Genomic DNA, 241,051 nt, shown 5'->3' with positions numbered 1-241,051 from the left:
CAGTTCTCTTGTAAGAGGACTCACGAAACCATTAACATCGCGGGTCCGTTTTTGGAAACCGATGCCCGTTCGTCCTACGAGTTCAGGATAAGGGAATGTCTTGTAGAAATCGTCATTGAAAGGTACCTTTTGATTTGTTCTTTGCTGTTTGCTTCCTGAGCTAGATGAATAACTTCTATAGCCATTATTTCCTGAATTATATCCGCTATAAGAGTAGGAATCATAATTCCTTGGACTGTCCACTCTGTCATAACCTTCCTCTCTTTCTCTATTTTCTACATAGTTATAACCGCGCCTGCCATTGTTTCTATCGTTATGTCTGTGACCTTGATTTCCGTGGCCATATTCTGAGTATTGATTCCTGTGACGATTTCTACCGTATTCTTGATTGTCGTATCCGTATTCTCTATTTTGATGTCTATCTCTGTGTTCGTAGTTGTTCTGATCATTGTTATATTCTCGACGATGTGAATCCCTGTGTCTTTCTTCCCGGTTATTGTGATATTGATTGTCATAACCGTGCCTATCTCTGTTCTCTACATGTCCTCCGTAGTAGCCATCGTTATTGTTATAACCTCTCTGCGCTTTGCTCTCAACTATCAGGATAACGGAGAGTAGAGCCTGCAAAATAAGACTAATTAGTATCTACGTCAGATTAAATATCGTTTGAATTGATATGTGGCTAATTTAAGATAGAACTTTCAAGAGAAGTAAAATCTTCCATGTGTATCTTTCTAATGCTTGTGTTTTTTTTTTGCTTTAATAGGTACTATAATTAAATTATTTAAGCATTTTTACTAATTACCACAAGGCTTTATTTTTACTTATAAAAACAATAAGAGCTTTTTAAAACTTGTATTGTGTGTACTACTATTATAATACATTTTATAGTGAGAAAGGACAAAATAATATTCTCATTGTTTCTTAAAAGAGTGTTTTCCTTTACATAACTGGCCATTTCCATAACTTTAATGAAATTGTAAGCCAGTTATTTCTAGAATGTAAACGTTTACGACATGTATACATAATATAATATAATCAAATTAATTATTAACGAACTAAAAAAAAAAAAGTGTGTGCGTGTAACCTTTACGCGCGATTGAAGTAAAACTTCTTTGGCGTTGACGACATATATCACTGAAATGATTAAATATTAACTTAAATAAATAAATATTATATTATAATTTAATTATATTTATTATTCATGTGCTTTACAAAGATTATTTAAATGTTATATTAATATTATTCATTCGAAACAGGTAATTGAATGTCATAATAATTTCTTACGTACGAAATTATAGGTTTGTGGTAACTATAATGTGAAACATAAATTTTACTCTCTAAATTTGCTACTTTTCTTGAAAATACAGCATCTATCGTTGTACCGAAACGCGTTGTTGAATGAAGTCGAGAAGTATTCATAGATAAATCAAATTTTTCTTCTAAAAAATCAATTAACGGCTGAGATTCCTGAGAGCGAAAATTAACATTAAAATCTCCAGTTAGAATCATCGGTAATTCATGATAATTACTATTTAAAAGTCGAGAACCATCAATTGTGAAGTGAAGTAATTGCTGATGAATAAATTTTATGATATTTGTCAGGCTAGTATTTGTAGAAATATAAATAACAACGATAATCACAGGTTGGTCATTCGTATTAACACATCGAACCAAGACGATGTCACCAATTTGTGAAACCTCATCGGAAATTTGTGATAATATAGTTGGTGAAATATTTTGAATTGGTGTTACATTGTTCAGTGTATCTGTAGATGAATGATATACAGCTACTCCACCAGCAGTTGAGTTGGGTCGTTTGTATTGGGTAACGCAATAAAAATTTTCAATAAGAATTTGTTCGTCATTTTTCATCCAAGTTTCGGAAAATAACAGCAATGTGGACCTTTTTAATACTTTATCATTCAGATCAGAAACATGAGCACGTAAACTTTGGCAGTTGAAGGAAAATAGTGTAATGTTACTCTCATTTACAAGGTTATATAATTCTTCCTGTTGTGTTATTAGGCGAGAATTTGAAAGTCTTTCAAATTCACACTGTAAATCAACTATTCCCCCTGGACGCTTTCTTCCATGATAAAATTTGTTGTCATCGGTGTTTGAGACAATGAACAATCCATTTATATCAGTTACTCGTGATAATGCTACATATAACAGCTGCTGACTGTGACTTTTATTGTATTCATAAACGATTTGATCAAAAGTACCACCTTGAGACTTATGTATTGTAAGCGCACAAGCAGATACTAATGGAAAGTGATTTCTCTTTGCAAATATTGTCTTATTTCTATTCATTGGTACAGATGACGATCTTCGTAAAATTGGGACTGCTGTTCTACTAATGTTTAGAGTTTGAATATGATGGGCAGCTTTTTTCCTAATTTTCTCTCCTATCTTACCAGTAAACTCAAGCCATAAGCGTATGATGTTATCACTGTCATCACGTTCAATATACACTAACTTTCCAACACAACCGTTGGCTAAGCCATCAGATACATCAATATTGGTTGTAATAATGTAAAATTTGTTAAGAACTAATATGATTTCATAAGGCGATCCTCCTGTATCAATAACTGACATTTTATGAAATTGTTGGCGTACATATGCTTCTTGTTCAACTGAATGACAACCTATATACATATCTGTTGCTATGGATACTACTTTGTCTTCAACAATATCTTCTTATATATAAAAATGAATCACAAAATGTGTTGGTAAGCGCATAACTCGAGAACGGCTGAACCGATTTCGATAATTCTTTTTTTATTATATTCCTTGAAGTACGAGGATGGTTCTTTTGTAGAGAAAACGTAAATATGTACCACGGGCGAAGCCGGGGCGGACCGCTAGTTTAAAATAGATTGATTATAATCCGCAACATGTTTATTTTTATTTTTAATTTACTTATTTTAAAAGTAATAAATAAACAAGTATATTTAGAGATTTTCAAAAAATTTTGCAATTTAAAATAATGTTTTTAAAACTGTTGAATTTTTCATTCACTTTGCTATTCACAATTGATCCGTTTGAAAATTTGAAAATAAATAATCCTAATTGATTATGATATTTGCCACTAGCTGGCGTATAAGTCAAGAAGCGTGTAGTATATGACATAATATACGTACAACCAATCAGAATTATTATTTTTAAATGGCGGAAACTACGCAGACTATAGTAAGCGTTACTTCCGTCAGAAAATAAATCTGAGTTACTCCCTAGTCGCGCCTAAAGAAGTTTTACTTCAATAATTAATGTTCGTGCTCGTTATGACGTTGCTAAATAATTGATATTCAATTAAAAAATACAATGCGTAACTAACATTATAATTGTTAACAGTTAGTAACACGAAAAATAAAAACAACATTCGTTAAAATTGCTTTATTTTCAATTCCAATGTACTCATTGGTACAATATTGATGGACGTTGTCCAACTGACTTCACAGAAAGTCCGAGTCAGCGGACACGAAAATATTATTAGTGAGAGTTTTTTCGAGCAAAGTCAGTGTCAGGGTAAGGTCTTGTACTCGTCGGTATAATCCTGGTAATGTATGTAGGTCTTAAACATAGTAGTTGTTGTAATTATAACTATTATATTTTTCAGGATAATAATATTTATAACTACTTTCGGGGTATAGATTGTATCCTAAATTTTCATTTCCCAGTAAACTTAGAGTATTGTTCTGATAATACAAATCTCCTATATTTCCTGATGAACGCAATATATCTTGCGTCAGCGGTTTTATTAGGTTTTCTAATTTAATTTCGGAAGTGCCATATCCAGGATAGATTGAAGATCCATAGGCACCGTATGTATCGTAAGGACGGGAATTATATGAATTGTATCCGTATCCATTCCCATAACCATTGGAGGCATAATTCGAACCATAATTGCCTTTGTTATTGTTGCCGTTTAAATAAAATTCTTGGTATCTCCAACCTTCATTTGCTTTAGAGCCACGGTTGTTGTTGTTATTATTTTGTCCATAGTTGGAATACCCTTGTCCTCGATAACCGTTATTGTATTCATTGCCGTTATTATTATTATAACCCCTTCCGCCTTGACTATTCTGACCCTGGTTTCCTCTAACTTCATTCATACCGTTACCATTATAACCTTGACCACCTGTTTGTCCTTGACTTATATTTAATTCTTCTGAGACCCTGATACCACTGTTTTTTTGTCCCTTGCCTCCTTGACCTCGTGAGGAAAAGATATCTATTTCTTTTTCTTCTTGGAAACGAATACCCTTGTTTATACCATTACCCTGACCATTTTGACTATTTTGATTGCCACTTCCACCTTGTGGTCCTCCATATCCTTGATTGCCTCGACCCTGATTCCCTCGGCCTTGTTGGTTTTGATTACCCTGTTCCCTTCGGTTGTCATCGTTACCATAGCCTCTACCAGTATTACTTCCTTGATTACCTTGGCGCCCTAGTTCTTTGGTTATGCTAAAGTCGTCAATAATAGTTATTCCACCGATATTTTTACCTTTGCTACCTTGGTTTTTAGAACTAAAGCTATCTATTTCTTTTTCTTTCTCGAATTGTATGCCTTTGCCTTGCCCTCCCTGGTTACCTCCATACTGTTGTCCTCCATTTCTGTCGTTTTGGTAATCTCTGTATCCTTGTCCCTGATCACCTCTTCCCTGTTGACTTCTATTGTCTTGATTTCTATTGTTGTTAGAACCTCGGTTTTGACCATTACCAGACTGACCTCTCGATGAAAAGATATCAATTTCTTTATCTACTTCAAATCTAAAACCTTTCTCTTGCCCTCCCTGGTTACGTCCATTCTGTTGTCCTCCATTGTTATCGTTTTGATAATCCCTGTATCCTTGTCCCTGATTTCCTCTTCCCTGTTGTCTACCATTTTCTTGATTTCTATTGTTGTTATTACCATTATTTTGGTTATCTTTATCTTGGCCTTTTGATGAAAAGACGTCTATTTCTTTTTCTTCCTGAAATCTTATACCTTTGCCTAGACCAAGTACATCAAGTTCTTTATCTACCTCAAATCTTAAACCTTTGGCTTGCCCTCCCGTGTTACCTCCATTTTGTCGGCCGCCATTGTTATCATTTTGGTAATCTCTGTATCCTTGTCCTTGATTACTGTTGTTATTGGTACCTTGATTTTGATTATTATTATTCCGACCCCTTGATGAAAAGACGTCTATTTCTTTTTCTTCTTCAAAACGGATACCTTTCTCTTTACCGTTGATCTGGGCAAAAATGTCAATTTCTTTTTCAATTTTCAGGCCTTTTTCGTTGTTTCTTTCACCCTGTTGGCCTCGATTATCCCCATACTGTTGGCCTCCATTGTTGTCATTTTGATAATCCCTGTATCCCTGTCCTTGATTCCCTCTCCCCTGCTGTCTCTGATTGTCTTGATTTCTATTGTTGTTAGAACCTCGGTTTTGACCATTACCAGACTGACCTCTCGATGAAAATATATCAATTTCTTTATCTACTTCAAATCTAAAACCTTTCTCTTGCCCTCCCTGGTTACGTCCATTCTGTTGGCCTCCGTTGCTGTCGTTTTGGTAATCTCTGTATCCTTGTCCCTGATAACCTCTTCCCTGTTGTCTACCATTTTCTTGATTTCTATTGTTGTTATTACCATTATTTAGGTTATCTCTACCTTGGCCTTTTGATGAAAAGACGTCTATTTCTTTTTCTTCCTCAAATCTTATACCTTTGCCTAGACCACCAGAATTAGATAGTATATCAAGTTCTTTGTCTACCTCAAATCTTAAACCTTTGCCTTGCCCTCCCTGGTTACCTCCATTTTGTCGGCCGCCATTGTTATCATTTTGGTAATCTCTGTATCCTTGTCCTTGATTTCCGTTGTTATTGGTACCTTGATTTTGATTGTTATTATTCCGACCCCTTGACGAAAAGATGTCTATTTCTTTTTCTTCCTCAAATCTTATACCTTTGCCTTGCCCTCTCTGGTTACCTCCATTTTGTCGCCCGCCATAGTTATCATTTTGGTAATCTCTGTATCCTTGTCCTTGATTTCCATTGTTATTGATACCTTGATTTTGATTATTATTATTCCGTCCCCTTGATGAAATGAAATCTATTTCTTTTTCTTCCTCAAATCTTATCCCTTTGCCTAGGCCTTCGAAATTCGAGAATATATCGATTTCTTTCTCCTCCTCGAAACGGATACCTTTATTTTTACCTACTTGCCCATTTTCATCACTTTGATCTTGATAATCACGGTTCCTGCCTTGACCCCCGTAGTTGCCATTATTTCTTTGGTTATCTCTTTGCCGATTCCAATATTCTTCATTTCCATTGTTGTAATAACCTTGTCCTTGGCCTCCAGTATTATAAAATTGATCTATTTCATCTTTTTCCTGAAACCGTATACCCTTTTCTATACCAGCGATTTGTCCGAATATGTTTATGTCTTTTTCAATATTTAAACTTTTTTCCTTTCCACTGTCACCTTGTTGATAGTCATATCCTTGGTTCTGTTGATCCTGATATTCATTGTTTGAGTTACCCTGGTAATTTTTCTGCTCCTTACTTATATTTATTTGATCATCAATCTTGATTCCCGCACTTTTTTGACCATTGTTTCCTTTATTAAGTGATATGTCGATTTCTTTTTCCTCTTCTAATCTAATACCTTTCCTTTGGCCTCCATTCTCACCAACACCACTTCCTATCAGTTGACCCTTAATTTCTTGACCAATATCACTAATAAAGCTCAGGATCCCACCGCCTCCTAAAAAATTATTCTTATCTTGACCTTGATTGTATTGATTCTGTCCATCTTGTTGACCTTTTTGTTTCGATATAACTGTTTCAATTTCGATACTTTTTTCGATTTCTATCCCTTTATTTTCGTATTGTCCTCTGCGGTTATTGTTTCTATTTCTATTATTTTCTCCATTCTGATTGTTTCGATTTCGATATTGGTCACGTTCGTTGTCGCCATAATTATTATTCCTGTCATTATTATTGTTACGATTCCTATACTGGTTACGATTTCTTCCATTATTTTCATCACCGTAATTGTATCTGCGACGGTAGCCATCCTCATTATTGTTATTTTCCCTGTTCCTATCATTATTTCCTCGATTTCTTTCATACTGATATTCTCCGTTGTAATTTCCGTCTTGATTATTATTTTCATATCCTTGTTGACCATAATTGTACTCTCCGTTATCATAATTCTCCCTATCATTGTTATTCCGATAGCGATTTCGATCGTTTTCATCATTTTCATAACCATATCCTCTATTTTGATTGCGGTCCCTTCCTCTGTTGTTCCTTCTGTTTCCATAATTATTTCGATCATCATTTTGGTTTCTATATTCATAGCCGTTTCTGTCATTATTTCTGTATTGGTTTCTATTACCTCTTTGGTAATCGCGGCCATAGTCTCTATTTTGGTTTCTGTCGCGTCGGTTACCGACATCATTATTATCTTTATTGTTATCTATGATTTCTCCTTTATATAAAGACTCTTCGCTGTCTTCGATGGATCCATAGCTTTGATTACCCTCAGGGTACAAGTCCTTTTCATTGTCATTGTAGCCTTGTTGAGGCGCACAATCAACAAGAAGAATTATGGAGAAGATGGCCTGTAATATAATTATCTCGTTTGGTATCATTGCAATAAACATTTCTATTTATTTGTTTTATAAACACGATCCAGAATTTCTTAATTTAAAATCGGTCCGATTTGATTGATCGAGAAGTGATTGTTAAAAGTAATCCATCCATACACACACATGTTAGGTTACAATTTTTAACATGAAACTTTTTAATGCACTTTGTTTAATATAATTAATTAATTAATTAACTTGGTTATTTGATTATATTCTAATCCCGTTTAAATATTTATATCAGTTTTAAGGAAAATTATAATTAGTTTAGTTGAACATAATATTATTATATTTAAATTAGTATAATTGATATAGAACATGACTTAATTTTAAAGTTTAAGTAACAACATATTAGGGTTATTAAAAAAAGAATTAGTCACGGCGGAATAAATCTTAAGAAAATACTTACAAATAAAATGTCACCTTACGATGTGCTTCTATGAGCACTTAAAAATACCTAGCATTTCAATAAGAAAACCAAAGATTTATATTCGTTATTTGTTCATTTACAATTTTACTTCAGTAAATTTTTCTATTAAAACAAAACATCATCACACATAAAAAAACTACCGGTGTATTACAAAATACCGCGTAAAAACGGATGCACCGATTTTGATAAGCAGAGGAAAATAAAACTTAAAACCTATCTAATAGGGTACCGTTTTCACTACTAACTTAATTAAATTAAATAAAACAGTACTCACTATAAACACCAACTTCATCTTAACGCGCGTGAAGTTTCAGCATTTGCAAGAAAACTGTAAAATATGAACACACACGCAGAATATATAACCGTATTATAATAGCAGTTTCGTGTGAACAAAATTTTAAATTATTTAGAGGATCACGGACGATCGAATGTTGTCGATAATCTTGTTACATTAACCTGAATGGACGGTAATTATCTCTAAATTGAGACTAGATGCAAGCGATTAATATTAAACTAATTTGAATAACACTTTATCGATTTATTGTTTGGGAGCATTGCGGTATGTCGTAATCGATACTTGAGAATCGATATTTGCATATAAGGTTACATTATTAAGGCCTATACGTATTATTTGTAAAGTAGATAATTGTGTAAAATTAATTAAGTTTTTACGAATAGCAAATCAATTCAACCAAATTGAGTTATTTTTATGCCCATCATTTCAACTCTATATTTCTCGTCAGGGATTAAAGATACAATTCTCTTATTGTTGAGTACAAATTGACCAAATACCAATAGGTCCCAAAAATTATTCAATTTTATATCCTTCGCAGCATTTCCGTAAAAAAATTAACAATATGATAAACATTTATTAATTTCTTCAAAAATAATCTCCAAGACATTTGAAATTTCGAAACGTAACTAACTGGCTGTAGTATAATAAGTATAATATGATTTTTTTTATATTTACTGTCATTTTCTGCTTGGATTTCTTAGAACCAACACTCGCCATTAAATCTCTCTACAAAGGTTTATAAATAAGCCTCAAAGTTATAGAAAACAATATTGGTCATATTGCGGTTTTTATCTTAAGGATACACAATGCAGTGCCGAGTGATAAAGTTGTATATAAATAACAAATTTAAAGTAAATGCAACAGTCGCTACTTTCCTGTTAATTGGAACTCAAGGCAACTAAGTGCAAAGAGGAATAAGAAAGAGGTAATATAGTTTAATATAAGTTTTGCTTATATGAATCTCTATAAAACGATATTTAAAATGCTCGCGTTATTTTTGTTACCGTACTCTACTGAAACAACTTGAAGGATTTTCACGATTTTTTTTACCTACGTATTAGGTGGTATTAGGCGGCTCTAAAATATTATACAAATTAAGATCCTTGCATCTTATCCTATAGGCAGAAAACAGTTGAATTCAACTGGCCTGAACTAATTAGTTATTTTAGATAAGATATTAATAAGAGATGAGAATGAATTTTATTGATGTTTTTCAACATTAATTTATTGGATATTGTAGATATTTGATTGTAATTATTTTAACAGCAATGACGGACATAAAGAAGAATCTCCTGCTGTTCTTCGACAGGCCCACGGAGCCCTGCTTCATGCCGAAGAGTAATTTGGCCGTATTCCAGTTGCCTCCAGATTATTTCGTAAGTTTATCATACTTTAATAGTTTTTCTTACAAAATAGAAATCTAAAATGCTTTATAGGAACAATAAAATTATCCTAATCGAAGTTAAACTGAGTAAAAACCTACCTTTGTTTATGCATACTAAATTTTAATTAAATCTATGAATATTGAGGATTTTACAAAAATGATACATTCGAAGGGTTTTCCTATCGCATACAGACATGTTTGTGAAACAATGTTATTGACTGAGGACATGGTGATGATAATATTATTATTTCCTTGTTGTATTGTATTTATATCCCATTATTTCCGGCCAGCTTTCCTTTATTTATCATAATACTAGCTTTCCGCCCGCGGCTTCGCCAGCTTTGTCTAAAACATAATAAATTATATACTAAAACCTTCCTCTTGAATCACTCTATCTATTACAAAAAACCGCATCAAAATTCGTTGCGTAGTTTTAAAGATTTAAGCATACATAGGGACATAGGGACAGAAAAAGCGACTTTGTTTTATACTATGTAGTGATAATTAATTAATAATAACTTGAACAAAAAGAACTTCCTATTCGAAAAAATTATAACTTAATAATGTTCTAAAGATATTAATTACCCAATAATTCGCAGCTTATTTAAATAAACAACACCGCATAGGTATAGGTACCGTAAACAAATAAACAATTTTTCGAAATTATAAATAACTCCCATTTCATTTACAGCCAAAGAAATTCCAAGCTGCAAGAGAAATTTTAGCAAAACGTTTTGGAAAGGATGCGACTCGAATCATCCCAATAAAAAAGATTACCATCCCGGATCTGTCTGTGCCTCTCCAGCTTCCTTACATGGCCACCTTCTCACTGTTCATACCTTGGCATAGACAAATGGCAACTGCACTGGTCAACATTTTTATGGGTACGTTCATCTTAGAGCCAGCGCGCACGAGCAACTTTGTCTCCGCAACTATTTTGTCTCTCCCACCTATGGGCTAGTATGAAAGTGTGCGCACGTAGCGACGCAACTCCCCATACAAATTGATGGGAGAGACAAAATAGTTGCGGAGACAAAGTTGCTCGTGCGCGCTAGCGCATAATATACATATAAAACGACTGAAAGATCAGTCAACGCACAGGCCAAACTACTAGACCGGGCTGAAATTTAGAAAACTAGTAAAGGTATGAATGTTAGTACTATAAAAAAAATATTTTGACCACACCAGCGAAGCTGCAGGCAACAGCTGATTTTCTTATTATTATATTGTCTTTTAAATTCGAAAGTTTTTATTCGGGCCGAAATATTAAAATTTGTCTTTCACACATTAATTTGACCTTGAGATAGTAGATAGTTAAACCTACCAATATATAGATATATTATTTGGTCAAGAATAATTGAAGAAAACAATTGTTGCTTATTAGCTTGTTTGTTTGCGACGTTCACGTATCAATTATGAGCATTCTCGCGTATTATTACCTGTTACAAACGTGACCTAAAGAGAATCTAAATATGGTAGTAAATTAATAGGCTCTTTAATGTTCTGGCATAACATGAATAATTGAGGAAAGATGTTATATTTATTTACTGAGATAATTAGCCAACGAAAGATTGTCTTTTAGAGTACGTCTAACGGTCTAACGTATTCTAATTATATAAATTATATCGTATAATTAAGTTTATATGTATATTCATTAATCTCAAAGAAATAGAAGGAATAATCCACTTGCAGAAATATGCCCAATAAAGAAGTTTCTATTTCTTTTAACTTAAGTATTTATATGCTATATTATTTAGGTATGAAGAACTTAGAAGAGTTACAGTCTGTGGCAGCATATTGCCAGATGCGAATCAACCCTTACCTTTTCAACTACAGCCTCTCCGTTGCCTTACTAAACAGGTATAAACATTTTGTTTGGACCATCCTCTTACAATATTATTTACTAGATTTCCGCCCGCGGCTTCGCCCGCGTTTTCAAAGGAAAACCCGCATAGTTCCCGTTCCCGTGGGATTTCCGGGATAAAACCTATCCTATGTGTTAATCCAAGTTACCCTCTATATGTGTGCTAAATTTCATTGTAATCGGTTCAGTAGTTTTTACGTGAAAGAGTAACAAACATCCATACATCCATACATCCATACATCCATACATCGATACATCCATACATCCTTACAAACTTTCGCCTTTATAATAGTATTAAGATATTAAGATTTACACTTATAATATTAATCTTTAAATCTTGATTATGTTACGTATACTTACCCACTGTTTTCATAAATTCAGTTTTTTTTTATTTTTCCTGTAATAAATGCAGATTATATCGATTTAAATATTTCAAAATGCATTTCGAATGTTTTAACCTAATATAATTTGAATTATTTAATATTAATTATCATAATAAAACACAAACAGCTTTGCAATAATGAACTTCTAAGCATTTTAAAAATTCATATCTTGTTAATAAAATAATGCATAAATATTATGGTATATCACTACAACACTAATTATTATCTGAATCGCATTTATCGTCTCTACAGAGAGGACACCAAGAACCTGAACTTTCCTACCTTAGTGTCTTCATTTCCAGACAAATTCATAGACCCCAGGGTCATGAAAAAAGCCAGGGAAGTCAGCTTTATATATCCTGTAAATAAAAGGGTAGGTAACTTTCCAATTTGTGACCCATTTTATTTTTTTGTTTACTTACCATACGAAGGTATAACTAGATAGTTACTATATTGAATATTATTTCGACTTCCAATTTCAGTTTAAAAATAATAATTTTAATAAAAAATTAAACCGCCTTTAAATTCGACTACACGAGAAGCACCTTCAAATAGAAAAAACATCATTAAAATCGGTTCACTCAGTCAAAATTCAAGAGGTACAAAACAAGTGATTCAAAATTAAGAACCTCCTCCTTTTTTAAAGTCTGTTGATGACTAGAGATTGTAAATTTGTAAAATCTGTATAATTTTTGTGATCATGTTTAAACAACTGTAATCGACTCTACGAATTCTATTAATCAACTAAATCAATCCCAAAGCTGGTACTGGAGATTCCTCCAAACTACACAGCAGCAGAGTGGGACCCGGAGCAGCGCGTGGCGTACTTCCGCGAGGACATCGGCGTCAACCTGCACCACTGGCACTGGCACCTCGTGTACCCGACCGATGGCAGCCACGCCATCGTTGCCAAGGACAGGAGGGGGGAACTCTTCTACTATATGCACCAGCAAATAATCGCTAGGTGAGATATTAGACAACTAGGTATGTTGGCATCTCGTCTACCTGTTCGACTGAATCCACTTTTCTGATAATGTAGCAGTGAATAGTTCTACGACTTGCATCAAAAGCTTAATTATGTGAGATATTAGATGACTATTTTTCATTGGCACCACTGGCTATAGAATGGCACTGGCGCCACTGGCACTAGCGCATTTTTTACCAGTCACAAACAGCTGATTGGTCGGTTGTGGATAACCACTAGCACCTCGTCTAGACATACAATTCGCAAAATCGCTCTATACTGATCAAGCTGTTCTACCATGTGCATAGCCTCACTTCAGCTCAAACTTAAATAGACCTGAATAACTCTTCCATTTATTTGTATTGGCAGGTACACAATAGAACGTTTCTGCAATAAGCTAAGTGCTCCGGAGCCGCTGCACAACTTCCGTGAGCCGATCAAGGAAGGTTACTTCCCCAAAATGGACTCAACGGTTGCTAGCCGTTACTGGCCGCCAAGGTAACAACGTAATTTGTAAAACGTTATCTCCGTCAAATAAAAACAAAAAAAACGCGTCGGTCGCGTATCAAATGAAATTCCCAAGGGAAAGAGATGTTATGCTGCGATAATAAATAGCCTAAAGAGAATATGTTACCTATTCTCTAGCCTCCTATTAATCTCCAAACATAAAATTCAAATCTAAAAATCGTTCTGCTGAGACGTGAAAGACAAACTCACAAAAGGATGTACATTAGGTACACAAGCTCTTTTTTTAATTCTTCATAATATTAGTTCGTTATTATTTTGTTATAGGTTCGCTAGCTCATTTATGAGTGACTTAAATCGTACAAAAGATGGCATCATCATGGAGATCACAGAGCTGGAGTACTGGAGGGACAGGATCGTGGAAGCTATCGACTCTATGTCTATTTTGATGGTAAAATATTGGAAATTATGTGATAGTTGTGATTAAGAACTTACCAGACTTGAGATGCTGTTGATATTGTTTTATATATGTATAGAAAACAGTTTAGTTAAAATTGTAATGATAATATTGGAAAAAAGAATAGATTAAAAAAAATAATACAATATTGTAACTATCTATTTTTGTCATCACACCTTTTTATTAGTAGGTACATATTACCTTAATTAAATAGCCTTTCAAAAAGCAATCCAGACAAATTATTGTATTACATTTGAACTATTTTAGCCTGGCGGTCACAAAGAGCCGCTAGACGAAACAACAGGCATTGATATTTTGGGTAATATAGTTGAAGCGTCAATACTAAGTCCCAACCCTGGATTCTACGGCAACCTGCACAACATGGGACATAACTTCCTGTCCTTCATGCACGATCCAGATAATAAATTCAAGGTCTGTATTATACTGAACTGTTTGTTTCTTTGCTTCTTGATAGTTTGCATGTTATAATATTATGTATCATTTGTTATTGACTGTTTCCTTGGTATAGTGGATATAGAGCGTGAGCGTTAGCGGGTTCCATTCCCGGTCGACTCGGGACTTGAGACATAATATTAATTCTACATCATCCGCTATGTATATGGAAATAGGTTTTGCAGATCAAATTATTCTTATGATTTGCTCTTTGGAAATTTTATTCAGAACATAAATGTTCTCATAGTGATATCATGTATGTTAATATGGTACTTATATTATAAAATCAGGAAGAGCCAAGCATAATGGGCGACGTGGCCACCGCCATGCGAGACCCAGTGTTCTACCGGTGGCATGCGTTCATAGACGATATCTTCCAGCTCTACAAGAACAAGCTGCCGCCTTATGTTAAGGATCAGGTCAGAATTAACTTAATAAAAAACAAAACAGTCATGAATGCATAAATTACACGCCATAGCCCACAAGGGTATCAAACTTGCGTCTCACAATAATATGAAAAAAAATAATAAAAAGTAACACAATATATTTTATATTAAAATTTTCACATGCAAAGAAACACAACTTTTAGATAATGGTCATCGAATTTACCATTGGATTAATAGAAATTTTGAACAATAGACGATACATACAAACGTAAACATTTGAATTTGATTTTGAGTTCCATCAAAGTTTCTTCTAGAATATAAAGAATTGCCATTATCCACAGCTCAACTTCCACGGCATCCAAGTGAAGCAGATTTGCATCGACTGCCCCGGAGACAACACAATCAATACCCAGTGGGAGCAGAGCACGCTAGAACTGAGCCATGGGCTTGACTTCACCTATACCATACTGGAGGGCAAATTGCTTGCCCGCTTTACACATCTTACACATGATGAATTCACTTATAAGTGAGTTTCTTTAATTACACAACATCAAACTCAAACTCGAATATTTATTTATTCAATTAGACTTCTTCTAGAAGCACTTTCAAATCGTCATGCCATAGTTTTAACATTTACCATAGGTTCGTTTAAGCAATTTCTACGGAGAAGAACTGACAAGGAACTGCACTTTTAAAATCATCATCATCTGCCAAAACGCCCGCAATATCAACAAAAGACTGCAGATTTTCTTGCTTGTTCTGCTCTGTAGAAACTGCTTTACGAAACCAATAAATGGTTGACTAAAACTCGATTCGATGTCGATTCAAAGATGCTTCTAGAAGAACTCTAATTGAATAAATAATGTTTCTGGTTGAAACAAATATTTTCCTGTTAATGCATGCACAACTATATTTTATAATAGCCACTCTACTAACCAAATAGATAGACCTATGAAAAATACGACATAGAAATCCTTCTTGCATACTATGATATATTATAAAAAAGCTAGTTTAATAGAGTCATTGCTTGCATATCAATTTATTTTATAATTACGGTTTATTTTGTTTGACTAATCATTAGATTATTAAATCGTTTAACATTAATAGCTATGCCGTCACAATATGGAGCTGAATTCTATTCTTTATTAGTTCTAATAGCGATAAAATCTTTAATATTTACAGTATCGAGGTGCAAAATACAGGAAAAGACACAATCGGCACAGTGCGGTTGTTCATGGCACCAACGCAAGATGAGAACGGAACCCCGCTTGGCTTCCAAGATCAGCGACGTCTAATGATCGAATTGGACAAGTTTACACATAAGCGTATGTACTTTTTAATTTGAATTATACGTATTTCACATCGACATCCCATTGCTTTATAATATTAATTCAGTTACGGCAAAGACAGACACGTATTAGAATATTAAATTCTAAATGCATGCCTTAACCAACCACAAAAAAGCATGTGTGCCGAGCACACGCGTCAGAAGTGAAACTTCTATGGCAATATTCAAAGATACAAAAATCGTCACCTTACTCCATTACGTGACTGTATTTCCATGACGTGACCTTGAAATATTACCGTCGACGCGCCTAAAGAAGTTTCTATTAAAAAATTACATGCTCTAACCATTAACCATTGATTCAATTTCAGTGCCCGCTGGCTGCAGCAGAATCTCACGAAGCTCAGTCAAGTCATCAGTGACGATCCCCTACGAGCGCACGTTCCAGTCTCAAGCCAACCGCCCCGGCCAGCCTGATGTCTCCCAGTCTGCTGAACTGCAGTTCTGTGGCTGCGGCTGGCCTCATCACCTCCTGGTTCCAAAGGGCACAACTGAAGGCTTCCCCATGGTGATCTTCTGTATGATCTCTAATTGGGAAGATGATAAGGTAAGGAGTATAGAATAATAAGCTATTTAATGACTTCTCAAAGATACATTACATGATATTCCATTAAACTGCTGACAAAAATGATTGGTCCCTTAACATTGTAGAATTTGTAAAGCTCAGAAATTAATTTTTAATCACATTTAGGCGATCTTTCTACAATTTCCACAATACAATTTATCCATCGCCTAAAAATAGTAGTACCTATAAAAAACTCAAACATTAATTCATTTAGCTCAGCTCAAAGACGTTCAACCACTAAATTAAAACCACACACGCCTTTTACATAACCAAACATTTTAAAAATTGGCTTTAAAAGTAAAACATATATTTCTACAGGTGGAACAAGCCACAGGCACATGCAACGACGCAGCGTCGTACTGCGGCCTGCGCGACCGCAAGTACCCCGACCGGCGCGCCATGGGCTTCCCCTTCGACCGGCCCACGCCCGCCAACACGCTCTCTGACTTCCTCACACCCAACATGAACGTGTGCAAGTGTGTTATACGCTTCAAGGATGAAGTGCGCCAGAGAGAACCGAAGGAATATTATTAGGGACCGATTCAATCGTTTGCTAAAACTTATCTGACCAAATTTACACAATATCATATAAAATGTAACACTTTTTTGAAATGGTTTTATGCTTTTACGATGAATAATTTTTAATCAATTATTGAAATCTTATAATCAAGAAATTACAAGTTTTAAACCATACAGTAATTGACTAATTTTTTTTTTATTATTGGTGTATAAATTATATTGTAATGTACAAATCGATGAAAATTTTTCTTCAATGGTATTAGTGAATTTTGAAATTGTTTAGTTGTGTTTTTACTGCTTAATTTCATATCTTGGCTTTGATAATGGACTATGATTGTAATAATATTAGTTATAAATGGGTCATTAGTTATAATTTATCTGTAAGTTGTGTACATATGTAAATATTTCTTATTCATAAGATAGTATAATAAATCGTGCCTTTCTATATGTGTCTTTTATTCATCAGTTACCTTCAAACTCAAAACTCAAACTCAAACATTTTGATTAGATCCTTCCTGATTAGATCCCCTGTAATAATAGGTACCTGCCTAATTTCCAATAGAGCATATCTATGTTTGTTTCGCCATGATGCAATAAATAAAAGAGAGGATAATCGCTTCTCCTTACGCCACTCAAGCCACTTCAGGCTTAAACCACTCATCCCGGCTCCGCCTGTGTTGACCCGGGGCAAAAACAAAGTATATTATACTCCATAATTACAAATATGAAAAAAACGGTAATTGAAATGGAGATAGGAAAACAATAACTAAATCTTATATATAAAAATGAATCGCAAAATGTGTTGGTAAGCGCATAACTCGAGAACGGCTGAACCGATTTCGATAATTCTTTTTTTATTATATTCCTTGAAGTACGAGGATGGTTTTTATGTAGAGAAAACGTAAACATGTACCACGGGCGAAGCCGGGGCGGACCGCTAGTAGGAGATATTATTGGAAGCTGCAAATTATATCCTCAGAAAACCGAACCCAAGACTCCTGTAAAAAGTTTACGCAAATCAATACACAATACGCATATAATATATAAAATGTATCTACAATCCTTCCAATATGCAAATAGACGGACATCCGGAAACTGCTAACTGAAACTCAATCACCGGAGATAAATAATTAATTAAATAATTGTTCCGATATAAGTAATGGATACTTGATAATTGAGTGTGGGCGTGGGGCTGGGATAATTTGTAGTAGGTGTGTTAAATTATTTGAATATAAGATAACAACGGTAAAAAATTGCCTATTTGAGATTTTTTTCTCATATAGATATGTATTTCTTATCATCGATAAAAGTTTGTAAAGGAGGACTTTTGGAAAAATTATGTTTTGTATAGGTAAACCAGAATCTGATGGCAATTAGGGAAATCAAAATTTTGAGTGTGCAACCCTAGGGAAAATGGACTGAACCATCTTGATACTGCTTATTTTTTATTTTGTCCTCAATATCATTAGTCACATTACATAAGTGGACAATACTGTACTTAATAATGAGATGTCCACTTAATATTATGTAGGTACATACCATGGACTAATAAATATATTTATTAGTCCATGATATTACGTACATAATTGTGCTTGCGGTCAGCCGGACGGCTACCCGCAATGCGGCTACCCGCATAGTGCGTATACGCTCTAAGTAGGTACTTACCAATACAAACCGTTCAATTATTTTTGTATGATTTATAATTAATCAGTTATGTTCAAACTTGCATATTGATTTTTTATATGAATTTTGATAATGTTATAATGAATAAAAAAAACTTAATTTACATGTATCTATAAAATAGAGTTAACTGTTAAGTAAGTTATATTGAAAATAAAAATAAAACTACTCAGAAAATCCACTCGAGAAAGTTCAAATTTTATAGAAATGTTACAGCTGCTATATCAATTTCATTTTTCAGAATTAAAAAATGTAGGATATCATTGTTATTCCAAAAGAAAAGATCACAATCAATACTATAAAAATTCAATGATTGTTACTGTAGGAAAGGAAAGAAAAAAAACAATTTGGTGAAAGGCATAATTTATTCCATCTTACGAATTAGCAGTATTTACATATGTACAATATTTACAGTTAAATTACAACTAGTGACCCATTAATAACTAAATAATATTATAAATCTTTATCCATTTTCATAGCCAAGATCTAACCAGTAACAACAAAATAAAAATATTATTTCAAAATAACGACAAAATAACAAAATCTTTCATAATCCAATCTATTAGAAACCAATTTAGGTAATCTCGTTATGTCACACATTTTTTTTTTCGAAAATTAATTAAAATATATGTTGTTTATGATTACATTTAATATAATAATATGGTTTTCTAATAAGAGCATCAATATCTTCTGGTGTGTAGGTTTCTTTACATCCGCATTCTTCACTATTTGGCAATTTATCGTTATTTTGATTACAATTATTATTCGTTTGAGGAAATACGCTGGCTGCTAATACATGTGTTATATCAGTTAAACCATTTTGAGAACCAATATTCTGAAGAAAATATTCATTTTGAGAATTTTCGTTTCGAGTAAAATTACCACTTTGAGTAAAATTCTCACTTGGAGTAAAAATTTCAGCGTGAGTTATAATATTACTCTGAGTAATATTTCCACTTTGAGTAAAATTGCTGAATGGAGGAATATTGCTGGCTTGGTTATTGCTCGTTTGGTTAGCGCCGGCATTGCTGGTAACAGATCTAGAGGAAATTTGTTCCATCTATTATAGTCGTTACTGGTTTTTTTTTAGTAATCTAGGTATACTTATAATCCGTATCTTTATTCACATATTTGTCATATATCTTAGAGGTTTAATTATAGAGTTAACTCTGTTATAATTGAATGTTTATCTTTTTGAATGCTCTTGACATAGGTACTAATCGTTCGAAAATATTTTACTTAAACATTGCAAAAAAATAATACATTTTAATTTACATAAACATTAAACAAAACAATTTCCAACAACCAAAACCTATAGTAAATAAAGAACAGATTACTACCGACCTACCTACCCCTGCTGTCTCTGCCTCACAGCGTCAGTGAAGCGGATAGTACATTCCCTCACGTTCATGTTGGGTGTGAGGAAGTCAGAGAGCGTGTTGGCGGGCGTGGGCCGGTCGAAGGGGAAGCCCATGGCGCGCCGGTCGGGGTACTTGCGGTCGCGCAGGCCGCAGTACGACGCTGCGTCGTTGCATGTGCCCGCTGTGTCTTGTACCACCTGGGGGAACGTTAAAGATATGCGTTTCGTGAGCTGTACAACGTATAATAACATAAAATTGTAAAAATTTTGATTTAAATATTGTTACTTGGCTAGGCGTACAGTTCATTTGAAACAAAACATCAAGTATTCGCCGCTTCATTATAAACTGATTTTAAAATCAACGAGCATTTACATTACATTTGATGGAGCAAAAGTACGAACGCGGGTGGCATAACACAGTTTTTTATTGCAAAAGCCTCAATCAATTATTTAGCACATTTTACAACGAAAAGTTGCAAGTAAATCGGTGTGAACATTGCACTAAACAAAGCGTTGGGCATTTAAATAAACATGATAGTTTGTCATATAACTCACCCTATCCTCCGCCCAGTTGGACACCATACAGAACAGCACCATCGGGAAGCCCTCAGTAGTTCCCTTCGGTATCAGCATGTGGTGTGGCCAGCCACAGCCGCAGAAGTCGAAGTCAGCGGCTTCCACTGAACCTGGCTCGCCTGGACGAGTGGACTGGCGACGGAATGTACGCTCGTAGGGAATAGTGACTGAGGATAGGTTGGAGCTGCGACGGATCGTGCTGTTGCCAGCGGGCACTGCGAAAATTAGAAAATATTGTGTTATCCAAGAGTATACTTAATGACATGTGATCGATATACTATTAAATCATTTTATGGAATAATTTTAAAAATAACATTTTTTTGTAAAGAAAGTGAAACACTTGTTTACAATATATTTCATCGCGTTTAACAGCATTTAATACGACATTTCAATCATCTCTTACGAGAAAAACTAAACAATTTCAAATCTAACCAAGCAATTTCTTAAATATTTTCTTAAATATGAGAATAAAACAAGCCTAAACATGTGAATATATAAGTTGTGTGTCTATACTCACGCGCTTGCGTGAACTTGTCGAGCTCGATCATGAGTCGTCTCTGTTCGCTGAACGGCAGCGGGGCTCCCGTCTCATTCACAGCGGGCGCGATGAACAGACGCACTGTACCCATTGCTGCTTGACCAGAGGTGTTGTTCACATCGATGCTGGAAGAAATAAATGAAATTGTACAGTTCTGTAACATTTAAAGTAAATGTTTATAGAATGGACATGATTTTATTAACTTTTTCAGCTCATTTAATATTTAATTTACTCTTGGTTCACGTGGAAAATATTTACATTAAAAACAATAAAAGTTATGGTCGATCATAAAAAAATACTATGCCTAAGAGTCAATTTAAATGCATTTACCATTTAAATTGAGTTACTTTCATTAGAATAATTATTATTTTTTAAAGGTAAAACCATTTAGAGATCATTAAATCCAAGCAAGTAAAATTTCCACTGAGAGTAAAATTTCCACTTCGAGTAAAGTTTCCACTTGGAGTAAAATTTCCGTTTGGAGTAAATTTCCACTTGGAGTAAAAATTTCCACTAGAAAAATTCCTACTTGGAGTAAAATTTCCACTGAGAGTAAAATTTCCTTACACATAGGTGAAGTCGTCATGTGTGAGGTGAGTGAAGCGTGCGAGCACGCTGCCGCGCGGCGTGAAGTCGAGCCCGCGCCCGAGCTCCACCGTGCTCTGCTCCCACTGAGTGCTGAGCGAGTTCGCACCACCCGGGGATTCTATGCTTACGGAGGACACACGGACGCCGGGGAAGTCCAGCTGGGGACAACGGATAAAATAAAACTAAATACTGCACTAGAAAACAGGGATAAAATGGGATGTTTGGACTATATTATTGAGCTAAATACGAAGCGACATATTGATAGAAACAAAATTTCGGTCATTAAAAACAATTATGTAGAGTGTAGATACACAATAACACAGTTCTAAATAAAACTGAACTTAAATCTATTCCAAATGTAAAATTCTAGACATAATAAGTAAACATTAAAGTAAATCAATTTATATTCACAAAACATACCAAATCTATGAAGGAGACAATAAAACTGTGTCGTCGTCAAAAGATACTATTTCTCAGTGTCAACACTGATATAACGTAACATTAATATTGTAAACTAAGTTGGGACCAATATACCACCCTGTAGGACACCAAGTTCTATTGAAGTTTATTTGCTGGTATAGTTATCGATGCGAACCAGTTAATTGTATACGATTTGTCGAAAAATGTTAAAAAAAATTAAGTTGAATCTCTTCTATTCCAAAATCTCCCAATTATTTTAAAATTTCCGAATGGAAACTGTATCAAACGCTTTTGCTTAATCTAAAATTTCGAAAGTCACAAATAATTCCAAAAATTTACCTTATCAGTGGTGTAAGGTGGGAGCTTGTTCTTGTACAGCGTGAACATGTCGTCGACGTACGCGTGCCAGCGGTAGAATATAGGGTCACGCATCGCGGTGGCTGAGTCACCCATTACTCCGAATTGTTCCTACACAATATACACAGGTTAATAAAAAGGAAATAAATTGTTTATCAAATCGATATACTAAAAATAAGATGGGCAACCTCAACAGAGCATTCTCTTTTTAACCAAAAAAGATATTGGAACTAAAACCTTCATTTCTTATACATATAAACTTTTAGTATTGTTTGTAAATAATTATCTAAAACTAATTAACTTAACACAGATTCAGAATTAGCGTCTTCCCAGAACATACTAAATTTAAAGCGGTCGTTCAAAAAAAATAAAGAATGTACACATTCCTTGATAGGTTTCCACCATCAGAAGTAAAAAAATACACCATACATATAAAGTATTGTTTGGTAGCAAACTCAAAACATTATCCCGGTTCCTCTCCATAGATACTGCTTTCCGAATCGGTGGTAAATGTTAAAATATGTAATGACGATTCAAAAGTGCCTTTATAAGAAGTCTAATTGAATAAATAAATGTTTGAGTTTATCTCTCAAACACCACAATCAAATCATCATTCCATTCATATAAAAACTCACCAAGTTCCTATGGTCCGGGTCGTGCGAGTAGGATATGAACACGTGTCCCATATTGTGCAGGTCCCCATAGAAGTCGCGGTTGGGGCTGAGTATGGAGGACTCCATCATGTTGCCCAACATGTCGATACCTGTCTCCTCGTCCAGCGGCACGCGCCGACCGTTCCTCTGAATTAGGGGAAATATATTTAATACGGTAGATATTATCTCACTTATTAGTTAACCGAGCACACGTGTCAGAAGTGAAACTTCTTTGGCAAGATTCAAAGATACCGACGCGCGTCGTCGCCTTACTTAATTTATAAATGGTACATATCTATACAAATATTATAATGCTGAAGAGTTTGTTTGCTTGTTTGAACGCGCTCAGGAACTACTGGTCCGATTTGAAAAATTCTTAGTGTTAGATATCTATCGAAGAGGCTGTATTATATCATCACGCTTAGACCGACAGGAGCGGAGCCACCTGGGTGAAACCGCGGGGCGCAGCTAGTTAAATGATAAAACTATGAATTATTATTTATCATTATTTGGAATTTACCCGGGTTCATTGCATATCATATCAGTTAGCAAAAACATTAAAATCATATAAAATCGCTCCTTACGACCTGAAAGGACAAACGAACAGACTTTAGCAATATTAAACATCTTGAACAGCACTCACCATCATAACGGACATAGTGTTGATAGCATCAAGGAAGCGGTCCCGCCACGTCTCGAGCTGCGACACGTCCACGCGGATCTGGTCCACGGGACGGTCGATGTCGCGGATCGTGGAGTTCGCGAACCTACGCGTTTATTGGTATTTGTTATTGTGTAAGATGAACATTATTCTATGTTTATTTAATACAAAAAGTCAAACAAACCAATGAAAACATTGTAAAAACCTTGAACAAAGTTTAATGTAAGAATTTAAGATAAAAAAATGAATATACGTATATACCCAAATTATTATACAGTGTCGTATCATACGCAATTTATACACTAAAAATAGCATATTTTAAAACAACAACGGACGTATACATTTGCTTTCTTTTACCCTCAAGAGTAAAACACATAACTCGCTCGCCTACTCGAGTGGGGCAATTACCTGACTAACGTATTGAATAACATCTTAAGACACAAGCATTAGAATAAAAATGTAGATATGCTATAATACCTTGGTGGCCAAGCGCGACTGGCCACTTGCGAGTCCAACTTGGGGAAGTAGCCTTCTTCGATGGGTTCTCTGAAGTTGCTGAACCGTTTCGGTGCACTCAGCTTGTTGCAGTAACGCTCTGTTGTGTATCTGGGAATATAAGTCAATGTTAATTTTAAGTTTATTGCTTAGTTTATAAAGCAAATGCAGATTTGCTACTCATTATTGATGCAAAACATTTATACAAAAAATGTTTAATATCTGAACATATAAGTTTATTTATTTTTTTGCACTTTATTGCACTTAAATAAAAAAGAAATACAGACACTTAAATATAGCTTAAACTAAGTACAAATGGCGGTCTTATCGCTTTAGAGCGATTTCTTCCAGACAACCTTTGGTACAGTAGAGGAAAAAGTATAAAATAAAATAAATGGGTAGTGCAATAATAAATAATAATAGTAGGGAAAACATACACATACATATTTATATTGTTATTGATAATAAATAGTGAAAGGGGAAGAGAAATACAAAATACCATAATATGACATAATACATATTAATTAATAATTTAATAATAAGTATATAATATAAGTAAATATTATGTTTGGCTATGACTAAGGAAATGAGCTTTAACCATAGTTTTGAAACTTTTTAAGGATTGAGCATTTTTAATAGAATCTGGCAGGGAATTCCATAGTTTAGTAGCATGCACAGTGAAAGATTCATCATAAAAATGAGTGCAATGTGGAGGCATTATTATCCTCAACCTTTCAGTTGAACGAACCAGTTGTGATTTCAAAGGCAAAAAAAAAATGACAATGATGCCAGTGCGAACAGTGTCAGTGAAATGAAATGAAATGAAATGAAATGAAATGAAATGAAATGAAATGAAATGAAATGAAATGAAATGAAATGAAATGAAATGAAATGAAATGAAATAAATTTATTTGTCCATTATATGATTTACAATTAATGTACGACAGTGGGTCCCAAACTAAGTGAAATACTTGTGTCTTGGGACCCTGAGTTGCGCTTCTTGGTTATATACATATGTTATGGACAGTAGAAAGTTAACAAGTAGGTAAATAATCTAATGTAATGGAAGTTAATACAATTAATAAAAAAATAAAAGAAAAACAAAGTACATTATTTTGCGGTTTGCAGCACGCGTGTTCGTGATAGTGTGTGTGTGTACGTGTGTGTGTGTGTGTGTGTGTGTGTGTGAGTGAGTGCGTGTTTGTGTGTGTGTGTCATTGTTTGTGAGTGAAGGCATATTGTTATAGTGTGTGTCAGCTCAGTGGTCCTTTAAGTAATTGTTCGGTTTCTTCAAAAGACAGCGTATGTAACCATTTCTTTATGACCTTCTTGCATGTGTAGTTCGATAGTAGTGTTATGTTACAATGTTTGTTGACACTATTGTATATCCGAGGAAACAAAAATTTTGGACATCGTTTAGCTAAAAGGGAGGATGCACGAGGACATGGCAGTGAGAATGTACGCCTTGAGGTGAGTTTTTTAAAGTCCTTTCTTATTTTTAAGTGACAATGGAACTGCTACCAATAGTGTCAAAAATAGTGCGAGTGCCAATAATGCTTGAGGCATAAGTGCCAATGCAAATAGTGCGCACAATAGTGCCGACAATAGTACTAGTGACAAAAGTGCAAATGCCAATAGTTCCGGTGTAAGTTTTGCCAGTGCCAGTGGAGCCAGGGCCCTGCCAGCTCACCTGGCGACAATCTGCTGGTGCATATAGTAGAACAGCTCTCCCCTCCTATCCTTGGCAACGATGGCACGGTCTGCCGAGTCGAACGGGTACACGAGATGCCAGTGCCAGTGGTGCAGGTTGATGCCGATGTCCTCGCGGAAGTACGCCACGCGCTGCTCCGGGTCCCAATCTGATGCTGTGTAGTTCTGTGGGATCACTACTGGCATCTGCTGGCAACAAGGGGAATGTTAGGTAATTTTGTATTGTGGCTAGGATTGTGCCGTCCACTGGGTTGGAATTTGTTATGAATATGTTGAAAGATTGTAAAAACTAAAAACCATTGTGTTATAATCCAACTAGTGAAATTGTAATCTGTCAACAAAACGTGATCACATTTCATTTTAGAGTCACCTACAAAATCTCTTGTGCGAACAATCAAATCGAGAAAGACAAACGATCAAACAAAAAAGAGCTCTTCAATAATTGATCAGTCAGAATTAAGATGAAATCGTATTTAAAAATATGTTATACTGTATATTAACATTAATGGATCTCTGTCATCTAACTGTAAGTATAAATAAATAAAATAAATAAAAGAAACATGATACAATTAACCGAAACACGAATATTAACAATTAATCAAAGCACAACATACCCTGTTTCCAGAGGGTACGACAGTGCTGACTTCTCTGGCCTTCCTGAACACTTTGGGGTCCATGAACTTATCTGGGAACGTCTCTGCGAACGTCGGGATGTTCAGACCCTTGGTGTCATCTCTGGAGGGAAAAATAAGACGAATTTAATGTGGGTAATTTATTAGAAAAAAAAATGAAAAAATTGGTGAATATCTTCAATCCTGCTATAATCGCAGTCTTACTTATATTTTTGACATGACAGATTTTGGAAGTAAATATTTCATAGTAAAGTAAATATCAAATCTTCAGTGATTCGTATTATATTTTTGTGTTATTTTAGTTGTAGTTTTAGTTATGTGTACTTGTTTGTTAAATAAATAAAATATACCTGTGTAAGATGGCGACAGACAGACAATAGTTGAAGAGGTAGGGGTTGATACGGAGTTGGCAGTATGAGCATAGTGACTGCAAGTCTTCCACGTCACGCATACCTGTTATCATATTTTAAATGTTATCTAGACGTTATTAAATAGTTTGGTGAGTAAACGAATGTTTAGTTATTTTACTTTTATAACGGTTTACCACTTGACATAATATGAAGTAGGATAAATAAAGATAGGTTAACGAAAAAAGACAAGGAGTTTTGCGAAAACAAAATTTGAACGAATTAAATAGGATGAAATTGTATAGCATTATGACATTGATTATGACGTAAAAGTTCACACAACATAATACCCCAAAGTTTATCATGTCTCAAACAAACTGCTAAAATACAGGCAAAAGGTCCACAACCAACAATAAACATACCCATAAAGATATCAATAAGCTTAGTAGCCATGGCCCTGTGTTTGGGCACCCACAGCGAGAACTGGTTGTTGTAGGCCAGCTGCATCGGCAGCGAGAGGTTCGGCAAGGAGATGTTACGGATCGGGATGGTCTGCGTCGCGTCGTTGCCGAAGCGGTCCGCTAGCGTGTTGCTGGTCGACTTGTATTTGTCCGGCTTGAATGAAATATTATAAAGTATTACATTTAACATGTGAGAACAAATAATCAGTTTTTTTTTATTTATTCTTCACTGCACAGGCATTCGACCGCGAGGGTATTTAGATGGACAAAAAATGTGATACAGCTTATCATAAAATTGGTACGTAAGCACCAATTTTAATAACGACGCTGACAAGTTTCATCGAATACCTATGTAAAGTACTTTTTACATAACTGAGGTACAAATAAAAAATTTCGCATTTACAGTGTGAATATAGATTAGGTATTTTTAAATAAAAACCGTTTATACTGTTGCAAATGCAACAGTATAAACGGTGCAGAATCATCAGAACTTCTTAAATTTTTTATTAACTACCTACATAACATAGTATTTTTTCTATGTGGTGCTATAACGTAACAATTCAAGAAGAATGAACTTGATTGAATAAAAAAACATAGTTTAAATTATTTTAAGCGGTATACTTACATAGTAATTGTCGGGTAGTTGGAAAATAGATTTGTTTTCACCCTTCTGCATGAAGCAGGGCTCCGTGGGCCGGTCGAAAAACAGAAGTAAGTTCTTCTTAGCGTCCGACATGGTGACTAAAACATAAACAATAAAATATAACATACATGATACAGTAAGTAAGATATAATGGGTAACTATGTTGTATCTGGCATTATTTGTAAGGATTCTATTCTATTAAATTATAATAGGCAAGTCAATTTGAGACTTGAGTGGGTAGGTACACATTTTTTGGCATCAAGTACATAATTTTTCAACTGCAGTGTATTTTTAAATGTGGACTGATGATATTTTATGTAGAGGTTAAAATCATTCATCAAAAATTAATCACTACAGTCCGGTTTGAGATATAATTCAAATCGAATTAAATGTTTCAAAATCTGTAACTACAAAGATATTAATCTAAGTACATATTTTAAATTCAAATACCTAAGGTTCGTAGCTTTTACATTCTTATACTGAGCAGCGAAGTACATTAAAATATCCAATAATGGAAAACAAAAATAAAAATTCATCAATCATCACGTTTAAAATCCGTTAAATCTTTAATTTCTAAAATACTCGCATAAAATCATTAAATTAAACACAAGAAAAAATTCAATATTGATTGATTTATGAAATTTGAATATCGCATGATAACTACAAATTAAGTTATTTCTCAAGTATTGCGTGTGGTTTATTATTTAAAGAATTAATTCATTACAAGTAGGCTCAAGTTAGCCGTGGAAAGGTCAAAGCTTTTAAACAGTTATAATTTAAATAAAATGCCTAAATAAATTCGTTTTGTACAACAAGGTACTAAAACACTGTTAAAATAATGTTGCCATGCAAAACAATTTCACTTTATACACTCTAGTAGATAACACGAAATAGTTAAAAACATGAACAAAATATTTTAGGTATTATTGAGTTAAAAAAAAAACTTACCAATTTGTTCTTCCACACTAACCCCAAAACGATGGTTTTGCTGAAGGTGTAGTTGTTGCAAGTAGCCGTGAATGTCACGGCTGACTGTATCGATGAGTCGCGAGTTGTATCATTTATACAACTTTATCACACGGCACTGCTTTTCGCTTGGCGGTGTGCAACACAAGTGAGAATAAGGGCGATACACCAATAAGTATAGCTTCTAGCAAAGCTATATTGTGTAGTCAGTATTAAATAAGTAATAACAAGATATTTGTGATCATTTGTTGATTTTCTAAATACGTTGCATTTAAAAATATAGGAGCATACATCAAATTATAATGAGAATTTTGATAAAATTTAAGCCCTAATTAAAATAAAATTAGTAGGTCAATGAATTAAAGTTGCCAGACCTATTTAAATATTTAAAAAAATTGACCCTATAAAATGTGTAGATAGATGTATATTTTATAATTATTAACTAAAAAATAGCCGTGGGTTGGTGGAACACAGTCCTTACAACTAAATAATAATATAACTAGGAATGAGCATTGCGGTTGAATATCAGGAGGAAGTTCTTTACCGCAACGATAGCATGGAAACAAATATTTGTGTACTTTAAAATTTAAATCTCAAGATCTGTAACTATGAAGTTAAAGGTTAGATTTACCTACCCGCGGACAAACCCGCAGGCCAATATATGTATTTCTATACCTACATTACTCTAGTTTCATCCAAATCTGTCCTCACAAACTTGCGTATTTATAAAAATAATTGTAGAATAGAGAAAATTGTTTTGATTGTATGTCAGTTCGTCTTTTATTCGAACCGCAAGGAACTGGAACATGCTTCCTGAATCCTTGTTCCCCGGCGAAAATACCAGAAAATAACGCTTTCTTCCAAACTATTTAGCATTATGTATAAGGTTTTAGATGGATAGGTAGATTACAATTCTATGTTACTTTTATTCAATTTTTACATAAATTGAGCAAGTGAGCGATAGAAGAAAAGTGAAATGGATTGGGTTATAAGTAAAGGTAGGTATATATACTGTACGGGCTAGCCGTACATCCTGACTCAGCGCTTTACACGATCCTATTTCATTATGGTGACAAGAACATCTTGACCCAGTTGGTCTGCGCTCGCGGCTCGTGTAAAGCGCTCGGGGTGTACGCGCTATATCAATTAATCTCATTATCAATCAACTATCAAATATATCAATATCATATTATCATTAGTTTATAGCAATCAACAATAAAGTGATCGAAGGCAATAACTTGTTTTACACCATCAAACCATCAACTATCAATTTATCAGCTAAAGGAGTGTATGGGATATCATATCATATCAATCAGCAGCCCATACATCTCTCTTTTTGGTCCTTCGCAGCCTTGGACCTCGCGTGTGGACATATTGTGTGTGTGATCAGTGTTGTGTTAGTGTTCACAAGTGAGGATTAGTATCAAGCAGTGAGTCTTTAAATTTTTTATCATGTCTAACGCCGAAGATTTGCTTCAAAATCAACAACAACTATCAAATACCATCGAAAACATTTATAGTAATTTTAAAAAGGATGGTGCGGATAGGAAAACCTTCGATTATATAAAAAGAAGGTTGGATGTGCTAGATAGACACTGGCACGAATATCAAGAGAATCATAATGCTTTATGTAATATCGAGGTCATAAGATCTCATAGTTATTTTGAAAATAATGAGTTTGAGTTAGCGCAAGATAGATATAAATATATCAGGGGAGTAATTTCTAATTATAATCAAGGCAAAGAGGAAAGGCCTAAGACACCGTTATTACAACCTGCTAAACCTCTCGGTGTCCCAGGGACCTCTCAATCTCAGTCATCTTCTAAGGTACTAACTGATCAAAAAATTAGTAGCAAAACGGACGAAATGATTCGTAGACAGATAAGTTATTTTAAGGCTTTTGATCATACAATATCAAATATCATTTTGGATGATGTTAACGAAAAGTGGGAATTCGATCATTTATTAAAATCAATACAGTCGCGCTGGTCTCTAATAGACTCTCTCCATTGGGAGTTGGACAGTGAGCTTGGGGGTAGAAACTCGGAATACGAGAATACCTTTTTATCATATGAACAAAAATATAACGATATCATCAAATCGCTTAACAAAAAATTATGGTCTATATCACATAGGGAACAATCTACACCACATATAGAAATACCAGTATTTAGTGGTAATTATCATCAGTGGTGCTCTTTTAAAGATGTATTTAAAGAAACAATTCACGACAATCCATCATTATCATCGGCGCAAAAAATGCAATTCTTGAAAACAAAAGTTAGAGGAGAAGCTGAAAGGCTTATTCAGCATCTACCAATAACCTCGGATAATTATTTAATATGCTGGGATATACTTAATAATCGCTACAATAACAAATCATTAATTTTCCGTTCGCATATTGATATTTTATTGAATATACCTGTCGCTCAACAAACATCATTAAATCATATCAAACGGATACATGATACGACCATAGAAACTATCAACGCTATCAAAAACTTAGGTGTCGACGTAGGATCGTGGGATCCATTAATCGTACATTTAATCGCCCAAAAATTGGACTCCGAGACGCATAACGCATATATCAATACTTTAAAACAGCCTCGAGAATTAGCAACATTAAAAGAGTTTTTAACATTTCTGGAGAACAAATTTACATCATTAGAGTCATTAAAAAAGAAACCTGAGATCAAGAATTCATATCAACCATTTTATAAATTAAACAAAAATTTTATCAAGACATCGTTTCCCACAAGCAATAAATTTATTTCCTATTCCCATCAAAATCGCAAACAAGAAGACCCATCAGTTCCCATCAGTTCGCAGAAACATCATAAATGCGAACTTTGCAAAACCAACGAGCATTGTCTGTTTTACTGTAATAAGTTTTTGAATATGACACCGCCAACAAGACGCGGCACGGTTACAAGATTGGGTGTATGCGAAAGTTGCCTCTATTCACACAATGGTAAACCATGTTTTTCTGAAAAAAGATGTTTGAAATGCCATGGGAAGCATAATACTATCATACACGAGGCGTATGAGATTTCCATTCCTAGTTCTTCGAAAATAGCAAGCCAGGGTTATCAAAAACATGAGCCGCAACAGGTGCAGAGGAATGCTCACGTTTCGATGCAACGTGAAACACCTGAGATTCTTTTAGCGACAGCCATATTAAAAGTACAAGCAAACGACGGGTCATTTATCAAAATGCGGGCTTTAATTGATCAAGGTTCTCAAACCTCACTTATCACAGAACACGCTGCTCAAATTTTAGGACAACCTCGACAACAATGCCGTGGTGTAATATCAGGTGTCGGTATCAAGGAGAGCAATTGCAAGGGTGTCATATCAATCACATGTGCATCAATTAACAATCATTTTCAATTTGAAACGGAAGCATATATCATGAAAAACCTAGTGAATAACCTGCCTAATAGCACTTTTTCGAAGCCATTTTGGCCGTATATCAACAATATCAAATTAGCCGATCCCGACTTCAATATAAGTCGCCCGGTGGACTTGCTATTAGGGGCAGATATTTATTCATTAATTGTTATGGAAGGAATTTGTAAAGGTAATAATAATATGCCTATAGCACAAAACACACAGTTGGGTTGGATTTTGATAGGTAGCGTGAAAACTTTACAATGCAACGTCGTCATCAATAATTTGGAAGAAATTCAAAAATTTTGGGAAATCGAGGATATCATTGAGGAGTCGCAATTATCAACCGAAGATCAACAATGTATCAACTACTACAAAAATACAACAACAAGGCGGGAAGATGGCCGTTACGAGGTTCGTCTTCCAATGCATAACAGTTATTCGGAAAAATTAGGAGAGTCAAAATTCAAGGCTGTAGCGCAATTTAAATCGTTAGAAAAGAAATTTATCAAAAACAATAACATTCATACACAATATAAATTATTTATGCAAGATTATCACTCAATGGGTCATATGATACCGGCCTCTAATACGTCTAAGCCAGAGTGTTTCAATACTCATCATTGCGTGCGTACAGATAGCGACATAAATTCGAAATTTCGAGTTGTGTTCAATGCATCATGCAAAACTTCATCAGGATACAGTTTAAATGACCTTATGCAAAAAGGTCCGAATCTTCAACAAGATTTACAGTCTTTAATCATTAAATGGAGACAATATCAATTTGCTTTTACTGCGGACATAGAAAAAATGTTTCGTCAAATTTGGCTACACCCGGAAGATCAGAAATTATTAAAAATAGTATGGCGGGACTCTACTTCGGAACCTATTCGTGAATATCAACTCACGACGGTTACTTATGGTACGAAAGCAGCTCCATTCCTAGCTATGATGACCTTAAAACAGCTGGCTAGTGATGAGAGAAATAATTATTTACATAGCTCCGCAATCGAAGTCTTAGAGAACTCATTTTATATGGATGACGTCATACACGGTTGTCATTCCATAGAGGAAGCTAAGATATTACAAAACGATTTAATTAAGTTATTGCAATCAAGTGGCTTTAACTTACGTAAGTGGAAATCAAATACTACGGAATTATCACAAAATATAAAAGAATCCAATATCAATTCTAGTGATTTTAGTTTTAAACAATCAGAAACAACAAAAACGCTAGGATTAGGCTGGAATCCCGAAGAAGATATTTTTACATTTCATTCGCAACTAGAACCCTTGAAATCATCAAAAATAACAAAAAGAATGCTTTTATCAGACATATCAAAATTATTCGACCCTATCGGATGGCTATCACCGTTATCAACAAAATTAAAAATTATTTTTCAACAAGTATGGGCGGCGCATATAGGATGGGATGATCAAATACCAGAAGGAATATATAAGGAATGGATCAAAGTTAGAAACGATATTAGCGTGATCAAAGATATAAAACTACCACGCTGGATTCACACCCGTAATAACGATAGTATCGAGTTACATGGGTTCTGTGACTCGTCTATGAAAGCATATGCATGTGTTATATATTGCCGTGTAAATAAAGGTGAAGATTCACATTTAACATTATTGGTTGGAAAAACGAGACTTGTGCCCACTAGCAAGGTCGTTACATTACCTAGATTAGAATTAAGTGGAGCATTACTTTTATCAAAATTAATGAATAAGGTTAAGGAATATTTTAAGGATCATGATATCAAAATGTATGGATGGGTTGACAGTACAGTAGTTTTAGGTTGGTTAAATGGAGATGCAGCTAGTTGGAAAACGTTTGTGGCAAACAGAGTGCAGCAAATAACGAAGGTCATGCCTCCAGATTGCTGGCGGTATGTCAAATCAGAAGAAAATCCTGCTGACTGTGCAAGTCGAGGTTTATCAGCATCACAATTGAAGGATCATTCTTTGTGGTGGCAAGGCCCCAAGTGGCTATCAACATTTAGTGATCAAAATAATAAGGTCACAATATATTCAACAGATCAAGAGTTGAAAGTATCAAAACAAGTTACCGCTGCCGTAACAAATCATCATAATAATTCTATCATACTAGATATATTATCAAAACACAGCACATTCCGTAAGGCTGTGCGAATTGTTGCATGGATGTGTAGATTCACCAACAACAAAAATAAATATCAAAGTTATTTATCAGTGGAGGAATTGAAACGTGCAACATTGCTTATTATCAGAAATATTCAACAGTTATCATTTGAAAGGGAAATATCAGATTTAAGAAGTGGTAATAATATACATAGGAAAAGTAAATTGTGTGAATTAAATCCTTATATCGATCAACAACAAATCATCAGAGTAGGGGGAAGGCTGCGACATGCTTACCTTGACCCTGACATGAAAAATCCTATCATCATACCGAATAACAGTCGTCTCTCGAAATTATTAATTAATGAAGCACACCAATCTACTTATCATGGAGGTGCTAGGCTAACATCATCATATTTGAGGCAGAAATATTGGATTATGGGTGGCTATAGGGCTGTTAAAAAGATAGTACGACAATGTATCAAATGTAGGAGACATAATCCCACCAAGCATCATCAAATTATGGGAGATTTACCAGCTGCTAGAGTAAACCCATCAAGACCCTTCTACAACGTGGGAGTCGACTATACAGGTCATGTATTTATCAAATCAAACGCTGGAAGAGGTATCAAGACAACAAAAGGTTACATTGCAGTATTTACTTGTATGGCCACCAAGGCTGTACACCTGGAACTGGTATCAGATTTATCAAGTGCAAGTTTTATATCAGCCCTGCGTAGAATGTCAGCTCGCAGGGGTAAGCCTGGTCACATCTACAGTGATAACGGCACTAATTTCATAGGAGCAAATAAAATATTACAGCAAGAATACGATGAAATACTCAAAATATTTAACACACAATTTCAATCAGAGGTGGCGGATATGGGCATAACATGGCATTTTAATGCCCCATCTTGGCCTTCAGCGAGCGGTCTTAGTGAAGCAGCCGTCAAAAGTCTCAAATTTCACCTTAAGAGGGTGGTTGGCGAGCAACGATTAACATACGAAGAATATAGTACAATACTAGCTCAGCTGGAGGCTTGCTTAAATTCAAGGCCACTCTGTGCTTTAACAGAAGACTCCGAGGAGCTCGATTATTTGACACCATCACATTTTCTAGCCAGCGGTCCAGTATTATCAATATATGAAACAGAGAGAGATCTACGAACAAGATTACATTTAGCACAAAAAATATTTCAAGACATATGGAAGAGGTGGCAACATGAATATTTAACAAATTTATCAACGAGAAGCAAGTGGAGACAATCAAAAGATAATATCAAATTAAATGACATTGTAATCATTCACGACAGCAATCTTCCCGCAGGAAAATGGCCTTTAGGGCGAGTGGTGGAGTTGCATCCTGGTAGTGATGGCTACGTGCGTGTGGTCACATTAAAAACTAAAAATGGATTTATCAAAAGACCTATCATAAAGTTATCAATTTTACCCGTCAATCAAGAAGAAACAGTATCAAACAATCATACAACCACGAGAAGGAGAAATCAAAAATACAATTTTGCAACCGTCGCAACAACAATTCTTCTATTTTTTATGACATTATTTACAAACACAATCGCCTCATATAATATCACTCCGCTACAAAATAATACAAGTTTATTTTTCGACGACATTGCAAAAATGCATTTAATAACAGATGACTGGAGACTCATTGTTTACTACGACATGAACCCGTATTGGCATGGCGACATGGCGTCTCGCAAGTATTTAGAATACTTAGAAACCATCTGTGTTAAGATAAAACAACATTCACAGTGCGAAGGTATCATGTATCAATTAAATCACGAGTACTCCGAGCTACAACATTACAATAGATTGTTGCTAGATCAGCGTCTGGACGGGCACGCGCGCAGACGGCGCGGCCTTATCAACGGTGTAGGTTACGTCGCTAATCAGTTGTTTGGAATACTCGATAGTAACTTTGCCGAACAGTACGAGAAAGATATCGAATTAATTAAAGTAAATCAGCGGCACATGGCTAGTTTATGGAAAAATCAAACTTCCGTTGTAGAAGCGGAATTTAATCTTATCAAAAGAATTGAATCAGTTATGCAAAATCATCATAAAAGCGTTACCAAAAAGTTAAATGAAATCGACATTGCAATGGGCGTATTGCAGTCGGAGATGCAAAACAACACCTATATCAGTGAATTTACTATGACAGCGATAATCGTTAATAATATTTTAATTAAACTTAAAAGCATTCAAGGTTATCTATTAGAAACTATCACAGATATATTTAATGGAAAATATAACATTCACTTTTTAACCCCCAAGCAACTGCAGGAAGAGTTGAACATAATATCATCCCAATTATCAAAAGATTTATCACTACCCACTGACCCCACGAATCCATCAAGTATTTATAAATTGCTAAAGATCAAAGCTAGATTATCAAAAAAGTTTCTCATATTCGAAATATCAATACCTCTAGTCACTAGAGATACATATGATTTACTCAAGATCATTGCTATTCCAAAACAATTTGAAAAAAATATGATCAGTATAGTACCTATTAGCGAATACCTGGCGCTAAATATAAAGAAAGACTCATTCATAATGCTATCAGAGATCGAATTACATGTTTGTGAGAATCAAAACATAGAGACAATGTTGTGTCGTATTAACAAGCCTATTTATCATTTTAATAGCGAAAAAGACTTATGTGAGAAAGCAGAAAACTCCAACAGCTGTCTAACTGTTATGAATAAATGCAAGAATATTTTAGTTTCAATCAACAAACCCAATAAATACTTTTATTTTTGCTGCAACAATTGCCAGTACAAGATATTATGTGAACAAAAACTTATGGCCATCCAATTAAATAACACCGGAATCATATCAATTGATCAAAATTGTTTGATAAAATCATCAGAATTTTATATTCAAACTTATAGAAAGAAAAACAATATATTGCAAATAACACCTGATATGAACACATCATGGTTATCACCTATCAATAATTTAGTAAATTTATCATTAACGGACCTGCCAGCCGATGAGAGTACAAATAATATCACATCAAATATTATAAAGATTGAAGAGCAAATTAACAACATCAAAAAGATTGATCCAGTCATCGATGGTATATCTTATCACGATATACATCATTATGCGATGATTTATCTCGCCATGGTCACCATACTGGTGATCGGTGGCATCTTATTCTGGCGGGCAAGGCGGCAAGCACGGGGCTCACCGTCTCAACAACAGCAGCAGGGGTCTCCCGCGCGAGCTAGAGGCTCGCCACTACAGCAGTCGCCGGTGTCGTCGACGCGAGCCAGAGGCTCGCCTCTCCAGCGGCCGCTGGGGCCGGTGGCGCGAGCTAAGGGCTCGCCATTGCAGCAACAAGTGTTAGTGAAAAGTGATAGTGAAAGTGCAAAAAGCAAAAAGTGTGATCGGTCCACTTCCCCAAACAACACTCTATCAATGTTCAATGTATAATCTCCCCCTGTGTTTAGCATTTAAGATCATATATTGTAATATCATCATCATTAGATATAAGTTCTTATTGTTTATCACCTTGTTTAGTTTTAGATCATTATCATATCATCAATATCATCTTTTTGGCCTGGGAGCATGTACGGGCTAGCCGTACATCCTGACTCAGCGCTTTACACGATCCTATTTCATTATGGTGACAAGAACATCTTGACCCAGTTGGTCTGCGCTCGCGGCTCGTGTAAAGCGCTCGGGGTGTACGCGCTATATCAATTAATCTCATTATCAATCAACTATCAAATATATCAATATCATATTATCATTAGTTTATAGCAATCAACAATAAAGTGATCGAAGGCAATAACTTGTTTTACACCATCAAACCATCAACTATCAATTTATCAGCTAAAGGAGTGTATGGGATATCATATCATATCAATCAGCAGCCCATACATATACTATTATGCTTTATTTCAGCTGCTCGTTCCTGTTTTCGATTGTTTGGCGATTATTTTTTGTGTAATTAGTTAGGTAATTATTTTTTTAAATTTGTGTAATAGGCTAACCTAATTTTTCTATGTCAGAGAAGTCAGAGTGCACTGTGCATGTGAAATCAGTAAAAATATTATGTTTTGCTCAGTAAAGTTAACAGTGGAATTTATGAGGAATATTCAGTTTCGTTTAAAATAGTCACCATTGATGCAAAATGTATCTTCTTAATACGTATGTATATACATTATGTATATACGTACCTATGTATATACGTATGTAATAAGTATGTATGTGTAATAAATAGATGTAAAACAGCGTCAAGTTCTATAACATCAGATTCTCGTGTTTATCTTCATGAAAAATGTTAGTAAGTACCAACATTTTCGTTACTGCAGTGTCACTAACAAGAGATGCTCTTTATCGATTTATCAAACGTAGTGCAATGCAGTATTTTTCGCAAATAGAATAAAATCCACATGTGACAGCCCTATTTGGATCACACGACTTACCTGGATGCGTCATCCTTAGTCCTTGACCTGACCCCGTGACCTACATAGCTTGTAGAGCTTGTAGGCCTAACTCTTTTAATTACCTGCTACTTGAAGCTTTTATAACTTGATAGCTTTATTAGCTGTAAATTTTATTTTTAATTTATTATAAAAAATATCGCGTCACAGTGTAAGTATTAGTTGCAATCCTCTTCGGAAACAGCTTGACCGTTTTGTATGAAATTTTATATGTATAATTTGAAAACAGATATGAGAATTTACGTGTAGTATTGTTTTTATGTGTACCTTAATAACCTGATACCTGCAAATTAGCCGTTTAACCAAGTTAGCGGGTAGGCATACGATAGCTAGGTACTTACTCAATCATCCACCTTCCATCCGTCAGAAAATACGTGACGTCTGGCGAGTTGCGGCCATCTTGCAAACTTCTTCTATGCAAGTTGAGTAAAATTTCAAGGACTCGACGCGTTGGCAATACCGTCACGTCATGGAGTAAGGCGACGATTTTGTTATCTTTAAATCTTGCCAAAGAAGTTTCACTTCTGATACGTGTCGTCACACGCGCTCTTTTTTATTTATCTACCCACACAACTGCTTCAATAAATGAATCTGCATAATATCTAAAGAGAAAAAGTTCGACGACCTGTAATCTGCCAACCCACACTTGCTAACGTGGAGGACGATGATCGCCTTTGTCAATACATACAGTGGGAAAAAAAATGAGCCTATGATGCAGAATGTTGAAAATATAATGTGCGTGCCCATCATGTTTATAATTTTCTGGCTAAGGCTGATCTAGGGCTAAATTATGACATTCCACTTCTATGTAAAGATTGAGAATATTATTTTTCGGGTTTCGGTTTCCATTGTTTTATATATTTTGTCTATTTAAATATTTTGACTCCTCAGTGTTTGACTTGGTTTGCAAGTCGATGTTTATTTGTAGGTACTAAATAAGCTCCTAAACTACTGGACAGGATATATCCAGGATAAATGCCCAATGATGTCACTATTGTATTAAAATCTTGATGTTCATATTTAAAAAATTCAGAAGGTTCAACTACAACATCAAAGAATGTTTTTATAGCTTGCAGTACACTGCTTGAGGTACATTGGACCTTGTTTAATAAATTATGAGGTGAACCAGAAAGTATTGGTAATATTTGAGACTAGCTCTAATGGCCCAACCACAGACCCAATCACATATAAACACATTTGAAGCACTTTTAAGCCTTCATATTCGAAGTCAATTCATATTCTAGAATCTTCAATTCCAACTACTTATATATTATGTTGTAATTATTTTCTTGAAGTAATTTCACTTAGTTTTCCTGAAGCATGAGACAAAATTTGATTATTATAATTGTGGTATAACTCTAATAAATAATCTCTTCAACATACCTACAGTCTGAAATCGAATAAACACTGTTCCAAATAAAAGACAAGTTGGTTTGTAAGAAAGTTTAATTATAATAGAAGTATTGAAAATATCTCCAGTGAACGTATTAACAAAGAAAAAACAATAAATTTAGATAAGTACTAACATATGACTTCACTATGCTAGGTATAGTCTAGGAATTAACTAAAATTTAATAAATACTAGACGTGAACGTTTACACAAGTAAATTCTCACTCTGGATGCCCAGCATAAACAAACGAGTCAATCACGCAGCAGCCGTCGAGCAACATTCATCCAGTAGCCCGGTTCACACGCACGCTCTTTCGCGCGCGATTCGGCTTTCACGCGGGAAAGAGCGAGCATTTCAACGATGACAGAACGAGATTGCTCGTCCACTCCGCACACACTCCAACGCGCCACGCTTTCCTTCGTTCAATCGCGCGCGATCATCGTTTACACGCACAATCTTTCCTCTTTCCTCAAAAACGCACGAATAATCGCGCGCGAAAGAATAAGTGCATAAAAAAAACGTGACGAAACAATCCCTCGCAATTGCGCGCGCGTGCTTTCCCGCGTTCAATCCCGCGCACTCAATCACGCGGTAAAGAGTGTGCGTGTAAACCGGGCTGATCCGAGTGTGGGGCAGGGGGGGGGGCAGTTAGCCGCTCTTGAACAGCAGGATGGCAACCTGCCCCAGGTAGAAGTAGATAAAGTGGCGCGTCTCGTGCGTCACGTACGAGCCGAAGTTGCGGCCCACGATGCAGTGCCACGTCGGGTTGTACTTCTTGTCGAACTCCTTCTTGATGAACGCCGCTATGTCCTGACGACCGATAAGTAATTAGCTAAATTGTGTTATTTCAAAAATTAAATTCAACTAAAACGCAGAAAATTATATTTTTTTAAATAGTAATTAATCTAGAAGATACTTTTGATCAGGTTTAAATTTTAAATAAAGCTTCAAATTTAACGAATAACGAATTTGTTTTTTTTTTTGTAAATGTCACCAAATCAAAGAGAAACCGCTTGAAAAAAATTAAAACAATGTTATCTAAATTCACTGTGGTCTACGTTTACCGGTCTTTACATTGATAACACAAATAAATAAAAAATGTTTTTTGTTATGTGATAACATTAAGTTATTGAAATGTATTCACATAAAAATCTCAAGTTTTGACATTTGAAACAAAAAATGTTTGCTGAAACAAATTTAAGGTGTAATTAAATAATTTAAATTACTTACATGTTATGTGATAAGATTTACATTGCTAACACTATCTAATGTCCACTGTTATCAAGCAATCTGTTTAAATTTAAGTAACATAATATTCTAATGTGTTGACATAATATTTTCAGTTATCACTTATCACCTAACATTATTAATTTTCAGGTTAAAGTCTACTGCAATTAGAATATTGAATACCGACACTGCAAATTCCACATGAAAATTCATAAAGAATGAAATGATTATAAAGTCTTATTTTCACTTTCCAACTAAATTATGCACTTTTAATGTCATGTACGATTGTTTTACCTTTTCAATGTTGAACTTTTCGAGGGCCTGCGTCGCACAGTCCACAGCATCCTGCTGCATCTCCTCGCTCATGTCAGCATTCTTGATCACTGCCTTCCTGTCGCACATCTTGTCAGTTGTGTAGCTGTAAGATCAAATTTAATTTACTTAAAAATTGTTTTATAAAAAGTACAATGTATGTAGTTCAATGTTTTTAGGGCCGTACACGGACTGCTTCAAACAGTTGAGACCGACGGCTTGAAGCCGCGACCGCGTAGTGAACTATAGACATTCACTGCCATATACATGACTGCTCGAGCCGTCGCGACTGCTTCAAGCCGTCAACTGCGCGGTTTGTAGCAACAGCTCGAGCAGTCAACAACCGACCACTCAAGCAGTCCGTGTATGTTGCTCAGCCGTTAACTGCTCGAGCTGCCCATGTACAGTTGTTCTTAGATGTTACAAAAAAATTAACCCAATATTTAGCTGACAATGTGTCAATAAGTAATCCTTTCCATTTTATTCACATTAATATATTTTACATGCAGAAACATCATAATTGGATCAAAGGGTCTATGATTCACAGTTTGAGCGGAGTTACATTGAAAGCTGTCATAATGCAACATGATTTCTAATGGAATTACAGAGATGCATATGCAAGCTAGATGTCATATAGGAAACCAAACAGATTTTTATATAGTAGATATTCATCTTCTACTACTCACACAACAAAAGCTACATCATTGTGTTAGGTGTTTTATTTATTTTATCAACAATGCAAGTGAAACAAAGATTAGCAGTATTTTTTTTTTATGTAGAAAACTTAAGAATGACTATGACAAATACACTTTCATTTTTACAACCTTTCAAACTGAAGAATTTTGTACGCGTAAAGGAATTTACTGTGACAAGTACGAATTCAATTGTTATCTCTTATCAGTTTTTAAGATAAAGCAATCGAAACTGTTCATTTATATTGCAAAGGACTAAAAACATGAGATTTTGTAAACAAACAAGGTTCAATATGTGCACGTACTTAGGTTATCTAAAGGTCTATGAATTTCCTTTGATTTTCCACATGCGTACAAACCATTTATTGTTTATGTTCAATAACGGCGCTAAAAATAACTTTCAGTAAAGGTCAACCCGGGATCCTGATTGCCATTAATGTGCTCTATGTTTTAATTAAGTTATTTTACTAAATAAATACCTGGATTCTGATTTAATTTGACGCCTTTTACATATTCGCACTAACGCACTGGCGGTAAAGCCCGTCATCAATTAACAGTTAGCGCTGAACTCAAATAAGGCCGTGGAAAACCAATAAAGATAAAACATATCCGCAAAAAGGCCATTGTCATAGAAACTCCAGAATTAAATCGATAGAACTATTCTCACATACACTGAAGTAAACCTTGGAGAAATATTAATATGTTACGGCACCGCAACTTAAATTTATTTTTACTGAAAAATTGCAGAAAATACTTACAAATTATATATACACCGACCAGAACAACGGTATTAATTATAATTGAAAGACACAAAAGCAAATATACTCACTTTTACGTCGAAAAAAGAATAATTTTTCACGAAACGATTTTGATACCGGAGATTCAATGCTACTTTCTAGAGGATTCTTTCAAAGGCTTCTTTCACCGTAGATTACCTTCGTTTACGATAGGGGGCGTTCGAAATCCAAAATAATTTCGAAATACAAAAATATTATTTTTTTTTAATATAGGTTTAAAAAATGTATACACCTTTTTGAAGAATAAACCTAGTAGTGTTTTGATTACAATTTTTTTTATTTTCAGTGATAAATTATATTAATGTTGTAAGTATTATATAATATAATGCAAATAATATATGCAATAATATATGCAAATGCGTTAAATATTTAATGTGATTTTGATAAATTTCTAAATCATAATGCACTTATATCTATAACATATTGAATTATTGTTTTCAAACTTTGTTCTTGCAGCCTAAGTTGATGTTTCAGATGTTTCTTCACCGATTAATGTAGAAGGTACCAGTGCAAACTTAGCACCCCATCAATGGAATTTTGGGTCGAAAATGACCTTGATCGTTAGGTCCCCGTTAGGTCCTTTAAGGTCCCACAATTTTTTCGTTAGGTCCCCTTTAATTTTTTTTTTAATAATTTTTTAAATTTTAGGTATAAAAAAAATGCACTTTAGCACCCCATCCATAGAATTTTGGGTCAAAAATGACCTCAATCGATAGGTCTCCGTTAGGTCCTATAAGGTCCCACAATTTTTTCGTTAGGTCCCCTTTAGTTTTTTTTTAAATATTTTTTTTTTAATTTTAGGTATAAAAAAGTTACACTTTAGCACCCCATCCATAGCAAAATTGGCAAATTTTATCAAAATCGTATTCTTTACCGTTAGGTCCGTATGGGCTCATCATTGAAATTGTTGAATTATTTATTTTATTAAAATTATAAAATAATAAAAACCTGCGCATGCGCCTTAGAGCATTAAGGCATGCGCACATCATACATAAACAGCGCGAAATTTAAAATGGTATCGTTTCATTTATTAAATAAATCTATTGTTCTGAGAGTGCTTATTTATTAAAAACCTACTTTTCAACCTAGAATTAAAATAACCTGGTATTAGTGTCAATCTATGGTGTCAATATATTTTTTGTAGCGGCCACAGGGCCACACTACGGTCGAGGTATAGATTCGGAAAGAATAACATGCAACAAATCATTAATTTGATTCGGGATGACCTTCGCGTGGACACTCGAGGGGGCGGTATTCCAGTGGAACTGCAAGTGATGGCAGTTATTCGATATTGGGGCCGGCATGAGGTAGATGTGACTTGTGCTCTAGTTTTGGATATATACAATAGAAAAGCCTGTATAACGATCTATTACATTACAGATCCAAGAAGATTGTGCTGACATTCACAGAATGAGTCAACAGACACTTTCCCGTTTGTCCCGAAATGTTGCTATTGCGTTAGCTTCTAAAAGTTCGCGTTATATTAATATGCCGTCGAACTCAACCGAGGAAGCCAAAGCAATTAGGAAATTTGAGGCCATAATATGCGGGATGAAGCGTATCATTGGTGCAATAGATTGCACTCATATTAAGATACGCAAAGTGAGTGGAGAGGCTGGACAGTACTATGTTAATAGGAAGGGACATTACTCCATTAACACTCAAGTATGAACATTGTACAATAACATTTTAGTTTGATCATAGTGTATTTAAAGTAATAAATTTTCATTGTTATGTGTGCTATTATGTGTTTCTAATTTATAATAATATTGATGACAATAATTACAGGTAGTATGTGACTCTGACCTTAAAATCTGCGATATTGTGTGTCACTGGAGAGGAAGTACACATGATTCCCGCATATATAGAGAAAGCTCAATAAAGCGGAGGTTTGAGGAGAATGAATTTCATGGGAAGCTGATTGGAAATAGCGGGTATCCTTGTACTTCGCATCTTCTAACACCAATATTAAGACCAAGGACACAGGCAGAAGAAAGGTACAACCTGAGTCACATACGAACGAGGAATACTGTAGAGCGTTGCTTTGGGGTGTGGAAGCAAAGATTCCGCATACTCAACGAAACAATGCGAGGGTCTCTGCAAGTGATCAAGACCACTATTGTTGCTTGTGCAGTTTTGCACAATTTAGCAATACTCTTTAATGAGTCTATTTTAAATCAAGGTATTTGTGCAAACTAATATGTAAACAAAGTATATTTAATAATGCCAATACATAAAAAATAAGCATATTTTAATTCTTTATTTTGTATTTTTCTAGATCCTTCAGGCCTTGAAAATCAATTATTAATCGATCCAACTATCCCTGATAATATAGAAGATGAAGACGAAAATATAAACAGGGCCATTTATATTGAAACTTATTTTAATCAATAAAAACCATATTTTATTATTTTTCAAAATTTATTTTTTTTAAATATTCCTCCTCTAATGCAAGTATTTGGAGCTTCTTCTCGTGAAGCCCTCCCTCTCTTGTTCTATTCTTAATAGGTGAAGCTCCCTCTCTTGCTCTATTCTTAATAGATGCAACTCTTGTTGTTGCTTCATTAATTCCTCCCTGCTTTTTTTTGCAAGGAGGAATAATTGATGCTCGTAATTGGAATTTGATTTCCCACTGTAAAAATAACATAAACATTAAACATTATTTCACATAAATCACAGCTGAACAATAAGCACAGGAAATTTTTACGTTTTTTTTGGTTTAGCTTTGAAAATATGATGTGTAGGATTTATACGTGGCAATTCAGTGGAGAAATTTGGCAATTCAGGCTAAAAATAAAAAAATAATAATTATTTTAAAATAATATAAATTTTATTTATAATACTGATATTTTTGTATAACATAACTGATAAAAATATTATACAAATTATTATATAATATGATTACCTATGCATGTGCAGTGCTTTCATCATTTTCATTCAATTTCAATGTATCATCAGCAGACTCCTTAGTAACTTCCTATAAATATATAAAATATAATTACTCAATCTCACAATAAAAAACTATATATGCATAGCGCTATTATCCCTTAATGGATATTCCAAATTAAGGAATAATAGCAGTAGAAAATGTAAAAAATATAAACCTGTTGGCCATGTGTTGCATCGCTATCGAAAGGATTGTTATCAACCACAAACTCATTAGGAAGAGCTGCTATAAGCTCTTGATCTTCAGGCGGAGGACTTGGTGGCGGAGGTCCCCCGCCTGTCATGTTTCTTGCCGTTCTAAATTTGTGTTCCGAAGCCTTAGCTTTCTTCAAATTCCTCCACTGATTTTGTATTTGGCTTAAGTCCCTTTTATGGAGTGAAATGATATTATAACTGAAATATAAATACAATAATAATGTTATTACACTGTAACAATTTATTAAATACAAGAAACTGTTAGAATAAGTAAAACTAAAATAACCAAGACAAAACATCTTCCCATGCAAGTTTTTTTGCTGTATTTGTATTAGTCGACGTATCCTTATTCTCTAATATAATATGTGCTCGCTCGAGCACTAATTATTTTCGAAGCACTTTCTAAAGAGCAATATATATTTATTAATAAGCATTAAAACATGTAAGGAAATAAGTACATTCTATTAGATTTCTTGTGTACATTACGTACCTTATCCTCCTCACTCCAATTCGTCGAACGAGAACGTTTATTGATCATTGAACTCATTTTAAATTAAAACTGAATTTGAATTTATCAAAAATCTCAAATCTGTACAAATGTTTGAAATTTGAAAGTTATCAATATCCTGTCAGTTAAACGTCATACAAAATAAAGTCTACCATTCATATTTGTCAAAAAGTACATTTTTAGTCAAGTTTTACGTGAATAGCGGGTTTTATTTCGATAATGTTACTAGAAAAAAATACATATATTGACGTAACTTAGTTGAGAGACTGCTGAGATAGGTTTATATGTACCTAAGATTATTTTAATCATAGTTTAAGGAGTTGAGAGTTATTTAACTGAGAGGTGTTTATGCAACAGATCAGTCAATTTTTATAAGTAAGGCTGGTAATTTTTTACGACATCACATTAGAAACCTCAAAAATAGCAGTACTTCTCCACTATTTAATGGATGTTATTATACATATAAACCTTCCTCTTGAATCACTCTATCTATTAAAAGAAACTGCATCAAAATCCGTTGCGTAGTTTCAAAGATTTAAGCGTACAAAGGGACATAGGGACAGAGAAAGCGACTTTGTTTTATACTATGTATAATATAATAATGATAGTGATAGCACAGTATTACAATATTATTTCCTACAGTAAGGAAACGCCTTTGATGTCGCGCGATGCCGCCGCCAGCGTAGGTACTTACGCTGCCACACGAAAATACGCTAGGGTTGCAACAAATCTCCCCCATCAGTTCCAAGCCTTGTCGTGGCCGGGGGGGCTCAGTAGCTCGGAGTACACTGTGTACTCTGGGTGAAGCTAATTGGACGCGGAGGGGCTGAACGGCCGGTCTGTCGTCTGACGACTCGATTGGCTCGACGGCCAGGGATCCATATAGCTGGCTGGCTGGCTTGAAGGCCGGCTGGCCGGGCTGGCTGGAACCGGCTGGTCACACCGGCTGCCTCGCAGGCTGGCTGAAACCGGCTGCTCCACCGGTTGGCTGGCCGGCTGCCTTGGGCGGCGGCTGGCTGGCTTGCTGTCACCGGCTGGTTGTCCGGCTGGCTGGCTGGCTGGCTGGATGGCCGGCTAGCTAGCTAGGGTCCTCCGGGGGGCCAGGTTTGGCTCAGGTGCCGTTGCGGTACGGCGATGGATGGCGGCCAGCGGTCGCGGCCTGGCGATTTGGCTGGGAAAAAATGAGGTTGGAAGGTCGATCGGGGCTCGTTTGGGACTCGTTCCGACTGACTGGCAGGGGGCCGCGCTTTTGCGGCGGCGGATGGCGGCCAGAGGCCGCACGTGTTGTGTTGACTACCAACAAAGCAGGGGGCGGGATCCCGACACGTCACTTTGGTGACATGCGGTGACTCCTGTAGGTGGGTGTGGGGCGGCGGCTGTCCTGCGACAGCCGTCTGCCAACTCGTAATCCGGTCCGTGGGGCCGGACCGAGGGCCGCCATCTCTGGTGTGAGGTGGGGGCTGCGAGGGAAACCTCTATAAAAGTGCGCCGGAGGGTCCTTCGACGCGTGAAACACGTTTCGTAGGGCCTTTCGGCGCGCGCCCTCCGGCCGGTCGGTGCTGGGGTCGGGGGTCTGGGGAACGCCGATGATGGAACGGGGAACAATCCATCGTCGGCGAGTGGGTGGCGTGAGCTCGTGTTCCAGCTTGCGCCGCCTCGTGGTGGGTAATTCGGTGGAGGGGCCTGGAAAGAGGCAATTCGCGGAGGGCCTGGAAACGGGCAACTGCTGGGCGGGACATGCGGAAGATTGCGATAGTGTCCCCGCATCCCGTCTAAAGCAGCGCGTTGGTACACAGTGGGGTTTTAGTCGGTAGGAATCCGACATAACCCACGGCTCCTTCCCCGGGAGCCGTGGGTATCTTAGGTAAGATTTCCCCACTTTAAAAAAAAAAAAAAAAAAAAAAGGGTTGCAACAAATGGGAAATAAAACAATTGTGATTATTAATATTATGATGAAATCATTTATTCATATGTACATTCAAAATAATTGCGATTATTAAATCTGATGTAATCATTTGTTCATAAATATATAATTACAGATATTGCACTGCTAAATATTATTTACGTGGACACTTTATTTTTGGATGTTCTTAATTGTATATTATACCATTTAAGAAGTAATGCATTCGCATTGGGATGTACAATCTGATTAGAAAATAATGAGGACAACATATACATAGCTTTGATTTTAATTCAACAGATACAATTATTAATACAATCTTTCTGAAATATTGTTTCCTTCTGGGATTTCAATGTAGATTTACATCCGTAAACGGAACAGTTTTTGCGCGCCATAATAGAATATGTAAGTACCTATGTATAATAAAATTATTACACAAAAAATACGACTGCGTCGTCCTTTCGCGATAGTTAATGCAAACTCAGCGTGATTGCATTAAGCGGCCCGCGTCGCCCGACCCCCCGCCAGTTCCCCTCCGTTTCTCTGCACAAGTACATTCGTCGCCATACTGTAGGAAATATGGTGATACTGTGGTGATAGTCCGGCTAACGAAAGATAAGACTGGAAAAGGCGGCAAATTCAAAAAATCATCATATTAAGGTAACCTAATGGTAACTTAGGTTATAGTTGGAAATAAAGTTTTGATACTTTAATTTATTATTACGAGCTTTGTTTTTTTGAGAGATTAACAACCTCTACAAACTCTTCATCTATATAATATTATATATATGTAATCTGGTACAGTTATCTGATACAGATAAAAAAAGAACAGCTAGTGAAAGTAATAAAAAACATAATAAAATACAATTAAATTTTGTTTAATCAATATAATCATATTAAATCTAAAAGCCGCGTTCAGCCGCGAATAAAGAATAAGAATCACTATCATTATCTCTGACATCATTAACTCTTCCATTTCTGCAGTTATTCCATCTTGTTTTTTTTGTACTGCTCTTCAACATGAATAACATGGTTCGGTCATAGAAGAAATCTCGTTGAGATACTGATTTTGTGTCTTTAAACATTTTGAACGGACAGATCGTTCAATTTTATATTGTTGCTTTAATAGTTTATAACTGGATTACTGGTATCATCCATGCAAAATAATAATAATAATATTAAACAAATCATATAATGTGCAATGCAATCAAGATGAAAAGTATCAAAATATCAAGTCACACTGTGTGTTTTTCCTTGAAAACTACATCTCTTTCAAATTGTTTCTTTTTAAATTTATTAATCATAGTTTAAAGTTTTCGTCATGTTTTCAACTCAGTTTTCAATTATTAGAAATCACTAAAATCCTAAGCTAAAATCGCAGAAAATAAAATCACTTTGACAAGCTTTGACACATCAACAACTCAGGTTTTAATGACAGTTAACTGTTAAGTGTTGCCAAATAAATTTTCGAAATAAAAAGCCAGTCTCATCTTTCGAACCAGACGTGACTAGTATAGATTTATTTATTGATTTAATAAATGAAACGATACCAATTTAAATTTCGCGCTGTTTATGTATGATGTGCGCATGTCTTAATGCTCTAAGGCGCATGCGCAGGTTTCAATTATTTTATAACTAGTGCCCCGGCTTCGCCCGTGGTACATATTTAGTATCCTATATCCTTCTCCTGGCTCTAAACTACCTCCCTGCCAATTTTCAGCTAAATCGGTTCAGCCGTTCTTGAGTTATAAGTGGAGTAACTAACACGACTTTCTTATAAATATATAGATTTTAATAAAATAAATAATTTAACAATTTCAATGATGGACCTATACGGACCTAACGGTAAAGAATACGATTTTGATAAAATTCGCCAATTTTGATATGGATGAGGTGCTAAAGTGTAATTTTTTTATACCCAAAATAAAAAAAAAATATTTAAAAAAAAACTAAAGGGGACCTAACGAAAAAATTGTGGGACCTTATAGGACCTAACGAAGACCTATAGATTAAGGTCATTTTTGACCCAAAATTCTATGGATGGGGTGCTAAAGTGTAATTTTTTTATACCTAAAATTTAAAAAATTATTTAAAAAAAAACTAAAGGGGGCCTAACGAAAAAATTGGTGGACCTTAAAGGACCTAACGGGGACCTAACGATCAAGGTCATTTTCGACCCAAAATTCCATAGATGGGGTGCTAAGTTTGCACTGGTGTAGAAGGTGGTGGTGAAATATGGATATTAATAAAAAATTGTATGATATGTATCATATTATGTGATGATCCTTGGTTTTTGACTCAAATAAATTTTGAACTCAAACATAATTTTTTAGATATGACTTATTACTTTCTGTATAATATAAAGCTTCTTTCTATTTTAGACATAGATATAATGATAATCTGTATCTATTTTTTCGAGTACGAGTATCCGTTCAAACAACGCAGCTGCTCAAGTTCAAAAATCAAAATTGATAGCTCGCTAGCGCCACTCGCGAATCGCCATCTTGATCAAACCACAGAAACAAGACGGCGTTTAAGGACTCGTCGCGTAGAAATTGTTTAATTACTTTAATTAAAGTAAAGCTTACCTATTCCTATTTTATTATTAAGATTACATATATTTAAGTTCTCAAAATGTCAGGAGGCAGCGGCGCAAATAGAAACGAATGCAGAATATATGTGGGTAACCTACCCCCCGATATAAGGACAAAGGATATCCAAGACTTATTTTACAAATTTGGTAAAGTTACATTCGTTGATTTGAAGAACAGAAAAGGCCCACCATTCGCATTCGTTGAATTCGAAGATCCCAGGTAAGAAATATTCATTTTTCACCATTACATTCCTTTGGCGGCTTTCGGCATGTTAGTGTATTTATGTATTTAGGTTAATTATTTATGTATTAATCAGTTCTTTAAAGAAACGAATCTTCAATGGCGGCGCTTATCATTCCCTCTCGCTCACACACGGCCGTACGGTTTGCAAAAAAAAAAATGGAAAAATAAAATTACTAAAATGTATTTGATTTTCCCTATAATAATTTTTATCATAAATTTACAATGACAATTATGCATTTGCGAAAGTAAATAATGTTTTATTGGAATTTGACAAAATATGTTCTTTGGGAAAAGTTGTTCAGTTTTATGGGCATATTACAAGTATTATGGGGATTTTATTACATTCTGTATACGTAAATATGATAATTCATATAAATACACAAATACAATAACAAAAAAGTTTGCCAACAAACAATTTGAAATAATTAATAAAATAATTATCAATTTACGTTATTTTTATTTTCTTTTTTGCTGATACTACCATCTGTCAAAGTCAGCTTTGGCCGCCATTGAAGATTCGTTTCTTTATTGAACTGACTAATATAGGTATTGTCGTTAGCAGCTATTGTCGTAGATTAATGTATATATTTCACTTTCTATTGGCATAATTTCTTAGGTTTTGTGTTATTTGCGGCACTTTTTTTCATCTTACCCCTGGCGTCAAATATGTTTTTCTTCTGACGATCCGACAGCTTGCGCTACCGCCGTCGCAGACGTTATCAGACAGGCAATGGAATATTTTATTCCTTTTTCAGAAACCACTGCTTCATATAAATCCCGTCCTTGGTTTGATGCTGTTTGTAAACGCGCTGAATCCAAAAAACATCTAGCTTACTTGAACTGGGCAAATGCTCGTGCACAAAAGTCTTCTGATGTCCACGCTAAGAAGAAAGCTTTTAATAAAGCGACCAAGATGTACAAAAAAGCATTACGAGAAGCTCGCTTTAAGCGTATACGGCATATTGGGTCCAAGCTGGTCTCATATCCATCAGGCAGTAAAGCTTTCTGGACATTGGCAAAGGCCGTAGAAAACAGCTTTTGTCGAACTTCGCTACCACCTCTACTCAAACCCAACGGATCACTAGCTCACTCTGCTAAAGAGAAGGCGGATTTATTTGCCTCTCTTTTTGCAAAAAACTCTCATTTGGATGCTTCGCAACTGTCACCTCCTTCTTTGCCGCACTGTGGGTATCATATGCCCGAAATTCGCATTAAGCAAAAAGAGGTACTTAAACTTTTGCGTAATCTCGACGTAGATAAAGCTAGTGGTCCGGACGGAATTCCCGCCTTGGTACTGAGAAATTGTGCCCCAGAACTATCCCCGATACTAACTCGTCTCTATCGCCTCTCGTACTCTACTGGAGTCGTACCCGAATCTTGGAAGATCGCAAACGTCCAGCCTATTCCCAAAAAAGGTTCTCGTGCCGATCCTACTAACTACAGGCCTATCTCAATAACTTCTATTCTAGGTAAAGTTATGGAACGCCTACTAAATAAAAATCTCATGTTGTATCTTGAAGGTAACGATCTTCTAAGCGACCACCAGTATGGATTCCGTCGAAACAGATCAACCGGAGACCTCTTGGTACACATGACGCACACGATTGGGCAGGCTATTGATGGACAGGGAGAAGCACTAGCCGTCTCTTTGGACATCTCTAAAGCCTTTGATAGAGTATGGCACGAGAGCCTTTTACGTAAACTTCCATCCTTTGGAATCTGCCCGGACTTATGTACTTGGATTAGTAACTTTTTGAGGAACCGCTCTTTTCAGGTCACAGTTGAAGGATGTTCCTCTGACATCCATCTAGTCAATGCAGGTGTCCCTCAGGGGTCAGTCTTATCTGCAACTCTCTTTTTGCTCCATATTAACGACCTCTTCGGACCAGGTATTTATGGGTATGCAGATGACACTACAATTATAGATAGTTACATATCCGACTCACGACAGAATGAGGTGCAGATTCAACAACAGCGTGATGCAATGCTTGATCGTTTAAATATAGGTTTGAACAAAATATCTAATTGGGGCATCGGCAATCGTGTGGAATTTAATGCATCGAAAACGCAAACTTGTTTGTTTACAGCGAAACGAAGTCAATTAAAGTCTACACCAACATTTCACGGAGTATCTTTGGAATTATCCGACAGATTGGATCTTCTTGGTCTTACGCTCTCTCCAAATTTAAACTACAAAACTTTTATTGAATCCAAAGCAAGTGTTGCAGCAAAGAAGCTAAGTATACTTGCCAAGGTAAGGCAGTACTTTACACCGGAACAGCTTCTGAATCTCTATAAAGCACAAGTTCGGTCGTGTGTAGAGTACTGCTGTCACCTATGGGCTGGGGCTGCGAATTACCAACTGTCAGCACTTGATTCAATCGAAAAACGAGCGAAAAGGCTTATTAACAATGACGTATTGGTCAGTTCTAAATTGACCTGCCTCGAGCATCGTCGTAAGGTTGCCAGTTTGTCGGTATTTTACAGAATATTCTTTGGTGAATGTGCCGAGGAGTTACATAACTTGATACCGGCATCACCTTTTCACCATCGAACAACCAGACGCGGAGCAGATTTCCATCCTTATGTTGTAGACATCCCTAAAATTCGCACAAAGCGATTCAAGTCATCATTTCTCTTGCGAACATCTAAGGACTGGAACTCTCTACCGAATACAGTTTTTCCACCTTCTTACAATCTATCCAAATTTAAAGCAAATGTGAATAGGCACCTTCTAGGTAAACATGTTCCAACTTAGGACGCGTTGTCACTTACCATCAGGTGAAACAGCGGCCAAATGTTTACCTATTCATGAATAAAAAAAAAAAAAAAAAAAAAATTTGTAACTGTTCTAACAAGCAACGTATCTACCCTACTTATATCATAATTATTCGTCGAATTAACAATTGGAGACAAAATTAATAGGTACCTATAACCTCCATGAATAATTTTGATAACAGGAAATTTAAATTCAAGTATCAGAGTGTAATTTAAAAACAACCTTGGTTATTGTGTTTAGTGGTATATTATGGCATTTTGTGTTGAAATTCACATTTTTTCTCATTAAGTCTAAGCTGTACAATTGTAGAATTTTTTTTATATTTAAAACACTATGATATGATGAAATGAATATTTGCATTGTCTTCCTGGCCGTAATTAACAGTAATTAACCATAATCATTTCATTTAACCTGATTAAGAACAAATTGTCTTTTAATGACGCCTTATTTCAAGTCCAGGATAATTATATTTACGATTCATTCTCCCAGAATAAATTATTCTCCTATGGAAAATAAATTATTTCATCATAATATTAATTTTCCAATTTTCCTCAAATAACTTGTTGCAGTGTTACATCAAAACACAATATATTTTATGATTATGTCTATTTCTTCTGATAATAAAACCACACTTGATATGTTATCAGGCATATTTGTTCTACAATTACAGTTATTTTAAGAGATATTTCAAATGAATTGATAACATTAATGAATATATAAGAAATTCTGCATTTTCTAAATGATTTGTATGCAGTCGTGAATTATTATGTTTATTTAGAAAAGATTGTTGTCAATGGTAAATAAACCCTTGAACATAAAAACACTTGTTTGAATCTTGAGAACTATTATGCACAGTCGTTTGATTTAAAAAACCAGTCAAATACACTGTTTTAACAAATTGTTATAGCATCACACGCAGACTTACTGAAAATTAATCTATTTACTTCTAAATGATAAAGTTTGAGAAAGTATAAGAAAAACTGTTTCTTCAAATATAATGCGGGGGACAGTTGCTTAGTGATGGATATGTGTTGAATCAATGACAATCCTATTTCCCTTAGTCACGGCATTATTAGTGAATGACTGGATCAATTTTGATAATTCTTATTTATTCTGTCCATTATTGTCAGTAAAAGGATCATATAAAGAAAATCTTTATTTTTTTTCTCTAGACATAAAAAAGAAGAAAACATAACTGCTATTTAAACGTCATGCCTTTGACAATTTGCCCTAGGATAGGACAGTATCTGTTGGGCTGGCTAGTTAATAATATTTATATCGTCAACTAATTGTCCAGGCAGAGCGTATGTTGAAGTATTTTCAAAGACCTAATTTAGTTTAATCTTCAAACAGGAGAATGGGACCATAAATCAATCAATTGAACTTGAACTAATTCAAGTGGTGGTATACAACTTTTATATGCAAAGAAACAACTTAAACTTGTTATATAGATTTTTGTTTACCAATGAAACACATGTAGCTTTTTGTCCAAAAGCAAATTCAAATACAACCTTGCAATAATACAGGTTTTTTTAATGACACATGCATTATAATTTATAGTAAAGTATGTACTACATAAATTATCAGTATAAAGCGCGTCACACACGGTGAAGATACTATACTATTTTATCTTAAGATACTGTTATATTTTATATTACAGTATCTTAAGGTATCCGGTATCAGCGTTCTGACCATCATTTTTCTTTTTGTCAGTGCGTACTTAGACCCCTATAGAACCGCCATCCTGTTAGAAATAACCCGAAATTTTGTGGGTCATTTGTAACAGGATGGCGGTTCTACAGGGGTCTTAGTACGCAATGACAAAAAGAAAAATGATGGTCAGAACGCTGATACCAGATACCTTAAGATACTGTAATACTTAAGATACTGTAATATAAAATATAACAGTATCTTAAGATAAAATATTATAGTATCTTCACCGTGTGTCACGCGCTTAAGGTTTGAAAAGACAGATTTTCTGATCAGTTTCAATCGGCAGATCTGGTGCAGAATAGTTAATTTATTGAAGATGGTTCACAGCTAGTGCTAGTTCATCACTACATAATATTATAAAACAAATAATTGATAGTCTGTCTGTCCCTAAGTATGCTCAAATCTTTAAAACTATGCAACGGATTTTGCCAGGTTTTAGTATATAATTTGTTTGTTTCCTATAAAGAGGGTGAAGCCGCGCGCGGGAAGCTAGTAATAATATAAAAAGCAAGTGTATGTACTAACTATGAGCATTAGTTGTAAAGTGAGGTGTCATAATATGCAAACCTACGCACACATCTCTTGCTTGTTTTGTATGTGCAAAAACCTAGCACCTCTGAGCTGTTTCCACCAGAGCTGTGCTGAGCGAGGCGAGGTAAATGAAGCGATACTATTGGTTTTTTAAAAAGACATTTCTCCCTACACATCCTCGCACATTCTTGGTTGAAAAGCACCCTAGGTCGGTTAGTTTAATAAAATAAAATAAAAATTATTTATTTCTTTTAATCTGTCTAGCTCCGGAACCACAGACACAATAGAAAAGCTATTGTGTCTGGGACCGACCGTGACGCTTGGAGCTCAATGGGTTAAACAAGTTTTCATCTTGGGTTGGAAGTAAGTTTGTTCATGATCATTGTGGTGTGCAGAGACGCGGACGACGCGGTGCGCGCGCGGGACGGCTACGACTACGACGGGTACCGGCTGCGCGTGGAGTTCCCGCGCGGGGGCGGCGGCGGCGGGCGCGGCGGTCGCGGCGGGGGCGAGCGCTTCGGGGGCCGGCCCGCCGCGCGCGGCCCGCCGGCCCGCCGCTCCGAGTACCGCGTGCTCGTCACCGGCCTGCCGCCCTCCGGTTCATGGCAGGTTAGATACACGACACATACGTGTTACTCCTGCTTATACTTGCTACATAGTATTATTTGAATGTTCTTTTATTTGTACTTTGTTGAGAGACGCTGTAATTGCTTTGTATAAAAAAAAAATAGTTAAATTAATTTCTAAATGTATAATACTCGCGTAAAATCAAACATCAGAAAATACTAAGTGTCTTAAGTTGTGGTCCTTAAGCAACTACTTTTATTCTTCGATACAATTAATATGATACTTTGATATTATTCTATAAAAAAAATGTATGCGTGTACTAGAGTACAAACGCAAGAAGTGAAACTTCTTTATGACCTTAAAAATGTCACGAGTATGGCGTAACGCAAAAATGTCACGCGTACGGCGTAACGCAAAAATGTCACGCGTGCGGCGTAACGCAAAAATGTTACACTAAATTTTTGTCCAACCCCGATAAAGAAGTTTCACTTCAAAATCCGACTAAGGTAACAAATAACGTTAATAATGGCCTTAACCTTCAGAGATAGTTGACGTGGCGGTAATTGAATAATAGCCGTAATGATGATGATCATGCACTTTGCATTGTAGTAATTAATTAAGGATAGCAAGTCATAATCTGGATGAAATAACATTTTCTTTTGGTATTTAAACTAAACTAAATGATTAGTTAATAGTTTTACTATAAACTTAAGAGAAAATGTACTCTTAATTATGTTACTTTAACTTGACTATGCCCAAACACTTATAAAAAAAAAGACGTGTGGCACTCGAGGACTGCCGCGGTAAAGCTATTGCATGCTATGCCTTCACCTCCGTGCCCGTCGGAGTGGGGAGCGTGAGGTTTTTCGTTACGCAATTTCTGGATTCGGTCCCCGCGCTCAAGGCCCGCGATAGAAGCTATGCAATAGCTTAAAAACTATTACCATTCAACTTTTGATGCAAATATTTAATAATTTTTCATTAATTAAAAACAATATCAACATAATATTCTGAACAAAAACCAATAAACATAGTAATACTAGAATAATTTTTAGTGTGTATTAGCTATACAATATCTAACTATACTAATATTATAAAGCTGAAGAGTTTGTTTGTTTGTTTGAACGCGCTAATCTCAGGAAATACTGGTCTGTTTTTAAAAATTCTCTCGGTGTTAGATAGCCCATTTATCAAGGTAGGTTATAGGCTATATACCCTTAGACCAACAGGAGCGGAGTATAAACTATCACCCACTTTCTAAATATTATGTTATCACAAACAGAAATAACTTGCATTAAATTGACTATATTTTCCAAAATACCCAGGATCTAAAGGATCACATGCGCGAGGCGGGCGACGTGTGCTTCGCGGACACGTTCAAAGACGGCTCCGGAGTCGTGGAGTTCCTGCGGCACGAGGACATGAAGTATGCTGTCAAGAAGTTGGACGACTCTAGGTTTAGGAGTCACGAGGTTTGTTGGATTGATATTTTTGTAAAAATATAAGAGTAAGTAGTTTAAAATTAATAGTGCAGAAATTTTTGTTTACTTGAAAAAAATTTATATCAATTTCCAATTCTAAATGAAAAGTAAATAAAGTAAATGGTAAACACTAAACTCTGTATAAAAGCTGTTGGAAAATGTGTATTAATTAAAAAGTCTGAAAATAAATATGTATATGATTTTTTTTTATTAAATTGTGTTTAAATGTGTGATTTTATTATTTGCAGGGTGAAGTATCATACATTCGCGTCAAAGAAGATTATGGAAACAATGACCGTTACAGTGGAGATAGAGATAGGTAAATATTGTTGATAATATGTTTATAATTACCGTATAAATTAACATTATGAAGTTTGGCTTAAAGCTCAGCTCTAAGGTCTACTCAGTACATATGTACTTAAATTATTTAGTTCAGTTGAATTTTCTATTACTTAAATTGTCACATAACATGGCTTTACAGTTATGATCGTCTAAACAATATTGTCTTTTACTACCTCGTCGGTATATGTATAAATATCGATATCTATACGAAGATGTTGGTCCAAATACATGTCTTGTGACTTGTCAGTAAAAACTACTTTACTATAATATTTATAAATGCCTTATATACAGGGTGTCCCACTGCTGGTATACTAAGCTCAAAGGAGGTTATAGTTTTGCATACGCTGAGTACGTAAAAAATACTTATGAAATTCCAGACGCATTTTTTTTTTTCAAATAGATGAATTCTTAAAACTCTATGTGCACACCCATAACAAGCAACCCGCCCAGCTTTGCCACCAGCACGTGAGCTATCGTTTAAGATTATGTTTTCATAGTCAAAATGCTCACATTAGAGAGAGCGGTATATGCCGGCTGCGCGAAGCTAGAGAAGAAAACATGGATGTTCAGGAAAAATTTAGCAAAAATTTAGACGTAATTTTGTTATTTAAGTATTTTTAACGTGATCAGGGTATGCAAAACTACAAGTCCCTTCGCGCTTAGTATACCAATAGTGGGACACCCTGTATAGAGTATATTCATATGATGGTGGTGGGCAGGTCCCGCTCGTACTCCCCGCGGCGCGGGCGCGGCTCGCCCACGTACTCGCCCGTGCGCCGCTCCTACTCGCGCGACCGCGACCACGCCTACTGAGGTAGGTGCGTACATACATACACACACTCTATACTAGTGACTACACGCACTAGTGTGGTTACACAAACGCACTGATAGCAGGTACACACGACACGAGAGTGATTAAGGGGAGGCTCCCTAAATTTTATGTGAATTTGCATTAATATTCTGAAACAGGCACACATACAAAATGGAACTTTAGTACATCCTGTCTTGTACAAGACAGTTACGTAATTGTAATGTTTTCGCTCGATTCATTTTTTATTCAAAAATTATGCCTTTTTTAAGGATTATTACATTTTTTTAAAGATTTACTTGGACTGTATGTCTAAAATAAATGTTTACAGTAAGAAAATAGTTTACTATCGAATCCCAAGATATTTTTTCTCTAGATCAATTATTACTTTAGTTATAAACGAAATAAGAATTGAGACTTACTTTTCGAGCTCGAACGCGATCAAAGAGCGCACGCGATATTCAACTTTATTACGGCTGTGTTAGCGTCTAGTACCGTAACCGGTGTCTCAGTGCCAGAAATTATGTTAGGGAGCCTCCTCTTAACATGCACATATATATACAACGTCATACACGCACTCGTTCGACGCGTTACACACACACACATGATGCACTAAAGTAATGACACGCACATACACCACCCGCAACATACACACGCACGCTACACGAAAGTGATACTCGTATACGCTAACACACGTGAAAGTTTCCAAAATGGTTAGGTACTCGTCGGGCAAGCTCGATTCATGCCCGATTACCGACACGCACACTTATACACACAGACACACACACCCACATGTGTTACGACACATTCTTTCATTACGTGCAAACGTGAAAACCCTAAAGAGGAAAGTTATATGCAATAAATAAGCTCAAATACTGCTGAATCGAATTTATATATTATTTTACTATTAAATTATCTATTTTTTATCTCAGGTCAATCCAGGTGAAGCCAGGGCAAGCAGTTAGTTTTAACTGACACAAACTAAAATGAACAAAATCCTATAACACCATCTCTAACATACACAGTTTACAACATTCTAATTTCTACTACACTAATTGCTTTCTGTGCATTTATTAATTATTTAGTACGAAGGCTGATTTTTCAATAATAACTGATTATATTTTTATGTATTTAATTTGGAAAATAAATATGTTTAGTGTTTTTCCTATATGATAACATTGAAAAATCGGCCTTTAGATTATTAAAATTAAATCCTTATTAGACTGTTTTGAGTGTAATTAATAAAAAGTACAATATATTTTTCCTCCCATTTTTAATTAAACGCAATTTGAATGAAATTGTGTTGAAAATAGTACAATAATAGTAATTTCAATCAAGGAAAAAGTACAAGTAAGTTGTTCTAAGTTAATTGCCTGTAGATAATTCTTATCGCATTTTTGCTGCTGTACATTTATCCTTCAACATTTTACAAGCGTTTTCTACTTGATATAAAAAAAAAATATATTTTTTAAGTTTACGATAAAAAAAAAATATTTTTTCACTTCGTCTACATTTGACAATGTTTACCATGTATCTTTTAGTATACATTCTCTTCAATTAGAACTTAATATAATGTTGATGGAAAAGTGTAAAGTAGTGGGCATATAAATTTTAATATAAAATGTTTATATACAGGGTGATTTTTTCATTATCTGATTTTTATGCTTGATGTGTTCAAGTTTAATTATTTCCGAAATATCTTTGAATATCACCCTGAATATAAACATTCTGAATGTTGGTTTGCACATGCTAAAATAATAGTTATTTGTTGCAAAGTAAACTCATATCATCTCAGATTAAACCTCTTTATCATGATTCAAATGAGACTGGGATTAGTAATAATATGTCACACAACACTGCGTGTTTCAATATGGAATTGGATGTATAATAAACATATTGTGATGAAATTTTCACTTTTAACACATAACTAATAAGTCGTTTAATTAGAATATTAAACATATTCCCCGTCTCAAGTGTATCACGTATACAATATATACCGCATGAGCGTCCCGGGAGCTCTGTACTGAAGCTTGTGTTTATCGACAGCTGGCGCGGCGCGGCGGGCGAACGGCGACGACTTCTAACCGCTTTCTGTACACACCCCCTTCCCTACAACCCCCTCCCCCACCCCCAAACGCCCTGACAACATCGCACACACCCTGTATAGCGTAAAAGTATCAATGCAAACTAGGGGCCGTATGTATGGTCTCTTGTTTTTAGATAGATTACGCCGTGATTTGAACTGACTGGCAAATTCATATTATGATCGCAATAAGATGTAATGGTTATTGCAATCGTGATGTGAATTTGCCAGTCAGTTCATCGCGTAGACTGTCTGGAAATAAGAGGTTTATAATACGATCACAGAGCGGTAGTTGTATCCCGATCGGTACGCGATTAAGGTCTCTATAATATACTACGTAAGAGTCACAATCGCGTATCGGGATATACAAACAGAGGCAGCAAATACTGGCCCCAACAGAAACGTGTGCGATGACGTCACGGCGCGACCGAACTAGACGTAACGAGTGTATAAGTTGTGTATACTGTATGTCGCGCCGCCGTTGGCCGAGTTGTGCCAGCGGCGACACGATGCGGCCTGTATCTGTATAATGAGCGAGTGTTTTTTTGTTTCATCCACTGTGGATTGGGCTCGTTGGACGCTCGGCCGGAGGCGGCATGTCGGATGTCGGATGTCGGATGTCGGATGTCGGATAGGAACGATCGGATAGGACGCGCGCACTCACCGCCGCCGGACACTGTCCGATTGAGGATAATTGAGGATAATTCGTTTTAGCGCCGCGGATCACGGATCTCGGATCTCTGGTATGCATTTGAAATTATTGCAGAGTGACTTGTTGTTGAGTGCCCGCTCCGACTTTGTTTCACATTCACGTTTGACAGACGCTCCGTCGAGCTGACACATTAGTTTATTTAGGTTATGCGCTGTGTTTTAAAGGTCGAATTTGCGGTTTGCGAGCATACTGATAACTTTGATAATTGACTATAGATGAAACCGCAAATTGTTACCGTTAAAATTTAAATGCAATGAAATGGTTCTTTTGAGAGATAATATATTTTTACCTATATAAGGTTCGAGCTCCCCTCACAAGCCGGTAACGGGCCTAATTCGACCCCCGTCCCTTGCTCGAGCGCCCTGTGCCGGCTTGCGCAAACCGACTTGACATGCACAAGTATTGTGCCGAATAAGCTCGATTTTAAATTGAAATAATGAATTTTATATATTATAAATAGCATGCTTTTGTCGAGTCTAAAAGAGAAAGGAGATGTTTTATGTTTGGAGTAGGATATCGTGCAATTTTAAAAATACTATAATATGTAGTCAGATTTTTTTTCTAATTAATGTTTATCGCAAAATTATAAAAAATGGCGGACCAAGTATATAAAGAAATGTCAGCTCGAAATGGAATCCATCTCCTTTTTAAATCGTGCTTTAAAACCGTTTTGTGTGCGCCGGCTGTCAAGGCGGTCGAGCAAGTTTAGTTTAAAATGTTTTTTATAAATCAAACTGTATTATATTTGGATAATTGACGACGCGCTCGCGTTAATGTGTAATGTAATTTAGGTACTACGTCTGCATTCCAAACACTGAGTTTGATGGACTTGAATAAATAATATGGAGATATAAGTTCGTTTTATTTGATAACACCCTTGTAATGTGATAAAAAATGTAACGTTACATTTTTACATGTATGGTAAAAAAGCAAGCAATAGAACTAAGAAGAATCAGAAATAACATTGGATAAAGATGTTGGAATAAATTTGATAATTAATTCTTATGGTTTTTGTTTTCAGAAGTCAATTGTTACTTAAAATTAAAGTTTGAAAGGAATAGCGTTTAACCTATTTGATACAGCTTCAACAATACTGATTAAAATTGTAAAGAATTTTTCTAAATAAAACAACTTATTCATTAAAAACTTTATTTAATAAGTATTACCTACATAAATTAACAAGTACACCTAACAATTACTATCTATTTAATATTCATATTTTAAACCCTGAATGTATGGAGCACACGCCAAATGTTAAGTTTTCGTAAGTCACATGTCTGAAGCCTGCGTCCTCGATCATTGATTTGAAGGATTCCTGAAATAAAGACGTTAAAAACATTATTTATGTTACGACAAAATATTTAAATGTATACTGTATTGGTAATGAATCGAGTTCTAATTTCAAAAGAAATTGAAGCAGTCAAAATTATATTTTTACAAAAGGTGGTTGTATAAATACAAAGTCTAAACGTAGATTACAAGTATAACTAAAATAATATTAATAAGGAAGCATGGGGTAAGTGTAGAAGGCTGTTCTAATGCCATCACTTACACAATATTTTTATATTACATTTTTGTATCTACAATTTCAATTATTCATATTTCAGGATATATTTACATGTAAATCGGGAGTTATTTTAAATTGTAGAGCCACTAACCTGGTCAGGGAACTGTCGGATGCTTTCAACAAGGTACTGGTAGGGCTTCCACTGACCCGCTACCAGCTGGCCTAACACCGGGATTACTTGGAACGAGTATTGGTCGTACATCCTGCAAATATAATTTAAAACGCAATTAGTATGACAAATACTTTGATTTTATTGAGAACGATAACTTCACTAATATTTTTTTTTGTTTTTCGAATTGTGATAAATCTGTATAACAATAACTGATGATAAACAAACGATAACAAAAAGTCTATCTGAGATAATATCAGAATCAGAAAAGGCTGTAATAATTTTAATCATATGGTCAACGGATGATCAGGGTAAAATATAGACTACTTTTTACCCCTATGTGGTCTATATTCTGTGTAGTTTCTATACATTTTAACGTGATAACGTTTTTAAAATCGTTTTAATCGGGTGACATGTTCAGAAACTTGTGTCACACCAAAACCTCACGAGCGCGATCGCAGGTATAACGAGAGAGAGACGGACCGATCTCCCGTCTCATCTCGAGCGCTGCCACCAATAAGACGTTATCACGTAAACATCTCGATCGTAAACCTACTTTACAAACAACCAATTTTTTTTTATAATAAATATAATATATTGACCACTGCAACTGTGCGTTGTGCAGCTGACTGAACTCGAGGCACAGGAAGCGGCCGCCCGGCTGCAGCACGCGGTACGCTTCTTCTAGCACCTGCCATTAAAAAACAATGTTACTTATTTGTTTCTTTTTTCATGTATGAATGGAAGATTTGTCTTTTTTTGGGATTTGAGAATAATAAAGATTCATATAGTCAACAATAACATTATGAATACTCTTTAAATGGTAAGCTAAAAACGCAAGATGCTTTTTTCAATTATTATCAGATAACAGTATAAAAGTTCTTGTTAAATGCGAAAATGTGTCATTTACGTCGTCATAGAGCTATTTTAGATCAGATTTGGACTGGTATGGTAAGATCTATTTTGATATAAATTGTATTCAATTCTCTCCAAGCAAGCTGCAGGTATCAGTAAGTAGTGTATGTTAGTCTCTAGATACAATAAAATGTACCTTATCCACATGCGTGCAATTCCTAATACCAAACGCGATGGTGTAAGCTGTGTAGCACTCGTCAGGTATTGGCAGCTGCTCTGCGTCCGCGCACAGCCAGTCTACGGACACGAGCGGGTCGTTGGCGTAGCCCTGTCTGGGGATTACGATGTTGATTTGTTAATTTAATTCAATGTGAAGCATCTATTTGGTGTGCATTTCATCTCTGTAAAACAAAATAATTTAAATTTATAAAGAACTAGTGGTCCGCCCCGGCTTCGCTCATGGTACCTACATGTTTAAACTATCCTATCTCTCAAGTTGGATCGAACTGCACATGGTGTGCGAATTTTATTATAATCGGTTAAGTGGTTTAGGAGTCCATTGAGGACAAACATTGTGACACGAGATTTATATATACATATTAAGATAGAAAAAATTCGATCGCGAGGCGGGACTCGAACCCGCAACCTTTCGCGCCATTCCGGGGCGGATGCCTGACCAACTCAGCCACTCGTGACCCGCCAGAGCAATCGAATTTATTCTATTCTTTCAGTTTTTATGTGTCTAAGCCTGTAAGGGACATAAATTTATATTTATAAAGCATTTGAGCTCACTAATACTAAAAACGACAAAGTTTATGAGAATGGAAATAGGTGTTACAGTGATTAGAACATAAGCTACTTTTTACCACACAAGTGAAACCCCATGTTAAATTAACATTAACTGTAGTCTCCATTTATAATATGACTAGCTGTGCTCTGTGGTTTTACCCGCAGTGCTCCACTCCTGTTAGTCTTAGTGAGATGATATAATATAGCCTTTCTTGATAAATGCTCTATCTAACACCAAAAGAATTTTTCAAATCGTACCAGTAGTTCCCGAGATTAGCGCATTCAAACAAACAAACTCTTCAGCTTTATAATATTAGTATAGATAATGAAACTAAAGTTACCTCTCCGCTCTGACTTTCCCCACATCTAACATGGCCTGGTTGATATCACTAACTGTGACGCTGCTCTGCTTGTCTGCTGCATGTGGACCCAGATTCCTTAAGTAATTTATGTATCTGAATGATATGTCACCTGTAACATATAAGAAAAAATATAAGATAGAATAACTAAGAAGTAGATTTGACGAGTTTATGGTATTTTTTTAGACATGGTTTGGTCGTAGCATAGTAATCAGACAACTTGTCAATTATTATTATAATATAACAAGAAAGGTAAACTGCACTATAAATATCAAGGATCACAGATTATCCAAATTTACCCTGTAAATAAATAATCACCAAATCTTAAGTCATTTATTTTGAAGACAATTATACCTGTGCCGCCTGCCATATCAAGTAGCTTAGTTCCTGGGGTGGGTGCCAATCTCTGCATAAAGATATCTTTCCATACTCGGTGAATTCCCAGAGACATCACATCGTTCATCAGATCATACTTGTCGGCTACTGTCTCAAATACTTGGTGAACTGAAACGAAAATTATTTCTTTAGGTTATTTAAAGTATTATAAATTTGTTTTAAAATTATGTTTTTTTTTTTGCTGTAAAGATGAGGCCCTATTGCACAAATTGGTAAAAATGTACTTTAAGGGCCGTTGAGGGAGGGGGGTAAAGGGGGGGAGGAGGGGGGGAGAGGAACCCCCTCTGTGAAGGGGGAGGTGCAGAACCCCCCCCCCCCCCCCTTTTCGAGAAAAATGCAAAACAATTTTTGAGGTTATGTTACGAAATGTACCTAATAGGAAAAAGGGGGTAATGGAGAGGAGATTTGGCAGGGAGGGTTGGAAAAAGGAGGGGGGATAAGAATACAACATAAAATACAGTAATTTTTGACATTTTTTTTAATAGTTTCGGGAGAAAATGTAAACTTTTTTAAGGAGGGGGAAACGAGTGGGCTTCGCCAGAAGACTCACTTCGTCGCCCCCTCGCATTACAAAAACACTCTAGTTGTGTGACAGACAAGACCACGTGGGATCGGGGTGCTCCGATTCGGATCTGCTACTCGAAGTGACCTAACTCAACTCAAGTTGGGGTGCTCTGATTCGGATATGCTACTCAATGTAACCTAAATCGACTCAAGTTGGGGTGCTCTGATTCAGATCTGCTACTCAAAGTGACCTAATTTGACTCAAGTCAGGGTGCTCCGATTCAGATCTGCTACTCAAAGCGGGCTAACCCAATTGGTGTGCTCGATCTCAAATCGACTTTCGATTTTTTCTTTTATGGTAAAAAAATTAACTGCATGTACTCACAATATTATCGAATTCCCTGAACTAAAAAAATTCCTGATTTTACTGATAAGAGATCCCAGAGATTGTTTATTATGGTACCATTCTTGGGCTACATAAAAATGGATTTATATTTACATTGCAAATACAAATTTGAAAAAAATCGATTTTTCAGAAATCGATTTTTATATTGTGTCAGACACTGCCTTAGCTCCGGCGCTACGGGAAGTGCAGCCCTTCCGCCCTTGCGTGACAAAGCACGGTCGCCCGTACTCCGCTTCGCAGCTTCGGCTTGTTGGTCGCCTTCAGCGACCAGCCTCAGCCGCTCCGCTCCGCACGGCTCCCGAGCTTTGTCACGGCGGGCGAGGGCTGCTCTCCCTCCGCGCCTCCGGCTTTTTACATACACTCTAGGGGTAGGGCAGACAAGACCACGTGGAATTCGGGGTTGACAGCTTCGGTTCTGTGGCAAGTCTTATGATAATGCAATGCTTATTTTAGCGTAACGTTTTTTAGCTAGATTCGGACTTTCGCAGCTTAATATTGAATACATAATATTCCATCATTGAAAAAAATTACATTTTACAAGAATTGTACTTGCAAAAACGAAACGCAACAAAAAAAACAAATGTCAAGATGGTTGCTCGAAATTGTATGAAAAATTATGAAACTTTGATAATTAATTTCTAAAAAACTATAAATCTCCGCCGGTTAAGATTTTACGGGTCAGTTACTTAGGCATAGACCTTTCTCCAAAAAAATTTTGGTTGCCCAACTCGATGGCCCTTAAGGTACATTTTAGCCTTTTTGGAATAAGAACTAACCTAACACTTAGGAAATTTTAAGAATTCTGAATTAAATCTTTACTAATAGATTAAAAACTTGAATGGCTCTTAGAGAAGGCACAAATCAATACCTTTTTTTGTTTTTTCTTCCTCATCAATAGTTTCAAAACCGAAATGTGTTTGTTTTTTCTCATGTTGGTCTTCTTTTGGAGCAGTCTGAGTACAAAGCGTTTGGCTTGTACAAAAACTCCTACAAGTCGATCGTTGAATATTTCCTATTCTAACAAAAGCCCTTCTAAGAGCCATATTTGTGCAAAAATTAATTAAAATATGTTTTTCGAGGTTTTTGATTATGGTTTATAATTTAAAAAACAGCTGATACCAATTGACGTAACCCTAATGTCAAAGTCATAATATGTCAGTTATGTGTCATATTGATTATATTGTACCACAGATCTACTACGACCAAGACTACGACTGTGTATTGTACGATCTCTCATTTCCTAAATCTCTGCTTCTTGCTCATTTCAAAAACATCGCTATTATCATGCTATTATCTAACACAGGCTATTAATAATTATTGTCTATGACTTATTGTCATAGACAATAATTATTAATACAATAAAAATTCAACTTTCGTTGCATTTCGTTGCATTTGAATGATTTTTCCTTAGGATTTTTCAATGATTTTCTCATAATTGGTTTCTTGAAAAGATCTTTTTCATAAGTTTTTCATTAAGTATGTTGAATATTATGTAACTTTCTCTGACTACTATAAATAGATAAATATATTGATATGACGCCTAAGCTATATGTGACTAATACTGTTATCTGATATTATGCGATAATAACAAAATATTTTATTGATGCGGTCAATAGCTCTGGATTAATAACAATATTCGAGTCCAGTTTTTTGTATTTTTTCTTTGTGTTTATAAGGTTTATAAAAAGTAAATATTCAAAATGATCTCAGAAACAGAAGTAAGTTAGTTACTTTACAATAATATATTAATGCACCTTCACTAATTACCTAGATACCGGCAGCTTTTTGTGATTATAGAATTTCATTTTCATTATATAAGAGCCCCCGCAGACCACAGACTTTTTATCGGCCGATAGTTTAGTCGGGTTGGCCTGCTAGTACGCACACCGGTTCAACTAAACAGTTCAGTCGGTTATGAGTGCGCAAACTATCCAACAGTCTGCCGACTATTTGCTAGTTTCTAACCAACCGTTGAAAAGAGTGGTCGCACCGCACAATGAAAATTAATAAAACATTGCATAGAATTGTTATTATTGCTCTCATACACCGGAGGAGGAAAATTAAAAAGAGAGCTCGAGAGTATTGGGTGCATCCTATCTTTAGTGATAGATTATTAAATGGAAAATTTTACACTATGCATTCCAAATTACTCGATTACCCGAAAAAATTTTTCGCCTTTTATCGAATGAGCATAACTAGCTTCAACCAACTTGTCAAATACAGAGTACCTACTCTTTTAAGTCTTAAAATTCCGAAATAAGCGACTGAGAATTGAGCGACGCCATTTTACAAAACATGCGCGGCCGACCATTCGCTGTCAAAGCTCGGAGCGAACTGAACTATTGGCCTAGTCGGCCGACTAAAAAATCGTCGTGTTTGCGCGTGTGGTAGGGAGCCAATACTGATTATACAGTCGGCCGATAGTTTGCCGACAGTATAGTTTGAATTGAATCGGGAAGCCCATCAAACTTGTTTATCGGCCGATACCTAATCGTCATAGTGTGCGCATTTGCTTATATCTGCGTACTGATTAAGAGCCCGACCAAACTATCTGCCGATAAAAAGTCTGTGGTCTGCGGGGGCTCTTAGAGCCCCCGCAGACCACAGACTCGATCTAGATCGACGATATAAATCATTGTACATACACTGCCCGATGCGATGTAAATCCCAATTATAAAAAGATTCACACAGAGGTATATAAGTACTTAACTACATAGTTTTTTTTGTGATCGTAGAAAAATACAGACTTTTTAAAAGTACCTAATGACGACAGTCTGCTAACAATGAAGTTCCTTGTTATTTCATATCGTTCTTTGTCTATGTATGACTTTTGTATGTATGTCTCTATTATTTAATGTCTTTTTTCAGGTAGTAAATCGAGTGCGCAAAAAATTTACGAATGCTGTAAAAAATGGCTTAAGACTAAAACAGAAAGTGCTATCGATGCAGGAAATAGCGCATCATGTCATCAATTTCGGTCCAGCAATTTTGCTTGTTGACATAGGTTTGCTTACATGTAACGTCTGCAAAAGTCACACGCTTTCCTCTGAATTAAGGTAACATCATTTTTAGTGACTAAATACCTATAATAAATATAAATATATATAACAAAAAAAAACTACTAATTAAGCATCCTCAACGCAAATATTATGCTTAATCATAGCATAATATAACACGTTTACTTTTTTTTACCATTAAAGGTTTATTTTTCCATATCCAGAAGATATAACTATAAAGATGCTGAAATTTTAATTTTAATTTCCCTTGTACATCGTTTAAAAACCCCATATTATGTAAAAGAGCATTAATTATAACAATAAGTGGAGTCCCATGTCCCACTAGGGGAGTGGGGTAAGGGGCAGATGCATTATACATCTGTTTCACTGATCGATTTTCTTTAGGGACAAGTAGCCTTCTGATTTTCAAACAAACTTTAAAAATTTATAACAATGCATGGGTTTAAATCAAATAAAATACCATAATTTCCAGGCCACTTACTCTCGTTAGAGAGTAGTATATTCTTTGTTCCAGGCTAATGTTCGGCGGTTCGTACAGAGGGCACTACATTTGTCTGACAGGCGTGTCTGGCAACAGAGTGTTGTACCGCGACCCCGCGCGCGAGCACCCGCTCTGTAGTGTTGCCATGCATCGACTGCAAATGGCGCGGACGACGCTCACTGACTTTGATGTTATACTTGTTTATAGCAAATGAATAAATAAATTGTTTAAATAGGTGTAGTTATGTATGTGGTATTGATGAAGAATTGTAATGTAAGTTTACCGCCAACTTACTGAAGTAAGTGTAAAGGAACTTGAAATCAAAATTATGAAGTCAATAGTTCCTAAATCCTAATTTCTGAACAGTGTACATGACTTATTTTGTACTCAACAGCAGGATTTGTCGAGCTTCGGATGGTTCTGTCAGAAATACCTATTGCGTATAAAAGTTGACTGACTATCGCAATGAGACTTTGTAACGGTCAGATTTTATATTTTTGATATCGTCTAGTTGGTTATCGTTTAGTGTAGTCTTTCTATAGGATTTTTCACACCATGCAAGTAGTTAATTATTTGAAACACTGTTGAGATAATATTGCATCAATTTAATGATTCTTGCTAACATAAAAAAATAAGTAATTGTATATTTTACGGTAGGTAATACATAAAAAACCGATAAGTACCTAAACTTATCGGTTTTTTTATGTATTACCTGTTTACGTTAATATATTATTACATTCAATAAACTTATAAAAAAACTTGAACGCGTTTTCAATTGAACCATTAAATAAAATACTATTGTTTAATACAAAATGTACCATAGATATCTAAATTTGTTGGCAGGACTTTCCGTATTTATGGTAGGGGAGTCCCTGTATAGCGTTACCTTGATTTTTTCTAATTTAAATTAAATGTCATTGACCCGGGTCACAATTATTATCAAGTATCAAGTTGTTTTTACAAAAATCATAATTATATTATAATGAACCATTGCTTTGCTCTTACTGTAATCGCGATTTCTACAAGAATTTCGGATATATACTATGTATAATAATAACATAAGAACTTAATTATTAAAATAATTAAAATTATTATATACCATATTATGACTAGTTAGGTAGGTACTTATTATTAGCCATTCCTGAGATAAAATTAAACCGAATTCATTCACGTGAAATGGTCCGCTTTTAATGAATTTAAAACATTATTTCAAGCCATCTTTTCAGTATTTACGTAGGTATACAGATGTATACAGATCGCAAGGGGTTCGTTCTATCACAGTTCTAGGTACTTACTACCTACCTAATATCGGAACCATACCTAGACGTGACCTAGACATGTATTAGGCAGTGTTAAAGTAGGTATAGGGTCAACCGGGGCAAATGCAACTAAAAAATAACAAGTTTCAAGTTTGATCGGTTGCAGTTATCTCCTTTTATATTTGGTCATTTATTTGACCCATTTAGTGATTTTTGTATTTATTCAAGATTATTTTCAACCAATCAAGCAATACAGTAGTCTTATAAATAACTGGTAGTGAGAATATTTCCTAAAATTGGTAGAAAAAGTTACATTAACCCCTAGTCGGGGGTAAATGCAACTAAATGCCATAGCTCTTTTTCTATTTCATATAAAACAACGAATATAGAATATATTTATGAGATTTCATGTTATTCATAGGATTTTGAACTGGATTACCGTGTAGCAAGGACGAGTTTTCAGGAAAAATCTTATTTTTCTGATTGTGGGGCAAATGCAACTATTTGTTAGAGAATTAGTGTGGGGAATGCAAAAAACTTATTCATCGATATATTTTTATTATTCTATATATATATACAATAACGTTATCTATACAATAACGTTGCGATCGTAGATGGCGCCGCATTATTTAGAGGAAAAACTCATGTACCTACTTTGATTTACCACTTTAAATCGCAACAAAAAAAAATTACAGTGTACTACCCTACTAAGTCAATTTTAGTTTTTGGTCAGAACAAATAATATTCTTTGTGTTAAATATTGTTAAAAACGTTAACCAAACAAAATACGTTTATTAGTTAATCAACCGTTTACTAAAAATTACTTGAACAATCACAGAACTATCCTACCTATCGTTTTTAGTTACTTATATTCTTTAACCACGCTTTCTTATCTAATTTGAATTTTACTTATGAACCCGTCTCTGGGTATAATATCGAAGAAATAATCGATGGTTCTTCTTTAATTAATCATAAAGAAAGTATATTTTGACTACCAAGAAGGATACATAATAAAAATATCGACACTGTCACATCACTAGTGTTTTTAGTTTCATACAAAAATATAAGGGGCTATTGTAACTAACCTCACAGTTGCAATAACCCCACAGTGAAATTTTCATGAGGCAAATGTAACTGCATCAATTACACAAAATAGAGTCAACTAACGCACTAAAAATATGAATGAAATAAGCTTAACGGCTTGTGATAATCGTGTCCAATCAAAAACACCTGCAAAAAATCACTCCTAAACAATTTTTTTGTCTGCAAAACTCGACACCTGTTTTTACGCACACCAACTTCAAAATAGCGGTTTGACAAAATGGCCTATCAATCAAATAGTTTTCATCGTAGGGGCACCATCTATTACTTGTAAGATTTATTAGTCGTTGAGTTATTGAATCATAGGTGGCGATTTATTACAACAACTCTAATAAATTAGTTATGATAACTAGTTGCCATAGCCCCATAGTTGCATTTGCCCCGGTTGACCCTATATATTTTACCTTTTTATTATTGTATATAGGTAAGTTAACGTGACGTGAGTTAGCGTGATGATATATTATAGCCTATAATTAATAGCCTTCCTCGATAAATGGGCTGTCTAACACCGAAAATTAAATCGGACAGTAGTTAGCGCGTTCAAACAAACAAACAAACTCTTCAGCTTTATAATATTAAGTAGGTATAGATTGTTTTTAAGAAATAGAAAAAAAATATGGAAAGTACCTATCTACCTATAATACTTAATATGTAGCTTGATTTGTCTGGATCTTGTCTGGATTTATATGCAGAGAGAAAGGTGCTCTTAAACCCTTGTTCCCTCCTATACTTCTATATCAATGCCAACTATTATCAAAATCCGTTCAGTCGTTATGCCGTGAAAGAGTACCTGTCAAACATACATATACGTCCATCCTCACAAACTTTCGCACTTATAATATTGGTAAGAAGTACGTTATCCCTATATGAAATAGCTAAGCTATTTTGTAAATGATGTTAGTAGGTATACGCCGACTCAGATCACCTAAAAGTTTGATATAAAGATGTGTAGGTACTGTATATGTTTATGTAATAATTAATTGTTGCTGAAATGTAAGTAACTAGATAACTATGTACCTACATGAAAATGAAATAAATTGTTTGTTTCTTAGGTAGGTAGGTAGGTAAGTAGGTACACGATGTTTTTCTAATTGTAGGACTTTAGGTCTAAACGGAATTAGCGCCTTATTAAGTAGTACCGGCGAGGCGACTGCATTTTCTGAACAATTTATTATGAACTCTCAACTCTCAACACTAATAACTTGTAGGTACCATATTTAAAATCGTAGGTATTCAATAAAAATAAAAATCGTGATTAGTTGTGTAAATATATAGGTATTTATAAAACAGATTGCGTAGCTGTGGGTATACTCCCCACTATTCTATTCCAACGTACGAAGCCTGGGCGAAGCACTTATAGTATTTCCACTTTGTCAAATTATACTAGAGTCTAGAGTAAGATACGCGTATTTAAATTTATACTATATTTAATAAACTCCATTCATTTGTGATTATAATCATCTAATAGCTATTTGTACGCATGTAATTTACACAAGAGACGTAGTTTATGTTGGTCGTCAAATATTTTGACGACATAAATTTATATCAAGATATCTTATCTCCAGGTAAATTTAGTGTGTTGTGAGCTATTGTATTGTGAAACACGCATTTTATTGTATCAATTCGAGATATGTAAGTATTAACAATTATTCACTAATATACACAGATACTTAGTTAGGTAACTAGGTAAATAAACAATAAAAAAAACCAACGTAAGTATTGCCTATTTGATATTTAGTTTTAAAGCACTTAAATGAAATATAAATTAAATTTTTATAGAATAGAAACAATTCTTGAGACGGGATTCGAATCCGCATCTTTCGCCTTTTTATGTTGTATGCTCCTATTTTGCCTAGTTATTTAGTTTTAAATTTTAAATAAATATATATTAAATATGTGTGTATTGTTTCCGTCAACAATTTAGGAATAATAATGATAACAATGCATTGCATATGAATGAATTATGGATAATGGAATTAACATAAAGATTAAAGGTAAACAATGTTTACGTAAGAGATTTATGATTGTAGTAATATTTTTTACGAGTTAAGTATCGCAAATTCCGTAGGCTCTAGATTGAATCTAATTTCGTGTTTACTAGTATTTCTCTATTTTTCTTAGCGGACTGATCTGATGGAGATTGAAATTTTAGAGAGAACACAGTTTTGAAATAGATACCTAAACCTAGGTTGTTACCTATTTTCAAATTTACATTTCCCAAAACAAGTAAATAAGTACATCGTTAGTAACAAACCTAACCTAACTTATGTAAAGATATGGTAAAGATAGGTATTTTATAGCAAAATAAATAAATATTTATTTATTTGGAGATCTTACAGAAACAATTAAAGGCGTATACATAAAAATTAATGACATAATCAATAATAACATTAACAATTGTTTCCTCTACGTCTCACAGTGAACATAATAGAAAAAGAAAAAAAAACACAATACAATTATTATCTGTTGCAAGGTAGCCAAATATTTAAAACTAATACAGACTTCTGAAATATTAAACCGGGAGAAAAAGCATTAATTTAAGCATGTAGATACTTATTCAAAGTTAAAAGGTTTATACATATAATTGGTTTATTGAACATTTGAAACTATATCGGGAGCATGAAAACAGATCTATTTCATTTAGTTTGTCATTGTGTAAGACACACATTCTGTGAAGTGGCGCGCGTTGTCCTGCGTTGGTTCTGGTATGTTGTATGTGGAAAAGACATTTGGAACGAGTTGGTCGCGAAGGCACACGAAAGGACAAGTCGGCTAGTAAGTTCGGAGAATCAATTTCACCTACACAAATGCTTCTTAAAGTGACAGCATCAGTTACTGAACGTCTGTTGGACAAGGACATCATGTTATATTTTTCTAAGAGTTGATTGTATGAGCATCTGGGAGAGCATAAGCGATAGTTAAGTGTGCGCAGAAACTTCTTCTGTATCATTTCCAATTTATTTGTATAGCAATTATAAAATGGATTCCATATAGGAGATACATAATCGAGGTGTGATCTAACTAATGATTGGTAGAGGCAAATAAATGTATCCTTTCGTCTGAAATTCTTAGTAATTCGGGTGATGAAACCCAACATACGGTAAGCTTTATTCAATATGTAGTCAATATGTACGTCCATTGTGAGTTTAGCATCAAGGTAGACGCCTAAATCACGAATAGAAGAGTCGGTATCAAGAATGTGTTCTCCTAGTTTAAATTTTGATGGAATAATATTTATATTTTTAGTAAAACGGACATGTTTGCATTTATTGTAAGATAGGTATAGCTTGTTGTTTTTGCAGTATTCGCCTAACCTATCAAGGTCTTCTTGTATAAGACGAATGTCATTTTTATTTGAAATGGAAGAATATATTTTTAAGTCGTCGGCATATAAAAGAAATTTTGAGTGAATAAAGCAACTGGATATATCATTAATAAATATAGTGAAGAGCAAAGGGCCGAGAATAGATCCTTGAGGAATACCAGATGTTACAACTACTGGAGAAGATGTAAAACCGTTCATTACTACTACCTGGACACGATTTTGTAAATATGAAGAAAACCAACGGAAAAGATTGCCTTTTATGCCATTGTAGGACAATTTTTTTAAAAGCAACAAGTGATCCACTTTGTCAAATGCTTTTTTAAAATCAGTGTAGATGGTTTCTATTTGACACTAAAAATAGATAACTATATGCATAGTAGCAAAATATAAATAAATAGTTCTAGACAATTTAATGCTCAAGTTCTCTGAGCTGCCTTACAAACGCACTGTGATGTTGTTTTTTTTTTCCAGACGATATGCTTTTAATTATTTGTAATAATTGTAATAATATATGTGCCTATCGGTAAATTATTTACTAAAATGTTTTAGCCTGAAAATATAGCAAATAATTTCACACACACCATATTTGATTACTAGGTGAGTATTATTCATATATTTACATTTTCCCATTATAACATACCTTTTTTTAAGCCGTGGGTTATGTCCACAGAACATAATATTTAGTTACTCAGGGGAGGTTTATATTATGTCGGATTCTTACCGACTAACTGCGGTCCGTCGAGCCGCTTATAATGGGGCTGCGGGTATTGGTTGGAATTCTTCCGCGACCATTATGGAAAAATATACAACTGGAAATTTGTATCGTTTGAAATTTGAATGTTATCAAATTATTATCGTAAACAAATTATTATTATTAGCTTAACAGGTTATTGGCATTCGATCAATTACTTTTATCATATTTACATGGTGGTGAAGTAAAATTTCATTTTATAACATTGAGATAATATTACTACGTATGGAGGAGACACCACGAACAAAATCTGTGCGCCATTTTTTTGCTCTAACTAAGTTTTAAAAATTATTATCTAGTTAGGTACTTAACGATGAAAGTTATTCCTTTGCACTGTTCCGCATTATTTGTATTATTTGTGCAATATCGTAACACATACGAAGGCATGTTTGATGCGTTTCACTTTAAAACCATTAAAAAATACCGCTCAACATACGTCACATGACGTATGTTGAGTGGAACATAAGTGATGTAGGCGGTGTCGTCTCCATTATTAATATTATCTCAATGTTTTATAATAGTTATTTAGTTACGTAAATAAAATATTTGATGTAAGTTCATAATTAGGTAGGTACTAGGTAGTTACATATTTTTTTAAATGAATTGCTTTTCTCATTAAGTCATTAAAATGTAGCTTCTAAAATATTTAAAATCAATGTTGTAATAGGAATAATACCTAACTAGTTACGTATCTAAAAACATTTCACACATATGTATCAGTAATGGACTGAAGAAAATATGATAGACCGTACCTATCTATGAAATTTGGAAAATCAAACATCAACATCTTTATCTTAGAGTACCTATCGTATATTCGTATGAGATAAACATCTAGGTGCGACGTTGGATATAAGAATCGTAGGTATTCAGAATTAAGATTATCTTCTTATCATAATGCTGTCTGTTAATTTATTTGAAGAGAGAGGCTTACTTTAAATGAATGGTTTCAACCAAGGTTTCAACAGTTTTGAATGTAACCTATGTCAAAATCTGTTATCTCTGCATTATACAAATTCCATTTTATGCGTTTTATTATATTTTGTGGCTTTATAAAATAATTTTTCCTACAAACCAGTCTCAAAAATAAGTATACAGTATACACTATACAGTACTTGTGTTAAGTTCATACTTAGGAAGTATTAATTAGGTAGGGTGGTACTGTAGAGTGTAGTTTAGTGTACCTACACAAAGAATAAAGATATTGTGTCATCGGAGTGTAATTGTACCGCATAATTAAAATATTTTATGACTTTAAATACCAAACTGATATGTAATGCAAACAAACATATAATTCACTCAATAGTTATCATTTGTAACGCGGTTATAGTCACTTCACTATCTTTACTTCTATTCGGATGTGGTTATTTTGGAATCGATTTGAAATAAGCGTTCTAGGACTTAGGTACCCGGCCGTATCAATTAGTATGGAATATTAATTATGAAGTAGTTAGATAGGAAATTATTTTATAACAAAAAACTAAGCAGTCTTCAAATTGTCAGAACTGGACAAAATTTAAATGAGACCAGCGAGAGTTTGCTATAAAAAATTAAAGAATCATCAAAATCGGTTCACCCAGTTGAAAGTTACGAGGTAACTGCCCTACTATACATTATACTCTTTGGAGGTAACAAACCAAAAAAAGGAGTCAAATTGAGAACTCAACCCTTTTTGGAAGTCTATTGAAAATATTATATTACCTATGTATTTATAATGTGTTATTGTATAGGTATGTAATGATATCTAAAAGATAAACTTTAAAGCATATTATGTTTACGACGTAGGAATATATTTGACAATTTCTGAAGTAAAGAACACAAAACCATTTAAACATTTTTTATTCACAGAAGATGTCCAGCAGAACAGTTCTGAACGAGCAGTACAAGGGGTTGGTGGAGCAGCTGTCCATCCCGGCGGAGGTAGTGGAGCGCGGTGGCCGGCGATGGGCCAAGAGTGGGACAACCATGGCCATACACTGTTGTAGTCCTGAAGAGGTGATGTTCCATACAATACAAATTATATAATGGTAACAAAATTGAATTTATAGCTGCACCTAATTTGATGATATTCACTGACAGATAGTAGAGATTATAATCGCAAAACTACACAGTTAAATAAGTGTAATTTTTACCTCACTGGAACATAATTATCTAGTTAAGTTTGAATCTGACAATGAGATACAATTATTTAGCGCGTTTAATCAATCACCAAAATCATAAAGACATCTTTCATGGTCGAAGCATCTAGATACAACAACTTATCGTTTGTTATGCATAATATAAAAATTCATAAATTTATGAGATCAAGACAATTTTGGTCGTCTTATATGAATGATATAAAACTGAACATTTAAGAAAAATATTAACAATATAAACTGCAGATAGCCGAGCGCGCGCAGACTACGCACCACTACTGCGACGTGTTTACAGACGCCGTGCTGGCCCCGCTCGGTGAGCTGGCCTATGTGCGGCTCGATGCCGACACCGCTGAGAAGGTAATCGCTTTTAATTATGCCCCTTTTATGTAAATTTGAATATTTATGTACTTTTTACATTAGGCTTAAAATAATCGTAATATAAATCTTTAACAGCACGTAACTACAACTGTTTTAAAACTCGTTATATATGTATTGAGGTACAAATTGTCGGGGATTTAAAACATAAGTTTAACTTCAATAATACCTATATGATTTAAAACCAATAAATCAGATCTTATGTATGGCATTTAAGTCAGAAGTGGTATGTATGATTTCCATGGTAATCTTAAAATAAAAAAATAAATAAAATAAAATAAAAATATCTTTACTGTGTACAAAAATTAATACAATACAATTACAGTGTGGCTCTGTCTTCCTAGCTAGGAAAATCCTGTGTTAAGGAAGACAGTTCTTTCCCAGAGGAATCTAAGGCTACCAAACCAATATGGCACGATAAAAATCTCTCTACTTAATTCGTTTACTATACAGGTATTCCTGAACCGCAGCAAGCGTATCCTCCTGGTCTCCAGCGATGGCCACCTCGCGCAGTGGCGATGCGCGCCAACCTTCGAGTCGGCCAACGTGTACGTGGCGGGTTCGCCCATCGTGGACAAGAGAGGCGCCATCGTCTCTGTTGTTACCGCTAAACGGGGGAACCATTATGCGATTTCTAATGCTGAGGTGAGGATTTGGATAGTAGAAATCATTTTTATTTTCGTAGGATATATATGGTCATCTTTTTTGGGTTTTGTATGTTGATGAATGTAGGTAGGTACCTACATTACACTTATAATACAATTCTATACATATAGTTTTAGTACGTTAATTATAAGGTTAGTGTAGAATGTTATATAGAAGATCGTGTGCCCATGAGATGATAAAGCCAATTTTTGTACCTATTTAAAATGAATACCCGTATATAAAGCGAATTTCTATTGAATTCCAATAAATATTCACAACATTGCTTACTAAGTTAGTTTGTCATTTGTGTTTTTATAGGATTAATTAAATGTAATCTTAATAACAATCTACTTGAATTTAAAATGTGCATTCGCTAACATCATTATTTTCTTTTTCAGGGTGAAGGCGGCTACTTCGAAACATCCGCACCCTGGGAAATCCACGACATAGACGACGCTAAATTCGCATACGCGGACAAAAAGTTCGACACCCGCGAAGAGCTCCGCGAATACATTAGCTCCCTCCCCCCCGCGGACCTGAGCGCCCCCCCGCGGCCCCTGCTCTTGCGCGGGAAACACCCCCGCGTGGCATTGATTGCACAAAATGGCCGACAGATTGTACATATACATCTGTCTGGAGTTTTGACTAATGATATTGAATATTTGTAATTGAGACGATCAATGTTATAAGTTAAAAGGTGTAGACAGGTTAACACTCCTTGAATGGCAAGAAATATGGCTAATTACTTAATTAATCACATTTTATTTCAGTATCGAATACGAAGTTCACGATAGTTGAATCATGCCATGTCACATTGACGTCTAGATGTGCTTTTCCTCCAATAATGTGCGAGGAATGTGTTTGTAAAGAACCAATCCTATCGCTTCATTTAGTTTGAAGTTTACTATTGGTTATTTACGAACACATTCCTCACTACACAATACACATCCTCGCACTTTATTGGTAGAAAATCACCCTAATCGTGTGTAGTTAGTGTGCCAGGTGTGCCGCTTTTTAAGATCGATTGTTGTGTTGGTAACCTATCTACACTTTTTCACTTGACATCATTGAAGACGATTGTATAAAAATTACTCATGGAAATCACTACATAGTATAAAACAAAGTCGCTTTCCCTGTCCCTATGTCCCTATGTCCCTATGTCCCTTTGTACGCTTAAATCTTTGAAACTACGCAACGGATTTTGATGCGGTTTTTTTTAATAGAGAGAGTGATTCAAGAGGAAGGTTTATATGTATAATAAGATCCATTAAGTAGTAGAGAAGTACTGTTATTTTTGAGGTTTCTAATGTGATGTCGTAAAAAATTACATTTATTCCGCTTACATTGCAAACGCAGGCTGAACCCTACGAGTTTTATCAAAATAATGTACTAAGTATTATACACATTGAAAAGGTCTACAGAAAAGTCCGCGATGGTATATGTCTATCTCTTATGGATAACCCACAATAACTTTTTTTTGTCATTTACTTTTTACGACAAATAATGGCTAATTTTCGAAGCGATTTTAACCAATACAGCATTAATCCTTAACCAATTAAATACCATGGATACATTGTTCATGTAATATAGATCTATATGGCCCTTTACACCGTATGATTTAAGTGAATATTTTCGAAGATATTACAGATTTAAAAATTGCGGGACGTAGCGTTTGCGGCCGCCCGGCTATGTATTTTATACCCGTGCGATGCCGGACTCACCGGAGCGGGCCGCTATATTTTTATACCTATACAACGTTCACAATTTTTCTGTAGTGTATTTAGTATCAGCATTGCACCCGTGCGAAGCCGGGGCGGGTCGCTAGTGTAGAATATTCAGCGATTTTTTACTCATGTAGATTAGTTGTTAAGTATCCATGGAACATAAACAGAGTAATAAGTGTTTTTAATATCAATTGTATAGTATATTTTTTTAAACGGATTTGTAATTTGTATATTTGTGTTATATAACGAATAAAAATATTGCCTATAAAATTGCTTTTTTATTTTCCTTTCTTAGTTCATATTATGACTTATAATTAAAAAAGAAATGTAATTTATGTGCATCAATCTTCGGTATAGTAGGTATACAAAGTAAAGACCTATAATATACTTAATTAAAATGTCGCAGAGAAAGATAAGCTTACTGTGCATTTACATGAAACGAGCGAGTGTTCATTCTAACCCCGCTACGTCAAATTATTTTAGTGTAAAAAGGCGTAAAGCATTCTTTCGTTGTTCTTAGTGCGTTGGAAAAGATTCTATGCAATGTTCTAATACACTGAATACGAGTTTTCGTTTGCACTAAAAGATCACGAAATAATGTTCGTGCTTTAGCTCTAGCTCTATGTTCGTTGAAATGTTTTACGGAAATCAAAGTTGTCATAGACTTAAGAAAAGGATGATGATTGTAATAAAACACGCATTATCAAATAATATATTTATTGCATATAAAACATCTTTATAAATCTGTATACACAAAATATAAACGTTACAACCACTAACATTATTAATTTACCACAGCCCGAGCACTTACCAACTATAACTTACAACAAATTATATAATATTAACATTTTAATAAAAATATTGCTATATAGTTACATTCAGGCACAATTGTCGCCAAATCCCATCTTATTTACACTTATATTTCTTAATTCAAGATTGCTTATTTCTTCCCAAAACTACTAAAATTATTTCTAAGTTTATCGAATCTCGAAAATAAATTATCGACGCTTATAAACTTATAATTAATAATATTATAAACTTTAAATAAATTTGCATTGAACATTTGCAAATAAAATTTATACTTATAAATTTTTTATATTCCAACTAACGTAAGAATAAATTTAACAATCAGAGATATCAATTTGACTTAGGGCCGATTTTTCAATGCTTGGATAAAACTTATCCGTCCAGTAAAGTATTACACGATAATATTAAAATGTCACGTAAACTGCCAAATACGGGCAATTAGAATACGCTTTTAAAATGGTAGTTTTATACATTATTCGACGAATGAGTTTTATCAAAGCATTGAAAAATCGGCCCTAAGTATATTAAAATTTTTCAAGAGCAGAAATCCAAAGGCAATAGTAATTACAGATGACAGCTTGATATTGAACATCAGTGCTGATACGATTGCTATATACTTATGAGACATAACAAAACAGTTATTCAACTAAAAGTTGTTCGTATTCCGTAGCCCTTATGGTTTGTAAAAAGTGAGTCATACATCTATATAGAGTCTAACGAGCGCTCTGTGCGAGGCGGGCAGAGAGCTGAGCGGGCACGTGCCCGTGGTGTGCAGGTGACGGGATATACACGTGTAGCAGAATATGTAGCTGCAAATATTTCAATTATCAATTATCTTTATGTAGTTGGTTAATTAAATCATATAAAGGGGCAAATCAGTATAATTACTTATTCTGATACCTACCGAATATTAGATAAAATTGAAAAAATCGGTCAAGTCGTTTCAAAAGAATTTAATAATACTTATACACTTTTTACTGAGAATTTTATACAAGTGCAATATATTCACAAATACAATGGCGCTTAGGATATTGCGATTAACATCACAATCATTCTATCGCTCGCCGTAGTTAGAAAATAGTTTGGAAAATCCAAAAGTGCACGCCTCATAATTTTTTTTTAATAATTATTTATTAATTATTATTTTTGTTTATTTAATAACAATTAAACCACATCGAATCAGACCCTGAAAAATGAAAGGGTTCTATTCCTGAACATACTCAAGCGTAAGAGAAAAAAGATGTAAAATTTTCGTCGGCGCCATCTTGGATTTTAGTTTTGACCTCATATTGTTTAATAGCTACCCCAAAAACCATGAAAATGACACCCATGACGAAAAGATGTAAATTTTTTGTCGGCGCCATCTTGGATTTTAGTTTTGACCTCATATTCGTTAATAGCTACCCCAAAAACCATGAAAATGACACCCATCACGAAAAAAAGTCAAATTTTCATCAGCGCCATCTTGGATTATAGTTTTGACCTCATATTCGTTAATAGCTACCCCAAAAACCATGAAAATGACACCCATGACGAAAAGATTTCAAATTTTCGTCGGCGCCATCTTGGATTTTAGTTTTGACCTCATATTGGTTAATAGCTACCCCAAAAACCACCCACATTTGCAAATGTGTTTGCTACTTAGGAAAAGTTCAGATTTAAAGATATAAGTAGGTAATGTGACGAATTTAATTTATTTCATTCCGACTGTTTCTCGGAATAACATACATTTACTAAGAATTGCATACAATGCCGGTTTTAATATATTGCCGGTAACATAATATTATGTATGATAATAATTCTTAAAAAAGTATTTTATACATTTCTTAAAAAGCTTCGATATTGTATACAATAATACAATTCATATTCAAATTGTTGTAAAATAGTCACACTTTTTTAAGTTGGTTGAATACACTAAAATACTTATAAGGATCGTACCTACTAATAAAAGTAACAAAATGAATTTTTAAAGTTCCCAGTAATCTTCTGGAATCAATTTCAATAAAAATATAAAAATTCACTTCAAAAAAAAAAAAAAAAAAAACAGCCGAGTTTTTTTTTGTTTATTTAATAACAATTAAACCACATCGAATCAGACCCTGAAAAATGAAAGGGTTCTATTCCTGAGCATACTCAAGCGTAAGAGAAAAAAAAAGATTCGATTAGTAAAGTATTTCGGTCGCTATCGTGTTAACAAGAAAAAGGATCCGCACATACAGACACACGGACGTCCAAGACAGAACTTTTTTAAACTGTTTTTTAACTAGTTTAAATAACAAAAATGACATCAAAAATATCATGAACGTTAAAAATAGTGTTTTTTCTTAATATGTGTGTGTATGTATTATCTTACAAGTGCAATGTATGATACATAAAGACATTTTAAGTTTGAAAAATCAGATGTTTTGCGCGAAGTGACAGTAGTACCCACCTCAACGCTTCGCTTATGAGGCGTGCAATATTGAAGCTATTTAACTAAAAAAACTAGTGGTTCAGTTTCAATTCGTTTACTAATCATTATTTATAAATAATATTTTAAGTATTTGTTAAGTCTGTGCAGATGCAGTACTTTTATTTACTGATAGAAACTTTTAAAAAGAATTTAGTGTAGACTTTGACGAGAACGTTTTATTCATAACTCCCATGTAACTAATATAATGTATTATAGCTTGTGTGCAGTGGCTGTAGGGCAGAGGAGTGTTTTTATGGTATAGGATAGCAAACGGCAAGTGGATGTGTTGCTGTCCTCAAGAAAGGAAAGAGAGATATATCGGAAGGGTTCATTTGAAGCAGCCTTATCTATCTAACTGCCTATTCTAACTTCTATCTCGTGCTCTTTTTTACCCCCCCCCACTCCTCCACACCGCCCTACAGCCACTGTGCACATGCTATGGCATATATTTAGTGATGAAAATAAATAAAGCACTCACCCGGAGACGGGCAGCACGGTGGGCACCCTCCACGTGTGCAGGCACAGCGGGCACTTGTTCATGTAGCGCACTGCTCTCGAGTCACGCTGCAATTTACATTTTACTTTATAATTTGCTATCATTTTATATTCCTAAATAAAAAAATTGGTTGTTTGTATGTGTTTGTAAAGTAGGTTTACGATTGAGATGTTTACGTGATAACGTGTTATTGGTGGCAGCGCTCGAGATGAGACGGGAGATCGGTCCGTCTCTCTCTCGTTATACCTGCGATCGCGCTCGTGAGGTTTTGAACCTTGCTCGTGAACATGTCACCCGACTAAAACGATTTTAAAAACGTTATCACGTTAAAAGACGTGTGGCACTCGAGAACTGCCGCGATGAAGCTATTGCATGCTTGCCTTCAAGCCACACCTCCGCGCCCGTCCCCGTGGGGAGCGTGAGGTTTTTCGTTACGCAATTTCTGGATTCGGTCCCCGCGCTCAAGGCCCGCGATAAAAGCTATGCAATAGCTTAATAATAATATTTTCCATGTAAGTACATTAGAATAATCCCTAATGATGGGGTAAATGCAATAATATTATATTAACACATAACTAATGATTTATTTAAAAAATATGAATGCAATTATTATCAAAATCGTTTCTTTTTATGCCATACCTTCACGACACTCACAATAAAATAAAACTCTAAAGTGGTATTAACAATTTTCGGAATTACCTGACATTCGGAATTCCCCGAATGCTGCACTATTCATATTTCATAGATAAAATATGAATACGATAAATCGTATTTTTCTTAGTATTTAATTGTTTTGATTAATTAAGTTAGTTTAAAATTAAAAGCTGTGCCGCAATATGTAATACCAATATTAAATATGTACCAAATATTATCAAAATCCTTCATGTAGTTTTTGCGTAAAAAGTAACAATCATTCATTCATCTCCGTTCTTTTTGCGTTATTCGTCATTAGAATCGGTCCAGTTGTTTCATGTGTACGAGTAGTCGCGTAACAAACGATTAACGAACATACGTCCCCTAAAGTAATAAACATACACCACACGTACATTCTCATAATTTTTCGCAATTAAAAATATTAGTATGATAGGATAAATATATAATATCATAAGAATAGTATTCCCACTGAAATATACATTCTATATTTTCCACAGAGTATGCTAGTAGAATACAATATAAGTGGGATAATATACAATATACGTGGGATAATATAAAATATAAGTGGGATAATATACAATATAAGTGGGATAATATAATGACCGTGGGTGGTGGTGGTGCCGGCAAGCTGGTGGTGACAGCGGGGCTGGCGTCCAACCATCGCAATAATTGCACCAGAAACGCGCCCCACGCGGCACCACCCGACACCAGCCGACAGAACAGCGGGAACGTTAGCGAGCCACTCCTGGGGATATATTACAAACCGTTTTATTTGCCACCATTAAAATATAAATCTTAATAATCTAACACACAGAACAAAAAGTAGCAATAGTGGCAAAAAGGACAAAAAGGTCAGCAAAGCTATAAAAATATTATAATCTTTAATAAAAACTATACTTATTTATTTATTTGATTTGCCAACAGATATACATCTTATATTTATAATATACTAGCGGTCTGCCCCGGCTTCACCCGTGGTACATATTTCGCAATAAAAGGTAGCCTATGTTCTTTCTCAGGGTCTAAAGATTGTCTGTGCCAAATTTCATCAAAATCGGTCCAGTAGTTTATACGTAAAAAGTAAAAACCATACATACATACAAACCTTTCCTCTTTATAATACATATTAGTATAGATTTTGAGTATGTGACATAATTAGCATGCATAGCAAGATGTAGATCCAATTACAGGCAAATACAACATGCATTTTTGAGTTGAATCAAATTATAGCTTATTATACTTTTATTGCATTCTTATTATAATTTATTTATTTCCCTAAGGTTCACCGACGGGTATGAGTATATTAAACGTAATTAGTATAATATGCAAAACTATTAATAGTTAATACTATACACTGACCATAGGATAGTTCTGTATATTACGATATTACAATTACTACGTGACCAAGCCAACTAGACCTTTTTCAACTGTGACGTCACCCGCCCATGTCTCGGGTACAGATAGCAAAAAAAAAATATTAATAATATCACTGTTCGCTCTCCGCTATGAATAGTCTTATTTTTCCCCATTTCGAGGGCTGTCTATGAATAACAACGCAGTAAAAACTTAAACAAATAACAACAAAAAACTGAACAGTCAACAACAAGCTTTAACGATTAATAATAAAAAGTACAGAAATAACTAGCGATGCGAAACGTACGAATGCGTCGATGCTGCGAACCGTACTAAGGCGAACGCGGTACCTGAGGCGGTAAGCGGGCGGGGAGGCCGCATTCCACCCGAGCGTCTAGTTGGCTTGGTCGAATAATACGTATCTACGCACTTCTAATACGTAAACATTATATACTAAAACTGTCGCCAAGTGTGTTTACAAAATTCTAATCGAAAGAAGCAAACATTACCTATACCTAAACCGAGTAATAGAAAACAATAATTTTTACGACTTAATCCTTAACTTGTAAATAAAATCCACCTTATTCCCATGACTTAAAACAAACAAGTATAATTTTATCGCGAATTGTGTGAGTATCTATTTGACATATTTATTCTTATAGCTTCGCTCGCGTTGTCTTCAACATATTACAATAATTTATTAAATCCGAACCGATTTAGATGTTCCTTTTTTATATGAAAGCTACGTTTTCCGATTGAACAATCATTTAAATTTTAACCAGTTCTGATCAACTGAAAAACTTTAGTTTTTCGTTAAAATAAATAAATAAATATTTTGGGACAATTTTCACACACGGCACGCTCTGATTCCATACTAAGCTTTCGCTTTTAAAAATATTTATTATTCGAACACTGACCCAAACCGTCCATTGACCAGATTCCTGAGCAGCTCCCCCCAGGTATCCTCCTCGGGGGGTGGAGGGGCACTGGTGAGGGTGAGGCCCAGGACCAGCAGCTCCAGGTTTGGGGAACTGCCCCCGGTGAGGTAGCGGGCCAGTACTGCCAGCCGGGAAACGCTGGAGACCAGGTGGACTGTGGAGTATATGTGGATCGCTGCTTTGCGGAGACGGTCGGAATTGCTCTGTGGACAAAATTAAGAGAAAGACGAAAAATTATTATGGTTTGTGATTGAATAGTACTAATATGAGTATGAATTAAGAAAAATCCTTACAACAATGTCTGTATTCAATTTATAATTAGACTAAATATTGTAAAAATTTAATGTAAATTGATCTTGCCATTTAGTGATTAGTGCACAACACACGCACAAAAGAATAGATTAATTTATTACATTTGACAAAAAACAACATACAGACACATATAAATAGGTAAACAGTCAAATATAATTCATTAAAATTTGTTCAAATATATTAACTAACACACTTAATTGCACTAGATGAATATATTCCCTACCTTCCCCAACCGGCCATCCTCCAGATCCTCCCGCCACCTGTCCACCACCTTCTCCAGTTTATCCCTCAGGTACGGCAGCAGCACCAGCAGCGCCAGAGATCCCTTCTCCAGGGCGTCAGGTAGACGGGAGCCCAGGTTGAACTCCGAGCTTGGCGATATTGGGGAACGCATCAGACCATAGAATGATTCGGAAAATGATGCCGCTGAAAGTTATTGTGTGATTATAGAGTAATAATATTATATTGTATCGAAAATAATGGAATTTGTCATGATTACTTGAAATAAAAAATAAGACTTTTACAGGAGTTGGTAGTAAATTTAAATAATCTTAAAATATGTACATACTTTACGAAAATGAAAATTGAAATATTGTAGTTAGAGAGAAATAACATACAAGCTATAGTTATTAAATTCATTTAAGTATTTTGTTTGTTGCGTGATATGACAATAAGCCTTACAAATTAAAAAATATATCATGCTTTGTACACAGACACACAAGCGTAACTTTTACATTATATACACACATATTTATTATTATAATATCTCTTACCATAGTGCTTAAGGTAGTGGTACTGCAGGCAACAGTCAAATAGTAGATACAGCTCATCATACCATTTCTCGCACCAGCCACATTTGTTTGGGTACACTGATGCTACATACTGAAATATAATGTTTGTATTTTAGAATTATCTTATAAATATTATAATCATATAACATATTAATGTATTACGCACATGGTTTAAGTTTTAGAAATTATTAAAAAATTATGCTTAAGATTAACGTTAGCTTTCGTTATATATGTATGCTTTTTTAAACCAAACAATGTCAAGAGTAACTTTTTGAATGTGTAGGTACTTTGTTATTATAAACTTAAATCTGAATATTTTAACAACTCTATCAGCAATAAATGGGTATAGAATTCCTGAGTGGCAAAGTTCTAATTTTTTTCAGTTTGTCCCAACTCAACCGGAGCAAGATGCCACTTATAAATTTATCAAATACATGTGCACCAGGTTACCTCGATAAGTTTACGCAGAGCTGGCTTTACAGTAGCTCCCAATGCCTCTTGAGCTGCTACTTCAAACACCGACGGAGTCCCTTGCAGCGTTCGTGTCAAATGTGCTGCGTAAACCGCCATTTTTATAAATTACACTTTACAAAATTAAATACTCATGGCGTTAAAGAGAATTTATTCATTTTCCTTAATGTTTTGATATCACTCGTGCTGCTCTTATCAGCTGTTTTGCTTGACAATGACAATATTATTATCAACGACATTGACAACTCAAAGTGACAATGTATTTAGTGAAATTGTGACATTACGTTCCAATTTATGACTATCAAAAGACTCGATAAAAATTGAGTAAGTGTTCCGTGGAAAAAGTCTTCTTTTTATAAACAACTAGCGGTCTGCCCCGGCTTCGCCCGTGGTACCTGTTTACGTTTTCTCTACATAAGAACCATCCTCGTACTTCAAGGAATATAATAAAAAAAGAATTATCGAAATCGGTTCAGCCGTTCTCGAGTTATGCGCTTACCAACACATTTTGCGATTCATTTTTATATATAAGATTGGGAATCGTTTGACTACAATCTCACCTGCTGGTAGGCGAAGATGTTGTTGGAGCGTGCAGCGCGCCGCGCGCGTTTTTAAAGAAATTCTACGTTTGAAAATTGTACTCGTCGAGGAACACAGATTAATTAGGAAGCAAGTTCCAGACTCCAGTAATTTGCAGTTACAAAAAAATAATTTTGCCTCTTACCTTACAAATATTTTGTTAAACCACAGTGTAAAACGTAACTTGACTTTGAATATTAATTGTAGTCACATGGACCTATATAGGTATATAGAGAGCAAGTAATTGGAGTTTGGACCTCACAAAGGACCTATATATTCATAGCATCATAGTGTTTGTCAGTTGTCCCTTGGCGACAATTTTAATTATTCCTTTAAATTTTTTCTAAAAACAGTAATACAAAAAAATAAAGGTTAAATAAAACGCAATTTCTATTAAAAATACTTTATTTATATACAATTCAATACAATACAGCAAATACACGTGTACAAAAGCAATTCATAAATTAATTATTTTTAAAAAGGCAATGAAACTGAGTACCTGTGCACTTTAAAATATTTTTTCATTTTTACTAAAACTTGGCAATAACACGGTATTGGTATGTATTAGAATACATAGATAGATCTTACTAGGTTTGCATGAATTCTTTCAAATAGATAAAGACTGTTCATTTATTTTTCTGATTATAATTATTAATTACAAAAAGAAACCCACTGTAAAATATCTAGAACAAGGTAGGTACCTATCACAGCATTCAAAAGTTATCATTTTGAAAAAATGTGCTGTTTATTTTTATCTTAATTTTTTAATTCACTAATTCTCATTTGCTAATGCTAGCACAGATAGCATAAGTAGAACTTTGCACAGGTATATTTCTAGCTAAATTAATTAATAATAGCAATCCGAGCACCCTTCCAGTAATATGAACACGTCATTCAAGCACCCACTTTATTTTAAACGTATATATTTTTATCTATAGCATATTAATTGTCTGTGTGATGTGTAAAATGATATTTAAATATTTCATTACAGTTTTAAACAATGTACGATATGATATTACATAAAAATGTCAATGAGTTTGGATAAAGTAATAAAATTACATTTTTGTGCAAAGCAATGTTACAATACGTATGATTGATTTGTTATTAAAATAATTTTCCCTTACATTTGACATATTTATTAACTACAACACAACAATTAATGTCTTTTAAATAAATATTTACACTTAAATCAATCTGACTGGTCAATGTATGGCTTAATGCTTTAGGAACAAAGTTATGGGTGATTATACAAAAATGGGGTAACTTTTGAGGATATTTTGTTTACTATATTTTTTATATCAGATTGTTACAAATTAGGGTGTATATGATAGCTAATCTAGTGAATATATTGTTCCAAATCGGGCCAGCCAGTTTTTTAAGTAGATTGTGAGATATTTTAAATTTTCTGGAATTGGCCTCCAGGGGACTGACGAGGCTAACATGGTACTGATAAAAAACACAATTTTGTAATATTCTTAAAGAAATTGAATGAAAATTACTACAAATCTCTCAGTTTTAATAATGGCACATGTCTTTTAAGTATTAAAATCACTTAGTTACGTTTAAAAATGATAATTTACGTTTAAAAATGATAATTGTGATACTGGGAAAAAACAATGTCTCAAGTTTCAAAACAGCCTTCTGACATTTAACGCTACGTGAATATTCTTACTCTCTTACTTAACTTTTTCTACTTTGACTTAGTTTTACTTGATATTTCAAGTAATTCACAAACAATAGAAACAAAAAAACGGCCAAGTGCGAGTTGGAGTCCTAAAAAACCTATTTTTTATTATGTTTGTAACTTAAAATTTACACTTTTAGCAATTTTTCCTTATCTGTGTTATAAGACGTTGCTATTTACCAAGTAGAAGTAAACTATATAGCAGTTTATAGTAGACTGTATACACGGCAAGCATCCTGTGTGTTTTTTTATTCCCTTGCGAATATTGAATTTTGCGGAAATTTGCAGTATTAACGGATTGAGGTATCTTTTGATTGCGTTGCGTTATAAGTTTGATTTTTTTACAGCCCCAAGGGTTCTTAATCTTGAGTATCCAATATAAATTTCAGATTGATACCTCCACGCGTTCCAAAAAAAACGTCTTAACAGACAAACGGACAACAAAGTGAGCCTATAAGGGTTCTGTTTTTTCCTTTTGAGGTTCGGAGCCCTAAAAATCTACCAATATTTATGTTAAAAGTACTAATTATAGTAAAATTAAAAACCAAAGTCTCGAATGAAAGTCTCATCTGAGTTTTCATAAGAGCCCCTAGACATTTTTATAATGTTATTAAGTATATTAATTAACTTTTATGTTATTTTGAGGTAATTTTACTTCACAGTAATATACGTATACGTATTTATCTGATAAATATAAAAAGCTATGCCCTGAAAGCATTAAAATCATTAATTAAAATAAAATAAGATCTTTTTTAATAAAGTTTTTAGTAGTTTGTTTCAATAGCTCTTTTCTTTGCTACTCTTTCTTAAATGTTTCTTCCCTAGTCAAATTCAGGTTCTTTTAGCGTGGCGCAGGATGTTTTAAACTGAAATATAAAATAGAAATGCTTATACCAATAGCAATCAAGATAAAAGTTCTCAAAAACGACAGAATCATCAGTACTATGGGGTCGCGTCAGTCCTCTGGCACGATATCTGACAAAGGACTGATGCCAGCGGATTGATGAAAAGGGACTTAATATGAGGTTATAATCACAAATTATGTTTTTTTGCCTAATTTCTAATATCAACAAACTATATTTTTACAAATCATAGTTAACCATTTATAAATGAAAATAAAAATCGGATTAACAATAAAATAACGACTCACCATAGGACTGAAATGTTGACTGGCGCAGCAAGATTTTAGAGGACAAACACAACCCTAGCGCTGGTACAGTTATGACGGCCGTCAAAATATGCGGTGCACAAGTAACTTCATTACCAACATTAATACTTAGACAGGGATTTGACCTCGACTTGGTGATATTTAGCGAGAATTACGAATTTAAAAAACACACAACGGACTGACTAGTGAAAACGATGACAAAGTTTAATTTTATTTTTTAAATAAAATGGAAAACATTGCGTTATGAAAGTTGTAGTATATAATACTATGTACATCAAAGATTGTAGTGAATTAGTAAGTTTTCTTAAATCGATGATAATGTTTAAACGATAGTCACTTGATTGTTGGTTTTCGGAGTTGTGACATGCCAAAGTACTGACGTTTGAGGTATTAATTTATTTTTTTTATTCATTTGTATTTTAAATAAAGAAGTGAAATTGAGTGACCAAATAAAGGACGCTTCATTGTTTTAAAATAGATTGTTATTTGAATAAAATATAATAAGACTTTGTTTAAATTGGCTGATGACATCGAGTTACCCCATTTTTGTATATTCACCCTTATATAGAATAAAGAATACATACGCATTACTTATAAAATTGTACAGTACTGAAAATACGGAATCCTAGCGAAACTTAAATTTGGCCTTATGCCAGGCGGGAAAGTCGTAAAAGATTTCTTCTTTTTTAATCGGTCTACTCAAGATGTGTAAAAAAATATTTTTAAAAAATTATGTGAGTAGAATACATTTTATTGATATTTTATCAAATGTTCTATTGTATGCTGAAGGGAATAATAATTAAATTAATATACCAAACAAGTAAGTTTTGTATTTTACTATATTTTCATTGCTTGAATAATAATTTAATTTATATCACATTTGATCAGATCAAAGAGAGAAATGTCTCAAGGTCTCTTCAGTACCCAATTTGAGGTTTTAGAAAGTCATCTACATATTAATAAACCGACTTCTGAAAAATAATGAAGATTTCATAATAAGATAGACATTCTTAGTCGTTATGAAATATCAATTGCAAATGAGTAAGACTGATTTCAATATTACTGCAGAAAAATTAAGGATGATAAAAATAATGTCAATAAGAAAACATTCACTGTTAGTAGATAGAAGAAAATATATTTTATAGATGTGTTAGTGAAAACTTTTGACACTCGAAAGATTATGAAATGCAATGGCAGTGAATCTAAATAGAGGAAGCAAAAGCATAAAACTGGTCAAACATTAAAAAATATAAGGTGTATTAATATTTACTGAAATTGTTAGTGAATATACCTTGTATTGTATATTTATCTACGTCAGTTTTCCCGCGCAAAAGAACCCATAGACAATCCAGATTTTGCAAAACTTATTAAAAATACCTAGCCAACTATGGTTAATGGTAGTGTTTCTAAATGTGTAAATTTTATTATAGATCTATTGCATATTATTATTTATATTATGAGCATAATAAATACTACAACATCCATTTTATTAAAATAGATGCGAATACATTGATTTATTTCGTGATTATTATAAAAATATTACTTATATCACGTTTCACTTGTATGTACAGACCATAACATCACTGTTCTTAATTTGATTCATCACTAGTCGTAAAAAAATACAACTCGTCACTGGATTATGATTCCCGATAAAAAGAAAACATAAGGCAAAAATGTCAAAAATCTATAGTATATCTGATTAGTACTTGTATATAGTTTTTATACACGAATGAACCCCTCAACTAGAACTGAAAACAAAATTAAATAAAAAATACATTATTAGGCCAATTCCTAAATTCTTACGTCACTAGATGGCGTTGCGCCAAAAAGTGAAAATTTTATTATTTTTTTATTTCCGTACAGATGTCACTGTATGAAATGTCAAACATGTGTGATATTGATTTTTATACAAAATCTAGTCATAGTTTTATCAAGTCCTAGGTAGCCTAGAAATAGTCAAATGATATCGATTGTATCTATTCAAATGGTGTATATTGTAAGTTATCTATGACGCAGAGTTATTGTACTGCGGCCGACCCGCCAACTCTAGTAAATATCTGTCGGGATGCTCTATCCAGTCCGCTGCTGAGATCTTTACCTGGAATTCGAAAATAATAAAATAATTAATTATAAAGAAATTTTTTCCTTCCAATAAATTAATGTTAATTTGCTAGAATTTTTTTTTTGTAGATTTATATCCGTTTTTTATTTTAAAATTATTGAAAATATAATGACTACACGTGTAAAATTGTAATAATAAACTCACACTACATTTGATCACAAATACATGGCAATGAAAATAATCTCTAAAATAAATAAGCAAATTATTATTAAATTTGATCTTATTTTTCCTAAATTATATGTCATCAAACAAATGTAATATTACACCATTATCATCATTTAAATAATCAGCTACATACATTCCTCTGCCGCTCGGCCTCCTTCACCTGCCACTTCTTGATATCGAGCTGTGTCTCCCGCAGCGCCTGGTCTCCGCAGCCCCACACCTACACCACAATCATGGACTTTTATATTACATTAAAACGTTACTTTAAAATCCCACAGATTACCATAGAAATTAACAAAATAATTCATGAAAAATAGCACAACATAATATACAGGGTGAAGTTTTCAATTGGGCATGGTAAGCAAATTTTGAAAACAAATTCGATCTCGTCTACCACGCCCAGTTGAAAACCCTATATTTATTTATGAATTGTCAACAAAGGATACAGGCACAAAATAATATATTATTTTACATAGCTTATTATTAAATGGATGGTTTGCCGTACCTTCAATATTAGGAAATTCCAGCATTACAAAGTACTGTATGCACTAACCTCAATGGCCCTCAGCTGGTAGGGCACGCCCTGGAAGCGGAAGCCGTCGAAGGCGTCGTTGATGTCGAGCAGTGGAGCCCTTGGGTCGGCGCCGGCGCGCAGGCCGCGCGGGTAGCCGCGGATGTGCGTGTTCAGGTACAGCATGCGCGCGCCCACCTCCACCACGCAGAACCTGCACGTGTACGTAACGACATGTACTGTTTCGCGTGTACGTAACGACATGTACTGTTACACGTGTACGTAACGACATGTACTGTTTCGCGTGTACGTAACGACATGTACTGTTTCGCGTGTACGTAACGACATGTACTGTTACGCGTGTACGTAACGACATGTACTGTTACACGTGTACGTAACGACATGTACTGTTACGCATGCACGTAACAACATGTACTGTTACGCGTGTACGTAACAACCTGTACAGTTACGCATGCACGTAACAACATGTACTGTTATGCGTGTACATAACAACATGTACTGTTACAAGTGTAAGTAACGACATGTACTGTTATGCGTGTACGTAGCAACATGTACTGTTGCAGCGTATGTTGTATAAGATTCATTACTGTATCATGTGTGTGTGCGTGAGTGTTATACGAACTGTAGCGGCGCGCAAGCGGCAAACTCATGAGTGTGCGCGTGTTTGTACATATGTGTATGTATGTATGTATACGTGTTTGCAGCGACCGTACTGGAAGAGTTCGCAATCAATCGCAGTATTGGTAACTGTGTGTGTATATGGGTCGGGTGTGGGTGCTCACTTGGGGTAGAGCTGCAGCAGCGCGCAGTCGGCGCTGCCCCAGTACGTGTGCGTCTCGCGCCACTCCTGCGGCGACGCGACCACCACGCGCACTTCGTCGTCCCCCGCGCTCCCGCCTGACACCACCACTAGCGTCGGGCCTCTGCGGGAGTATACAATATAATATAAATTTATAAAGAATAGAAAAAAAATCGATCACGAGGCGGGACTCGAGCCCGCATCCTTTCACGCCAATTCAGGTCAAATGCTTGACCAACTCGGCCACTCGTGACCCGCCAGAGCGATCAAATTTATTCTATTCTTTCAGTTTCATGTGTCTAAGGGACACACCGCGCGCCATCTATTAATGATTAACAACCATCTCAACCAATACGAAACATTTTTCAATGAATACAATATTGCAACGATGGAACACGACTTTTTTGTTGAATTTGATATTTTTGGTTTTATGGCATTCAAATGCTTTAAAAAAAATCATATTCAGTATACTATATGTTAAGAAAATAAACATGTACAAATCAGGTATGGTGTATGTTTGTGTGTGTGTATGCAGGTACCGGTAGGCGAGCGTGTGGTGCAGGAAGCGGTTGGCGCCGAGCCCGTGCTCGCCGGACGAGTAGAGCGGCGCCCAGTGCGAGGGCAGCGCGCACACGAGCCGCGACAGCCACGCCGCGCTCGCGCTCGTGCCCGGCGGGGGGCGCAGCGGCCGTGTGTACACCTGCAAACAACACATTGATACACGTCCACCAAATAAACATCAAATTTAAAAAAAAATTACAATTTTTTACAAGATTTCACATAAATAATTTCACAAAAAAACACTGTGGTACTTTTAAACTGAATGTCTTGTAACTGCATCGAAAAATTTATTGCAAGCTAAACAAAATTGGTTTTTCAGAGAGCCACCCGACCACAATCAAAAGCAAACAAGTCGTTTTGGAAAAGAAGCATCATGATGCGCATCAATTGGTCTTTACAATTTTGAATTCATCGGTGTTGTTTATGAAAACTTAGAAAAGCAATGGTCCAAGTAACGAACCTTGCGGGACACAACACATACTAACACAAGAATAAGTATTTCCACGGACTACTTCACTTTCTGTAATCTATTCGAAACATAAAATGCTCATCTGCCAAGACAGAAAAGCACCACTAGTACTATGGCTGCGTAGCTTTCTTATCAAAAAAGTCGTGGTCAACCTTATCAAAAGCTTTACTTAAATCTCTGTCTGTCTAGGACCATTCGTAATCGGTTATAACCTCATCACTTTTTAAATTGTATCATCAATATTGGGCATTTTAGATTCTAAAACGTATTATCAAGTGGAGATGCGGCTCAAAACTAAATGGTCCTTCGAGTCGGATTCTAACTTCCATACTTGCATACCTTCATGTATCAAATCATCAAATTTAAAGAGCATTACTGATGCTTCGAGGCGGTTTCTACAACCTGCGAAGTGGTCCTTCTAGCTGGATCTTACTATAGGGCATTACTGACCCTTCGACGCGATTTCTGCAAACTGCGAAATGGTTCTTCGAGCCGGATCTTACTCTAGGGCAATAATGTTTTTTCAAGGTGATCTCTGCTAACTGCGAAGTGGTCCTTCGAGCCGGATCTTACTCTCGGGCAGTAATGTTCCTTCGAGGCGATTTCTGCAAACTTTGATGGTCCTTCGAGGCGGATCTCACCTGAGGCAGTGCAGCGGCCACCAGCCAGGCCGCGGAGGTGGGCAGCAGCGCGGCGCTGGGCCCGGCGCGCTCCAGCACGGGGGTCGCCAACTCGATGCCCGTGCCGCTCTCGCCGGGGCTCGCCTCCAGCTGCGTCTCCAGCTCGCGGTGCCGCGTGGCCAATAAGTGAACGCAGTACCTGGTACAGCAAACACATGCATAATGTAATAATATGTAGTTAAAAAAAACTAAAAAACACGCTTTTCATAGAAAACCGAACTAAAAAATAGAAAATTTTATCAAATTATTGTATTGTCATCGGTCCTCAATAAATCTACAAAGTTTGAACGAAATCTGGCCGTTTAAAGTGGGTCAAAATCGCGCCCAAAGAAGTCGGTTACAAACATACAGGTGAAGCTAATATAAAGCGTGTAAAAATTGTACGATACGAGACACATATTGTATCATGTTAAAATTGAACAATCGATACTGAAGTATTAAAAATTTAAGAGTTGGTTCGATGAACTAATTCCAGGAACTATTTTTTTTTGCAAAAATCAATTAAAAAATCATATCAGCTAATGAAATGTGTGACATGCTTAAAATAATTTTTAAGAAGCAGTAAAATAACATATCCGAAATGGAGCTCTATTACCTGTGTACAGGGAATATAAGGCGGTGACAGTGCTCCTCTAACCAGCGTACCACGAAGCCCACGCTGTGCGAGTCCTTGTTGTTAAAGCAGCCTTTGACCACTGCTGTTAATGTTTTATTTATCTGCAATAGTATAATATACATCAAAACACAAATACAATAGAGACAATAGAGACAACAATTTGAAGAAGAATATTACGCACTTTAGGTAAACCAAACTAAAATAAAGCATACCAGTAAACAAGTCTGTGGTCCTTCAGGGTAGTAGTCCATAGATAACTTATAGCTAACATATAGGAGGCTTCGCAAGTCGTCTGGCGTCACCGTAGCCTCCTCTGTGTCGGTGCAGAACATTCTAAAAATACATACAACAATAAATCCCCGGTGATGGCGAGTTCCATGATGTAAGATGACGATAGATTCCTAAACAACTGACTGAATTATAAAGGATAACATTGTTAGTACCCAAATAGAATTAACCATTTAAAAAATAAATGCAGTGGTGATATTTAAATGTGATGATGGTCTTTGAAAAATTCTGAGTATACGTAACAAGCTTAAAATGATAAATATTAAAATAAAGACAACTCGAGACACGGCCTTTCAATTTTCTTCTTTCTCAATATATAAAATTTACTAACTTTTGTCGATAAGCCAAAATAATTGGGTCCTGAAACATCTTTACCTAACATAAGTTTCGATGATGACACTATCGTCCAACATGGCGAGTATCCTCTCGCACTGCTGGCGGAACGCGGCCAGCGGGATGTGCTTGTTCTTGCACTTGCCCAGCTTGTGGATGTAGCGGTAGAACTGCCGCGCCAGCTCCGGGTACCGTGGGAACAGGTACTTCTGGAAGATTGCAGAACATTTTACGTTGGTGCTGCTCTATCTATTGCTATACTGGCCAACCACAAAATAGGTAAACAATCTATTGGAATACTTGATGCGGAAAAAATGTAGAGGTACTTATATCGCATGTTAAATAATGTACGTAAGTTTTCATTAACTATCTGATCGACTACAATAAATAAAGTTATATACTTAGTAGATATATTTTATTGATAAAAAAAATATTTTTGAGAAATAAACTGTAAAGGGTGGTGTATCGTTCCTTTTTATATTATGCGATAAAATAAATACAACTTACTGTGAATGAATTTTCTGTGACACCATTGACGCCATCTTCTTTTTGGGATCGTTGAACCAGTAACTGCAAGTAAAATTATACAAGGTTCATGAAATTGTTTGCTTTTTGAAATCAAATCAGTTTACATCAAGTTTCTAGTTTTCTCTTTCTTCATCTTAAAACACACTTCAAACTAGTTTTAAATTAGGTAGGTACAGACTTTTAATAAACACAAGTTTTCATTTTCGTTAAATAAATTTGATAAAATATATTTCATTGGTACTTATCCAAAACAATTTCTCTATCATTCATTTTACTACTGTGATAAGGTAAAGGAAATCCAAATAGCAGCCTCAAACGAATATTTTGTTTGTCAATTATTATTTATTAATGGAAATTTATTTGGCTATCGAATAGAATGTCTAGTTTAAAAGCGAGTAAAAACATTGCAATTTACGTAACAATGTAATCAGCCGATAGCAATTTGCTTGAGTCTTAATTAATAATATAAATACGACGGTAATCCTGATTGATCGAAAACGGTGTCCATGACTTTGGTAATTTGTATCACATGATCTTCTGCCGTTTTATCTATGCTTTAAATAAGGAAACAGTGCAATTTGCTACTCTTAGTCGTATGTTCGTTGGATGGATTTAAAAATATCCAAGAATATTCAATATTCAAGAAGTTAATTGATGATACGATGCATTTTTAGATAAATGTATTTAATGAATAGATTGTGTTCAAAGAGAGATTGTTTTCAAGTGCCGATTGCACTTGTTCACGTCGCTCATTTATGACAATTTTGATCCCATGTGAATCTTAACGGCCTTACTTATAAAAAGTTAAACAATGGATAAATGTCAACCATTTCCTACCATAGCTGTGTCCTGCTCTTGCTCACATGAAACGTCATTCATAAAAACAAGACAGGTTATTGCAATAACTAATCTATTGCATAGCGAATGGGTAACATTTTATAAGTAAGACCGTAAATCTTTAAAATGCATCAGAGACAATAATTTTGTATTGACATTTAACCATGCTAGTAGTTTGTTTTCCTCAAAAAAAAAACATGGTGTATTTAAATGGCAATATTTATATTCATATAAGTACTATTAGTTATATGTAGTATGTATGTAAGTTTCGTAAGTATGAAAAAACATTCAAATTGTTACAAGTTATCGGAATCAACTCCTGAGTATTTCAACGTAGATAAAGCAGGGAAAGACCCGATGTATCAAGTATAATTAATGAAAACGAAACGATACAATTAATATTTTCTCTATTTAGGGCATTTTTTATTTATGTCTTTAATAACTACATCCCAAAACCATATAAGTTTGGGTGGCATTTTTTTTTCAATTAACCGACCATACAGATTTTTAACACAAACAAATACATAGTACATAATATATTAATAATACTGAGGGTTCTAGGTTCTTAATAGATTAACTTACTCGTTATTTATTTGTATATCTGTTTATCTATTTTTTTCTAATACTCTAATCTAATTTAGATAAGGTTTAAACATAAAAAGTTGTCATTGTTCGTTATAGTTCCATTCAAATCACGAATTACATATTATTGTATACGTTTAGCCGTGAACAAGAATCAGTTGAGAGAGTATTTATCAACATTTACATACGTTTTATTAGCATTCACTCATCAATGAATCCCTTTTCCGTCACTTGACATTATACTCAATTAAAGTCGAACTAATACAACAAAATGGTCACTCAAATAAAAAAAAACCTCAACGGAATATGCTCATTCAAAAATATCCCACATAAATCATAGTCACCGTACCTTACAAGTGGGTTTAGCGGTGGCTTTCTTCCGTCGCCGTAAATTCTTTACTTGTATACCAATAATAGTGTATCTCAAGTCACTAACTATCGTGCGATCCATCGCGACACATGTTTCGCTCCACACTAAACAAATAAACAGCACAATGCTGGGATTTGTCGATAAGATATCAACTGATCGATTGTAATCATCGTGATTTTGTTCGACTCTGATTGTAAATGCACTCTAGTGCAAGAGCTGCTGAAATAAATGATAAACCATCTCGTGTCATAACATCGTTTCGTAAATTGTCGTTAATATGTTTACAGATAGCGTACAGTTTTTACCTCTATTAAAATTATAGTAATTGGATTTAGATTAGATTACGAATGAATAATTACGATTGTTAATTTAAGAAAATGTTGTACAGTCATTTGCTTTAATATAGTTAGGTAGTTACGGCAGATGAAATCAGTGTAATAAAAAAAAATTGTTTGCTCAGCATTATTCAGCACTGCTGCACTATAGTTTTTCCTGCATCTCTGTCACGCAAATTTCCTGTTTTATGGGTAAGTTTTTATTAAAATAATACGTAGTGACATATGTGACAAATTATATTATTGCTAGGTGGATGTAATCTGTAAAGTGCTTTTTGCGCCCATCATTTTCATAAAGTGTTATGGCAAATAATAGAAAAATAAATGTTCGTTGCTGTGCCATTAAAAATAATTAGCATGTGATTTCAAGAGCAGTTTCCCGATTTTTGGATATTAATAAAAATAAGTAATCAGTTCTTTCCCTCTTGCTAGACAGCAAGTTACTGCTCAAGTTACTATTTGTCTTGCAAATTATTGAACGCAAACATCGTATCATTGTATTACACGATTTTTTCCAATTAGATAGAGACCGTCATACATGTGGGTATAAATAATCCACTATGAAGTGCCGAACTATTTCCGCACATCAAAAACCCACGTGTCGTACTTCGGTATCTCTCGCGCACGTCTAGATCATGTGAATTCACTTATCAGTAACATTCCGTGCAATTAATCACCATCATTACGCGACGTGAGTGCTCTCAGTAAATTAGCCAGCGCTGTGACGTCACAACTATGGAGGCAACAGGTTAATAGGTTAATAATCTATACTTATGAAAAAACGATTTTCTGTTTGTTTATTTCAGTTACTCTTTTCGTTAATGGCTCTTAGACTATGCGATTAATTACGCACATTGTAATTAATAATTATACATATTTATCGTTGTATTTAATTGCATTTCTTTTATTTCATTATTCCCTTATTTAATATTTTTTTATAATTAACTAAAATATGCAATAGCGGCTCCAGTTTAGTGCCGTGAATTCACGTACAAAGGAGAATGACCACGGGTGGTATCGGTAAAATTTTAGTTGTGCCACGTATTCATGATATTGTTAATTCTTATTTGTATTTATAATGATCATATGTATCAATATTAAGTCTTAATTATACCGGATAAATTGAAATAATAGTAAAAGTTATTCTATTGAAACATGTATGACCACGTATGGAATCGGTAAAATAGGTACTAGTTGTGTCACGTGTTCGTGATATTGTTAATTCCTATTTGTATTTATAATGATCATATTTTTATCACTATTAAGTCGTAATGATACCGAATAAATAGTAATAAAAGTAAAAGTTTTCGTTTTGACACATACCTAAGTATATCTATCTCTCTTGCAAGCGTCCTGCGTCATATGTCATAGTTTCTATTTGAAATGAATGTTGAATGAATGTGTTCGACGTTATTTATTTTGAAATAATGTTTATTACGATTAACTTTTCACATTAGTACCTATTGTAAATTAAAATATTACCTATGTAATAAATGTAAAACTTAACGTTCATCGTTAGTTTAAACTCGATAAAGTATTTTTCTAAAGTGTTGAATAACACTATTGTTTTATTTTTATTGTCGCGAACTGCGGCTTATTTACATAAAAACTTTAATCGTTTCTAAAAGTACTAACATCAAGCTTTAAATTGAGCTGTATTTCATCTTGACACAATAAGTTTGATTGCGATACCAAGTGCCATAGTAACTTGGGCAATCTCCTTTACACGACATAAGTTGTGTCTTACACATTAGCGTTTACCATAGCCCATAGGCGACCCACCTTTGTTAACTATGATATTAGTATTTTCTAGTGTTTTATTTTACGCGGATGGATTATGGTCACGTGGTCATGTGCTCACGCTCGCTGCAAAGTGTGCGAAAGGTCGAGATCTAATATATATTATAAAGGCGAAAGTTTGTAAGGATGTATGGATGTATGGATGTTTGTTACTCTTTCACGTAAAAACTACTGAACCGATTACAATGAAATTTAGCACACATATAGAGGGTAACTTGGATTAACACATAGGATAGTTTTTATCCCGGAAATCCCACGGGAACGGGAACTATGCGGGTTTTCCTTTGCAAACGCGGGCGAAGCCGCGGGCGGAAATCTAGTAATATTATAATGTTTGAATCGCGTTTAAAATCCGTTAAAATCTTTAATTTCTAAACTATGATATTACAAAAGTAACTTGATGAGTACACAATGTTTTCTTTTAACAATTATATTAACTACAACAATATGTCTATCTATAGTCTATACTAATATTATAAAGCTGGAGAGTTTGTTTGTTTGAACACGATAATCTCAGGAACTACTGGTCCGATTTGAAAAATTCTTTTGGTGTTAGATTGCTCATTTATCGAGGAAGGCTTATAGATCTTAGTGTAATGATATATATATCATAACGCTAAGACTAACAGGAGTGGAGCCACACGGGTGAAGCGCAGCTAGTATAATTATTATGATAGTATTATCTGTTTGTTACTTAGAAATATACAAATATCATTGAAATACCGTGTCATATTGCAGGGTAATCATATAAACTGTAAAGTAACTGAGATAAGATATACAGAATACTAAGAATAATCTAAAGTATCATCCCAAGTCAAATAGACAGTAGACTAGTTACAATTTTGCAGGTTTTTATTTACAAATATAATTTTTACATTTGAATGGTTATTGATGTCTTTTGTGTCCAATATCTAATACCTAATACTAGCTGACCCAACAGATTGACCTGTCTTGGACAAAGTGTCAAACCTGTGAAGTTTATATGGCCGTCATGTTTTTTGCATTTTCTTAACTTTTTGGTGCAAGTTTCTTAAGGTTTTCTTTCATAAGATCCTTTTCCTGACAGTTACAAATACATCAAAATAAGAATTATCGAAATAGGTCCAGCCATTCACACATGATGCCGTGACAAAGGGAATTATGGATTCATTTTTATATTTAGAGATATATAAATTCAATTAACCTCTCAACCACCGAGCGGCCAGATCCGACCGCGACACTATAGATTTTCTATTGTGTCTGTGATTCCGGGGCCTGATGGATTAATGCAACTATGCAAGAATGAACCTTTTTCTGATAGGTATTAAGTAAAACTATGAATCAATAATTTGTTGTTTATTGATAATAAGATAGGACAATAGATAAATGAATAAATTCAGAGAAAGAAAGATATCTTTGTAGCATAGATTTTGTTGAGTAATCAGTTTTATTTTTCATTTCTGTAAAAGTTCATTGTTGTTAAAATTTATTAATAACAATGACATAACCTTTTTACATGTTTAAAGATATTGAGGATGTTGTAAAAGTATTCTTGGTATTTTATGATTTATCATCACATAGTGCAATAAAAAATAAAGTTAAAAAGTTATTAATAGAAACTTGTCATTTGTGTATCTTTGTTTTTTTAATATTTGCAATAAATTTTATTGTTACAATATTGCACCTTGCACAGTTATGATTCAAGGATAATAATTCATTTAATTGTTTTGGCAACTCGGCTTTGTTTTTACCTTTCCTTCCCTGTTTGCCAGCTTTTAACCTTGTAGAAAGATCCTTCTAGTAGAAACTATTCTTTCTTTACTTTAAGTGGAAAAACAATTCATTTCAAGTAACAATATAATTATACAGTTCACTTGTAAATTACGAAAATTATCAAATATTTGTGAAGTTGCGAATTGACGTCATTGTTTGTTGTGAGTAGTTCTTATCAATGCTACAACGAAAATTCACAATCTCGAAGGACGATATAGATCGCGACTAAATAGAAATAGAATTTTCCTCAATCATTCAAGATTATTCTAAGACCTGTCTACTGAATTAGTAACGTAAATGTTCGTAGAAACGTTTATATTGTATGTAATGTTATGCTAATCAAATCATAACCTTACCTTGCCGAGTTTTTCTACAGGGACGAGTGACAAAGGTTGGCTTTCCGCTTTTTCTTGCTGACCTTGCAGCTCCCCGCTGGACCCAGACCTCGTCCCACGAGTGGAACCCCGTGGGGTGCTGGTCCCACTTCCACTACCATCTGTAGCACTCTTTTCATGACTACTATGATTACCCATCACTTAAACACTACAATATCATTGGTAAACGCTTTAACACTGAGTTCACTTTTCTTGGATTTTTTTTCACGATGGCTTGACAATAAGCCCGTCAATAAGCACTCACAGACAAGATAAATTCAAGTGATTTGTTTGAGAATAAAATATTGTCGAGACGAAACAAACAAATTCTTCGTGAATCATATGATGTGTCAGCTGTCAACTGTCATTTGAAACTGACGTATACATTTAAATTTAGTAACAGTTTTCTATTATTTACTCTATTATTTTCTAAATAATTTGACTTTCAACTACCGAACGTTCGTCCAATATTTTATGCAATATCAAATCCTTAGATCAAATCAATATTAACTTATTTAAATACTTTCATTTTGTTTTTATGTCCCGAGAATATTTCAGATCACAATCGATCGATTGTCTTTTCTATAATTTTTTTAATTTCGTGAAAAGTAATCGCGTGCGTGCTTGCGCTTTCTTTTTTAATCGATATAGCCAGGATATAGCTATGTGGTACTTTAAACTGCTATTAAATTTTTAATAAAAAAAATAAAGGATTTTTTTTCAAGGTCTGATATTTTATCGTCGGTAAACAAAAATTAGTTAGCATTAGAACCTTAATTTTTTATATTTTCAGCTAAGCTACTTTTTTCATAAAATATATCATACGGCTTCGCCCGCGTATAATAGTATTTCATTTTCTATTACAATAAGGTGTAGGTTCATGAATAAGAAAAAAAAACATGTTTCAATTATTAAATTATTTTTATGGGCATAATTTAACATTTATTTATAACAATAAATTATCACAGAGTAAAGATATACGGAATAAAAATTACAATTTTTATCATATTAAATTGAGCTATTATTACTACGTATAGAGAAGACAGAGAACAAAACCTGTGCTGCAAACGCGGCGGCGCTGGTCGGCTAGTGAGTCATAGATTAAGCGACGTCATCGACTCACCGCTATAGAGGCCTATTACATAACAATTAAAAACAATCAATGTAACAAAAAAATATATAGTATATAATTAATCTTATAAAGAAATTATTAATAAACTTATCATTTAAACCAATCAATGTAACAAAAAAAATTGATACGTAGGTAATTGATTTGCTTATAAAGGTTAAATCATGAAAGATGTCATGATTTAACCTTTATAAGCTATTGCATAACTTCTATCGCGGGCCTTGAGCGCGGGGACCGAATCCAGAAATTTAGTAACGAAAACTAAATTTCTGGATTCGAACACTCCGACAGGCCCGGAGTTGTGGCTTGAAGGCATAGTATGCAATAGCTTTACCGCAGCAGTCCCCGAGTGCCAAACTTTTTTTTTTATTTTTTTAAATAATATCCACACTTCCACAGTACATTCTTTTCTTAATGTGTAAAATAATTATTTTCCACTGTAAAAATTTACTTCATCTAATATTATTATCTAAACATCTTTCATACCCAATGCCATTTCTTAAATTTTTAGTCTATGAAAAATGACGCAAAATGGCGACCGCCAAAAATTTTCCTCGAACCAAGTTTTAAAAATGATTATTTAGTTAATTACCGATGTAAAGTTATTTCTTTGCACTTTGCCGAATTACTTGAATTATTAGTGCAATATCGTAACACACTCGAGGGCATTATTTGATGAGTTTCATGGTTTTTTGCTTTAAAACAAACAAGACATGAACGCGACCATCGCGCTAAAGCGACTGAGTGCAGTGTGGCCGGTTGACCTCTGTTGAGCGGAACATAAGTGATGTAGGCGGTGTCTTCTCCATACGTAGTAATAGTATCTCAATGTCATAATATTATGGCTTCAGGGATTCCTGTCTTTATTATTGAATCGCTAGAAGATCTAAATACAAATTACAAAGTTATGAATTGCAAATAATTGTCGATTAATACAAAATTTATATGATTGTCTCTCTGGAAATAAATAGAACCATATTCGTAATTTTAAAACAGTTGACAATAATATCAGGCAAGTTCTATTTTAGAAAAAAAATGAAAACCCTGAATAGATAATAAATCAAGCTAAATGATTCTATTTTTAAATCTATGATAATAATACATATAATCTGTGCATATATAATATACCAGTCGCAGGATTTTTTTCGTAATAAAAATCGAAATAAAAGTGCAACTAGTGAATTGTGTGTTTCTTTGAAAAATCTTAACTATAAAATGCAGTTGCGTCAAGAGGTAACAACTAACAATACAAAGTTTATTTGATAATTATACCTACTGAAATGAAAAGTCTATGCTTGATTTTTTATTTTCCATTATCCAGTTGCCATCACTTTTTATTTTCAAAAAATTATTATGTTTGCATTATTTAATTGAAATGCAGTTCCATTCTTACGTAAGTAACGTTCTAATCTAATATACCCTTTAACTATAAATACCTACTTACATTATACCGTACAATATGTACACTAGATTTCACATTAACTTAGTCCTTATCCAGGCGCGGTCTCAGCCTGAAATTTGGGGGGGGGGGGGGGTCACGCGGCTGGAAAGGTATGAAAATCGTACTCGCCAAATATCGTATTCAATAGAAGTGAGAAGCAAAAACTTGAGAAAATTTATATAGGTACAATTTTTTTACTTATTTTTAAATTTTACAAAGAAAAACCGGCCAAGTGCGAGTCGGAAGCCGTTAGCTGCAAATTTTCGGAAATTTCGACATTTGCAAGGAATTAAAAACAGGTTTAAACGGAACTTTAGATGTGCGAGTGACTCCGATTCGCACTTATCCAGTTTTTTTTTTATATATTGTACAATATAATATTTTTTTCTATTTTATCGAGTACGATTTTGGGGGGAGGGGGGGTTTCTTGTCCCCCGTGACCACCCCCCTGGGACCGCGCCTGTCCTTATCCACGTATATATAATACTATAGTACTGAGTACTTAAAGTTAAAGTAAACTAAGTATTAAACTCCTAGAACAGCTTGTAGGAATTTCTGCAGCGGCACTTCGACCAAGAGATGTATCGGGAACGACACGGTGTACGTCGCGAACATTGTCACGTACCAATGACCCGCCTGAAACAAATACGTGAGTTAAACATTATAATTACCTACGTAAAGCTAATTTTGCTTAATACCTACATACAAATTAAATATAGTGTGCTGTGTGCAGTGTGACATGAGTGGACCCATCTTGTAAAACGTAAAAAGATTCGTACTTAATCTCTTTAATTTTTCTTAGGATCGAATAATTATTGAAAAATAGATTGATAAAAACTTAGAAATCAATTTATAAAAGGCATTTATCGATAATATATTGTAATCAATAATAATCATCGAAATAATCTTTCATATTGGAAAATATGCTTTAACGAATTTATCAATAGATGGCGCTGTTTGTGAGTTAGGCACAATATTATGAAATCGAAAGTAATATCTGCTATAGTCCTTTCCACCTAAGATGATTTCTGTGACACATCGATTTTTGACACGTGTAGAGATGTCTTTACTGAAATCATATCAATTGTTTCCGATAATCGATAATATTTTATATGGAAATGAAATCGATTTGAATAAAGTACCAAAATTAGTTTTTTCGGCATTTCGCCAACAATTAACTAAGGAAACTTAGCAAACAACAGCAACAAAAAGTCAACAATAACAATTAGTAACAATAACAGAATACCACGTAAAGTATCAATATAAAAATACAACTTGTATACAAGGCTCGCACTCGTACTGTGACGATTTACTCGATTGACAAACGATCACAAGATGGGCGCCGATTATATATTTTCCAACTCTATGATTTTTCAACGATCCATTTCATTTCATGTACACGAATTGCGTATTTTGTGTTATTTTATTTTATTTTTCATTATATTAAACTAAACAATACTGTTTTGTATTTATAAGCTTAAGATATTTCATTTTTATATTTTTGGTAATAATGCCGCCTTAAAATAAAAATATTATGCACTAAAATTATTTTGGCGTTTTAAACATAAAATACGTAATTCGGAACACGATGAAGTGTCACAGGAATCATCCTAGGTGAAAAGGACTATAATTATCATTAATTAAATAACATGGTCAATACTACGTTTTTGTTAGATAGATGTTGTGTGGATTTAAATTCCTCGCTAGCTTTAATTTCAATACTCACAACGTCAAAGAAGGATATCCTGCTCAAATTGCTCTGGATAGCAATCTGAAACAGGTTGAAGGACCAGTGCGTCATCAGAACTGACAGCGACATGCGGCCCAGGATCTGCCAACCGCCCCACGAAAGGAAGCGCCACCAGAAATCTGGATATAGTTTAAAATTGTTTAAATAGGTTATTAGCGGTCCGGGAATAGCCCTTTAATTCAGTTGTTTCTATTTCGCTCACCATAGTACCAATACCGTTACTCATCTTTACCACTACTGCTCTAAAATTCATGTCATCTCTCTATGTGTCTCATCTCACCGCACCGCACACGTGCCGCTGGCGACCCTACGCTACAGTGTCCGCGTCAAAATATACGAAAAAATGTGTCAATTGGCTATCGCTAGACACTAGTGGCTGTGGTCCATCACCATGGTCCGTTTGCACCGACTCTTGTGCTGTTTTAGAAGATCGGTTGTTATGTTCGTAACAGGAACCTACTTACACCTTGCGTATAATATCATTGAGTAGCGCAACACTTACTATCAATCCGATAGAACATGCCCAGCAGCATGGTGCACATGACCGCCCCGAACACGGGCCGGTCGAGCGCCGCATACAGCGCCGTGACGAAGCGCGGCCGGTCGCCCTGCAGGAAGTACCCCGAAAGGATCCACGCTAACATGCACGGGGTGGTGAACCGGTATACTATGCGGAACCACTGCAATAGAGATATCATTGACGAAAGACTTTAAAGTGGTTCTTGAATTGAATGAGATGAGATGTAGAAGATTTAGTGGTTGTAACTTGTAAGGTAAAGGCTGTAGTTGCAAGGGATAAAGATTATTACGGGTTTACTTTAGTACTATCTAATAAACGTATATAATAGCAGTTTTAAAATTCAGACTATTCAATAATAGTCAAATAAAAGTAAACTGATAATTCATCAATAATTTCGTTCAATCATTTACTTATTTTTAAGAAAACAATGGTCATAACCACAAACACTAGACTCTTTTATTTTTGATTGCACTGTGTTTGAACTCTTTTTTATATTGTAGTATTCTACTTACAAAAATTGCCACTTTATCAGACACATCATCTTCATTTGCTCCTACATTCCTAATAATATACGACTTTCCCCTAATCTTTCCTCACCTTATACTCGGAAACTTTGACGTCATCAGCCTTGAGGTGGTAGTACAGGAAGCCGAGAAAGACACCCAGCAGGGAGCAGGGCAGGCTGCCCCACGGCGCCGCGTACAGCCATTTGAATGAACGCTCACCCTCGTAGAGGTTTCGGAGCAATCTAAAAATTAAATATAGGGATTGAAGTTGGCAGTGAATTTTTTTTATAAGACCTTCATTATTATACCTACTTACAAAATAGATTATGATGTGCAAAGATTCACTTCGATATTAAGTTTTTATAGCATTCAAATGCTTTATGAATAAGTATAATATTTTATAAAGAATAGGAAAAATTCGATCACGAGGCGGGATTCGATAAAAAAATCCCTTGCTTCGATATATTTTAAAAGCAAGAGTTCGCAACGGATATTTGCTACACTACAAGTAACACAATCTACATCGAATCTTAGGACATCTTTAACAACAACAATTTTTGCTACTAATTGAAGAACACATTATTATAACTAAACAAGAAACTTACTCAGGATAAGTAACAAAGACGATAGCCTTCAAATCAAAGTAATACGAGGCAATGAAGTTGGCCACAACCGCGGTGATCACCAGGCCACCCAGTATCTTCACAGCGGTCTTCTTCCACCGCACTACCAGCATGGTGATGATCACCGCCAGCACGTACAGCTGCATGTCTACTGCTAAGAACCTGGATAATTGATCATCCTGGTTATCATCTATGAAAAGTCGGTACCGATGGTTAATATTTTTCATATAATACTAGCGGTCTGCCTCGGGTTCACACGTGCAAAAGATGGGATAAGAGTGTTTCTAAGATAGACGTGTATTGTAGAAACTCATTAATAGTTTGAAAATTATGTAATCCCTGTTTATACAAAACCATGACTTTTATAAAGTCATGGTTTTGTATAAATCGGGTTATTATTACATAATAATAAATGTGTCATTAATTTAGAAAAAAAATAAAACAAATAAAATTATTTTGGGCAGAAGGCTTATAAGATTAGTTTATTTAAATTTTTAACACGAATGGTTCCAGCAATTCTTGGAAGTTTTATTAAATAACCTTGCAAAATTATGCGAACTTGAGGTTTTTATTTTACCCTTGACTTTCATATTATATTCAAATTTGGTAGTAAATAAATAAAGTCTAATTTGGTATCTTAAATTAATGCGAACTTTAATTACTGTGTTTTTATTTTACCATAAATTAAAATTTTGTTGCCATACTTCAGTAAGTCATAAAACTGTTTTAGGTAAAATCAAAATTTCCTTGTACTTAGTGTGTATCTCATCAGAATTTGATTTATTTTTACTGAAAAGGACACATACAAACTTTCTATGAAGGAACTTAACATCGCGTAATTAGGTATAAAAAAAGTGTATAGAGGTAAATAGGAAAAATATTTTGTAAGCTTTTTCGTCTGAACTTGCGAAAAAATTGCGACGTAAAATACTATAATATGCACACAGTATGTACTTTAACATACATCTAAAAAAACAATACGTTTTATTTTCAACGGTGCAATGCTTGCAATTCCACTCCTTAGCTTATCAAGGTCGTATTATGGTTAAGAGTTTTATTTTATTTTTATAAGTCAAAAGTTAACTTAAAAATAAAACAAAAAATAGTTGTTTCGATTGGAACACATTACACAGGTGCGTAAAATATACATCAGGATATATCCGTTGAACGCAAATTATTATGTATTTATTTTTATTTGCTTAAATATCAGATCGCATATTATGATTACTCAAAACTTTAATAAATAAGCATAAAATCGTTACATTTTTGGCTGCCAAAAGGTTTTTCGAGTGGGTAGGCAGATATACATACATGATAGGTAGGTACATCTAACAATTTATAAGACTACTCAGTATCGTAGATATTTCAAAAGATAGATTAATAGATACTAAATAATCAGTGTAAATCTAAGTCCAGATGTCCAATTACCTAAATAATATCAATTCTAGGTGTAATTGTAAAATCATAAAAAATAGAAACGTGAAATCTAGCAGTACTTAGAAATTTTACCACAACCTTAAAGTTCGCTTGGCTATTGCTTTTCAATATCTTTTTTATAAAAACTAAAACAATAATAGTAAGGTTGTTTACCAAGTTTGCAACAAGCAGTTTGTGTCTGGCTTGTAGAAGTTGTTAATGTACAGCGCCTGCGCCCACCACTTCTCCCGGCAGCTCTGGCACTGCTTCTCCATGATGGGCCTCCACAGCGCACCGTCGGACACGAAGCGGTTCCAGGTGGCCGTGAAGCCCACCATGAACAGGGATATCGGGGTTATCCTGCAATTTGGAAGATTAACTTAATGACAAATAAATGTTAATTTTATTTAAATGTTAATATGTAATTTGGAAGTCAAAACATATTTCGTGCAAAAACGGCTGGATATTTTGTGATTAACTCCAAAATATACTTATGCTTTTTGTGAAAACAAATTTGAAAGAAAATAGAGAGAACATGAATTCATGATTTTTGTACACGCCACATTTTCCTATAGCTCTACATTTCGTAGACTACTGCGTACCATAATTGTTAAACGATGTTTTATTGTTTCTTACCTGGCCAATCTATGTAGAATAATGCCAAAGAAGACTCTAAATCCGAACTTCTTCTCCGGATTACTTTCCACATGCAGCAAGAAGTTGTACGTGAAGAGGAAGCAGGACAGGATGATGAAGGTCTGCACGATCACTGAGCCGTTGTGCAGGATCGCCGCTAGGGGATGCTGGCGGTTCTGTGGAATACATAGTCTATGGTCATTAACAGAAAAAGACATTTTAGATACTATGTCACTTTTTGGGAACTTCGGTTATATAATTAATCAAGTAAAAGAAGTATCGTAAGCTGCTGTTGTATTTCAAGATGGACTTAAAATATATTATAGCAAAGACGATATTATAGCGATCTTGCTGTAAAAAGCATTCTTGCATAGAACATAATATTATCACTTTCAATATTTATTTATAGGTACAACTCATCCTAAAGATTCAGAATATTATTTAGATACGTTATTTCATAGCTAATTTATTACTATGATTTCCGACAAAAATTATTAATTTCTATTTATTTATTTATTCTATGTTTCAATACTTACAATTTCCAAGAAAAGTGGGTTGTAGAGATACGCAGAATGATATATGATGACCGAGTGAGCCATCATCACCAACATTAGGAATATGGCTCTGAAAACAACATTTTCAGATATAATGTATCCTATCGCATAAATATTAATAAAATCATTTCATCAAATCATGCGAAAATTAAATCTAACACAAAAAATCCTTAAACAAAAGAATCTTCCGTCCTTTCCGCCTTTTCATAAATACTGTTTTGGGATGTTTTACAAATCGAATATAAACAAAACAATCTGCCCACGCGGATTTTAATCATTTTGTTCTATTATTATATTAGTGTTGTAATCTAACTTTTCTTTATAAGTACATATACATAATATACATTTAAATATGTATTACTATATATACATACTTGGCGCCGTGGATTGGGTTGAGGCGAGACATATTGGTGTCATCATTCTCAAATGTTTTGGCCAGTCGTTTGAAGTTGGCCCGAAGCGACCAAGCCACCAGTAAACGATTTGCTGAAAGAAAGGGTTTGGAATAGAATGCGTCCAATGTCACATAAATAACTAGTAACATGTTTTTAAGTCTTTCAAACTCTTAGTGACATATCACACTAGCGGATTGCGAGCGGTTTCAAAGCGGAGCGGGTGCGCAACGAATACGTTGCGGTTGCGCAGCGAATTCGTTGCGGACGCGTGGCAGATGCGCAACGTTTACGTCGCAGTCATGTACACTCATTAACAAAATGGAATCCGTGCTGGTTGTTACTTATAACTTGTGATAGTATAATAATTATGAGATCATTATTTTTTACGAGTTTCATAACATGTTAATGTTTAGGGTATTGTTTTATCTATTAAATCTTGGTCGAAATGCAATCAGATAACTTAATTGCTCATTAAGAAAGTTCATTAGTGAAATAAATGTTAAAGCTCCTTAACTAAAACAGGGCTATCTTATTATTAGATAAATAGCAGTGAATAGAAAATTTTATCAAGCAACCAGCAACTCACTATCACTTTGCTCATAATTAGGTTCACAAAATCTCTTTATAACATACGTTGCTATGGGAGAGATTATACTGGTCAGTCGTTACATACTTTTGGAATGTATGGTACATTCTAAAAGTCCTAGTAATTCAATTTTATAGCACCTTTTTTTAACAACTCCAGTTGTTATTACATCTTTAGTTAACTGTTAAGTAAGTGCATTTCCACAGTACGGTTAAAAAATTGAGTGCTACAGAAACGATGGAAATATTGAATGGAAGTTAGGCAAGGCGGAAGGGCTGGCTTTTGTGCGAGAGTATACAAAATGACGCGTCCGCAACGAATTCGCTGCGCAACCGCGGCGTGTTCGTTGCGCGCCCGCAACGTATTCGTTGCGCACCCGCTCCGCTTTGAAACCGCTCGCAATCCGCTAGTGTGATATGGCACTTCTATAATGTGATCATTTTTGCACAACAATTATTACGATCATTTTCAATTAAACTTATTGAAAACAATAAAAACTTTGATTTGTCAATCAATATACTTTATTGTGAACAATAATGAAAATAAAGTGTAATCGACGAGATATTTCTTTTTAATCCAAATACTTTTATGGTAAGGTCAAATCATGTATTAGGATCGTTTCTCAAGATTTATGCAAATATAAACGAACTAGCTTTCCGCCTGCGGCTTCGCCCGCGTTTTCAAAAAAAACCCGCATAGTTCCCGTTCCCGTGGGATTTCCGGGATAAAACCTAGCCTATGTCACTCAGAAATGATGTAGCTTTCCAACAGTGAAAGAATTTTTCAAATCTACCAAGTAGTTTCGGAGCCTATTCAATTCATACAAACAAACAAACAAACAAAAAATCAAACCTTTCCTCTTTATAATATTTGTATAGATGACTTGTGAAAATAGAGCGACCATAATTTTTCAAAATATAAAATTTGAAATAAATCCTAAAAAATATGTATAGGCATGGAAATTACAAATGATTTGAATGTTATAAATTATTATGTTCGAATATTAAAAAAGTATAAACTTTTCAATTCATGAACGAGAAAAAGTACCTACCTACTTTGTTTACTCTAAAAAGCTCTCAAAAATGTTTAAATTCTAGCAAATACTGAACCTACCTATTAAAGTTATATAGACCTTTATATTGAAAGTGACACGCTTTTTAATATTTCCGCCGTTAAAAATATAAGTCAGTCAAGTAAAAATTGCACTGAACAACCAGTTTCTGACCTAAACCTTGCTGTTCACACAATGCCTGGGATTTCCGCTGACATTCTGTTTATCCGTTGTTATAATTAATACTTTGTATTGTAATTTCTTTGTGGATTATTTTTTTATGACGTGATTTGCTCTTCTCTTTAAAAACGGATATCCGAAATGGTGGTAAATATTAAATTATATGTATTCAAATGCACTACTGAATGAAGTCTCATTAAATGAGTTTGAGTTTGTACTTTGAAGTAAAGTGTTATAACTAGATGCTCGCTGAGAGTCCCACATGCCCCGTCACGCAGGAAAACTGCAGAGGGGATTGCGTAATTTATGCATTTCTCAACGTTAAAAAAAAGATACAGTATTAGGTCATAGGTGTGGCTCTAAACATCGCCACAATAAATAATATCTATATACATAGTTGCAAATGGACATATTTTCTTATGCAATAAATTACATTATAAATTACGAATGTTTGTAAAAGATTAGCATAATATCCTAAAGCGCTACAATCAAATACAGGTAGCAACTTTATACATCTATTATTTTGATCTTGTCGCAATGTTCTTTTTCCTATCATATACCATATACTTACGTACGAAAATATGTAATTATAATAAAAACAAATCGCGGAATCAATTAAGTGTTACATTTAATAATGCGAATTGATGATTATTGAACTGGTTATTTAATTACTAAACAGATTAAATCGGAAAATTATTTATAATCATATACTTAGAACTACCTACTGCTTATGAAGATTTTTCTCGGTAAATCTTTGTTTTTACTGAACCAGGTTAAGAATCGTGGGGTCATATTTTATTGATTCACAGTGATTTGTATTCAATTGATTTCTAGTTTTACTTACTTACTTGTTTATAATTGTTATGTTGTTCTAAGGATTTCTTCATTTTGAATAAGTGTAGGTTACCTATAATATCTATTGTGTTTTGAACCAGTTTTTCTATAAAAAATATAAATTGAGACACAAATTGAAACATCCTCATACTATATAGGATTATTTACGATGCTTTTCTGTCACCAATTTATGAGTTATAATAATTTATTTAAAATGAATCAGCTACCTTGACTTTGCCACCAATTTCCGAGTTAAAAATATATACTTATTTATTCATATCATATTTTAAAATTTAATTATAAATGATTAATAGATTTTGATTAAAATATTATGTAAATGGTGACTAATAAAATGTTCATCCATACTAATATTATAAATGCGAAAGTAAATCTGTCTGTCTGTCTGTTACCCAATCACGCCTAAACTACTGAACTAATTTTCATGAAATTTGGTATGGAGATATTTTGATACCCGAGAAAGGACATAGGCTACTTTTTATCCCGGGAAAATGACGCAATCCCGGAAATCCCACGGGAACAGGAACTACGCCGGTTTTTCTTTGAAAACGCGGGCGAAGCCGCGGGCGGAAAGCTAGTAATTCATAAAATCCGACATAACTGGATTCTACCAAATAATTCGATTTTCCGTGTTTTATTAATCTTAATATATATAAATCTCGTGTCACAATGTTTGTCCTCAATGGACTCCTAAACCACTTAACCGATTATAATAAAATTCGCACACCATGTGCAGTTCGATCCAACTTGAGAGATAGGATAGTTTAAAACATGTAGGTACCACGGGCGAAGCCGGGGCGGACCACTAGTTGTGTATAAAACATAATCATAACTTAATCTATAGAATTTTAATGTGTTATATTAAACTGATATACCTATAATAATGTTTATGGATGGTGGTTTAACCCTCAGTGGATGGTATAGTATTTAGTGTACTTTAACGATACAAAATAAAAGGAATTATTATTTTATTGGAATCTACGTCTTCAGCCACTATCTAATTTATCTATATCCTAAAACTCTACCTAAATAAACATGTTTGCACACTAATCAACACATACAATAATAATTATACTTACGCTTATTACTCTGATCTCTAAACACATCATACAACGTCCCAACCACGTTGCCCAGCAAGATGACCACGCACACAGCTAGGAAGCCGAAGTCCACTCCATCTATCGGCACCAGGGGTGGCGTGTCTCTCGTCTTGCAGTACTCGAACTTGACCAGCTTGGAGTTCAGGCCGTACTTCGCGCTCGTGAGGTTGCGCACGCAGCGCTCGAAGCGCTGGGTCGGGGCAAGCTGCTCCTCGATGTGGGGGCACGTGGACGAGAGGCAGATGCCCCGATGCATGAGCGTGTGGTTGAAGCGGTGGACTTGGCTGGAGTACGCCTGGAGAAGGGGATTCATGAGAAATTAGGAGTCTGGGGTCCATATTTTGTGTCATATTTTTTTTACTAATCACGTGATCTTCGTTTAAGTTTGTAAATCAGTAACAGTTACTGTTTGCAATACGTAAAATATTAAAAAAATGGAATAATGCCTTTTTTATTGTTGACTAATAATTAGTAGAAGAAAACGTGTTAACGAACATGTAAAATCTATAAAAGCATTTCATGACTTTAGTATTAACGCTTGTTTTTATTATTATTAGGTATCACAATGTGAATTGATTAATCATATTACGCATATAATTACCAAACACTTTAAATAATGAACCATTATTAAGAAAATTCTGGTGAACCCATATGACGCTCAAACGATTTCCTCAATGTTTATTTCCTTATGATTTCCAAACGTGTTATAATGTTAGTTAGTTGTTAATGCTTTATTTCGTCAAATTAAACAATCCGGACTTGAGTGTTAACGTTTTTGATTTATGTTACATGTAGAGGCCATTCACCCGCCAGTTGCGATGCCGATAAACTTTGGGGTAAGGGAACTTTGGAACATAATTAAATTAACATAAGCAGTTTCTAACCTAATCTTTTAATTTTATCAATCAATTTTGACAAATACAATATTGCCTGATATATTATCCGATTAAAATTCTCAGATGTATAATATATAAAGCTTACAACTGCAACGATGTACCAATAAAAAATAGACGACTCGGTATGCAAGTAATATCTTGGAAAATAACTAAATGTTTATAAATATACCAATGTTTCTTAAAATAGACCTAAAAATAGAAGACAACCTGCTCCTACAAGAGACATTTTGAGGCTATGTGAAATATTTGCACTATATTGCGCCATACATAAAATAACACAACTAGTATTGGTCCAAAAGGACATGATTGGGTATTTTCCGATGATCAGTAACTCTCCATAGGTATAAGTTTTCCATTAACTTTTATATAAATAACATGATAAATTAATGTGGTTCATGGTGAATAAATAATGAATACCTTATAATATATGTATAGCTTTGGCGGCGATTTAAACAATAAAGTAGGTATAGTAACTCCAAAACCTTATATTCTTACGCGAGTATGGGCATGGAAATTTAATAGCGAGTTCCTAATATAATCTTTCTATTTGTAATTGTGCCAAATCTTCAATACAACAGATTTGGATAAACACTGTCCGCTCGCTCTCTACTTTTTTCAACCAGAATTAAAAGTTTACAACAGTTTTTTTAGCTCTAAGTAATCGACATAGAGCGATCGCTTTAACAATTTATTAAAAACAAAATTAATATTTGCAGGTTATATATTATTATCTTTATTAAATTTAATCTATGCTACGTTTTTTGATAAACATTAAAACATTCAATGATGAATACTACTTCATCTATTATACTTAATCTGTGTGTAATAGGTATTTAATTTTATAAAAAGGGCGAAGTAAGGAGTGTTTATAATAAATTATGAGTTTTTAATGGTTTTAAACTTTTGTTGAATAACTTTAAATCCGGGTGTAATATTTAACGTTTTTGTCGTTAACGGGCGTGGTTAAGTTTTGAAGTCGAAGATAATTATCTGTTAAATATTTATACAAATGTATAATACCGTATGTTTATTTTTTATTTGTAACTCATTAAAATTTAGGAATTTTATATCATTTTATTTATGTTTAAGTAATGGGGGTTTATTTTTTATATATTTTTAAATACATATATTGCTCGAGTCAATTAAATTGCTGTTAGTGTTATATAAAAGCTTATAGTAAAATAATTATAATTTAAACAACTAGGGGGATTAGGAAACAATCTTACAATATTACATTTGTTTCGGTACATTTTCTAACAAATCACTTGATCAACATATTTTAGCCGACTACTTCACACCGGGTTTTTATCGGAAAGCCTATATTAAAATTTAAATTAATTTCAAAATACAAAAGACCTCGAACGGCGACCGCGATGAAGGCTTTTTCTCAAATGTAGAGCTTTATTGCCGAATTATCTGCGTCCAAGTGAAGGTTCAACTGTCTAGTTTGGGCATCAAATAGTGTTTAGCAATATACTGGGTTTGGACTGACCTTCTCTTGTTTAGTTTAATGCCATTAATCATGATGCTATAATAGGGGAAATTATTGCAATATGTTTTCGAGATTTTAGCACTTACGTGTTGATTAGTTCATAAAACATTTAGATTTAGCACATATTTATAGCAGACATAAGCATATATAATAATATAATATATTTACTAATTATTGTTTTTTGTAACATAATAAAATAAAAAATGACCCCTTTGACTTTGATAAGATATTCGATAAAGTTATGACTTAAAAAGGGTTAATAAAGTGAGAGTTTTTTACGTTACGTTATTATTTTGGAAGTTAAATGCTAACACTTAATTACACTAAAAAGGCTTCCAGTAAGATTAATACTTCATTGAATATTATACATTTCACGGTCCATTATAATTTGTAGCGTTTTATTTTTTATTCGTTACAAAGGCTTGTTATTATACCGTATTTAAAGGTTAGTACTCAGTTGTAATATTAAAGATGTAAATAACAATAAAATTCACGAGAATTTACCTATATCTTAATACAGTAGCACCTCGTTAAGTCGAACCTCGATAAGTCAAAAACCTCCAAATCTCGAAAAAATGTCTTGTTCCCTTCCCTTCAAACCCGAAAACCTCCGTAACTTGAAATTTTGGCCCTCTGTTAGTCGAAATGATCACCGAGTCCCTCCAAGCCATTTTGGTACATATTTTCACTCTATAACTCGAAAAATTAAATTTGACCTCTGTATCTCGAACATGGCAACATTTTATTTTACAATCTTTATAACTTGATCATTTGGACTTTAACAACTTGCCGACAGTGCAGTACACTATAATTGTTTCTTAGAAAACATTTTAGGAGTATGCGATAATAAATTTATGACTCACGTAAACACGTGTTTGCATTAAGTAGGTATCTGATGACGAAATTATCGATTCAGTAACTCAGAAAACCGATACTAATGATAAAGATGACATAGAAGACGTGAATAGTACATGCGCTCCATGCGTTTCCATCAAAGAGGCAAGAACCGCATTGAATACCTTACGAAATTTTATAGAGCAAACCAGTATCTCTGAAGAATAAGAATTTTCTGTTCTTTATAAGTAGATTAGACAATGCTAGAGAACAACCAAATTATATAAAGCAAAAAAAATACTGACTTTTTTAATGCCATATTTTTTATTTTTTTAAATGATTTGAAATAATGTTGATTTATAATAAATAAAAACATGTTTGTCACCTCTGCAAGTTGAATTTTAATGTACTTTACCTCTCTAACTCAAAATTTATAAGAATAAACCTCAAACTCTTTATTCTCTCTCTTTAAAATCCGCCTAAGTCGAAATCCTCCTTAAGTTGAAAACTCTATAACTCGAATTTTTTGGCGTCTCCCTTGATATTCGACTTATAGAGGTGCTACTGTATATATAAATCTCGTGTCACAATGTTTGTCCTCAATGGACTCCTAAACCACTTAACCGATTATAATAAAATTGGCACACCATGTGCAGTTCGATCCAACTTGAGAGATAGGATAGTTTAAACATGTAGGTACCACGGGCGAAGCCGGGGCGGACCACTAGTATATTATAACTTTGTATAATAATTCAATGAATTGCATAGATCCTATCACGATCTGTCATATTATTTATCATATTCTTAATGACTGGACAAGTAACAATAGTCGATAATAATTTTTTCGACATTGACTCTTTAGTCCAGCCAAAAATAACATGGAGAATTAAAGAAGAGAGTAGACTAACGACCTTGTTCTTGAATCACTCTATCCTTAAAGAACCCCACATTGGAATCCGTTGGTTATAGTTTAAGTTTAGTTTATTGGCAGCGAGGGCTTTGGTTTATACTATGTAGTAAAATATCAGCTTACTTTAATAATATTGGCAATTTCGTTCTGATCAGATCCGCTGAGGTGGAAGGAGCCGAGGCAGTAGGTGCCGCGCGTCGCCAGGCACTGCTCGTAGTCGTCCTGAAGGTACAGCGGCGGCATCGCGTAGTACGTGTCATCTGTTGATGTGTGATAATATTCTTATTAACAATCTAATCTTGGTAGTTTATATATTCAGAAAAACTAGGTGTCCTGCGATTTCACTAGCAGACCAAGGACAAAATCATTTCATTACGTATATTAATTGATAATTGATAAGCAGCCTAGATGCTTCAACTCTTACTTCAACTATTCATTGCTAGCTGTCAAAGCGTAGCAGACACACATACAATTGTATCTTATAAGTATGAATATAGATATAGGATGTGACTTATGATTATATTGTAATTTAACGCAGACTACCTATGTCTGTTCTGCAACTGCAATTTTTCATTTTTTGTTTATGTAGAATTAAAATCCATGTAGAGTTTTAAACATTTACAAATTTAAACTGAATAAAGACTGAGATTCCAATGCTGGCTCATATTCGTCTCTTTTATAATCTTCACGTGGAGTCGTATAAAATATGATTTTACTACATTTGAAAATTTTATGACCAATGTTTGCACTCCTTGTACACTTAATTATCTGTATTAAGTATATAATAAATAAAAATAGTAAATAGTTGCTTATACCCAAACGTACGTGAATAATAACACAATTACAGGTAAATTAGCTTGGAGAAATTTTTGCATATGTAGTGGTGTGTATATTACTCAGATCTTAGAGCGCGTTTCCACTATATCGTTCTGGCCTATACAAAAATGTTTCGATATCCTAACATTACTATTTAATTTTATACTTATTCCTAGCAACACTTTTGTTTTCAATAAAAACAAGTTTTTATTTGAAAGAAAATGGTTTTGACTTTATAAATAAAAATATATCATTCAATTTTACGTCCTTGAGCAAACGACAAGGCGACTACCGTGAAACAATAAAATATCGTGTCCATAATAATTTGTTTCATAATTAATATTTGACCATAATAATTACGAAACAAAACAAATAAATAAATCGTCACTTGATAGTGGAAAGTGGAAACACGCACAAAACCAGAATAAACCAGTTTACGCTGTCCGCAGGTGCCACGTGCAGTCGTTTGGTACCGTTAGAACATAAAGCACATTTCATTCAAAAATTATAATTATTATGTACGTAGTTTAATTGATAAATTTTGTATTTGTTGATTGTTGTTATTATTTGTTATTATTGTTATAATATTTGTTGAAGTGAATTACATGTCCCGCAGCCGGAGGCCCCAAATGAAAACTCAGATGTACTTAAAAACTACATTTAATAGCTAAAATGAGACTTTTACACCCATGTCTGCACGATGCAGACCGGAGTTAAAGAATGAATTTATACAGTTTAATAATTATAAAGACGTAAGCTTGGATGCTAACTAAGGGAAATCGCATCCACATTCTATTCCCGTGCGAACGGCGTATTCAGCAGTTTTGTATGAAGGCAGGGCCATAACTAGTGTTTAATTTGTGTGTAAGTGTTGTAACTTTATATTGTTAATTCAATATGGCTCCAGTGTTAAAACATGGTCGAGGCAAGCCTTTGACTTCTCAAACTAAAGAATTAAACTTTAAATGTCGTTTCTTTTTCAGGTTAGTAAATTTTTCATTTTAGTAACATTGTTAATGTAAAAGTTATATGTATGTTAAATGTGCAAATATTAAAATAAAGTCTCATCTTTTTCAGAGGAGAAACACATATAGTTTAATTTAAAATCCCTTATATATACAGGGTTACTTGTAAAACACCGGCAACCTCGCAGGACAAGATAGCTAACATCATAAGTAACAACATTTCGACTTTTGATAATTTGTTAGATTTTATTTTCATACAAAAATAAATATTCATTTAATTTTCCGTCTGAATATTATAAACTCTACGCCTCCCAAAAATTACGTAAACAAAAAGCGAACGAGAGGGGGAAGGGGGCGTCGCGTCGTCCATCCGATAATTAATAGAACATAGACTTACAAATGTAAGGAGAGTACAATAAAAGTTTAAAAAATCATTTAAAAATAATTTATTGCGTTATGCCAAAAGTCGTAGAACAAATGTTGTTACTTATGATGTTAGCTATCTTGTCCTGCGAGGTTGCTGGTGTTTTACAAGTAACCCTGTATAAAATAAAAACTAAAAATAAAATGTTGTTTTATTTTATTTGCTGACCATACACTACTACAAACGCAAAAATTTCTCCAAGCTAATTTACCTGTAATTGATCGATCCGTACTCTAACTAATTGTATATTATTTCCTACTACATATATGCAAATTGCACAGCTGACAATGTACATACATTGGTATTTGATTTAAACTGGATGATACATTCCATGCATTATCAAAAAGGCCTTATTTGTAACTAAAACCACAAAACGGTTTATCCAATAATTTTATTATGACGCACGAGGCTTTTTACATCGTGGGACTGATATAATTAAGTACCATTTGTTCCTTTTCTCCAAAATTTTTAGTTGCATGATAATGGTAAATAACAGTACCGATAAATTATACTAGCTGTGCCCCGCGGTTTTACGCGCATCTCTACGATGTTTTGGCTTTATCGTGGTGATGTAGAGCCTATATAGCCTTCCTCGGTCTATCTAACACAGAAATATATCAAATTGGACACATATTTTAGAGATTTGCGCGCTCAGCAAACAAACGAACGAACTCTTCAGCTTCAAAAATAAATTGACATATTAGTACAAATTTTAGCAAATAACTTTCACTAAAAATTAATAGTTTAATTACTGCAAATATGAATAAAAATTTTCAACACATTTTAAATTACTCTGCATATTATGACTAAAGCATTTATTGAAGTTGTAGAAGAAACGTATCGTGACATTTGATTCAATATCGTAGATAAAATGCGCAATGTTTTTGCCGTTAAATTTTATAGCTACTGATAAAACAATTATTCTTCTATAATATTTTAATAAAGCAGCGCATTTTTTGCTGTTCAAATACGAAAAAAAATTTGTTAAATCTACTAATTAAAGCCTTTTGTATAATATCTTATTTTTTATATGTAATGATTACTTCTCACTATGATATATACGTCATCAAATAGTGAGAAGTTACTTTGATCATGTATCCTCCTAGCAACATAGGTGAACATACTACAAAAATCACACGACAACAAACAGCTACGAGCTAAACCATATCATATATAATAGTACTACGCTAAAGCTAGAAATTTTGCCTAAATAATTTACTATTGTTTTTTTATTTTAAGCTGTGTACAAAAGAGGACGATACGATACGATATGGTCTTACAAAGGTTTTACAAATTATATTTTTATTACTTTGTGATTATCGTTATTAACTGTAGTGTTTTGAAAAAATTGTTTTATTAGCACAGGCATCCACAAATGCACAGTCATAATTGTTTTAAAGTCTTATCTGCGATGCTGCATTTTAATATTCATTATATAAATATCTAATCAATTGAAATTAACGTATCTACTCTAATGTTGATATTATTACTACCTAATAGAAACAAGAGAAAAGGCTCAAAAAATTGTACAAGCAAGGGTTCCGTAGCTAATTTTATTCTATTGGGTTCTCTTATCATTTTGATAGTTGTGATACAATATCTAACGTTATAAGTTACAATTCATGAATAATTAATCATTTAAATTTAAAATCTAGGTAAGTGATTGAACCGAGTCAGCAGGAAAAACGAATTGTAATAACGTTGTGATATAAACATTAGGTATAACTAGCTTCCGCCCACGACTTTGTACGTGCATCCCCGTTTTTCCCCGTTCCCTCAAGAATTCCGGGAAATCCTTTCTTAGCGGATGCCTACGTCCTAACATCTACCTGCATCTGTGACCTGCATGCTAAATTTCAGCCCGATACGTCCAGTGGTTTGGGCTGTGCGTTGATAGATCACTATATCAGTCACCTTTGAGTTTTATATATATATAGATGTACATTTATAGATGGTTATTAAATAGAAAATCTATTATTAGCTCCTCAAGTAAAAACGTAACCTCTTTGATGTAACGCGACCTTTATAATTAGCATTACAGACAAATAATTACAGAACTCTGTTCATATTTTTTTCAGACAAAGATCAAGATCATGGAACATTGGAGAATATTCTAGACTACCTGTGCTCCGCGGTTTCACCCGCATTGCTCCGCTACTGTTGGTCTTAGCGTGATGATATAATATAGCATTCCTTTGAAAAATGGGCTATCTAATACCGAAATAATTTTTCAAATCGGACCAGTAGTTCCTGAGATTAGCGCGTTCAAACAAACAAACTCTTCAGCTTTATAATATTATTAGTATTAGTATATATTTATAGAATAAACGATGATTTACATATTATTTTATGTATTTTAAATCTTAATTGACATTGATCAAAAATGTGAATACTGTTTGACATTTTTGTTTTGGGCGGAGTTGCTTTGGGCGGAGATAGTCTGACGTAAAATACATTTTTTATATTATTATACTGATTACAGTTTTATTTAATAATACGTAGCTACATACTAGATACGTATATATAACTCCCTAATATACATGTACATTTAAGGACCTTGATTAAAAATGAAGGTTAAAAATGAAGCAAGGATCTCTAATCGTGTAAAGAGATTTCGATGGAGAGAAAAATTGAATTAAAGGAAAAATTTCCATAAGGAGTCTCCCACGTAATTACCGTCTCATTATTCAAATTAACAAAGGAAATAATTTTAATATTTAAAGTTTATTAGCACTAAAACATTTCTTATCCGCTTCTTCATTGTTTTATATTATGTGCGATTTGAACGAGTCATGTACATAAAAAAGTGAAGTCACATGTCCCAAAGTGGGGTAAGGGGCAGATGCATTATACATAAATTATTTCACTGATCGATTTTCTTTAGGGACAAGTAGGTGATCAGCCATCTGTGTCCTGCCAGACCAAGAAATTTTTTTTTTCTTCGTTTCCACCGGGAATCGAACTCAGGACCCCTCGGTTCTACGCTCACGCAAAACCACTGTACCAAGGAGGCGGTGTTTCTTACATAAGTGCATACATTTTTAGGAAATTCCGGAGGAAATCAGAATATCTATTTCCCAGCGGTACCTAAATCTTCCTCGATATCCAGATACAAAATCGTATCTAGATACTATTAAATAGCTCCGTTGCGACTTGATATACAACTCACAATCAAAAAAATAATTCCACTCATTAGTATCTGAGGATTAAAATAGACAATAGTTATTCCTTTCAATCACGATTAAGTATAAGATATTTTAATAGGTGACTATAAAAATCATTGTCATGTCCGAACATCTATATTATATTAGGTACTAGCGGTCCGCCCAGCTTCGCCCGTGGTACATGTTTACGTTTTCTCTCCATAAGAACTATCCTCGTCCTACAAGGAATATTATAAAAATCGGTTCAGCCATGAGTTATGCGCTTACCAACCCATTTTGAGACTCATTTTTATAGTATACTAGCGGTCCACCCCGGCTTCGCCCGTGGTACATGTTTACGTTTTCTCTACATAAGGACCATCCTCGTACTTCAAGGAATATAATAAAAAAAGAATTATCGAAATCGGTTCAGCCGTTCTCGAGTTATGCGCTTACCAACACATTTTGCGATTCATTTTTATATATAAAGAATAAGACTAGCGGTCCGCCCCGGCTTCGCCCGTGGTACATATTTCGCAATAAGAGGTAGCCTATGTTCTTTCTCAGGGTTTAAATATTATCCGTGCCAAATTTCATCAAAATCGGTCCAGTAGTTTATGAAGCAAATAAACGATTTTTCATTTGTTTAGTAGACTAGTTTTCCTTTGCCTGGGAAACACAAAACAATGCCACACCACATTTATGATTGTATGTCATTTTATTAACAACCAATACGTTTCATCATTAATTAACTGGTTCGGAAAACCATCGTATGATATTGATAAACGAGTTTCCGATGTCGATGAATAGTTGATTTAAAATATATAGCAAAACTACTGTATCAATTTTATTAAGTTTTTTTGATGGTGTAGGTAACTCTATCGTAATTAAGTACGGAGGAGTACTTTAAATGTAAAAACATTATTAGGTTATGTTTAATAATATTTTACTACTTTTTTCAAGCCGAAATGTTTTTCTTTCACAAGTTACTATCTATCTACATATAAAGACACCTAAATATCTTTGTATATGACATTCAATTAAGTATTAACCTATAAGTGTGTTTAACTACAATTTTAATGTATTTTTAAATACAACATAAAACAATTCGTCCTTTCAACCTTCAAGAGTCGTGTAATTCTTTTTCCAATCATAATTTGTTTTGGTTTTTCGAAACTCATTTAGAGGGAAAAAAAGGAATTTTAATACAATTAAAGCAATGACATTTAAATGTAAAATCAACAAAAAAATCATCCTCTTGAATAATTACGAAAAAACTATTTTTTTCGACAAGAATAGCTTACTGTATAAAGTGTAAAGTAAATAACATTGTGATTTAATAATTATGTATTACTGTTAAAATTTTGTTTCCTTCTTCATTCATGAAAATATTCGCTATAGTTTTATATATACAATTTCATAAAATAATAATATTTTATGGTTTCTTCTATAACTTGAACTTAAAATAGTTAAACATAGCTTAATTTTTCAGGAAATATTAACCTATAGGGTATACTAGACGTCCTTATTAGAATAATTAATTCTAATGCTTTCAAACTTTTTAGAAATATTTATTGTTGTAGGTCCTTAAAACTTAACTCCTTTAAAACAACGCTTAAAAACTTCCTGTAAAAAAACAGTCAGCAGTTCTAGTAATCCTTAAGTTCCTAAACTTTATACACTTCCTATAAAGAAAATTTCCGCTTTCCATTAATTCTAATTACATCCCTAAATATCCTGAACTTTTAAATATAAAGTTCCTCGCGTTCAAAAGCAGGCGTACCGTTAAACTCGACCGCCGCCGCCGCGGTGAGCACACAGAGAAGCAGCAACCCCATCACTGGCACTCCACACAACACTGTCACGATTGAGCCGCACCACACACAGACATCAACTCGACCACTTCTGTTTCCGCACTTTTATTTAACCGTGCGTGTGGCAGAATCTTAATATTTTTATTACAGCGTTGATTACGTCGGTGTTAGCGTGTGTTATCATTTTGGGACCTTTGTCGGAGGAAGGAGGGAAAGTATGCAGTTTCAAGGCAGGCCGGCTACCGGGGAGCTTCGCCTACGTGCTTTTGTTTATTATCTAGTTTGATTGTGTGTTCCAAGAGATTACTACATATGGCATATATAGAGCACTAGCTTTCCGCCTGCGGCTTCGCCCGCGTTTTCAAAGATAAACCCGTTCCCGCAGGATTTCCGGGATAAATCCTATCCTATGTCCTTTCTCGGGTATCAAAATATCTCTATACCAAATTTCATGCAAATTGGTTCAGTAGTTAAGGCGTGATTGAGTAACAGACAGACAGACAGACAGAGTTACTTTCGCATTTATAATATTAGTATGGATTAACATTATTGAAAGCATCGACGTTTATTTCTAAATCCAAATGTTATTGACATGTGGTTAACTGGTAAGGAAATAATCCTGTTTAAAGCTTGCTTCAGTTTTGGGCAACGCGGCGGCACGGCCGGCTTCCGGCCCGTGGTACCTACCTACATGTTAAAACTACATATTCTATCTCTCAAGTTGGATCGAACTGCACATGGTGTGCGAATTTTATTATAATCGGTTAAGTGGTTTAGGAGTCCATTGAGGACAAACATTGTGACACGAGATTTATATATACACTAGATTTCCGCCCGCGGCTTCGCCCGCGTTTTCAAAGGAAAACCCGCATAGTTCCCGTTCCCGTGGGATTTTCGGGATAAAAACTATCCTATGTGTTAATCCAAGTTACCCTCTATATGTGTGCTAAATTTCATTGTAATCGGTTCAGTAGTTTTTACGTGAAAGAGTAACAAACATCCATACATCCATACATCCATACATCCTTACATCCTTACATCCTTACAAACTTTCGCCTTTATAATATATATTAGATATTAAGATTATAGTATCTGATGTGTGAACTTTGCATAACCTATAGTATATTACTAACCTTTATTGTGTCATCATGATTGATTGATTCATTCTGCCCCCTACTGCTGACATTTTTTCAAATCTAATATAAGTACATAATATTAATAGCATAGATAATGATTGCATAATGCACATTTGACCTTGTTAGAATAAATTATTTTAAGTCTACGACACGCTAAAATTCAATCGTGTGGTCAATGACACATAGATGAGTAGGAATTAATAAAATGCATATTTTAGACCTCAGATATTTTGAACGAACTTATGTCTTATAGTTTATTGATAACTGAGTGTGGTTTCATTCATAAATGCTAAGAATATAAAAAAATCCACCTTCCTAACTAAATCGACTATTCCACACAAAAATACTACACACATGCTTTCCGAATCGGTGGTAAATGTAAAAAATATGTATTGACGTTTCAAAAGTGCTTCTCGAAGAAGTCTAATTGAATAAATAAATGTTTGAGTTTGAGTTTGAATATTTTTTCAATTATTCTAACGAGTCGTTCCTGAAATGAATGCGTTCAAACTAACAAACACTTCAGCGTTATGTTATTACAACCTATATCTCTATGTACTTACGTATAGAGTGTATTATAAATTATAATAGGATTTCAATAGACTTTAAAAACTACTCATCTATATTTTGTTTATTACATGGAGGCTCTCATAACATTCCATGAACATAAATTTCCAGAGTCTTCTTCATGTTCCTGTAAAAAATAATCACCAAACAAATATCAGTGGTAAAGACCTTGCCCTCAAGAGATTATGAATATACGTCTATTATGTAATTAATAAGCATTATGAATACTAGTTTTTGTTCCGTTTACGTTTGCGGCTTGTCTTTCAATAATCTTCCTATTACCTGCTTATTCGTCAATATTTTTTGTGATCAAGTTTCAAGATTTTCCCTAGTACCTATTCGGTATTTAATTTATAATTCTTTTGAAAAATGGACATCACAAAATAAATTACTGTAAGGTACTGTGACGTTAGAAACCAGTTTTCCATCAAATGTATTTTATATTTGAATAAATGAAACCAGATTTTTTTTCAACTCGAAATCAAGGGTTATAGCTCTATAATATGACCTTGGCTCTCTACACGTGGCCTTACAGCTCAAAACATAAATTAATTAAAATTGTTAATTATGTTTGTAGGTTTGCACCACTAAAATAATATTCAAGGGCCAAGATAAAAAAAATTCTAATAATTTTTATTAAAACCAATTTTATCGATATAATGCAATAACCCTTTTTATTTTTTTTTAGACAAAACCTTTTGCATGAATTTTTGCATGAATTAGGATTTTGAAAAAAAAATTATCGATATTATTTTTTATATATTATGTAAGTATGTAATTTTATACAATTTAAAAATTATGAAATGAACATAAAAAAACTTCTGACGTCGTACTGTTAAAAACATTTCATTGCAGTAAAAAGCGTAAATCAGAGATTTTTAAGTCGCATGTGGTTATAACTTCAGTGCTCATATCTCCTCTGTGGTGTTAAACAAGTCAGATTGTATGAAAGCAAACCGCTACGTTTTCTGCCGCAGTGCGTTCTCACACGAGAACAATAATAAATGATATTAGTATGTATAACTATTATAATATTATATCTGTACAAATGACAAGGAACATTTTTTGGGGAGTGGTTTTTGTAGTATAAGGATTTTACAAAATAAGTACGATAAATAGGTACTGCTAACACCAATAGGTAAGTAAAGTTAAAACAGATTCTGGAGTGGCATTTTGAAATGAAGCTAATTAGCCACATTTCAGTGGTCTCTTTTTCGCTCTCGATAGTTGAATCATGCTATCTTCTTATCGTGTGTGTCTGTTTAACTATTGTTTTTTTTATTGTCGATAGGAAAGCGCTAGACCACAATCTCGCCTGATGTTAAGCGATGTGGTCTAAGATGGAACGCGCTTCCCTAGAAGGTTCACTCTACGTTTGAACTTTGAAGACCCCCATATTGTAGTCCCTACTCGTCGGGGAACCTTTGCACCTTTGTATTTGCACCTTTGCACCCATAATGTTATCGCTTGTAAGCATTTACAAATTGTTGTAAATGTTTATGGCCAGTATTGATTGCTTATCATCAGGCGATCTACCAGTTGCCCGCTCTAATAAAAAAATATTAGGCTACTTTTCATCCACACAGCGCGTGATCAAAGCCTCCAGCTGTATCAAATTAACATACATTACATATAATATTTCAAGTTCCAAAACATTTTATTTCATTTGTTTCGCATTGCGTAAATTGTAAACAAACGTATAGGGAAGGTGCCGTGAACCATTTTTTCTGTTTTTAAATTGCGCATTTTAATTTGCGTAGACCTAATAGAATTTTAGCTATTTGTTTATTTTTTAAATTTATTATTCACTGTATACATTAATATCCTGTTCAATTTAATATATTTGGCGGTCGTTTGACGCGTACCAAAGTGCGTTGGAACGCAAGGTGCGTTGCAAAAATAATCCTATTTTACAATAAATATTATAAAACTATTTTTTTATCGTACGTATGTGATATTTTCAATATAATATGCAAAAACGTGAATGCATTGTTAACTTAACATAATAAAAAAGAAACAGTCCGTGCGTTCGTTTTAAATGGATAATTGTTTTAAGAGGAAATTAAAATATAATATGGTTTGTCTAAAATATGGGAAGTGGTTTTCAAGTGAAATGAATGGGAATTAGAAATATGTCTTCATATTAATAATTACCTATATTAGTTCTGTGATAAAGAATATCAATCAGACCAGATCAGAATATTACTAATAGATGCACAAATATTCAAGAGTGACCAGATAATATAAATTAAAATACTTATTAGCGAAACGCGCCTGATAATGAAGAAGTAGGGAAATTGAGTCGTCGAACATCAGAATGGTTGTAAAAATAAAATTTAAAAGCGCCTTCTTTAATAAGAAGGAAAACTTAATATGTGTATTGACACTATCATTTTTTTTGTGTGGTGTTTCTCAATGTTAGCCAGAAGGGCTTCTACATTTTAACGCGGACGCGGGGGTGAACTGAAGGTTCACCCTGGTAGCGACATGCGCAAGGGCGTCCCCTCTTGACAGGGATCTCGAACCTCGGCTTGGGCTGTCGCTTGACGGGAACACTACCATTATCATTTGATAAGTGTTACAGAATAGGTATAGATTGTTTTGTCTCGATTGAGCAATTTGCATTCACAGGCCACAGCTCCAAATGGTAAGGTGAGAAATGAGAATAAATTTGTATTTGATTGCCAAAATTTATTTATGTATTTTTTTAATAGACATGTTATGCTTTAATTGTTATATTAATGTCGTAGATAGGTGCATAAAACGTATTATGAGGTTTTATTTAAACACCAGCAACGCGATTACTAGTCCTTCCAAATCTCAAACTTTTATAAGTTTTCATTATTAACTAGCGGTCCGCCCCGGCTTCGCCCGTGGTACATAATTACGTTTTCTCTACATAAGAATCATCCTCGTACTTCAAGGAATATAATAAAAAAAGAATTATCGAAATCGGTTCAGCCGTTCTCGAGTTATGCGCTTACCAACACATTTTGGGATTCATTTTTATATATAAAGATATAGTTTACAAATAAACCTGAAAACAAAGCCTAGTTTATAAGCCGAGTTTCTAGCCTTGAAATATTCAAATCGAGTTCGTGAAAAATTAATAAAAAACCAATAACGCACTTTGTGCGTGGCATTATAACGAAATTTGAATATATTTTATTACGGAAAGGAAAAAAACGAGTTGCTAACTCACTTGCATATTTTATGTAAACACTATCTCAAGGCATGTATAAGTAAAAATATATTATTTATCCTTTTAAAACATTGTTCGATTTGAAAGGATTCTAAATTCTAATTACTTAAGCAATTAGGTATAGCTTTTTTCATTGCTGAATCCGGCTTACATACAAGTAATTTCGTCGGCGATGTTATTAATTTGCTTACATTTGTAATTTAATTTCATTTATTTGCGATTTTCTGACCCACTTATATTTTAAAGATCTTTAAGTGATCCCCATGAAAATTTTTCACATTTAATCTTGAAACATATACATAGTAGCTTAAATGTATAAACGGAAATATTTTTACACTACGAAGCAAGCTTTTTCAATGAAAGGAACCGTGTATTTCGCTTTATTGAATGTCTTACATTGAAATATTACGACCACTCTTCAGCAATGAAATTTTCTTCTGTTTATAGCGATACTTTATCTATAAAGTGCATTTCTAGGTGTATATGTAGTACTATTATTATAATATAAATGAGTAACATTCAACAACCGTGCGCTTTTCACTGCATTTTCCGTCTAGGACATTGGTCTAGGAAAACAATATGTCAAAATAGCTTTTTTTTGTTTCTGTGAATTGCTTGTACTATTTATTTATTTATTTTCTGGTTTCATACAAAGAACAGAATTCACGTACACGAGCCAGTTGGATATAATATGGAATATTTAAATTATATAAATATGGTATTACATTACAACGAAATATAAATTAAATCAGTTTTTGTTGTGCCGTAAAAAAACTATTCAGAACCCATATAGGCCGTATTAATTATGAATGATAAAAATATATTTTTTTATTTAATTTATAATGAAAAAGGATGTGCTATAAAATTAGCAAACTCATTTACGCAGTGTCCGGAAAAGGGCACATTAATACAGCGAAAAACTAAAGGCTGTTATAGTAAATATAAACTTGAAATCTACTGTATTTATAAAATAATGTCTGTTTATATTTTATACCGACAATCGCGGATATAGTTTAATTAATGCTCACTATAACATGTGTAACATAGAACAAGTAAAACAATACAATTAACGCATAAATAAATGAATTATCTTTATTTTTAATTTTTTTATATAAACTTGAAATAAACGAATTTTCTAAACAAACCGGCTCAGAATTTATTAAAATTAACGCAAAAGTTTATAGTGATTTAATATTGAGATTAGCTTCAAGGAAATCCTCGGCGTGATACAGTTTTTGAATGTAAATTGTATTGAATTATTTAGTAAATAATAGTTATTGATTAGCATTAATATACTATTTCTATGTTACACCATACAGTGACGTGCTATGACGTTTTGCGATCATGGTGCATATTTTCTTTTGTTCGACTTTATCTTGTTACCTATAATTATTTTTTCTATGAATGACTATTTATATCTAAATATTTTAACACATCTTAGTTCTCACCGAAAATCGTTCAAAGGTTTCGATGGTTATAGGACCTACATATTATAATTGCATTGATTTCAATCACAGGAGACATAGGTATTATTTTTCAAAAATAAATTTACTGAAATAAATTTTTCATTGATATTCTAACTTTATTCAGTTATATATTTTCATATTGTAGACGAATTGTCCGGTTATCTAGACTGGTTTTCAGAATGTCTAAGAATATATGGCCTTTCAACGCCTATAATGTTTTAGCTCACTAATTTTGAGAAATAATTACACGTGGAAAGAACCTGTTATAATTTTGTCCATGATATAAATGATTATCTTAATTAATATTTTATTTGTAACTCAGTCGTCTAGGAATATTTAAAAACTAACAACAACACCAGTTCATATCTATTACTAGCTTTCCTCCTGCGGCCACACCCCGGACACTCCATACAAAATTATCGTTTTGACAGTCACACTGTAGAGACTGCAAATATGTGTATTAATGCTTTATGGTTGGCACATTTGTGACTAGCGTAAAAAAATTGTAACTCTAATTTCTGAACATTTTCGCTTATAATTTTTTTATTTGTAGTTCTACGACAAAAAGTTACTAGACTAAAGTTGTAGAGAATTTAATTTGCAACAAATAATGCTAACAATGTTTTTTTATCAGTATGGTATTTGAGGCTTAATTTATATTAAAACACAAGGATGATGCAATCACTTTTATTTGACACAACAAACTGAGTTAACTGACACACGATCGGTGACATTATTTTTATCTACCCTCACTCATATACTACAATCCCTCCACCTTTATTTACAACTTAATAACTAGGTATTACAGAAATTTACGTTTTTTACGTATACGCAAAGGATATCTACGAGGTGTCAACTGATCGTCACTCCGAGGGTCTATAGGGGCGGAAGGAGAACTCACGCCAGTAGTGACAGAGCTTCCTTCAGAATCTGAGCCAACTGGTACCGATTCACTCTCCTCCTCTACCTGCTCTTGTTGAGGAGCTGGCGATGACAAGACGTTTGAATCCTGAGGAACCCCCTGCAATTGCGGTGGATCTTGTTCCGTATCATGCTCCACAGGAACTGAAGATTCAGTCACCTCATTAGAAGAGTAGTCTCCGAAACAACTCACATCATCAGTAACATGTTCATTGTATTTTTTAGAACCCTTATAAATCAAAATTTGATCTATATGTTTGCGAACATAGACATTTTGTTCTGGTACATAAACCAAATACATTCTTGAGCCAATGTTTTTTTTAATTATACCAAATTTATATGTATGTTTAGTTCCATTTTTATAAAAGTGTTTAAACAAAACTTCATCTCCGGTTTTAAATATAATTTTACGATGACCCCCATAGGCATTACTTTGTGAAATCTGTTTAGCATGAACATTATCCTTAATGATACTTGACAAAGACTCTGAGGTTGGTGAAGTGCCACCAGCCACCGTACTACGTTCACAAAGTAAATCTAAACGGCAACGTAATTTACGGCCAAACATCAACTCTGCGGGAGAGACACCGGTAGTGCAGTGAGCCGAATTTCTATAATTAAATAAATATTCGTATAATTTATCAACTAACATTTTGGAGCTGCCTTCGTTTAAAATCACCTGAATGCTGCGTTTAAATGTTTTCACAGTATTTTCGGCCTGACCGTTAGACGCTGGGTGGTACGGTGCAATAGTTACATGTTTTACTCCATTGCGTTGACAAAAATTTTCAAAATAAGCTGAACAAAAATTTGTTCCATTATCCGTCACTATAACTTTAACTAATCCAAATCTACTAAACATTTCACTGACTCTCAATACCACCGCTTCACTATCTGTCGTTGACATAATAAAACATTCTACCCATTTAGAATATGCATCAACTGCTACTAAAAAATTTTTATTGTTCAATGAAAACATATCTAAATGAATGCGCTCCCAAGGACGCTCGGGGTAGGACCAATGAGCGAGGGGCGCGCGCGGGGGGCTGCAACGAAAAACATTGCAAATACTACATGAACCAATTTTCTGCTCAATATGCTTATCGATGTTAGGCCACCACATACGAGTGCGCGCTTCATTCTTAGTTTTAACGATTCCAAAATGAGAACTATGCAATTCATTCAATAAACGTTCACGTAAAATGGTAGGAATTACAATCTTATGGCCGCGCATAATGCAACCGTCTTCATATGAAAGTTCATTTCTACACATAAAATAGGGTTTTAAATCTACGTCCTCTAGCTTTTTAGGCCAACCGTGCTTAATGAAATTTATAATTTTAAGGAAAATATTATCATTTTCAGTAGCGCTCTTAATTTCGTTAAAAGATATAGGTTTTAAAAACAAATTCGCAATAAAATTAACGTATGAACACGAGTCGGTTGTATTTAAATCACATTCAGATTCAGACGGAGTTTCTAGAACCGATCGAGACAAAAAATCTGCAACATTGTTATTGCTATTAATATATTCGATATTAAAATTGTATGCCGATAAAAACAACGCATATCGCTGCAAACGGTTCGCAGCGAGTTCGGGAATACCCTTTTTTGATGCAAATATCGACAACAAAGGCTTATGATCAGTTCGTAAGGTGAAAGGAACAGTACGACCGTACAAATAATGATGGAATTTTTTTATTGCAAAAACTATAGCAGATGCCTCTTTCTGAATCTGCGCATAATTACGCTCCGCGGGCGACAACGACCGCGACGCATACGCCACGACCCGCTCAGCACCGTCCGGCTGCCGCTGTGCCAGCACGGCGCCCAGCCCCGCCGGCCCCGCGTCCGCCGTCACTATCGTACACAGCTCGGGGTCGAAGTGGGCCAGCACCCGATCTGATGATAATTCTTGTTTAATTCTACAAAACGCCTCATTCTGTTCACGGCCCCAAAACCATTTTGTATCTTTTTTTAATAACAAATGTAACGGATCCAAAACACTCGACGTGTTTGGTATGAAACATCTATAATAATTTACCATACCTAGAAAAGATTTCAACTCACTAACGTTCTTTGGGCAACTTGCGTTTAAAATAGCTTCAACTTTTTGTTTTGATTTATGTAGACCGTTTCTATCTATGACGAAACCGAGATATTCGATAGACGTCTGAAATAATTTACATTTCTCTCGTTTTACACGTAAACCCGCATCTTGCAATCTACTCAAAACCAACTGCAATCTCTGCAAATGCAATGCTTTTGTAGGACCCGTTATCAAAATATCATCCAAAAAGACGCAAACTCCCTCAATACCCACCAATAACTGATCCATAGTACGCTGAAAAATGCACGGAGCATTCGATAAACCAAAAACCAGTCTATTGTATCGAAAGAGACCTAAATGAGTATTGATACATGTCAATTCTTTGGAATTATCTAGTAATAATTGATTGTAAGCCCTAGAAAGATCTAGCTTTGAAAATTCTAACCCTCCGTGTAATTTAGAAAAAATATCTTCGATCCTAGGCAGAGGATAATTATCGATGTACAACACTTTGTTTAAAGTTACTGAAAAATCCCCACAAATTCTTATATTACCGTCGGGTTTTAAAACGGGAACGATAGGTGTTGCAAAATCAGAGTAATCAACCTTTTCCAAAATACCTAAATCAAGTAAACGATTTAATTCCGCCTCCACTTTAGCTTTCAATGGAATCGGCACCGGTCTAGGTTTAAAAAATTTCAATTGACTCCCTGGTTTGATTTTTAAAGTCACTTTATATTTATTAAACGTACCTAAGGTATCACTAAAAAGTACAGAATATTTATTTAAAATCTTATCTGCAAGTCCGTTTGATTCTAAACTGTTGTAGTTACACGAACTAAACTCCAAACTAAAAATAGAAATAAAATCACGGCCTAAAAGTATCGGTTGGTTTTTGTGTGTGTTTACAATAAAAAAATTAATCGGTTTAACGATATTATCATAGGTAACGTTCATACAAATATAACCCAATGGGTTAATTCTAGTCCCGTTATAACAATTAAACACCACACTACTCGGTTGTAACAACAGTTTACGTTTAAAATATTTTTCATAAATAAGATATGGCAAAACGGATACTGCACTACCGCTGTCGATTTCACAAATAAACTTTAACGAATCCAACAACACCGAAAGACGCATAGGTTCTCCATTTAAACATTTAATATTAAATAACTCACCAACTTCAGAGTCCTCGCCGTGCATTTCTACATAATTATTACGCTTAACATTAACGTTACAAACTCGTTGTAAATGCCCTTGTTTACCGCACTTATTACAACTATAACTTTTAAAACGACACTGCTCTTTTGAATGGCCTTTACCACCGCACACTACACATAACACTTTCTCACTGAAGCTGGGGCCCCGGGCCGCCCTCCCGGGGGCGCCGGGACGGACGGCGAACACACCAACCGGACCTCGTTCAACTCCCGGCTGCAAACTCGCCGATGATGCCGAATCAGCACTTTGCAATGCCAAGCGGGCACACTGCACGCTTAATGCCATCTCCAACGCCTTGTTGAAAGACAAATTATCGATATTCTCAGCGAATAACTTTTCTTTTTCTTTGGCATTTACTAGACCCAATACGAATCTATCACGTAGTGCTGTGTCCAATTCGCCCTTGAAGCCACAATGTTGCGCTAAATGTCGTACTCGCGCCGCCCATTCAGTTAAATCTTCCCCCGGTCTTTGTTCAGCCTTATAAAACAAATATCTTTCAGCAAAAGTACTTCTCTTCGAGATAAAATGATCGTTTAACTTCTGTACGAGTGTAGCGTACTCGATGTTTTCTAAATCCGAAGGAAATACTAAATCTTTAGCGACGCGATAAGTGTCTTCTACCAACGCTGTCAACAACAACGCGCGGCGCTTCACCCCGGCTTTGTCTGTATTTTCATCAATGCTGTTAGCCGTGCAATACTGCTTAAAACGACTAATGAATATACTCCATTCTTGCGCGCGGTGGTCGAACGTGAGATTGCTGCCAAATGATGCATTTCCAACAAAAGACATATTTCACTGTATTCTTTGTACTTTTTCACGTGTGAATTACTATTTCCTCGTCGCCAATTATGGTATTTGAGGCTTAATTTATATTAAAACACAAGGATGATACAATCACTTTTATTTGACACAACAAACTGAGTTAACTGACACACGATCGGTGACATTATTTTTATCTACCCTCACTCATATACTACAATCAGATAAATAGTTTAAGAGTTATATCGTAAAAACCATATCAACGGCTCTTTTGATATGGCGGCCGTGGGACAAGGTTGGCGACCCCACAAACTTGGTTTTAGCTTCACACAAATACAATTGCGTCCTCTAAAAAACGCAAGATTATGGACAATGGACTAAATACTTACAGTAGTAGTATCTCTACTCTCTAGTCTAGTAGTTTAACACAAAATTCAAGAACAATCACAATGTAGCTACGTCATAAAATTCAAATTATAGATTTTACTTATGAAGGATTTATTAAGGCGGATTTATTTCGACATATTGTATTCGACGTAATTATCTTTTTTAAATTTGAGTAAAGAGGTCCTTAAATAAACAGTCTTGTATTATTTCAGATGTTTATCTCGATTTTTTGCGCAGTATCTTCTATCTACACATATTTTGCACTACACTTTGTGTATACCGCCCTTGTTACGGTAAAAAGATGACGGAAGTAGCAAATTGTGGCCTAGATTACATCTAGATCCAACATAATGATGCCCTTGCCGACCATTACGCATTTTGAAATACCTACGCATTTTAAAAATCGTATTAAATACAATTAAATTACACTTAATTTCCAATTATACAGGTTATTTGACAATGAATTAGATTATAACCGATCAGAAACTGAATTTCCGATTAATTAAAATTTCAATAAGGACAGTCAATGTCCATTGTCCTTCGAATGAGTAACATTCCGCGCGGATATATAAAAAATCCCATAAACTTGTGAGTAAAACACGAATTATAAAATTTGCATTGCTTACTTAATGAGTCAAAACAAGATTGTAATGACCACGCATGTAATTATAACCAGTTGTTGAGAAGATAATATATTATGTTTATTAGTTTTTTTGTATAACACTAATGTGAAAACTGAAACGTCACTGTTGGTACCTACGTGATATACCATGAGTATGATGAATTTAATTTTAACCTGAAACATGTTTGTGACTTTGTAGACCGGGAGATACTGACACAAAATTTCGAGTCATTTGTAACAGGATGGCGGTTCTACAGGGGTCTTAGTACGCAATGATAAAAAGAAAAATGATGGTGTGATCGCTGGTATCGGTGGTTTAGTCGCGTGGGCGTTAGCTGAACTCGTCGGAAAAATAGCGAAAGTCAAACGATTTGTAACACAAAAATTTTAGTATTTACCGATAGCCCATAAAAAAGAAGTAGGCGGTAGTGTCATGCCATACTTTTCCGGTGTGACTTACAGCCCGCCATACCGACGCGAATATGTTGATTTAAATAAAACAATTATTCAACCATTTGTACCAGGCTAACTTTTGCACAGGTAACCATCGTCGTGCAGCCATTTACGAAAATCGCCATGCCATACTTTTCGGACGATTCCAAATGGTCGCCATACCGCCGAAAATCTGCAAAAAAAATTTATTTCGCCAAACTTTTTGTACCAGTATTGCATTTGGATTTTTGGAGAGTATTTGATAAAATTTGACCATTATTATATTTGCCATACTTCTAGTAGGGGGAAAAAGTGCTGTCATACTTGAAAAATTAATTTAGTATTAATTTATATAAGTGAAGATTTCCAACACCTAGATCTTTGAAATTTTGTATTTATATTCTTTGATCCTCAAACTTCCAAGAAAAATAAGTGCCATACTGTTACAAATCGTTTGACTTTCGCTATTTTCCGACGAGTTCGACTAACGCCCACGCGACTAAGCCGCCGGTACCAGCGTTCACAACATCATTTTTCTTTTTGTCATTGCGTACTAAGAACCCTGTAGAACCGCCATCCTGTTACAAATGACTCGAAATTTTGTGTCAGTATCTCCCGGTCTATTGGTCACGTTTGCTACGGGTTGTATACGTAGTATATTATTATTAGTCTGTGCTACGGGATAGTTCACATATATACACAGAAAATTGGCTACAGATTATAGGAATCGTAAATTGTGTATGACTATCAGCAAAAAATAGAAAAAAAAGTCTACAAATACCGTACATGTGTGTAATAATTATTATCGTCATTATTGTCTTTAGATCATATAACTTTTATAAGGTAATAAAATACAGAATATCTTCCATTTTCTCTTTTTATGCAGAGTTTATTGAATGAAGGGAACTGTTAGAATTGCATTCGAAAACATCTTTACGCACTATACAATTCTTCTACTATATTCTTTCTCTATAATATCAAAATTCAAATTTTTGTAACAATACTCAATTCATTGTATGTAGTGGTAGTTATCAACCCTCTACGCTGCGACATTTGATATTATTTATAGAACAAAGAAGTAGCCTCAAATAACCAGATATTTTTGATTAGTTAACTAATGAAGATAGTTTCAAGAACAAAAAATAATCACGTTTTAATGTATTATTATTTTCTCTCAAGAATACAAGGATCTTAACAAGAGTAGCTGCTGTTGTATCCCAAGGTCATTGACCGCTAGTTTAATTTTTTTGGTCATCGTAATTACCTAAGCCTGTTTTAATTATTAAAACTTACCGGAAACACTACGTTCTCTTCGCACATACTAGTTTGTATTATTAGATATAAAATAAAACATGAAAAACTAGAAAATAAAGTCGTTAAAAGTTTTCCATTGATAACAAATTTCTCAAAGATTTGTTTTTTAATCAGAGTCCAAGATATAGACACAAATATAGGTATTTCATTTAAAAATTTTCCTCGTTGTTATTCAAAAACACTGAATTTTTATCTCCCAATCAAAATGTGACTCATATTTACTTACCTTTTGGCAACAACATAACAACCAAACCCTAAATATTTTCCCCCCACCCTACTAGAAGCAATTATTATAATAATTCTAGAATTATCTATGTTAATTCAATTATAACAAACACTACATCATCTCCATTAGATTTTAACTTGCGTAAGAATATAACATGGAAAAGCTGGAAAGCTTTTCGATTCTAATTATATTCTAAATAACTAATAACAAATTCATAGAAAAGTTTCTGTGGAAGATGTCAATTGGCAGTCCGATTGAAATATTTACAGTTATGGAATTAATTTCCTCATGAGAAAATGTATCGTCGAACATTCGTCCTACATTTAACATCAGTCACAACTCTTAATGATTGACATTGGATGTAGGCGTCACTCCAGTAAAGCAAGACATGGTCAAAAACCATGGTCATATTTTGAGATTTGCAATAGTTCTCCGTGATAAAAATCAACTCTTATAAATGGTATTTATTAAAGGTTCTTATGGGTCATTTCTTAAGGTGCAATTTTATTTTTTAAGATAATAATGAACTGCACAAAAAAAATTGATTTGTACAACGACTTATTTTAATGTGATGATAAAAAACACATTTTTATGGTATATTGATCCAAAAGGATAATATTTATGAAGGTCTCTCTAGGTTATTGGAAATAAAAGATGAAAATGAATGAATGAATGGAAATAAAACATTTATTATATTTTAATATTTTACTTTAAAAAATACAGCAATAACAATAATACAATATACCAATCCTTAAGTTATTATAATTAATCACTATAATTAATTATAATCGATCACAAGATAGAGGCAAAACTTTTCTTCATAAAACTGAATAATTCCAAATTATTCAGCAAAGAAGATAAAAATGCTCATAAACAATAACAATTTAACATTGACGTAAAATTGACTTTGCACTCGCAAAATTACTTTAGTCATTGTTATCTTCAAATTATTAGTCCTTTGAAATTCAATATTATTGTGATTACAGTATTTACGCTTACTGATAAATTAACATAATATTTGGCAACTTCTTACAGTTAAATTCTTATAAATAATGAGACCATTATAAGGTCCAACGCTTCCAAATAAATTTACATATTCCAAACACAGTACCTACGAAAACTAAACTTTCGACATAATTTATATTTAAATATCTTAAATTTTGAGAAAAATATCATTTGAACAATGGATGGATAAAATTGTTGTAAGTGTCAACATTTCTATGAAACTTTTTAGCAATTCACTACAAAGTTTTTAGTAGTTAATATCAGTTACTAATTCTAAATAATGCAACCAATACCTACAAGATTTCCTTATCTTGGGACTAGATAGCGTTGTTGAATTTCGGAATTTTTTCCTTTCGATAGTTCACACACACACACACACAATTTAAGGTAAGTTTATGAAGATATGAATGCGCTGAACGTCTTCTGTATGGGCGACTCGACGAGCAGGGTGAGAGGCAACGCCAGCACATACGTCCACCAAATTGTTGATATTAAATCTGAGGCCTGTACAAAGAATATAATTATTAATCTTAGTGAAATTATTGTCAAGGGTAGAAAGTAAAAATGCTATAATTATGAGAAAAATGTAGTTTCTTATTTTTGTCCATCGCTTAATGTTTATTTCAGCTGTTGTGCTCTATTTACTTAAGTGAATTTCAGTAAAAAAAATAAAATTAATTTAGTATTAAATTCAGCAGTCGACGGTATAATTATTTATGTAGAAATACGACGGTATATGTGTACATACACAATCTGACGGTATGTACTCACAATGTTCCCCACGGAAACTTCAGAGAGCGTGCGGCGCGAGGCGACCAGCATCATGTTGACGCACCAGTGCAGCATCAGCACGGCCAGCGACAGCCGCCCCAGCGCCTGCAGCAGCCGCAGCGACAGCAGCCGACGGTATATGTCTGGAAGAGGATTTTATTTATTTTAGCTGACCCAACAGTAGTCCTGACTTCGAGCGAACTATAAACATGAAGTTTAATGGCCATTGAGATTTCTTAATTTTCCAAATTCATTGATAATGATGGACAAAAAATTATTGTGAAAATCGGTCCAGCCGTTCACGCGTGATGCCGCGAGCAAGGGAAATAGGAATTCATTTTTATATTATGTAAATAGAGATAGAAATGTACTCTTTCTAAAAAATTAAACATATCAATCAAACATTGCAACATTTTACTAAGTTCGTTTCTTTTCGAATTATAAAGCTTTAAGGCCTTTAGGAAGGCACTAGCTTTTTACACCTAAAGCTTGAAAATTAAATTTCAAAAACCATATACATGTATGTAGTGGAAATAAATAAACAATTTATTTATTTTAATTTGAAACACTCACTGTCAACATGGTTAACCAGCGCGATGACATAGACCGCGCTGAGCAGGGCGAAGGCCGGGCGCTCCACGGCCGCGTACAGCGCGGTGGCGAGCCGCCCCGTGTGCGCGCGCACGTAGTTGCCCGCCATGATGCACGCCACGTGCAGCGGGACTGCTGAGTGGCTGCATAGGTACAGGATCTGAAGAATGGAGAATTTACGGCATTAAAAATGGTAATAAAATTGTTAACTGTATGCTTGTGTAACAAAGTCATTTCTACTTCTACTCGACTTACGAAGCTTTCACATTTTAAATCGATCAATATGACCGATTTAAAACATGAAATATTCTTGATATTGTTAGAAATAAAAAGTTAAAGTGTGGCGCTGGATGAAACTTTATTATTTTATGTTCCTGTTGATAATAACATGATAATAACCATTTTAGGATTGCAACAAATATGATCTGCTGTGTCAAGAACCATCGCATTTATCAACAGACGCAAATATCAATGATGACACTCATTATTTTCAAAATTTTCCTTCAATGACGCATCAGTAGAAATACTCTAGCACAACCCACACTCACCTTGCTCTTAGCCAGCTTGTAGCCGTTCTCCTGCATGTGGTAGTGCAGGTGCGCGAGCAGCAGGCCGAGGAAGCAGGCGGGCAGGCTGCCCCACGGCGCCACGTAGAAACGAGAGAACGACGGCACGCCGCGGAACGTGGTGCGGACGTTCCTGGGTAAAGAAGTAATATTAGTTTCTTAAATATAACCTACGCAAGTAGATGAAGCAAATAATAATAATTCTCATCCAAAAACAACAAATTGTAATCTGTAGCCTGCAAAAAGAAAGTATACTTTCAATATTATTTTTTGTTCTTGAGATTAACTCGCTCAAACAAGCCATCATGAAAACTTCAGCTTCTGATTCATTATAATTCCATCTAAACTGAAATCCTTTCTACATTTCCTTTATTAGATGAAACCATTTCAAAATTAGGATAAAAGTGCATTTGTTAAATTCAGCGGTGCATTATTTTAGCATTATTTAAGTACTCACTCAGGCAACATAATATACAGCAATGATTTCCAGTCGTTGATGTACGCCAGGCACATATTCAAGAGACAGGAGCCAAAGAACAGAGCCGTCAGAAGTGGAACAGCACGTTTTTTCTTCTCCATGAGCCAGAGAGTCAGAACGGAAGCCACTATGTACAATTGCATGTCGACGGCAATAAACCTGAAATAAATAAATTACTTCATGGAAAAATGAAAACACTGACATTGCCCACGTGTGTTAAAATAAGTAGCAAGTGATTTTTTTTATTACTTCGTAAAATGCAAAAATTAGAATTATGCAGAAAAATATTTCAATATGATATAACGTTACATCGGCACGAGGTGTTTATGCAAAATACGTTTATCATACCAAAACTATATAGCATAGAAATTTTTTGACAATTTGCAATCTCGCCAATTAGATTTAGAATTTAACGACTTATTCAATCTTGTGGCTACCTCTATACTACATACCTACATATTATTAGTAGATAGCAACTTATAATTTTAAAACGTATTGCTTAGTGGTTTCCAAAACAATCACCATAACAAGAAATTTAAAATTACATAATATGCAGTTTTTGGTAAGGCATCTGATTTGGTACACTTTTTAAATAACATTTTATTTATTTATTAAAAAGGTTCATCACCAGTTGTTACATAATATGTATCATTCACTTAAAACAGTAACATAGGATTTACACGTTATTATGCACAACTATTACAGATGAACACTACATTCACAGAAAATAATAATAAATTAGGCGATATCTATACACAACATATCTATACAATTAAACAAAAAAGAAATGTGTGTGCTCTTATCATTAAAGAGTTCTGATTAACTACAACAGGCAATATTAAAAAAGTTATTACATTAAATATTTCATCTATATATTACGGACATAAGGACAAAATTTCGAACGCTTATTTCAACGTTAACGTTACTTACCAAGTTTGCAGTAAGCAGTGCTCATCAGCATTCACCAGATTGTGCAAGAAGAAGGCGTGGCTGAAGAACTTGCGTCTGCAGACATCACTCTCAGCGCCAACGATGGAGTGCCACTGGGGGCCGTCTCCGGCCCGCCGCCACCACGTCGCCGCGAAACCCACTACTAGTAGATGTACTGGCGCTAGTCTGGAATATTGATTTATGTAATTTATCATGTTCGTATGGGAAGAGATTGTTTTGTTTAAATTAACTGTGATTAACTGCTTAAGCTTTTACCCAGTATTTTATTTAATTAATATAAATGGAGGTAATAATAATTTTTTTCGCTCTTTCTTATTCATAATTTTATGTAATTGTTATAATTTTACTTTCCCATATTGATAAAAATTGGTAGAGAAACTTGCAAGATTTTTTTTCATTATTAAACGCCAAAATGCAGACCATCCAATAAACATTAGTATCATGACATTAGCATTTGCTGTGTCTATACTATATCGTCTGCATTACCTGAGGAACCTATGCAGCAAGCACATGGGCAGGTGCGCGAGGCCGAGCTGGCGGTTCCGCGCGATGAGCAGCAGGCTGTACGCGAACAGGAAGTTGGAGATCACCACGAAGCCCTGCACCAGGGCCGAGCCGTTGCGGATCAGCATTGTCACTGGGTGGTTCAGGATCTAAAGAAACCATTTCATTATTTTATTTTTATTAATTTCGTTAATTCATTCCTGATAATATAACTTGAACTAAAGATGTGTGACTCTATAGCATTAATTTTTAGTGTATTTCATATTCATTTTTTTTTCTGTGTAGCATGACAGTAAATAAATTTATTTTCTTCTCTATTGATACATAACTTCCATACTATGTGTGTACTAAAATTAATCTATACAGTTATAAAATCACTAAATTAAAATTAGTGTTGTTTAAATGAAATAAAGCCGCATGTTTTTATTGTATTATATATAACAAGAATTACAATTATTATAACAAGGGCTGATATTCCAATCCTTGTTTAAGACGATACACAAAAAAAAATCCACTGCTTGGCGGGCGGAGACTAATAGCTCGCTATCGCGAACGCGGGTGTGCGCGAAATCATTCTTGCATACTCGCCGCGCTGCCGCTGGCCGACTCGGGACAAACATGTATGGAGTCGTCATACAGTTATAATATTGTTATACATATATTTAATTGTTGATTTATTGGTTTTATTTTCTTGCTTATAAACACAAAATTATCTTCTTTTTAACAACTACTTAGACATTATTAATAATTATTAATTATTATTATTTCGTAATGTTTACTTTATTACAAAATAATACAGGTTATAAATAATCTTTAAAATAACAAAAAATATTGTTGCTCTGAAAAAATGAAATGGTACCTAATGACATCATGCCCAGAAATGAAAGGTACTATTTCTGAAAGAAGTTATAAACCCTAATTCTTCTCAGTCAAAGTCAATAGTGGAAGATATCGCTAATACAGTAAAACTGATGCGAAACTTTGGATGTTAATTTGTATATTTTTTTGTTAGTTGTTACTTAATCACGTCAAGACTACATTACCAATTTTGATAAAATATAGCTAATTGCCTGGATTTACACATAGGATACTTTTTATCCGAACTGAACACTTCTGTGGGATAAAACAGGATTCACGATATAACCTAATTCCACGCGGGCAAAGCCGCGGTCGGAATGATATTTTTTTAAATAAAAAAATTGTTTTAAAAAAAAACACAAAATATATTGACGCATGTAAATTTATTTTTTGCACTCTATTATAATTGTAATTATTCATTACAAATAATCAAAATAAAATAGCCAGAACAAAGTTAGGCCCTGGTAGGATAGGTAGGCAGGTACAGCAATGTGAGACGAACACTGGCTTATTTATACCAATAATAATGTATTATAAACATTAAATTAAGTTTACTTTCTAACAACAAAAATACATAATATTAGCTAATGTGAAAACGAATCAACCAATCATCCCACAACAATGAAATGTGCACACAAATATTCATCCAAATCGGTTCATGTGATTAGGAGGAGTGACTGCAGCGCCATCCTCCGGGCCCAATTGTGTTTCCAGATCACCCAGGAACTCAATTTAATATACTTACACAAAATTTTTCGAAATGAAAACTCACATTACTATGTAAATATGAATATAAACCGGTTTTAGTACTAAGCAATTTCCCGCACAGGTGTAGTAAGTATAAATGAAATAAATATCAACATCAAATTCTTTATACAACATACTTATCTACCACCTACTAAGAAATTCTTGAAATTTTTTCGTATTTTTTTAAAATATAATACTACTCCAACGAGCTCCTGTTCCATAATTCCATATTACGTCCACCATACTTCCACTAAGTTCACCATGATTTTTTATTTCTTTGCACTTTGTTGCTTTTTGCTAAAAATGGAATCATGTGTGAAGCAATGGAGAAAATAAAATTGCAGCGTAACGACACACTTCTTTATTTTGAAAGTTCTAACAAGAATGATCCACGTTTAGCAATGGCAAGCTAATATATAGGCTTATCCCCTCCGCGTGGCTGGCTGGTAGGCATGGCGGTGGCATGGCGGCTGGCAGGAGGGGATGTCAACATGGCGGCTTGGCTTGACGGAGGTGACAGGCGACGTCACGTCCGTTACCACAGAACACATATTACTGTCCGTTACACTCGGCCATCCTGAAACAGTTGTTCCCACAGGAACAACAAAAATAATTAGCTCTCTAATAAATCAATAAGATCTTCGGTTTCCATTTGCTCATCCGAACTGCTAGCACTATCAGAAACTGTAACAATACTTTTATAGGGCCTCAACGAATCTGCAGCTACTAACCCACTAAAACTCTTATACCCACGTAAACCCTATATACTTCTAATTTGGTACCTATCATTGCCCAATACTTTCGTTACGACATAAGGACCGGAATGCAAGTCGTCAAGTTTAGTGTTAACTTTGGATGCTGAACAAGTAGGTGCTTGACGCGTTAGCAATAAATCACCCTTCTTATATATGTGAGCGGATTTTCGTTTCCTATCGAAGTTACGTTTCATTCTAGCGCTCGCTTTTAGTATCCTGACATTGCACCATATAAAACCAATCCGCTACTTCGAGACGATTCACGTTCATAGTGTCTACTGGATGTCTACTTAACGCATCTACATTCTACATGTTTCATTCGTTCCCCCGGCCTATACTCTACGCTTATATCGTAATCTTGTATAGAAAGCCACCACCTTGCGATACGTGGTATAATGTCACGTTTAGTAAGCGTAGCGCGGACTGTTGTACAATCAGTAACAATCTTAACCTTTTTTTTTCCTACTATATATACGCGAAAACGACGCAAGGATTCTACAACGGCAAGAGTTTCCAGTTTATAACCTGAACCTAATATACATGCTTTCCTCTTTACTTGTCACCCTACTAAAATATAAAACGGGTCGCAACGTACCATCAATCTGCTATTTCTAATTTACACGCGTCAGTATGTATTTCCGTACAAAGCACAGGATCGTACAAAGCTAACACAGGCTCGGAACACAAACACTTTTTTAATTGTTCGAAACTATTGTTTTGATCACTACTCCATATCCACGAAGCTTTCTTGGTATTTCTTTAGAAATTTGCGGCACGAATTAAGGGGGGGGAGGGGAGGGAAAGGGAGGGGAGAGGTAAGGGGAGACCCCCTATAAAGTGGGGGGGTGAGGAAACCCCCCCTTCTATTTTTTTTTAAATTTTTTTTGAGATTACATTTATACTAGCTTACCGCCCACGGCTTCGCCCGCTTTGACTTAAACCTAATAAATTATATACTAAAACCTTCCTCTTGAATCACTCTATCTATTAAAAAAAACCGCATCAAAATCCGTTGCGTAGTTTGAAAGATTTAAGCATACAAAGGGACATAGGGATAGAGAAAGTGACTTTGTTTTATACTATGTAGTGATGTAGTTAGAAATATAACCAAGATTATGGGCTTTCTTGACTGCTCCGGCGCTGCAGAACGTGGCGCTTGCCCCCGTGTACCTCGTTGCAGGCAGGAGTCTTCACTCGCCTTTGTAGCTTCGGCTTTTTGGTCGCCTTTGGCGACCAGCCTCAGCCACTCCGGCTCGCTTGACTCTGCCTGCTCCTCAGCACACGCGGGCGCCACGCTCCTCCGCGCCTCCGACTTTTTTAATACACTCTAGTGTATGACAGACAAGTACCACGTGGAATCGGGGTGGATAGATAAGTTTCTGTGATTAACAATTTGTGTGCAATATACATACTATAAAAACATTTTTTTAAAATAATTATTTATTCAAATCTTGTATAGGGTCAACCGGGGCAAATGCAACTAAAAAATAACAAGTTTCAAGTTTGATCGGTTGCAGTTATCTCCTTTTATATTTGGTCATTTATTTGACCCATTTAGTGATTTTTGTATTTATTCAAGATTATTTTCAACCAATCAAGCAATACAGTAGTCTTATAAATAACTGGTAGTGAGAATATTTCCTAAAATTGGTAGAAAAAGTTACATTAACCCCTAGTCGGGGGTAAATGCAACTAACTGCCATAGCTCTTCTTCTATTTCATATAAAACAACGAATATAGAATATATTTATGAGATTTCATGTTATTCATAGGATTTTGAACTGGATTACCGTGTAGCAAGGACAAGTTTTCAGGAAAAATCTTATTTTTCTGATTGTGGGGCAAATGCAACTATTTGTTAGAGAATTAGTGTGGGGAATGCAAAAAACTTATTCATCGATATATTTTTATTATTCTATATATATATATATACAATAACGTTATCTATACAATAACGTTGCGATCGTAGATGGCGCCGCATTATTTAGAGGAAAAACTCATGTACCTACTTTGATTTACAACTTTAAATCGCAACAAAAAAAAAATAACAGTGTACTACCTACTAAGTCAATTTTAGTTTTTGGTCAGAACAAATAATATTCTTTGTGTTAAATATTGTTTAAAACGTAAACCAAACAAAATACGTTTATTAGTTAATCAACCGTTTACTAAAAATTACTTGAACAATCACAGAACTACCTATCGTTTTTAGTTACTTATATTCTTTAACCACGCTTTACCTAATTTGAATTTTACTTATGAACCCGTCTCTGGGTATAATATCGAAGAAATAATCGATGGTTCTTCTTTAATTAATCATAAAGAAAGTATATTTTGACTACCAAGAAGGATACATAATCAAAATATCGACACTGTCACATCACTAGTGTTTTTAGTTTCATACAAAAATATAAGGGGCTATTGTAACTAACCTCACAGTTGCAATAGCCCCACAGTGAAATTTTCATGAGGCAATTGTAACTGCATCAATAACACAAAATAGAGTCAACTAACGCACTAAAAATATAAATGAAATAAGCTTAACGGCTTGTGATAATCGTGTCCAATCAAAAACACCTGCAAAAAATCACTCCTAAACAATTTTTTTGTCTGTAAAACTCGACACCTGTTTTTAAGCACACCAACTTCAAAATAGCGGTTTGACACAATGGCCTATCAATCAAATAGTTTTCATCGTAGGGGCACCATCTATTACTTGTAAGATTTATTAGTCGTTGAGTTATTGAATCATAGGTGGCGATTTATTACAACAACTCTAATAAATTAGTTATGATAACTAGTTGCCATAGCCCCATAGTTGCATTTGCCCCGGTTGACCCTACAATATGTTTGATACAATTTACAATGGCAATGAATGGATCCATTTTATTTTTTTCCACCCATCGTCTCCACATATTCTATAATATTATCACCGAAGTTTGGTGGGTGGTTATAGTTATCTTTTTTAAAAAATCTTTTTACAACATGCCACTGGGACTCAAATGGGTCAGAGGCAACAAATGGGTTGTCTGATTCTGAGTGATTAACTTTTTTATGAAAATACCCATATTGCCCCAAACAATCATATGCTCGCCAATAACCCGTATGAATTGTTGTCCCCTCAGCAACATGCTTTTGAATGAACTATGGTTTTTAATATGTACATTAAGATATTTGTTACCTCTTTCAAACACAATTCTTGTAGTTTTGTCAATGTAACTCAAAAAATTTTGAACATAATCTCAAAAATTAAAAAAAAAGATTTCTCTGTAATTACACGTTTCCGCACGAAAAGCCGCTAATGTATGTTTCGGGGCATCATTATCGATCGATAAAAATTAAAATCGCGCCGAAATTCGTGCCGCACGTTACTAAAGTCAACCCGCTTTCTTTTTAGTTAAATCGGTAAAAGGGCGGGCAATGATAGCAAAATTGTAAATAAACTTACGAAAATAACTACACAGTACACAACCCGATAATTATTGACGCACACTATGAACATTGGTCGGTGTTGGAAAACGAGACACCGCTAATAACTTTGAATCGCCCGGTTGAATACCCTTAGCCGATATTTTATGACCTAAATACGTTATTTCATTTTGCAAGAACGAAAACTTACATGTTTAATTTTAAATTTTCTACTTCAAGTTTGACAAGTACCGCTTGCAAAATGTCTAAGCCTGACATAACGTCATTCGAGGGTAAGGACGTCGCTACAATTTTGTGTCAATAAACCTTTCTTTTTAAATACCAGAGACGTTACTCTAAAAATCGAAATCTGACATCTAGAATCGAATGCATTGATTACTTGTGAATAAAAATCATCATAAATTAATAAATTCGATTGACAAATGTTTCAAATCCGTATCGATTAATTCACTTTAATCGATGTTTTAAAGCAGGTTACCTCTCTTTGAAGATAAAATTGATAGACGTCAAATGTTGCCTATTAAATTGGCTCGACTATAACTTTATTATTTTCAGTTCTACCTACAGATTCAACTATTTTATTTATCAACCGCATAAAAACGGATGGCGCGTTCGCTAAACCGAATGGAATACGAGTGTACTCGAAATGACCCTGAGGTGTTATGAATGCAGTTTTGTGTGTATCTTCATTACTAACACGTAATTATTGATGATGGCCTTGAACCATATCTAAGTTTGGCAATGGAAATCTATCTTTTACGGTAATAGCATATAAGGCACGGTTATCAACACACATCCTACTGTCACCGTTTTTCTTTTTGACTAAAATGACCGGAGATGCATAACTAGATTCAGACTCTTTGATAATCTCGGCATCTAATAAATCACTTTAGACTGAACTACTGCTTGTTCGCTATGCGATAATCGATAAGGCTGGCGGTAAATAGGCTGATCACTAGTAAGCTTTATTATTAGCATTATAATTGGCAAATCTATGGCAAGCAAGGGTAAGTACCTGGCTATTTGGCTGTAGTGGAGACTCCTGGCAGCTTTCAGCCCTGGTTAGGACCTCTCCCGGCGGCCACACGATAACCTCGCAGCCCATGTTGATGACTTTGATGTACCCGTCTTCACCAGTGAGCAGGGTGGATGGAAGAGAGTAGGCCACTCCCTGCAGCTCATGATGCCGAGGCGGTGTAACCGCATCGTTGCCGACCTTATTTCCGAGAACCCGCACTTGAATGATGGAAGAGCCAGGTGGAAGTCTCTCTTCGTTGACTGTGACGACTTTAAAGCGATCATGGTCTTCGATAGCCTCAATATCGCAAATGGGATTGGGATCTTGAGTACGATTAAATTTGATTATGCCTTTGCTAACTGTCAATGTCATACCTTCGCTGTTGATGACAGGCTGACCGATTAAAAGATTAACATCGGCCATTTTGATGCTAGACAAGTAGGCGTGGCATTTCATGGTTATACCGTCAATTTCTAATTGAAATTCGACTTCTCCACGACTCGTTGAGAGTCCACCGGAGAATCCTTTTAAAATGACACTCGTCGGTTTGACATCCAATGACAATGCGTTCGATACTTGATCGTTTAAAACGTTAACTTGACTGCCGGTATCAATGTATGCTTTCACGTGGATGCCATCGACTTTAACGACCTTTTTGTATATTTCATTATAAGGGCGTAGTACATTTACTTCTTTTATGTTGTCGGTTGAGATAGATCTTCTATTATCCGTGGCAATTGTAGAACAACGTGAAGCAATGTGTCCCTTATTTCCACATTTATAACATGTACGTGTGTCAGGTAGGGAGCAATCACGCAGTAAATGACCAGTTTTCTTGCATCTCGGACACGGGTCTGTTTCGACATTGGGTGGCATTGACTTTTTATCCAGGTGAGATGGCCTACTCACCAAATTTTTATGAAACCTTGTGTCGATAGGTAAAGTACGGTAGTCGTCAAGTGCACATAAAAATCCTTCGTAAAGCTCTCCTGGCGTGTGGCATTGGAAGGCTCGAGCGTTAGGTTGTAGCGATAGTGGCAGACCACGAATGATACAGGAAACGCTGGCGCTATCGGATAACTTGCACCGGAAGCACATGGCGATTTTATCTTGATAGTATTTTGTCATCGTCTCTGTAGGTTGCTTTTTCCTTTGTAGTAATTCTTCAAGCATATTTCCATAATCGCGATATCGAGGAAATGCTCGCAATAGCATATCCTTCCATTGTTCCCACGTGTAATCGTAGTTCTCTAAACGATTATACCACTTCTTTGCTTGACCTCGCAGCTTATCTTGTAGGTAAAATGATTTAGTTGTATCGTCCCATCCATTTATTTCCCCAATTTGGTCAATTTTACGAATCCATGCTTGTACCGTGCATTCCTCACTATCAGGGTCAAATTCCGGGATTAAAGATGCAGCACGATGGACTTTTGACTTATTTGGAGCTTGGGGGTCATCTTCCAGGTTGCGTAAAGCCTTTACTACTTCTTTTTCCAGCAGATTCTTGAGCAGCTTCCGTGCAGGCGGTGAAGAAGTACCCTCATCTTCCTCCGACATTGATTCGTCAGGAGGTCGACAAACTTGTGGTCGACGTCGTTTCATCCCGCTTCTGATTTGTGAAGCAATGGAGAAAATAAAATTGCAGCGTAACGACACACTTCTTTATTTTGAAAGTTCTAACAAGAATGATCCACGTTTAGCAATGGCAAGCTAATATATAGGCTTATCCCCTCCGCGTGGCTGGCTGGTAGGCATGGCGGTGGCATGGCGGCTGGCAGGAGGGGATGTCAACATGGCGGCTTGGCTTGACGGAGGTGACAGGCGACGTCACGTCCGTTACCACAGAACACATATTACTGTCCGTTACACATGCGATAAAACCAGTAGAGCGTTGATAACATACATTTTTGACTGAATAAAGGTACTTACGAAGGAGTGGGTTCACATTGTGAACAATCAGTGGGTTTATTTTCCTTCTGAATTCCGGATTTCTGAAAAGATTATTTATGCTATAAATGAAAAAATCTTACACATTTGTTATGTACTTAAAACAGGGGTACATATCAAACATCGTCTATAATACAATTATCATCAAATTTAAAATAAAACCAACTTACTTCATTAATTTGTTCCAATTGTAGGCATTCTTTTTCCTCCAACCTTTATGTTTCTTCTTCTTATTTTCTTTATTGTCCCCATTTGTCTCATTTTGTCTTATCATGTTGTCACCCTTTTTTACGACTGCGCAAGCGACACAAGTTCCCCGTGTGACGGCCGTAGCGGGAATGACTCGTGCAGCGATCGGGGTAGGAAGGTACAGGGCGGCTCTCGCTATATTGGCTGGTCAGGCGCTAATTTCAAGTATTTCTTGTTTATTTCAAAACCATCGCATATTTCAAAATTCTAACACGGTAGACGTATAGGTTGTATATTTTATAGTTAATATCCAAAAAGTCGTAACTTTACGTTTGTTATTTTGAAGATGCCAGAGATTAAAAAAAAATAACAATGAGAACTTTGTATTTTTTTTCTATCGAGAAAATATCATGGAATCATGTTTCTAAAACGGTAGACGTATTGTGTTACTATTGAACTTTCTTGTCAAGAATTTTCATCACGACAACTTTAATAATATAAAAATTACGAAGGTTTAAAAAGGGCCGTAAATGTTAGAAAAATTAATTCATCACCTTAATACTTATTCGTCGAATAACGTATTAAACTACCATTTCAAAAATGTATTCTTTGCCCGTCTTTGACAGTTTACGGGTGACATTTTAATATTATCGTGTAATACTTTATTGGGCGGATAAAGTTTTAACTATGGATTGAAAAATTGGCTCTAAATTGCATAACTTACCTGCTCTAAATAATTGGGGTTATACTGATACAGTTTGTGCTGTATCTCCGCCGAGTGCGTCATCATCACCAGCACTAGAAGCACCACTCTGCGGATACATAGAGAAAAAATCAAATGAATGCCTACTAGCGAAATCTTTGATGAATGAATGAATGAACAAATTCTCTATTGCTCACTAAATACAGAAACAGAATGTTAAAATAAAAGCGATACAATACATGTTTGATGTTTGATGTTGACCCGCATGGTAATATCACAGTATTACCATTAGGAAAATAATTGTAATACTGTGGTAATATTTTATGTCCATTAAACGATAGAAGCAAACGAAAAATGTCGGAATAAACGAACTTTGATTATTTACATAAGAGTTTGCGTAAATGAAGAACGATGTCATTAATTTATTGAACATAATAAAAAACCAATGATAAAAGTATTTAAGCCCTGTAAATTTTACGCAGTATATTATTATATTATGAGCTAAAAAATTATTATCTTCAAGGAAGCAAAAAAGTACTCAATATAAAATCTGCAACAAATATAACGTTCAAATAAAAAAAAGAATAGCAAGGTTAAGGGTATAATATTGTTTACCGCATTGCTTTTCATAAACATTTTTATAATCGAGAGAATGCTTTCGATGTGTGATATGTAAATAACATATTTTTGCAATGAGATTGGCCTTAAATTATGTTGATATTGCGTAATTTTTTGCAATAATTAACTGATGTTTGCATTCCGAGAAATTTTTAATTGTTAAATTATTATATTAGTATGAAGGATTTGACGTTTATTAATTTTAATATGAAAAATTATTTTCAATTTTATATTTGAATGGGGAGAAAAAAAGATTTTAGTAATAAGTAAATATAGAATAATGTCTAATAGTACAGTCTTGAAGGCAAAACGTTTTAAGTAAATAAATTACGCCTTGTTACATTTCATAATTTGTCTTCTGTATTTAGTACTTGCGCGCGTTGATGTTTTATACACGAAGGTGGACTCACAGCTGACGGTTATATTTTAAAACTTGCCGATAGTAAGAAATTTTGTTTTTAGAATTATTATTACGCGATAATATTGTCTACAAGTTAACAAAATGTACATTAACTTTCTTGAACCACTCTATCTATATAAAAAAAACCGCTTAAAATCCGTTGCGTATTAAAGATTTAAGTTTACATAGGGACGAACAGACAGCGTCAGCGATTTGTTTTATACTATGAAGTGTCAAGTGATTTGTACATTGAACTATAAAAGTTGAGTAAATAATGAAAGTATATACCTGACTCCCTGTATGGGCGCGAGCGCGGAGAGGCGCGGGTCCCCGTCTTCGTACGTGGACACCAGCCGCCGCCAGTTCGCGCGCACCGACCATGCTACTATGAACTTGTTCTCTGAAAACATTCGATTCATTTGGTGAGCTTACGTTTTCGTATGAGATTCTAATGAGTTTTATGTAGAAGGTAATTTTTGTGTACTATCGTGAAATCACTCTATCGAGTAGAAAGTATAATAAAGCTAGCATTGTAAAAAGCTTTAAGATACTTGTTAAGTGCTTTCTCGCACTCATTAAAGATGATGATAATTTTAAAGCTTGCCTCAACACAAAATATTTGAAAGCTCTCTTTATTGAGCTTTTTTTATAGCTCTGTTCTGCAATCTATCAATTAAATTCCATTTTAAAACACTGTAAATAAAGACAGGCATGCGCTTAAAAAACAAGTCTTATTTAATAATTGTTACGATTAAAAAATACTCACTTTTCTCACCCCCAACCAGATCATACATCGTCCCCAAAACATTAAGTGCCACGAACAGCACCACCACGTACAAAAAGATGCGCTGTGGAGTGTCCACCTCCTCCACGCGGGTGGAACACGAGTGGGTCACCATGGCGGCCCTCAGCCCGGGTACCAGCGCGTGCTGTTCCACGCAACGCTCAAAGCGAAGCGTGGTGTTGGCCTCATGGGTAGGACAGCGCGCCGAAAGGCAGTAGCCCCGGTGAAGGAGTGTGCGGTCGAAGTGACGGCGGTCGGAGGCATACTCCTGGAGAAGAATATATCATTGTATTGCATTATAAGACATCAAGGATGTGGTTGTTTTGCATTGAATAAAAATGGGGTGAAATTAATCGATTTTAATTCATTTTCGATATAAATGGATTTGTATAATTGCGTTGTTAAATTTGTTATTCAGAATTTACTTATTTAGTTTATTTATTTAGAAGGCTTTACAATTTTAAACATTTTTTTTCTAAGTTGGGTTTAAGATTTGAGACAATACAAATAGGCACCTAGTGTTCGATTAATTTTACTCTATTTTATTTTATAGTACATATAATATTATTATATTATAATTCAGTTTGTTTACTCTTGAAGTAAATTATAAATTTAATTAAATCTAAGCGAATACTCCAGTCGGTTATTCACACGTAACCGTAAATGTATGAATGCGTAAAAAATCTTAATTCATAATTCATCCTGATTTAGATAACCTCAGAGATTTAACGCTAATAAGGATGTGATTTAATTTTTTTAAAGAAAATTTTGCAAAGAAATAAACTATAAAGACAATTTGATTTGAATTTAAATTTGATTTTGTTCCTAATTACGTAACAACCCATTCAATGAACATTATAGCAATGACTCTACAAAGCTTTTCACAAACACACATTTGCCCTCGTAAGAAATAATCTTCTGTGTTTTTCTGTCGTCATATAATTATCATTCATTTCATTTTTCTGAGTAGAACAACAAACAACATTAATAAGCTCATTTATCTATACATATAATAAATCTGTAGAAGGGTCAATTCTGTACATTGAAAATATTGAAAAAATAAATAGCAGGGGGTGTTACTGGATCGATACCAAACCCAAATATGTGATTAAAAAAATTTTTGTATGTCTGTCTGTCTGTTTGTCTGTCTGTCTGTCTGTATGTGAAGACATCACGTGAAAACTACCGGTTCGATTTCGATGAAACTTGGTATAATTATACCTTATTATCCTGGGCGTAAAATAAGATACTTTTTATCCTGGAAAAATACATAGAAAAAAAAATTATCTTAATTTTTCAGTTTTATCCATAGACGTTGTTCTGTAGAACCGCGAACACACGTTGCGTATTATTATAGGCCTAGCCGTATTCGGGTCCAATAGTTATTTATAAGATGTCATAGTCAGAGTTACTCAAAATGGAGAAATAAACCATCCACGCGAAGACCGACATCCGCGCGGACGGAGTCGCGGGCGGAAGCTAGTTATCAAATAAAGCTCTACCTTGATAAACTTATAAGCCATAGAGTCCTTCTCTGGGTAGAGTCGGAAGGTCCCGGTGCAGTAGAGCCCGCCGAGCCCCACGCACCGCTCGTAGTCGTCCAGGTGGAACAGACGCGGTAGCTGACTTCGCTCCAACTCTACAAATTTATATATTCTTTAGATGCCAAAATTGGGATGTGTTATGATGTGTTACTTTTTTTTTGCAAATTATGTAAATAAATGATAAAATACTGTGTTTTTTTATTAATCTAACCAAGAGAAAAATAAAGCAGTTTTTATACGAGCATTATTATTAATTATGTCAATTTTGCTCCTTTATAAATGTCAACAAAGATTTAATCTATGAATCAAGTTGTTAACTATTTAATATTTATATAATTATTATAACAATTATGTAAATGTATGCAAATAATAATTAATTTATAGGCATTAATATTGAATACGGGACATAAATCATAAATGCAAAAAAAAGATTTTAATTTCTTAACACTAGAGCGCACGCGCGGGGGACATAGGTCACCCAATGCTGTCATTATATTGCTAAATATTTTTTTAAATAATCGTGCTTGAGTGTTGTTGTCTCAGGTATTCCCCGACTACCAATCACCGGACATTTTAGCAGTGTGTCAGCTTCCTTGGTGCAACGAAGTGTACTCTGCGAAAATATAAAAGTACATGGGTGACGCATGTCCCCCGTGCGAGCGTTCTAGGAAGTTTTTGAAATCATACAATTACTAGTGAAAATCAAGTATACCGCTTTTATTTTTTACTGCTCTTATGATCCATTTATACTTTTAAGAAATTATTAATATATGGGTAACTAAAATCGAAATAAAATACTCATATTTGAGTGCTAGAACATACTTATTTTTTATTGAAAATAAAATTTTATTGGATAAGAACAACTTATTCTTAAACTTTATAATTAGATGATTATTTTTACCAAATTTGTAGTTTCCAAAGTAAAAAAAACTGATTGATCACAATAAGTAAAAAATTAGTTACTTTTCACAGAGGTTTATGTTTAGCCCATAATATAAGTAAAATGAGAAAATATTGATATTTTTTTTGTTTTATCACTTAAAAATAAAGTTGATTCATAAATAAGTATGTACTTCGTTTACTTTTTAAACTACGATTTTTATGAAAAAAAAAACGTGCGTCGTATATGTAACCCACGCGTGCACTCAAGGAAAATTTTAGGCGCGAGCGCTCTAGTGTTTAACTTGGTAAAATAATATTATTCTTAATTTACTGCGTCCGCTTGTCAACAAAATATAAATTATTGCCGTTAATTTATGCATTTATCACACTATCAAGCTATCTTTGCAACGATTTATGATACATAATATATTATGTATACTTCTATAGTAATAATATTATAAAGAGGAAAGGTTTGTATGTATGGTTTTCACGCATAAACTACTGGACAAATTTTGATTAAATTTGGCACAGATAATCTTTAGACCCTGAGAAAGAACATAGACTACCTTTTATTGCGGGCAAAGCCGAGGCGGACCGCTAGTGTATTATAAAAACGATTTATTTACTATCAATTAGTTAGTGTAAGTTAGTGCTTCTAGAAGAAGTCTTAGAATTGAATAAATAAATGTTTGAGTTTGAGTTTGAAATTCGAATACTGCCTCTACGGGAAAGAAAATCAGAGAAATTCGATATTTTTCTTATAAAATAAAGAGACCACATTATTTTTAAAAGCAATATGTTTATATGTCATTTTCTTTTTTTAATAGGGAATATTCACTAGACGAGTTAAAAACATGTGCATAAACATACTTAAAAATAAACTTCTTTAATGTATCAAAATATAGTGTTACATTTTGAAGGTCCACTATCACATTTTAGTATAAAACAACTATCAGAGTTTTACAAAAATAAACATTTTCGTTGTTGTTTCGTTTATTTATGAACGAATTTCTTGTTTTCGAACGTCATTGAACTTGTCGCAAATTGCGGAATGTACTGTCTTATGTAATGTTGTTTATTTTAAGAACTATAACTATCCTTAATTACATAAGGAAACCGCAGTTTATTTTTACATTTTCAATTTTTCAAATTGAAGAATTGTAATTAAGAATTGTTTAAAGATAATAAAATATTCAGTCCAAGTTTTTCTTGTCCTAATTAAAGCAAAGAGGCATTTTGAATTACGTATCGATTTCAAGGAATTTTAAAGATTGATTATAGCAACATGAAGGAACAAAGATGAATGTAACTATAAGCTTTCAGCGGAAGTCGGCTACAGACATACAGATCGCGACATTTAGACACAATCGATGACTGATAATTAATTACGGAAGCTATGTTATATTAATGAAAGGACATCGCCTAATGAAAGCGAAACAATTTGATTCAAAACACCGTTTTTAATTGCTTGTTATTGCCGCTGCTCAAACTTTTACAGTTTATTTGTTTATTAATTCGCAGCACTATTCAGATACATACATACATGCATAACGTATAAATTATGTAGTGAGCTATAACCATGATATAAAAATGTTTCTTATTATCTCGGCAAAGAAGGTGGGTCACCTGATGGTAAGCGCTATTACCACTGCCTCATGACGCAATTTTCAATCATCAAATTTACAATGTACATCCGGAAATGTGTCCAATTATTTCATCTAGGGAAGGATTTTCACTCATCAAATGTTAAAAGAAAGGCGAAGACGTCATTCGTCGAAGAAAGGTGAACTTTACAAAGCTCTGACGTTTGCGGGGTCACCGGCCTCGGAAGCTTCGTCTCACGGAAAGTAAGGTCAGAGTATGGGTAACTAACACATTTAAAAAATCAGAGCAATTGAACAAAGTTTATAAAAAATGCGTTCAAATAATGCCAATAAAAATATTCCGTTTATTTATAAAAAAATAATCTTAAAAGTGTTTACGTTAAATTGAAATTAAACATTAAAATTAAGATAATAATAATTATATCCTTGTTTTTCCACTCACAATTTAAATGTTTATTATGTTTTTGTTTGTAACAAGTTAAGTTGATTTTATATATATATGTAAAAATGAAGAAAAATAGGCATAATTTGCCTTATTTGGTAACTCTTAGCCCTCAATTGTAAAATATGATTTGCCAAACGCTCACTTACGTTTTATGGATTTTTTACTTAGTCACAAGTTATTTTAAATCTGAAAGTGACTGAAAATTGTTGTTGACAATTTGTGTAAAATATTGGGAATTATAATTTTTTTTTATTTAGAAATAATTTAACTGAAATATACCGGTATTATCGTATTATATTATCTGTGCGGGTTTTAGCGCTTTTCAAAATAATTATATACCTATAACTAGCTATGCCCCGCGGTTTCACCAACATTACTTTGCTTATGTTGATCTTAGCGTGATGATATATAGCCTAAAACCTCCTTCTATAAATGGGCTATCTTTCAAATCGACTAATTTTTTCAAATCGGACCAGTAGTTCCTGAGATTAGCATGTAAAACAAACAAACAAACTCTTCGGCTTTATAATATCAGAATAGATATATTATTTACGTATCTACGTACTTATAAATGATATATTATATTGTAGAAGTACGTAGGTATTGTAGCTAACCTCTACGGGACACAGGATTAATTCTATTAAGTGAGACGTACATAAATACATATAATATATTAAATGGAATAACTATTTAACTAAAGCGCTATTTTTTCTGACTTCAATGTTATCTATAACCATAACTTCGATTACATCTAATTTCTTTTAACCATGAAAATTTAGTTTTCGTACCCGATCAAATAGTTGGTAATCTATATATATGTATAATATATTTATGTATTAGGCTTCAACACCCATGCATAATTAATTAATTTTATTTAACATTAATTATAAATTTTACGAAATGTTTCAAACTCGATCCGAAGTAATATTATGTGGTTTACATTTAATCTTTATTTAAAATAATTAATTTTATACATTGTAAATAGATATCTTCCTGGTAATAAAATGAATCAAGTTTTGAATGTTTTGATTAATTTAAATGTGTTTTAAAGCCTATTTTTTAATGAATTTGGATTGATTTTTCAAACTTGTTGTTTTATAAAGCTTTACGAGTAATATTGTATTTTATTACTGCTATTATAATTAACTCCAGGGTTACATTTTTTTCATACAACTTTCCAATTACTACCAGTACCAAAATAATAATTAATATATTAGCATAAATTTTGCAATAAAATTAGTATAATAGCAAGTTTAGAAGGTTATATACGCACAAACGCACGCAGTCATACTATATCTTATCTCTCAGCGGTAAAAATATTAGTAACATAGAGTTGCGTAAATATTTAACTTTTGAATTTGCATTTGTTTACGAAATTATAAATGAGTGACAAATTTTGGATTTTGAATAACATTTCACTAATTAATATTTGGACACGAGCACGTTAATACATATTACAAAAATTGAAATTGTCATAGTAAGTAGAAACTGCAATCATTTTTAAAAAATTATTTAAACAACGTGCAACATATAAACTTCAGGCTAAAAGCTTCAAGTCAAATTAAGAGCACAAGCATAATATTATGTTATTATATTTCTAATTATTAAACTAAAACATATATTTATGTAATGAGATTTCTTCTGGAAGCACTTTTCAGTCATCATAACATAGTTTGAACCACCGGCTCGCAAAGCAGTTTCTACACAGAAGAGCCGGCGAGAATTTCTGTAGTTGCACCACATGGTTGCACTTAAATCTTAAAAATCTTTCTTTCACCAAAGCAACCAATCTTCACACGAATGATCACCATCCCAAATCCACGAAGCAAGCTGTAATAACGAAATCAACAAACCGGTGTATTCCCTGGCGAGCGCGGGGCAGGCCAGGGCGCAGAAGATAGCGAGCACTCTCATGACGACGGTCCCCTGCGGGGCTGGGAGTCACACTGTGTGCGCACGCGCCGCCCTTAACTATATAAACTACTGAACAACCCTGACATTGAAAGTTAGGCCTGTTGCAAGTGTGCGACCGAGTGCAGAGAAATAAATCCAATGAATTCGAGCTTGTACAGTTACTTTTTATGTTCTAGGATTTGAATTTGTATTATTTTGTTATAAAATGTACACATTATTAGGTACATAGGATTTCTAGTAAAAATGACAACTGTTTTTTAGATAAATTTTTCCTTGCTTTACATTAAATCGCGGAAAACTTTGATGAATAAAGGGAAATATTTAAAGGCGTTACAAATTTCGCCGGGATTATGTGTAGGTAAACTGTATTTACAATAAAATATTTGTGTAAGAAATTGTCAGAATATTTTCTTTATAATATAAAGAAAGTTCAATATTGTAATCGAGTGCACAACAAGCCTAAATGACGTGCATACTTTACATTATGTAATAAAGCTCGTTTTTGTCCACAATTTACCTCTATATTTGTTATTGTATGTGTTTACATTACATGCTTCAATGTTTTTGGTTAATTATTTAATAATAACACGTTTCAAGAAGTTTATTTTTCATTTAAGATATAACAGTCAAGAATAAAAAAATATATTGTATTTATAAATAGGTGATCCCCTTGTATAAAATTAAACTTTTTTTAATATGATCTCTTTCTCTTATAACACAACTACGCATACTTTAGCAAGCGCAAAGGAAGTTCATGTAACAACTATACATTACAATACAATACCGCCCGCCCTGCCATCAACATTTATCCAATCCCCGGTAACCCCCACCCGATAAAAATACGTGTATACACACACATTCACACAAATTATTAATTAATTTAAATACACGGGAAACGGAAACGGATTCAATAAAAAAAATGAACATGCATTATATTTATAATGAATAGCCAAGTACTATATTGTGTACGTCCAAATGTATACAGGCTCAGGTTTTCAAGTTACACTGCAACTGGTTAAACTGAAAATTCAGAAACAATCATCAACTCTATACTATTTCTTTGTTTAATATTTTTGAGTTAGGGGTACTTGTAAAATTGGCCATACACGTAATTCGCCTGCAATCAACATTTTTCTTCAACTTTTCCTCCTCTCGAATTAAAAAACGATATCATTATTAAAAATATTTATTCATATTTATTTTTTTAGTTATTATTTTAACGGAAATGCGTATATTATGGGAACGAATTCATCAGGGTCACGCATTATCTTCTACTTGCAAAATTTGCTTAGAATGAACTAATTATAATATAATTAATTATATTTTATGCGTATATTCAAGGCAAGCAGCCATTAGGCACGCAGCGTACACATAAAAGCATACCGATAGATATAGGAATAAACTTTTGAAAACTGAAACCTGACTATAAAAAACAAGTTTTTAAAACCACTTCAATATGTTAACAAGATTATCATCTACTCTATTAGATCATTTAAAAAGGACAACTTACATATTTTGATAATTAAAAATATACATAAAAGTAGATTTTATAAATAATTACCCACACAAAAGTTTTTAGACCACATAATCAAATTCTGAGGAGAAATGCCGAGCCGACAGGATCTTTTGTAATTTTGCTTGAAATACTTTTAAGGGTTATGGTCTTAATAATTTGTAGTGCACGCACAACACACAAATAGGGCCTTTGAAACTCAACAAAAATGTATATTTAGATTGTTTCAGAAGTTTCAGAATTTTTTCAGTAATAATCGACATTGCCTCCTGCATACCAACATACAAACTGAACCATCTTCTAACACAATTTGATAACTTCGAGAAAATACAGAAGAACTCTACATCCCTACAAATAATAGTTTTCAGTAAGACGTACCTTATTCAAAATTGATTTATTTGTACGAATATGTATTTATTATTATATTATATTATGAATTATGATGGAACATCGTTAACATAATAATATATTTCTTAATTGTTCACATTAATTTTAGGCTCCAAGACAAAAACAAGAATATTATCATAATATCAACTAATTAAGCCTTATAAGGAAACAGGACAAAAAGTTAAACATTCAAATTAAACACCGAAATTTCTAGATAATTCTAAAATAGTGTGCAATCAATACATTTCGATACATATATCAAAAGCTCTAAGACTAAATAAGGAAGCACTATTGACCTAAAATTTTTATATTTGGCAAAAGTGAAGGCTGAGGTTAGAACTTAGAATACAATTCAATAACAATTTGTAATTTAGACAATTTCAGGAGCCCTCTTTATTAGTCTTTTAATAGTATTTACCAATTTTTTTAAGTATCTATATCTATACATATATAATAAATCTGTAGAAGGGTCAATTCTGTACATTGAAAATATTGAAAAAATAAATAGCAGGGGGTGTTACTGGATCGATACCAAACCCAAATATGTGATTAAAAAATTTTTTGTCTGTCTGTCTGTCTGTATGTGAAGACATCACGTGAAAACTAACGGTTCGATTTCGATGAAACTTGGTATAATTATACCTTATTACCCTGGGCGTAAAATAGGATACTTTTTATCCTGGAAAAATACGTAGAAAAAAAATTAATCTTAATTTTTCAGTTTTATCCTGACGTTGTTCTGTAGAACCGCGAACACACGTTGCGTTTTATTATAGGCCTAGCCGTATTTGGGTCCAATAGATATTTATAAGATGTCATTGTCAGAGTTAATCAAAATGGAGACCATCCACGCGAAGACCGACATCCGCGCGGACGGAGTCGCGGGCGGAAGCTAGTTTTTAATAATAATAAAAACTAAACCCAATCCAACTAAAAAAGTATTTTGAGCAAAAAACCCCCATTTCGTCATAAACATATTAGCATAGGCCGAAGGTAGAAGGCTCACGTTCATATTTATTATATCCTAAAATGGTCTACAGATTAGCTAAGTCTGGGAAAAATAATTACCCTCATAATATTCATGGTTTTAACAACATTAGAGCTTTGAAGGTTGTGTTTTATGATTCATTTAGATACTGTGTCAAAAAAATACCAAAATTACATATTTAGGTAATTATTAAAATAGTGCATACCCTTTATTTTTCCGTAAATTACATTTATTCTAATACATAATATATTAGAAGGTACCTACCTAACCTACAACTTTTTACTTGAGGATATTTTCATATTTGTTACGTAAACATTAGTTATGTCACAAAAAAATTAAGGTGGTGAATTAGGAGATTATAATATACAGGGAAAAGCTGAAAAACGTTGACGGGAAAATGAATCGAGAGAAAAGCTAGTTTTACGAAACACACTTTCACAAAAATTAACTTTTTACCCCATAAAGGAAATCAACTACTTATTGGCATACACTACAGAAAAAAATATTGACTAAAACAAAATTTATGAGAATATTTTATATTATAAATTTTAATAAATAGATGCATCTGCATGATATATAAAAATATATTAGTTTATATGAATCATCTTATCGTAGTATCAAGACAATTTAAATATCGTGTTAGGTGATCAATCTTAGTTATGACCATAGAAATCTAAATAACAAGACACATAGAAGTGCTGTAATGTCATAATTCGTATGAAAACCGCTGTCGCCAAAATCAACACATTCAAACCGAAAGCTAAACAGTACACACAAGTAAACTATGCCTTTTATTGGACAGCTTGATTTTAGTGAAAACTAACTTATCTATTAAATTAAGCTTTTGAATATGTATCCTAACGCACGAATTTACGGTTTATTTTAGAATAACATCCCTAAGTATATGAGACTTTTTGCTCCAATACGAACAAACGTGATAATAAGAATGGTCGACTGTGTCATTCATTGTTATTTCGATTACTATGGTGACACTCGTAATACTTGTAAATATTCTATAATTTTAAGGAAAAACGGCATTATTTCTAAAAAAAAATATTTTCCGATGAAATATTATTCCTTTATAAGTATAATTACAACTTGTGGAAGAATTTCCGCAATGGGAATTGCTGAAACACACCATGTATACACTCATACGTCTCCAGAGCAACTGAACAGTGACGAATGCACTGGTGATGTACAAATCACCTGAGTGGCGACAAGGTCACGCACGCTTACGACTTCTAGTGTCTTGTTATTTAGATTTCTATGGTTATGACCAACACCATATGGAAATTTTATTTATTAAATTATGTTTATGTAATAATAAGTTCATTTTCTGGAAAATGCATACAACTCTTTTAGTGGTTCGAGATTATATCGAGCATGCTATAAAAATATATTGTTATTTTTATAGCTGTTTCAAGTTTGATGTGATGAAATATATTATCACTGTATTATACATAGACATAATATAATTTTTTTTTTGCTTAATGAATATGTTAATACATTTATTATTTAATATAGGTAATATTATATTTGATGTAATACTGTTGTAACAAAAAAGTGTAAAACTAACGTGAGAACTGTATATTTCATTAACTATTCAATTTAATATTTTTTTATATCTATCCAGTTAGTCTGTGTATATAATATTATAATAAATAAGAAAATGAAATGACGCGGATGCTTTACATTGCGTTTCTTAATTTACCGTTCGTTCCGCTTTTTTTGAATTCTTTTTTATTATAATTAAATATATCTAAGTATAATGACGTTGGTATGCAAAAAGCCTACGCCTGGATGTTAACTTCACTGTAAGTACAAATTACCTAGTTAGATAATATAAATAAATATGTATGTACTATATAAATGAAAATCCTACAAATACTATTAAAATTCAAATCCTGTGTCAAATCTAGAATATTTTTCACACTTACTGATAAATTTTTATTTTATTTACATATTTAATAAATAGATTCAAAAGCACCTGTGTTTAAAAGTATACTCAAACAATAAAGCAGGCGACTCACTTTCTGCAAGGTTGTCACCCATTAGCGGTCGAATTTTCGGGGACTCCACGAGCGAAGCAGCAAAAGCTGGTTTCTAAAATAATACTAGTCTTTCTTCTTGAAGATGCATATATGTCATAAAAGTTTGGAAACACCGAAGCTGGTAACTTGTTCCAGCAGCGTAGTTTTTGCTAAGAAATTATGAATGTAGTATGTATTAACTCAAACTAAAAACATTATGGATATCGGGTTAATTGAATTATCACTTTGTGTAGAGCAGTAGATCCAAGAAGCCAGTTTATATTTTTAATGTTTATTTTAATAAGTAAATATTTTTTGGACAAATTAACGAGCTATAACGGGTTTGTTACATATTTAACACAACCCATTATTATTAATTATTTATATAAAGGTATTATTTAAAATCGACCAAAACAAACAAGATGTCACAGTATTTTATTTCTTCTAGAATGATATTGATGTTGTTCTAAAAATCTAACTACGTTAGTATATAAGGGTTGCCCAGATAAACAAACCGATTTTCAACTATTTTAATTTAATTTAATTTATTATTAAATAAATCAATTTTTTATCCGCAATTTTCCCGCTATTATTATGTACGAGTAGTAAATGTGTAATAGCATTATTATAGGAACATCTCTGTGTAAATATAATATTAATATTTATTTATATGCTTTCTTTTTATAACTTTACTTATTGAAGGTTTTGGTTAAAATATTTGTTGCGTTTATATCATTAAACAGAATACATTAATATTATATCAACTTTTGAATTGAATGATATTATGACGCTTAAATAAGCACAAGGAAATAATAAATACATTATTGTAATATAAGAGTATGAATTTTTTCTGCGAAGTGATTAATATTATTTACTATATTTTACAAATATGTATTTATGAAAAAAATGTATGTATGTCACGTAGGCATCCAGCATCCTTAACCAATTCTTCGTGAGTACCAAAACGTCTTTGTTAAAATTTGCGGAAGCAAACAAATTATGTATAGCAATTAAAATAAATATATCACCATATTATATGTTATGTGTATCATTATTTTTAATGTAACCGGCCTACGAGATATTTATATTTTTTTACTAAGGTATTAATTAAAAAATATTAATTAATCTAAAAAAGTTGAATGAATGTAGATCACTAACCTATGTACACTGTTATCAGTGGGTAGTGGTAGTAGTACTTCACTGACTCTACCTCGAAAACTTCGCAGGGACGTGTCACGTGCTTAATAATATGTTTATTTTTAGCGCCTTATTTATAATTATAGCAAGTTTAATGTTCTACTTGAAAATCCTAATTTATAGCAGGCAGAATTTTTCGTAATATAAATTAAGTAATATTCGCGTGTAAGGATAGCTAATTTTTCTGTATAAAAGTATCATGTACAATCCTCAGAATAATTTATATCTATAAGTGACTTGTATACTATCTTAATATTATTTATAATTGTATACTAATATAAGAGACCTTTGAAACTCAAAACGTGCTCAAAACACATATTATTATTATTTATTTCTATTGAATGGGATAAACTAGCGCCATCTATATTTAATCCTTTGAACTGTTATAACTAATCAATTTATGTCGGTTCACTGTTAAGTATCTAATCATGTAATAACAATTATTATTGAATGGATAAAGCATACTTACTACCACTGCTTAAGTACATAGATGGCTTATAAGATATAACAAGTTATCTTTTGATTTGTCGAATTGATGCACATAATTAGTTGGAAATCGATGAACATGATCTTTATTCTTTAAAATAAAACAATACCAATTATTATCAATAATACAGACATTTTTAGAAATTTCCTTTTTAAACGTAAATGTCATGTTTTTTCACAAATTTTTCACTCAATTCCGTTTCAAATAATTAGTGGACATAATATTCATCTTGAATGTAATAATTCAAATAAAATGTTCGTTATCAACGCCCCGAGCTTTTGCTAGGTATTTAAAACAAGGAAATAAATTTAGCCTTATGAAATATGCTGCGCAACCTTTATGGTGTTGTGGATCAGATTGTATAATTATTCATCATCACGTCATTTTTGATCTTTAAATTAAACTGTTAAGCTGTAAAATGCAATATCCTTTTTATTATACTGTGTAATAAAAGTAGAGACTATTATTATTGCATATTTTTTGGCTAATTTCTGGATTATCCTATTTAATCATTAATGATTTCGTCACAGTCTGAATAATTGTAAGTTATTGTATGAAATACTGTAACGACACCCCATTATAGTTTTAATGTATGTTAAAATATAATGAGTAAAAATAAATAATTAGAACTGAGGGAAATAAGTACACGCACTACACTCGGCACTCACACACACACACTCACGCACTCAATACATATTATTATAATATATATTTTTTTTAAATAAACTTTTTGTAATCAAACCGAATTTTTCTTTTGCTTCAAAAAATGTACTTAGTTTAGTATTTATAAGGAGGAACGCTGGCTCTTGAGACACAGAGTTCCTGCATACATATTTTTTTAAAGTTAATGTTTTTGGCAAAATAAAGATTATATTTTATTATTATTTATTATAATAAAAAATATGTACTTTTTATTACCAACTAAGTAGTTACCAGTTAACTTAGCGTAAACCTCAAAGAAAAAAATATCTCAAATATTTCAAAACATAAACATAAAAGATATAAACATAGATATAATATATAGATTTCGCAACATTAGAATGATAGATAGATATATTACAATCTTGCCGTGACTATAAGAAAGCGGTCGAATGTCACGTAGAGGCGCTGCTCTGCGCATAATCACCGAAAACAAAAGCTGTCATCTTATCTTTCTATCTTGTTTTATCATTTTGCGCACACTTGATTACACAACTCTTAATTTCATAAAAAAATATTTGATTGTTTTACCTTTTATTGTGTTTTTAAAGTGAAACTTTTATTACATCGTCTCAAACTTTTTGGTCTGTGTAGCGCATGTCGCGTGTATCGCGGCTGCCGAGTAGGTATACCTACTCGGCAGCCGACCGTCACGCGACATGCGCTACGCAAAGCAGTGTTCGGAACCGTTCGAACAGTTTCACTTTTACCGTGGTTTCATAAAACCACACAACGTTTTTTTAGTTTATTATTATTTTATAATCAAAATTACATGTTAACAATTTATAAAGATTTTATTTTAACAAAATGGCCGTGACATCAATAAATTATTACAACTGTTCATCTTTTTTTTATAAAATGTTTTCTTCATCGTCTTTCAATCCTACACGTGCATACAAGAAATGTTTTGATTGTCTCTATTCATGATGGTGACTGAATAAGGAATTCGTTATGATATCTATATGTATACATATGGGTACAAATTACACATATAGGTAGGTACAACTACTTAACAGCTAATTAATAATTTAAATTTTTGTTGTTAGCGATATGAACGATCTGTTTAGATGGCGCAGTAACAGAAAGAGAAACTTTCATACTTGAGACTTGAGAGTGGTAAAAGAATAGGATTGTATTTGTAGTATACCATATCTATGAAGAAGTAACTCTTCATAAGGAAACAATCGATGGTGCACCTATTGTCGACCGCTTATGGAACAGTGAAGAATGCACTTTGTTCTAATTAGTAATGTAAGCAGTTTTATCTTTGTACGTACATAAATGTATAATAAACTGTAGAAAAAGATCATTTTCTCGTTTTTTTCTATATATATCATTTCTTTCTATCATTTTATCTATTTCAATAAATCTTACGTCCGATCCTTCAAATTAATAAAAGAAAGAAACAAGTGGTTATTTATTATTTAACAAACCGGAACAATTAAACAACTTTAAAAATACTAACAGCATAACATTGGGTATCAAATTGAAATGGAACCTTAAGAGAACCTTAATATAAATTATTAGGAATTATAATAATTGATAGGTACCTACCTATAACATTTATGCAGTCGGTAAAAAATACAAAAATAGTCATCTTAATAATTAATATCAGATAATAAAATAAAAACATAGACGCCCTACAAAAACGAGGAGCATCCAGATAAATAACTAGTGATATTTGCGATAGTTATATACATAGGTAATAATAATAATAATTTACAGAATTGAGTTAATCTTTACCAATAATATAAATACGAATGTGTGTTTGTTTGTCTTTCTTTCACGTCGCAACGAAGTGAGTGCTATAATATTATATTATATCTAATGTGATTTGTAAATTGATTGTCCAGAAGTTTGCGTAAAATTTGGAATGAAATAAGTTGTAAAAATAGGTGATGAATGTTTTGTGGCAGGAGAAACCGAGACATGCAGCTAGTATTATATAAATCGTTATATAATTAGATTGAGGTGGAATTATTAATGTTGTGAATTTGCACCTTTTTAACAGACACGTAAAAAATATCTTCTTTATTACATTTCTTTAAAATTTTCATTTTAAGTATTTAAAAATGTTCTTGATGCACCAAGTTCCTATTAGGTTAAAAAACGTACAAAATGCCGTCTTTACTAAAAAAATAACGAATTTTAATTTGTTACATTAACATACTTAACATGCATTCGCAGAAAAAAAATACATCACGAATCACGATATGTACATATAACATATTTTATTATCTATTGAACTAGATGACACCTGCAACTTTAGCTATGTATATTGTAATTTTCAAAATAAAAATTATCTACCTAACTAATTCCTTAAAAAATTGCCAGTAAAAATTGTTTTTTTGAGCTTGGTCGAAAAAAAAAACAGAATAATTACAATTGGGTAGCTAGTAGCTCCACGGCTTCGAATATACTATAGAATACTATAGAAATAAAGAAATTAAATAATTTATTTTATTTTATTTTTAAACATCGATATTCATCACAAATATTTGCCGTGGGTGGGAATCGAACCCACGACCTCTGGCTTGGAAGGCAGTGGCGCTACCATTGATCGGAATTTTCACTCCTTTCATTACTTTTTCAAAAGTGTGATAATTGCCGGTCTCTTGTCGTTTTGTATTATCGTGATTTATTTTATTTGTCGGATAAATATTATCCAAGGATCGAATTAACGCCCCTTATATGTGTAGTAAGTAAGTAAATAAATAAACTTTAATGTCAAGCACCCCACGTCTTTTAATGTAGATTGAACTTTACCTTTTTCAAATCTTTGTGTTTTAACATTTAAAAGCTAAGCTATTATATTATCTGTAACTAAGCTAAGAAAAAACGGCACTACCTAACCATAAAATCAGATTAAAAACCTGGCAATATGCACTTATATCATCAGTAGGAATGGTTATGAATAAATTATAAAAAAAAATACATCAGTAGGACCATTTGAAGAGGATCTTAAAAAACATTTGACGTAGAATCGTTGTCTCTTTTCATGCGACACTAGTTCGCACTGCTCTCACCAATTCACACCAATTCAATTTTTCATAAAAAATTACGCGAAGAATTAAAAAATAAACATTTTTAAATAGGTAAGTACTTACTAAAAAAACATTCATTACTCCTAATTTTAAAAAGAATTAACATATTACATAATATTTGTGTTACCTCTCAAAGCAAAACCGGTTTCAAAATTATTACTTATAATTTTAAAAATACTTAATAAAACAATCTATTTTCACACGAATAAAACTAAAAAAAATATGATGTGCCTACAAAATAATTTATAATGTGTTTTATACCGTCTCATTTCGACATCACTTATCACTACAATAGAATTTAAAAAATATATTTTCTCAATGAAAACATATTTCTACACTATCTATGGGCCGTGAATTCGTCCGTGTTAACTTTATTTAACTGAACCAAGAAAAGAAGTAGCATAAATTCGAATTTTGTCTGATTAAAATATTAATGGAGAAAGGAGAGTCATCTCTGTATATGAAAAATGGTAAGCCGCGGCGCCACAATGTTCATAAAAAATCAACCATTCTCTCTGTTTTTTCACGAAAATTGTTTGATGCTATATTATTTTACAAAAAAATTTTGTGCTGCGTAAATTTATGCGATTATATACCAATATCTTTTACCTAACCTGTAGACACAAAAATATTAAATTTTCCAATTTTCCTTCCATATGAGACGGTTTTCCTACATACATTTAAAATTTTTTTTTTGCTCTTTCAACAGTAGTTTTCGTAAGTACACGTTTTTAATAAATATGCATATTCATTCTATAACTCTTTTTGGTATAATATTATATTACGATGAAAATATTGTGATTACATTATATTATTTAGTACATTATATTAAGTGAACGGATGTACATATTGTACATTTATATATTTGTTAGTGAGAATTTATAATGAATATTATAAGAAAAAGAAAGACATCATTAGCCAAGTTTTGTAAGGAAGGAAGGACTTAATTCGTAGTTAACAAATATTAAAAAATACACACTATCATTTTAATGGCACTTTTTTAACAATGACTACATACGAGAAAAATAATTACATCACTATTAATAAAATAAGTACCTTTAATTCGATTGAAAACTAACGATTTTTTCTGGCTTCACCCGGGACGAGTACTGAACTATAAAATATAATATAGCCCAATAATCTATATCTATACTAATATTATAAAGCTGAAAAGTTTGTTTGTTTGAACGCGCTAATCTCAGGAACTACCAGTCCGATTAGAAAAATTATTTCGGTGTTAGATAGCCCATTCATCGAGGAAGGCTATAAGCTATATATATCATCACGCTAAGACCAACAGGAGCGGAGCCGCGCGGGTGAAACCGCGGGGCGCAGCCAGTATACAATAATTTTATTTGACTTGGTAACTGAGTTCCATTCCATCCTATTAGTCAAACATTTTTTAAATTGTTTGATTCGTTTTTTAAGTTAATCGTACCAAGCAGACAAAATATTTCTCATGAACATTTTTATCTAGTCAAAGTTTATTTTATGAATTATATAAATATAACTCATTCCATTTTACTGGGATCAAAATATGTCGACCTACACGCACTCTGCTCTCTAAAGCACTTTGTCAAGGGTACTTTACACTTTATAATATATAGCGTCAAGACCCAAGTGCTTTATTAAGTAGGTATATTAAATTGAAAAATAAGGTTACTCTAATTTTATCGTAACTATTTTCGCATTCTAATTAGCTTAAACTATTCGATCTAAATGAAGAAATCTTAGGAAGAAACAGTGAGAGTAACAATTAGAAGAAATACACAGAAATAAGGATGAAGGACTGAAGGGTGATCTACGTCACACATCTACATCTATCTACTTAAATGTGTTCTTTTAACAATAATCGTTTGATAAAAAAAATGAACAAACATCATTTATCTCAAGGTTTTTCTATTCATATATAGGACGCAATGTTTTCAGGGCTCAGGTTCATTTCGAGAGCCGCTGACGGAGCGACGCGTCACGCGACAGGGTGACTTCCTTTCCGGCAATTACGAAATCACATCTCGAGATTTGACAAAAACAAATTAAAACTAATAATTAAATGTTTCAAACACGAGAATCCCGAAAGGGTTATACTAAAGTACTTACAAGAAAATAGGGTTTTATTATATAAAAAATAGTTGGAGGAATTAAGAAATAATTGTAAAATGCACGTTTATAAGTTGAGCGGGGTGCAATATGCATGTATTTGCCTGTCAGTTAGTGTATCGATAGGCATGGGAGCGCACGTGCGTCTCGCGCTGGCGGCCGGCCTCACGCTGCTGGCCAGCCTCGCCACCGGCCTCACCACGAGCCTCGCCAGCTCCAGCCCTTGTGGCCTGTATAACTCATCGGATCATGTCATACATGAATTAACCGGTAAGTCCAGTTTCTATCTGATGGTGCTGAAATTATAGAGGTGGGTTCAATTATGATTCGTCTTAAACTGCACTGCATGCAACATGAAAGTTTAAAAAAAATTTAAAATAAATAACTATTCAAAAATAGCTAGAGCATCAAGCTTCTCAGATTGGAGAAATTCTATTTTTTTTTCAAGTTATATATCATAATTATCAAATAATATGTAATTTAACTTAACTTATTGTTTTCGAAAATGATAGATAAGTAGTCATAAAAAACTTGATTTAAAATGTGCCGAAAAAAATATTTTCCATTTGTTCGCTCTATGTATGCTCGCGTTCACTCTACGTTTAAGCTAATTCATTAATGCTATGTGTTTAATATAAAAAAAAATAATTAAAAAAACATAACCCTCTTTTCAATATAAACAATTAAAAATATTTAACTCAAACTCAAACATTTATTTATTCAATTATATTTCTTCTAGAAGCACTTTTGAATCGTCAGTACATATTTTTAACATTTACCACGGATACGGAAAGCAGCTTATTTAGTATCTATGGAGAAGAACGGGCAAAAAACTCCATAGTTGCTCTTTTAATTAATCATTGATGGTAGATAATATTTTCAGACTGAAAATTTACCAATCTGATAAGTATCAACGAAGAAAATATATATAATTCCTATATCACGCAAGTCAACTCTACACGGTATGTTCTACGCTCTATCTTTAAGTGTTACGCTTTTATTAAATGGCTCTATTCCATTCTCTTTAATAATTAATATTAGCTAGCTCCAATACTTATACTTACTAAAAGCGACTGCAAGAAAACTTACAAACTACCTATCCCTTTTATTTCAGTAGTTTTGAAGTACATAATATTTATGAAAGAAAGAAACAACCAAACAGATGACTCCACAAAAAATGGAAAAATAAACTTTTACGATTTTCAAAAAACGCAACAGGTAAAAGACGGTAGGTAAAAAGTAAAATTGAAGTCGATAACTAAGATCATATTCCTACAGATGCGGAATACTACGCGATGCCCAAGCTGTTTGAGCTGGATGACTACGAGACCTGCCTGAGCAAGCGAGGGGTGTACTGTATGGGCAGCTTCCAGCTGTCTGCACCTCCAAACCACCAGCTGTTCCAGGTTATGACGGTGAGTTTAGTTCATTTTATAATGTAACAAAGAACACGCAACTAGCATTTAGGATTAAAGGATCTATTTAGGATATCTAGGCAGATTAGGTGCCTCATTTTTTTCCAAAACAGGATGACAATTAATATTGTAACTTTTCGCAGCTTTTTCTCGCGTTATAAGGTTAATTTATTAAATAAATCACTAATATTTTTTTTTTCGTGATTGTTTCAGCCATAAATCAAAAACTAAGATGTAGCGCTACATTCGCATTTATAAAATTAGTTTGATAAATTATTTTAATGATTACGATATAGGCAATCATTGCGCTTTGGTAGAGTTGAATTAGCAAACATTTTCTAAATAATATAATCATAAAAGTTCCTATTTTTAACCTAACCTGTTAGCCTATTTCTGCTGTTCCTTCCACAATATTTTACCTTACAAATCGAAATCAATGAGCTGGGCAAACTCCAATCAGCTAATATTTTACTTCAAAGGGCATGGTATTATGTGTTTGTCCAAATCTAAGACAACAGCTCTGATTAGTGAAAGGAATAGGGCCTAGGGACGGGGGGGAGGTCAATGACCCGCGTTATGAAACTAAGACAGTGCCGGCTTGTTTATATTTTGTGGACATTAAATTGTATTTACTTATGTAATATTCAAAATAATTCCATCGTGGATAGCATAACAGATGCATTAATGGCCGATCTCTACGTTCGTAGTAAATTTAGTTACCACATGTAATTAACTATATCTTTACGTTACCAAGAAATGTGGTCATTCGACAAATATAAAGAAACACACCTTGGAGTTTGTGGTATTTCTTATAACTTATGATAATATGGCAATCAACGGTGGATGAGGAATCTTATTTGAACTAAATTGGTCACCAAATGGAAATTGAGATATTATTTACTAATTTTTTTATTTAAGCTTCTATTGAAACCCTTTTGATTGTTACAGAATTGTTTAACAGAATTGAAACCTATATAATATAAAACGATAAGTTACAATCAATATGAAATAGACAATAATTCGTAAACCCAAGCTCTCTAGAGGCTATGTCGAAATAACAAAAGTGCATATTTTAATAAATGCATCTAAAACGTAGGCAAGCTAGCCTACAGACTGGCTAGTGGCTAGGCAATCTAACGGAGAGTAACGTAACCATTGCGTCACGACTCACGCTCGCTCGCCGGCACACGCGCAGGCGCTTCCCGGAAAATTCGCAGATATAAACTAACCTGAGACCTAAATGTCAAAGATCTTATCATCGATTTTGGAAGAACAAAACGTATATTAATTTTAGTTGGTCTGTCTCTATATTGGGTGCGTTAGAGCTTTTTATTTGTTGGGGCGTAGGCAGACAGATAAAATTGAGAAAAACACTATACGGATTCAGCAAAAAGTAAGAGAATTATCGTTGCCCATCCGGGTTTCATTTCATATTATAGACAAATTCACGATCGCCGACTAGTTACACTATATTACATTAATAAATAAAACTTATCCATCCACATTACAACACGTGTAGAAATAGTCGAACAAATGAAAAAAGAAGTCGTGCAAATAAAATAAAAATATACAACGGTTTAAGAGCCAGCGCGCACGAGCAACTTTGTCTCCGCAACTATTTTGTCTCCGCAACTATTTTGTCTCTTCACCCATGGGCTAGTATGAAAGTGCGCGCACGTAGCGACGCAACTCCCCATACAAACTGATGGGAGAGACAAATTAGTTGCGGAGACAAAGTTGCTCGTGCGCGCTCGCTCTTACACTTCAAATTTTATGTAATACCTAATATGAGTAATAAAATATAATAATATATCATTTTATATAGTTTCTATATTTCGTAATTTTTATCTTAAACTTCTTGGGACTCCCTTTGAAGGTAAATATTAAATACCAAAATTATTTATAAACAGAGAATAAAAAACAATAATTTCAAAGCATGAGCCCACTATTTTATTATTTACATCTCTAACTTGAGATTTTAAAATGCGATATAAGTATTCTCAACTTTTCTAAAATTATCAAACTTAATAAACGTGAGTATAATAATTATTAGTACGATACAAATTTTCCTCAATTAAAAATAGCAGTTTTGAGTAACGATGATGATTAATTATTATGATTGATATGATTTTCTTCATAATTAAATAAAATAACACTTCCGATTACACATATCTACTAATACATAATAATTATAACTGCGAGAAAATATAAACATTTAAGTGTTGTTTAGTTAAAAACAAAATTGGGTCCAGGGTGGTCAGTATTGTAAAAGATTTTCATCACAGAGAAATATGTTCATTACAATATAATATGTATATAGCTATGAAGCTCATCTTTATACGAGTAGGTAGGTATATATTGCCTTGAATCTCGTCACTTCGTCTGTCTGAAAAAGATTTTTTTTTATAAAATTTTGCGTGACTTTTAACAATAACAATAAAATATAGGATTATCTGTTTTTAACTTGCTTATTTAAATAATAAGATTATTTAATCTAATTATTTATACTTAAAATAATAAAAAATGCCTATTGTTTGTTTTTATTGTCGTACGGTGGTCGTAGGCATATCATTATATTTTGACGTAGATGTTTATCGACTGCGTGTGTTTTTTTTTTTTTTATTCTTTATTTTTCAAGGGACTTTGTCGCTTAGCGACCACGTCGTCCCGTAAATTCCATTAACAATCAACACTTAAATATAAAAAATATAAGTACAAACTACAGTAAACAATGCAATCAATTTTGTAATCCAACATCGGTCAGTCTGACCAGCACCCGCACCTCTGCCGACGAGGGACAAGTGAGAATGCTGTTCACACAACCGACATTGTTAATACAGCGGAAGACATTATTTTGTTGTCTAAATTGCGCGTTCCGAACACACTCCAAGAGAATATGCTGCACATCTTCTACAATACCACAATCATTGCACAACGGAGAATCGGCTTTCTGCATTAGATGTGCAAACTTATTCGATGGAATATGTCCCGAACGTAATCTTAAAATAGTTGTCAACGTCCTCCTATCGCATACAATCTCATCAAGCCATGGGTACCGAGGTACATGTGGTTGGATTGTTCTGTGCCAAATTCCTTTCTCCCGCGATCGTTCATCAAAATATTCCTGCCAATCGGATAGACATTTATCCCTCACATATTTAAAATGATCCGAGTACAATGGAGCGACCTCCAAGGGTACCCCATCTATTGCTGCTTGTTTGGCTAATAAATCAACCTCATCGTTCTCTTTGAGCTGAATATGAGAAGGGATCCATTGTAAGATTACTTCCTTATTATTAGCTTTTAAGTTCAAAATTAACTCTAAAATTTTATAGGCAATCGGTACTCCTCTCACTTGAGAGGCACAGCGAGCCAAATGTTGCAATGAGCTTTTAGAGTCAGTTAAAATGACAAAATGTCCGAAATTTAAAGATTGAATATAAGCCAAAGCTTCCGCGATAGCAATCAATTCCATATGCATAATGGATATCTCTGAATCAACTTTGAACTTAAGGCTGCATCCAAGAAATGAATCCAACACGGCCGCACCACCACTACTTGCGCATTTAGAGCCATCAGTGTAAATTTTATGATGTGCTCCATATTTATTAAGGATGAATTGGGAACAAATAGCCTCAAGAGTACGATGATGGTAAGTGCGTTTGGCACGATCTACTGACGGGATGGTATCTGAAATAAAATCCTGAACATTAATATTACTAACCCAAGTGTCCATCGAGAACATCTCAAGTCGACCACAACTCTGTAAACTCAACGAAGATAATCCGGCTTGCGATCGAACAAGAAGGGGAAGCTTTTTATTATTCCAATACCTTGATCGACTCAGTGAAAACAGTTCATTTAGCGCCGTAGTTGCTAAACTATTTTTACACGACCTACACTTTAGCCAAAACTTCCCCGCCAGATACCTTCTTCGAATAAACAGAGGAGGAAGACAAAGGTCATTCTCCATAACATGAATAGGGGTACTACGTATATAGCCACCTATTACACGCAAAGCCTGGTTTTGAACTTTATCCAATTTGAGCAATGTACTTTTAGCTGCATTATCATATAAAAAACAAGCGAAATCTATTCGGCTACGAATGAGAGAAATATAAAGCCGTCTTATATGTTTTTGATGAATCCCCCAACCGGGGCCAGCCAATACTTTCAGAATATTAATATGCCTAGACACTTTAACAACCATCTCCTCTATGTGTGCTAATGCGTGCGTGTGTTAATTGTCAAATTTGTTCATGTGTAAATCCATGTCATTAAAATTATTAAAATAGTTACACAAAAAAAAATAAGTATCAATTTATGTGGTTGATTTTCTTTTTTTACGCAATACAAAACTTTGACTTTTATGTAGAAGATAAAAGGAATAAATAAATCTCTCCCCCACAGAACTCAACGCAAAACGATGTTGGCGTTTACACCAAACTGAAATAACGTTCTATGTAAGGTTTCATGTGGACATGAATGTGTCGAATTCATTCATACATTACCTATTGGAAGTTAGAATTGCAAAATTTTAAATGTTGCGTGTGCACGCAATCATCTATACTCTATAGAGATAAATTTGCTCTACAATGGCAATATTCGTCCTTTTACTCTCTCCATTTTGTTGTAATGTGAACATTACATATCTATTACCAACCAGGCTTTTATTTTTAATATTATAAAATAAAATACTCGTGCCTCAATATAAATCCATACCAATATTATAAATGCGAAAGTAACTCTGTCTGTCTGTTACTCAACTGAACCAATTTGCATGAAATTTGGTATTGAGATATTTCAATACTCGAGAAAGGACATAGGATAGGTTTTATCCCGGAAATCCTACGGGAACGGGTTTTTCTTTGAAAACGCGGGCGAAGCATAAACAAGAAATCTCTTCCAGATACACTTTGTGATATAAAATAAATTGATAACTGATATAAGATAAGGTATTCAAACTCAATCAAAATTATTGCCTTACATCCTATCATTAGGTTCATTATTTTGATGCCCCAAACACATTTTATCCGGTCTATCTATTGTTACGTAACGAATGTTTACAAATGCAAGATAAATAGTAAATAGTAGGACTAAATAGTTGTAATGTGAAAGAGGAAAGTGGTTCATTTCGTCAGCCTTCAGAATGCAGGCCGTTCCGCCACGGCACGGCCCTAGCGACTCGAGGGTTGTCGCAAGAAATGCTGTGTTGAGGAAACTGTTATTTTGTGATCGTCGTGTTAGATACCTCCTAAATAATATAAAAATAATAATTTTAACCAATTTTTGAATTTACAATATGTTCGGATTTTGTTTCACTTTAATGAATTGACAAAGAAAGTGTGAAAACTATTATTAGTTTTCACATGAATTTCATTCGAAAAAAAATAAGTAACTAACTATGTAACTACTTCAGTATAAAATTTAATATAAAATGGGTCTCCTGAACAATAATATATTTTCAATATTGTGAGTAATAAAGATCAGATTTAAGAGAGCAGATTGAAGATCAGGGATGTACATTGTACAACATACCTTATACCAATCTTCTCTATTGTAATCGACAACCCTAACATGAGGTCACCGCGCGCGCATGCGTGTAATTGAGCGCATGCGCGTAACCTGTCCGCTAGCGACTCGCTAATATCGCCTAATACCCGATATTGCACTAATCCAACTCATACATAACTTAGTAGGCCTTAAGGGCTTGGTCTAGTAGTGCAAACAAATGCATCCTGTCATCCTATATGTAAATAATACAAATGTACTAAGGGAAAGTTGCTCCACTTAATTTTTAAAAATTAAATCATTCGTACGCATAATTTAATATTCGTAATAAGTACCAAAAATGTCAATTTGAAACAATTTTCGTGAAAATTACACCGGGTGATTTTTTTTTTATCAGTACACAAAATTTGCGAATACTTTCTATTGATATCTTCAACTTCATGTTTATATAACTGATCAACTTTTACAAAGAAATTTGGACGAAATATAAAAAAAATAATTCTGCTTTCCATACAAAATGCATAACTCTATACATTTTTTTCTACCTAAGTTTCTTAGTGAAAGTTGTTCAGTTTAACTAATAAAACGGATAAACAAATTTTGTATATAATAAAAAAAATGTAATGTTTGTGTTAAAAAATTATAAAATAGAAAAATACGCAAATGAAAACAAAAGATAATTATTTCTGACTAGCTTCCGCCCGCGACTCCGTCCGCGCTAGGGCATGCACCCGGGTTTACCCGGTTCCGAAAAACCCGGGTAAACCCGGGTTTTTTGATGATCTTGAGAACCGGGTCTGAATAATATGAAACCCGGTTCTCCCGGTTCCGACCAAAATATTAAAATATAAAGTATTATTTATATTTTGCCGCATTATTTTAACAAATTTATTGTATCTGGCAACGTCATAGACCGGGAGATACTGACACAAAATTTCGAGTCATTTGTAACAGGATGGCGGTTCTACAGGGTTCTTAGTACGCAATGACAAAAAGAAAAATGATGGTGTGAACGCTGGTACCGGCGGCTTAGTCGCGTGGGCGTTAGTCGAACTCATCGGAAAATAGCGAAAGTCAAACGATTTGTAACAGTATGGCACTTATTTTTCCTGTAAGTTTGAGGATCAACGAATATAAATACAAAATTTCAAAGATCTAGGTGTTGGAAATCTTCACTTATATAAATTAATAATAAATTTATTTTTCAAGTATGACAGCACTTTTTCCCCCTACTAGAAGTATGGCAAATATAATAATGGTCACATTTTATCAAATACTCTCCAAAAAGTCAAATGCAATACTGGTACAAAAAGATAGGCGAAATAAAAAAATTTTGCAGATTTTCGGCGGTATGGCGACCATTTGGAATCGTCCGAAAAGTATGGCATGGCGATTTTCGTAAATGGCTGCACGACGATGGTTACCTGTGCAAAAGTTAGCTTGGTACAAATGGTTGAATAATTGTTTTTTTTAAATCAACACATTCGCGTCGGTATGGCGGGCTGTAAGTCATACCGGAAAAGTATGGCATGACACTACCGCCTACTTCTTTTTTATGGGCTATCGGTAAATTCTAAAATTTTTGTGTTACAAATCGTTTGACTTTCGCTATTTTTCCGACGAGTTCGACTAACGCCCACGCGACTAACCCACCGGTACCAGCGTTCACACCATCATTTTTCTTTTTGTCATTGCGTACTAAGACCCCTGTAGAACCGCCATCCTGTTACAAATGACTCGAAATTTTGTGTCAGTATCTCCCGGTCTATCAGACTCACGTGCATCGCGAATTTTCGTGCCACGCCTCAAGCGTGGCTCTGATTGGATGTCTAACCTTAGATACTATAAGTTTACTACGGTTGTATGTAATATGTATTACTAAAAAAAAAAATATTAGGCTTCGAAAATGACAAAAATTAGGCTATAGAAATATTTTTATTACATTTGTCGTGAATTTGAAAAGCTGTTGATTTTACTGTTTCATATAATGATCCAGTCATGTTTTTGTTTTGGTATCAAGCTGAAATTTATATCGAGTACTCAAGTCTTCGGTCCCTTTTATGTGAAAAAGTAAAACTCACAAGCCAATGCATCAAAAGATATAGCCGTAAATGCTGAAAATTTTCGCAAATTTCGACATTCGCATGGGACTCAAAACCTACAGCTGGATACTTTTCATGAACACAGAGCCTTTAAATTTGGTAAAAATAACGTCATATAACACAGATAAAGGAAAAATTGCTAGAAACATAAATTTAAAAGTTACAACATTATAAAAAATAGGTTTGTTCGGAGCGCGAGTCCGACTCGCATTTGGCCGGTTTTTTGCTTTACAGTTTGCAGTTAATGAATAAGGTTTAAGTTTATATGTGATATTATGATAACAAGGTACTTTTATAAGACTGATAAATAAAGAGAAGTATTGAAATTTTGTTTCTTTATTAATTTAATAAAATAAGACACAAGCCGCGTAAAATAAAAGGCCCACCAGGTACTTTTACAGTTACTTTTGTTTAATTTCGTATTTTTTCCGAAGTATTATAAAAGAACCGGGTAACCCGGTTCTACCCGGTTCTGAGCTCGATTTGGAACCGGGTTTCAGAAACTTGGAACCGGACTCGGTTCTGCATGCCCTAGTCCGCGCGGATGTCAGTCTTCGCGCCTTCTACAGATTTATTATATTATGTGTAATATATAGATTTATATTGATAAACCTAATAAATCTTTTGCTAGCATTCTGATGCTTTATCGGTTGCACTGGATTTATCTCTTTTTTTTCAATCGCTTGAATGATATAGGATGGGTCCTTGATGGGCATCGAATGCTGAAGTCTCGAATCAATCAATTCTGGCAGTAGGCAATTTATGTAAAATCTTGATAATGGTCCATCATTTTATTTTGCCTAAACGTTACATACTTTTTTATATATTCTATTTTTAACGAATTATTCACTCCAGTCCAAACAGCAAATAAGCAGACTTCTGCTTCTGCAACGTTTAGTTGTCCCTGAATTTAGAAAAAATAGTCATGATTCTTATCTATGACAAAAGTGTTATTTTTTGCATTGTATTTCAAATATTAAATTTTTTTTTTTAACCGCATCTTCCGCATTCATGTCTTTTGCCGGAATTAGACATATTGACCACCGAGCGCCCCGATCGGGGCGCGACACAATAGATTTTCTATTGTGTCTGTGATTCCGGGGACTGATGGATTACTTCTACTAGTCCCATTTTCCCTTTTTGATATGGGAGTGTATAAAGTAAATTTTTAGATATTTCTCGTTATACTTTTAAAAAGTTATTATTGTCATTTTGCTCATTAGGTAAAGTAATTTCGATATCAGTTTTAAGTTTTTTGATACCTGCAATAATAACGTCATAAACGCCTGCACATACTTATCGATTACACCCTGTATACAATCCACCATTCACATTCATAATGTTTTCCTGTCCTCCTCTCCTTTACGCTGTTCACCGATACATTTGAAATGAGTAAATCTGCTACCACTGTAGGATGTTTCATTGTGATCAGCAAATTTTCACCACTGTTGTCGATTATTTGTTTTTCATTTTTAATCAGCAATTGGGAATCATCAGTTTTGTTTTTTGCAGATTGGTGATGTACCCTAACAATACGTCGAAAAGGGAAAGCATCAACGAATTATCGTTTTCGTCCTCTTTTTTTATCCTTCGCGTCTCTGTTACTTCTGTTTGTTTAGTTCTCAACACCCACTGAATTTTCTATGTTATTGTGATCTTCCATTACATCTGAGTTTTGATGATGTGATGATAATCCATTCGTTTTAATATTGGTACTTAGAGTTGGTAGACTAAACTAGAAATGGCGGACTAAATTTGTCAGCGCGTCTGTAAGATCAGAATATAAAACCAACATCCTGTACTTAAGTTACAAAATTAATAATCAAACAACATGCCGCTACGTTGAAAATGACTAGAAGAAAAAATTAAAACACCTCGGATCAATTTTGGAGTAAACAAATCATTTTCCCCGTATGGGGATTTCCCCGGATGAACTTGGGAAGTTCAAGTTCTCAATACAAGTTTATATTATATTTCGTATTTCTCAAACGAAAAATAAACATTTTTGGAACTTCAAAAAAATTATATTATAAGAAAATTTATGAGCTTACTTTAGTTTTAAAGAAATATACATCCCTTTACTGACACCCCGTAAAATAAAGAAATTGTTGCCAATCACCTTTGCAATCTATTTGGTTTCATTAACTTTATGTTCGAAGATAATTTTTTTTCTAGTAAGTACATAGTTACACGCATATTTTTTTCGTTTATTTTCCATATCGAAATCAAATGTTTAAAAATACGAATATTTGCACAAAACTAAGAATAAAAATAATCAATTAACAAAAATATTAAATTTAATGAAGTAGAGCAACTTTCACTTCGGTATGAAGGAAAATCGAGCGTAGAGCACACGTCAGAACGCTCCGGCCCAAGGAGCGCGACTAAAGAAATTCGCTAGGATTTTTCGTAATTATTTTAAATATTTTTTTAATATTTAAAGAATTATCAAAATTCAAAAAAAATTTTTTTAAAGGATTAATACTCATTGGTCTTCAACCAACTCGAATAAATTAATGGAAAAAATTACTTTTAGCAGTATTTATCAATAGATTTTGTAAGGCAAAAAATGGGAAATTTAGTGAATTTATAACGTTTTAATTAAGAAAATCAAAAGTTTTTCGGCAATTGTATTCAGCAGTTTTTAATAACGACTATATAAGGATATTTATGCGCTGATCAGATTGTGTAAATTGTAATCGGTTGCAACGTAGTGAGTGCACAAACTTAGCTCGAAATGTCTTTGGGGGAAAGAGACTTATCTTGAAGGCCTGATTAAGGTAACATAAAGTAACTTTATAAATGTGAAAAAATTCACGCGCATTGCGTATATAACACTAATTGATAAACAAGAAAAAAAAATTCAGTTTATCATTTCATTAGCCGGGAAAAAATTGTCAAATAACTTGTTGAAAACGCAATTTTGCTAGACTGCAGCCTTAATAGCTCTGACATCATAACAAACAAATGCAACTTTTCAATATAATTTAAGGTAACTTTTCTTTAACTAAAGTTTAGCATGGAAAACTTATAACGTATGAAATTCAGTAATAATTAAAACATAATATTATTAGTATTTTATTTTATTTCTCCTCTTCAAATGCACTGTTTGGATGTTTATTAATAAAATATATTAAAAAATTAATGTACCTACTCAAATATAAATACAAAATCATTATACTCGAGTTAAAACGTACCAAAAATTATAGAAGCAAAACAAGTTAGAACATTAATTTAAAATAGTTACAATTTTTAACAACCCAAAGTTCTAACTTTATGTATTCAGGAACCAAAAAAAATGTCTAGGTAATATTTTTTTCTAATTGTATAACATAGCTGCTTCGTACTATATTTTTGTTTAATAGCTAAAAGTATGAAACCATTAAAATGCACTAGGTAGGTACTAACTGCTGAAATAAGATCTATTATTAGAGCATCCTACATCCTTGATAAATCCTCAACACTTGGTTTGAACATAATCTTCTGATTACTCACACGCGAGCTCTTAATTGTATTGGAAATCAATCTCAAATTCAACGTTTAGGTTATACAAGGTTTTTCATGCATTTAGATATACTTACATACAAATTCAAACATTTATTTGTTTTTCCTAGCTGACCCACCAAACGTTGTCCTACGATTTAGGTGGATGAAAAACAGAACATATAGTTTCTAAGAATCGGTTTGGCCGTTTCGCGGGAGTTGAATTTCAAACACAGGTGTATTAGTTGTGTATCTCTGAGAAATGTGCTAGTAGCAGGAGATGACGAAAGATTGACGATGGTTCCATTATTTATTTCCTCATGTACCGGTATATATTCTAATTACCTACTTATAGTGTGCGATCTTACATAATGAGGTTATGGATACTACTGTGGTAAACCGTAAATTACTGGATATTCAAACTAAATTAAGATGTCAGTAATTTGTAATGACAAAAATAGGTTGTAATGATAAACATTATACCTGGCCAAAGCTCCTTAAAACTGGCAAGTTTGGCGATTATTCTTGCAGTTCTTTTAAAATTTTAGTTAGGGCCTAGGCCACCTATGTTTGTTTTTTATGTTACCCTGTTTCTCTAATTGGAAAAAAATCCCAGGACTTCTTTGTAAAAAACGATATCATAGGTTTTCGTAATCATCGTTTAGGAAACTTTTATAAAAAAACAGTAAGTATACAAAAATACAAATTCCTTTTAATGTCTTTTATAATAATTACAACATCTTAAAGACGATGTGTGTTGCAGGGCTGGTCCAACAAGTGGGTGGACAACTACAACCACACGCTGCTGCACCGCGGCGCCTGCGTCTCCACGCGCTGTCCGCACCTCGCTGACAAGCATAATGGACAAGTGGACACTTGGTTAGTTTGCACTTATTATCTGTTAGTGGTGAGTGACTGAATGAATTGTGTCGTTTCTGGTCAGTTCTAGGTTTGTATTTATAAATATTACCTTCTTTTTATTTATTTACGTAACTTATACATTTATAAGCACTAAGATTAGTATCTACTTTTGGAATACTCTGGTCATTCACAGGCTCTTTTTATTTAAAGCTTGTCAGCTATTGGACAGAGTCTTACTAGTTACCACAGACCACATTGCTATAATATAATATTATTTTACTAAGAGAACATCTAACAATATAGCTGACTATTTAACTTCAACGTAGGTTCGAATCGTGCATCAACGAGAGCACGACATGGGACTACAACATATCCGCGCAACTGTACCAGCTGGAGTACTGCCAGCGCGGCCCCCCACAGGAGCCCCCTCTCTCCACCAATCAGAGAGCGTTTGCTGCTGTGTTTGCCGCCATCTTAGCGATCGCCGCTATCAGCACCATCTTGGATTTGACACTAACTGACCACACTAAAAAAGGTATTGAATGTTTAAAAGAATAGAGAGGTCGGTGCATTTGAACCGTGTTAAAGAAACGCTTTCAACCGAAAAATGCTCATATTCGGATGTCTTCTATTCGGTTTATGTTAAGCCAGAAAGGATGAAGGACACACTTAAGTAAAACGTTTATATAGTTCATATTTCTCAATAATTCTCATCCTTTAGATAAATAGAGACAGTTAGATAATTATAACCATAGGAACATGAGACTTCGTAATCCAAGAATTAAATAAATAAATAAATACCGAAATATTTCAGGACAATTTTCACACACGGCACGATCTGATCCCATACTAAGCTTTCGCTTGTGTTATGGAAACCAGATGGCTGATAAACATATATAATTTTAAATAAATACTTAGGTATATAAATAATTAACACCCAGACACAGAGCAAACATCTATATTCATCACACAAATATTTGCCCTGGGCGGGAATCGAACCCACGACCTCTGGCACTTTAATTGATCTTTAATAATTAATTAAGTCAAATTATAAAACTATTTAGACTACGGCTGGGCGCTCTCGTGGTCAGTCCTCCGCTCGTGGCGCGACCTGACGGCGCCGATCCCGACCAGCTCGACCGCGGACCTGCGCTGCTTCAACGGCCTCCGCGTCTTCTGCATGATGTCCATCTTCCTGGAGCACGTGGCATGGCTCTCCCTACAAACCTATACCTCCAATACACGGTATTTGGAACAGGTACAGTGGCCAAATGTGTATAGATATTCCAGCAGTAGATACCTAGCTTTTAAATCAATTAAAACTCGGTAGAGCGCAATTAAAAGTTTTCAATTCTAATTCCTATATTATAGCTCCCTTCTTTTTTACAAAAACTTGTTTTTTTGTTGTTTATATAAAAGCATTGAGATACCATCCTACACACATACATAATTTTTGTTATATTTTATTTTTATTAACTATGCGGGAAAATATTTTCATATTTTCTCGAGATTTTCAGTCAGTTGGTACCCATGCAAAGCATAATATATTTTATTTTGTCCTCCAGTCTCGTAGTTCACCAGACACGCTGCTGATGACCAACGGCACGCTGGTGGTGCAGAACTTCTTCGTGATGTCCTCGTTCCTGCTCGCGCAGAAGCTGCTGCGGCAGCGGGAGAAAATATCCTTGATCAGGACCTTCTGCAGCACCATGGTTAACAGGCTCATAAGGTTAGTTATTAGATGATTGATAACTATGTAGTTTATAGTCGGGTAATATACGGTTTTAAAAATATACATTATGATAAACAAATAAATTGAAATAACTAAGATAATAAACAATATTTTATGAATTAAGTTTTAAACCCACAATAATAGAAGGAAGAAGTATGCACCGTTAAATACTGTCGATGTTATTTGCATTATTATAAAGTGTAAATGCGTGATTAATTATTCAATTAATCACACACATTACACACATTCACTCTACATTACCGTTTTACCAAAACAAAAAAACATCAGCCGATTAGGAATTATTTTCTCCCTATAACAGAAGTTATATCTCATAGGATAAGTCCCAGCTACTTCCTGGTGATGTGGTTCGTCACGACGTGGTGGGAGCGGCTGGGCGCGGGCCCGCTGTGGGCGCCCTCCGTGCTGGGGGAAGCTGATGTCTGCCGCCGCAAGTTCTGGACGCATCTGCTGTATGTCAACAACGTCGTCCAGCCGGAGGATAAATGCATGATACAGACGTGGTAAATATCCTTATCCTAACTACAATATTATAAAAGTTACAGCGTGTTACGATGCTTCTATCTGTTTTAACGTCACACCATTTCTAATGGTTAACGACCAATTTCAGGAAAGTCTCTTGATTTATAAAAAACCTGCTCCAAATTGCAATTCCAATATTTTTGTGAAATATGAATGATAATTCCATTCCGTAAATAATTGAGACGTGCTCCAATTGTTCTAGAATTATAATCGTGTCAAAAAACTATTCACCTCATTATTATTAATCGTTTTCTTTTATATTTTACAAACTAAAATTATTTTGAACACATTGACTCTATTACTTACATATTTGTGGAATGATCAAACTTAAATTAATAAAAAAAGACGGGTTGCACTCCGGGAGTGCCGGCAGAAGTGAAAACTTGATTATTACCTAACGTTCAGCATGTTTGATATTTTGGAATGGTATCCGTCTTACGCATGGAATATAAGGGCTAAAAAAAAACATCCGTCTTACGCTTTTTCGATCAGGCCACGTGTCCTGACGCGAGTTTAAGATTTTATACCCAACGCCGCTAAAGAAGTTTTCACTTCAAAATCCGTTTAAGTATTCATGTAAACTTTACTATTGTTAATGAAAAGTATTTTTTTAAACTACACTTCATTTCTTACGAGAAGAATCGACAAAAACCTCAATAGATACCAACTCTTTTTAAAGTTGCATTGTCCGGATACAGAACAATTTAACATAATTTAATAGCTGCTTGCTAACTGTTTCCCATAAACCCTTGGTGTTCAGGTACCTGGCAGCAGACATGCAGCTGTACGTAGCGGGGCTGGTGCTGACGCTGGTGCTGCGCGGACGTCGCATCGCCACACTGCTGCTGGCCGCGCTGTTCCTCATCTTCACCGCTGTGAACTTCGCCGTGGCCTTCACGTGGCGGCTCGTGCCTAACTTCGTACTGCATCGACCGGAGTGCGTTATTTTTTTTCGCAGCATTGATATTTCTTATATTTTGTTAATAACTATATGGTTAAAATGGAAAGGTAATCTGTAGCATCTCCGGGCTTTTTCTTCTTTCTTAATACGTGTTAATGAGATTTACTAGTGGTTAGGAAATAGGAATACATCATAATATCATATTCCTTCTAGGGAAGCGCGTACCATCTTATTAGACTACATCTCAGCTTAACATCAAGCAAGATAGTGTACCACAGACTAATAATAATACTACGCATACAACCTGTACCTAACCAAATGAAATCTGTTGGTCAGGTCGATCCGTTCAGGCTACTTGGGCGAGCACGCGTTCGACCTGATCTACCAGTCGCCGGTGGGCAACGCGCCCGCCGTGCTGGCCGGCCTGCTGCTCGCGCACCTGCACTACCAGCTCAGGGATAGCGGCGTGCGCGTCACTCAATATAAGGTAATGCGTATGTGTGTTTATACTTAGGTATTGTTGCGCGATTGATCGTAAAGGTTTGAAACAATTTTCTTTTCTGATACAGGTAGGTGACAACAGGTATGAAAGTTTGGTAACTTAAAATTTGGTATAATGTAGTCATAAATTTATTTTATGTCTCTTGATAATACATCTGATCATGTTAAACGTAACACAAACTTTTTCGTGCAAGGGTTTATCGTCGTAGGCTACATTAGGCTACGAATACAATTTTGAATATAGGTACATAGGCACCTATAACAAATCAATAGGATCGGAGCAGCTATGCCATTTTTTCAAAATCAGGAATAAAGTCATTTTAGAACTAAGTTACAGCCACAGCGATCGTAGATAGTTCATAAATACAACATAATATTATATCAATTTAAATAAAATCTAGAAGTCACAATTTCATTTTACGGCTCATTATGTTTAATTAAATTAATTTTATGTTACATGTCGGTATAACATATACTATAAATTTCCGCACTTATATAACGCTAGGCAATAGTATATAATAAAGGATTTGCTATTTGTTACCAAATAATGCTGCACCGTGGACATTGCATCAGAGTTGCGACACGGATTGCTACGAGCTTGCAATTTGCTGTATAATTTAATAGTTATTAGCGTTGTACTAAATACTGGATGCATTACAAGGTATGTATTTGATTATGAGCTGCAATGTCCAAAAATATTGTAGTATATCATAGTATGTATAACTTGTCTTGATTAGTTAAGAAAAGACACAAGTTAGATACGAAAAGACGACGACGAATGTACCTATTTTTAATTTTGTAAGTAGTAAATAAGACACTGATATAATTTTCCTTGCGTAACATTTTGGATTTCTACTTATGCAGTCTGATATAAAAACAAATAATTTGGAAAATCCAAAAGTGCACGCCTCATAATTTTTTTTTAATAAATATTTATTAATTATTATTTTTGTTTATTTAATAACAATTAAACCACATCGAATCAGACCCTGAAAAATGAAAGGGTTCTATTCCTGAGCATACTCAAGCGTAAGAGAAAAAAAAAGACTCGATTAGTAAAGTATTTCGGTCGCTATCGTGTTAACAAGAAAAAGGATCCGCACATACCTACAGACACACGGACGTCCAAGACAGAACTTTTTTAAACTGTTTTTTAACTAGTTTAAAGAACAAAAATGACATCAAAAATATCATGAACGTTAAAAATAGTGTTTTTTCTTAATATGTGTGTGTATGTATTATCTTACAAGTGCAATGTATGATCATACATAAAGACTTAGCATAAAGACTAATACCTATAAAAAAGGTCATACAAACACATGATTTTATAACAGGACAAAGGGTCGAAAAATATAAAATATTTAAGTAAGTATTAAAAAAGTCAACTATATAAATATTATAGATGTTAATCAGTACGCACAAGGTAGGTACGCACTTGACACTGGATAATCAAAACACATAAATTTCGTAGATAACTACATCTCCTGAAAGATATTTGTTAAAAGCAACAAACGATATCTTATTATATAAAATTTGATTATGGTTAATGGATTAAATATCTGAAAGTTAATTTTATTGAGGCATTGAACATCGCTATCATACCTACCTACGTATGTTCCACTAGATCGTATCCTTTTCTACAGGATTAATAATTGCAAAACATACCTACATATTATTTCGTTAATTTTAGATATGTAATGAAAAGTCTATACGTTAGATACTTATAAAGAGATTATTTTTATTGCACGTAAGAAGGCCACTGTATTCGTATTATAAACCAACACTACCTACGTAGAATAAATAGCAATTACATACCTACCTATCGTGCAATAAAATTTGGAATTTAAATTACTTTCTTAAAATTACTTAGATTTTCTTATAATTCAATTAGTATAGAATTACCTACCTACTTACTTATTATCTGCCTATGCCACAAATTTATGTAGATTTTGGATGGATAATATTCAAAGTACTTAACTGCCAAAATTTACTAGTTTCATTCATAGAGATAGTATGTACTGATGGTTTCATTTGATAATTCAATTCATCAATAAAATCGAGTTCAATGTTTCCAATTATTTAATACTACAAAAAATAATCTAAATCTCACGTGTAGGTCGCTAAAGGGTCTAACTAGGTCCCTAGTCGCGGGCTACTTTCACTATCTAGTAACTGGTTAGGTTTGGCTTGCCCAATGCCCAACGCGGATGTCACCAACTCCACGATAAGATATAATTATTGCTGAGAACCAACGAGATCTAACTGATAATACCAAAATTCTGTGTTTTGATGAATATTTATGGAATTATGTCCCCTTCACCTGCGGTTACAGCAAATATAATAATATCGTAGAAGATAGTATCTAACCTTCCAAACTATAATATTATCTAAGTAACATGGTAATATGATTATGTCACGAAATACGTTGGTTTTAATAAGGAAGACAAAAATGGCCTGTAAAGGTCAAAGGGCCCAAAGCCTAAAGGGGAACTTTTTAATATATTTTGAAGCTAATATATACTTAGGTGTATAGAATCACCTATTTTAACCCAAAGGAAAACTAGCTTTTTGCGATAAAGGCATAAGTATAAAGGAAAAAACAATTTAGGTAATTACTTAAGTACCTAATTAATTTTCTTCCATTTCATTGAAAATGTAGCAGTACTTGTCTTAACGATATCATGTCAATCTCAATTAAATTTCAGAACACATTACATATTGTGGATCAACTATAATAATTAATTTACACGATATTTAAGGAAATTGTTTGATCAATTATTATCTACTCTACATTGTGTTAGTTTCTGTAACCGATCTTTAAGGAAATTGTTTGATCCATTATGCAAGTTTCTGTAAGTGAAATTTAAAGGGTTACTGTTTATTTATCAGTTATTCCGTTGGATATCGATCCTGAGCGCGCCCGCAGCGCTGTGGTGGGCGGCCGTGGAGCCGCTGCTGGCGGGCAGCGACGCGCGGGGCCCGCAGGCCAACGCGCTGGCTGCGTATGAACGGCCTGTCTTCCTGGTGTTCGTTGTCATGGCACTTTTGGGCGCTATGAACGGGGTGAAGTGTAAGTTTTATCGTTATCTATGTTTCTAGCTTGTTTCTAGTATATCATTCATGGGACCAAAGCAATTCGATTCACCAAAAAAAAAAGTGGGTGTTTTTGAAATTTCCTCTAGAGCTTAAAAGCTTTTTCTGAAAGCTGCATATACCTACTTACAATCCAGAATACAATAAGCAAAATGCAGCTAGCTATATTTATATTGATAATTGCGTCTTATTTTTATTGTGAATTTATTTTTATGTTTTTCTTGTATACTTTAGCTCCCTGGCGCTCATGGCTGTCCCACTTCGGCGGGATACTGCCGCGGCTCTCGTTCGGCGCGCTGCTGCTGCACCTGCCGCTCTACAAAATATTCCTGGCCACTAGAACTGCGCCCATTCAGTTCGACCGATCATCTACGGTAAATATTCATTCAGAAAACATATAACAATACTTGTGAACATAAATTGGTAGCTTATAATTTATATTAGTAAGTTAACAGTCAAAGTAGGTAGTTTAACCTAAGTCGGAAACCGTTATTTTTCAAATTTTTAAATATCACCGGGTGGATATACAATGCGTCTTATGACTTGGTTACCTATTACGTTCTACAATGCCAGTAAACTTCTCATAATAGTTAACTATTACCCCTTGTAGTGTACAGATAAAATGCATTTCAGATGTTTAACTGATCGATTTATAATGCGCAGTTCTGCGCTCAATTACGTTAAGGCGTTTGACCATCATAATTTTGACAGAGAAAAGGTTTTCACTTTTTGTTAATGCATTTCCTCATAAATTGATAAAATTATTTCCAGCCATTCGAGTGGTTCGGCATCAGCGTGGTGTCGTACCTAGCTGCGATACCGCTCGCACTGCTAGTGGAACTGCCAGCGCAAACGCTCTACAAGGAGCTCATGACGCGACGACGGGAAGTGCACGATCCAACACGGGAGAAGCTAGATAGGAACGATATGTGATTGTACCATTTATTTGTTATCTTTGAAGTCTTTTGTAGTCCCTTTTGCGTGTTCTATTGGGATTTGGGCGTATGATCTCCTGAGATCTCACTCGGTCCACACATTTTATTTGAACGGCAAATATATTTTGTATGGTGCTATTTTGTAAGATCTGTCCATCGATTGAATCTTTTAGATTTTGTATGAAAATGTAATGCATTAAAATTGTTTTGGACAGACTAGTAAGGGATGTTGTTTGAAAGCAAATTAATAGCATTACCGATCTGTCGACCAGTGTTATATTTATTATATTGTGGTTATCAAAATTAATCGATTAGAGATATTTATAGCCCTATGTACTTAGCATAGAGCGTTTAAAATCAGCTAAATGTTAACCACATTTTGAATTTTTGTGAATGAAGTAAGATTTGTGTTTCCTGTAAATAGTAGATTACTGAAAAATTAAGTGTGCTATAGTTACCATTTTATACGTAATTAATACTTATTTTAATACTAAGTTTAATGAAATAACATGTGGTATTATGTGTGGGGTTGTAAAAATAATTTAATGCCGTATATAAGTGAAGATGTTCTGTCTTGATAATCATATTTCATAGAATATTACCTATACCAAAAATTAAGATTGGAACAAGTACATAAAAGATTTAAATATTTATTGCAAGCATATGAACGACTATCATTGAACTGTTTTATGTATCATTTTACAATTAATATAATATGTAGTTAGTCATAAAACTAAATAAAAATTATGAATTGGTACAGTTCCTAAATTATATCCACTAAATGATGTGATTACTGAACTAAATAGATAGTAAGACTGAAGTCTATAAATTGGTGCTTAGTATGTTTAAGAAATAAAACTCTTGTAATAAATGGTTGTGTTATTTATTGAGTCCTTTCTCATATCACAAGTCACTTTACACTAAAACACACATTGCCACATACTAACAGAGACTTCCTTATAAGACTATAGTTGTAATACAATCAAGTAACCCATAAAAGGCCCATATTATATGGAATGAAAATCTATAAATATGAGAGTATGAGAATGAAAAAACGAATTCATACATAGGTAGTCAAGAGCTTAACTTATGTTATGAATTTGTTTTAAATTGACTGCCCTGACGTCTCATCATACTAAGAACTAAGTCAATCCTATTCTATGTAGGATCGCATAGTACATTTTGTACTAATTACTTTTGCTTGACACAACACAGCAATATGAATTTCACTTCATTTACACTAATCCTTGAGTTATTACAACCACAGCATTACAAGCAACAGTCAATGCTCGATATCCAGTACGTTAATATGTGGCTAGCGTCTCGAGGGCCCCGAGCCGCCCTGCCAGCCCCCGCGGTGCCCCCCGCCGCGCCCCCCCGCCCGACCCCGACCCGCCGCTGGAAACAAACAATAAGTTAAATACACTGTATAAATAATATAAACAATATTGCTAATCCTTACTAATAAAATATTATAAATACAAAAGTAACTCTGTCGGTCTGTTTATCTACTGTACTCTATGTCTGTGTAGATACACAGACATAGAGTACAGTACTACTGATACTGTAGTCTTTTAAGTATAAACCTTGGAATGAAATTTGGTACATAGTTAAGGACCTTCAAACTTTCAATACAATGCAAAAACACGAAAGAAAAACAGAAGTAAATAAAAATTTGTGTGTGTATGTGTGAGTAATAGTGAATATGTGTGTGTTTTACTTTTAGCCAATTTTTAGGCTATTTACATTTACAGTAGGCGCTTGCTAATCATAAATAAATTACATAAATTAATTAAAGTATTAATTAATTATGTATTAAAATTACATATTAGGTTCATCATTTGTGACGTTTTCAACCGCGGAAGAGGAAGATGACACTTTGACGCTTTGACTACTGAGCGTGCCGGATTGGCGAGCGCCGGATTGTCGAGCACCTACTGTAATTCTTTATTTAGTTTATGATACAAGTTTGAAGACTGAACAGCGGATTGTCTTTTAGCGAACAAGCTTTTAGTATGCAGAATTTTAATTTTAATATTCATACTTCACCAATTTCTTACTGATAACATTAGACAACAACATCCATCTTTAGTTAGAAATCTAGATGGCTCACGAAACATTATATAAATAAGCATCACTGGCCTCTCTCATGAGTAATTAATTTATTCTTATTGGCACCACCCCATATTGAAATACAATAGTTGAGTATAGGTTGAACTAGAGTAAAATATAATTGATTTTGTTATTTTATTGTAGCGACATTGTGCAGTTTTAAATTATGAGATTACAATTTTTGTGGAGCCTACTGTTAACAAAATCAGTTTGATTGTGCCATTGCCTGTCATTGATAACTACTCCCAGAGATTATATTCCACTATATTCATCAAATTGAGGTTTAAAAAAATCAAATGAAGCTGCTAAAATCTATTGGATAGTTTTATATTTATACTGAAATGGAAAAACAAGATAAAAAGAAATTATGTCAATTTGTGGCACTGTTTGATGTTTACTAGCTGTAACAGGGACTGTAGTTTTGCAATTTTTTTTTTAATTTTTATAGAATATTTATGTTTACTTTGCGTAGTGATTTCTTGTACAGTATACTTAGCAGATTCTAATAACTAATGTGTATCAATAAATACAATTTTCATATCAAAATATAAACCAGTTCCCCTACATTGTGCGAGATTTGCTTCTAGTTTAAATTTTTTTTGTAACTATCACACATCGTTCTGATTTGGGTATAACATAAAATAAACTTTGTGTTCAGTTGTCACCATTTAAGAGAAATATTTGTCGACATATATATATATATTAGTCTGTAACTACAGTCTACAATGCATTGTAATACAGAAATAAATTATTGGAACTTGTTTATATGAATAGGTTCCAGTCGAAACGTAATAGCTTTGTCATCAAATCATTACAATACCTAAGTGTACATACATATTGTTGATACTATACTGTGTAAATAAAATGATGAATTTACCTTGCGCTCGTAATATAGCGCTTTTACCCCGACCAGCAGTCGGTTTATTTCCTTGTCGTTTAAACATTGGAGCATTTTTCAACATATCAGGAAGAATCAGAAAACGTATCTTGGAACCTCTAATGTAAACATTCTCAAGTTGACCAATTCGACCGTCTCTATACGTTACTGTGACCATGGTCATTTGGCAATTCATGTTATCTTCAGCTTCAATTAGTTTCCCGCGGTAGACTTCGCCGGTATTTGTTTCACAAGTTACTACATGGCCCTCAGCTTCATGTAATACTTTAATAGGCACTCCAATAGACATGTTGAACGATTTCGCTTCACAAATCTAAACTAAACATACACTTATATCTGGATATCTCCAGATGAAAAAAGATAAATTTACGAATCTTTTCGACGCTAAAAAGCACAAACAAACAATGGCTGGTGACAATTGACAGCTACAGGAGGCCATAGATAGCAGACAAAATATAAACAAATCTTTATTGTAACACAGATAATGTAAAATAATATTACTCCAAGATTAATAATTAATAAAATAAACATTTACCTAATAAAATTAATATAATCGATTATAATGAAGCTATACTTAATATAATAAAGCTGGAGAATTTGTTTGTTTGAACGCGCTAATCTCAGGAAAGTCCAATTTGAAAAATTATTTCGGTGATAGTCCAAGATAGCCCATTTATTACAGAACAGTAAAAACCGTGGTAAAAACAAAGTTTGTTTTTACTGTTCTGTGGCTATACAGGGTGTAATCGTTAAGTGTGCACAGGCGATTTTTCCGTAAGTATTACAGATAACAAAAAACTTTAAACTGATATCGAAAGTACTTAACCTAATGAGTAAAATGGCCGTAATAAATTTTTAAAAATAAATCGAGACATATCAAAAAAATTATCTTTAAACCCTCCCATACATTAAGTATGAAATATGAATATCCCATATACATTTAATATGAAAGATTTTAGCTTTCTTTTTCTTTTTTGGTTTTCTGCTTTAATTACTTCGCAACTTTGAAGTGGCATTTTCCACGCTTTTTCCGGACATTTTAACGCATTTTCCGGATATTTTCCGGGGATTTTCCGAGCATTTCCCTGGCATTTTCCGGGGATTTTCCACGCATCTCCCAGACATTTTCCGGACATTTCCCGGGGATTTTCCAGACATTTTCCAGACATTTACAGGCTATGTCAGGGAAATGTCCGGAAAATGCCTGGTAAATATCTGGAAAATACCCGGAAAATGCGTGAAAATGCCTGGAAAATCCCCGGAAAATGCCTGGGAAATGTCCGGGAAATGTCCGGAAAAACGTGGAAAATGTCACTTCAAATTTGCGAAGTAATTAAAGCAGAAAACCAAAAAAAGAAAAAGAAAGCTAAAATCTTTCATATTAAATGTATATGGGATATTCATATTTCATACTTAATGTATGGGAGCGTTTAAAGATATTTTTTTTGATATTTCTCGATTTATTTTTAAAAATTTATTACCGCCATTTCATTTTACCAACTCATTAGGTTAAGTACTTTCGATATCAGTTTAAAGTTTTTTGTTATCTGTAATACTTACGGAAAAATCGCCTGTGCACACTTAACGATTACATCCTGTATATGACACAAGATATGACACAATGATACATTTGTCCCATTTGTCTTAAAATCATCTTCTCGACTTGACCAATAAAATTGAAATTAATATAATATCAATCAATCAAAAAACAGAAACAAAATGTGTGCGTGCGGCGCTTATCATTCCCTCTCACTCACACACGGCCGTACGGCCTGCAAAAAAAATAGGGAAAAGTAAAATCACTAAAATCTATTTGATTTTCCCTATAATAATTTTTATCATAAATTAACAATGGCAATTATGTATTTGCGATAGTAAATAATACTCAGAGGAATAAACCTATAGAGTTCTTATATTGAGACAGAACAAAATACATATTTTCTAATCTACTTACTCTTAGTCAATAACAGCATAAGTCAGATTGAGATAGCGATAGAGTATCTGCACTGTCTTCAAACGTAGCGCGCCGGCTATGTTTTGTTTGCCTTCCAGCTGGAGGTCTCGGTGCGTCAAGTGTTTTTAACGAAATATATAGAAAATATAAAGTGTATAGTGTTTCTTTTTATTTGTCAGTGTGCTAAAATGACTATTGTATGTTTAGCTACCGGCTATTACTAGTCGAATGGGAGTTTTGGATAAAAACAATGAAAAAATATCTTTCCATCGGTAAGTGATTTTCAGCAAATTGATAAATATTTATGTTCTAACCCTATTTGAAGGTTTTATCAAGCGCTTTTTTATAAGTTTATGTTGTAACTGTAACATTTACCCACTTTATGGGGTTGTGGAATACAAAAGAATTAAATAATTTTTAAAAAATGTCACAATATTATCACGTTTGGCATTTTGTTTACCACCGTAGTGTTGTGACACATCTAGCGTATATTATCGATGTATGACAAAAAATCTATTTCATATTAACGTTGATTTATTTATTTTGTTTCTTATATCAGATTTATATGTAGTTGTTGTAGCAAATAATAGATGTAAATTTTCTACAGCAGGAAAATAAAAAATACCACGTGGTTGTTTTATTTGACTTATCTGTTTAGTTTGTTGTTTCTCTTTTAGATTATTAATAAATTCATTTTGTTTTAGATTTCCAGAGCTAAATAAAAAATGGGTATAAAACATGAGACGTGTAGATTGGACGCCGTCGAAATTTGCTAGATTGTGTTCACTGCATTTCGAGCCTGCGTGTTATCAAGATGGATACTCTAGAAGAATTGTGCAATCTTATGCTTACGTTTTTTTTTGTTCCTTTAGATAATAAATACATTTGTGTGTGAGTGAATTTTTATTTGGAATTTTTTTTACACATTTACTTTAAATGTGTAACTATGTGAAAATTAAACGGTTGATTAAATGACAGTTCTCTTAGATGAGAAACTACTATTGAAATACATACTTAATATACATGCGTTTTCAAAGAAAAACCCGCATAGTTCCCATTCCTGTGGGATTTACGGGATCAAAAGTAATTTTTCCAAATTTCATTGTAATCGGTTTAGTAGTATTCGCGTGAAAGAGTATCAAACATCCATCCTCACAAACTTTCGCTTCATTAGTAGGATGTAAGGAAAATGTTTTCTTTAAGACTGTCCTTTTATGAACTTGTTAAAATTCATGCTGACTGTGCCTTTCTCCTCACTCCTTTAACTTTATTGATCTTTATTTTAAATTAGTAACATTTCAAGTTTTAAAATTTATTTTAAAATATACTAGCTTTCCGCCCGCGTTTTTAAAGAAAATCCCGCACAGTTCCCGTTCACGTGGGATTTCCGGTATAAAACCTATCCTATGTGTGTATGTACAAAATTTCATTGTAATCGGTTCAGCAGTGAAAGAGAAAGTTATCCATTCTCGCATAATTTCGCATTTATAACAAATAATGTATTCAACTGAAATTTATGATTAATTTTGTTTTTTTTTTTATTATTTATTATTTCACGAAACCGTAAATGCAAAATGCATTCACGATTTTATCGATTGAAGCACATCCCATCACTATCACCTTCTATCTATCTAAATACGTACCTATAGTAAAAATGGTGCCATGACTATGTTGAAACGTAGCTTGTAGTCTATAGCTATCTCATTCTTTCATACGACGTTTTCTTTAGATAGAGAGAAACAAATATATGTAAATTGTATACGCTCGATACAAGTACTCGATAGGTTTATTGCTCTGAGAAATAATATTTTATTGGAATTTGATATAATATTATGTTCTCTGGAAAAAGTTGTTCAGTTTTATGAGCTCATTAAGAGTATCATGGGGCATTCTGTATACGTAAATAATATGATAATTCATATACAAATACCATAACAAAACAGTTTATCAACAAACAAATTGAAATATTTTATAAAATAATTATCCATTTACTTTATTTTTATTTTCTTTTTTGCTGACCCTACCACGTGTCAGTGTCAGCTTTGGCCGCCATTGAAGATTCGTTTCTTTAATGAAACGCGTTATACTAGTGTACACACGTAAGAAGTGAAACTTCTTTAAGACCTTATTTTTCAAAAAATAATTTACTATATGCAACTATACAGAAATACGTCGAATCACGCGTGGTAGGGATAAGAAAAAGATGGCGCGTAACGGAAAAATGTCACGCGTAACGAAAAAATGTTACACTAATTTTTTTTCCAACCCCGTTTCACTTCAAAAAAAATTAGAGTCAAACAACATGACGAAATTTTTTTACCCACCCTATATTAAAAATGAAGATAGAGTGCACGCATTACGCAGTTAATTTTTCAGACACTTTTCACGAAACCTAATATTTTATTCGGCAGATTTTCTTAATTCCTTCTACAGACCACTTTATTAATTTAGATCTTTTTTAAACTTTTTAAATGCGGTACATGCAATAAAATAAACGAATGACACTGACTTTGACATCACAACTAAAATTGTCAACAATGTCATTTCGCATAAACTTAAAACTTTAGTTTGTAACAGGCTAAAAACTAAAAAGCGTATTTACTACTTTTCCCCCTATAAATTCCTTATTATTAGTTAAGACATGGCTACAGCAATAATGAAACTAGAAGTGGAATCGGAAGTATGTTCAATATGTGGCAGTGGTGGTGAACTATTAACTCCAGAAGAGTACGACGCGAACGCGCTTTCTATGCAAGTGCCGCTTAGAACTATGTTACTGCAGATAAATAACAATAAGGTAGGTTCTGTTGATAATTTCTCAATGAAAGTTATAATTTCCAATTCAAATGTACGACTTTGAAGTTTAATGTTAGAGAAATCATTTTTTTGTTTACTATATTTTTCTTTAAGGTTTTCGCGGTTAATAATTTTCAGGTAGTACCAGAAGGACGTTTCTGCTCCAGCTGCATCCGTCGCACGGTGGACGCCTACGAGTTCAGTTCTGCGCTTTCAGCACGCTCCGTGCCTCCCTTGAGTGAAAAGATTCGAAACTTGCGAAGGAAATTGTTAGATCTTACTCAAAAAATAGATGTGTTCATTGTGGTGGGTGGGCCCGGGGTGAACTCGGGGGGGTCTTACAGTGAAGATGATCTGATCATGGTGGAGAAGGATGCGCTGGCTGCGGCTGCTTCTATGGATGATGAGGATATGGAGAAAGCTAGAAATGCTGTCGGAGAGTCTGTGTACCAGTGCACCGTTTGCCCTATGTCATTTCAAGTAAGTACTTAATGTTCATTATATCTTTTTTCAATTTAAAAAGCTCACAACTGCACTTTGTATAGTGAAAATATCAACACATGCAGAGCATTCACTCCTCTTTTAAAATTTAAATGTTTAATCCATAGAGCAATAATTAATTAGAATGTGTTAGTTCAACCACTTATAGAAAAGTAACAACTAACAGCTTAACAAATTTGAACGATTTTTGTTTGTGGAATTTGTATCTACCTGGATTAGAATAATAATATTTTTCATAATTTCAATAACATTGTAAAGTATTATGTTGTGCTAGCTCCATTATAATAGAAGATCTTGTGTCTTGCACTCCTGCAGAGATGATAGATACATGTTTCATTATAATTATGCGTTTGAAAGGCCATTAGTTATATACCATGTACCAATTGCTCTGTTTCTATGTATGTATTGATTGTTAGCGCGCGAGTGAGTACCGTTCGCACGCGGCTGCGCACGGCGCGGGCGCGCGGCACTCGTGCTGGACGTGCGGCGCGCAGTTCGGCTCGGCGCGCGCGCTGGCCGACCACGCCGCGCTGCACGCCGCGCCCGCCGCGCAGGCCTGCCACGCCTGCGCCGCTACCTTCCCGGTACGTGTGTGCTTCTTGGTTCTATCCAACTTGTCGAATCTAATTTTTATAAGTAAGGAATAAAAAGAAATTAAAAAGTTTGCTTTGCCAGTGTCCACCTACAGACAGTTATTAAATACCTATGTACAAAAATTTTCTCAAATATATTGAAAGAATATAAAATGTTTATATATTGGTACATAGTTCATGCAGTAATATTTTGAATTTGTTGTTGTCACAAATTAAGTAAAAGGTGTAATTCTAAGGCTCCTATTATAGACATTGGCAACTGTTCTTCTACTTCAGTCTGTATTTTGTTGTACATGTACATTGTATATACAGTGGTGGACGTTTAACCCATTGACCACCGAGCGGCCCGATCGGGCCGAGACACAATAGATTTTCTATTGTGTCTGTGATCCGAGGACTGACGGATTAATTAGAAACTCGTAACACGATGAAGTAGTCATCAAATTCATTTAACATTTACGTATTAACGTATTAAAGATTAAGTATTATTTCGTATGTAATAGAACACCCGTTTATCTAGTTTTATAAGACAATGCTTAATTTTAATCAAACATTAGCTTAAATTAATAAAAATTAAACAACTTTAAGTGAAACCTGATTTCCGAGTATTTTCAGTCTGGACAACAAATTAGAAACAGCATGCTTCGCGTGATCCAAAGTCAAAACCTGTTGAAATGCCGCCAATATTCTTTCTTCTACAAATATTTTCACCGTTTTTTAAACATTCTATCTAAAAGTTTCTGAAAATTAATTTGCTTTACAGTATAAATGGTTAAAAGTATAATTTGTGACCAATCAACAAGAAAAATAATTTTAAGTTTACATTTTGACAAAAACTAGAGTTACAGGAAAATTGCAAATCATTTAGAGTGTTCGATAAAAATATATTCAATGCTATAGTTTATTTAAAAGAGCATGGTACTTCCGAAAAAGTGCCTAGAAAAGCTCGACCATGAAAAACTACTGCACGCGAGGATAGGCAAATGATTCTTTTGGCAAAGATGGATCCATTTATAAGTTCAAATTCTATTATAAAATTACTTTTTTCCGAAGATGAACCTCGCAATGTGTCGATGAGATCGGTTCGAAGGCGGTAATTTGAGGCAAAATTTTTTGGAGAGACGCCAGGAAAGTACAGCTTCTTATAAGGAAGGGAACAACGTGTTTCATTTACTTAGAAATATTGCTAGTGGACAGTACGCCAGTGAAAAAGTTTTATTTTGGGATGAAACTAAAATTAATTAAATCAATTTTGATGGCAAAGGATACACGCGTCGTTAAGTTAACCAGGCCTTAGATAATAAATAAACAGTTAAGCATGGCGGAGGAAACATTATAGTATGGGCATGTATGGGGTTGTTTTTAGACTGTTATAATCTTTATAGACAACGACGGCTTTACAACGTCGTGCCTTAGATTGTATGAGATTTTAACACGTTTGCAAAAACATATTTTCTAATAGAATTGGAACCTTTAAATGGATCCATCTTTGAGAAAAGAATTATTTGCCTATGCTCGCGAGCAGTGGTTTTTCATGGTCGAGCTTTTTTAGGCACTTAATCAGAAGTACCATGCTCTTTTAAATAAACTCTTTTAACTGTAGCATTGAATATCTTTTTATCAAACACTCTAAATGGTTTTATTTTTTCCTGTAACTCCAGTTTTTGTCAAAATGTAAACTTAAAATTATTTTTCTTGTTGATGGGTCACAATTGTTACTTTTACCCATTTATACTGCAAAGCAAATTAATTTGACTTTGGAACACTCGAAGCATGCTGTTTCTAATTTGTTGTCCAGACTGAAAATGCTTGGAAATCAGGTTTCACTTAAAGTTGTTTAATTTTATTAATTTAAGCTAACGTTTGATTAAAAATAAGCAATTTATTATAAAACTAGATTAACGGGTGTTCTTTTACATATGAAATAATGCTTAATCACTAATACGTTAATACACAAAAGTAAATAAATTTGATGACTACTTCATCCTGTTACGTATTTCTAATTAAACGTCCACCACTGTATGTATGTTATTCCGTATTATTACCCCCCGCACAGACCGCAGGCGCCGCTCGCGCGCACGCGGCGGTGTGCTCGGCGCGCGCGCGCTGCGAGGTGTGCGGCGAGCTGTTCCCGTCGCGCGCGCTGCTCGCTGCGCACGGGGCGCAGGCCCACCCGCCCTCGCAACACGGTAACGTGCATGTTCTATAAGTCTATACTATTTATCTAAAAGTTGATGGGGGGACAACCTTCACCGATCTGATAACTAGATGATGAGATGTATTTTTATCGAATATAATTTATGAAAAAATATGCCTATGATAATTTGCCTATCAAACAGTACTCATGGCTACTTTTTCAATAGAGTGACGAGTATATTATTGTGTGCACAGAGCCGACGCTGTGCCCGGTGTGCCTGTGCGCGGTGAGCCCGGGAGCGGCGGCGGCGCACGCGCTGGCGCACCGGCAGGCCGACCGCTTCGTGTGCGGCTACGATGCGTGCACGCTGCGTTTCCCCACGCGGTGAGACACGCACACACACACACAACTGACTACTTTATTTTTGTTATTTTATGTCATATCTAATTTATAAATAACTTTATTTCCGCCCGCGGCTTCGCCCGCGTTTACATAGGAAAACCGGCATATAGAAATTTTCCTGACGTATAGTAATTTTCCGGACTTATGGAAATTTTCCTGTCTTTAATTTTCCTTTCTTATGGTAATTTTCCTGGCGTATATAAATTTTCCTGGCTTATAAACATTTTCCCGACTTATACAAATTTTCCTTATCTATATAAATTTTCCTAACATATAGAAATTTTCCTGACTTCTAGAAATTTTCCTTGTTTATAGAAATTTTCCTGATGTATAGAAATTTTCCTGGCGTATAGAAATTTTCCTGGCTTATAAACATTTTCCTGACTTATACAAATTTTCCTTATCTTTATAAATTTTTCTAACATATAGAAATTTTCTTAACTTATAGAAGTTTTCCTTGTTTATAGAAATTTTCCTGGCGTATAGAAATTTTCCAGCTTATAGAAATTTTCCAGCTTATAGAAATTTTCCAGCTTATAGAAATTTTCCCGACTTGTGGAAATTTTCCTGACATAGAAATTTTCCTGACGTGTAGAAATTTTCCAGACATTAGAAATTTTCCTGTCTTTAATTTTCCTTTCTTATGGTAATTTTCCTGGCGTATATAAATTTTCCTGGCTTATAAACATTTTCCTGACTTATACAAATTTTTCTTATCTATTTATAAATTTTCCTAACATATAGAAATTTTCCTGACTTCTAGAAATTTTCCTTGTTTATAGAAATTTTCCTGACGTATAGAAATTTTCCTGGCTTATAAACATTTTCCTGACTTATACAAATTTTCCTTATCTTTATAAATTTTTCTAACATATAGAAATTTTCCAGCTAATAGAAATTTTCCAGACTTATCGTACTTTTTCTGTCAATCAAAATTTCCCTAACTATTGTTAAATTTTTACGACTGATTAAAGTAAACCACCCACCTATTCCCACCCACATCCCGTACGCTATGCTCTCTATCCACAGGCCGCTCGTGCGCAGAATGGCTCAGTATCTGCATAGCTAGCGAACGTATAAACTCGCCCGGTCGTTGGGCGCTTTCACCAGGGCCCTGGAATTATGGAATTATTATGAATTTCATGAACAATATCATCATCATCATTTTTATTGAAAACAATATTCATATATTTTTCTTTGCCCGCGGATTCCCCTTATAAATTCGCATTAGTATGAGTCGTTTCACCGCTGTCAAAAGTTACCCATGGCCATGTCACATTAAAACGAATAAACACACTTTCGCATTTATAATATTGGTATGAATTAACATAATTTTTAAATAAAGAAGATAGTAACATGCTATATTATAGTGTATTACTTATTTCTAATTGTATTATTTCATGTGTGATAAAGTTTTGTGTTCCAAAAAATAGTTTGTCTATGTTATTTTTCCCCTGCAGCAACGACCTGCTGGCGCATATCCGCTCGCGTCACGCGGGCGCCGCGGGGGCGGTGCTGGCCGGTGCGGGGGCGGGGGCGGGGGCGGGGGAGGGGACGGGCGGGGCGGGGGGCGCGGGGGCGGGGGGAGAGGCGCGGGACGAGGAGCGCACCGTGCAGTGCCCGCACTGCGAGCGCACGTATGTATACGGCTTTGGTTTAGTGCGCATTGGAAATTGTGCAAATATTTTTTTCAACAAGTTTCAGTTTCAAGTAATATAAACTGTATACGTACAATAAATCAATATCGCCAAGCTTTACTTAAAACTACAAATTTTTATTTATATGTATCTATGTCAAGTTTCTTTAAATGTGTAACAAAATAATTTCAGATTTGGTTCCGTGGCGGCCATGAAACGCCACTCGCACGTGCACCGCCGCGAGGCGCAACAAGTATGTATTGCACATTCAACATTAATATAATTTCTGTATATTAACATAATTTCTATTGTACAAACGCTACTAATTGATTCCCGCTCTTGATGAAATATCGTGATTTTAGATTCAGCTGATCATTAAATATGAGTCAATGTATAAAACGTCTCAAAATTATATTTATACGTTATTAATGTGTGTAGGACGAAGACTGGGCCGCTGCAAATGATGGCGATGTAGAATATCTCGAACTGGAGACCCTCGACGACGGTAACGACTACCAGTAGACACCACTGAGCCAAAGGGATAAATCATCTGTATAGAGTATAGACTATACATTGATACATAATAAACAATAGCTCAAAACAAATGTCCGAGCAAAACACTGCCTATGCGTGATTTAGGCAGTTTTCTAATGAGCGACAATGGACTTTAAACCTTGCTACCACGTAATAAAGTTGTAATTTTAATGACTGTTTTATACAACACAGTTCAGCCCCCCTAGTCAAGTGGCTTTCTGTTAGCGTAGCGTTCAATAGAATAGACTACGCATGTATGAGATTGACGTAAGCTAAGCTGTAGATACGTTTATCTTCAGCTTACGTCAATCTCATACATTCGTAGTCTATTCTATTGAACGCTGTATCTACAGCTTACGTCAATCTCATACATTCGTAGTCTATTCTATTGAACGCTACGCTAACAGAAAACAACTTGACTAGGGGGGCTGTCATGATGTTTATAGCACGTCAATGTCTGTATAATACAGTATCTACTATTTGACAAAACTCATCTATAAAATAATATTATACAGTGATTCAGATTGACAATGTGTTAAGACATAATATACCTTTTTTTTTTTTGAGATGATGTTTTAGTTTCTATAATATAGAAATTGAAGTATGTACGAGAGTGTATTATACAATATATAAGTTGTAATGAAATATTTTTAAATAAAGTGTTATGATCATAAATTTACTATTATTTCACCTAAAAAGATAATTTAAAATAGGGTAAATAAATAAAACATTATTTAACAAGAGTAACAAAATAATTTATTATCTAAATAATACTACAGGTATCACAAGAAATTAACATTTCTTTTTTCCACAATCAAGTTTGTACTCACTGACTATTTCATGGGTTTCGAAAGGAAATAGATCTAGTCTTCTAGATTTATTCCCCGCATTTTATAATTAATATTAATATTTCTCTCTACTTTCCCGCACAGGCATATTATACACACATTCAATAAATTACAAACAATCACATTAATCATAATCGCGAGTTAAAATAAAAGTATAATTTAAGTTGTACATTAGGTAAATTACTGAATATGCGTGTATCATGCTTTGCAGGCAACACTGGTGGCTATAAAGTATAAACTAGTGTCAAATAACATAAACAAAATGACATAGACAACAGGAACATAAGTGACAGGTGTCAATCGGACTCCTTATTGGGTTGCTCTCTGCAGATGATGGCTACACGCCGCTTCTTTATTAGTCTAGCACCGCGGAACTTGCTGTCTTCGTTCGACAGTACTGCGTGGTTGAAGTCGTATCTGGCAACCCCGCTGTAAAAATATTTTTGGTTTAAATATAATATTGTATTGCTGATTAAAGTTGTGTATGTGTTGCTGATTAAAGTTATGAATTTGGTTTATTTTTTTTCAAATTATAACAATGCGTAATAAAGCTGTTTGGTTGATTTTCATGACGCTTTCAAAATATAGAAGACTATATCAAATGATTTTGTCTACTACATAAATTATATTTATCGTGTCGCTTCAGAACTGACACACCCTGTAATATAATTATTGTATATAGACTGTATCACCTCATGATGTACAGCGAGCGCCGCTGCAGCAGCGCGTCGAGCGCGAGGTCGGCGCGCAGCTCGTGCATGAGCCGCATCACCGCGTCCGACAGCAGGCACAGCCCCGCTATCGTGTCCCCACAGAACTTAAACATATATTTCATTTATAAACTTTTTCAATAAAGATTTTTTTATTTTCATTCTTGTTCATTGTTCATAATATTATATTATCATGGCATGCCCATAATCAGTAAAAATATTTTTTTTACTGATTACGACAGAGAAATGCATGTTAAAGGCAGGTATATAATTTTAAAAGGGGAAATGTTGACCCAAACATGTTCCCACTGCCCGCACGACGGAGACTCACCCGCACCGCGTCGACGTGCGGCTTGATGTAGCCGGCGGGCGCCAGGTCGAGCACGTGCGCGTGCGGCAGCAGCGCCGCGGACGGCTCGAACGCGGCGGCGCGCACGCGGCACAGCGTCACCGAGTTGCGCTCGTTCCATGTCTTGCGTTCCGTTTCGCGGTAACCTACGATCGCCTGCCAAATATCTTTACTTATAAATGGGTTTCATTAAGCAAGGGTAGATGTTGTTGGCCATCATCTGGTACTTCTTTAAGACATCTGTCAAAAATATACTTTAATCAGCCAATACTGACAATTTTGTCCCGATTGAATATTATTTAATTCAAGTCAATAACAACCTTTTACCATTATTTTCCATTGTGATTTGAAAATCATTCAAAAAATTAAAAAAAATATAAAAATTTAAAAGGCACATACATTATCCCAGTGATCGAACTCATATCTGAGTCTCCGCAGCTGTGACTCAACCTCAGTGAGCAGCGAGGTCTCTTCCTCTTCAGAAATGAAGTTGGGAATGACCCTCATATCCCTGAGGACTTGCTTCCTTAGATCCTCGTCTTCATCCTGCCTCCATGAAGGATGAATGTCTATAAGATTTGGGTCACCTGTAAATAAAATATAATACATTTTATTTTAAATAATTTTCCAGCTAGTTGAATTTATATTTTTGGTTTTATGGCATTCAAATGCTTTATAAATATAAATTTATAAAGAATAGAAAAAATTCGATCACGAGGCGGGACTCGAACCCGCATCCTTCGCGCCCAATCCCATCCTTCGGTAAGGCATCCGCCCCGGAATGGCGCGAAGGATGCGGGTTCGAGTCCCGCCTCGTGATCGAATTTTTTCTATTCTTTATAAATTTATATTTCCAGCTAGTTGTTTGTCGTGTATAAAAATATGAACATATATCAATTATATACGTCTTTATCATATAAATATAAAATTAAATAAAACATTATTTTATCTGGATAGTTTACAAGACAATATGAAGCTATAGGTAGTTCACTTAGCAGTGAATTCTTCATCATAACAGAAAGAAATCGCAAAGTTTTATTCCCTCACCAACAATTTTTTGTGGTGCATCAGTTGGCCGCTGTATAACTTCACAGAAACATCGTAATTGAGCTAAGTTATTAATTTTTTTCGTCATTCGTAACATATTTAAGGTTATCATTCTCATTTTGTCTATTATTGTAGATTAGGGCGATAACCACATTATCGGCTTACTGAAATCGGCGGGGAAGATTTGGTAGAAACTTAGACTAGGATTTAATTTTAAATAACTTCAGTCAATTAATTTATTCGTGTTGATCTAAATACTGATTGTTATTATATTTTGACAGTCAGCTGTTTGTATTTGACATGACATTGTTTTAAAAATAAACCTATATTTTTATCTCCTGAATTTGATAGGTAATAATTTTTGAACATTATGGTTAAGCTGTTGATAATACGTGTTAAGTAATGTATTTAATGGTATTTCAATAATTTTATGTAATTTTTCTTGTCTTGATGTTGATGACATCTGTGAGTGCACATCTGTGCAGTGTAAGGTGCATTGTGTCAAATTTGCTGTCATCTGTCATCATCAATTTGATTTATTGATTTATGTATTAAACATTTTATTGTTGACAAACATAGGTTGGGTGATGATAATGATATGCTTGATGACTGAATAGAAGCTTATATTTCTCATTCTAAAATTTCATTAAGAGAACATTTCAAAGATGGACAATCTACCGGACGAAATTCTATTAACGATTTTCGATTATCTACCGCCTCGAATTCTGTGGTCAATCGTATCAAAAGTTTGTCGAAGGTGGAAAAATGTGGTGTCCCACAGGGTCATAACGATGTGGGACTACAATAAAGTATTGAAGACGCACAAGGGAGTGGTGGCTATTTTTGGTATTCGACATCAAACTAGTCGTCAATCGCCTCGCGGGTTGGCGATAAATTTTAACACGATGAATATTCGAGAGCTTGTACTATGTGACAATTTTCCACTAGGTTAGCGATATAATATTATATATTTGTTAGAAAATAAGCCATAAATCTACATTTCTATCCATGTGTGCTAGGTGTGAAAAAAACCGCATCAAAATCCGTTACGTAGTTTTAAAGATATAAGCCAAAGAGTATAATGTATAATAGGGCATATAGATATAAGCATACATAGGGACAGAGAAAACGACTTTTATACTATGTAGTGATTTCAAATCATTCCGGATGGAGCTATTATAATTCTTAAATTATATTTTAGATGTATTAACTTGATTTCCTTGATAAAGTAAATAAGAAAGGCATTTTAAGATGAGGCAAAATAATTGAAATAATATTGATATGAACACTCACTGATATGGAAGGTAAATTTATTGCAGTCGCCTAAATTCCATTGCACATCACATTGTATCATGTAAATATTTGCAATGCTCATTTATAATTATGATTCAAATTAATAACTAGCAGCTATAATCTATATTATTTATTACAATAATGGGTACATATATGAGAACCAAATTATTTATTTTTCAGGAGAAATGTTTATGAAATGTGTACACTCAATTAAAACCCTCCGTCACTTAGATGTTTTCACATTGCAAAATCTTCACACGGGCTACCTTCCACCGCCTGAAGTTAACTCTATCGTCCTCAATAACAACATCCAACCTGGTTATTTATTGAACTTAGCGAGACGTAAAGAACTAAAAGCTCTACATATGTATGGCAGGAGTCAGTACTATGCTGTCAACGAAATGTCCACAATGATTGTTATACAAGCCAAACATTTAACGCATTTAACTCTAAGGTGCCCTGAAATTAGTGATCCGAGGTAATTATAGTTACTTCCACTAACTCTTTTATACAAAACTAGATGTCTCAAACATTGTTCAGCTTTACTCTCATCACTTAGAGGTATGAAATATAAATTTTGGTTGTTTCTCACATCTACCCAATAGGCACACAAAGTTTCATGAGAATCGGTCCAGCCGTTATAAAGTAGTATAGTTACTAACACAAGAATTTTAAATTAATAGAATTACATTAGAATATTGTATTGTTTTATGGAGCTTGGTTGACTTAATTGGGTGATGTCTTCAGATGGCTAGTATTCAGCCAGTGCATCAACCTGCTGCAACTGCAGCTGTATGCGTGCTGGTCGGTTACGGCCCGCGGTGTAGCGCACGTGCTGCAGCTGCCCAAGCTCCAGGTGCTGCACATCACTGGCAGCAGGATGGTGAGACTCGGGATTGTTTGGCAATCGTAGTTATAAGTTATTATGAGACAAGTAATAGAAAGAAAGATACAAATATATAGTGTATCAAAGATTTGATCCATTATATAATAAATTATACATTGTAAAATATGAAATGATCAAATGTGTTAATTTTCATTAATTATATTCTTTATTTTTATTAGAGGAATAAATAGTGGAATGTGTGAATATACATTACACTATTCGTTATTTATGCTTGTTCCGGACGATTTAAAAATAATGGTTTAATAACTGAACCTATAAGGAAAGCAAGGAATATACAAATTCATACATTAATAAACTGAACAAGATTTTCATTATTAAAAAAAAATATTATTATTGTTGCAATTAACTTAGCCATGACCACCTTGATTAAAATTGGATTTGCATTCCAATTTCCAACAGATAAAATTGTAGGTAATTATTCATTGTTATATAGTTACTTAACCATGAAAATAACATTATAATCATGTAATTACCGAGTCATACATTTTAATATGGCTAATTGCTTTCATTGTAATTAAATATTTTATTTTTTTCAAATCTAACTGGTTCTAGTAAATTATAAAGAGTTTATTAATTATATTTGTACATAAACATATTTATTTTTCTGAATGTATGTAGAATTATTTTTATTTATTTATTCATATTATATTTTTCCACAGACAAGCAACTTATAGGTACTTTTTTTAATTTTCAGTTTTTTTCCCATTAAAATATGTATCATCCTTGATTGTGTTTCAAACTGTTTCGTTTTTTTTTCAAGTAAGTACCTATATAATAATATTTATTTCTTGTTGAAGTGAAACTTCTTTAACGGGGTGTAAAAAAAAATTTAGAGTAACATTTTTTCGTTACGCGTGACATTTATCCGTTACGCGTCATCTTGTTTTTATACGCGTCATTGACGTATTTCTGTAAAGTTGCATAATATAGTAAATTATTTTTTAAAAAATAAGGTCATAAAGAAGTTTCTCTTCTTACGTGTACTAGTACACGCACACATTTTTATTTATTTTTCTCTTAGTACTTATTTTGGCAAAAGAAGCAAATAAGTTATTATTCCTTCTGTGTCAGGTGCGTATCACAGCGCTCATGGAGCTGATCCCTCAGCTGTCCCGCAGTATAGTGGAGCTGAACCTCAGCGCCAGCTCGTTCAGCTCGCAGCACATCGCCCCGCTGGCGGCCGCACTGCCGGACCTGCGCCAGCTGGAGCTCTGGCGCTGCGACCTCACGGCTGCAGACCTGCTGCAGCTGGCCAGCGGGCTCACGAAGCTGGAACATCTGGACACTGATGTGGAACTCCATAGTGTTGACTTGATGTATCTCTCGGAACACCCCGCTTTGAAAGAGCTGAGGTGTTTGTATGAGGGCGAGGTGAGTGTAATGTATTTATATATTTACTATTTTTTTTTATTATAGCTAGCTTATAATTTGGATACCTATTGATTCACTGATTTTTTAAATGAAGAATTTATTCATTCGTTTATACGCCCACATACACACCCGCACGCACGCACGTACGCACACACGCACACATGCAACGCACGCACAGAAATCCTCACTGAACATATCCATTCAACTGATTTGTTACGTATCTTATAAATTTTTCTGCATTATAGTTTTTTTAAACCGTTAAATCTTTATTAAGCTATTGCATAGCTTCTATCACGGGCCTTGAGGGCGGGGACCGAATCGAGAAAATCCGTAACGAAAATACCTCACGCTCCCCACTCCGACGGGCTCGGAGGTGTGGCTTAAAGGCATGCTATGCAATAGCTTTACCGCGGCAGTCCCCGAGTGCCACGCGTCTTTTTTTGTTTTTGAAGTGAAACTTCTTTATCGGGGTTGGACAAAAATTTAGTGTAACATTTTTGCGTTACGCCGTACGCGTGACATTTTTGCGTTACGCCGTACGCGTGACATTTTTGCGTTACGCCGTACGCGTGACATTTTTGCGTTACGCCATACTCGTGACATTTTTAAGGTCATAAAGAGTAAGGTCATAAGTTTCACTTCTTACGTGTGTACACTAGTACACGCACACATTTTTTTTATATTGATTATATTTTATTCTTCAGGCACACTCACACATACACGTCCGCTCAGCGCTGACCGCCCCCCCCTTCCCCCTCCGCGCGTGCGGCGAGGGCCCCTCCGCCGGCGTGTTCCTGCACGCACACGCGTACAAACCCATCGATGGGATCACACTCACTATCTAAGCACAAATATATGTGCTATGGAAGAATTTGTATCTGAAAAAACTTGTTTGAGGATACCTATAACCTATAATATATTGGAAGTTCTGTATCTGAGTGTGCTGTTGCAAGATATTGTCTTTGAAAAAGAAGACTTGATTGTGGCTACTTATAACCTATATAATGGTGTATCTGTAGTATCCGAACGAGGTTTGATCCTGCGAGAGAGATGAGTGTGCCGTCGGAAAACATTGCTTCTGAACGAGCAGACTTGTTTGAGGCTACTTATGACCTATAATCTATAACATATTGGAAAGGTGTATCTGTAGCGAGTAGACTTTGAACTTGTCTGTGAAACTTCTAGGAAGACTACCAGTTTGTATCTGAACAAGCAGACTTGTTTGAAGCTACCTAAAACCTATATATGTACTGGAAAGGTGTATTCGTAGCGAGTACTTAAAACTTGCTTGAACCTATGTATCTACTAAGAAGAGTAGACTATGGGAATAAGTACAATGGTCGACGGTCGGAAGAAAAAGTAGATGGAGATAGGAGATGGCAGGATTTCGAAAGTTCGAGTAATTACATATTTTATGAAGCTCTGAGAAGAGGAAGCCAATAATTAGTCTTCCATCAAACTTGAAAATTCTGGGAAACACTGAATTTTTTTTATTTAACTTAAAAATTGTGAAAGTTTCTAAAGCTTTCATTCTAGAAAAAAAAGTAACCAAAGAATCTGATCCTTTTATTAAACTTTACAGTATTATATCATAGTTAGGACAGTATTATATTATCTGTGTTTAAGATAAGCTGTGTCATTAATTATACTCATTGTATACTCTATACTAAGAACATAATATCTACTCTGAATTTTAAAAATGAAATAAATGTTTACACCTGAATTTTGCGTTTTATTTGCAATAATTAAGAAGTATTGTACATAATATAAGCATTTTATGTGCATTTAAATTAGAAATATAATAATATTTTTTCGAGATCGTGTAGTATCTATGAATACAGTTTTTATATTCAACAGGGTCTGTCAATTGATCGGAACAAAGAAAAAGCTCCGTTCTCGGAGCGAATTTTTGTTCGCTTTGTTTAAGGAAACTACATATAAGTACTGTGTAATACAACTTCTGTTCCGTTCTTCCAAAGGTCCATTACATTAACATGGTTAGAGTTAATTGAACGAGTAACCGCTTAACCTAACTTAGAAACGGTAATTGTTCGTCGTTTGACCCGAACTGAACTATTAGCTTTGTTAGAGCGAGTGTCAATGGTCGCCACATAATGCTGAATACTTGTTCTTACCTGGAAAACCGTAATGGCACTCATGTGTGTCACGAGGTTAACTTCAAATGATACCTTACATTAAATACATATTAATAAACATTCAATATAAATAATATGGTGGGAAATATGAGCTTAATGGTTTGCAGCTTGACGCGTGTCCCTTCGTCCAGCATACTCACCATGGAATCCTGATATTTCATGAATGTCAAAAAACTGTTCTGAAATAGTGCTAAATAGTGCCCAAAGGAAAAAAATAGTGCTCTTGTACTTGCGAAGTTATAGCCATAGTTCGATGAGTATGCTGGACGAAGGTTTCGCCCAGCATACTCACCTCCGTCCGGAGAATCTGTATACGCTTCAAACATAATTCATACTTCGAAAAATAGTTCCCAAATAGTGCCAAACGGTGCCCAAAAAGAAAAAACAGTGCTCGAATAACTTCGGAGTTATAGGCTTCGTTCAGTGAGTATGCTGGGCGTAGGTTCTACGCCCAGCATACTCACCTCAGTGCGCGAATATCGAACGAGCTATAGGTATAATTTACGTCTCAAAAAATTGTGCTTGAAATAGTGCCCAATATCAGTCCAATTTTTGCTTGACTTTTGACTTAGAAAACCATTAAATTTTAATGTAAACTTCTACATACTAACGTAAAATGGGGTACAGTCGTCGACACATGTTTTTGGACAAAAATATTAAACTTTCTAATTGTAGAGTTTACTTCATTTGATATCTTAATCCTTCAAGCGCCGTGATCTAGACAAAATATATAAAATCATTGTTCCTAGCTACCGGGGTCCCATGCGACGCGCGAAGGCTTAATCATATTATTATAAAGTATTATTAAAATAATGTGTAATTAATAATATTGCGATTCTAAAGTAAATACTCCCTTACATAGACAATTAATAATTTACACAAGACAAAAATTGTTAGAAAGAAAGTTAATAATATTGTATTCGACTGTACACTGTACTCAATGTAATGTATGTAGAAGTTTACAATCAAATTTAATGGTTTTCTAGGTCAAAAGTCAAGCAAAAATTGGACTGATATTGGGCACTATTTCAAGCACAATTTTTTGAGACGTAAATTGTACCTATAGCTCGTTCGATATTCGCGCACTGAGGTGAGTATGCTGGGCGTAGGTTCTACGCCCAGCATACTCACTGAACGAAGCCTATAACTCCGAAGTTATTCGAGCACTGTTTTTTCTTTTTGGGCACCGTTTGGCACTATTTGGGAACTATTTTTTGAAGTATGAATTATGTTTGAAGCGTATACAGATTCTACGGACGGAGGTGAGTATGCTGGGCGAAACCTTCGTCCAGCATACTCATCGAACTATGGCTATAACTTCGCAAGTACAAGAGCACTATTTTTTTCCTTTGGGCACTATTTAGCACTATTTCAGAACAGTTTTTTGACATTCATGAAATATCAGGATTCCATGGTGAGTATGCTGGACGAAGGGACACCTTGACGCTTGTATTTAAAAAAACTTAGTCAGATAAATAAGCACCGAGCAATGTACTTTTTTCCTTCAGATCACGTCATTAATTATTATCTACAGGGACACCACCCTTGGACTTTTTTAAACTGTACCTACTTCTCCAATAGGTTATTGATGTTCCCACTTCCCATAGTGTTCAGTTGCAATGGCTATAGCTCACCTCAAGATCAAATTCTTGTAGTCTGCTGACATTCGCAGCTGTAGCGCAGATCTATCTCCAATAAACGCTTCGCATCCACAAAGATGCAATTTGCATTAAGGATATACATATTTAATAGATGCTAGCGTTGGTATGCAATTGCAACACGCTATAACGCGATGCGCCGTGACTTCCCTTGCGCAATACTGGACAGCTGTTTAATCAAGGTAGCCTCTAATAGCTCGATTGACACTTACTTAGGATTATAATAGATGTGCTTTGGCCCGTTGGTTTTTGTCATAATTACTGTAATTTGACAATGCTGTTAAATACAAATAATATTAGCGCCTCGGCCGTGGGATCGCGATGTAAATGATGAAATAGCGTTGTTAATTAATCGAGTTGTACAGTGTATCCAATTTAAAACAATTAAATTTGTGGTCCATCACATAATGACAAATAAAAATGTAGCGTAGTTTTGTAATAGCTGGCATTCAATACTTAGCTTTTCGATTTTGAATTTGTACCACATGATCACACAATCTATAAAAATATATTTCTTGTATACGTATATATAGTTATATAGTAATACTACTACCTATTAAAACAATGCAAAAAATAAATGCATTAAAAAATTTCGCATGCTAAAGTACCTAAATCGTGTGTAGTAAGTGTTGGATATGTTTCGCAGAAGGTCAGCAGTGCTCAGTGCTGAGGTATCGCGTTGCATACAGAATGACAAATCCCAGAACCTTATATATATGTACATAATATTATGTATGGCTCGTCTTAATGACTTAATTGAAGCGTAAATGTATTAGATTGAACAACACTTGTTTGTTTATACACATTATAGGTAAACCAGAATCTGATGGCAATTAGGGAAATCAAAATTTTGAGTGTGCAACCCTAGGGAAAATGGACTGAACGATCTTGATACTGCTTATTTTTTATTTTGTCCTCAATATCATTACTCACATTACATAAGTGGACAATACTGTACTTAATAATGAGATATCCACTTAATATTATGTAGGTACATACATGTATAATATACAATTATTATACAAATTACTTTTATACAGGTAATAGGTACATATTATTATTTACACATACCTATATTTGCATATTCATTACCAGTATGCCATGTGAAAATATCGATACAATGATAATGTAGATCAAAACTGCTTATAATTTTTTATAAAATAAAATAAAATTATGTTTATTTTCGTAAGTATTAACAGACACACATTATAAAATTGACTTGGACAGCTTGAACTTGACAAATAGCCGTATTGGAAACTCCTGTAATAAGTTTTCATAAAATTATATTCTAATCAACAAACAATATTATAGTTACCTACATATAATATTTTTTAATTTATAGTATCAAAACGGGTAAGTCCAATTTACCAATAAAATCTTCAAAATTGAAAATTGTTATGTGTTTGACCCTTCTTCATCGAATGTTTTTCTATACACATTATAAACAACACCTCTTGCTTGTGATTGCAGCGGCTTTTTCGACATTTTCGAAGATTTTTTAGACAAAATCCTAAAAATTATTCATCAACTGCAAAAAAGACAAATAATTTGACATCCAATTTGATAGTTGTCAAATAAGTTGCCACATAAAAATCGTTTATTTCTTAAATATAAATATGCCATCAGATTCTGGTAGACCTATACCTACGCAGATAATATTATATGAAGTTTATACATTATGTACTTTATAAAAATCTTAATGATGCTTATCCACTATTTTATTTATGCAATAATTCCTATTGATGTCTGAATCTGAATGAAACTAAATAAATCTACGCTTGATACCTGAAATATTATTCGCGAGTGTCATGTCAAGTCGCTTTCTGTTTGATCATGTTTTATATTATTAAATTTACATTAGATAGGTATTTGTAGATACATAGACCGGGAGATACTGACACAAAATTTCGAGTCATTTGTAACAGGATGGCGGTTCTACAGGGTTCTTAGTACGCAATGACAAAAAGAAAAATGATGGTGTGAACGCTGGTACTGGCGGCTTAGTCGCGTGGGCGTTAGTCGAACTCGTCGGAAAATAGCGAAAGTCAAACGATTTGTAACAGTATGGCACTTATTTTTCCTGTAAGTTTGAGGATCAACGAATATAAATACAAAATTTCAAAGATCTAGGTGTTGGAAATCTTCACTTACATAAATTAATAATACATTTATTTTTCAAGTATGACAGCACTTTTTCCCCCTACTAGAAGTATGGCAAATATAATAATGGTCACATTTTATCAAATACTCTCCAAAAAGCCAAATGCAATACTGGTACAAAAAGATAGGGGAAATAAAAAAATTTTGCAGATTTTCGGCGGTATGGCGACCATTTGGAATCGTCCGAAAAGTATGGCATGGCGATTTTCGTAAATGGCTGCACGACGATGGTTACCTGTGCAAAAGTTAGCTTGGTACAAATGGTTGAATAATTGTTTTTTTTAAATCAACACATTCGCGTCGGTATGGCGGGCTGTAAGTCATACCGGAAAAGTATGGCATGACACTACCGCCTACTTCTTTTTTATGGGCTATCGGTAAATTCTAAAATTTTTGTGTTACAAATCGTTTGACTTTCGCTATTTTTCCGACGAGTTCGACTAACGCCCACGCGACTAACCCACCGGTACCAGCGTTCACACCATCATTTTTCTTTTTGTCATTGCGTACTAAGACCCCTGTAGAATCGCCATCCTGTTACAAATGACTCGAAATTTTGTGTCAGTATCTCCCGGTCTAACATCAGTCTTCACAATTTGCTTGCTTTATATTGACAGGAGAACAAAAATTATAAGAAATATCGCCTTAAAACTCACAAGATAGGCAGGGACTAGGTACACGATATTGAGTTAAAACCATAATCGGTACTGGTTTTCGAGAGAACTGTACCGAATATCAGGATTAAAATTATCCCCTATATAACCTCAGGGCTCAGAGTACTAATATGAGTGCAAACTTGTGATCAATTTCGATTATGTGCTGGACAAAACTTTTTCCAAACCTTCCGTATACAGATACATTTTTAATATAAGAATAATAGATTATGTTTGTCACAAGTCTCACAACTTACAAGACATTTGAAGCGAAACGCACGGGACGCACCGGGACGTCTGCGGCTCGTCTGGCCGCGCCGCGCCCGCGCCGTGCCCGCGATACTATCGATCGTTTACTAATACATATTTACGAGCTACAAGTTCAAGTACCTCGTCCCACGAAAAACATTTTTAAAAATGTGCAAAGTGTAAGTTTAAGTAAATCGATCGATATCATTTTTTTTAAAGCTTCTGATTACGATGAAAGTAACAACGTATTATGTTGAAAGCTGCCATCAAATTTTTTTTAGTCAACTAACTACTAAGTATACAAAACAGTTATTTGTAGAATTATTTTTAATGTAAATTAGATAATATGCTAACGCTTAGATTAGAAATAGATGGCGCCGTGGGAAATTTGTGTAAATAAAGCGATTAAATTCAGTATAGATTGTTGTGTTATTTGAACGTGAATTTTTAAATAACTAAATCCTGTTTAAACACTTTCTATATGTTGCAAATGATTTCGAACAAAACTGTCATCTTTAATTCATAGAAGATAACATTATGCATATTCGCACAATAATCGTATAAAAGCGATCGTTATGTTGTGCAATACTTTGTGGGTCGGCTAGTTCTTTCTACGTTCTAGCATACAATATTTTAATATAAAGCGCTTCCGTCACAATTTACGTATACGCATACATAATCGGGCCATGACCATGAAACATTACCATTGGAACAAAAATGACACGCACACGAATGTAATGCAACGTTCCCGACAATAGGATTCCGCAATTATCTCGGGCATCGCGTTCAGTGACCTAGGGCCGGAGGGCGAATGTCACCGGTTACATAAGCATTGTGGTGCTAATTAGCAGAGCATTCAGCATTGTGTGGCGAGTGGCGAGCAGCGGTGGCGGCGATCGGCGATCGGCGGGCGGCGGGCGGCGGGCTGGGAACCGCGCATGGGAAACCAGATCTGCGATAAGGCGCTCGCGTCCTGCGTCATGCTGGTGTGTTTTGATCATATTACACTCATTTTTGGCAATTTATATTGATACTATGTACTTCAACTGAATCATAAGTCAACCTAATAAATCAAAAAAGAAAATGTCTAAATATATAAAAGATAATTCTTATATAGGTACTAATTAGTTTTCTAAACCTTCTAAAACCAACATGACTAGACATTATTGAAAAATAATTTATTTTTCACTCGCTTGCTCTTGAGCTCTACAATTTTGCATGGAATAACATTGTAGAGCTTGAGTGTAGAGAGATATAACGTGAATGAATAGAAATGGTGATCTTATCTTAAAGACACGATTACTTCGATTAGCTTCACTATTTCTTCAAATCATAGAAAACATATATAAACTACAATGGAAGAAGAATCAATCACATCATGGAAGTCACAGGAGCATTTCCTGAAGTTGTCGATGTAACGCGATCATGATGTAAAATTTTGTATGTTATTCTTAATGAGGGCACTAGCCACTAGTTCGTCAGTTAAGAACACAAAAAACAAACGCACTTTGTCGTCTTATAATAAGTAGTATTATTACTATACGATAATATAATTGTGTGCAAACAATGACTGAATAAAAAGCTCATGCCCTTAGCAACAGCACTGCAGCTGAGACCGTTCGCCGAACTGATTTTATTGTCTTATTTGTGTTCAGCTGTTGCACGTACTTTATACACAATCGTGACAATTTATATGCGCTTAGGTTTGTTTTAAACCTGATTTAAATATCGAAATGTTTTTTAATCATTTCTGTTTATATTCGACACATTATTTCATCATAAACGGATAGGTAAGATTAACTTAAATATAGCCGAGAATTATGTTATTTTAAGGAGTCTATGTTGTAACATAAAAGATGATTCTTAGTGAATACTCTATCTCTTTATCTTGTAATGTTTCCTTATTTATATGAAAATGAAATGTCGTTTGATGCCCTTTCAATGACGAAATAAATTGAATGTCGCGGAAGCTATACGTCGATGGTTTATGACTTTTCATTTAAAGCTGTAAAATCGATTGCATCGCTCGCTGTAAGAGTCACCATTGAGCTATGATTAGTTTGTGAATTCTATTAGCAAAGAGTTTTTTTATATAATGTTTTATGGCTTTTCATTTTGGAAACTTTATTGGCTTATTCCCGACAAAAACTCCCGAAATATTTAAGTTGTTATTGAAAGTTGAACAAGTTCCATGCTTAGATAATAGTCCTACATATTCTAATGGAGTAAATGCAGTTTTATACACAAACACGAAAAATGTGTCATAAAATCTGATTTGGGATTTTGATTTAAGATCCGAAGGTTACGCTAGTGCCTTGGTAACTTAGGCAACCGCAATGCCTTATAATATAACGTAGGTGTCAGTATTCTTCAACTATTCTTATACCTACATTTGATTGCATAATGTGTCCATGATTAACTAATAGGTAGGTACGTAAGTAATATAATTGGCAGCCAATCTATTTAAGTAGCTGCTAGTACAGCATCTATTGGTGCTCGATTCAGACAGATCGTGTTGTGTTGGTCCTGTAACAACTCAATTATGATCAATGAACGATACGGATGTAGCCATTGCCCATTACTAGACATCGGATTATATGCACTAACAAAATGCCAAAATATGCATGCAAATATGCACTAAAAAAGGCCGAAATATGCACTAAAAACGACTGATATGCCTAAAATATGCACAATACAAAATCAAAAAACCTTTATTATTTTTATATATTTAAATCAAAGATTGTACAAAAACAGTGAAATTTTCTTGAAATTAAGTATAGTTTTTGTGCCAATATACAATTAAGCATTTTTACCAAATTTTCGAGCGCAAATTTGTGACGTTTATCACCCGCGAGCCCAGTGTTGCCACTTTAGACTTTTACGGGCTAAATCTAGCCCTTTTTTGGAATTCAACCCGTGTTTTAAGTTTTTAGCCCCAAAAGGGTAATCTAGCCCTATTTTGAATGGCTCATAATTTACTTAAAATGGAGCCCATTTTGTAATTTTTTGCCATTTTACCATGCCAAAATAGGGTTTTTTTACTCGCTGAGCGTTCTGATTGGCTAATAAAGGTTAGTCGACCAATCAAAACTCCCGCTACTTAACGAAATATGCACGATTGGGGAAAAAGGCTAAAATATGCACTAACGCCGTAACTGGAGAGTTTTATGCATTTGCATATGCAAATATGCAAATGCATATAATCCGATGTCTACCCATTACCATTACACAACACATGCGTGAACTTGTGTTGTTTTATTGACATAGCATTGTAATTGCTTTAATAGCAACTATTAGAGGATTGTGCAAGTGTAGAATAGCGTTATGGTTAAGGTCTGACGTAATAGTTTGAAAGCATTCATTTTATTCATTATCTTTATGTTAATTTTAGTAATTGCACGCCTCATAAGCGAAGCGTTGAGGTGGGTACTACTGTCACTTCGCGCAAAACATCTGATTTTTCAAACTTAAAATGTCTTTATGTATCATACATTGCACTTGTAAGATAATACATACACACACATATTAAGAAAAAACACAATTTTTAACGTTCATGATATTTTTGATGTCATTTTTGTTATTTAAACTAGTTAAAAAACAGTTTAAAAAAGTTCTGTCTTGGACGTCCGTGTGTCTGTATGTGCGGATCCTTTTTCTTGTTAACACGATAGCGACCGAAATACTTTACTAATCGAGTCTTTTTTTTTCTCTTACGCTTGAGTATGCTCAGGAATAGAACCCTTTCATTTTTCAGGGTCTGATTCGATGTGGTTTAATTGTTATTAAATAAACAAAAATAATAATTAATAAATATTTATTAAAAAAAAATTATGAGGCGTGCAATTTTGGATTTTCCAAATTATTTTTAAACTACTCCATAATATGCATGCCTCTGAAGTTACAAATTAGATAGCTGACTAGTATAAAATAGACAGATAGACAACGAAGTCTCAGTAAAAGGATCCCGTTTTACCTTTCAGTTGGAACCCTAAAAATAAAGTATGTATTTAGGATAACAGCGAACATCTTCAGAAACATTCAATCTGTATCGAGTGCCTCTGTTCACTGTTGTTCTTAGATATTTTCGCACCGCTATGTTTACTTCAATTTAAACTACAATAAACTATATTAAATTAAGTGTACAGCAGTACAGAGTAAGAATGATATCTGTATCCTCTGACAATGGTTCCGTGTCGCACGCTCGCGCGGCACAATGCGTGAAAGCGAACGCTCCCAGCGCTGCGCGGGCGCACCACAAAAACTGCAATATCACTGTCACTAGGTGACTGTGTCTCCGGCCTACTCGAGCTAATGCTCTTGGTAACATTGCCTTTGTTAGCAATCGTACGACGTACATTCACTATCAAGGTTCCCTTTTATGAGAGGAAATGCCCTGGATTACGTAGAATTACCATTGAAGGATTACCGACTAAACTCCACTGTGTTATGTCGAGCTTTCAGCGGCGACGCTGCATTAATTTTTTTGAATTCCCTCTTTTTATGAGAACACGCAGAAAGCTTCCAAGTTGTATTAAATAGAGCTTTCAACTAGAGGCATAATTAACTAAAATGTATTTGACAAGCTGGTTCACGCAGCGGTGTGGGTTTGACCCATATGATTGGAATGTTTTGTGATAATCATAGTGCCATAGCTGTTATTTATATGACGTCATTGTTCAAAAAGTTTCTCGTCATAGAGCTATTATTAATCGTTTAAAGCTAGTAAATACTCGTTTTCGATTAAATAATTAATTATTTATCACACGAATTCCATTTAAATTTTGATAAAGTACCTAAATACCTATAACATAAAAGTTTAAACATTTACTATGGGATCATGTGTTAAAAAAAAAGATGATTCTCAAGAAGATGCAAAATCAAGACACTATGAAGATGCAAGAAAAATTAATGTATTCTAGGAATGTTAATTAATATCAATTAACTTTTTATCACATTATCTATAATAAAATAATAGTGTTCGTACAACCGGTCCGTTACTGCGCATTTATGTAGATTGTAGATATATAATTTATAATTTATTTTCACAAAAAATAAACTAGTCGGTGTTTTTCAATCGTAAAAATAAATGACTACTTTGTTTTAATCGTACATAAAAATAATTAAGCAGCAATTAATACAAGTTGGATGTTTGTGTAATATGAAAGAGAGTCTCGAATAATGTGTACCTACTGTATCTCCATTTGAAACAGTAGACTTAGAAATTAGGGACCCCAAGAAGTGTCTTGTTGTATTTTCGTAATAACGACACAATGGAACATAATATTGTGTGAAATAAATCCAACGACATTAAATTTCATGATAAATCCCAAAATCATATATCCGAATTGCAACTCAAACGAGAGCTTTCATCCATAGATAATAAAAAATACGATATAATGTACGCGGTACCAATGACGAATTCCTATCAAAATGTTTAAATATATAAATCAAACTGTTTAAACTTCAACCATGAATTACTTACATCGCAATTCGTAGAGCATGAAAAACCTTATTAAATTAAACAAACTTGCAAGAAAGGTCTATTGGAATATATTATTATATTACAATATATTATTATATTACAATATATTATTATAATACAATATATTATTGCAAATCCCTAACACGTATTACCACACGCCCTTACATGATGCAATCCCTCCATTTATGTAAACGCGAAAACTAGCAAAGACATTAAAATGTGCCGTTTTCTTGGCAATTGTGAGATGGGTCCGCTAAATGTTCGCAATTTTAGCAGTCAATACAACAATATCTTAGCCTCAAAGACTTGAATACGTGAAATAAACATTGTGAGAACTCGAGAATCCTTTGTGCGTATTGTGCAATACTTGTCTTTTAAAATAAACGTTACAGGGTGCATAATGTACGTTTGAAGCTCACACTGCGTCGACTCGCAAATCGCAAATGGCATTCGTAGTTGCGTCACGGATCGGAATTAATATGACGATGAGCTGAATAGAAATGCGAAGATAATGCTTAATTACACGCACCTTGACATTTAAAGATTAAATATTAAAAAGAAATCTTATACGTCGTATTGCTGCCTTTTTCATGTATTGTTAGCAAATTAATGTGATTGTCTAGACTCTCGACTCTACATTGATAGAGATTTTTTGAAAAAGGAGATAATTGTCGCGTTGGATACGTCAACCGATCATCAAAGTTCACACGGTGAACAGCTTATTCAAAACCATAATTATTTCATTTCATTTCATCTAAAGCTTTTTAGCACGACGTGACGTCATGATGATCATTGTACGTTATGGTTTATAAATTTTCCTAAAACCATTCTCAGCTTCCAATCAATATGTAAATACATATAAATTTAGAAAAAATATTTGGAAAGGTTAATCGTTATGAACTTTAAAATATCTTGAGCAAAAAATATAAAATAGAGCTGCGCTACAAAGCGCCAGAAAGATATGCGAACAAAAATATGTAAATTAGACGATATTTTGGAACGTGTTTATTTTCCTTTTGTTATTTCTCAGACATAGGTATTGTGTATACTGCTAACGATGTCAGAAGATGACGAGGCTAGGACAAGTTTTGGCGACGACAAAGGTTGTCTGAGCTTGTAAGTTGTGTTGGTGTCTACACTCTGTATATAAACGTATATACCTGAATGTCAAACAACCTTGCGAAGACGCTAGATGCACGCGAGTCGCGAGAGAAGGGCTGCCAATGCACCTGACAATTATACTTTTAATTTTGACTTCAATCGAAATTCGACCTTGTCTTTCTAACTACTCTTACCTGTGTTCCGCTGCGTTATCGCGATGAAACTTGCAGTCGACAAATTTCTAATTGTATTGTAATACAAAATAACATAGAGTATTTAACATCGTTACACTCTAAAATACATAAGAGAAGTTATATTAAGAGAAAGTCAATAAGTATTTAATATTTATTACGTAGTTTAATACCTATATGTATATAGTATATATTATATACAAATATAAGTACATATTTGAATAGCTTTTGTTTTAATCATTTAATGATTGTTTAAATTGTACATACCTATATTGACACATTTATAACATCAAGGAAAACAAAAGACAATTGTATTGCTGAAAGTTCTAAGTAGGTATAGCACAATACCTTATGACGCAATTTTAATTGAGTAAGTACTTGAAAAGTAAATAAAACAAAACTTGTACCAGCAGGTTCTTAATTACAATATGATATGGCTTTTCCACAATTTTATTAATAAAATTGCAGATTGATCTCGCCGTCCGTGTCGTTTACGTAGAGTTTAAAATTAAGACGTAACAACTTTTATGTTATAAAATTACGTATAAATAATAAATTAAACACAAGAGAAAATTGCATAATGTTGGCAGCCCTGGGTCGCAAGTCGCAAGGGTCACAGATGTAAATAACGAGGCATGTCAAGCTTGTCTTGTTTATATAATGCGAAATACGGTACTATTCAATACTAATTCTTGATTAGTTTTGAATTAAACTATGTATTGTGAAAATTTTTAAGTGCTTAAGGTTAAATCGATAATAAAGATCTTTTATGTCATTAAAATTTATTATTATGTGTGTGTGATCTTGTGCTCAGGCCTATCATGTGAAATGAAAAATAGTCATAGAAATGCCACTAAATAAGAATATTCAGATCTCCTAGAATTGTGTAATTAGCGATAATCTTCTTCTATTTCCTTTCTCATTCACATTCCAACGAGTCAACACAAACCGGTAGAAACGATATTTATGATACAATATATTTTGCATTACTAAATACTTTAATGTCATCTAATACACTTGTAAAGGGCATATATTATTCGCTTTTCATACTAACCATTTAGAATATAATTTTATGAAAAAGAATTTGCGATATCACTATTTTAAATTTCAAAGACGCACTGATTATATGCCCTTATCACCTTACAATATTTCAGTATGCTAACTGTCCCATTTGGTCGGATAGCTTTATTATACAAAAAGCTTGCTAGTTGGCACTTGGCAGCAGATACGTTACAATAGAAGACATTGCCGTTACCCCCGGGCCCGAGTAACGGTGGCGAGATGGCGAGCCGCCAGCGCAGGAGGCTGCAGGCCACTGACCCCTACAGTTACAATTTGATGTAACCGCACTAGCGACCCACATTCCGCGAGCTTGCCCAAACAAAAAGCACTCGATAGCACGCACTGCTGACCGCGATCTACTAACTAGTTTTAAGACATACTTCATAAAAAATCAAATTAATTTTCACAGATTGTGAGCATCGATACACGCTTCTCCACAAAGCATAATATCTATTAGAGAACAGTGATACTTAAGTTTTTGGAAATTACATAAATCAAAAGATTTAAGTTGAGCTCGACATAAATCAAAATTAAAAGCTCTAATCAGGTAGGTATAACCAGCTTTAAGTCCTAATTGAATGAACCTAAATTTATAAATATAAATTTATAAAGAATAGAAATGAACTTTGCTAAAAGCTGTGTAGGTATATTTTTAATATTTACTCGCTTACAGCTACGTCGCGTCGTATACAAGAATTAACATAATATTGTAAACACAAAAATGATGATTTTAATCTGACAAGTCGTTCAATTCCTACTCGCTGAGATCCTATTACAAGGGCCGTGGTTTAAATATCTTATACAATTACTTAGCCTGGGAATTTTTGCTACAAAACAGGTTATCTGTAAAAAATAAGTTGATCAATCGAGAAGGTTATACAGTTTTATAATATAAAGGCAGAACTTAAAATTGAATCGACTACGATTTTTTACTTTCATTTATTTTGTTTACATATAAATTTAATTTGTAAGTGCTGAATCACGTTTGGCTATGCTTACTCTTTTATTTACGCTGTTTTGCAAAATAAGTTTTATGGATATTATGAAAAAACATTATGAAATGTAATTTATTTTTATATTCAGCAAAAAAACCACAGTTAAATACTAGTTGATCACGTTTCATGGGCACCTGACACCCGAGTCGACCTCAGTTACACCTTCCGGGATAATACCACATAAGTAATACTTATTTATTCCATCCATAGCTAAACACTTCTTTTCTACGGATATATTTTTGCTTCTTTTTAAGATTTTAATAAAAATACAAGAAGTAACTAGTATAATTGAAAATATAAATATCACAAAATTAACTTGTTATCTGGTTACATCAATTATTATAAAGTAATTATAGTACAGTGTAAAAGTAAGAAATAATATCATAAATCTTGTTGAGGATAAATAAACTAGACACTGCAGCCTTCAATAGCTGTTTATTTTTAATTTCGTTTTACGTCCTTGCTTTTCAACTTTAAAAATATCTTGTAAGGCGATAATTAAAGTTTGAAACAATGGTTTTGTCACAGCCGTTTAGCGTGATCACTCTAATGTGGCAACTGGGATGTATCTACTATGCTAGTAACTAGTAAGTATTATATTTTGGCCAACTGACGTAAGACAATGTTACGAGTTAGGTTTGGCCATTAGCAGTAAAACATTATTGAATACCAAATTTTTCTCAGAATTCCAAACGCTAAGAAGTGAGAATGTTTGCGCAATATATTGTCTTTCTAATCTAGTCATGAGTATTCAGTTAAAATCAGCATTTTTTGGAAAGTTGATGATTCAATTACTCAAAGGTCATTTTATAAATGGGGAGATTATATTATAATAATTGAAACAGAAAATATTATGATCGGTAGGTATAAATTAAAATGAACGATATAGAAAAAAATGTGTCTGTTGAATTGTAGAGTGATTGTAGAGCAGTAACATTCGATTGTGCTTCAGATGCATTGAGCTGGTTTCAGAAAAACACATAATTGTATCCGGTTAGTTTTTGTTCATTATTGATGATGATGCGTTAATGTAATTTATAAATTGACTATTGTTGTTGATTTCGTTACGGATGAATGGACCTCAAAACTCCAAGACCCACACTGTTTTTGCTAGGATATAGAGTCCACCACGCTTGCAAAAACATTATTAAAAGTAATAATGTTCATATAAATTATAGCATTTACCATAATTTTATCATAGTAACGTTGTGTGGTTGAAACTTGAGTTTGCGAGAACTGCATCACTTGTGTTAGTGGCTGCTCTATTCTTGAATAAATTCTTGTACGTTTTTATCTTAATTTAGCGTGGATGGTTCAGAGTTATAGTTTTCCACATCACTAAATAGTATAAAACAAAGTCGCTTTCTCTGTCCCTATGTCCCTTTGTACGCTTAAATCTTTGAAACTTCGCAACGGATATCAAACATGCTCAACGTTAATAATCAAGTTTTCACTTCTGCCGGCACTCCCGGAGTGCAACCCGTCTTTTTTTTAATAGATAGAGTGATTCAAGAGGAAGTTTTATATTATGTATAATAACATCCATTAAATAGTGGAGAAGTACTGTTATTTTTGAGGTTTCTAAATAAGACATCTCACCGATGAAGATACAGCTAGATTGGTTTATTTCAGCTACTTTCATAGCATTATGTCCTATGGAATTCTACTGTGGGGCAAGGCTGCAGATATAGAAACTATATTTATCTTACAGAAAAGAGCCATTCGCTCTATATATAATTTACGTGCTCGGGACTCACTAAGAGATCATTTTAAGAATACTGGTATCCTTACTGTACCATCACAGTATATATTTAATAATATTTTGCATGTACACACAAAAGCTCCGAGTTACACACAAGAGTAGGAGATAGACACGATTACGGCACAAGGAACAGGAATAGAATTGAAATGCCATTTTTCCGATTAGCTAAAGTTAAATTCCTCACAATATTAAAGAGTTTAGTAGTTCTAAATTTAAAACTTATATATAAAAAATGTACTAGTTCAGAGAGCATACTACAGTATTCAGGAATATATAGACGATAAAGACCCATGGAGGGTTATCGCGTAAAAACCACAGGCCAGTTCTTTGGCATATTATGATATATTATATAGTTAGATATAAGTTACATATTATGTAATATTGACATGATTTAAAAGAGCAACTATGGAGTTTCTTGTCGATTCTTCTCCATAGATACTGCTTTCCGAATCGGTGGTAAATGTTAAAAATACTTATGTAATGACGATTCGAAAGTGCTACTAAATAGTAGTCTAAATGAATAAATGAATGTTTGAGTTTGAGTTTGAGTTTGACGTCGTAAATAACTAATTACATTTTTTCCGCTTACATTGCAAATGCAGGCTGAACTCTACGAGTTTTATCAAAATTATCTACTAAGTATTGTACACATTGAAGCGATGGTATATGTCTACCTCTTATGGATAACCCACAATAACTTTTTTTTGTCATTTACTTTTTACGACAAATAATGGTTAATTTTCGAAGCGATTTTAACCAATACAGCATTAATCCTTAACGAATAAAATACCTTGAATACATTGTTCATTTAATATAGATCTGTATGGCCCTTTACACCGTATGATTTAAGTGATACCGCCGCCGGTAACGTTTGCGCCGCCATTGCACCCGTGTGAACTGTGAAGCCGGGGCGGTTCGCTAGTTTTACATAAAACACAATTTCACCGCATCACATTTATTTCTGAATCAACATGAACTTTATTCCACTTATTCTCACGACAAATTTTTACAAAAAAAATCTATATCTTAAAAACTTATTTAGCTAAGTATAAAGCGCGTCACACACGGTGAAGATACTATAATATTTTATCTTAAGATACTGTTATATTTTATATTACAGTATCTAAACGCATCCGGTATCAGCGTTCGGACCATCATTTTTCTTTTTGTCATTGCGTACTAAGACTCCTGTAGAACCGCCATCCTGTTACAAATGACCCACAAAATTTCGCG

General features: G+C 34.1%; 18 protein-coding genes and 2 long non-coding RNA genes across 29 annotated transcripts; 7 read left to right on the top strand and 13 right to left on the bottom strand.

The window, feature by feature from the left end:
* Window positions 1–3,355: 3,355 nt before the first annotated feature.
* LOC149898847 (uncharacterized) lies at window positions 3,356–8,514 on the bottom strand. Its single transcript, XM_090114525.1, has 2 exons — window positions 8,351–8,514; window positions 3,356–7,622 (listed from the first exon to the last, which is right to left on the bottom strand). Exons 1-2 carry the CDS (start codon window positions 8,366–8,368, stop codon window positions 3,579–3,581), a joined length of 4,062 nt encoding a protein of 1,353 aa, XP_089970651.1. The 5' UTR covers window positions 8,369–8,514; the 3' UTR covers window positions 3,356–3,578.
* A 719-nt stretch (window positions 8,515–9,233) lies between these two features.
* On the top strand, window positions 9,234–17,567 carry LOC149898846 (phenoloxidase subunit 1-like). The gene is made up of 14 exons (XM_090114799.1): window positions 9,234–9,296; window positions 9,638–9,747; window positions 10,447–10,639; window positions 11,513–11,615; window positions 12,255–12,375; window positions 12,764–12,966; window positions 13,336–13,464; window positions 13,759–13,882; window positions 14,156–14,320; window positions 14,632–14,760; window positions 15,069–15,253; window positions 15,910–16,052; window positions 16,384–16,619; window positions 16,956–17,567. The coding sequence occupies exons 2-14, from the start codon at window positions 9,640–9,642 to the stop codon at window positions 17,169–17,171; spliced, it is 2,055 nt and encodes a 684-aa protein (XP_089970925.1). The 5' UTR covers window positions 9,234–9,296; window positions 9,638–9,639; the 3' UTR covers window positions 17,172–17,567.
* Window positions 17,568–19,182: 1,615 nt separating this feature from the next.
* On the bottom strand, window positions 19,183–29,297 carry PPO2 (Prophenoloxidase 2). 3 transcript variants are annotated; one of them, XM_090114142.1, is made up of 15 exons: window positions 29,226–29,297; window positions 28,260–28,375; window positions 27,596–27,788; window positions 27,177–27,279; window positions 26,809–26,929; window positions 26,175–26,380; window positions 24,467–24,595; window positions 23,972–24,095; window positions 23,311–23,475; window positions 22,658–22,786; window positions 21,878–22,056; window positions 21,290–21,435; window positions 20,752–20,987; window positions 20,189–20,394; window positions 19,183–19,876 (listed from the first exon to the last, which is right to left on the bottom strand). In XM_090114142.1, the coding sequence occupies exons 2-15, from the start codon at window positions 28,368–28,370 to the stop codon at window positions 19,456–19,458; spliced, it is 2,469 nt and encodes an 822-aa protein (XP_089970268.1). In that variant the 5' UTR covers window positions 28,371–28,375; window positions 29,226–29,297; the 3' UTR covers window positions 19,183–19,455. The 3 variants fall into 3 exon arrangements, with proteins under 3 accessions (XP_089970268.1, XP_089970266.1, XP_089970267.1); XM_090114140.1 differs by lacking the exon at window positions 19,183–19,876 and having other exon boundaries at window positions 19,902–20,394; window positions 26,175–26,383; XM_090114141.1 differs by lacking the exon at window positions 19,183–19,876 and having other exon boundaries at window positions 19,902–20,394.
* An 11,354-nt stretch (window positions 29,298–40,651) lies between these two features.
* On the bottom strand, window positions 40,652–43,805 carry LOC149898844 (dynein light chain 2, cytoplasmic). 4 transcript variants are annotated; one of them, XR_016457967.1, is made up of 4 exons: window positions 43,325–43,414; window positions 42,136–42,259; window positions 41,206–41,424; window positions 40,652–41,047 (listed from the first exon to the last, which is right to left on the bottom strand). XR_016457967.1 is itself a non-coding variant. In XM_090114513.1 (3 exons), the coding sequence occupies exons 2-3, from the start codon at window positions 42,241–42,243 to the stop codon at window positions 41,263–41,265; spliced, it is 270 nt and encodes an 89-aa protein (XP_089970639.1). In that variant the 5' UTR covers window positions 42,244–42,259; window positions 43,675–43,805; the 3' UTR covers window positions 40,652–41,262. The 4 variants fall into 4 exon arrangements, 3 of the variants coding, with proteins under 3 accessions (XP_089970639.1, XP_089970640.1, XP_089970638.1); XM_090114513.1 differs by lacking the exon at window positions 43,325–43,414 and adding an exon at window positions 43,675–43,805 and having other exon boundaries at window positions 40,652–41,424; XM_090114514.1 differs by lacking the exon at window positions 43,325–43,414 and adding an exon at window positions 43,604–43,755 and having other exon boundaries at window positions 40,652–41,424.
* Window positions 43,806–46,109: 2,304 nt separating this feature from the next.
* LOC149898843 (uncharacterized) lies at window positions 46,110–47,431 on the bottom strand. 2 transcript variants are annotated; one of them, XR_016457963.1, is made up of 5 exons: window positions 47,274–47,431; window positions 46,747–46,981; window positions 46,548–46,619; window positions 46,350–46,429; window positions 46,110–46,274 (listed from the first exon to the last, which is right to left on the bottom strand). It is a non-coding gene; the product is annotated as an uncharacterized LOC149898843 (long non-coding RNA). The 2 variants fall into 2 exon arrangements; XR_016457964.1 differs by lacking the exon at window positions 47,274–47,431 and adding an exon at window positions 47,070–47,244.
* Window positions 47,432–51,715: 4,284 nt separating this feature from the next.
* Window positions 51,716–63,913, top strand: SF2 (splicing factor 2). Of its 2 annotated transcripts, none has more exons than XM_090114130.1 (6): window positions 51,716–52,004; window positions 57,447–57,660; window positions 58,944–59,090; window positions 59,348–59,418; window positions 60,161–60,255; window positions 62,296–63,913. In XM_090114130.1, exons 1-5 carry the CDS (start codon window positions 51,826–51,828, stop codon window positions 60,252–60,254), a joined length of 705 nt encoding a protein of 234 aa, XP_089970256.1. In that variant the 5' UTR covers window positions 51,716–51,825; the 3' UTR covers window position 60,255; window positions 62,296–63,913. The 2 variants fall into 2 exon arrangements, with proteins under 2 accessions (XP_089970256.1, XP_089970257.1); XM_090114131.1 differs by having other exon boundaries at window positions 60,161–60,259.
* Window positions 63,914–64,175: 262 nt separating this feature from the next.
* Coq5 (ubiquinone biosynthesis protein COQ3, mitochondrial) lies at window positions 64,176–69,161 on the bottom strand. Its single transcript, XM_090114393.1, has 7 exons — window positions 68,898–69,161; window positions 67,078–67,227; window positions 66,706–66,835; window positions 65,772–65,907; window positions 65,323–65,411; window positions 64,703–64,814; window positions 64,176–64,359 (listed from the first exon to the last, which is right to left on the bottom strand). The coding sequence occupies exons 1-7, from the start codon at window positions 69,070–69,072 to the stop codon at window positions 64,258–64,260; spliced, it is 894 nt and encodes a 297-aa protein (XP_089970519.1). The 5' UTR covers window positions 69,073–69,161; the 3' UTR covers window positions 64,176–64,257.
* A 568-nt stretch (window positions 69,162–69,729) lies between these two features.
* On the top strand, window positions 69,730–71,741 carry LOC149898840 (protein GUCD1). Its single transcript, XM_090114600.1, has 3 exons — window positions 69,730–69,747; window positions 70,898–71,085; window positions 71,561–71,741. Exons 1-3 carry the CDS (start codon window positions 69,730–69,732, stop codon window positions 71,739–71,741), a joined length of 387 nt encoding a protein of 128 aa, XP_089970726.1.
* A 3,279-nt stretch (window positions 71,742–75,020) lies between these two features.
* Window positions 75,021–82,112, top strand: LOC149898839 (poxin-like). 3 transcript variants are annotated; one of them, XM_090114338.1, is made up of 5 exons: window positions 75,021–75,091; window positions 79,809–79,955; window positions 80,342–80,455; window positions 80,927–81,118; window positions 81,517–82,112. In XM_090114338.1, exons 2-5 carry the CDS (start codon window positions 79,812–79,814, stop codon window positions 81,784–81,786), a joined length of 720 nt encoding a protein of 239 aa, XP_089970464.1. In that variant the 5' UTR covers window positions 75,021–75,091; window positions 79,809–79,811; the 3' UTR covers window positions 81,787–82,112. The 3 variants fall into 3 exon arrangements, with proteins under 3 accessions (XP_089970464.1, XP_089970463.1, XP_089970465.1); XM_090114337.1 differs by lacking the exon at window positions 75,021–75,091 and adding an exon at window positions 75,349–75,519; XM_090114339.1 differs by lacking the exon at window positions 75,021–75,091 and adding an exon at window positions 75,355–75,452.
* A 1,455-nt stretch (window positions 82,113–83,567) lies between these two features.
* Window positions 83,568–91,319, bottom strand: Pex12 (peroxisomal biogenesis factor 12). The gene is made up of 7 exons (XM_090114336.1): window positions 91,096–91,319; window positions 90,628–90,736; window positions 90,078–90,280; window positions 89,522–89,745; window positions 87,855–87,996; window positions 86,580–86,665; window positions 83,568–84,458 (listed from the first exon to the last, which is right to left on the bottom strand). The coding sequence occupies exons 1-7, from the start codon at window positions 91,213–91,215 to the stop codon at window positions 84,344–84,346; spliced, it is 999 nt and encodes a 332-aa protein (XP_089970462.1). The 5' UTR covers window positions 91,216–91,319; the 3' UTR covers window positions 83,568–84,343.
* A 3,794-nt stretch (window positions 91,320–95,113) lies between these two features.
* On the bottom strand, window positions 95,114–108,046 carry LOC149898837 (uncharacterized). Its single transcript, XM_090114367.1, has 11 exons — window positions 107,673–108,046; window positions 101,620–101,682; window positions 101,155–101,321; window positions 100,704–100,824; window positions 100,471–100,592; window positions 99,837–100,014; window positions 98,705–98,865; window positions 98,149–98,289; window positions 97,388–97,559; window positions 96,968–97,054; window positions 95,114–96,645 (listed from the first exon to the last, which is right to left on the bottom strand). Exons 1-11 carry the CDS (start codon window positions 107,847–107,849, stop codon window positions 96,553–96,555), a joined length of 1,482 nt encoding a protein of 493 aa, XP_089970493.1. The 5' UTR covers window positions 107,850–108,046; the 3' UTR covers window positions 95,114–96,552.
* Window positions 108,047–110,728: 2,682 nt separating this feature from the next.
* LOC149898836 (nose resistant to fluoxetine protein 6-like) lies at window positions 110,729–131,792 on the bottom strand. The gene is made up of 12 exons (XM_090114454.1): window positions 131,693–131,792; window positions 124,685–124,821; window positions 120,409–120,724; window positions 116,640–116,751; window positions 116,248–116,335; window positions 115,712–115,887; window positions 115,250–115,435; window positions 113,642–113,821; window positions 113,128–113,278; window positions 112,513–112,690; window positions 111,987–112,129; window positions 110,729–110,896 (listed from the first exon to the last, which is right to left on the bottom strand). The coding sequence occupies exons 1-12, from the start codon at window positions 131,745–131,747 to the stop codon at window positions 110,786–110,788; spliced, it is 1,833 nt and encodes a 610-aa protein (XP_089970580.1). The 5' UTR covers window positions 131,748–131,792; the 3' UTR covers window positions 110,729–110,785.
* Window positions 131,793–146,906: 15,114 nt separating this feature from the next.
* On the bottom strand, window positions 146,907–168,760 carry LOC149898833 (nose resistant to fluoxetine protein 6-like). The gene is made up of 12 exons (XM_090114083.1): window positions 168,681–168,760; window positions 163,855–163,991; window positions 162,335–162,620; window positions 161,857–161,968; window positions 160,572–160,659; window positions 150,884–151,050; window positions 150,377–150,562; window positions 149,426–149,605; window positions 148,951–149,101; window positions 148,385–148,562; window positions 147,812–147,954; window positions 146,907–147,544 (listed from the first exon to the last, which is right to left on the bottom strand). Exons 1-12 carry the CDS (start codon window positions 168,739–168,741, stop codon window positions 147,434–147,436), a joined length of 1,800 nt encoding a protein of 599 aa, XP_089970209.1. The 5' UTR covers window positions 168,742–168,760; the 3' UTR covers window positions 146,907–147,433.
* LOC149898834 (uncharacterized) lies at window positions 152,147–160,408 on the bottom strand. The gene is made up of 3 exons (XR_016457942.1): window positions 159,829–160,408; window positions 159,641–159,702; window positions 152,147–152,803 (listed from the first exon to the last, which is right to left on the bottom strand). It is a non-coding gene; the product is annotated as an uncharacterized LOC149898834 (long non-coding RNA).
* Window positions 152,853–159,581, bottom strand: LOC149898835 (uncharacterized). The gene is made up of 2 exons (XM_090114082.1): window positions 157,706–159,581; window positions 152,853–153,083 (listed from the first exon to the last, which is right to left on the bottom strand). Exons 1-2 carry the CDS (start codon window positions 159,311–159,313, stop codon window positions 153,069–153,071), a joined length of 1,623 nt encoding a protein of 540 aa, XP_089970208.1. The 5' UTR covers window positions 159,314–159,581; the 3' UTR covers window positions 152,853–153,068.
* A 12,517-nt stretch (window positions 168,761–181,277) lies between the features above and the next one.
* Window positions 181,278–203,131, top strand: LOC149898832 (regulator of hypoxia-inducible factor 1-like). Its single transcript, XM_090114667.1, has 12 exons — window positions 181,278–181,456; window positions 182,465–182,601; window positions 194,461–194,576; window positions 194,885–195,093; window positions 195,623–195,816; window positions 196,124–196,287; window positions 196,626–196,811; window positions 197,591–197,767; window positions 198,068–198,218; window positions 201,122–201,302; window positions 201,560–201,699; window positions 202,097–203,131. Exons 1-12 carry the CDS (start codon window positions 181,315–181,317, stop codon window positions 202,256–202,258), a joined length of 1,959 nt encoding a protein of 652 aa, XP_089970793.1. The 5' UTR covers window positions 181,278–181,314; the 3' UTR covers window positions 202,259–203,131.
* On the bottom strand, window positions 203,128–205,710 carry SmD3 (small ribonucleoprotein particle protein SmD3). The gene is made up of 2 exons (XM_090114668.1): window positions 205,250–205,710; window positions 203,128–203,658 (listed from the first exon to the last, which is right to left on the bottom strand). The coding sequence occupies exons 1-2, from the start codon at window positions 205,557–205,559 to the stop codon at window positions 203,576–203,578; spliced, it is 393 nt and encodes a 130-aa protein (XP_089970794.1). The 5' UTR covers window positions 205,560–205,710; the 3' UTR covers window positions 203,128–203,575.
* A 4,036-nt stretch (window positions 205,711–209,746) lies between these two features.
* Window positions 209,747–216,488, top strand: LOC149898830 (uncharacterized). The gene is made up of 8 exons (XM_090114589.1): window positions 209,747–210,021; window positions 210,159–210,500; window positions 210,938–211,105; window positions 213,171–213,303; window positions 213,506–213,635; window positions 215,114–215,290; window positions 215,483–215,543; window positions 215,729–216,488. Exons 1-8 carry the CDS (start codon window positions 209,866–209,868, stop codon window positions 215,810–215,812), a joined length of 1,251 nt encoding a protein of 416 aa, XP_089970715.1. The 5' UTR covers window positions 209,747–209,865; the 3' UTR covers window positions 215,813–216,488.
* Window positions 216,489–216,583: 95 nt separating this feature from the next.
* On the bottom strand, window positions 216,584–219,143 carry LOC149898829 (RNA demethylase ALKBH7, mitochondrial). The gene is made up of 5 exons (XM_090114292.1): window positions 218,779–219,143; window positions 218,131–218,318; window positions 217,714–217,887; window positions 217,365–217,489; window positions 216,584–217,101 (listed from the first exon to the last, which is right to left on the bottom strand). The coding sequence occupies exons 1-5, from the start codon at window positions 218,894–218,896 to the stop codon at window positions 216,969–216,971; spliced, it is 738 nt and encodes a 245-aa protein (XP_089970418.1). The 5' UTR covers window positions 218,897–219,143; the 3' UTR covers window positions 216,584–216,968.
* A 250-nt stretch (window positions 219,144–219,393) lies between these two features.
* Window positions 219,394–224,053, top strand: LOC149898828 (uncharacterized). The gene is made up of 5 exons (XM_090114291.1): window positions 219,394–219,726; window positions 220,252–220,549; window positions 220,819–220,954; window positions 222,050–222,349; window positions 223,054–224,053. Exons 1-5 carry the CDS (start codon window positions 219,444–219,446, stop codon window positions 223,192–223,194), a joined length of 1,158 nt encoding a protein of 385 aa, XP_089970417.1. The 5' UTR covers window positions 219,394–219,443; the 3' UTR covers window positions 223,195–224,053.
* Window positions 224,054–241,051: the final 16,998 nt, after the last annotated feature.

The sequence above is a fragment of the Colias eurytheme genome, chromosome 21, assembly GCF_061535395.1.
Source record: "Colias eurytheme isolate Ceu_HAF_F1 chromosome 21, ilColEury1 Martin Lab GWU primary, whole genome shotgun sequence".
Taxonomy (NCBI): domain Eukaryota; kingdom Metazoa; phylum Arthropoda; class Insecta; order Lepidoptera; family Pieridae; genus Colias; species Colias eurytheme.
The sequence above is the reverse complement of the archived record's forward strand: the minus strand, read 5'-3'. Positions and strand labels throughout refer to the sequence as shown.

Excerpts from the sequence above, each read along its gene's own strand:
- LOC149898833 (XM_090114083.1), bottom strand. The coding sequence starts at position 168,741 with ATGAGAGTGCTCGCTATCTTCTGCGCCCTGGCCTGCCCCGCGCTCGCC. Across the intron at positions 162,621-163,854 it reads TGGCTTATAAGTTTATCAAG|GAGTATGCCTCCGACCGCCG; the intron begins GTAGAGCTTTAT and ends ATTCTTCTCCAG. Across the intron at positions 150,563-150,883 it reads TTGCTGCATAGGTTCCTCAG|ACTAGCGCCAGTACATCTAC; the intron begins GTAATGCAGACG and ends TCAATATTCCAG.
- LOC149898846 (XM_090114799.1), top strand. The coding sequence starts at position 9,640 with ATGACGGACATAAAGAAGAATCTCCTGCTGTTCTTCGACAGGCCCACG. Across the intron at positions 9,748-10,446 it reads AGTTGCCTCCAGATTATTTC|CCAAAGAAATTCCAAGCTGC; the intron begins GTAAGTTTATCA and ends TTTCATTTACAG. Across the intron at positions 15,254-15,909 it reads CATGATGAATTCACTTATAA|TATCGAGGTGCAAAATACAG; the intron begins GTGAGTTTCTTT and ends TAATATTTACAG.
- LOC149898837 (XM_090114367.1), bottom strand. The coding sequence starts at position 107,849 with ATGGGTAATCATAGTAGTCATGAAAAGAGTGCTACAGATGGTAGTGGA. Across the intron at positions 100,593-100,703 it reads GACCACAGACTTGTTTACTG|ATAAATAAAACATTAACAGC; the intron begins GTATGCTTTATT and ends ATACTATTGCAG. Across the intron at positions 98,290-98,704 it reads CACCACACGCTCGCCTACCG|AGGCCCGACGCTAGTGGTGG; the intron begins GTACCTGCATAC and ends ATACTCCCGCAG.
- LOC149898828 (XM_090114291.1), top strand. The coding sequence starts at position 219,444 with ATGGACAATCTACCGGACGAAATTCTATTAACGATTTTCGATTATCTA. Across the intron at positions 219,727-220,251 it reads ATGTGACAATTTTCCACTAG|GAGAAATGTTTATGAAATGT; the intron begins GTTAGCGATATA and ends TTTATTTTTCAG. Across the intron at positions 220,550-220,818 it reads CCTGAAATTAGTGATCCGAG|ATGGCTAGTATTCAGCCAGT; the intron begins GTAATTATAGTT and ends TGATGTCTTCAG.
- Coq5 (XM_090114393.1), bottom strand. The coding sequence starts at position 69,072 with ATGGCTCTTAGAAGGGCTTTTGTTAGAATAGGAAATATTCAACGATCG. Across the intron at positions 67,228-68,897 it reads GGAAGAAAAAACAAAAAAAG|TTCACCAAGTATTTGAGACA; the intron begins GTATTGATTTGT and ends TTTTCGTTTCAG. Across the intron at positions 66,836-67,077 it reads TGATATGGCAGGCGGCACAG|GTGACATATCATTCAGATAC; the intron begins GTATAATTGTCT and ends TATATGTTACAG.
- PPO2 (XM_090114142.1), bottom strand. The coding sequence starts at position 28,370 with ATGTCGGACGCTAAGAAGAACTTACTTCTGTTTTTCGACCGGCCCACG. Across the intron at positions 22,787-23,310 it reads ACCCGGACCATAGGAACTTG|GAACAATTCGGAGTAATGGG; the intron begins GTGAGTTTTTAT and ends TATATTGTGTAG. Across the intron at positions 20,988-21,289 it reads CGACAAGTTCACGCAAGCGC|TGCCCGCTGGCAACAGCACG; the intron begins GTGAGTATAGAC and ends TAATTTTCGCAG.
- SF2 (XM_090114130.1), top strand. The coding sequence starts at position 51,826 with ATGTCAGGAGGCAGCGGCGCAAATAGAAACGAATGCAGAATATATGTG. Across the intron at positions 52,005-57,446 it reads GTTGAATTCGAAGATCCCAG|AGACGCGGACGACGCGGTGC; the intron begins GTAAGAAATATT and ends TGTGGTGTGCAG. Across the intron at positions 57,661-58,943 it reads CGCCCTCCGGTTCATGGCAG|GATCTAAAGGATCACATGCG; the intron begins GTTAGATACACG and ends CAAAATACCCAG.
- Pex12 (XM_090114336.1), bottom strand. The coding sequence starts at position 91,215 with ATGGCGGTTTACGCAGCACATTTGACACGAACGCTGCAAGGGACTCCG. Across the intron at positions 90,281-90,627 it reads CCACTACCTTAAGCACTATG|CGGCATCATTTTCCGAATCA; the intron begins GTAAGAGATATT and ends AATAACTTTCAG. Across the intron at positions 87,997-89,521 it reads CTGGTCAATGGACGGTTTGG|GAGTGGCTCGCTAACGTTCC; the intron begins GTCAGTGTTCGA and ends ATATATCCCCAG.
- LOC149898832 (XM_090114667.1), top strand. The coding sequence starts at position 181,315 with ATGGGAGCGCACGTGCGTCTCGCGCTGGCGGCCGGCCTCACGCTGCTG. Across the intron at positions 182,602-194,460 it reads AGCTGTTCCAGGTTATGACG|GGCTGGTCCAACAAGTGGGT; the intron begins GTGAGTTTAGTT and ends TGTGTGTTGCAG. Across the intron at positions 195,094-195,622 it reads AACTGACCACACTAAAAAAG|ACTACGGCTGGGCGCTCTCG; the intron begins GTATTGAATGTT and ends AAAACTATTTAG.
- LOC149898830 (XM_090114589.1), top strand. The coding sequence starts at position 209,866 with ATGGCTACAGCAATAATGAAACTAGAAGTGGAATCGGAAGTATGTTCA. Across the intron at positions 213,636-215,113 it reads ACGCTGCGTTTCCCCACGCG|CAACGACCTGCTGGCGCATA; the intron begins GTGAGACACGCA and ends TTTCCCCTGCAG. Across the intron at positions 215,544-215,728 it reads ACCGCCGCGAGGCGCAACAA|GACGAAGACTGGGCCGCTGC; the intron begins GTATGTATTGCA and ends TAATGTGTGTAG.
- LOC149898839 (XM_090114338.1), top strand. The coding sequence starts at position 79,812 with ATGTCCAGCAGAACAGTTCTGAACGAGCAGTACAAGGGGTTGGTGGAG. Across the intron at positions 80,456-80,926 it reads ATGCCGACACCGCTGAGAAG|GTATTCCTGAACCGCAGCAA; the intron begins GTAATCGCTTTT and ends TTTACTATACAG. Across the intron at positions 81,119-81,516 it reads ATGCGATTTCTAATGCTGAG|GGTGAAGGCGGCTACTTCGA; the intron begins GTGAGGATTTGG and ends TTTCTTTTTCAG.
- LOC149898844 (XM_090114512.1), bottom strand. The coding sequence starts at position 43,392 with ATGACGGGCTTTACCGCCAGTGCGTTAGTGCGAATATGTAAAAGGCGT. Across the intron at positions 42,260-43,324 it reads CAAATTAAATCAGAATCCAG|CTACACAACTGACAAGATGT; the intron begins GTATTTATTTAG and ends TTGATCTTACAG. Across the intron at positions 41,425-42,135 it reads AAAAGTTCAACATTGAAAAG|GACATAGCGGCGTTCATCAA; the intron begins GTAAAACAATCG and ends ATCGGTCGTCAG.
- SmD3 (XM_090114668.1), bottom strand. The coding sequence starts at position 205,559 with ATGTCTATTGGAGTGCCTATTAAAGTATTACATGAAGCTGAGGGCCAT. Across the intron at positions 203,659-205,249 it reads CGCTATATTACGAGCGCAAG|CGGCGGGTCGGGGTCGGGCG; the intron begins GTAAATTCATCA and ends GTTTGTTTCCAG.
- LOC149898835 (XM_090114082.1), bottom strand. The coding sequence starts at position 159,313 with ATGAAACGACGTCGACCACAAGTTTGTCGACCTCCTGACGAATCAATG.
- LOC149898829 (XM_090114292.1), bottom strand. The coding sequence starts at position 218,896 with ATGAGAATGATAACCTTAAATATGTTACGAATGACGAAAAAAATTAAT. Across the intron at positions 218,319-218,778 it reads TGCACCACAAAAAATTGTTG|GTGACCCAAATCTTATAGAC; the intron begins GTGAGGGAATAA and ends TTTTATTTACAG. Across the intron at positions 217,888-218,130 it reads AGTTCGATCACTGGGATAAT|GCGATCGTAGGTTACCGCGA; the intron begins GTATGTGCCTTT and ends GATATTTGGCAG.
- LOC149898840 (XM_090114600.1), top strand. Across the intron at positions 71,086-71,560 it reads ACGCTTTCCTCTGAATTAAG|GCTAATGTTCGGCGGTTCGT; the intron begins GTAACATCATTT and ends TCTTTGTTCCAG.
- LOC149898836 (XM_090114454.1), bottom strand. The coding sequence starts at position 131,747 with ATGGGGTTGCTGCTTCTCTGTGTGCTCACCGCGGCGGCGGCGGTCGAG. Across the intron at positions 116,336-116,639 it reads AACCCAATCCACGGCGCCAA|AGCCATATTCCTAATGTTGG; the intron begins GTATGTATATAT and ends TGTTGTTTTCAG. Across the intron at positions 110,897-111,986 it reads GGATATCCTTCTTTGACGTT|GCGGGTCATTGGTACGTGAC; the intron begins GTGAGTATTGAA and ends TATTTGTTTCAG.